We start from the raw sequence: 288,358 nt of genomic DNA, 5'->3' as shown, positions 1-288,358 counted from the left end.
AAAGGGTCAGAAAATCACAAAAAAATAATTACATAGAAGAACAATGAAAACACTTAAGTTTCAACCATGAAACCCCAACTTTCATACAAGCAAAAATCCCATTCAAAACCCAAACCTCTTTCATGTAATCTTATAGCCTCACCTCTAATTACACAGTCGTAAGTTCAAACTATTGAAAAAAAATCACAAGCTTGCACCTTTGCGTGACCATTTTCAGATTTTACAAAAATTTAAGAGCTTCCAATAGTGAAGCCCACACACCATTTTGATGAAGGGAAGCTCTAATTCACTCCCTCACAAGTTCAGATACAAGATAGCGAAGAGGTGGGACTGCATTACACATTCATAGAGCAACCATGAAGTGAATTACATTGAAGAGAAAAATTATAGGTTTTTTCAGCCATAAGAAGTAGCCCTCTTACTCTACTGACAGCTAAAAGTGCTGATGTGCCAAATATCGGGCCTTTAATGTCATTTTTTACCAAAACTAAGTCATTTTTAGCTCATTTTGACCAAAAAACGACCATTTTTTATATGAAAAATCCCAAATAGAATTGAAAAAAATCGCTATATTTGTGAGGTCGCTCGCATAATCATCAAAATCATAGATATGCATCGTTTTTCATTACTTTTCCATTTTGGATCATTTTCCATGAAATTTTATGTGAGGATGCTCGTCAGCTGCTATTTTTGGCAATATTTGTTCGCTCCAACCGTTGTAGGCTAGATCAGTGTGCCACCATGAAACACTTGGAATGTGCACATTATCAAACCAAATTAAGCATGTTATCAAATGATAAAACATGCAATGGCACCACATTCAAGGCGAGGACCCCCAAGATAGGTATGTACATGGCAACAATTGTAGTAGCCGCTTTCACATATATCAGAATATGTACATTATTGCTTTCAATTTCATGCATCATAAAGCATCAAAAGTGAGGTGAATTCTTTTATTTCACATTGTGTATGCACCACAACACAACAACATATGGCATGGACTCATAGTATACTACTTTTTGTATAGAGAGAAAAAAATAAATACACAGCCGTACTTTTATGGAGAGACAAAGAACTAAGTGGCATGCAATCATCCTTTCTAAATGTTATTTATCACAACTATCCTTAAATGGATACTACTATAACTTGTTGACATTAATTTTGTTTCAAACAACACAAAGATAGATATCAAATATATATAACTTGCTGGCATTACTTTTCTTTCAAATATCACACTTTCTAAAATAAAGACATGGCATTAAATTTTTGCAAAGGGCTCTCATGCAAGGAACATTCAAGCAAAGTACTAATCTAAAGATTTGCATGTTCATTATTATAACATGTTCAAAACTCAAAAATTCCACCTTTGAAGAGTTAATAAAATTCCACCATATGGAATTTTGGTGGAGAGTTGGCACTACATCTCTCTATAATTTATACGATTCTGAAAGTGAATCTGTGGTCAACCCCATAGTCAACTTCTTACTATGCTAACAGATCTAGTTTCTTTTGGCTATTCAATGATGCAGATGTCATTTGATTTGCTGTCTATTTGCGATTTTGTGTAGCTTGACTTTTGAACATCTTATTTGTATCAACTATTTTATTTTGAAGCAAAATTTAATGTTTAGTGGAAGGTGAGTATGTGCTCCCAATTTTGAAGCTGGTGTATTTAAGGGAATCTCAGCAGATGCTACAGTAGGGCTTCAGTTGAAAAAAGTGAATCGTGACACGTGGAGGAGAGAAGGGAGAGAGGAAATGAATCAATGATTGGACATGTGCCACGGTGACGGACGAAACGAGGTTTTTTGATGTGTTGCATACATGCTGCAGAGCACGACTGTGTGGGCGGGAGTGATCGCGAGGGACAACGGATGCAGGTTTTTTTTGTGAGCCTAAACACTTACTTGGTGTGCAATCCTTGATTTTTTTGCAGCAATGACAGAGTTATTTCAAAAGCTAGAAGTCACACTTTCAAATACTTGCTTTGCTTTCAACATCATAATATAAATATATGTGTTTTTTCTATGCAAAACTTGAAGCATACTCGTACTTTATGTCTTCTTTGGAAATTATTTATCTTTAAGAGTGCAACTATTGCTTCTACATACATTAATTATGCTTTGAATTATGGTGGGGTATCAGTATTGAGACACTTTGTTGCCTTAAATTTTCAAAGGCTCTCTCTTCTAGAGCTATAGCAATTTTGGTGGCACTACACTTATTAATTTGTACTCTTTCATACAATGTGTCATTTGTAGATTGCAAGAAGCCATTTCTCTACTTCACTAGCTTGTATGCATGCCGTCTCCTTCGTGACTTCCTTGCTTTTGCATAGCGAACTTTAAATGTCAATCTTAGTTTCTTGGAAGAGTGTAAACAATGGCTCCTATATATCCATGGATAATGTTCCTACTATATAGGCATAGAAAATTGTGATGAGGGAACAAAATTGAAAATTTAGCCATTTCAGCCTTGTGCACTTTGTTTGTTCTATACTTTGTTACCAAGATATGACAACCAAAGTAGCAAACAACTATTTCCAACTAGTTTGGCACTTTTTTCAACCATACTAGCCTCATTCTTTTGTTCCTTCTTATGTTCACACTTATTACAATGATCTAGGGGCAAGTTTCTAGATGCAAAAAGGGAGCATATCTCTAGCATGGTCTTTTACATTGTGCACATGGTGATATCTTTCGACAACCAGATATCTCATTCTTACGTGAAGATAACTAGCAATGGATTCTCTATCCAATTATCCAAGCTTCATCGTTTTGTAGCTATATAGTAAACCTTCATCTTAATAAGCTCTAGATTATTAAAACAAAAAATAACCTTTCCACCAAGTTAATACCCATCCATGATGACAATCATGTGGAAATATCTTAATTGTTACGGAGAAGGGTTGAAGACCATCACCGACATTGCATCTTGCAATCCTAACATGATCTATGAGCTTTAAAATAATCCACCAATAAACTAAAGAACAACCATGACCCTTAACACTAGTCTGGTAACCTAACAGGGCATAAAAGTGTCCTTTCAAGATTTTGGGAAAAAAAAATCCAAAACCATAGTAGATCACCCATTTTGAAAAATAATTTCATGAACTTATAGCTCAAAGACAACAACATATGGAAAAAATGAGAAATTTGTAAAATGTCTCATGTCTTGGTCACAATAAGCCTCCAAAGTTGATGGACCAGTGCATTTTGCCCAAAACCACCATTTCTTATGTTTGATTGCATATAAATGTGAGTGGAAATGAGAAAGCTACACTCGCTACACTCTAATGTTTCGTATTCTTCAGCAATTGAAAAACTCAACCATGATCATATACTATGCTATATAGCATATTAGGTCCCCCCAAAACTTAAGGAAGATTAGCTTTATGTTATACATGACACTTACTCGATCAAAATTGCATTTGAATATCAAGAAAGCCACAAAAAATCATAAAAGTGCTAGTTTTGGGGAAAAAAACAAGATTAGGCAATTCTTGTAATTTGGTCATAACTTTCAATTTTAACAGTTAGTCCTTCCTAAAAGTGTCAAAACATGTTGAGAACTACAAAAAATTATTCTCTAACAATATAAACCTCACAAACATGAAGTTTAAAGTGGTATAGTTGCAAAATTTTGAAAAAACGCCAAAAAACGACCCGTTTTTTCACACAATTTAGGTTCAAAAATGTTGTGCAAGAGTAAGGTTAATGGTGAGATCGATACTTCAAAAAAAATGTCAAGTTTTTTCAGCTTATAAGGAAACTTTGTGGATATATAGCACCTATAAATTCATTTTCATACTCTTTAAATAATTCAAGCAAATTGGTCACTTAACAGGACACAAAAGTATCCAAGGACGTAAAAGTTTCCTATTACCAATCTAGTGCTAAAGTGTTGTAGAGTTTAGTAGAAAGCACTCTAAATTTTGACTAGAGGATTGACCAATGATTGTAGTCGTGAGGATTGCTATGTCAAATTTTCTCTTCCAATTGTAAATATCCTAAGATTTGCATTGACCTAATTAAAAAAACGTCTCCTTTGTTGAAAATACATGGAAAATAGTGTAATTTTGCAAAAATATTGGTTAATATTGTAAAATTTCCGGTCCAGGTTTGTTTTGGAGGGATTTTTGTATGTTTGTGAAAATGACTTTTCCCGAACACCGCTCCTTTGCTGAAGCATGTCGAGAGCATGTCACAATCACCCTTTCTAGATCCACCCACTGAATATCCTATGCAGTTATTGAAGGAGAAATCCACGGACAACACATATCAACATAAAGCTTCAAGTCACCTCAAGTCAAGATGATGAAGGTTGAAGACTTACACACATTGTACGCACTACCTTTGAGCATCAACAATCTGTTGAAGAATCAACGATCATCCATCGCTCTTTAACATTTCAAACATACGAGGGAAGAAAAAAGTCGAGAACATTCTTGCTTGGCTTACTTAATTTAAGGATTGTTACTCTAGCAAAAGATCTTTGTATGAAAAATATTAAATATAAAACTTATCACACGATTGCAAAAGTCTTTATGATGTATTATAAAAAATCATTAAAGCTCCACACACTTGGAACAAATTTCAGGCTTGAGTCAAAGAGTCACTTTAACCTACATAATTTGATATCAAGGCTCGTCGTATTTGGAGTTGGATTCTAGGGACGTTGTGTCTTAGCATATAGGGTGATTTTACCAAATGTTGAATATACTGGGTACATACTATTTTTTTGGGTGTTCTTACATTTCATTAATTAATTAAGGCCTAAGATTCCTTCTGCATCCCATATGTAAAAGCAAACATCTTCCATTCAGTCGTTCCCACGTTGCATTTGGCCTCACCCTTGCCGTTGCTATGTCTTTGCTATCGATTGCCATCGTCTCTGTCCTCTCTTCTGCCACACGACACTCTTGTCCTTGCACCATGCGCCGTGCCTATCTCGCTACCCTCCTTGCATCACAGCAGAACCAAGCTCTGCTATCGGCATCGCGGAGAGCCTCATCCCCCTGCTAGACTCCATGCGCCTTCACCATCCACTCTTGCATTGGACGCTCCATGTGGCATGCACATTGTGCCTCCAGGCTTAGACCACCTGCAAGAGAGACCACATTGTCTGCAAGCCCGTCAAGCACTTCACATCTCCCCCATTCTTCCCTCTCTGCATTCGTCCTGCAGTCAATACGCCGCGGTGGTTCGTCTTCCCGCTCACACACCACACGATATAGCACGACTCCGTAAAATTCTGCCACATGTCATTAGAAAGACTAAGGGTGGGGTGCCATCTTCCTGTGCCCCTTCGACTGTCTCTCTCTTTCTCCTCGTCCGCTACACACATGCCTCCACACCAACCCACCCTTCCAGTCTGCAGAGGGACGATGGCAAGCGAGCTCCATCGGACGGGCATAGCGAGAGACAGGCAAAATCGCTAACGCGAGAGAGAGAGAGAGAGAGAGAGAGAGGAGAGAGAGAGAGAGAGAGAGAGAGAGAGAGATGGATGTTTTCCCTACGTCGACTGCGCCGCGTCCAACCCTGCCTTTACTCCACGACAGACACGAAAATGCAACTCGCTCTCCTACTGACACGCGTTTGCCCCCTCCCCCCCCCTCCCTTTCTCTCTCTCTCTCTCTCTCCACGTCAATGCAATTTCAAGGTATCTCACGAGATACCCTGTAATTTGACATGCTTACAAATTTTAGAGAGACATATTAGGGTGATTTTACCAAATGTTGAGTATGAAATATCTGAAAGAAGTTCTTGAATGACATGCTTCAACAAGAATATGAAAAAAACTTCACATGGTTGAATGCTTAAACCTTCATTGATTTATAAGGTAATTTGTTTGTTCATAATGTTGAAATGAAGATTTGTTCACTTGAAAGACAATTGCAACCTTCTATAACACCAACTTTTTTTTCCTCGACCCACCTATTTCAACAACAACCCTTGATGCTTCAATAGAGATATGCATCAGGGTAATTGTAAAAGAAGGCATGATTTGATTGATTTGATGTGAGAAGTATCACACATACATCATCCGGTTGGGTAGTATATGAGAATTCTAATTGAACCTCTTTGAGGTGCAATATTTAGTGGAGGGGGTAACTCAAAACAAGTTTAACCCCCCCCCCCCCCCCCCCCCCCCCCCCCAAATGTTGAGATACCCTAAGCGCGCTCATTTGTGGAAGGACTTGGAACATGTGTTGAACATCTAGCTATCCCATGGCGCATTGTGCAACTTTATTCATAATCATGGGAGATATTGAGTCATTGACAAACCCCTAGGAAATATACAGGAAAAGTAGAAGGGTTTTGGCTTGAATTGTACTCTTGCGGTAGCAAGAGAAGAGGGTAGAAGGGTCTCTCAAGTATGCAATAACAAATTAATAAATGGGGTAGAGCAAGGTGGCATCTTTGCATAATTAAGAACTTGACTAGTTAGGGTCTCTGTCACAAATATGACATCAATGTATGCATACAATATCACTCACACTTTTTTTACCCTAATTAATAAAACTTCTTCTAAGAAATGTAAAAAAATAATGCATATGCACTCGCATATTCCCACCGTTATTATAAGCTTGCAAAATCAAGGGAGCAAAAAGTTATTTTTGATGGATTAACAGAAAATCAGGAACAAAACATATCACAACATAATGCTAATAACATCAAGCCTTATACAATACCTTGTGATCATAGTCATAGGCACAAAGAAGGTTTTGTTTTTAGCAAAACTCAAAATCACTGAGTAGTAACTTAAAAACCCAAAAAATTTACAAGCTAGGGAATCTACAACCACATGTGAGACCATCCAACATCCTACTCCAATATCGAACATAAATCATTTGCGGGGTTTTACAGGGAACCCAAAACCCACACACAAACTGGAGATTACATAAGCAAAGTGGAGAAATCATCTATGTGACTATTTGATCTAAAATAGTCACATAGAAGTTTCTCCAATCCATATCAACACCACCCTATCATTATTTCTTTTGTATCTTCCACTTTAACAAGAAAAAAAATCAATCTCTCCCATAAGTAGTGCTTCTTTTCCACCTATGATTGATTATAAGAAAACCTACAAGCATCTTCTAAACACAATTCTCAATCAAGACAATCAGAATAAATAGAATGCAAATGCATGACAAGCTCCAAATCTACCGCTTCTCAAAGAAGCTAGCAATAACTATCAAGCTTTACACAATGATGTTATTCTCTCTCTGTCTCTCTCTCTCTCTCTCTCTCTCTCTCTCTCTAACATTGAATGCCTTGCAAGATAACTTTCCCCTAGAAAATTAGCACATCCACAAAGCTATTCTTCCTACACGTATTGAGATATACTTATGTAAGATCCTTCGTCTTATCGTACTTTATATACAAAAATAAAAGCTACTACTTAGAAATTGTCGATCATCTACGACGCGCATTGTGAAAATATATTTTTGAGATTTTCTTATTGATGCTTTCTTAGTAAAGAGGTTTGCTTTTAAAGTCGATGGGGATGTGCCGCCTATGTAGCATAATACACACAAGAGGAGGTGCTCAAACCCATATCCTAATTTGTGACTCAAGCTAGCAATGGCAAGTTCCCTTCCCCACATGAAAATGGAAGAAGAGAGTCAAAAAGTGCTCTTTCTCTCTCTCTCTCTCTCTCTCTCTCTCTCTCTCTATATATATATATATATATATATATATATATATATATACATGCCTTATTGCCACATTCTTTGCAACTCCATCAACCCACTCAAGTCCTAATGCAATTCATGTACAATAAATGGAAAGCTTCAACCGTTGCTTGAGAGGGGGGGGGGGGGGGGGAACTACAATAACATAATTTGTATTTTTGAATAAGGATTATTTTATTCTATATTTTTTCACATTTTGACATACAAAGAGGTGTTGAAAAAAATGATAGATTAAATAGGAAATTAGTCCCTTTTATTGGTAAAAAATTCACAGCTAAGGGGTTTTATAAGTAATTCTTGAACGCATGAAATATATAGGTTTTATTTATATTGACCTCCCCAAGATTAAGAGAGATGACCTAGCACATTTGCAAGCTAAAAGAAGCTTCTCCCAAATTGCCAGATTCAAGCACCCTTGTGTTTAAGGTGAGAGGGCACTGGGAAATAGCATGCTCCATCTTAGTCCCTTTATAGGCTAGTTGAGCCTCCATGCTTAGTTTTGACTAAGGCCCTGCTCGTATGGCTTACCCTTAGACTTACATTGCTCTCCCCTTGGAGAAGCATTTTTATCCTCAAAAAAAAAAGTGGGGTACTTCTTCATAAGAACTCTAATGTTTTCCCAAGTGGCACCTCTTTAAGTCAATCTTTCCACTTGACTAATGCTTAACAATGCACATCATGATGAGTTTTAAATCATGGTAATCAAGAATGCACTCGAGTTCATGCGGTTGGGTTGGAGGCTCAATGTAATCCAACAAAATCTAATGGCCAATTACATTGTCATCCCTATGCAAGCGTTTACGTAAATGATTTACATGTACAAGAGTTAGAAGGTTTGTAGGCCATATCACCAACTCACTTGAGTATTTCAAACAGTCCACAATATCAAGGAGATAATTTAGGTGTTGGCCCAATTTTTAAACTTTTTCTAATACACGTAGAAATACCTCCTCAACTTCGATGAAGGTTACTTGCCAATGATTCTCATCAGTGTACTTTTTATATCTATATTGTGCTTGCTGAACATTTTGATGAGCAATTTTTAGCATATCCATGAAGTCCTTTACTTGTTGAATTTTCTCCGTATCCAACTCCACCATGATTGGTGATCTAGGTTGGAAATCTTACATAACTTATCAGCATGAAAGGACTAAATTGTGTTGTGACATGCTTAGAACTATTATAAGCAAACTCCAAAAGAGGGAGATAATCTTCTCAATCAAATTGCTTCTTGCTAACATATGCTCATCGCATATCCTCTAGCACTTGGTTAACTCATTTAGTCTTCCCACCCATCACTAGATGATCTACATTATTGATATTGAGTTGTATTCTCAGACATTCAAATATAGACCTCTAGAAGTGATTGTTGAATTTGGGATCCTGATCTTTGACAATGTTGTTGGGAAATCCATATAACTTTTATAGATTTTCAACAAATAGTTTGGCTAATTTTGGAGCTAGTGGACTTGCTTGGAATAAACAAGTTTAGTTAACCTCTCTACAACTACCCATACTAAGTCATGGCCTCGGACAGTGATTGGTAGACCCATAATAAAATCCATAGAGATACTCTCACATTAACCAGGGAATCTCCAAAGGATGTAAGAGACCTCCTACCTTCAAGCGCTTTGCTTTATTAACTTGACATTTTTGGAAATGCAAGACATAGTCTTGAACATACCCATGTAAACATGGCCTGTAAAACTATCAACATACGAGTGCATAAGTGTCTTTATGCCTAGGTGTCTTGCACTAGGACTACCATGAAATTGAAAAAGAATTTGGTGCCGAATGTCTGCGTTCGTTGATACACAAGCTCTCTCCTTGTGGAGTAGGTATCCATCATCTATGGAAACTTTTTTTCATCTTTGCAACTCATCACTTGAAAGAGGGGAATTGGGTGTGGAGGAAGTAAACACATTGCCAGCATTGAACTGAGAAGGATCTCTCTTTTTGACATGGTTCCACACCGTGGAGTAAGCATCTTCATGCTCATATTTACCATTTAGAGATTCCAAAAACTCACTTTGAAGTTCCGTGAAGAGAAGAGAGTTGATCTCAAGCATGAGACTAAGAGCATCAACTACCACATTGTATCATCCCTTACCATTACTAGAGCTTGGCATCATACTCTTGAAGAAGTTCAGCCCACCCATGGGGCCTTTCGACCCTTCAAATCAGTGTGCTTTGTAAACCATTTGGTCAAACAAAATTTCAAATTGAGCACCATATAAATAATGTCACCGTGTCTTCAAAGCAAACACAATTGCATAGATCTCACATTCAAATGCAGAATGATTTTGCATGGTGAATCACGTTTCTTAATTTAAAAGGAAATTGGTTTGCCTTCTTAGAGAAGAAGTGCCATGATAGCTTGATTACTAGCATCAGTTTCAAGCACAAAAGATTTCATAGGATCAACAAAGACTAAAATGGGTGCATTAGCTAGAGAAACCTTAAGTGCATTGAAACTTTGCTATTGAGATTCTCCTTTTGAGTTCAAATATAGTTGACCCATTGGTTCTATTTTTAAAGCATATTTAAGTAAATAGTATGATAACCATGTGTTTGTAACTTTTTTATATTCATATGAGCTTTCCATAGTCTTAATATACCAGCATGGTATGCGACTATTGCTTCTATGTTCTAGATTAGGTGTAAAATAGGTCCATCTTTGTGTATTTTCATCTAATAAAGGATAAAAAGAGGTTTGGATAGGAAAGGGAATGCTGTATTTACATTTATGTTGATCATTGTTACGATTGATATAACAAGTATTTGTACATCTATATTTTGTTTTCGGATAACCATATTATATATAGCTCTCTGTCTTTTGAAAATTTTGGATATGTTTTTCAGTTTTGAGGATATGAATTGTAAGCATCAATTTGCAAACATATATCTTCTAAGTCTTCTTTGTGAATCCATAACATGATATGAGCATGAGCTGACCCTCGCTTTTGAATTCATAACATATGAGATAGTGTTCTACTCTTCCAAGTAGGCCATACTTATGTAGTCTAATTTTTTTAAAGAATGTTTTTAATCGTATATGAAAAAGTATATCACATTGTATCGAACAATCTTCTCAAGGGTAGGTTCTCAAAGTGGAAAATTTAAAACATCTTGATCATGGTTTCTAGAGAAAATCTCTTTGGCTATGTACCAATATTTGTAGAATTCAATGGTTCTTTTATTTGATCGCATGTACAAAATGCCTCCATTGGCTCTATTTCTCAGTGATTTAGGGATCCATAACAAAAAATTGCATGCATGATGACCACCTTCACAAAATCATGTGACGGTTGGTAGAAGCTTGATATATATTTGGTATCAAAGAAATCCAATCACAAACCAACCAAATTGCCTAGTAATCTTCTAACCCAATTTCCTAGGTTTTGATAGCCTCATCAAGATCTTTGTGTGTGTGTGTGTGTGTGTGTGTGTGTGTGTGTTAGAACATACCCAAGTTCCCAAGACTATAAGAGGTTCCTAGACTTCACAATACAACCTGCATATACATATATGTATATATGCACTCTTGCCCAGTTTAAAAGGTCTACAAGGTAGGTTGTCAAAGAGAAAACAATGGGATGCATTGATGTCGTAGAGTTGCAGGTGCTCCGAGAGAGAGAGAGAGAGAGAGAGAGAGAGAGAGAGAGAGAGAGAGAGAGAGAGAGAGAGAGAGAGAGAGAGAGCACACCCCCTCACAATCAAGAGGCATCACAATTATATTGTTGACATACAATGATCGTGAAAAATATAGACTGTTGTTTAACTTTGTGTCGGGGAGAGCATGAGGGCTAAAGTCAATCAACAAGGTGAAGAAAGCTTTCTGTGTGAAGAAGAGTAGCAATGAAACTTCCTTTGTATAGGGGTGAGTGTGAGGGTGAAAGTATAACAAAATGGACTTTTCCAAAAACTTACATATAGAGTGTCATCCTAAAAACTCATGAGAAGTAGCTCGTGAAAAAATGCAAAGAGAAATTGTGAATGAATGAAATGTTTAGTTGAATTTACCTTTTAAAGAAAAGAGGCCATTAAATTTGCACCATCAATTAGATCTCTGAATTATACATGCCCAATAAATTGAGTTCATAATAAATACAAATTACAAAGCATTCACATCATGGTCCAAGTGGAGACAATTCTATTTATATTTGTGTAGGTCTAGGTGGTGCCCCATGGGTAACAAGAGAAAGAGAGAATGTGGAGTAGTGGTCGACGAGCTTGCAAAAACACCATCGATGGTGATGGGCCCATAAAAGGGCATAAGGATGGTGGACAACCTAGCATTGTAGATGGAAGTGTGCGCGATGATAGATGAAACAACAACATAGGGAGATGGGGGTGTTGTGGCTATGATGTGGGTAGCCCTATCTCCATGTATCATAACACATTGTCAAAATCCAAAGTCGACCCAAGATCACAAATCCATTGCTATGGCAACACATGCTTGAAACACACCGTGATCTTGCTCGATTGTGATGCAATGCCCAAGTAAACTCTCAAACGTCATCATATCCAAGACACCACAACCACCAAGCCAATCAAGGACTGCATTGTCAAACCTCATGAATATCCCTAACAAACACCTAAAATAGGACACATACATCATTAAACACTTCATTGACAGATTTGTAGCGTAAATAGATTTACGATTTATTGAGCAAAGAAATTGTTGTTCTTCACATCGGGCTCTTGAAATGACTCCCAAATCATGTCACCGTTAGTATCAAAACCATCACCACCTTTGAGGTGACAATCATAGAAAGGAACCATTGGGAGCCCATTAGAATCAAGTACAAATATGGTAGGCACCAAAATCTCATTGTGCAATATGGTTTTACGTCATGACAAAAACAAAAATGTAACTATTGTTAGATATAAAGAGAAATGGTTTAACACCCACCTAGAACTGATCGGGCATTTGTTGTAAATGTCGGGGCCTAAATGCTCTCGTCAGTAGGCCTATTACTAGGCCCGGCCTTGTTGTCGTGCGACGCTCTAGCTCTTTTAGGAACACTACCCTCATCATCAGATGGAGGATTGGTTCGGGTCTTTTTTGGTGCCATGACTTCTTATCGTTATAAAAAGGATGTCTATTTATTAGGTAAATCATTCAAAAACTTTACTTAACCTTTGTATTCAATCTAATTCCCCTTTTTAATCCAACTAAGGTTAAATTTGTAGTCCTAGAGGGTAATTTCTTGACCTAATAATTTCTTAATTGCTTATTTAGATAAGATAACTTTATCATAGCTTCCTTAAGGGTTTTCTAAGCTCTCATAAGTCTCTTATAAATTTATACATCTTTTTCCTAATTCCCCATCTTTATTAAGCTTGAAATCTTCTTGTTTTGAGCTTAATATTTATTACATTCATTTTTTCTTAAAGATTGCATTTCCTCATCTTTAAACCAATGATTTACACTTACGCCAATTTTTCTAGAGACTTTTGACAAAAGATTCTATTTATCCTAATCAATCTTCAGATAAAAATAGGGTTTTTGATCAATTATAACTACTTAAACTAACTAACTAATTATGGTATATTTTTCACAGTTAGATAATGGTGTCTGCTAACTCTGGTAATTACGTTGTAAATATCAAAATTAGTATCTAGTTTTCTCCTTTTTCAATTAAAACTAGTTTGTTTAGGCTAAAATAAATATCTAGATTATCTTTCTGACGTTAAGCTAATAATCTCGGCTTACTTAACATGTATAGGAAGTAATTATCTAATTTGATTAACTAATTTTCTCTCTTTAATTCTGGCTAAAACTTATCTATTTTGACTTAAATAATTAGCTAAATTAACTTTTTGGCATTAAGATAATTATCACAGCTTAATCACAATGTAAACTAACTCTGATAAATAGAAAATAATTATGTAACTTGATTAACTAATTTCCCCCTTTTAATTTTAGCTAGAATTAGTTTGTTTTGGCCTAGAAAAATAGTTAAACTAATTTTTAACCTTAAGATAATTATCACTGCTTAATTATAATGTAAAATAACTCTAATAAATAGCACATGATTATCTAACTTGATTTACTAATTTTTGTCCTTTAATTTGAACTAGAACTAGGCTATTTTGGCTTAGAGAAATAGCTAAACTAATTTTTTGACCTTAAGATAATTATCACCACTCAATTACAATGTAAACTAACTTTTCTAAATAGCACATAATTATCTAACTTGTTTTACTAATTTCCTCCGTTAATTTGTGGCTCAAAAGAGCTAATTTCAGCTTAATTAAATACTTAGATTAATTTTCTATTAATGAGTAATTTACCCTTGTTTTTAATAGCGTTTTTTAATTGTGATAATTAACTTAAAAATTTTTGAGCTAATTAAGTAGGTTTCCCATTAGTTCTCGACTAAAAACGGCTAATTTTAGCCTAATTAATTACAAAAACCAGTTAAAAAATTATAATATAATTTTCTTACCTTCTTAATAATCTAATACAACTCTGATAATTATCTTATATTAATTTAAGTTTAATTAGTATAATTACCCTTAATTTAAGTCCAAAAAGATTAATTTTAGTCCTTAATAATAAATTAAATTAATATCCCTAATCTTAATCTAAGTAATTAGAAAAATATTAAGAGTTAAGAGAGTGATTTAGATTTTAAAGAAGTTTAATCTTCTTAATTAATTAGATTAATTAAAAAATAGAGATAAATTAGCATAATTTTGTTAATTAAAAAGAGATTAAGCTAATTATTGTTGATAATCAGCTAGAGGCTTGCTCTCTAGTGATTTTTGGGTAGAGTTTTCTCCCTATGTGAGAGAGAAATGGCTAGGACTCCGAGTCTGAGAGAAATTGTGAAGCAAGGGGTCCTTTTATAGGTTTCTAGGCACTCACAGACAGGAAATGGCAGTAGCTTGCATCCCAAGGCAGCCCTACAGCTCCCCTAGCATCCCCTGCTGCCATTCATGTCCCTGGTAGGTTAGTGATGAACCCTCCCATCACCTGCCAGTTTTAAAAATTAAATCTGCTAAATTTTGACCTATTTTTTGCTTAATTGGTAAATATCTGTAAAATGTCTAGGAGGCCTTAGTAAAAGTCTATGCTTAAATGATTACTGCAACCATCCAATTTTTCTTAGCAAATTAATTTACATTAAATCTTTCGAAGAGACTAGAGGGGTCAGTTTTTGTCCGAATTTAATTCTGAAAATTTCTAGCCCGGGGTTTGGTGTGCTTAAGATTCAAAAAATACCATTCTTTATTGCTTTTGAGATAGTGTTTTTACTTGATTGTATGACCACTGCTTTCTTCTAAATCTTTGAGTTCATTCCAGACAGCTAGAAAGGTGGAGACCTTACAAAAAACCACCCCTAGCAAATAACTCAAGGCAAATAAGCGCGCTTATTATGTGTCCCCCTCACTCCTCCCTACTCTCCCTCTTCCTTTTCTTATCTCTCCTCTTTGAAAAAAAAGTGCTTAGTATGTCTCCAAACTCCCAAACTCTCTTTGTTTCCCCACTTTCTCTCTCTCCTCCCTTTTCCAAACCTGCACTTATTATGTAGGACCCTTCCACTTGTGATCATTCTCTCAAAGACACAGACTTTTTGGCGTTGCAAAATAAAGCCACCATTCTCTCTCTCGTCTCTTTCGATGTGGGCCTGACACAACCCCACTTGTCTCTAGCAGGTAGACTACACAACCCCACTTATTTTGGCGTTGCAAAATAAATCCACCTTTCTCTCTCTCGTCTCTTTCGATGTGGGCCTGACACAACCCCACTTGTCTCTAGCAGGTAGACTACACATACACTTCATAGTGCACACTCCTACTTTCTCTACTGCTAGCTGCCCAATGCCACGCTCTGCTTCTCACTACGCGCTTGCATATTGAAGAACCACTACAAAGCACACAACACATGCATGTACCCACATTGGTGCAGCTAAAGTTGGTCGGAGCTGGGAAGTGTGCAATGCTAGGCTAAGGGTGTATACATGTGTAGGGTAAAGGGTGAAAGTAGGTATGGAAGACTAGGGCATCCATGTCATAGAGGAAATGCATGCTTAATGTGGGTTTTTGGCCAGAAGGGGACGATTGGGATGGCATGTCAAGGGGTCCAAGGTGCCCCGATTGTGCATTGAGATGTGGTGTCCAAGGTGCTCTACAAGCCCGTAGCTACTGTGTGGAAGCTATGCCAATTCAAAGATGGAAGGTTTTACAGATCCTCGACGGACACAGCAAGTGGAGACAGGTGTCAAGAGCTGGTGTGAGTGGATATATGTAAAGTAGTCAAGTTGTAAAGCATGCCAGTTTTTTTGGATCATCAATTGGAGCAAGGATGGGAAACTCTCGTTGGGGGGGGGTCAAGTACTTGGACCACATTGCTAAACGTGCCATTTGGTGATTTCTGGTCTCACCTAGGTTCTGAAGGTATACATCATGGGAAGCGAGTAGGATTCAACGGCTCATCAATTGGGGTCATAGGGGGCAAGATACGCAGAGTCGAAGTCAAAGGTTGGTGCTAAAAAGGTGGATGCGAGTGATTTTTCCAGATTTTGGGAGCCTTGTTCTAGGCCGTGATGAATTTGAAACGCGGCATGGTTTGTATGGATCAAAGCCAACCCGGTGGGCTTTCGACTGGTTTTTACGTCTTGAGAATTGGAGCACCGGCCAGGGAATGGACGAGTATGAAATTTGGGGTAGGAAAAGGGTTTTTTTTTATAATTACACTTGCATATTTTAGGGCTCTTTTAGGGGTGGGCACACCATGATGCGCCACGTGGCACAATAAATATCCCATTAGTGAGGGCAACAGCCACGAGCGAAAAGTATATATGCTATAGTCAATACCTCTCTTGGGTGTAAGTTGAGAGAGAGGGTGAGCTCTGTTGGAGCCATGGCTATGGCATGACCTGTTGGGGTGTTGTTCGCGTTGTGTTCGTCGGTGGCAGTGGGCGGCGGGCCGGTGGGCTGGCGGTGTTTGGTGGCATAGGGGTGGCCGACACCAAAAGAAGCCACCTTGAACCATATCCAAGGCCTTGATACCCTATCCAGGCATGTACGTGTGCCCGGCTATCGGAACACAAACCTCAGTATTCACAAGTTGTACACATCGCATCATGTTTCAAACCCAAAACAACTTTGCAAAGCTCCCAAATGCATGTATCTACATCTTTTTGTACATATGCCCATGCATATACATGCTACTATTTACATGCCAAAAGCAGTCTATCAGCGGTCCCCCCCTTCCCAAATTTCCAAAATGAAGTGCCGGATGGACCAATTAGAGCACAGATTCCAAAAATGAGTGGAGGTCCCCTCCCTATAAAAGACATTTTTAAATCAATTTTTAATGCTTTTAGCCAAGAGGCTTTTTGGCTTGCCATTTGTAGGAGATCCAAGGTGAGTGTGCGAGATTTTGGTGTCCAACTCTCTTGTTCTCCACTTCATTACCATCCTCTTGTTGGCTTTGTAGGCCATCTTGGTTATCCATAGATGTGGCCTTGTTCTTCTTTGCAAATCCGCAAACTAACTACACTGCTACAATGCCTCCACGCAACCCTCATCAACATGGCCATCAACATAGTGCTACATGTCATCTTTGATTGCATATCTACATCCACAAGACAAGATTCTCCAACCTGCTCTTCTTTAACATTGTTGATTACCATATTCTCAAACCCAAAACAAGGTAGCTTTACCCTTACTAGCACATGCTCATCGAAATATGTCTGCTTGCCATAGGATGTGGACTCATCTGTAATACCCTCTTCTCTCGTCTCCCAATTGTTTGATCTTGTATCCTCATCATCATCACCATATGCCAACTCTGTATCTACACTACCCACTTGGCTATGCACACACGCTCCATCCACTTCTAGGCTCTTGGCATCTGCAACTTGGCTACACTCCACTACCTTTTCATACATAACCTTAAAGAAAATAGATCTCTTCACTCTACTCTTGAGACTCAACATCAGCTAGCTCTTTAGCACACATGTTCTCTTCTATGGAACACTCATCCTCATTGACAAGCTCAAAAACAAATCAGCATGGGCACATTACAAACAAGAAACTTCCAAGGAGCATAATTGATCATTGGCCTTACCTCAACAGGCTCTACACTTTGAACAACTGATACCACCTTTGCTTGAACTGTAGGACACACTACCACCACCACAGACACATAATCTACAGGCTTTAGCAAGCCCAACTCTAACTTCCACTTCACCTTTCTGATCTTTACTTTGGCCAAATACACCATGTCTTCATAGCTACCTTCACAAAAATCCAAATTTTGTCTAATCTTTGGATGCAAGCAATCAAGGAACTTCGACAACTTGAAGTATTGGTTGTTGCTAAACCTCGTAGCAACCTCTAACTACCTCTAACAAGCTTCAAATTTCTCAGCAAAAATTGATAAGTCTTGACATACATCTTGATGCAACACCTTAAGCTTTGCACTTGATTCTGCTAGTGAAACCGTCTTTCAAAACTGCTCAAACAATTTAGTTCAATAGGCCTGTTTGTGGTTGAACATAAATTTTCAACAAGGGGGTTGGGCAATTATGGTGCATCCAAAGTCGGTCGAAGCTGGGAAGTGTGCAATGCTAGGCTATGGGTATATACACGTATAGGGAAAAGGGTTAAAGCAGGTATGGAAGACTAGGACATCAAGGTCATTAGCAAAAATGTATGCTTAATGTGGTTTTTGGAAAAAGGCTCCAAAAGGGGAAAATTGAGATGGTAGGGCAAGATGTCCAAGTTGCAACAATTATGCATTGGGATGTGGTGTTTGAGGCTCTACAAGCCGGTCCAAACAACTCCTCAAAGGGAGCTAAGATGTGGAAGCTATGCCAATTCAAAGATGGAAGGATGGGCAAGTTATGGTCATTTGAAAGTTTGTCAAGGGCCAGTTGTGTGATACTGTGACCACATTGGTAGGCATGTCATCTGGTGTGTTTGTGGTCCCGACCAAGTTCTGAAGGATGATATACATTATGGAAGTCAGTAGGACTCAACGGCTTGTCAATTGGGGTCATAGACGGCAAGATACGGTGAGTTGAAGTCGGAGCCCAGTGCTGAAAAGGTGGGTGCAAGTGATTTTTTCAAGATTTTGGGTGCCTTGTTCCAAGCCATGGTGAAGTTGAAAGGCAGTGGGGTTTGCATGGATTGGGCTTTTGACCGGTTTTTATGGCTCCGAAATTGGAGCATCGGGCATGGAATGGCAGAGGATGAAGTTTGGTGTAGGAAAAGGAGTATTCCTTTGTATTACACTTGGATATTTTAGGGGTGAGCACACCACAGTGCACCATGTGGCACAATAAAGATCCCATAATCAAGGACATCGGACAGGGAAAAAAAGTCTATAGGATAGCAAGTATCACTCTTGGGTGTAGGGTGAGAGAGAGGGTGAGCTCTCTTGGAGCCATGAATATGGCATGGGTCATTGGGTCGATGCTCACACGGTGTTCTTTTGTGCCAGTGGGCGGACCCGCAATGTTTTGGTGGCATAGGGGTGACGGGCAATTGTTTTGCCATTGGAGGACAGTTGTGGAGTCTGCTGATGTGGTACGGAAATTTGAGCTTGTTCTCATGGCCCCTTGGAGCAAGGCAAAGGAGACCCCCCACTAGCGAGGTAACTAGTGTCTAGGAGGGAGGGTATGTGAGATAAAGTGGTGGAGGGTTAAGCCCTGAGAAAGGTGAGAAAGGTGGTCAAAGGCAAATATCAAAGGGTGGAAACCATAAAGCAAGGGGGCAAAGAGAGGAGAGAGAGAGAGAGAGAGAGAGAGAGAGAGAAAAAACATGAAAATAAAAATTGTGAAATGTGTCAAGGGCCACTAGTGATGTCACTAGTGCAACCCCCCCTAAGTCAAGAGAAGAGAGCAAATGAGAATATGCAAAGGCGGTGGCCCCCTTTCCAAATTTCCAAAGTAAAGTGCTAGATGGACCAATAAGAGTGCAAATTCCAAAAATGAGTGGGGCCCCCCTATAAAAGTCATTTTTTGATCATTTTTTAATGGTTTTAGCAAGAGACTTTTTGGCTTGCCGTTTGGAGGAGAGCCAAGGTGAGCGTGTGAGTTTTTGGTGGGGATTCTTGTGTAGAGGTGTGTGTTTGCAAATCCCAAGTGGTGTGTTTTCTTACCAGTGACCAAGTGGGTGCACCGTTTGTTGTAAGTGAGTTGTATATGGTGCTTTTTGGGTGTGATCGGGCTTTCATAGCCGTTTCTTGAGTGTCATTTTCCCCTGCCCCCCTTAGCTACTTCTTCCACTTTTGTGTGTGGTTTCGGCGTGTGTGAGCAGGTTTGCCCCCCTGGGCCATTTTGTGTGCGGAATGGAAGTGAGAGAGAAGTGGAATCCTTAAGATAACTCCATGTAAATAGGACAGTAAAGCAAGGTATGGCTACAATTCAAGGAGAAATGTTTGCTACTCTTAGTGTCCAAAAGCATGAAGAATAGGTAACATTCCAAGTAAGTCTTTCAAAAGAAATGCATGCAGATGTCATCCTTGGTCATCAATGGCTAGGCCATCACAAAGCATACAAACAAGATACACTGCTATTACTCTCTTTTCCAAGAGGTAGCAAGAAACTAGTACAGGTACTACTAATGCTAGATTCATAGTCGAAAATATCATAAGAATCAAAGCCACATTGTAACAAAAAGGTAAAGCTAAAGTGAAACTCCCATCAACTAGCACAAAAGATGTGATAGCATATGCCTCTACATCAAGGACCCTCATGGATCAGCTACTACAAGCAAGTCAAGCTTTAGAAACTCCCAGTTATTTTTTGACCCAAACAAAACGTCAAGGAAGCCATAACAGTGAGTGATCCAGTGTGGATTGAAGACAAAAAATCAACATAGGAACAATGCACATTTCAACCTTAAGTATATAAGGCAGTGTGTAAATGGAATTAGGATTATTATCCTCATTTGTTGAGACCACTCTTAGTGAGAGATCATGAGGTGTGTGGCTATGGATTCCTTGAGCTTCTCCTTGCTCATGCTACTTGATTAACACTAATCAATGCTTAATTCTCTTTCACTGTGCCTCTTTCATTCTCTATTATGATTGTTAATGATGTTTGATTAGAAAAATCATAGCTAATTAATGGTTAATACCGCTCTAATCTTGTGTGATTGCCCTCTAATCTTTGTGAGTGCATGTAGGTTTGATTGGAGTGCAGATGCTTGGTAGATCTATGTTTGTACACTTGTGATTAGCGTGTTGCATGATGGAATTAGTGATGTGTGCATTGTTGCAATCATTAGTGTTTGTGATTGGGTTGATTTGAGGTGAAGAGAAGTGGATGTGTAGATTGCCAATCATTGTGGCTTAGCTCCTCCATAGGCTAAGGATCTCACCTAGTAGAGTCATCGTTCGTGTTTCCATGATTAGCTCAGTAATATGGTGTGTTTCCATGCCCTAATCGGGTATCTCATCACTCCGGATTGGCATTTATTGTTGGTCATTGGAGTTATTCTATGATGGTACCCCCAACAAAATATCTATCAAACACCTTAGAAAAATTGGGGATTAGAGGATTAACAAAGGAAAAGCCAGAGTCACACTTAGAAGAATATAAAAGAAAACCTATCAAATTCCTATAAACAAATTTGGGATTAGAGGATTAACAAAGGAAAAATAAGAGTTGCACTTAGAAGAATCTCAAAGTAAACTATTAAATCCATTCCTATGAACAAAGTGGGAGATTATTCTAAGGGAAACAAAAGAAATGCAAATTTTCCTCTGGAATATAATGATGTAGAAACCATGGTTGTATTGGACAGTGGGCCAGGATTTTCCATAGCCACAAAAGTATTCTAGGAAGCTTGGGGTAGACCAGATACAAAAGTGCTCCAAATCATGCCTATATATGCACTTAAAATATCTCATCAAGATTATATTTTATCAATTTTTTATGGAATTAATTGGAAATTAATGAAAAAATTAGTAAAAAAATATTTAAAAAATAAAATTATCCAAAAAATATGTATATTTTAAAAATTCTCCGCACATAAATGAATGGTGTAGTCAAATCAAATCATAATTAGTACATCAATACAGTTTCCAATTATTTTCTCTAATAAAAGTCAAAACTAGGTAATTAAATCGACAAAATTAGGTCAATAGTTAGCGCAATTACTGTGTGAAAATCCTTGTTTTGAGATTAAAAATGAAGCATTTAACCATTACAAACATCAAATTGGCAATCAAACCTCAAATTAATCATGCACATTAACCAAAATTTTTATGTGCGCGCACACACACTGACACACAAACACACTAATATTGGTAGGTTTTATCAACCTTTAGGTGCACATAGAAAAGCATTAAGCATGTCGATTTTGAATATTAAGTGCACAAATGTCTAATTGGACATGACTATATCACAGATCAATCATCTCATTTACCAAATCCTTAAGCACACATTGATTTTTTTGGGACACACACAAAAACAAATTAGTGCACACACACCTAAAATTAGGCATAGACACATTCAATTAGAGTGCACACAATTGCAATGGACCATTCAAGCATGCAATTGAAAAATAAACAATGCAATTTACCACATAAAACGATCAATTTATGCACATTCGATTTTAGGAAAAATTCGGCATTAAGATGCCATGCAAACATACAAATCAAAAGCTCAAAATCGATAATGGCTATGCATACCGCAAAAATGTTGAATCCAATGGTACCGCACATTTGCCGATTTCTTGATGCATAGGCGGATTTTATCAAAGCTCCAAGCCCTAATCTTGCATTCCAAAATCAACAAATTGTCAAGTGATTAGCACAAACTGGCATTGTTAGAATGCAATCCAAGCCTCTAATTAGGCAAATAACAAAGCATAAGCACAAAATGTTAGTGAAATTTGCAAGGGGTTAGTGAAAGATTAGAGTGTGTAGGCACACAACTAGCAAGATTTGGCATCAAATTAGGGAAAATTGAACACTTTTTCCCATGCACACATAACTAAAACCCACAAAACAACAAACATACAAAGGAAATTAGTGAGAAAACCTATTTGATTATGTCACAACTACACTAGCATAGGCCATCAATCCTTGGCAACGGTGCCAATGTTGGGGTTACTATCATAGCATAGCTCCAATGACCAACAATAAATGTCAATCTAGAGTGATGAGCTACCCGGCTAGGACATGGAAACCTTCACTTGATTAGTGAGCGAATCATAGCAACATGAACGGTGACTCTACGCGGTGAGCTTCTCGGCAAGAGCTAAGCCACAATGATTGGCAATCTTCACATCCACTTCTCTTCACCTCCAATCAACCCAATCACACACAAACGATTGTAACGATGCCCACATCACTAATCCCATCATGCAACGCAATATTCACAAGTGCACACACATAGATTTATTGAGCATCGACACTCCAATCAAACCTACATGCACACACAAGGAATAGAGGGCAACAAAAGATTAGAGTGGGATTAATCAATAATTAGTTATGATCTAGCTAATCAAGCATCATTAACAATCATAAGCGAGAATGAAAGAGGCACAATGAAAGCTAATCAAGCATCATTAACAATCATAAGAGAGAATGAAAGAGCCACAGTGAAAGATAATTAAGCATTGATTAGTGTTAATCAAGTCACATGAGTAAGGAGAAGCTTAAGGACTCCATAACCACACACCTCATGAGCTCTCAGTAAGAGTGGTCTCAACAAATGAGACTGAGAACCCTAATTCCATTTACACACTTCCTTTTATACCTAGAGTTAAAATGTGCATTATCTAAGTGTCCAAGGCCTTTAGGGCTCCACATCTTGTTGTATCTACCACCTACGCACACTAACTGACGTATTTTTACAGCTTGGAACTCTCATTGATTTTGTAACACATTGGTGCAACCAAAAAGTGTCAATGCCAGAAAGCATGGAAAGCACTATTAAAGGTGCTTACAGATGTGTGACCGGATGTCAAAGCATATGTAAAGTTCCACTGCCCGATGAAGGAGTTCATGATGTGTATGACTTATGTGGCTACGTGAATCAAGGTAGAGGTTCGATGCTTTAAAGAAGGCTATTCATGTGGAAAACCTCTTAGGACATGAAGAGCAAGTGGAGGAGCGAAGGCCATGTGGTTTGTGATAAGAAAAGAAAGTGGATGTGTGGATCAACTTTCTTGCATGAGGATAGCCGAAAAGGATTATTCTGTAAATTTTTTACAAAACGTGGTTTTTCTAAAAACAACCCGCAATGTCTTTAAAAAAAAGGTTGTTTCGGACATTTTTGCGTCTCACGCACGTAGGTTAATTAGACACATTTTGGAAGATATTTTAGTCTTTATAAAGTGCAACTTTTCCAGGTTGCATACAGGAAAGAGAAGGAGACAGAGCTCTGAGAGAGCCTTCTTGTGTATGATCCACCATAAAAATCATTGGTTGGAAAAGAAGCAAGCTTCAATTGCATCATCTCTAGTGTTGTCTCCCCCATCCCTTTGTATTTGTGTTTGCGCTCGATTTTGGATAGTTTCGTTGACTTCTTAGAGATACTTTTTGCTTGTGATTTTTGTCTATTTTCTTTTTCAAGTTTTTTCTGTTGAGTCGGGTTTCATGAACCTCCTCAATATCCCATCTTTAAGGAAATTAGTTGCTTCAACCAACCTCAAATACTGCATTTTGTCGTTTAAAAGAGGTATAAACTTTTCTTTTGTCTTATTTTGCTTGTTCAAGCGTCTATTCGGATATATATGCTATCTTCCAGGTTTTGTGTTTGGAATTGTTAATTTTTCCGTTTGATGTCCTGGTCTGAGCTACTGGAAAGCTCGTCGTCCGTGTTGTCTTCTAAAGGCTTGTCCATGGAGTCTTGGAATGCTTCGTCATTAGTTTGATCAAGGTCCCTTACAAAGATCTCATGCACTATGCGTCGGCAATATGGAACTCCCCCCATGTCAGGGACTTCCGATCCTGATTTTGGACTTAGGTTGATACTCATCATTTGGAATGGAATGATATTATCCTTTCTCATCACAGAATTTCGTCAGCGTCACCTCATATTCACACACATAAAGAGTATCCAGTATCTGCTGCCATCCAAAAGGTTCAAACATCTCTTTTGGAAAAGGCTCTGGTACATATGCCTCGTCTTGTACTGACCTATCGTGAATACAATCCTCTTTTTTTGAACTGCCACCCTCAGAAGCTTCACACATCCAATTGTGAGCTTTGTTTTGTAGCCAAGCGGGATTTCTCCTTCGTGGTCAGTTATGGAGTTTAATTCTTCTCCTCGGGTTCGTTCCACATCTCTATAACTATGATATGTGACAGTGATATTCATAGTGACATCCTTGTGTCTTAAGCAGATATAGTCATAGCCCCAATCTTGTACCATTTTGAGCTGATGTGTAAATGGTTTGTCCAATATGATATCAAAATTGCTGCTCTCATCGAAATTCATAATAGCAAAGGTGTGTTCATATGCGATTCCACAAGAGGTTACTATGATTTGCTCTAATATGCCAATAGGTCTCTCTAGGTACCCATCCGTTAATTATAGTTTCATTTTGGTTTTCCTTAGAGCAGGCTTTCCCCATTTTTCCCACAGTGCTTTGGTGGCTATGGCAATTCCAGCTCCACTAGCCAATATAGCAATCGTTTTTACTCTTTTGCACTCTGCAGGCTAGGTCATGTTCCCTTCTTTGTCTTCACAATAGTCTCCCACCTTATTCACTGGGACTGGCTCATGCTTAGTTTGTTTCAAGGTCTAGTTATTCAATATTTTTGGAGAAAGAATTGGTGGTGGAACTACCAATCCTATTTTCTCCAAAAAATTTCCTACCTCTTCCTAAAGATGAGGTCTTACATGCAGTAACTCAGATAGAGTTAGCATACAATGGATAGGGGGTGACATCAGCTCATGAAGAGTTTTGGTATCCATTATCTTAGGACTAGATTTTCATTGAGATGGTACTATCCTTACTTCTGATCTAGTTTCATGATTGCCAATGAATGAAGGTAACGTCTTCAATGACTGAGGTTTGATGTCTTCCGACATCTCTGTACCTACATCACCATACAATGATCGGTCATCACCCGGGTAGAACTCATGTTCTAGATGGATCTCAGTGATAGGAGCTGACTGAAGTGTTGCACTTTCATCTTCTCTGTTTCTAATATCCTCTCACAGGTCGTGTGGCCATGGTTCTTCCACTTGAGGAATTGGCATAGGTGCTTATGAATACATCCCATCTGTTGTATTGGCTACCATCCTCGTATTCAATGGTGTTTTATCTACTGATTCTTTTTGGTCTCTATCTTCAATCCCTCACTCCTTTAGCTCTTGGATTTTTTAATGGATTATCACCTCAGTCCTTGGAGCAATCAGAACAGGTGGTTCCATAAGAGCTTGAGCTGCATGGATGAGCTCCTTGCACATCTTCAATCTCTCTTTTTCATACCCTAGGTGAGGATACGTTAGCCATCTATTCTCTTGGGGTTGGTTGGGCTTTAACCTAGCTTCATAAGCTTTCAAGATCTCATCCAAAGGTTCAAAGACCTTTTCCACCAAGAAAGATTCTCCCGATTGTATTACTGATGGTTTTGCTACATCACCCTTTTCTTTAAGGTCCCTTTTCATTCTCAACTGTTCCTCTATTTGTTGCAATTTGGTTTCCAAAGCTGGTTTTTCTTTTACTCTCTTGGATTTCATCTTGTCCCTTTTTGCCTTCCAGGATTTCCTAGGGGTTCTAATAGACAAATTCTCTATCTAAGTTTGGCTGGCTAGGATGTTCCTTGCAGCCTCTTGTGCTTGTGCTCTTGTTACCGCATTTATCGAAATTGTTGGTTCTATTTTTGATCCACTTGAGCTTAATACAATTCCAATTTTGTTCATGGTAGCTTTCCCTTTGTTATCAGGGTTTTTTGGACGATGTGGAATGAGATGGTCATTTGTACACCCCTCACAGTACCCAACGAGTTTGATATGCTCTCCTTTGTGTGGACAACTTCTTGCCCAGAGGTAGTTCTCTAGCAAGACATCTTTCTATGTATTGCTTAAATCAAAGTGATGCTTCCTTCACCTTTTCCTTCTCCTTTTGTCTAAATGCATAGATCTGGGAGACTGTATAATGCTTAATCCGTCTCTTTGAGAATTCCTCTGTAAATTCTCAAATAAGTTGCTCGATACTTGGGAATTCTTGGTTGTTTAAAGGTTGGAACCAGGTCAAGGCCGTTCCTTCTAGGGTCAATCCAAATCCTTCATATTGAGTATGGAAATCGGTTACATGTTCAGTCCTCAACACTTGTTTGAAGATTGATACATGAGCATACGAATCTCCTGATCCATTATACTTTTTGGGTATGCACTTTTCCACTTGAGATGGTCGCATGCATCTAGACTCCGCAACCATCCTAACCATTCCTGGTGCTCCTGATGTGGTCTCTCTAGTTTCATATTCTCCCCTTGGCACTACAATCGGTGTCTTCTCCGCCGTACGTTCATCAGGTTGTTCTGTTTGATCTTGTGCAATAGTCAAAGGGATTCTAGTTGTGTTAATAGAATTAGGTGCTACACTGCCCCTGTGTGTGTTCATAGAAGCCCTAGACCCCGTTGATCGCATGGGCCTTGTGTTCGAGAATCGTTGGTGTCCAAATGAATCTTCCACTCTGGTAGACTTACTAGACTTACATACCAAGTTTTTGGTCTCATTTGAGTAGTCGTGGGTTTAACTTCCTCTGAATTTACATAGTATTGGTGGAGTGGTCCACCAAAATTTGTATATCACTTTAGCTCCTTATGGTCCATAAGAGAGTACTTTTTGCCATGCTTATCCATTATGACCACTTAGATACTTCTCCCCTCTGTGTATGTAAAAACGTATAGTCTTTTGAAGTTAGTCAACTCCTTTATGTGGGGTTCATCTCATCAATAATAGAGTGTTTGTTCTCCATTATGGAATTTATATAGCCCCACGTAAGTGTTGTCTGTATTAAGCCTCTCCACCTTGTTGTGCGCCTAAGCGCAATGTTTTGCTTGTCCATTTTGGGTGGTTCATCTACTAACTCTTCATCTACCTTTTCTTGGTGCCAGTCAATCCCCACTTGTCCACAATAGAGGGGTTGTGAACAACTAGGTACATCATCCTCTCTCGATCAAAGTATCTGTCTCCATCATAGTCCACATCTACAAGGTCCTTGAACTCGCTTGGCTTGTTTTCCAACTTAACACAGTAGAGGTCCGTTCCATCCTTATAGATTTTGGCTTTAAGCTCATTCTCGGATTGAAATTTTAGATACAACAATTTTATGTCAGATGCAGGTCGTGAAGGACCTGCCCCCATGGATGTTCCTTCCTTAGGGTTCACCTTGTTGTATTCCTCAGTCATTATGGTGTATGATATTTCTAATGAGGTATCAAAAAAACTTTCCTCTATAATAACTTCTAGAGGATGCAATGGTCTTTGATTCACGCTACCTTCGGTTGGGGGATTGCTTACTTAGTCTATGATGGTGGGATTCCTATTCTGGTACAATCTTCTTGATCGCAAATACATGAAGAGTTGATCTTACAAAATCCAAACCTTGGTACCTCATTGGCTAACTTGAATTCCCCAATTTGGTCTTACTTGTTGGGTCATACTCTCTAGCACTTGCAACCTGTCAAAAAAAAATTGATGGCTATGAGTTTATAGCCGCTCTTATTAGTTCAAGCTTTCAATCAACAAAATTTAATCAAATACTTCAATACTCCATAATTTTTCTCACAATATCAACTATTCAGATCCAATTTCAATTTTGAAAGAGCCACCAGGGTGTTGGGGACTATCTCTCTCTTTGGTCAAATTTTGCTCTTATTTTGACTCAGAAGGTAAGTTTCCCCAAGTTCATATGATATTAGCATATTCCAAACTTTGGAAACCGCTATGCCAAATGTCGAAAGGGAAGCCTTGCTTCACATCATAAGTACTCACACAGTTTTGGTGCTCATAGCTATCACATACTCTTGCCAATTTACGATGGCATAACAAAATAAAGTCGACCTTGTTGAGCATTCACTACATGCTTTACCATAGCCATGCCCCTAGAAGCCATGTTGTTGCAAAGAAAATATATGGCCAATATAAGGTATGGAGCCTTGCTCCTCTGTCTGAGGATCATAATCTTGGTTGATGATCGATGTCAGACAACATGCCTAGGAGCCCTCTCCTAGCATTGCTTGCCAACATCTTGAAATAATAATTAGCAATCAGCCTTGCCGAGTACCTTGACCTCACAAATCACAGGACATGCCCAACTTGCTTTTATGCAAAGAAAATCTATGACCAATGTATGGTACGGAGCCTTGCTCCTCTGTCTGAGGTTCATAGTCTTGGTTGACTGCATTGATGGCAGACAACCTGCCTAGGATCCCTCTCCTAGCATTGCTTGCCAACATCTTGAAATAATAATTAGCGATCAGCCTTGCAGAGTACCTTGATCAGCCTTGCAGAGTACCTTGATCTCACAAATCATAGGCCATGCCAGGCTTTCTTTTACATGCATAAGGGTTGAATAAACCCTGACTGTGTAGCCCAATTAGATGACTTTGGCTACACAAGCTTTCCGCATGAGCACCTTGTATGGAGCCTTGCTCCCTCACAGTACAAATGATCAGTCATCACTGGTCGGCCCTACCAAATTCCTTTTTCCTACAAACCACTGGCCTTGCCTGTACTTGCTTATATAACCAATGTACCTTGGTCATATGGAGCCTACTCCAATCTAATGACTGATGCATTGCCGATATACCATTATACTACCTTGTGTTCATGCTCAAGGTTGAGACTAAATTTTAAGAAACTTGACTACGTCGATTCAACACCTTGTCGATTAGGAAACCATATTGAAAGCATACAATTTCAACAATACATATCTAGTGTAATCATATAAACAAAGCGTACATGGATTGCAACCGGTAACAATGCCAACCTCGTACCTGACAATTTGTCCTCTCGTTGGCTTGGAGCCTTGCTCCTCTCTACATGATGCCCTTGCACCTTGTGCCTCCTCCAAAGTAAACAAAGAGTTGATCTACATCATCACTTGCTTGGCATGCATGAATAATTTCTCTTTGCAACACCACTCACTTGCCCAGGCCATACTATCGTTCTCGTCGCTTTGAAAACATGCATCTTACGAGGGTTTTCTGCCAAAAAATCTCCATCTGAGTCCATGTGTGAGGCACTTGCATGCTAGAATCCATACCGAGGTGATCATGCCTTGAAATCATGTGCATGCTGCAATTGGCTCAAGATCACCATAAATTCAGAGAACTTTTTGAATTCTAGATTTCCCTCGATGCTACCTCCTTTGCCTTGCTTATAGTATTGAAGATCCAAGGGGGAAACGCAGAGTGTGGGCATGCTCCCTTACATGAGCAACACCAAAATTTTCAACCCTTGGGCGGCCTAGTTTGAACAAAAAAGAGAAACGATGGTGGCAATCGTGCAGGGCGCAGAGCATGAGGGAAGTGGCGATGGCACCCGCTATATGCGGCTTCTACCCATGCTGCAGTGATGAAAAACGTTCACCAATCCATCGCGAGCTCAGCGAGCTCCTCAAGGCTCGATTTCAAATACATCAACCTTCTCCTCTCCCCCCTACTTAGCGGGCTTGCATGCGGGTCTTGTTGCTGAGGTTACCTTCATCCCCAACCCAAGCGACCTTGCCCACGCTGCAGCCTGTCGACGAGAGAGAGAGAGAGAGAGAGAGAGAGAGAGAGAGAGAGAGAGAGAGAGAGAGATAACATGCAAAAAGCCATCCAAGTTCATCTTTCCCCCTTCTCCTCCAGAGCTCTCCTCCCTGATCTCTGATACCAATGTGAGAGGCTGGGATTGGACCATGCTTATCACCTCCCAGACATGCCCTATATAGCCTTTGGCCTGCTAAACATAGGGACCCCCTTGACTGCATGTCCGTCTTGGCCCTGCCCGGTCTTACCCTTGGCATGACAAGTACTAATTAGCACTCTATGCTATGATTGTGGGGATAGTTAGCACGTTAAATTTTTTTGTTTATCATTGTTTAGCAATCATACTCTTTAATTTTTATTCAGGTTTTAAATTAGCACTCAAATATATTTCTAAGTGCTAATTATAAATGTTTGGATAGTATCAACTTGATTCTAATTATAATCCTTGACGTGTTACTTGCCAATCCATGTTTTCTATAACGTGCTAAATTGCAAGTTGTTAGATAATCATTTATAAATAACATATAGATGTTTATTGATACATGTGTCCAAATATACTATTTAGCACATCTAACGTGCCAATGTGTAGTGATTCACATTGTGCATGTGCTACTTAGAAAATTGAGGTTTCCACTCCTACTGCTAATTAGTAGAATGCAGCTGGGTAGAATGTATATGGTTGTAGGCGCTAGCTTGCTCTTTACATTTTTCTATAGCATGCCCACATATACTAGTTAGCATCCATAATCCTCCAATGTTTATTGGTTATCACTCTTTGTGTGTTGCTTCTTTTGAGTTTGCAAACATATTGCTTATTAGATGTTTGTGATTGTGGATGTGTTAGTAGTAGCGGGCTAAGAAAGCGGCCTCTTTCAAGCTTAATTTTGTAATCCCCTTCATTTTTGATATGAAAGTATCATTATGTCCAAAGTTGTGATTTTAGTTATTTTTACAAGAATGTAAAGTTGGTAGTTGGGGCCAAGAGCTTCTATTTTGTAACTACCCATATGTTTCTATCCAAATTTGAGTCTATTTTGACATTTTAAAACCTTTGGCCAAGGTATAAGAGCCAATTTTGTATTAAAAAAACTGATAAATTTTTGGATAATAAGTGTACGTATAGTCTTCGAGTTTTCTGTACCTCTTGAATTTTTCTGCCGCTCATAACTCCCTCACAAATTGTTTGTTTGGTGCATCATCTATTCCATTGTGCTTGCAAGTGAAACCTTTATGCAACATTATAAGTGTATCATGATGATCTATGATTTTTTAAAATAGCTAATCCTCTTCTTTATATGATTATAACTCAAGTTTTAAGCATCCAAATCGTACTTTATACACACGAGAGGTATTAGGATAGCATTCCAAAGAGCTATCCCGGGGTATTCACCATGGAAAATTAATCGCACCACGTAAGTGCAAGGAAAGGGTTTTTTTAATCAAGTTACATAAGTGTATAAGTTAGGGGCAGGCCCCCAATAATTTATCTCCCAAGCTTAAAAATAGGAGAGGGGGGGTATCATATTCATGGGGGAGGGGGGACCTAATGCGGGTTGATTACTTGTAACAATTGGTCACTGGTGTGCACTAGAAATCATATGAATTTAGGGGAAGTTTTTTTCAGGTCACACATCAAATTTTGCATCAAGTCAGTCATAGATAAGGGCTGATTTGGAGCAGGTCAAGGGTTGATTTACACCAGCTTTGGATGGGCCAAAATTAGATGAGTAGCCAGAGTACAGGCTGATCAGGCACATATATTGAAAGTCAAACTAAAACACAGTGAGGGTACATCTAGTTATCAACAAAAGTGGTTCCTTGGTATGTTGCCAGTCACTATGCTACACACTCTTTGGCTAGTTTTACTCAGTTAGATCATGTGAGGCCTAAATTTTATATGTACGATAGGGGTATGATAGTTTTCTTCATCCGATTGTTGTTTAAGCGTTAGATCATGTGAGGCCTAAATTTTATATGTAAGATAGGGGTATGATAGTTTTCTTCATCCGATTGTTGTTTAAGCGTAGAAATGAGGGTGATATTCCCTAATATAAGTAGTATATAGGGGTTTTATCAAAGTTGTTCGGTGGCGTCCCGTTTTGTATATAGAGTGAATCCCCCCGGAGAGCTATTGAGTGCATTATTACCCAAGACAAACTAGGTCAAAACATCCCTGTTGATAATAAGTGCTTTTTTGAAATTTGGTTGAAATGTGGGTTTGAGACCCTAAGCATGTGTGTTAGGACTTTGTCTACCTGGAATACAAGTTTGGCAACGTTTGGATTTTATTTGCTTGGTGAATCATCGAGGTTTTCTTGCAGATGTTTGGGTTAGTTTTTTTTGTTTGACATATATTTGAGTGTAGCATTGAGTAGATAAGATCAAGTGCGTTTTCCAAGAGCATGACAACCTCCTATAGCCTCATCTACTAGTCATGTTGAATCCATCCCACGGTAGGACATTTATGTACATGATTTTTGCTATCATTACAATAAGATAGAGTGAGGCTTGGGAACCCCAAAGATTACATTTTTCTTACACTAAGATAGAGTGAGGCTTGGCAAGCCCAAAGCTTACATTTGGAACCATCATTGGAGACGAGGTGACCTAAACTAGAGAAACATTAGTGCTCAGATATTATTGTCCAACACTTCATCTAGGTTCACCTAGAGTAAAACACTATCTGCACGATTGAGGTGTATTGACTTCAGCTATATAGAGGTGTCTTGGGAGTAGTTGTACTTTTTGAAAACCTTTTAGGTGTAGATTAGGTTGTTCTCGAGGGGTTGACAAGTTAGGCTATGTCAAAGTCTAAAAGTTGGCACTAATCTATAAGAAAAAAAAACCAAAAAACATTTTTTGTGGAGACTTTCCACTACCTTCTTCTTGATTTGACTAGGAGTAGGGTAAGTAGATACCAAAGGTAAACGTCCAACCTATCTCAACCTCTGATTTTCATCAACGAGTTGATTCACAAAATTTTAGATTTTTAAAGTTCTTGACTCATAATGTAATCTCAAAAGACCTAAATTAAGACTAGCTTTTGAAAAAAATTTCAAAGTTTGGCAAAAAAAGAGATTATTATCTTCTGTGTTATATGCATGCAAAAATTTGAATTTTTCTGGCCAAAAGTACCTGCAATCTAATGCATAAGACCTGAATGGCAATTTTTTTTCCCAAAAAGTGTAGTTCTAAGACTATAGATAATAATCACTTCTTTTTTAGGTTTGATTTTGGACTATTAGCTCAAGACCATCTGGTTTAGGTGAAGTATAATCATTTTTCTAATGACTCTAGGAGTTTCAATAAGCCTTACCATATAGGTATCCTGAAAAATTTGGAGACATTTGGACATTTTTTGCCACTAGATACTGAGTTTCTAGGATTTGAAGATTACAGATTCGTCCTTTGGCTACTTTTACAAATTTGATACTGAATTTTTTTTACGAGAAGTCATTGTATAGACTTGCAGTTAATAGAATTACTTGTATACTACTGATGTTACAATTGGTTGAGATCAAGCTTGAGTTAAGAGTTAGTTTAGAATTGCAACACTAAAACATATTGGTATCTTGAAGGCCAGGTAGTCAATTTCATTGAGAATAATTGGTCTTTATGTACCTTAGATTAAGACCTATACTAGCAAATCAGGGATTTAATAGAGAAATCAAGAGTAGAGCATCCACTAAGGAGAGTCTAAATCAAGGGGGACCGTTCTAGACCATAGTTGAAGAAGTGCTAGATATTTACTCCAAAAATGTCTTTGTTCTCTACTCATTCACGTACCAGAACCTCGCTCAAGTTCAAGAATATATTGACTAACAAATATGGTGAGGCAATCTTTTCCATGCATGGGAACCCCCCCATATATCTTTTCCCTTTTACCAAAATATTTCCTATTATATAAGTTACTTTTGATTTTTCTTCCCTTTTTCACAAAAGTTTTAGCCTTTATTAAATAAATAAGACTTATGCTAATCAATCACGATGTAGCTTAAATAAGTAAGCTTTATTTGTTGATATCTCTTTTGACCTTAAATATTAAATATATATATTCTAAATTACATTATATATTTTAGTATTTTCTAATATATTTTTCATGTATGTATATTATTCCACCCTACCAGATATTTTATTCACTAGTTTTCATTTTCAAACCTCAACCCCACTTTCAAATTTCAATAATACCTCCATCTAGATGATTGCCAATCTTTTCAAAACTCTAGGTCATGTTTTCATACACATGAAGGAGCTTACACTTGAAGGCAAGAGAGAAGTCCACTCAAAGGGGACCACCAAAAGACTTTTGCAGCCACAAATAATACATTATTTGGCTGAATTTTTTAAGTAGAGAAGAACCCCGAATCTGAAGGAGCGTTCAACATGAAAGATGTAGCTCGTGATCTCAACTTTTAGCTCAATTTTTTTCAGAATTTTTGGAGTTATGAACACGAAGATATGATTTTTGTAGTGGACCCCAGTTTTCTCGTGTAATGGTGACACAAGCCATCCCCAATTTTCTTCCCTCTAGAATGGCTATGGTTCTACAAGTCTTCAAGCATGATTACAAGAGACAAGGCTCTTTTAATGAGGTCTTGGCAAGTCTAGAGTGATTCTATCACCATTTTTGGAGGATCCATCCTCATCAACAACTATCCACCTTTTACAATCTCTCTTGTAAATTTCTTACCTCTCTCTTCTCTCCCTAATAAGCTTATGTCTAGCCAAAGCTAGACTATTGTAAATATCTCCTATCCTCTACATCCTACCCACATTCTCTCATCTTCTCTCTCTATTGACTCTGGTATTTTAAATAATGAGGAGACAAGATGGGAGCCACAATCACATGCACCCCATTTTCCTAGTCACCAAAGTGGGACACTCACCTCAAATAGAAATATTGCTAAATCCTCTCCTCCTTCCCTATATAAGGAGGCCATGAGAGCTCACTTGAGGGAGAACACGAACACACACACACACACAAAAACACACACACACAGACACACACACACCTATCCATACACACTCTTGTGCTACATGCTTGTAGCATGAACCCTAATCACATAATCACAACACCATCACCATGCACAAAAGATGAGCACCACACCTCCACACCACTTGTAATTAAGGGTTGAAGGCACAATTTGAAGAAGAAGAAGGGTGGACACACTCATGATATTCCTCGCCATCAACTCCCATCTCTCCATTATGCCTCCTACGATCTTGTCCCCTTCTCATTTTCCTGCCATACGCTACCTATTGTATCCATCTTTTGCAAGCAATCAACACACTCCATCTTGGTGCTATACTTTGTGTCGCTTTGGATACATCTCATTGTGAGTATGATATATGCTTGTTCCTTGCCTTTTTTTCCTGCTTATGTAAAGGTGTGCGGATTCGCCACCATACACACACACTCTCTCTCTCCCTCTCATATTCCTATCATCTTGCTACTTCCATCTTGAGGTGTGCGGATTCGCCACCTCTTGTATGATAAGTGAGCATACTCGCAAGTTTCCCCTACCTCATTATCTTCCTTACTAACATGCACGAGTAGCGAGCCCATTCTCACTCATTCACCACTCCTCTCACCTTATTCTCTGACCACCCCATTCCACATTTGGGCGTGGATCTTGAAATTGTTTTCCATGGCATGCTTCATTGTGTATATGTATGCGTCCTAGCCGCATACCTTGCTAGGTGGTGCCCCTATTGTGTATCCCCCATGATGAGGCCATTGTGCATAGTCTTGGTGTAGAGGCCATCGGGTCTATTTTTCACTTCCGCCTCTCAATGGGATCAGATAAGACTCACTTAGGAAAGAATGACATAGATTGATAGTGAACTTATGATTCTGATCAAGGTAGTGACAAGGACATAAGAAAAGAAAAACAAACAAAACAGTGCTAGTGAGTTAGATAGCAGTAAAAAGTCTTCTAAAGACTCAAAAAACAGGGAGATGACAATGTTATGGGCTTAGAAGATACAAACAATAGAGAAATTGATCAGAAAGCTCAAAGGTTGTTCAAAAAAACAATGAAGTGAATGTTGACTAAGTTCAAGGAACAAAAAACAAAATCAAGAGGCTTACCTGGTAGATAAGATTTATGAACCCATCAATGCAACCTTGGAAGCTTTTCAAGCAGACTTAAAAGTGCTCAGAGAATGGAAACAAAATGGAAGAACTACGCAACTCTTGAAATGGAAGCAACAAAAAGCTAGAAGGTTACTATAACTTAGTGCAAATCATGCAAATGATGCTTGAAGCACAAAAAATTAAATTAAAAACCATTGGGAATCCAGTAAAAGATAAAACAAGACTTGAACAAGTAGAAATAAATGACACTAAAGAATTGAGGATCCTCTAGTTGAAAATGATAAACTTGAAATGATAGTACTAGACAATGAACATGGACTAGAAGGAATCCTCTTAGTGGAAAAGATTTGTCAAATCACTTGTGAGAAAGAGGTAGAGATGTGAACAATTGAAGCTTGAATCTAAAATCCACTACAATGGAAGAAGTTTTGATATCCCAACCACCTATGGAATTGGATGGACAATATTTATATGAAGATTGGGGATCATAGCATGCAAGCTTTTCAGAAACCCAAACACTCAAGACCTTACCCTCATACTTGGAAGATAATAAAGAAATACTCATGGTTGGTAAGACCAAAAAACTTGATCAGGGAAAGTAGAAATTAGATGTGGAAAATGTTCAATCAATCATGTCAACACCCGAGGGCTTTCACTAAGTAAAATTTTTATATATCACGAGAGTTCACCAAAATGGATTTTAAATACCCCTCTTGTACACATGAATCTATAAATTTACAAGAAATTAAAATCCCTTTCTGTTGAACACACGTGTTATGTTACATATACTTTAGTAGACTCTCTGGGGTCAACACCTATTCAATGTTGAAGATCACACCACATAAATGAAAAGATCTTAACTGAGATGACGTTAGCTAATTGGACTTGCTAAAGGCCCAAGCCTAACAACTGCACATCAAGGATGAATACAAAGAAGCATTGGAGATTGGAGTTACACATTTTCACATATTCCCAAAATGGCCATATATTTTAAATTCACAATTTATTTCAAGTCATTGTAATAATTGTAACGTTGGAAGGGGGAAAAGGAAAACACACTCGACAACACACACAAGCCTCTCTATAGCTCAGATGGAATCACAACACCCCGATCCACTCGAAGAAACACACCAAATGACAAAATTTTACTACAAACACTCGGCTGCACACACCCAAGCCCACAATCACACACAAAAGTAAAGCTTGTTGCATCTCAACCATCACAATCGCTTTTTGACTCTCAACCACACACACAACACTTCTCTCTTCCTCCCTCTTTACACACACACCAATTGGTTCAAGGGGCTGACACACAGCCTACACACACCGACACCTTTGCACAAGAGAAGATAATAGAAGAAGGGATGAGGGAGACAACACCAGAGACGATGCAATCAAAGCTTGCTTCTTTTCCAACAAGTGATTGTCTATGGTAAAGAATACACAAGAAGGCTCTCTTAGAGCTCTATCTCCTTCTCTTTCCTGCCCACAGCCTGAAAAAGCAACAGTTTACAAAAACTAAAATAGCTTTCAAACTGTGTCAAATTAGCCTACATGCATGAGACTTGCACCGCACTTTGTTACCCCATGCATATTTTCCATTCGCATCCTAGTGCCACGATATACGGCTATGCATAGACACTTACTTCCTACCCATGCACTTTGACACATGTTCGTCAGGGATGACTCACTATGGGAAGGGGGGAAATAGCAGCAAGCTACTCATCATTTTGTATATATTATTTTATTTTTATTTTCTTCTATCAAATCAAATTTTTAGAGCTTTTTAGCTCTTAGCAGGCATAATCATGAGCCATATTGACACCATTCACAAAAAATAAGATGTCGGGCTAAGAATATGTATGTATGAGTGATTACAATAATTTTGGAAAAATTTTTGTCCATTAATAATAATTGTTAGTAATTTTCTTTTATTTTAAACACTAAAAACTAAAAATAACAAATAATCAACAAAAATTAATAAGTCAAGCCAGGAAAGTCGGAATTGACTTCTGAGAGCAAACGCCGAATCTTCAAAGCAAGGGCTTCGAACATGGCAAGTATGAAAAGGTTTGGCGCAGGACGGATTTTGAGCCAACTTTTGAAGGATCAAAACTGCAAATTAAAGGCCATTTGTCGACCAATTATCAGAATATGAAGATCGGGTCAAACCGCAGGTGATATGAACAGGAAGATATGATCAATGGAGGTAAGTATGAATGGGGCATTCCAAGTAGGTAGGGAACACATAGTCAAAATGGGGCAAGATAAGCTCATTTGCATTGAGAGAGAGAGAGAGAGAGAGAGAGAGAGAGAGAGAGAGAGAGAGAGAGAGAGAGAGAGAGAAGCTTAGAGATTCCTGTTGTGTTTCTTCCTGTTGCGACCACCATAATAGCTCTTACTCCACCATATTTGACAGGTATGATCATTAACCCTACAAGAAACACTTGTTTATGCTTTACACTACACCATCAATACCAAAACAGCAGATTAGATCCAATCCAATACAAAAATTGTGCAAGTTGTCAGAGCTAATGGGGGAGTTCAAACCTTTCCTAAAACCAAAATCCTTTCTTTAGTGAACACCTGATAGCTGGCAGAATCACCACATGCAAAAACATTGCAAAAGGGGTTGGAACATGGATCGTGATCCATGTTTCCCAAACCCTAAAACCAAGAAAAATTGGACAGTGAGTTCCCCATAAGCCCAAGAGCAAACCCTCCACTAATTGGAATTGCAAAACCCTACCCAATATGGATCGTGATCCACCATGTTGGGTACATGGATTGTGATCCATGTACCTTGATGACAAAAACATGGTAGAAGTATATCACTGGCTGGAGAAGGAAAAAGGATAACTGACCATGCAAATTAGTCACAAAAAGGATCTTAAAATCATTAAAACCTAATTATTTGGTACTACGGTCATTTTTAATTTAATCAAGGATAAAATGGTCATATTTCTTTAAAAAAACAGTATGGAATAGGGCTAGGAAGGGAACATGAAGCTAACCCACTATAGCAGCATTTGGAACTTCCAGTGGCTTTATTCAAAAGCAGTCCAAAACAAAAGGGAATTCAAAAGTGGGTAAAACCTAAGGATCAGAAGAAGCAACACTAAAGGTCTAATTAGGGGCAAAGCAAAGCAAAGCAAAGGGTTACCTACAAATTTGTGCAAATTGTCTGCATCAATTTTCCACTTCAGATGAATTCAAAAACCGATGAAATTTGGAGGGGAGTTGAGCAAAACAATGGTTTTCAAGAATAAATCATTCAAAGTCAATGAACTTTCAGAGGTGCCAATCAAGGGAAGTGCTCAAAAGTGGATCCAAAAAACAAATATTGTCAAGACGGAACAAACATGACCATAAACTGGAAAAATGAGTAAACACAGGAAAAACCTCAGAGCTAGATTTCATCTGTGAACTCATGCCTTTGTGACTATAGTAATCGTAGATGCATTGATGAAATTTGGTCAAATTTTGGGTAGTTTTGACAAAGTTATGCTCATATTTCATTTTATGGTCAAAGTTTGTGTTTTTTCAACTTTCTGACAATTTTTGGTCATTGCTTAACCCTATTTTCAACTTGAAACTGGCCTCAGGATGCCCCACAAAAAAGCACAAAGGGAGTGGGAGGTGGATCCATATGAGATCACGGATATCTCCTCAAATGGAAAGCTCACATCACAAAACATGTGTTAGAAACAATATCTGCAAACATATTCATCGGGAAGTTCCAAGCAGCAGATGGAGTAATAGTAAAGGCCAGCCTTTTTCCAAGGGCACATGGCAATGGTGATGGCAATGGGGTTGGCAGAAAGAAGAGTGGTCAACTGTGATTTTGGCAACTACCTCCTTGACAATATAGTGGAACCAATTTTGCACATGGCAGTGGTGATGGCAATGGGGTTGGCAGAAAGAAGAGTGGTCAACTTTGATTTTGGCAACTACCTCCTTGACAATATAGTGGAAGCAAACATCAAAGGAAGCCAAAAGAGCAAGTCATATATGAATGCTGGACCAATGCTGACCAGAATTTCTTACCAAGCAGTAGGCATGATTGATGAACTACCACCTGTTGAAGCACAACTGGATCTAATCCACAAATCTAAAAGAGCAGTGAAGCTAGTAGTAGGACCATCTACGAGGCCACAACCAAAGATCAAGCAAACAAGGCAAAGCTCAAGGAAACACGAAACTGATAGCGCAGAGACAAAATTAGATGTGCCGAATAGAGAAGAAGCTAAGTCAAAGGACATAGAAACTCCTTTCGAGTATTAGTCTTTGGATGAGGGACAAGAAACTGAATTTGCAATTAGACACACAAGAAGAGGCCAACCCGGGCGGCAGAGGCAATCCCCATCACACAAGCATGAAGGACGATGGAAGAAGCACAAGCACAAAGGGAAAGACTTTGCCAACAAAAGCATGACAAAAAGAGAAGTCTTGGAACGGAGGAAGATGATGAAAGAGAGGACGAGGAAGATATTCCTTTGCAACACAAAAGATTGAAGCTTTAGAGAGAATCAAACAACGTAAAAGAAAAGAGGCAGCGGAAAATCTGAACATTGCCAGCAAAATGCGGCAACGGATTCAGAATGAACTTAAACACCAAATGGAACAAAGAGAAAGAGAGGAAGCAAAACACCCATGCATTAATAATCTTGAATCATCAGACGAGTCTACCAAGGCAGATGAGAAGAACAACCATAACAAAGCATAATGCCAAGAAGAGGAAGGTGGTCTAGACAACCTCGACAATCAAATAGAAAACTTTCCATCACCAAAAGAGGAAAAAATACCTTCAGAGGTGGAGACAAAAAGAAGAGAAGGCACCACAGACCCTCTTGAATGAACAATAGACAAAGTACTATTACCAAAGCAGATAGTTCAAGAAGAAGAGACAGCACTACCAAAGATCACTACAATTACGGCTGCTCATGAAGTAGAGATAATAGAAGAGAAAACTACTAATGAGGCTGATACTTCTGACCAAGGACATAGAAGTCAAATACAACTAAGATCGCCTCATTCGTAGGCTGTAGGAGATGAAGGAGCACAAATAATCAGGTCCTTTGACATCAACACACATTTAGACTAGATCAAGCTCCAATTTCAATGCCAAAGAGCACTCTACAACCTGCGTGAATTAGAGCTCGAGGACACAAAGAAGGAGGTAGCAAAAGCAATTGAAAACAAACTGGAACTACAAACAAAAATCGAGGAGTTGCAAAAAGTACAACTACAACTCCAGTCATAATTACAGAGAGAATAAGAAAATGTTGCTTATTACTACAAAGAAGTCCAAGCATTTAATGAATCCAACACAAATCTGCAGATCGAGCAACAACGACTTGAAGAAGAGCTGACCAGGGAGAAGGAACAGAATGACAAGCTACAAGAGTCTTATGCAATGGTCAGCAAGACTCTTACACAGCTTTTAACCTTGCAAGTAATGCCAAGTTCAACAAGCATGTTAGCTAAACCAACCTTGCTGACAAAAGAGGTCCAGGATCTAAAGAATGCCCTTGCTCAAGAGCAATACAACAGGAAAATCATGACAATCGGGCATAGAGCTTTGCAAAAGGCTAAAGATGAAGAGATCAAAGAGCTGAGGAAGCAACTGGCCAAGGCAAAGGAAGAGTTGATTTCTCAGAGAGCAACGCAGATGAAGCAAGCCCAATCAATCCATGTAGAAGTCACACAAATAGAAGGACCGGGACAATTCACATTTGAAACTCACCATGTAGATATGCCAGGTACAAGTACAGAAACAACAATGCACAAATTTGAAGATCTAGCCACTACGTCAATCTCGGACACTGCAAAAGAAGAAATTCAGTGGTGGATCTCAAAAGTCAAAGATCCTTTAGACAAAGAGTATCTGCAATACAAACTCATGGTGTTGGAGTCAACCGCTCTTCTCATGATCACTCTTGACAAAGTGGTGCAGGATCTCATGCATGAAATTATTGCACTCTCACTAATGAAGTAGGAGCCTGTCTTATGGAAAAGAAAAATGCTACCTGCCCTCGAGCTCAACCAAAAAGAAGATTACAGATATGTTCCTGTCACTACCATACATGTACATACGATCATCGATCATCAACAAACCTGGCAAAGGAAATGGTTTGAGCAGCACCCAACCGATGAAACCTATTATAGAAATGCTCTTTAGCATCTCCGGATTGACCCAACATATTGTCCCATCAACAGAAGACGATCCTGGAAAAACTTCTATTTATGGCAAAGCAGGAGACCAACAGTTCTAAACTACCCAGTCATAACCAAGCTAGGCAATAACCTCCTCCCCTCATAAAAGTACATGCTTCACACGCTCAAACGAGTCATCAAGATGATGAAGGAAATACCACATCTTGCATGCCAGATACTTGTAAAAATTGCAAAGATGCTAATCACCTGCATGACGACATTCAATGATATAGAAGTAGCGGAGCATCCTTGGCAGGTGTATGTGGAAGGCACAAGAGGACTATGCTGGAATATGGAAACAGACATTCCTAGCAAGAACATCATCATGGGATTGTATGCGAGAGTCATGTTTTTCCCCTCACACTACATGCAAACCTTCGAGGAGGCATTCATGACAAGATTCTTTGAAGTCGACTCCTCCATCTTTAATCCCATTACCAAAGATTTACTAGCTCGGTGTATCACATATCAAAGCACTCCTATCAATAATCCTTTCAGAGAGCTGGCAACAAAGATGGAGATCAAGGCAAGGGCAAAGAAATTCCACAGGGACGATGGAAAAGAGACCGATCAACTACTAAAGGCAACAGTCAAATGCAGATTGCACAAGGACGTGCGATAAATAGGAAGCGGGGAATGTTTGGTGGATACATCGGAATGTCACTTAAAATCCGGATACACACCAAACCTTATTGTATTCAATCATTTTTTCAAAAAAAGCTGTGTAATTTTGTTGTTGATGATTCTCAAATTGTAATATAGTCTATCATTCCCTCTTATTCTCTCCGAGCCTACAAACCTTGTAAGTGGCCGAATGGTCGTGGGAAAGGGCCCCAAGTTTTTTAATTCAAAATCCTCAGTTTTGGAGGACACGTGATCATTATCTTTGAGATTCATTGGACGTCGACTGAGAGATTCATTGCTGCTGCAAGTTGTAATCAATCTCTCTCCTTGTCTTGTAATCAGAATTTGATTCCAAATAGCACATTGTGTTCCTTGTTTCTTGCTCTTTAATCTAAGTGTAATCATTCTCAATTCTATTCTAGTTTGCAACATCTTGTCTGTGAGCTAAATGCATTGATTTGAGGTCTTAGATGGTTATTTTTTTATGTTTTGTCCTTGGAAGAGTGTTTCTAAGCTTGAAGGGAACCTTTCCGTGTAGTTTTGTTCCAATTTTCTATACATTTTTTTGGGATGGATCGTGATTTATGTACCTTCTTAGATGACTGCAAAACTTGGTAGGAACATGCCCTCAAGTGTTGTAACACCTCTCCTTAAGTTCCGTTGCATTCTGAATTTGTTTGGATACCGAAAAGACGTGATGACCTAAAGCTGTAAGATTGAACATAGACTAATTTTTTGACTAGGAAGTGATTCATTTGCTATTGTAGATGTATGAATAGTCCTTTAGGTTCACTTCTTTGAGATTGACGATCTCATTGAGTCTCCGTGCCCCATCCCGAGTCACTTCCTTGAAAATTGACATTATGTTAGTACCAAAAAGCTATGCTGCAGACATCCGTCTCGCAGCGACCCACTAACACCACTAAATATTGAAAGTGTGATGATCAAGTTGAGTTTTTGAATGTCTTAAACTCATAAGGGCTTATCTCTACCAAAGTCTATAGATGAAGCCAACATTTTAGATAGCACGGCTATTCACAAAAACCCAAGATTAAAGATTTTTGGGTCTAGAAAAGATCCAATTGTGAATAAGATTCCAACTTTAGTGGATCTCCTATTTAATCTATAGCATTGAGAGTGTCTATACGGGTATATTTTTTTGGGTAAGGCCCTGCTCCTGATTACTAAACCACTTATTAAGTGTTGATGGGGTCAATTCCTGGAACCTTCACACTTGCACTTTCAAGGAAAGAAGTCCACAAGCTGCTAAGGGGTAGTGGACAAATTTCAACTTTTCAAGTTCATTTCAAACATTTTTGTGCATGATCGACTGTGTTGGTCATTGTTATTTTCTAGTTGAACAGTTTCTATGTAGCATCTCACCAAGGGGTTTGACGATGTAGAGTTTAACCAAGGGGCTGGATTGAAAAGGCAACATCTAGCGTTACATGTATAATACTACTTGAATTTCATTGATTTTCAATTAGTGTTCCTAGGCCTTTGTAGGTGGGAAATTTGGGCAGGTGCCTTTGGCTACAAGTAAGTAAACACTATGTCCAACCTTCAAGTACTCATATGATTTGGTTTATTTCCATTTTTTCATATGCTTTGCTTGACTTTTTCAAGTTGGAGGAATAAACTTCTCTACTTGCATCCATTTTTGCTCTTCAAAGAGATGGCAAGGTCATGTAAGAGCCAAGAATTTTGGATACTGTCCAAAATATATTTTTGCACTACATAGTTATGGACCCATTTTTAGGGTTTGATTTGGTACATGTTGTTGCATGGGGATACAATACGGTCTTGGAACTCAAGGAGTTTGGTTTAGCCAGTGTGGAGTAAAGATAATGAGGGTCTCTCTCACTCACGTTACAGAGTGTTTGCATTTACCTCCACACACAAGTACATCTCGTACTTGAAGGATGTTCTTTTTTCAGACATCCTTACATGAGACATATTCCACATGTGCAGAATATGAGTCTCTGGGACTGACACTGGCACCCACTATTTCAATTATTTGTTGCGAAAAAGTACCTAGGTGCTAGTCAAATCCAATTTCTAGACCATTTTGAGCACGACCTATCAGGAACAATTTCAATGGCTAGAAATTGTCGAATACTTAGAACAACTTGTTAAGGTACAAGTGCTGCTACACAACATTAATGGATGGTTGTTTATGCATATAGTAAGGCTATGAGTTGTTAATGAAAAGGTTTCATTGTTTGTACCTAGAAGTGACTTATGTTTCACATTCTATAATGGTTTAAAATTAAAGTGTAATGTTTTGCTAAAGGATATGCGAAGTGCGTACGTTAGCACCAAACAATCCAATTAGAAAGCATTTATATATTTAATTGGAGTTTGCTTACCATAGGGTAAAACAAGTCAAGGACTTATGCTTGATTGATGAGTTACGTCAGCAAGTCACTTTCATGGAAAGTGAAAAGAGGTACTCTTTCGGGTACATCATAGTTGTGATAACTAGTTAGCATACTCAAGTGAGTTATAAATGGAGTTTACACACTATCTTGGAATTGAACTGGTAACACAAGACGGTTGCAAATGGACAATAATGTGGAAAATCAAGATGTTACCCTTGGTCGCATTGAACCTCTTAATGAATCGTGTTTCGGTCAAGCGAACACCTAGATCATAAAGGATGCCAATGTGGAAAACATAAGTGTATCACCACTGTTGTTTTTGAGGACAAAAATGCTTCTTAAAGGGGGGAGTAAATTCATGCCAAGGGTAGGACCGCCGGACAGGACCAAGGGCCAAGACAGACATGCAATCAAGGGGGTCCATATGTTTAGCAGGCCAAGGGCCTATATAGGGTATGGCTGGGAGGTGACGAGCATGGTCCAGTCCCCAATCTCTCACAGTACTACAAGACAAAGCACAATGTGATTATAAAGATTCCAAAGTGCTAATGAGTATTTTATTTGTAAACCACAATATAAGAAGCAACACATAAAGATTACTTATCTATAAATGTTGGAAGGTCATGGTTGCTTACTAGCATATGTAGGGGATGCTATAGAAAACTTCAATGGGCTCACTACCATCTATAGTCATACCACATTTTTCTAATCAATGTTAAGAATGCAAACCTCAATTTGCAATTAGCACATACATAGTACTTTTTTGCACATTATACATGCTAACGGCATAAGTAGTTTATTTTCAACACTTACAAAGTGCTAATGATCACATATGCATTCTTACAAGAATTAAAGACACTTACTAGCATCCAATCACAACACATAGTGTAAATTAGAAGTATGTGAAAGTAAGACAGAACATGAGAAGAAACATATAAAGAGTGCTTATCAACAATTATTGGCAAATTTTTGGTGCTAACTAGCATATACATGAATTCTATTAAAGATTAATGAGCTAACTATCACTTAAAGTTGTGAAACATACTACTAAATAGCACACACATGGTGTGAATCAATAACTTTTGACACATAAATAGCATATGTGCTTATTAGTAGCAATGTAGTGAGAAGAGAGTGAAAGTTTGCAAATGAACCAAACAAAAGTCCTAATTAGCAAATACGAACATGTTACTTACATGTGAACTCCTACTTGTTAGAATCTACAAAAATGGTCAAATTTCTCTTACTAGAAGCTGAAGGAATATACATTAATAAACACTATAGTGACACACGTTGTATGCAAAAGTGAAAATTTTCAGTTTTTTTGATGCAATTTATTCTCTTGTTTTATTATCCAAGACTCGTCAAGTAGATTCTCTAGGTGCATCACATATGGTTTTCTTTCTAAAGTGGAAAGGGGTCAAGATCTTTCAAGGGATCTTTCAAGGGACCAAGGACCTGGGCATTTTATCAAAAAGATGAACAAGGAGACAAATTTCCATCTACCACAAGAAGATTTATCATCACTTAATGTCCCCAGCCTTGCAATAATGGCTCTATCAAGGGTGGTTGGCTTATATCCACTATGCCTAAGATATGACAGAATACTATTTCTTCAAAATCATGAGGCAGTCAAAGTGTTTGGCCTATGCCCATAATTTATGGAATCCAAAAGTGAAAAGTATGACATCCTATGTGCTTGCCTCTTTTGATAATGTAGGCCTGCAAGTGCAAGATTACATGATTTGAAGCAAGAGTGTTTGAAGTAGATGGGAAGGATTGGAGCATGTGAAGTTGCGATTGAAAGTCTAGATGTTGCCTAAAGAAACAAACATGAACCTTGTAATGCTTCCTACTTTCTTCCTTGCCTCTACCTAGTAGGAAGAAATTGTACAAACCTTTCAATTGCAAACGGAATTTTGTATACATCCTTCCTTTTTTGCTTTATCCTTTTTAATAGCTATTTATTTAATATTATAATAGGTTTTTGGCATCTTGTGATCTTGTCCTATGACACACTTGTTTGTGTAACCACTAGAATAGTTCTAGCAAGATATTAGTTTTATGTGCCCCTCTCCTCAATTTGTAGTGTAATGCCTATTGTGGATAGACCAATGAGACATTCATCATAGTGAGAGCTTCATAAAAAATTAGGAGAAAATAGATAAAAGAGAATATACTCAATGAAAATAGACTAGCTTTATTGATTAAGATGAGAGACAAACTTACAACTTAAGCATGGTGGCCTTATATAGGCTCAAAATGGAAGGTGGCAATAAATTCTAGAAAGTGATATGCATCACATGTGGAAAAGAGGTCAAGTAGCATGTGGCTATACCGAATAGAATGTGACTACAAAGAAGCATGTGTTAGGGAAATCTATGTAGGGGGATGCATGCATACACATAAGGATGCATTCTTAGTATTCTTGGATTTAGGGTTGGTCACGTTGGAGAGGGGGAATGGGGGAACACGCCCGGCACAAACACAAAGGCCTCTCTATAGCTCAGGGTATCCACAACACCCCTATCCTCTCGAAAAACACCTTCGAACACACAAATCACACTATCCGACCACTGCCTGCTCAATTTCCATTTCTCACACACTCCACAAATCAACCACACCACGCACACCTGTTGCCACTCCACCCTTACACACGCACACAGCCACTCAATCTCACTCTCTCACACAACACCGTCGGTCCGGGGGGGCACACACTTCCACACAGCCGGCACCAAAGGAAAACACCATAGCAGGATAAAGAGAAGGGGGGAAGGGGAAACAACAGCAAGAAGGGGCAACAGTGGCTAGATTACACTTCACAAAACACCTGTACAGACTCAGACTACCATCACGATGGCCATTTACACAAGAAAATACAAAGGGGTTGCCACAAAAAACTAGGCCAAAAAGCTAAGAAGAAGCCCCTAATTTGATTCATTTTTTACTTATAAGGGTGGGGGGTTCAATTTGGGAAATTGCAATTTAATAGGTCCACTTGGCATCTTGAATTGGTATCTTTTGAGAAAGGGGCACCACTTTGCTCTATCTGCTCTTTTCTTCTCTCTTTTTGCACTTGGGAGGGGGGGCAATAGCGATGTCGCTATTGCCTCTTGGCATTTCTCCATTTTTTAAATCTTTTATCCTTCATTTTTTACCCTTATGGCCTCAACCTTATACAACACAATTGGCTTGACTTTGACTTATCTGCCCGGATCCTCCTGCCACTTATTTATTTTATTTTTTTTCCTCTCTGCCTCTGCTTCTCTTTGCCTTGCCCATGGAGTGGGACCCGCTTCTTTTTCTCCTACCCCTACGGCCAACCCGGCCCTTGCTTTACCTTGCTTCATCTCTGTGAGACACTCCTCATATACAAGGGGGAGGGGGCAATAGCAATGTCGCTATTGCCTCTTCTCTCCCTCTCCAAAACTTGTCCCGTGGGAACGCGCCCCGTGTCGGGTGTGACACATCATCACTGTCGGCTCTCTACACCCTAACCTGCGGGCGTGTGCCACGCGCCGCTGCCCCGCTTGCCAAAACCGGCCCGCTTCCGCCCCGCAGGACCGCCTCCAGCCAATGCAGCGCCCACGGCCGCCAACACCATAGCCACGGAGCTCCAAGCTCGTTCGATTCACTTTGATGCCTTACATTGGCGCCCCTTTGTGGACATATACACCAAGTCCCTCCACATGGGCAGCGCATGTGGGTTTAACTGGGGCCACGTGGCAGCCCCTCCTTCCAAGGCCCTCAAGCTCCACAAAACCTCCAAAAAAATTTATATAAAAAACCCCTCTTCTAGCCTTCTTCTCCCAGTCTCTATAATCTGCTCCTTGGTTGGAACTATGTGCCGCTAAGCCATCCCAAAAATTTACCGTATCGGTCTCGGGGATGGGAAAATCTCCCCGCACTCCACGCCTTCTGAGCTCCCTTTCTGAGGCCGTCAAAAAAACAGAAATGCATGTGCATGCACTCAACCGCCAAATGCCCCCAATTTAATCTTGCTGTATCATATTGACCAAGTGTCTGTTTGGCATGCCGTCAATTTGTGCTAACTCGATACGGTGCACACTACCACCAAAAACCTTGGTGAGGCTAAAACGACGCCAGATGGTGCATCCTCCAATGCGGTCAAGTGGGCTCAGACCCGGCCCCTTAAAAATCTTCAACTGACCATATCTTGCTAACCAAAGCTCCAATTCGCATTCCGAGAAGACAAGCGTGCTCCACAACTCGAGCACTACACACATATGCACTAACACCATCCCGGGATACCTGTCCCCAGCTACCCTATCTGTTGGGGATCTGCTACACACTTTAACTTTAAACTTTAGTATCTTGAGCCCTGAGCCTCCCTTTGACGAGCCGTCTGGACCAGCTTCTAGAGCACACTGAAGACCACATTCTAGCACATAAAACCCACATCTTGGGCACAGAAGGCCACCAACCTGCTTGGCTCTTTGCAGCACACCTTTGGCCTAAAAAACCGCTTCAAGCATACATTCCTGCTACCCTTGGGCTGCCTGGGGCCTTGGCACCTACCCTAGCCTTCCGCACTGCAATCACATGCTGCCTCTGCCTGGCATTGACCATCTCCCGGCTCGGACCAACTTTGGTTGCACCATCATTGCCCACCTCCTCGTTGAACATTTATGTTCAACCACACACGGCCTTATTGCACTAAAAAAATGCACACCAAAAACACACTCTCTATACACTGCAAAACCACCTAACATATGTACAAAGTTGGCACCTGCTACCCGCCACCTTTGCTTATGTGGGTTGCCCAACCCCCTACTTTACCTGTAATCACCCACCAGGGTCAAACACCTTAGATTGGTCTTCTCCATCCACCTGCAACAGATTTGCATAATGCCACACCATGACACACACCCAACTACATAACCAAACTGCCATCAACATGCTTCTACCACTCCAAGCACTCCTTGGCAAACTGCCCACTTGCAACAAGGCACTTTGAAGAACACCAAATAGAGCACCCTCGTGCTCACCATCCAAAGACATAACTGACCCGCCCTCCCATCCATGTAAATCTAGATCCCCGTCTAACAGATCCTGCACCTGCTCAACAGAACACTGCACAGCTACCTTTACTAGCATTCCCTTCAACCACCTCTCACAGACCTCCTTAGAAAACTTGGATACCGCCTTGTAATCTACATCACCTGTCATAGAGGGCATTGACTGTGTAGGAAGCACCTCTAACTTTGACTGCATACTATCCCTCTCATTTGTCATGAACTCAATTCCAGCATTATCGAGCTCCTCCTCATCAATTGGCCCTTCAAGGTCAATAAGCACCACCTGCTTGTCCGTTTCAACCACCTGCTCTTCTACTGCTGCATCATCAATCTCTACCAAGGAAGAGAGAAACTCGTTCTCCACTGCATCCTCCTCATTCTCTCCCATAGGTACAACCGCTTCACACCTTTTAGCAAAGCTTTGCACTTGCTGCACCACTATGGCATATTCCACCGCTACCTTTACCAACATGGCCATTAGCATGGCACCACACCAGCTTTACCCGCACATCATCACTCGTAGGCCTAGACTTCTCCGCTCGGTCTTCACTAAGCACTTCGGCTTGCAATTCATGCTTCTCTTCGCACATATTCACTGGCTCTCCACTCACATGTAAGAGGTCGAACTCATCATACCTGGATTGGGATGACTCGGTCTCCCAACTCCTATCTACGTCCATAGAGCTATTGTCACTCGATTCACCCTCCTCTTTAGTTTCAAGCTCGGGAATCTTCTCTAGCTTCACCACTTCAACCTCATATGCAAACCGGACTATTTGCTCTTTACCGCACTCCAATGGAGCTTCAACAGTCGCACTCAAACTTGGCAGCACTTCCTTTGTCCACTCTGGAACCACTTGCACTTCCTCCACAATTGGAACCGCTCTAGCCGGAATCTTCGGCATAGGAACCATCTTGTCTCTTTGTAGCCAAAGAACTCTTGGTTCTTCCTGCACCTGCACTTCTCTTTGCACCACCTGTGGCTTGGCTACCACCGCATCACACTGCCTTGGCATCACAACACCTTTCAAACACCGCCTAGCCTTACGCTTCTTCAAAATCTTCTGGGTTCGCCCTCTCGCTAGAGCTACTGCCTCTTCATACGACATTGGGCCATCTAACTGTAATAGGCATGGCTGCCTATTACGAGACTGTGCTCACAGAAATGCAAGAGAGATGAACACAACACAACATTAGAGAGAGAGAGAGAGAGAGAATAAGAATACATCAGATTCCATAGCCTTTGATTATGAGAAAGCCCGATAGAGCGGACAAAGGAAACCCTTCCTTATGTAGAAATAATGAGCACCCTTTCATATCCCCGTAGGCCTTCCTGATTATGCCTCTTAAGATCCCCTCCTTCTAAGGGCTTATTCCCACATGAAGGTACACGACGACATGCCGGACACTCCCAATGTGATTAATGCAGTCATGTGCAGCCATGTGCGGTCCGGGCACATACACTTGGCACGCACGGTGGATTGTGCGAACCCACAAGTGACCCTTGATTAGAAGTCAAGTGCAATTTGTTTTTACAAATCTTTTTAGGCATAGCCGAGGCAGAGAACCTCAAGTGCAAGAAGTGCATTTTTAACAAACATGTCTTTTCCGCAGCATACTGGCAATCGCATATCGCATGGTCCTCTTTGCCGCATAACTGCAAAAACTTTTGACCGTCCCTTCATGAATTTGATGCCCGGTCATAGGCGCTCCATTCGCTCTTCATCGATATGTCCCTATGCCGCATCAACCTTCATCTCTTGGACATCACCGCCCTTGGTGCAATTAAAAGAGGAACATGGAAGTTTGAGACTTCGAGCACAATGAAGAACAAGTACAAGAATTTCCCCATCGCAGCATTGTTGCCCGCACCTCTCAAAATCCGCATCTCCACAATTTACTTCTTCCACAACACTTTGCTCTCGTGCCGTATATCATGCATCCCTGCTCGCATGAGCATCCCACTGCTTTCTTAATTCCGCACAAAGACACCTCTCTCTATAGGAAGACTGCTCCATTTGTTTGTTGAAAACCGAACTCCCAAAACTCTGGACCGAATTCTCCTCACTTCTATCACCTTTTGCGGTACTCCCTTTGGCTATTCCCTTTCAAAGAACTCTCTGGAGGACACCTCATTTTCTAACATTAGGAGGGCCAACCAGTAGAATGCGTGACCAGTCTCTCTTAGAATCGCCTGCTCCTCACCGTACATCGAGATCTCCATGCCCATTCTTTCTCCCTCTTGGCGGCCCCTGCAAAACCCAATCAACTCCTTTCTGGCGCAACCCACTCGCACAACACCCTTCTTGCTTCCTTTTCTCAGGGTGCACATCTCACTCCTCCTCTTGCCCACTCTGGCCATGGCTGCCTTCTTCTCACCTGTGTTCTTTGCCATTCCTACATATCGGCTTTTCAATCTTCATTCGCAACAGTAACAAAGACCGTTCTGATTCCCCACCCTTCTTTGGCACCTCCTCAATGCCGCAATCTGGAGAGAGAGTCATATCGTAACCATGCATAAAGTTCCACATAGTGGAAGAACCCCGCAATGCAGCATCAGCACCCGCATGTGAAACTAGATTCTTTCCATCTAACACTGCATGCAAAGGCATCCCCTGCAGTCCGTCGGACGAACATGATCCACACCAGTTAGCCATAAACATGCAGCCGCATTAACTTAATCCTCACCAATGCTGCACTCTTCACAAACTTCCACATCATTCTGGAAAGTCATGTTAAATACCCCGCAACACTTTGAAGTTCGGTGACTGCACTTGCAAATAGTTCAGTGACTGTGCATGGTCACCTTGACTGCACTTGCAAACATGCCATAATGCCCCGCTGACCACACAGATGCTCCATTGCTTTTACAGCTTTTGTGGATGCACTCTCAGCTTCATTCCATTTATCTGCACGCTCGGCACCTACATTCTCCGCAGACCGCCCTCTGCTCCTCCCGTCTACACAAGGTCAGAGTTGCTCTCTGATCAGACTTGCGTGCCACAGTCACGGCTCGGCTGCCTCCTGTTGAAGAGCACGCCTATCTGCAAATGTATATGCATGTACGATGCCGCATGTCCCTCTCTCTCTTGTCAGAGACACTGCGTTCCTTCTTTTCCTCTCTGGAAAGATGCTCCCAACATGCACAAAGGATCCTCTAATTCCTCGTTTTACTCTGCTTCAACCTTCACCAATTGACTGACAGGTCTCTGTCAATGTGGCACTACACCTTGCAAGGGCATCTTCACCTGCATCGATCCCCATTTTTTCTTCAATCTGGTCCATTTTCTTCTACTCATTTCATAGCACAGGGTCCTCTCCTATGAAACCGTTTCTTCATCAGTGGCACTCTTATCAGCATGTACTCTTCTCAACAGGGGCCACAACCGCCTTTGCCTCCACAGCAGATCTGGGTCGCCATTTTTCCCAGTCACAGCGCTCACCGACTTCATCGCCCTCATAGTAGGTCGTGAGAAAGAATCCCGTGGTCGCCAAGTGTAATAGGCATGTCTACCTATTACGAGAATGTGCTCACAGAAATGCAAGAGAGAGGAACACAGCACAACATTAGAGAGAGAGAGATAGAGAATAAGAATACATCAGATTCTATAGCCTTTGATTATGAGAAATCCCGATAGAGTGTACAAAGGAAACCCTTCCTTATGTAGAAATAATGAGCACCCTTTCATATCCCCATAGGCCTTCCTGATTATGCCTCTTGAGATCCCCTCCTTCTAAGGGCTTATTCCCACATGAAGGTACACGACGACATGCCGGACACTCCCAATGTGATTAATGCGGTCATGTGCAGCCATGTGCGGTTCGGGCACATACACTAACTCCACTTTATCTCATACTCCTTCATGCAGACAATCCATGAACTTACACAATTTCAAAAAATTGGCATTCTCTGCAGCAGTTACCTTGATTAACTTCCCCCAAAGGGCTTCGAACTCCCACTCGAACGCTTGAAAATCTCCCTCCAAGATTTGATTTAAACTGTCTAGTTTCCGCTTTACCTCATCTAGTTGTGCATCCGCAACAAATCTGCTTCGAAAAGCCGCCTCTAGGGCTTCACAATCTACCTTTTCTTCATCACCAAGGCTATCGTACCATATCTTTGCTTCACCACCACGAACCAGGAGCGGGAACACCTGTACTGCACCATCTTCTCTCGATAAACTGCTTTCTAGCACGAAAAATCTGTAGTCTTGAAGCCAAGTTTCTGCATCTTCAACCCCATTGAAAATGGGAAATCCCGTCCAAACCATCACTAGCAGCACCTGCTCTTCACCTTTGGCATCACAAAAATCACTCCTTTGACTTTAACTAGGAGCATCAGCATACTCCTCTGCGGGGGCACCAAAAGATGGAGAGAGGGAATGGGGGAACACGCCCGACACAAACACAAAGGCCTCTCTATAGCTCAGGGTATTCACAACACCCCTATCCTCTCGGAAAACACCTTCGAACACACAAATCACACTAGCAGACCACCGCCTGCTCAATTTCCACTGCCCACACACTCCACAAATCCACCACACCACGCACACTTGTTGCCACGGATTGTCTCCACCCTTACACACGCTCACAACCACTCAATCTCACTCTCTCACACAACACCTTCGGTCCGGCGGGGCACACACTTTCACACAGCCGCCGCCAAAGGAAAACACCAGAGCAGGAGAAAGAGAAGGGGGGAAGGGGAAACAACAGCAAGAAGGGGCAACAATGGCTAGATTACACTTCGCAAAACACCTGTATAGACTCAGACTACCATCACCATGGCCATTAACACAAGAAAATACAAAGGTGTTTGACAGGAACACTCCTCTGTCCGAAAGCTCCACTTTGCAGGCTTCAAAACGGCCGAAAAGCCAGAAAAAACTAGGCCAAAAAGCTAAGAAGAAGCCCCTAATTTGATTCATTTTTTACTTTTATAAGGTGGGGGGTTCAATTTGGAAAATTGAAATTTAATAGGTCCACTTGGAATCTTGAATTGGTATCTTTTGAGAAACGGGCACCGCTTTGCTCTATCTGCTCTTTTCTTCTCTCTTTTTGCACTTGGGAGGGGCGGCAATAGCGATGTCGCTATTGCCTCTTGGCATTTCTCCATTTTTATCTTTTATCCTTCACTTTTTACCCTTATGGCCTCAACCTTATACAACACAATTGGCTTGACTTTGACTTATCTGCCCGGATCCTCCTGCCACTTATTTATTTTATTTTTTTTCCTCTCTCCCTTTGCTTCTCTTTGCCTTGCCCGTGGCGTGGGACCCGCTTCTTTTGCTCCTAACCCTACGGCCAACCCGGCCCTTGCTTTACCTTGCTTCATCTCTGTGAGACACTCCTCATATACAAGCTCGGGGGGTGCACTATGTTATCATGTTAAGGTATAACGTGAGTTCGAAAGGAGGGGTTTTAAAATGCAAAAAATTTAGGCAATTTAACAGAGATACATTAAAATAAGGGGTTTGTAAATTCAATTTTGGAAAAAAATCCTAAAATAAGGGGTCATTTTATTCATTCAGACATGTTAAGAGAGGGGTTTTTTTAATACCCCACGAATGCACGTTATATAGGGGCGTACTGTATGGTGAACCCCCCGAGTATACAAGCGCGAGGGGGCAATAGCGATGTCGCTATTGCCTCTTCTCTCCTCCTCCAAAACTTGTCCCGTGGGAATGCACCCCGTGTCGAGTGCGACACGTCATCACTGCCGGCTCTCTACACCCTCACGTGCGGGCGCGCGCACCGCGCCGCCGCCCCGCTCACCAAAACCGGCCCGCTTCTGTCCTGCTGGACCGCCTCTGGCCAATGTAGTGCCCACGACCGCCAACACCATAGCCACGGAGCTCCAAGCTCCTTCGCTTCACTTTGATGACTTACATTGGCTCCCCTTTGCAGACATATACACCAAGTCCCTCCACGGGGGCATCGCATGTGGGTTTAATTGGGGCCACGTGGCAGCCCCTCCTTCCAAGGCCCTCAAGCTCCACAAAACCTCCAAAAAAATTTATATAAAAAACCCCTCTTCTGGCCTTCTTCTCCCGGTCTCTATAATCTGCTCCTTGGTCGGAACTCCGTGCCGCTAAGCCATGCCGAAACTTTACCGTATCGGTCCCAAGGATGGGAAAATCTCCCCGCACTCCACCCCTTCTGAGCTCGCTTTACGAGGCCATAAAAAAAACAGAAATGCATCTACATGCACTCAACCGCCAAATGCCCCCAATTTAATCTTGTCATATCCTGCTGACCAAGTGTCCGTTTGACATGTCGTCGATTTGTGCTAACACCACACGGTGCTACCACCGAAAACCTTGGCGACGCTAAAAGGATGCTAGATGGTGCATCCTCCAATGCGGTCAAGTGGGCTCAGACCCGGTCCCCGAAAAATCTTCAACTGACCATATCTTGCTAACCAGAGCTCCGATTCACATTCCAAGAAGACAGGCATGCTCCACAACTCAAGCACTACCCATGTATGCACTTACACCAGCCCGGGATACCTGTCCCCAGCTGCCCTGTCCGTTGGGGATCTGCTACACACTTTAACTATAAACTTTAGTATCTTGAGCCCTGAGGCTCCGTTTGACGAGCCATCTGGACCAGCTTCTAGAGCACACTGAAGACCACATTCTAGCACATAAAACCCACATCTTGGGCACAGAAGGCCACCAACCTTCTTGGCTGTTTGCAGCACACCTTTGGCCTAAAAAACCGCTTCAAGCATACATTCCTGCTACCCTTGGGCTGCCTAGGGCGTTGGCACCTGCCCTAGCCTTCCGCACTGCAGTCACATGCTGCCTCTGCCTGGCATTGACCATCTCCTAGCTCGGAGCAACTTTGGCTGCACCAACAAATTGAGTGTAAGCTAAAGGCTTACCCCAGCAGATGCCCCCATAAGTTGAGGCTTGCTTTAAGTGCATGCATTCTAATTGAGGACACTAACATGGGTTACATAGGGTAAGTAATTATGGTTCAATGATGAATCTAATGCAAAAGGTGGATCTTACCGCCAAACTTTGGGTTTGGCATAGTGTCTAAAGCCATTATAATACATCCTCATAATAGACAGTGTTGCCATCTCCTTTCCTGTGCTTTGCCTTTGCAAGATTATTTTGGTTCTGAGCATTATCTTTAATGAGTGCATGTCCCTTCTTTTTGCAATGATGGCACACGTTAATGCGGAAGCATTTTTGTGATTTGTGGTTTCTTTTGTCACAATGAAAGCAATCCTTATCATTAACAACAAATGCATTGTTTTGAGACCTTGCGTAAGTGCCAATTCATTTTTCTTCCTCTAGAAGTGAATTGATTACATCTTGAAATTCAAGAATGGGATCTTTCTCCTTGAACAAAGCTACTTGCTAGGGATTTGAGAAGGATGTCTATTTTATTCTTGTCTAGGACTTGTCCCTTGGCATGGACAAGCTGGGTTGAGATACTTTTGAGTTTTTTGACAAGGCTAGCAACATCATCTTGCTCTTGCATAATGAGACCATAAATTTGAATTTTGAGACTCATTTTGGAATGCTTACCTTGAGCACCAAAATGCTAAATGATTCTAGAATATGCATAATATGGGTTAAGAATATGGAAAGTGTGTTTGGATCATCGCAGTGTACACATATCACCTACAAGTTCTATGCGGGTAAAAACTACCAAAAATAGAGGGCTGACAAGCGATGTCATAAAATTGCATGGAAAATGATCCAAAATAAAATATTGATTAAAAAAGATGCATATCTATGCTTATGCAAGTAATCCCACAAATTTAGGTATTTTTTTGACTCCGTTTGGGATTTTTCACAAAAAAAATGATCTTTTTGGGTCAAAAATGAGTTGAAAATGACATAGTTTTGGTCCAAATTGGAAAAATTGCCCAGCCCAAAATTGACACATCAGGTGATGTTGCCGTGGGGAAGAGAGAGAAGGCTACTTTTGAGTGATAAAACCTGCAGTTATCCCCTTCTATTCAATTCCCTTCATGGTTGCTCAATCTATATGTAAGGCAATCCCACCTCTTCACAATCTTATATAGTTGAGCTTGTGAGGGAGTGATCTAGCGTTTCCCTTTATCAGAATGGTGTATGGGATTCAATATAGAAGCTCTTAAACCTCTTCAAAATTAGAAAATTATTGTCGTGAAGGTGGAAGATCACGTATTCCTTTCAACTGTTTGAAGTTACGACTATGTAATTGGGGGCAAGGCCACATGATTAAATGAAAGAGGTTTGGGTTTTGAATGGGGTTTGTGCTTGTATGAGAGTTGAGGTTTCATGGCTGAAATTTTAGTGTTTTTAGCTTTCTTTAAGTGAAATTGGATGTGAATTGGTGATCCTTTCATCACAAACTCACTTCCAAAAACAAGAAAATTCCAAGCACAGTAGGAGAGAGGGTTTGTGACTATTTTTTCACGAAGGCTCTTAGACTTTAAACCATCTCTAGGAAGAGAGTTGGTGATTTCCATAAACACTTTTTCACAAAGTGTTTTTGATTATCATCACAAACTCTCACAGCCATAAATTCCACTCCTTCCCAGGTAGATCGTTGAACCCTATGCGAAACTGATGGGGTGGGAGTTTGTGAATTGATCTACACACTTTCCTGGACATGGATGAAAATCTAGAGACACATGGAATTCACTTTGATCCTACAATCATGCACATGTTTCAAGCATTTTCCATGAATATTCAACAATAATAAGCGGCAGAAAGAAGCCAAATTTCAATCACCAAAGCACTGCAATCCATTGTGAAGAGAATTCAAAAGTTTGATGGCAAGGACATCACAGAGTATCTATGAGATTATACAAAGTAAATGGAGTTGATTCAAGTGTTTGAGGAAGACATGGTCCAAAGTTTTGAGCTAGTTTGTGTCCCAGAGATCAAAGACCGTATTAGGGCAATCCAAAATTCTCATGGTTCAAAAATTGCGAGGAATTAAAGCTTGCTCTAAAAAAAGACTACTTTATGGAGGACTCTAAGAGGGTGGCCAAAAGAACTTTCTTAGACTAGTTCGCAAAGCCTAAAGAAGGGATTTATGCTACAGAGCTTCTCAAAGAGTTTGAGCAATGCTATGCTCGATTATCACAAACTAAACAATCTTCCTTGGATAGAGAGAATGTGGAACCCTTCCTACAAGTAGCGAGCAAAGAAATTGAAGAAGAATTAGAGCTTCTCTTGGAAGACAAAGATCTTGGGGGGTACACCTCTTAGACATGTAAGTTACCACGTGAGTTCAAATGAATGGGGTTTTTGATTACCAAAATTTTAAAGTTTTATGAGGATTATATTAACAAAAGGGGTTTGAAGAATAATTAGAGCTTCTCTTGGAAGACGAAGATCTCAAGGGGTACGCCTTGTAGACATGTAAGTTACCACTTGAGTTAAAATGAATGGTTTTTTTAATTACTAAAATTTTAAAATTTTAACAAAAGTATATTAACAGAAGGGGTTTTATATTGATTTTAGAGAAACCCGTAAGTTTTTGAAGAAAAAGGGGTCATTATAGTACTTTAAGCATCTAAGTAAAGGGATTTTTTTCAAAAACCCTTTGAACGCAAGTTATATGGATAGTTTCTTAAAGGTGCAACCCTCGAGACAAGGATACAAAGCAAGGTTTGAAGACAGGGTGGAATGATGTACAAGATGGACTTTACTTATTGGCAAAAAGGTAGCGAAGAAGAGACAAAATGGTGGTAAAAAATGATGCTCCAATTTTTGCTATTTTTGTTATTGCAACTTCTAAGGATGATGGATCTATGCTTGAAGAGCTTGTGAAGGGCATACGTGAGTTGAAATTAAAGTATTTGAGGCTTGAAGGAAAAGGGAAAACATCTAGACAATTGTCAAGTCAACCTCAAAACAAAGAGGGGTTTGTAAATAGGTGCATATGGTGTGATAGCCCAGACCCATCCAGGAAGGGACTATGAAATATTCAACACCTTGGGCAAAGATTTTGTATTCTTCAAAGAGGGAAAGATACATCTTAGTGAAAAAGAAGAGCCCTTGGCAACCAACTTCAGTAAAGGAGAGATGAGAAAGATAGTCAAAGACATGGCAACCAATCATGCTATCTCAATGGTTGAAGGTTGGTCAAGTCATGCTCGAAGGGTCAAAATTTATTGAAGACGTGAGTTAAAATTAGTGAAGATGTCTGGCCATCTGCGATGGGGTTAGCTATACAAAGGGAAAGTTAACTAAAGGAACATTGCATGAAGCTGGAGATTGTATTTTTCTTGAGATTGGGTGGAATGAACCTATAGATGCCTTGTCAATGCATGCATATTTTGCAAAGTTTCTTCTTTCAAGCTACCAACCTACTAACACAATAATCATTGACCGAATCATCAAAGGCACAGCACCTCAAGAGGCGTACTTAGATAAAATTCTCTCTCTCTCTCTCTCTCTCTCTCTCTCTCTCTCATTTCATCTTCTTCTACCATCAATAATGGCCTTCACTTGAGCCCAAATCCATGACTCAAGTAGACAAGGGAGACCCCCACCATATTTTGATATTCAAAAAACCTTAATCTTGGTTTGTTAGCTTGTAGAATAAAAATATTAATAAAATTAATGAGGGGTCTCCAACCTATAAATAGGTCCCTCTCCTTCCTTGTGATTTCTCTAGAGATCACATAGCACCCCAATACTATGCATGAGGAGAGACTTAAATGTAGTCACCAATTTGGGAGCTTCATACTTTAGTGTGAGAGAAGCTTTAATGCTACACATCGTACATGATAGAGAGTTGGATTTTAGTTTTCAAGTTCCTTACTATACAGGCTTTCCATCAATCAAGAAGTTGGTGCATAAGGGTGTAATTTTTCTTGCAACATCTCCCTCTCTCTATGTGCTAGATGATTTAATGAATGCAAGGTAACTTGTACCTTTGGAGTTTTGTCATTTGAGATTTTTCTTTCTAACTGTTTGTGCTTTCTTCATTGCAAAATTGGTCCATTATAAGAGGGTGGTACAGTGAGAGGACTCTCCTAATCTTAAGACAATGTGTGTGTGATGGAAATGATTACCATTAATAATGTGTTTTCATAGTCTCTCTACAAGCTCAGTGATAGTAATAAAGTCCACAAACACCTTGCAAGCGTAAACCAAGTCTTACAAAAAGGCTTTTATCTATCTCTTATTATCTCTAGTTGTGTGTGTGTGTGTGTGTGTGTGTGTGTGTGTGCGCGTGCGCGCATAAGAGTATGTTGCTTGTTTTGTGTATGTTGTCTCCCTTTTTGTCAAAAATGAAAATCTCTTGAGTCCTAAGTGGCATCTACAACTAGTTGATGCCCCTTTTGAGTGGGGTTTGGATATGGGTTGGTTTGTTGAGTTGCCTTATGTTATGCCACAACCCCAAATTGATCAGTATAGTAGCCTAGAAGAGTTTCTAGTGGCTTCCCTCCTTATTTCATGCCCTAGACTACCTCACTAGTAGTAGTGGCATTGCCTTCAAAGATAGTATCAATAAATGAAGTAGTTGAGAATCCACATTCAATTGCTTTAGATGGTTCTATGATATCTTATTCAAGAATATCCAAGTGAGAAAGACACCAATATTGAGAGCTTAAGAGTTTAGTGTTGGGAAAATTGGAGCTCAATTGAATTCTTAATGGATTTAAATCATAAGCTTGGAGCTCTCCAAGATAGTCAAATTGTTTGTCTTTATGATGGAGTAGAGGTGATGGTACAAAAATATTCTTTTAGGGATAAATCTAAAGATGGATTTAATAAAATGAGAGACCGTGATATCAAGAAAACCAATTACCGAGGTATTTGATCATGTAATGGCGGCCTAACAAAGGGAAATAGACCTTACAATTTCACATGTCTCTTTTGGGAGCACTTACACGGAACAGGACTCTACTAGACACAACACAATGGTGAATGATGCAATGGTTTTAATTTATTATATTTGGATGAACAAGGGTGTACACACGTCTAATCATAACAAAACCAATGGCAATAAGGTGAATGAGCCAAAACTATCACAAAATGCCAACACTTTGTTCCATGATCTAGACATATTGACAACTAATTCAGCTTCGCAGACAAGCAAGAGCGGATGTAAGAAGGGTGAGAGCTTCAAATTTTCAAAAGTGTCTTGAAAAAAATATAGTATATGACGATCCAAGGAAAAAAAGGGAGGTGATAGTTAGAGAATGTGCATGCCACATGAGATAGTATATTGCTAGATGTTATGAGCAAGAAAATCCAGAACAGGGGAGATGGCTTCCTTATTCTTGGAAGGGATTGCTACCTTGTATAGAATGAAACGTATAATACTAGAGTCTTGCATCTTAGATGCAATTGACCTAAGAGAGAACTTTGAAGTGTTTGGCAAGAAAGAGGTAAGAAATGACTCAAAAAGTGATAAGAAGTTTCTACTTTATCTACTCAAGTGGGACCAGCAGTTACATCTCAACCTACTATATTTGATTATGAAGAGATGAATAATAATTTCAACCAAATGGTATCTGCAAAGACAACTACCATTACAAGCAGTAGGAGAAGGACCACCAACTAATTGGCCAGCCAAAGTAGAAATGGTATGTGTGGAACAAAAATGGACTAACCATCTCTCCACAAGGTTTAATATAGGCCAAAGTATGAGGGAAATATGCAATATGTGCCACTTAGACCACAAGGGAAACCTATGTTTATGGATTTGTCAAACATTGTTTAAATGAAGAAATTTCTAATGGGCATGGAGAGACCTCAACTTTTTTAGATCAACAATCTCCATTGCCATGCAATAATGCTATTTGTGTCAAACTCATTCAGCCTAAAGAGCTTATGGACAAGAGAATTATTACTAATAATGGCCTATGGAGAGGGTAGCTCATCATTATCAATGGAAGAGGGATAGTATTTGCAGAAACATGCACCATTGATGGAACTAAAACAGTTCCATCGAAAGTCATTAGTAAAGATCAAGCTAAGCTCCAAATACAAGAAAATGCTGAAAATATAGATGGACATAAATGATGAGTGAAATCTAAGAGGATCCAAAAAGGACAAGTGTTAGCTACTTAGCTAACTAGAATATCATTTTTGATCATTTTAGCCAAATTTTTTGTAATGTAAGTCAATTATTGAATTAAAATCCTATCAAAGTCCAATATTTGTTGTATCATATTATTCATGTGAATGGGTAAACTAAGTAATGGGACCAAGGGCTTCCAACCGTAAATACATTTGATCGGATGCAATTATTAGCCCCATCTCACCCAGGTTTTGAGTTAGAACCCTTACCTTTAAACATTGACTAAAGCATAAAAGTCAATTTTGTAAAAATGGACCTAAGTTGTGGATAAATAAGTGATCACTTGGTTGTTCTGTCTACAAAGTCTTCCCTCTCACTTCTCTTGCAGTATCTCCCTCACACTATGGCAATTTAGTTCTCAGACTTGCTACATGTTCTTAGGTGAAAGCTCTCTTAATAAGTTTCTCCCAATAACTATGTGGTTTTAAGTATGTTTATTGTCTAGGTTCATATTACACAAAACACATACATAAACTAGTTTTTCAGCATAGTAAGTGTGTAGAGCATGCCTCGAGGAAGCTATCAAGTGCTTCTAGCATCCAAATCAACCTACTAAAATTACACCACTACTATTAGGTATGAATTTTCTCAAGTGTAAAAACAAATATTTGAAGACTTAAGGGAATCTAATATGACATGGCATGCTTATATAGTAAATTTGAATGACTCCTATAGCTACCCCAAATTATCACTTGAAGCTTGTGGTAAAGTAGACTAGTTTCTAGTGCCTAAAACACACTTGAAATTGGAACCATAGATTGTCAAGGTAGACTAGTTTTTTCAAGAGAATAGAAACCTCTTGTAGCCTCCATGCAATAGTCGGGTCAGCTACATCCCACGGATTGATATATTTGTATATGTGGGTGTCGCTTTGCTACCATTGATATGGTGAAACTTGGTCGTTGACCAACATTTTGGCACTATTTTTTAGGACAAGGCAACCTAAACTGTTGGGGTATAAAGCCCAATGTGGTCGCCCAGGTAAGTGGGCGGGCCACCAGGTATGTACACATATTCTTTTGTAAAAACCTAATAAGAACTCACTATGCTCTACACATGACAGTAGAGCGAGTTCACCATATCGTCGAGCTCTTCTTCTCGCACTCTCTCTCGCGTCACACTTCCGCTCGTACTCCTTCAACTGGTATCAGAGCTCAGATCGAGGCTCGGGGCATTATTTGCAGGTAGCCAGAGTCACCTGCTCAGATTGGAGTGAGATTCGATAGGCAAAGACACGGCCCCAAATCCTATGGGTTAGCCCGAAGGGCTTGGTGTTCTCAGAATTTCATTCTGAGGTCATCTCGCCCACCGTTTGGCTTCGACAAAGTTCTGCGCAGGACATTTTTGACTACGTCGTCTCGGCGGGTGCAGATCAGACTCTGCAAATTTGGGGTCTCGGCCTACGACTGCAGGTGCTGAGGATATCGGCACTCCCAGAGTGTTGATTTGTGGCTGTCTACACATCGAAGGACGGCTCACAATTCTTGGAGGCGTGTCACATACGACACGGGCGCATCTACACACAGACTGTAGGCGACATCCACTAGTTCATCAGGTAGCTTGTGTTTGCTGCTTGATATTCCAGATTTCATCCTGACATTGCAGGTACTTCCACATGCGATGTATTGTCAGAGATGATGTATGTCTGTTGAGGGTTTGCTGGCTGTGAGTCATGCAGCAAACAACCGCCGCAGCGGTTACAGCATATAGTGGGAAATTTGTGGATGTATGACTTTGTGGGAAGTCTATGTATTGTCAGATTTACTGCAGCCTTTTTTGAGGGTCGAGTGAGGTTTTATTGAGCTGGGGGATTCTCGAATGTTGAGATCCTTTCGGTGATACAGGTCTTGGAGCGATCCCTCGAGCACCCTTAGATAGGCAGCTAGGATGTATTGACTGTGAGCTAGACACTTGGGATTGCATCTTTGCTTTACTGCCGTTGAGGCATTGTCGCAGTCTATGCTTACAGGACAATGACAAGACAGTGAGAGATAGTACAGGTGCAGGACAGGTTTACCCGCAGCTTACAGTGTTAGAGAGACAGTGTTTTTGAGCTGTTTTTGGTCTGTTTTTTAGTACACCAGAGCCATTTTACAAAGGAGACTCTGCCGAAATTTTTGTAGAATCTGAAGCTTTCTTGGTTCATTTGACAAGTTAATATTGGTTTAGAGGTCAGTTTACAGAGGAAACTCTGCCGAATTTTTCCCAAGAAAGTAAACTACTGTGAAGCGTAGCTATGGCTGGATCACAGGACACTGCTCTTTACAATATCAAGAAGCTGGATGGAACCAATTTCCCATTGTGGAAGAAGCAGATTTGGCACGTGTTGGTACAAAAGAAGCAGATAAAACCTATAATGCTCAAAGGGATAAAACCAGAAGATATGGACGAAGATGAATGGAGCGAAATGGATGAATTGGCACTTTCTACCATTATGCTGACTTTGGCAGAAAGCGTTTACTTCAATGTAGCAGACGAGATGTCGGCTTATGAAGCATGGACAAAGTTGAGTGATCTTTATGAGAAGCAGAGTGCAGCTTCACAGGTATACTGGCTTAAGAAGCTTGTTGACTTGAAGATGAAAGAAGGGACACCTATGTCCAATCATCTGAATGAATTCAACACCATCTACAATCAGTTGTCAGCTCAAGGTGTCAAGTTTGATGAACCTGTTAGAGCTATGTTCCTGTTGATCACATTGCCTAAAAGTTGGGACACTTCTCACATAGCTTTGAGTAATTCTGCACCTCCAGATGGTTTGACCATAGCAGGTGTAGAAGGCAGTCTGCTCACTGAAGAAACCAATAGAAAGACAATGGACAAAGGCAAAGGAACAGCCTTAGTTGTCAGGGGAAGGACCAAAGAAAAGTACAAACGTGGAAAGAGGAATCAGTCTCGTAGCAAGTCCTATAGTGCTAAAGGCAAGAGTGACATAGAATGCTACCATTGTGGCAAGAAGGGTCACATGAAAAGAGACTGCAGAGAATGGAAAGCAGAAAAAGGCAAAGAGAAAGCTGAAGACCATGGTGAGAAGAACAAGTCCTCAATGAAGATTCAAGAAATAAATGTGACAAACACTGTTGCAGAGGATGAGAGTCTAGTGTCAGGACACATCTACTTCTTGAAGAATACAATGGACTCAGCTCTTCTTACAGCATCTGATGGAAATGCACTAAGTGACTGGATTATAGACTCAGGGGCATCACTTCATGTGTCTCCAAACAAGGAGTGGTTTACCTCTTATGTGACCACTAAAGATCATGTTCGGTTAGGCAATGGGCAGACATGTGAGATCTTAGGTGTTGGAGATGTTCAATTGAAGTTTCAGAATGGCTCTTCTTTCACGCTGAAAAATGTGAGACATGTTCCCGCAATTACAAAGAGCTTGATTAGCACAGGTTTACTTGATGATGCTGGCTACGTCACCACTTTTGGACAAAACATGTGGAAGATATCCAAGGGTTCTATGACAGTAGCACATGGAGTAAAGTCTGGACGACTTTACATGATTTATGAATCAAATGTCTCTAAAAATGTAATCAATGTAACCGAGCAACTGAACGTTTCTTTGTGGCATAGCCGGTTAGGACATATGTCCAAGAAGGGAATGGAAATCTTGTCTCGTTCTGGTTATTTTCCTGGCTTTTCATTTAATGATTTTGAATTCTGTGAACATTGTCTGTATGGTAAGCAAACACAGCAGCCACATAAGCATAGAAGCAGTAGAAGAGATACACAGTTGGCACTTGTTCATAGTGATTTGTGTGGACCTATGCCTAACCTATCTCTAGGGGGAGCTTCTTACTTTATGAAATTTATAGATGATTACTCGAGGAAAGTATGGGTTTACTTTCTCAAGCACAAGGATGAAGCGTTTACTGTTTTCAAAACGTTTGTGACACTTGTGGAGAATCAGAGTGGCAAGAAGCTTAAATGCTTACTCACTGACAATGGTGGAGAGTATGTTTCAAAGGCCTTTCAGGACTTTTGTGAGTCAAAAGGTATAAAACGTGAACTTACTGCTCCTTACAATCCTCCTCAAAATGGTGTTGCTGAGAGGATGAATAGGACCGTACAAGAGAAGGTCAGAAGTATGTTGTCTAATGCACAGCTGCCAAATGGGTTTTGGGCTGAAGCTGTATCAACAGCTGTTCATCTTATAAATAGATCTCCTAGAAACATCTAGGAGAATAGGACCGTACAAGAGAAGGTCAGAAGTATGTTGTCTAATGCACAACTGCCAAATGGGTTTTGGGCTGAAGCTGTATCAACAGATGTTCATCTTATAAATAGATCTCCTAGCAAGGTTTTGCAGAAGGATTCAGTGCCAGAGATGGTATGGTCAGGAAAAATGCCCTCATACAAGCATCTCAGAGTCTTTGGCTATGAGGCATATACTCACGTTCCAAAGGAATTTAGGAACAAACTTGAGCCAAAGAGTAGAAAGTGCATCTTTCTAGGCTATGGTAATTCTGGTGAGATGGGGTACAGACTTTGGGATCCCGAATCCAGAAAGGTTATCCGTAGCAATGATGTTCACTAATATGAATCCAAATATCATTCTAAAATAAAGAGGGTTGAGGAGATTAGAAGAGTTGTGTTCCAAGAAGATGGACCTGCACGTGCAAGACAAAATGTCAAGGCTCCAGAGGAGCAAGGATAGGATAGATTGGAACCACAGGTTGTGGCTGAGCCTGAGCCACCTATTTTGTGTAGATCTGGACGTATCATGCAACCTCCTGATCGGTTTGTTCCATCTATGAACTATGTCATGTTGACTAATTGCAATGAGCCTTCATGTTACCAGGAAACAGTGCAAATGAAGGACTCCGGGAATTGGCAATTGGCCATGCAGTCAGAGATGACAGCTCCGCATAAAAACCAGACATGGAAGCTAGTTAAATTACCACAGGGCAAAAAGGCTCTACCTTGTAAATGGGTTTACAGGTATAAGATCACCGCTCATGATAGTCAGCCAAAGTACAAAGCAAGGCTTGTTGCCAAGGGCTTTAAGCAAGAACAAGGCATTGACTTTGATGAAGTCTTCTCTCCGGTGGTCAAGATGACTACATTGAGATGCTTTCTTGCATTGGTTGCCATATTAGATTTGGTGTTGCACCAAATGGATGTCAAGACAGCGTTCTTGCATGGTGATTTAGATGTTGAAATTTACATGCAACAGCCAGAAGGGTTTGTTGAGAAAGGCAAGGAAGATTTGGTATGCCAGTTGTTAAAGAGTCTTTATGGCTTAAAACAATCACCGAGGGCATGGTACCATAAATTCCACAAGTTTATGCTTTCTCAAGGCTACAAACGTAGTGAGTTCGATCACTATCTATATACAAAGAAGGCTAAGGATGGCAGTTGGCTGATCCTTATTTTGTATGTGGATGACATGTTGATTGCTGGCAAGCACTTGGAAGAAATTTCAGCTTTGAAGTCAAAGATGGCAAAATCGTTTGACATGAAAGACATGGGTGAGGCAAGTCATATACTTGGTATGCGCATTGAGAGAGACAAATCAAAGAAGTTGATTTTGTTATCTCAAACAGAGTATATTGACAAGGTTTTGCAACGTTTCAATATGGAGAAGGGAAAGGCATTCAGTGTTCCACTGCCACCATATGTGAAACTTAGCAAACAAGATTGTCCTGTGTCTGAGGAAGAACATGCTGAAATGGATAAGATTCCATATGCGTCTGCAGTGGGTAGTTTGATGTATGCAATGATTGCTACTCGTCCAGACATTGCATTTGCAGTGGGAGTATTAAGTCGATACATGTCAAACCCGGGCAAGAAACATTGGGAGGCAGTGAAAGAAATATTGAAATACCTGAAAGCTACAAAGAGTATGCGTATATGCTATGGGAGTCAGGAGCTAAGTGTAAAGGGTTTTACAGACTCAGATTATGCAGGTGACTTAGACAACCGAAGGTCTACGTCAGGGTATGTCTTTACATTGGCTGGTGGAGCAGTATCATGGCATTCTAGATTACAAGATTGTGTTACTCAGTCTACTACAGAGGCTGAATATGTTGCAACGTCAGAGGCATGCAAAGAATCATTTGGCTTAATCAATTAGTAACAGATTTCGGAATGAAAGAAGAGACGCCTGTGTTATATTGTGATAGTCAGAGTGCTATACAATTGGCTCGCAATCCAGTTTATCACTCAAAGACAAAGCATGTGGATGTGAAGTATCATTTCATCAGGGAAATGCTCGAGGATAAGAAAATTCAGCTTGTCAAAGTTCACACCACGGAAAATCCTTCTGATCTACTTACAAAAGGACTTCCCTCAGAGAGCTTTGCGCATTTTTGCAAGCAGTTAGGTGTAGGGTAGTACATCACTTCTCTACATCTCTTGTATATTAGCTTCTCTCACACTTAAAGTACCACATTGGACTTTAAGTGGGAGGTTGTTGCGGTATAAAGCCCAATGTGGTCGCCCAAGTAAGTGGGCGGGCCGCCAGGTGTGTACACATATTCTTTTGTAAAAACCTAATAAGAACTCACTATGCTCTACACATGACAGTAGAGCGAGTTCACCATATCGTCGTGCTCTTCTTTTCGCACTCTCTCTCGCGTCGCACTTCCGCTCGTACTCCTTCATAAACTAGGGAAAAATATAAAATAATCACTCACTAAAGTCCATTATTTCCTCTAAATTCATCTGAGTAGTGATATTTTTGATTTTGCATTGTTGGGAGGCATGTACCAATTGTGTAGGGTACTTGGAAGTGGGAAAAATTTTTGGGGACTTTGGTAGATTTAGGCTAGTTGGGAAGAGATTGGTGGGTGATCCTTGAGACTTGTGTCAAGTCAGCAAGATAATGCCAATTAGGAAGGTAAAATTCCGAGAAATTATGATTTCATCTTCATTATTATGAAGTTTTAGCTTCAATAGGAGTATGTTAAGTAAAAAATTGTTAGGGTTGCATCATTGCCAAAATTTTATGAAGTTGCATCAAGATAACGAAGGCCACTATTAGGATGACTTCTTATGAACATTTGACCACATAATAACTCTTCAATCATCACAAGGAACAAAACCATATGCAAAAATTGGTATTTGGCCACTTAGAAAGGTACCTCAGTATTAGGCACACCTAATATCTAAAGGGAAAATCTAATCATCAAACTTCAATTTTGACTTGATGAGTTGAATGTATACATTGTATAGACAAGCTCTACCAAATTTGGTATGAATTGGATTTCTACATAGATCCTAAAAAGAATAAAAACTGTTGAGGTAAGTAAAAGGGGTTATAAGTGTGTCCAAATATTGAACCAATGCACATGTGACACATAGAAATTGTGTATAACTTGGGGATAACCTCAAATTTGTAGATTTTTTATTTTTTTTGGGTAAGCACTATTAGGCATGGCACTATTAAGCATGCATAATATTTGATTTCAATCTAGAAGTACATTTTCTTTTTCCTATAGTTTTTATTTAACATTTGAAATCTACTGATTTTTAAACGAATTTGGAGCTACATATAGGAGGAAATTGCCAAAACAGAGACCTTATGAACTCTACAAATCTTGTGATAACACCCAAACTTGAAGTCCAAATCAAGTGAAACTCAAGGGTAGTATTCATTTTCATTGGGACAACCCAAGGGGACCCAAGGGAGGAAAATCCCCAAAATATAGATAACTTACTATAAGACACACCTAATAGTAAAAGGGCTTGAAAGGTCTCTTGAAAAGGTAGTTTTTTTTTAAATTTGCAAATTTTCTAGTCGTAAATGATTGTAGTATCAAGATACATACAATTGGCCCAGGTTGACATTTTTGGAGATGTGTGTTTTCCTACAACCTTAATTCCAGCACTTCTACTCCTTTAATGTATTGTATCTTCTCTATCTTATTAGTGGGTATCTTGACCAAACCTTCATGACGTACTTTTCTAGGTCAAAATGGCTTTTAGTGCTTGTTTTCATTTGGTGGGCATCAAATTTACTATAGCATGGTTAGGGTTGGTGTATCTAATTATCTTGGACTTTCATATACTCAAGCGTAGCTAATATATTTTGAGGAGAGCTTCTAGCTTTGGCCGATGTAAGTCTAAAAATTTTGCTGACGGTTTGGCCTTGGTGAAAATATCCATTGCGATAACTTCCCTTACCTTAATGGATTCTTGGGATTATTGTAAATTTAAGACTTCTTCAACTATTTATTTTTTGATCCTTACCTAATTTGTTAACATTCATCATCTATACGGGTAGATATTCCATATCCTTGTGACAAGTTTGGGTGCTCTCTTTAGGTCTACTTTGCATGATGGTAACTCAAAGTAGCTATAAAGACCAACTCTCTTGAAGAATGTCTATAGCTCCTTTGGATTCGGCAAGGTCTCTATCTCCTTTGGCATAACAAGAAATTCCATCAATGTGTCATCGTCATTTATGATTTTTCCTTATCCACTATGGTGATGTACTTTTGAAAGTAGTCCTTGTTGACCCAACGTACTATGGATGCAAGGTTGTCCTGTGTTGCACATAATCCAAGCTAATCTCTCCTATTGAGAGCCTCTCCCTAACGTAGTGGTAATGCACCTCAATGTGCTTTGTGAAATCATGAAAAATTGGGTTCCTTGTAATTGCCAATGCACTACTCTGACTGTCAGTGTAGACAGTATTGGCAGTGTCTTGTCCAACACCCAAATCAACCATAAGGCGTTTGAGCCATACACACTCAACTGTAGCTGTGAGGACTGCCTTATACTCAGTCTCACCACTAAAAGTGGCCACAGTAGGTTGCTTCTTGCTCAACCATGATATGCATGAACTGTCGAGCATGAAACAAAAACCACTCATGGACACTCATGTGTCAAAACAACAAGCCCAGTTTGAGTCCAAAAAAGCATGTAAATTTGGCAGTGTTGATCCCCCCTTGGGATAAAACAAGCCAAGATGTAAATTGCCACTCAAGGAGCAAAGGTTCCTCTTGATATCCTACCAATGCTTAGACCTTGCTAACTGAATATCTAGCCTCGTGTTGCATACATAAATAAGGCAGCCAACAACATCTTGGTAAAGAGTGACATCGGTAGGATTACCAGCATCATGAAGACTCAATTTCAAATATGTTTCAAAGGGAGTGGAAATAGGTTTGCAATCCTCAAGTCCAAACTTACATAGCAATGTCTTCATCATGTAACTTGTCTGACACAAGGAAATATTACCATCACACTGCTTAAATTGGATGCCCAAATAATGATGCAACAGCCCCAAATAGTTCATCTTGAAAGTAGCATTCAAATCAGCCTTAAATTCAAAAATATGTCTCTGATTTGTTCCAGTGATTAGCGAATCATCCACCTAGAGAACAACAATGAGAAGTACATCACCCTCATGCTTTACATACAGTGTGCTTTCTATAGGACTGTTATGAAAGCCTCATTTGACAAAATAAGTGTCAACTTTCTCATACCAAGCATGAGGACATTGCTTCAACCCATACAAATATTTCTTACATCTGCACACTTTATCCTCTTGTCCTTTATTGACAAAATCGCAAGGCTATGTTACATATAAACTTCCTCAAATATGTCACCAGTAAAAAAATCAGTAACAATGTGTGATTGATGTATATCCCAACCAAAATTAGTTGAAAATGCACATAGAAAATGCATAGTATTCATACAACAAATGGGAGCAAAAGCCTCTTCATAATCTATGCCTTTTTGCTATGCAGCATAACCCTTTGCAAGTCGATCCTTATAGCGATCAATCTCACCATCCAACTTGCATTTCAACTTGTAAACCCACTTCGTACCAATGGCCTTTTTGACAAGAGGAAAATCACATAAAGTCCATGTGGCATTTTCTAAAAGTGCATCATATTCTGATTGCATGGCAGCCATCCAATTTTTTGAATTTTGTGCTTCATCAAAAAACAGAGGTTCATCAACATCACATAAGCTAGACACAGTCAAAGCATAACAATCTGATGCATACAATGCATATCAAGAACCTGAATGAGTACAACTAGACAAAGGTGCATCCAATTTGCTATCACGCAAAGTATGCACTAGCCATTTTAGCATACCTCTAGCCTGTTCATTCTTAGCCCTTTCCACATCAAGTACATCATGTACATCTACATCAGTAAAAGGCTGATCAATAACATTTCAGAAACTTCCATAGGCTATACATTTTCCTCACTGGGATTTACTTTCAAACTTCCACCACTGAAAAGAGGCAACAAAGTGTCATAAATGTTATGTGAGCTTACATTATTGTCTCTAGTACATCACTACAAGGATTGAGCAAAATCTTCCACAAACACAACACCTGTGAAACCAAGATACGCTTTGTTTGTGGATGATACAACCTCTAACCTTTTCTTTTAGCACTATAACCAACAAAAATACATTTTATAGCCTTATCATCCAATTTTTTGGACTACGTTTGTGGAACCAAAGCATATGCTAAACAACCAAAAACATGCATGTGCTGAATAGAATGCTTTCTATCATGACATGCTTCATACGGAGTCATAGACTTCAAAGCTTTCAAAGGACACCTGTTAAGTACATAAGTGGCACACATAAGAGCCTCAAGCCAAAATGAATGTGGTAAAGCTTGACTTTTGACCATACATCGTGTCATTTCCGTACGAGACCTATTTTTCCTCTCAGCAACAACATTTTGCTAAGGTGTATACGACACTATACATTGGTGTTTTATCCCATGACTCACCTAAAATGCATTAAAATCATGAGACATATACTCCCCCCTCGATCGAAAAGAAGGGCCATAGTACATTTTGAGACATTTTTAGCCACTAGAGTAATCATCAATGAAAGTCACGAAGTAAAGGTAACTACCTAAGGACGGAGTTTGCATGGGTCCACAAACTTCACTATGCACTGATGGGGGCTTTTCACAAGCCAAGCTCCCATACCCCTCTTCTCTCATCCCCACCCCATGAAAACCCCCTCTTAGGGAGGGAGTGATAAAAGGCATTGGAAAAAGTAAGAAAACAATAAAGTATGATTATCTAAATATATGAGAAAGGTAAAATAGGCCACCTCATGCCTGCGGGGCAGTCCATCCCCACCTTGCCTCCTTTTTCTTCACTGTTGCCCCGCCGTGTGTCCCTTTTCCTCTCCTCCACTCAAAAGGTCAACCCCCTCTCTCTTCCCCTTGTCCTTTCTCCTTTCTCTCTCCCCTCAAGCTACCCCACCTCTCACCAATAATGCATTCTAACTCACCAATAATGCACCCTAACTCACATGCAACTTATCCTATCTTCCAAAATAGTATACCCCACACCCCCTTTCTCTCTCCTATCATATCCCATGACCCAAATACCCCCCTCTCTCTCTCTAAAGGGCTCCATGTCTCTTGTATTGTAGCTAAATAACCTCCCCCACACTCACACACACTCAGTTTCACTGAAAAAGGTGTCCACAGACCCATCCCCACCCGGTGGTTACCTGATTTTTCTTGTGTTCACACACATCTGCACACAGATTCACCTCTGAACACACTCCCCTCTCTCCCCTCTTGTAATTACTTTATTCTCCATGTCACCTCTCACTTTTTTTCATCAATCCATCTCTCTCTCTTAGTCTCTCTCTCATGAGACTGCTGTTCTGACACATATACACACAGCCAGACAAGTGGGGCCCACAGTAACATGGCCTATGTAGATAATGATTTCCTCATTTCTAAATTCTAGAATTTCTCCCCCCTCCTCCCCTATATAAAGAGGAGTCACCATCACACTAAACACACACACAACATCACCAAAGAGTACACTATGCACTGTGTGTGCCTAGTGCACACACACACACACACACCATAACCATCACCGCAATCACCATGCCTGTCTTGAGCATGACCTCTACACCCTTGGGCTATGGAAGATGAAGGGCATCCAAATGAAGGATGATGGCCATAACCCTCGTGCGAGTCTTCGCCATCAACTCCCACCTATCCGCCATATGCTCTACCACTCTCTCCCTTCTCATTCCCCTACCCTATGCTCCCCATTTCATCGCCTTATTCTCTAAATAAAGCTTGAGGTTTTGTGAGTATGTTTTCCTGCAATGTTTTGCCCATGTGAGGTGTACGGAATCGCCACCTAGTCTTGTGTTTGTAGTGAGATTGTGTATGTGTGAAGGGTGTGCAGATTCGCCATCCTTCTGTGGTGCCTAAGTACTAAGCCGCTATACCCCCTCCCTCACTCTCTCTCTCTCTCACTTGATCTCATTTCCCTTCCTGTTCATCATTACTCCCAAGCATCCATCTCTCTTGGATAAAAAATTTGTTATGGTGGTGTGTTGTTTGCGTCCTAGCCGCTCAAGCTAGGTGGTGCCCCCTGTTTGCTTTACTATGACAGGCTCGAGGCGCGCCATTCGGTCCCCGGTGTTTTAGAGGCCGTCGGGGGTTCGGGGTTCGCTTTGCTCCCGTCATTTGGTGCCCCCACTGAGGATCTTTTCATGAAACCCTTCAGTTTATAAGACTGAAACCCCTAAACTATTGTGAATGGATGAATGGCTAGCAGGATTTGCTAATTGGACGACAGAAGAAGAAGAGCTCCAAGCACAACTAGACGAACTCCGCATCTCCATCGAAGCTCGAGTGCCAGGTGTAACGGTAGTCGATTTGCAGTCGGAGAGTCAACCAACACGCCATACCTAGTGGATATACATAGGCCAAGTGCCAAGAAGAAGAAGGAGAAGGTTGAAACCATGTCCGCAACCTACAACCAACCAACAACAACAAAATGGAAGGAGCTCTGCACAATAGAGAATCAACACTATTCTACTTTGAGAATCGGGTAACTCAAGTCACCGAGATAATTATCACAGTCAGTTTTCAAGTCGCACCTGATGCTGCAACACAGATAACAGAAGCATTGGCTCACACTCTCACTAGAGAAACCAGGGATCTATTGAGTTTGTTTCAGGAAAGAACACCACCCTCTCCCACAAACTTGGACAGTGACTAAGCACCTCTAAGCTTCACATGAATCAGTACAATCTACCTCAAGACAGATCACACATACCAACACGTGTACGCTCAATCAAGGTAATACTGGACTTGAAGGCTCATTACCAGCACGTCATTGACACCATGCCGAGTGGGGAGCAGTTTTTTGAGGTTCTGGCATTAGATCAGACATTTGTCTTACCTTTGGTACAAGGCAATGTACCGTTTGAAGTTTTAATCTATGTCCTAGTATAAGAGGGTATACACGCCTCCTTGTAAAGAAGAAAAAAACTTTTGCAAGTTAAGAAGTGCGTCTTTCTAGCTCTCTCTCAGTAATCATGGCAAGTGTAGCATTTCCAACATTTAAAGAAAAGAAGGGGGAGGATTTGGTAACAGACTTCCTAGATGACTTTGAAGTAGCATGTGTAGTGAGCAACAAAGATACGAATGAATCCCGGGTTAGAATCTTTAAGCATATCATGAAGCTAGAAGCTAGATCATGGTACAATGCACTTCCACAAGAAACCAAGGATGACTGGGAACCCTTAAAAACCGCTTTTAAGAGGCGCTTTGGGGGAAGTACCACTTCAAAAAAGTTGTGGGACAAGTTGAGAGACTTGAAGCAGGAGGGTCTTTTAGAATATGCCACCTATGAGTCCAAATTTGTGGATTTGTGGGAACGGTGGATTGAGTCACTGGCAAGGGGGGAAGCTGCACCCGATTTCCTAAAAAAAGATCGGTTCACGCATGGCTTATGGCCGCTTCTCAAGGAGAAGGTGAAAGGTAGATTCCCGGCTACGTACGAGTTAGTCGTTGAGATTGCTCGCCTTAAGGACAAGAAGCTGCGAATGAAAACCAAAGAAACCGAGTCAACAGAAGCAGGAACATCGCATCGACCAGCAACTACGACAACCACCATTCCACCACCACCACCGGCTCTTGGGGTAAGAGATGACCAACAGGATATGTTGGCCCATATTACTGACCAACTACAGAATTTGTCTCTCCACTTAATACAGCAAGGGAGGAGTCAAGAAAGAGATCAAGACCCTGGAAGAGCACGACGACAAAACAGAGAGTATCACTGCTACAACTTCGGAGAAGATGGCCATGAAATGTACTACTGCCCACACCCGAGGAGGCAGAATTTCAATAGAGGGGGGAGACAGAATCAAATCTCTCCACCAAGAGCAAGACCACCGCCACTCAGGCAACCAATCCCACCTGTTCAAATCCCACCACCAGCGGTGTAACCACACCTGGCCACACCAATTCGACGCCAGTCACCAATGCAACCACCACCACAATCACCACTTACAATCATCCTACGCCCACCACCAATTGGTACCCGCACACCAAGTATCATTTGTCTTGCAGAAGAGGTCAAGATGAGTGTAACAGAAGAAGGATCAAGTAAGAAGACTATTCAAAGAACTGAAGCAGTGGAACAAGAGGTTAAAGAATCAAAAGATGCTACCCAGGTGGGGGAGGTAAGCCAAGAAAATTGTGTTACAAATGTAAGTACATCTTTAACCTTGGATGAAATAGGCACCAAAGCAATCAGTCGACAGCATTGGGCAGTAAGGGTAAGAAGGTGTAAAGTGTTGATTAAGCCTTGCTAGAGTAAGAGGAATGCAAAGGTCATGAAAGATACAAGAGAAGAGGAAAACCAACCTGTTAGCAAGGCTTTGCAGAAGGTGGACAACATATCAAGCAAAGGGGAGGGCTTTGAAAACGGAAGCCTGTGCACCAGCATGGACCCAGGACAGTGTAGCAAGCTAAAGGAATCTTGCATCAATGCAGTTTCACTAGAGGACCATAACGAAGAGGTAAGTATGACTGAAGGTTTGGAGTTGGATATTTCTCCAGAGGCTTGGCAGCCGAGCAAGACTTTATTGTGTAGTGTTATAGACTTAGAGATGGGTAATGCCTCTAGTCTACTAAAGGGTGTTATAAACTTGGAGATGGGTAATGCCTCCACTTTATGCGAGGATGTTCATAGTAAGTTTGATGATCAATATGTTGCCAACCTTTTAAGGATGTTCCAAACTCCTCCACAACACAGCATTGTGTTTGCATGGGATGCATCAGACCTATGGCTATGGCTAGCCGCTATAACATATATAGAGAAGATCAGCATTGAGATAAGAGCTAAGGAGCCATGGATAAACAAAAGCCCGATAGAATGCAAGAATGAAGACCTCATTCGCAATTTGGTACAATTTTTTACAAATAGTGCATCCTCTCTTTGGAGAAAGGTAAGTGGATTACGCTTATATTTAAGCCGCAAGGTAGGTGGCTTGCTATTAGCATCAGTAAAGGAAGCTAACATGTTTGAGCACACCCAAAAGAAGCATGATATGCTTGCAGTTTTTTCTAGTCATGGCAGTAAGCAGGATTCTAAAGACAACTTGAGCTCACCACACCAACAAGGCGGCCATATATGGTGGATTCTTGGTACACTATTGGGAATCATAATTTTCAGTTCTGTCTTTGCAGGAGCCAAGATGCTCATTTCCCCTCTCTCTACTGGTGGTTACAAATTTGGTCCAATTTGGCATGCAAATTTTATTGTTCGGACACTGCAGACAATGATCCTATTTTTCACTTGGGATCCAGGAGGACACTGGCACAAAGTTCTGGAAGCCATGGGCTTCCCCTTTAATCAACCGACACTATTCCAAGGAACAAGCTATCACCCGGACCTGTTACAGATTTATGAATATCCCAGAAATCTCACCAATGGCCAAATGGAATGGCTAGTTCAGAAGGCAACTCGATATCGGATCCTAGAGCTAAGCGGAAGAAGAAACAGATGAGCTAGAGCCATGAATGCCTCTAGCCAAAAGGGGATCGAAAAGAAGGACCATAGTACATTTTGAGACATTTTCAGCCACTAGAGTAATCATCAATGAAAGTCACGAAGTAAAGGTAACTACCTAAGGACGGAGTTTGCATGGGTCCACAAACTTCACTATGCACTGATGGGGGCTTTTCACAAGCCAAGCTCCCATACCCCTCTTCTCTCATCCCCACCCCATGAAAACCCCCTCTTAGGGAGGGAGTGATAAAAGGCATTGGAAAAAGTAAGAAAACAATAAAGTATGATTATCTAAATATATGAGAAAGGTAAAATAGGCCACCTCATGCCTGCGGGATAGTCCATCCCCACCTTGCCTCCTTTTTCTTCACTGTTGCCCCGCCGTGTGTCCCTTTTCCTCTCCTCCACTCAAAAGGTCAACCCCCTCTCTCTTCCCCTTGTCCTTTCTCCTTTCTCTCTCCCCTCAAGCTACCCCACCTCTCACCAATAATGCATTCTAACTCACCAATAATGCACCCTAACTCACATGCAACTTATCCTATCTTCCAAAATAGTATACCCCACACCCCCTTTCTCTCTCCTATCATATCCCATGACCCAAATACCCCCCTCTCTCTCTCTAAAGGGCTCCATGTCTCTTGTATTGTAGCTAAATAACCTCCCCCACACTCACACACACTCAGTTTCACTGAAAAAGGTGTCCACAGACCCATCCCCACCCGGTGGTTACCTGATTTTTCTTGTGTTCACACACATCTGCACACAGATTCACCTCTGAACACACTCCCCTCTCTCCCCTCTTGTAATTACTTTATTCTCCATGTCACCTCTCACTTTTTTTCATCAACCCATCTCTCTCTCTTAGTCTCTCTCTCATGAGACTGCTGTTCTGACACATATACACACAGCCAGACAAGTGGGGCCCACAGTAACATGGCCTATGTAGATAATGATTTCTTCATTTCTAAATTCTAGAATTTCTCCCCCCTCATCCCCTATATAAAGAGGAGTCACCATCACACTAAACACACACATAACATCACCAAAGAGTACACTATGCACTGTGTGTGCCTAGTGCACACACACACACCCACACCATAACCATCACCGCAATCACCATGCCTGTCTTGAGCATGACCTCTACACCCTTGGGCTATGGAAGATGAAGGGCATCCAAATGAAGGATGATGGCCATAACCCTCGTGCGAGTCTTCGCCATCAACTCCCACCTATCCGCCATGTGCTCTACCACTCTCTCCCTTCTCATTCCCCTACCCTATGCTCCCCATTTCATCGCCTTATTCTCTAAATAAAGCTTGAGGTTTTGTGAGTATGTTTTCCTGCAATGTTTTGCCCATGTGAGGTGTGCGGAATCGCCACCTAGTCTTGTGTTTGGAGTGAGCTTGTGTATGTGTGAAGGGTGTGCGGATTCGCCATCCTTCTGTGGTGCCTAAGTACTAAGCCGCTATACCCCCTCCCTCACTCTCTCTCTCTCACTTGATCTCATTTCCCTTCCTGTTCATCATTACTCCCAAGCATCCATCTCTCTTGGATGAAAAATTTGTTATGGTGGTGTGTTGTTTGCGTCCTAGCCGCTCAAGCTAGGTGGTGCCCCCTGTTTGCTTTACTATGACATGCTCGAGGCGCGCCATTCGGTCCCCGGTGTTTTAGAGGCTGTCGGGGGTTCGGGGTTCGCTTTGCTCCCATCAGCACAAGCTGCAACCTGCATGTGTCCCTAATTGAATCATCCAATGGAAACTTCAAACATTGCATCTTACCCAAAATCCACCCTTTACATACATGTTTGATAGGTGCTTCAAGAGGCAGAAAAGAAGCAACCATATCAGATTTTTGCAAACGCAGTAAACTGGCAAAATTCAGATGTCCAAAACGTGCATGCCAAAGTTTTGCATTTGAAAAACCTTTGAATCTACAACAACATTTGCAAATTTTTGCCCACACTTGTCATGCAAAGTGCGCTTATACAAACCATAAAATACCAAATGCAACAATTTCATCACCAAGATTGAGATCATGTATTGTACATCTGTCATCCACAAATTTGACTACAAGACCAAGTCTAGCAAGTGCAGATACAGACAAAAGATTCTTCTTGATCCTAAGTACATACAATGCATCAACAAGTGTGAAAGAACTTCCATTTGTAGCAATAAGCACAAACTTTCCAAGTCCTCGAACCGAATAAAAGGCATTGTTGACACAAGTGACTAAATTCCCATGAGGGAGAGACTCAAGAGAGGTAAACAACTCATGATGTGAGGTAATGTGCTTTGTCGCACCAGTGTCAAAATACCACACATGTGAATCTGCATCAATTGACATACATGCATCATGGACAACAGGATCATAAGTACACTTTGCACTAAAAGCCCACTATGCATCTACATCAACATCACAATATCCTTTAACAAAAGACTCTACAATAGCTACATGTGTGTTGGACCCTGTAGTTGATCCAACCTCTTTCTTCTTAGCATTATTTGCCTTCAATTTTGGACACTGATTGATCAAGTGATCATTAGCCTTACAATAATGGCAATGCAACTTCTTTTTTCCCTTATCAACAAATTTTTCAAACGAATTGCTGCTAGCAAAAGCATTAGGAACATGTGATTTACCACTCTCAAAAGAACCATGAGAAGTGGCTACATTGCTATTACCACCTTTTCTTTGAGCAACAATAAAGGCCGTTCACATGCACGATGTCTAGTCCCCTTTTTTTATAAAGTGACTCTTGCAGTAGCAATCTGCATAATGCATCAAACTTAACAACTTCTGGATTTCCTTGGGTCATAAGTATCCAAGTAAAAGTCTGGTAGGAATCTGGCAGAGCATCAAGAATAGTTTGCACAAGGGAACTGTCGAAAATGACTTCGCTTGTAGAAATACGTTTCTCATTGACATCCTTGACACCAGCAAGGAAAGTTTCCATCTTATCTTCCTCATGCATAATCCTCGACTCCAGCTCTTTCCGCAGCAATGCAATTTTAGCCTCATTGTGACTTTCATAAAGATCAACTAGAATATCCCAAGCCTATTTTGCCCCAACAAGCTTGCTCAAGCAAAAACAGCTCTAGCAATAGCAATCCTACCACAAAAACCTGCAACATCCTCAACATTGCCTATATCCTCAAAACCAAGACATACATCAATGTCCTACACAATATTCCAAATTTCCTTTGACACAAGGACATGTTGCATCATATAAGCCCACATAGGGTAATTTTCCCCATCCAATTTTTCCTCAACAACAAACATCTTGAACACATTTGTGTTGTTGTCAACTTGTCAGCCATGGCAAATACTGCACTTGATGTGAAAATTGCACAAAAAGAGGAGAAACAAAGTGGAAACAACACGTGTTCTATAGCACAAACTATAGAAAATGATAAGGGACATGTTATGCACAAAATGACACCGACAAAAATTTTGCACAAAATGACAAAATTGATTGCACAACATTGTCTGTAGTGGAAACGGAGGCCAAAATGAGCCCGCATCAAAAATCTTTGAAATCCTGAATGAAATTATTTGTCGACCTGCTAATGCTTGCCAAAGCTCACAGAAACCAAATAAAGTGAGTAGGCGTGTGCTGGAGCTGCTGGCGACGACTAAGCCCGAGAGGATGCAACGTGCTTTGATACCAATTGTTGGCATTAGGGTTGCAGAAAAACACACACCTTGGAGAAGAAAAAGTAAGATCAAGGCACACAACAAAGAGTGTATTACTTAGTGTGCAATGGAAAGATCACATAGCCCTAGAGTGATGGGCGTATATACATTGCACGGAGAAAAAACCTCCTAGTGAGGGAAAAATGCCCCAACGGTCCTAAGTCTGTTCACATACATTACTACCACATGTATATGGTAACAGAAGTGCTCACAAGACTTCCTAGTATGCTCTTTGCATGGCCAAAAACTTTCCACTTTCTCTAGAACAGAACCTATGGCTCAAAGAAAGTGATCAAGAGACCCAACACAACGCTTGGAAAAAATTTAGAGGTGGTACAAGCCTCATCCCCTGATGAAGAGTATCAGCATCGAAAGTGTGATTACTGTAATGATGATGAGGGTGATGTTGATGAAGAGGAGATCCAAATTAGCAAAAAGCAAAGTAGGAACCAAGAGGAAAGCTAAAGTTGCTGAGTCTATGGCTCAAAAGAAAGAAAAAGCTAGATCATGATTAAGCACAAGCTAAAAGGTCATCAAAACCATCGCAAAGGAAAGAGTGCCTAAAGTAGTAGAATAATTCAAGCCAAAGCTAAAGGTGATAGATCAAGCTTGGAAAACCAGAGAAATTTGTAAAAAGAAGAGGAGGAAAGGAAGAAATCCCTGCAGATTTACAACCTATATACTAACTCAAATGCAAGAAGATAGAGAAGAAGAGGGGGAGAAAGACACTACACATACTACCAAAGGAAGAAAAAGGCTAAAGTAACTTTTGAAGATCCACTTTAGAGGGTAGTAAAATTAGAGAGGGAGAAGGTGGCCTTTGAGGAAAGTTGCACAGTCCAAGGGACTTGGAACAACAATAGATTAGGTGGAAACCCCAAACAAAGACTATTCTAGACTAACCCGGCAAGATGCAAGAAGAGATATAGACCAGATGTATCAAGGATCTATCATGAAGAAGAGATGAAAGAAGGCAATCAAGGAGCCAATAGATCCAAAAGTATTCTCTATCTAAAGGTGAACCCAAGGACAAAGACAAGGTGTCTACGCAGCAAAGGGCTAAAGATACCACAGAGAGCACATGAAATCCCAGACATTGTACAAAGCTTGATAAAAATTCATGGATTCAACAAGAATTGAGGGAGCTCCTACAAAATTATCACAAGAGACAAGTAAGGGTGGTGTACTACATAGCTAAGTACCACATGAAATCTGAAAGAAATTTAGTAATATTCTCATCAAATGATCATGCTAGTGGAAAAATTCAAAGGACTAGCATGTGGCCAACACATGGCTGAGAAGAGATAATCCTGAAACCAACCACTCAAGTGCAATAGTTGGAGGAAAAATTAAAGCAATGTGAGGGCTATGAGAATAATTTTAAGAAAATGCTAGAGTATAAGAAGATGAAGATCTACTACCTCCAAGAGGAGCTCACACTCCAAACGGCCCAATGCAATAGCTTGCAAGATCTACTAGAAGATAAAGAGGTAGAGACAAAAGCTATAGCAAAGTGGCTCAAAGACATGCAAGATACCCGTTGGAGGGGGGAAATGAGAACACACCCAGAAACACACATAGATGCCTCTCTATAGCTCAGGGCACTCACAACACCCCACTCCTCTCAAATTCACTTTCAAAACAACACAATTTTCTCTACATACCTTGCCACACCGTGCAAGACGTTAAACTCGCATCATGCACTCACAACTTAGATTCCACACACCGGAATTGCATATGCAACCCTCTCTCTCTCTCTCTCTCTCTCTCTCTCTCTCTCTCTCTCTCTCTTTGCACAACACCACACCCGGTTTGGGGTAACACACGACCACACCGACATTGATGCCAAGAAGTAAATCCATAAGAAAAAAAAAGAAGGGGGTAGAGGGAATCAACAAAAACTAGGCAATGGTGAGCTTCTTCTTCCTTCAAAATATGAGTACAATCTTCTTTGTTTTCCTCTATGCAAGCCCTCTCTCCTTGGCTCTCTTTGTTGAGAGCTCTTTCCCAAAAATGTCAAAAAAAGGTGCTAGGCTATCTTTAGCTCTTTTTTCCATTCCTGTCGAGCACATCTTCTTTTTGCTCTTTGCATGTGAACTCCCACTTTAACTCCGCCTTGTCGTGCACTCCAATCCACGCATGAGTCTACCCTTGGGGGGAGATATCAAAGTGTCGTGACAACACTTTTGAGAACCCCCTCCTCCACCAAAAAGGGAGTCCATTTGGCCCCTGTGTGAACCATCCCGCTATGGGGCTGCCACATCATCAACAACTACACCACACCATTCGATGATACCATCTGGCACCAATGCCAAAATACCCGTGCATAGCAACAGAGCAGCACTCACATCACTTGCACCATAGCCGTGGGAGGGGGATCTCCCCTCTCTCTCCCTTTGTGCACAATGGGAGGCCCACGGCCCCATATAAATCTCGAGATATAAATATCCCGCATGTCTGCTCCATGCACCCGTATATGGGATTAAAGGCGGGCAATGTGGCAATGTTTCATCGATTTCCCCCTCCAAAGGCTCATTAGCCTCACCAAAAAAATCTTCTTTTTACCCTCAATTTCAGATCTTTGTCATTTGATGCCCAAGGGTCAAAAACTCAAGCCACAAAATCCAAGTAAAAGCGCTCCATATTGGCTCCAATCCGTGAACATCTCGTTGCATTTCGAGTTGGCCAAGATCGCAAACCATGCCTCCAAAACCGCCAAATATCATCTGGCATCTCTTTATAGCAACCGCTCCAGCCTATCAACAAATTGTCAACTCTTAAGGCCTCCATATACCACATAGTTTCCATACAAACCATGGCAAAGCTGAAAAAACTCCAGATGGCACATCTATAGAGGTGGTAAAATGACACATAACTTGGGTTGCATTTATATGCCAGTTTCTTTAAAATGATACGCATAATATTCCATAATCCCAAATAATTTCTAGATACCCAATTATTTTTCTTTTGATCAAAACATCTTTCAAACAAAATATATTTTGATCAAAACAACTTTTGATCGAAAAAAGTACTTATAAAAAAATTTATTGTTGATTTTGATCAAAATTGTGACTACCTCTTGCATTGTGAGATCTACCAGCAAGAGGGCTCACATAGCTGCAGCACGACCATCAGCATGCATGGCACTATTTAGGTATAATTTTTCACTTCAATTTTATGAGTACTAGCTTGTTTTTGTGTGTTGTGCCAGACTCATATGATGTAGCAGTCACCTCCCTCACCACAGAGCTGGCTTGCAAGCTATATGCAACTGTGGTGTGCAACCATACGACTTACTCCAAAAGTGAGTAGAATTTAGTCTCTCTTTGTGTAGCCATATGGCTTACTTCAAGGAAGGGTTTTAGGACAGACTTAGATTCTCAATGGTGTGGTGCAGTAGTTTATCTCTCACCATAGAGCTGAGTTAGAATTTAGTAGTCGACTCATGGAGTGCAATAGGCATGATGCTACACCTCTCACTTTAGAGTGACCTATCGGATTGTCAATTTTAGATCAGGACACATCATCATTTGTATTGCATAGAAACGCCAAGGGTGTTGCTCGTCAAACAAGTAGTGGAGAGATGCATACTTCATTACCTCTTCATCTTTGTGTGACGCATCAGTACCCTTGTGCTTTGGATTCCATAGACATGCCATTTTTCATCACTAGATGATTTGGTTCTGTCTTGAATATAGATACATATGATGTCTGGCCTACAAGTGAACTTGTTAAGTTGTCTGCTGATGGTTGTGTTGTGAGTTACACACACTTTATCAGGGACTAGATTAGGTCACATTATTTCTACGCTCGTCAACCTAAGAGTGGAGATATGCATACCTATGCCCTCTTCATCTTAGCATGACACTCATCACCCTTGTATCCATAGATATGCCATTGTTCATCACTAGATGACTTGGTGTTGTCTTGGATGTAGATACATGCAATGTTTGGCCTAAATATGAGATTGCTAAGCTGTTTGCTAATGGTTGTGCTATGAATTCCACACACTTCATCAAGGATTAGATTGATTAAACTATCAATCATCATTACAATAGCTTCTAAGACTTGTGTTGATGTACCTCACACAAGCTAGGTTGTTCACATGTACGCTCCTTTGACCATTTAGGTGTATTCTCTAATGCTCTATAATTCCCCATGCGCACATAACAAAGTCCAGTCTTTGTGATGAGCATACCTCACACTCTTGGCCTATTCACCTCTCTCTCTCTCTCTCTCTCTCTCTCTCTCTCTCTCTCTCTCTCTCTCTCTCTCTCTCTCTCTCTCTCTCTCTCTCTCTCTCTCTCTCTCGCTCTCGCATACATATAGCTTGTGCAATAGTTGTATATCGAGCTCAAGAGCAATGAGAAGCTAGAAAGATCAGCAAAGCGTAGAAGGGTGGAAGCCATCTCTTTGAGTGTTGTTGAAGATCGAGGAGCCGCCATTAAAGTACAGCCTACTGCCAATACCACTATCACTTTAGACTAGTCATAGCTCCCCCCTGTATTACATCTTTTGCAAGAAAACTTCCATCTTCAACATACAAGCTCCACAATTGGGAGAAGGAAGATGGGCACACATGAAGCATGTGGATGTCACCCATCCTTAAAGATCCATTTTATGCTACAAAGATCTTCAAAGTCCACTTGCGTGGACCCATAGTGGATCAACAGGTTAAAGACAAAGCCACAATTTTGTACATCGTTCATTGCGGCATTATTTATTCACTTGCCATGGTTTGCCACGTGGAACATCCAATGCTTATTTCACGTTTTTGGAATGGCGGCCATGTAGAGCAGTAGATAAAAGAGTGCAATGTAGATGGCAGTCAAAATACCATTTGCGATTATGTAACCACTAAAGAAACAATAGATCTATTCAAAGATAACATTTTGCAAATTATTAATGCTCTTCTCTAAACCGTGAAGATTCTGCATGTGCATGACTACCTCCATAATGACCTACACTCCTTCAACGTGATGCTCCATTTTGAGCAGAAGGGCATCTGCACAGGCATTGTGGATTGGGGATCATGCACAAAGACAAACACAATGATCCACTTTCTGTAAGACAAGGGAAGCTAGAGCCTGAGAGTCCACCACCCAACCACCCATTATATAGGCAAGCCCATGGCCCTTTGCCCTAGTTGGTGGACTCCCCGTTTCACACCGCCTAGCCCGGCCCTGCCCTTGTCTAGTCTGGCCTTGCCGGTGTCCTGACATTACTCCCCCCTTAAGAAGAGTTTTCATCCTCGAAAACAAAAGTGGAGAACTTCTTCTTAAGAACACTAATGTTTTCCCAAGTGGCACCTTCTTTAGGTCGGTCTTTCCACTTGATTAAGGCTTGTTGATGTACGTGATGACATGTACGCAACTCATGATAATCAAGGACACGTTCAGGTTCATGCGGTAGGGTAGGAGGTTCAATGAAATCAACCAAAACCTGTTGGTCAATGAAATTGTCGTCCCCATGTAACCGTTTACGTAAACGGCTTGCATGAAACACCAGATGAATGCGAGAATGTGAAGGTAGTAATAATTTGTAGGCACTATCACCTACTCGCTTGAGTATTTTGAAAGGCCCACAATAGCAGGGAGATAGTTTAGGCGTCGCCCCAGTTTTCAAACTTTCTAAATGTTCTGACACATGTAAAAATACTTCCTCCCCTTCTTCGAAGGTAACTTGCCGACGTTTCTCATCAGCGTACTTCTTATACCGATCTTGTGCTTGCCGAACATTCTGGCAAGCAAGTTTCAGCATATCTATGTGGTCTTGGAGAAAATCCTTAACCTGTTGGAGTTTTTTGGTTGCCAACCCCACCGTAATTGGTGACCTAGGTTGAAACCCGTACATGAGCATGAAAGGACTAAAACCTGTTGTGACATGCTTAGCACTGTTGTAGGCAAACTCGAGAATAGGTAAGTATTCTTTCCAGCCTGACTTTTTTTTGCTGACGTATGCTCTTAGCATATCCTCTAGCACCTGGTTAACCCGTTCCGTTTGACCATCCGTTTCTAGATGATCAGTTGTATTGAGGTTTAGTTGTGTACCCAATAGTTTAAATACAGCTCTCCAAAAGTGGCTGTTAAACTTGGGATCACGGTCACTAACAATGTTCCTTGGCAAACCATACAATTTGTATAGATTGTCCACAAATAACTTGGTTAGTTCAGGTGTCTTAATTGTTGATTTTGTCGGAATAAACTTACATAGTTTACTCAACCTGTCTACGACCACCCATACTGAGTCATGACCTCGTACAGTGGTTGGTAAACCTACAATAAAATCCATAGAGATGCTTTCCCATTTTCCATTGGGAATCTCCAAAGGATGTAAGAGTCCTCCTGATTTCAGGCACTCTGCCTTGTTAACTTGACATTTTTGGCAGTGCAAGACATAAGCTTGAACAAACCCATATAGACCTGGCCAGTAAAACTATCGTCGTACGAGAGCATAAGTTTTTCTAATCCCCAAGTGCCCTGCACTTGGACTATCATGACATTCATAAAGAATTTGGCACCGAATGTCTGTGTCCGTCGGTACACAAACTCTCCCCTTGTGGAGTAGGTACCCATTGTCGATGGTAAAATGCTTCCATCGCTGTAGTTCATCACTTGATAAAGGAGAACTAGGCGTGGAGGTTAATTGTACACTACCGTCATTGGAGTGAGAAGGATCCCTCTTTTGAACATGGCTCCACACTTTGGAATATGCTTCATCATGCTCATATTTGCCCTTGAGAGAATCTGAAAATTCACTACGAAGTTCTGTGAACAAGAGTGAATTGATCTTTGGCATTCGACTTAGAGCGTCTGCCACTACATTGTATCGGCCTTTGCGATACCTTAGCTTGGCGTCATATTCCTGAAGGATCTCGGCCCACCTGGCTTTTCGACCCTTTAAATCCATTTTTTGTGTAAACCATTTGATGCTTTCATGGTCAAACACAATCTTGAACTGAGCACCATACAGATAATGCTGCCTTGTTTTTAAGGCAGACACTATTGCAGAGAGTTCATGTTCCTAAGCAAAATATTTCTGCTGAGCTACATCAAGCTTCTTGCTTTCAAACGCAATCGGTCGTCCGTCTTGTAACAGGACTGCTGCAATAGCATGGTCACTGGCATCCGTTTCCAAAATGAATGGTTTCAAAGGATCTACAATAGCCAGTATAGGAGTTTTAGCTAATGCATCCTTGAGCGTATCGAAACTGTGTTGTTGAGCGGATCCCCACTGAAAAGCTTTACCTTTGCCTTTTAGTTGATCTGTCATAGAAACAACAATTTGAGCATAGTTTTTATAATGAACCTTCGGTAAAAACCTGCAAATCCTAAAAATATATGTAATTCTTCTAGATTTTTAGGAGGAGGCCATTTCCTGATGGTATCCACTTTGGATCGATCCATGTATAGGCCATTAGCTGAAATAGCATGCCCTAAATAATGAATTTCATCTTTTAGAAAATCACATTTAGATTCCTTGGCATATAACTTGTTTGTGCGTAACAACTCAAACACCTGCCTGAGATGTTGTAAGTGTTCTTCTTCAAAAGCACTATAGACTAGGATTTCATCGAGGAAAACAAAGAAAAATTTGCCCAAATATGGATTCAAGACACTATCCATAAGTGTCATGAATGTTGCGGGCGCATTGGTTAACCCAAACGACATTACCAAAAACTCATAGTGTCCAAACCGTGTTCAGAATGCAGTTTTAGGTATATCGGCAAGTCGAATACGGACTTGATGATATCCTGACGGCAAGTCTATTTTCATAAAAATGTGAGCATGAGTGAGCTTATCAAACAACTCATCTACTCTTTGCAATGAGTATTTGTTCTTAACTGTAACCGCATTTAAGCCCCGGTAGTCTACGTACATGTGCACACTGTCGTCCTTTTTCTTCACTAAGAGGATAGACGAAGCCCATGGTGAAGAACTGGGTTGTATAAACCCTCTGCTAAGGTAGTCAGCAAGCTGACGCTCCACCGCAGCAGCCTCTAAATAACTCATACGGTAAGGTGGTTTACTAATAGGTTTACATCCTGCATCCATGTTAATGCTATGTTGTACTGATCGTGTCGGCGGTAATCCTGATGGCAAATCATTAGGAAATACATCTTGAAATTCCTTTAATAATTTCTATAATTGACTAGCAACGTTTGCTTGTTTAGAATTAGCAATTAGTGGAATAGAGGAGAGAGAAGCATGCGGCGTGAATGTTCAACAGACTCAATGTTAGAAAGAAAATGAGTCAGTGAGTAACACAAGAAAACCTGATATATTTCATTATCAGAAACGAGCTGCACAAGCTCAACAGTACAAATCAATGGTGATGAAGGTATATCTTTTTCTCCAAACAACAACACATGTGCACCATGCAATTCAAATATCAAGTTGTTGTGCTCATAGCTACGCTTTAGTGATGGTCCTAGGCTATGCAACCACTCCCTACCAAGAACCACATCAGCCCTTTCCGTGTTCATAACCTGAAAATCCAAACAGGTAGAGTACCCTTGTACTTCCAATGGAACAGCTTGGCATTGAGTATCCCATATTTCAGTATCATGTCCATTCATCATTGCTACCTTGTAGTGGTGGGTACTCGGAGTTTGAGGCAGTTTGAGTCTTTTCACCAATCCGTAATTGATAAAATTGTGAGTAGCACCGTCATCTACCAAGATGCGCACCTTGTGCCCTTGCAGATATCCGTGCATACGTACTAACTCATGTGGTCCAAAGGTTGGTTGCCACATGGAAGCTGTGAGACAGCATTCATGCACCACCTCAGTGTGTGTTACTTCCACTGTAGAGAATCTTGAGGAAGACTCAAGAGGCAGCAGTTGCACCGTGTGCACTGCTTTCTCCTTTCCTTGAGCAGCAGATTTCCCCTTGGGACAATCCTTTTTGCCATGACCTCTTCCTAAACATTGAAAACATAATTTTTCTTTCTTGGCTTTATCAAAATGCTCAGGGGAGAGAGGACCCCTGGATCTGAAGTAGCAACTACTAGAAATTTTCTTATATTGTGCCCATACTGAGTGCGTGTATTACCATGTATACTAGCAGACACGTGACTATTATGTGTTTTCTTCTCATCAAGATCATCATGAATATGTGCTTTCACTATGGCTTCCTCAAGTGTTTTAGGGTCTTGGGTCTTGACATACTTCTTAAGCTCGGGTGTTAGACCTTGTATGAACCCCCGTACTTGTTGAAAGGTATCCAAGCCTTACAACTTGAGGATAACGTCCCGATAATGAGAGATATATTCAAGGAGTGATGGGTATTGGCGCATGGAACATGTGTCCCAAGCCGTCCAATTCCGATTGGCCTCGTTTGTAGGCAAAAATTCCTTGCTAAACATTGCCAAAAGCTGCCCAACTCTGTGGTATGATGTTCTTCTCCTTGAGAGACATCCACCATTTGTAGGCCTTGCCTTCCGGAGTTAAGCTCATTTGCAGAGCTCTGACTGCATCCGGAGTACGCCGTAAGGCGTGAATTTCATCCCACTTGCTGGGAAAGATATTCACTGCATCCTTATTGCGGTCTCGATCTTCTCCCTTAAAAATTGGTGGTTTAGTGTTCTTTAACAATTCATCCACCTCTTTGGCAGTGATAGTATGCAACGTATCAACATTTGGGCCTTGCCCTAGATTAGAAATGCCCTGCCCTTCTGTGGAAACGTGCTCATGCATATGGGTGTCAACAGGACTCTTAGACTGCTGGCATTAATTGAATTACTAATGTGGAGAGTTTAGTAACATTTTCATTTAAAGCTTTAAAATTTTCATCCATGTCTGTCATGCGTGTCTGAAGTGCACAAAATTCTTGAATATCGAGCAATTCGTAAGTATCTTCTCCTGCCGTAGCATCGCGGGTACTCTCCTTGAGAGGATCCGGCCGCGGGCCATCATTGGTAGGATCAGGAGTACTTTGCTCAAAATCGAATGTCATATTGATATCTGAATCCATGGCTACAAAGTGCGGTAAAAGCAATACTCAGAAAAAATACATGATATTGAGAGCACTCGCAAAGTATAGGGTAGTCTGGTGGAAAGTGATCCGAATTGTCCGCCGTATATGGAATTCCACTAGTTCTTGATAGGCGAATCAATTAGGCTTGAAAGCGATAATTGATTTCACAAAAAACATGTATTGCAACTCCGCCAATTTGGTTGTCTTGAAATCTCTGAGTTTCTGCGTAATACGCAAGAAATTGTTGTTGGAATGCGTGCCGGATTCGTTGATTCCGTCCGTTCTGGCCTTGTCGTACTCACACGTAGTGGAGTAGGGAGGGTGGGGTACCCACTGTGCGTACCACCCCTTAAGCTTAAAAATTTTTGTGTATGGCCACTACCCCTAAGGGGGTGGGCGCCCTTCAAGTGGGAAAAAGAGCTCACAGTTGGCCATGGCGCCAAACGGGCAGCACGCAGAGGCTTGGAGAGCTTGGGGCGGATGATGCGAGGCCCGAGGGGCTTTTGCCCTGTGTCATAAAACCCCCAGCAGGCCCTTTCACCGCTAACAAGCCAGTGCACCTACGTTTTGGTGCTCCTACACCTGGTGGTCCTCCCCCTTGCCAAGATCGCGTGCCCACGGGCTACGTATTCGTCGACGACCTTGCTAAGGGGTGATCCCCACTGTGTTAGACCCCGACATGCAAGCCTTGAGTGGCTAGAAAACACCACACCCTTCCCCCTTTCCCAAAAATAGACACAAGCTCTGATACCATTGTAAGAGAAGGGAAGCTAGAGCCTGAGAGTTCACCACCCAACCACCCATTATATAGGCAAGCCCCTGGCCCTTTGCTCTAGTTGGAGTCCCCATTCCACACCGCCTAGCCCGGCCCTGCCCTTGTCTAGTCCGGCCTTGCCGGTGTCCTGACACTTTCCTCCTCTCTGTGATTTGCAAATAGAAACTAGAAAGCAAAGCAAGAGAGATTTTTTCTGGGGTGCCCTTGATCTACTAGTCCCCCCCCCCCCCGGAATAAAACCATGGACGTCTTCTCCATGTGACATACTTGTAAATGGCTCTTAAAGTGCATGCCAGTGCCCCATAAGCAAAACAAAAGGGATATATTTAGCAATGTTACGCACCTTGAGAGTGGCAAGCAAAATAATCCCTCAACCCAACCTAACGCTTTTGATCTCTCTCTATGTCTAATCGATGCCCATAGAGTGGGTTATGACATTGTAATGACTTTTGCTATACGAGCAACTGATGACTAAAGTAATAATTTGATTTTTATCTCATTTTTAGTGAAAAATATAAACTATATAATTGATTAAGTTATCATGTCTCTTTCTTGCAACATGGTGGTAGATATAACGTATTGAATAAGTGGATTAAACTTGATGACTTATTGACTTCACTTTCAAACTTTCTAATAGAATTCAACCACGTTGAAGCTCTACAACTGATAAAATCCTTACTACAATGTGTTGCAGTTCCACCTTCTCCCTGCCATACTCCTTCCACCATAGAGATGCACTTGTTTTGGCAATGGCATCTGTATGCCATGGATCGTGAAACATACGAGTTCTGTTAGCATAATCAATTCGTTAATGTAAAGCTACTTTTCCATCCTCCTGTCCCAACTGTTGGGAGCACATTGTTTTGAAGTCGGTCGTGACTTCTTTGTTGGCTAATTGTTGATGCATTTGGAATTAAGGATCCAATAAAAATGTTTCACCATGCAACGGTGTATGCAATTGCACCCATCACTTGTTGGCAGTTTTGATTATGGTAGCTTTGTCTTTTGCACCAAAGCCAGCATGATCTCTTACTTTGCGTAAGGCCTCTGACATATACCAATAAATTTTGCCAAAGATAAAAGAGTCTTTGTCAAAAAAATTCAAAAGTTCTACAAATGGTTTTTCGAGAGTGAAATGCTCTCTACAATACGCCAAGAAACTGGCAAGTTCACAAGTTGTCCACATCTTATAGTTGCATCCTGATAGCTAGGATACGTGATGAGCCATGCATCCCATTGTCTATCAATGTAGGCTCACTTCTTGAAAGGTGGCAAGAATATAATATGCGGTAGCAAACCTTGTCGCACAAAATATCTGTGAAGTTTTATTGGGTGGCTTTCTTCGAAAAAGAGCACACAACAATTTATGCTCTCTGATAAATTTCACCATCCAATAGAGTTTGTTTTATGCAAGTCATTTTACAATGTCCTTTAAAAGAAAAATAAGAGTAGGTGTTACTAAGCACGTGTACAATAACACAGTACGATGGATCTTAAAATCCAAATAGAGTTTGTTTTATGCAAGCCGTTTTACCGATGTCCTTTAAAAGCAAAATAAGAGTATGTGCTACTAAGCACGTGTACAATCACATAGTACAATAGATCTTAAAATCCAAATATATAAATTAAATATCAATATATTTGGATATGATATTTCTAAATTTTAATTCCAGTGAGAGTATAGTGTGATGGATCTACACAGGACAAAAGAATCTCTACCTATGTTCACTTTGAAGTGTGATAATCTCTCCACGTCAAAATTGAACACTGAACTAAACAAAACTAACCTCCATTATATTATATTTTGCAGACTGATTACCTCATGTGAGAGTACACTCTTCACACAATGACAACACCTAAATTATATCACTAATTCCCTTTCAAGTGTAAGTTAATTGAGCACATAGCAAGTGACTCTTATAAAAAAACACCTTGCAAAGAGTGAGAGTCTGAACTCTACACGACATACAAAGCTTATACTATTTTACCCTAAAAATAAAATTTTCTTTCAAATTTTGATGAAAAATTTAGATTATTTTTTAAAAATCTATTTTCAAACTATTTTATTGATTTCAATGGATTTGGAAAGTCAAAGAAAAAAAAAATGTTTCTTTGCTCCGCACATGGATTACATTTTATGGTGTCAAATGAGCCCAAGAGGGCGCGCTGCCTCCTTATATACAATTTTTCTCGATCGAACATTTCTTTAATCAAAAAACTTTTTTATCAAAAAACTAAAAAGTTATACGAGAAGCTGAGGGTGCTGATGTGGCACCATATAAAAGGGATGTATAATTTGGACCAACGAATAATACGCCTAGTATTCGTGTATTATTCATTTCCCGAATAGCGAATAATGCTACTTAGCATATAACTTGCCCGTAGCAAAACTTCAACTCCTCATATCTTGGCCGTTTGAGCTCCGATTGCCGATCCAAAAAGATCAACATGCACCATAAGAAAATTATTTCAAACCCATGGACTCCCTTTATCTTTGATCATCCATCTGCATTTGTCCAATCTGGTACTGATCTGCAGACCACTGAAACATTCAAGCTGCCATACCTTTCACTCCGTAGATCTATTTGAGGATCCACCTAGACTAATTTGTACACCACAATAAGGGCCACCTTTGGTACTCCTATTTCTGCACTTTGCACACTTCAACCATCCACCTCTGAACAGGCACCATGGCAAGCATTCTGGCCCTGAAAACCACATGAAGCATACGTATTAGTTGCTCCTTGCCTGCTCTTGATCTTCACAATTGCTCAACCACTTTGGCATGACCTTGAAAGCTGACATATCCCTACATTGTACTCTTTATAGCATTGACTAGATTTAGTTGCACCATCATTGCCCAACCCCCTTTTTGAACATTCATGTTCAACCAAAAACATGATTACTAGAACCGAGACATTGCCAAACTAGTAAACATTGTGAGAAAAAACCAAAACCACTACCATATGGACAAAGCTGTACTCTTGGACTTTGCCACCAATCCTCAAGTGGGTTTCCCAACCCTCTGCACAGTCTGACCTCCTAGATCAAACACCTAGCTCCTCTTTCTTCCATCCATCTACAACAACTTCAAATAGTGATGTACCCAAGTACGTTTGTGCAGCTAAATTATGTCGATTGTAGAAGAGGGAACATGCAAGGATATGTGTGCTGACAGGTGCAAGCTAGAGAGCTACAACCGGTACAAACTTCCTTGACAGTCAGATGATAGCTGAGATGTATGCATGATAGGGTTTTTTAGGCCAAAAGGCCTCCAAAGGGGGCCAATTGGGTTAACAAATAAACATGTTCGGGGTGCTGAGTTGGTTATTTGCAATGATGTGCTTGAGATGTTGTGTGAATCGGTCCAGACGGCTCCTCAAACAGAGCTACGGTGTGTAGTATATGTCGGTTCAAAGCAGGAGTGGATTGTAGATCACGACGGATAGGGCAAGTGGTTACATGCAATCAAAGCTGATATGAATGGATAAACATAAAGAGCTCATATTGTGGATCATGCTGGTCTTTTTGGATTACCAATCAGGGCTTGTATGTAAAAGAGATGGCTGGTTAAAGTTTTCAAGGAGGCTAGTTATGTGCCCAGTTTGGTTTTCGTGGTTGGCGTGCCATCTGAGGTTTTCTCAGTCTTGCCAGAGTTTGTATGAGAAGTATGTAGTATATGAAGACCATGGGAGTTGAGGAACATGTCAATCACAATCTGGATCGACAAGGTATTATGAGTTGAAGTCGGTGATAGTTGTCAGTCGGGTGGTATCATGTGATTTTTCTCCATTTTTGTGGCCTCAATTGGCAGGCATCGTGGATTCCAAATGCGTCAAGGTGGGGGAGGACTGGAGTTGGAAATACAAGCTTTGACAATGACTACAGGGCAGGTATCAGAGCCTTGAGCCAAGGCTCCAACATGTGATTAGAGGAGGCCATGTAGAAGGAGATAGAAGAATTGAATCCTTGTTTCTGAAAACAAGAGAAGATCTACAAAGTAAGGTGTTGGTTATTGAAGAAGAAGTGCCAAAGAACCCTTGAAAGATGGCAAAAGCATATAGTTTTAGAGCTTGATTCTCCTAGCCCAGAAGATGCTCTAGATGAACCAAAGGTACCACTCGCACACAAAAAAAACAAGTACATACATAGTGTTTACAAACCTTAAAATTGAAGTAGGAAAGGAATTGCAAGAATCGGTTCTTAAAGAGGAAGGTGGAGGGTGGAAAAGATCCATAGAGTGGGAGGAGAGGATTCCCCATTCAATTATTGTTGGCATGCCCAAAACAGGTTGTAGATTCGTGGCACCATTCATCCCATTAATGAAGTTTGGGTATCTCATGCTCAAAGATAGAATGAATAGAGATTTTTAAGAAGAAAAGGGAAAAGCAAAACATCCAAGTAAACATGTGAAACCCAAGTGGAGAATAATTTACTTTAGTAAACATATATGATACTATGTAGTGCTTGCAAATGCTTCACAAGATATCAAAAATGATCCTCTTTATTGCTCGACACCCAGAGTACAAGTTGAATTGACCAAAATTATGTGGCCCAATAGCATGCCGCTTTTAATGAATAACCCTTTGAGGTTTCCAATAGTAATGAGAGAGTGAAGCCCTAGATTGGCAATTTTCAATCCACATATCCTCATTCCTCTTACCCAAGTCTACACAAAATAGCAACGGTGGTGCAAACATCTACCAAATATCTAATGTACACTCTCTAAACACAAGCACAAACACATGATTTTAGTGAGTCAAGCATAGCACCATCTTGGTTAAATCATCTCAATATTGGTCATATTGAAGTACTAGGCATTAAAAAATAATGAACAATTTGCTTTGAACTATGAAGCAGCAACATCAGACCATATGCCAAATAGAAATATCTCATTAGGAGGAATTTGGACTCAGTTTTGGACCTTATAAGAAACACCAACTCAACATAGAGAAAGGTAATCTTGGAAAATATAAAGTAATTTTTGGGAATTTCCTTTCTCATAGTATATACATAAAATTTTACTCAATTACTTAAATGCATGCTCGTACAAAATGCTTTTCGAGAGCCTAACTTAAATGTGCACAAAAATCCATATATGTGAATCATAATGAGTGATGTGATATGTAATGAGAGAAAAAAACATAAGATATGTTTTCATAATACAAAAAGTATACCAACATGCATCTGAAACATCCAAAGCCCTAGGAGAGCACTTTAAAATGCTCAAATCTGACGTCTCTAGCTCAAGATATGACCTTTTTAAGTCTAGGGCCTCAAGAGGTCAAAACCAAGCAAATGGAGGCCCAAGAGACCCCTCATGGGCCTTTATTTGCTTGGTTCCGACCCCTTCATAGTCTTAAATAGTACCTATTAGTCGTATCAAGTATGATCCATTTGAATTTGAATTGTGAGTAGCTCATAAAAAGGTGATTGATGCTTGTGTGAGATGCAAAATTACAAAGTACCTCACTCTATAAGATAGAAATAGCGGGTCATAAAAAGGTGCTCGATACTTGTGCAAGATGTCACTATGAAGCACCTTAATTTTTGGTGATAGTCACAATTTCACCAAAATGGTTCTGTTTATATTTTCAAAAAAGAGTAAAAAGGCTTTTTCTACGTAACGATAGCCTTCCTATTGGCTGAGGAGCATTCTCTCACTAGAGCTAACAGACCCAAGAATGAGCTTGTTTCTTTCCTAATAATTCTCTTTGTGGTTTCCCCTTCCTTGTCCGCCTCTTGGTTATCAACATCAGCAAAAAGCTTAACAGACACACCACAAAGATGCCATCACACTCTTCACTTGTACAGAGCATGAGCGTGTCAATGCCACATTGCTTGCATGTATCCCAAAAGACATTTCCTACCCTAAAAACAGGATTCCATGAGTTTGCTATACAATACAGACTCCAAAAATTCCATAAGCTTGGAAATGTGGCATTCAATGTAGTGCACAGAGAATTTCAATGATGAGAATTTCAAACAAGGCACCTGCAACTGCATGACCACTTTAATGCTTCATAAAGTCAAGCACCTTGAGGTTCTTTTATGCACCTTGAGACAACTAGAAGCACTTGAAAGATAGCACCTCAAAGAATTTTTCAGCTATTTGAATCATTGTCAAGAACTTTGAGGCACTTTCAAGCACCCTTAAGGCACTTTTAGGCACCTTGAGTCACTTGGAAGCATTTGAAAGGTAGTGCCTCACAGCACTTGTAAGATAATCGAAGCATTGTCAAGCACTTTGAGGTGGTAGCAAGCACCTTGAGGCACTTGGGAGCACATGAGAAATATTGCCTCAAAGCACTTGGAAGCTTGATTAAGCTAGCATCTTGAGGCACTTTTACGCACTTGAAAGACAATTATTGATTCATTCTTGTACTTCCAAGCACTTTCAAGCCTAGTTAAGCACTTTGATGCACTGTCAAGCGCTTTGAATGCCATTCAAGTAGTTTGATGCACTATCAGGCACATAGATGGAGTACATTGAGGCATTCTCAAGAGAACTTTCATGCACTTTGGGGCACTATTGAAGTGTTGTCAAGATAGCTGAAGCCTAGTTAATTAAGAATGTTGATGCATTGTCAAACAAGAACTTTTAAGCATTTCCAAGCACTTTGAAGCCCATTTAAGCTAATTGACTCATTGTGATGCATTGACAAGAACTTTGGAGCCCAGTTAAGCACTTCAGAGCATTAATGACCAAGCCCATTAGGAAGAGGATGGGATCTAGGAGGGCCTCTTTATTTGCCATGAGATTATGGAGGTGATTAACATTTTGAAAAATAGGTGCATGCTATGTGTGCAAGAATGGTGGGTGTGTAAGAGAGGTGTAAGAGTGGTCAAACGATGCACTTTTCCCACCCAAAAAGGCGGTGGATAACTTTATGATTTTTGGCACTCCATAACTCCTACATACGATCTCCGATTTGAGTGGAGATTATAAATCTGTAATCTACACATCAAGCTCTTTCCATAGATATGTTACATGATATGGTTTTGCCCGCTAAATTTTGAATTTCATTTTGGGGGAAAATTTGAATTCAATTAAACTAGCCATTTTGCCTGTTTGAAATCAAAAGCTGCCCTTTGATTGCTTTCTTAATACTACAGCTTTGACTCCCTTAAACTGCCAAATAAGAGGCCCTCCTAGACCCCATTCTCTTCCTGATGCTTTCAAAAATCACTCTCAATTTCATTGGCGTGCATACATGTACTCCCAAGCACTATTGAAGCACAATGAATATTTATGAAGCCTAGTCAAGTATTTTGACACAATTTGAAGCACAATGAAGCAGTGTCATGAACTTTGGATCCTAATTAAGCACTCAAAACAATAGTCTAAGTAATGGTTTAATTAGAACAATATAAGGAAAAGTCATGTTATATACTTGAGACAATATATGCACTAGATGCATCACATGGGAACTCCTACCTATTCAATTTCAACACACATCTTTATTGTTTGGGGGAGATCTGGGTCTTGGCCATCTAGAATTGAAACATGACTTCCTTGATTTTTCTCGTGATGCTACTTGTTTGATGCACTTAGCATTGACAAGATTCTAAGGGAAGTAAACCATTTTTGGCATTATGATGGAGATCGAAATTGGTGGCAATGACATTCCTTTGGTGTAGCCCCTAATCCTTGGAAAAACTTCTATAGCTTAATTGATTGTGGGCCCCACAAGATCCATTGAGGCATGCCATAATAGTAGCCCATTTCAAAATCAACTCATTATTTAAATGGATTGTCCACCTCAAGAAAAGTATGATAAATGTTTCAAAAAATGACTCTTTCCATATCTCCAATGTGTGTTGCAAGATTAAAAAGCTTTAAAATCTCGGTCTCCATATGTTTGGAGATCCTATTTTTTTGTTTATGACACCACGTAGCCATTGATTTATAGATTTTCTCATGGTCTGATAGCAAGTTAATAAAAAGGCTAGAAGATGCAAGTTAATGATAGCATGTCATTATTTTTACCAGTTCTTGTTGGCATCTATGCCTATGTGTACCCTTGTTTCTATGAGATTTGAACCCATATTACTTTGTAAATGATCTTGGCATGTTAGTGGGTCCGTGATTGTAAAGCCAAGGCATAAAACCTCTCTCTTGTGTTGAACAAATAAAGCCAATTCCATGTGACACTAAATGAAAGGCTATGCCTAAACTGTTAAAGCTATGTAACCTTTAACATTTTGAAATAAAGAAAAGAAAGGGGGAGTGGGTTGTGTGATTTGGGAGGTTGGGAAGTTGAGAGGTTGCAACCACCTCTCTTTGCCTTTATCTACCTCTTGCACGGTTCATTTTCTTCTCTCTCCAATTGGCACAACTCTCTTCCTGCTTCTTGTTCTTTCTTTCATGTGCTTTCTTGCAATATCCATGGAGAGTGAAGGAGAGGATGAGGATGAGGATGGCTTTCATGGCCATTTCCTGTGTGTCATAGCATAGCATATTCCTTTCCTTTGTGTGTGTGCATGTCTATGGGCGCTCTTGAGAGAAGGGAGATAAGGTGTGTGTGTGTGTGTGTGTGTGTGTGTGTGTGTGTGTGTTTCTTGAGAGAAATTCCTATAGTTTTTATGGCTAGGAGCCAAGCTCTTTGCATATACTTTGCAAGCTTGAGCCCGGTTCTGTGTGTTTTATGAGTGCTTGGACTCCACCATCCTCTTGCATTTGTGCCATCCCCTTCTCCATGCTTCTTTGCTCCCTCTTCTTTGCAACCTAGTATTTTTTAAGACTCAGCACAAGGTGTAGTGGGATGTGTTGTGACATGGTCAATTGAAGACAAAGTGAAGCACCTATTGTAACTATGTAGAAGCAAGTCATTCCATCACAAAAAATGTACCAAATGACATTGACCAAACATGAATATGTAGGAATCATATATTGCCTTCCTATTCATCATGAAATTCATATGTTGAAAAATTAAACATGCTAATGATTCTGCAAGCAAAGACTATGCGTAGTCATATTAGCTATCAAACGAGAGAGAGAGAGAGAGAGAGAGAGAGAGAGAGAGAGAGAGAGAGAGAGAGAGAGAGAGAGAGAGAGAGAGAGAGAGATACATTGAGATTTAAAAATTAGAAGGTTGTTGCAAATACATCACACATGAAGGATGAAGAAATTTCACTCATGTGCACACACACACACAAACTACACAAAAAGAAGATTGTTGCAGCAGACACATGCATGTGGGAAGCAACAACCATTGTGCACACACACACACACACACACACAACAATATCTTGTGTTGGAAACAACTACATAAAAATAGGTGGGTGGTACCTTCTATACAAGTTGTTTATGTTATGGAGCATAGTATTGGATAAGCTACTACAAGGAAAAGTACACGAGAAGCACCTAACAAGAGAGAGAGAGAGAGAGAGAGAGAGAGAGAGAGAGAGAGAGATAATGTTAAGATGAATGTTTAGAATCTAGTGTTGAAGTTGTTGGAAAGGGGGAATGGAAAACACACCTAGAACACACATAGCTACCTATATATATCCCATGATACGGACTACACCCCAACCCACTAGCAAACACACAATAAATTGCAAAAATTCTCCCACTAAATATAAGATCACTCATAATTAAACAACCTAACACCAGCAAACCATCAAAATCCCACTTTGCTCTTTCAAATTCTCACCAACTCTCTCCTTCGTGCGCACACATGAATAACACGGCGTTGAGAACTAATTAAAAGTATGGCATTAATTAAAAGTGTACAATGGGTGAGCAATCCACTTGATAGAAATTGGTGCTTCTTTCTCCCAAAAAAAAACCTCCACCATGTTCTTTGTTTGCAAGCTTCAAAATACACCCCCTCCTTGTCGTGGAGATAAAGGGAAAACTTAAGTGCATGGGAAGCTTCCCTTCCTCATTTCCTTATGCTCTTCTTCCTCCTCTCCATGCTTTCCACTTGGCCTACTCGGCCAAAAAAATTGTGCCCCCAAAAAGTGTATTCTTTCTTTTCTTTTTTGGGACTCACCTTGCCATCTGTGCAACAACCCACCTTTGACATTGCATGCATGCAAACACCACTTTAATTCCCTTATCGCATGCTTACACATGTGAGTGTTCCTACCCAAAAGGGCAATGTTTTGGCTAGGTAGAGCCCCACCCACCATGTCAATCTATCCCTAAGGGTGCCATCATAAAGCCAGTGATGACCATCACTAGAATTGGCATCGCTTTCCAAAGCTAAGTCACACTGCAGCAGTGTCTGCAGGCCCATGCGTATGACAAGGCGTCAGGCTCCTCCATGGCCACAAGAAAGGGAGCTCTCTCACTCTTGAGATGTTGATGGAGAGGGTTTAGTTTACTCTATATACTCTATTTCTCATGTTGCAAAAATCACATGGCCTCATTTGTGGTGGCATGTGGCGCTCAATGAGCCATCGCCCCCTTTGAACCCTTAAAATACATAGTCTCACAACCATGTTATTGCTTTGAACACATCTGTAGTAAATTGTAGGTTTCTATTCCCAAGCCCGATTGATAGGCTATAAAGAGCATCTTCAAACCTACATTCTAGGCTTTGGGTTCAAATTTCTATCCCATATTTTGAGGTTTCCAAGCATCCGCACCGAGCTCTCAAAAGCTGAAAACAATCAAAAGTTTTGTACTACCAACTTCAACCCTAAGGCATGCGTTCTAAAGCAGATCGAACCACTCGAACCCTTCCCCCAAAAAACATCAAGTGATCATATCTTCCCCATTGGAACTCCAAATTGGGATTTGTAAAGCTCGACTCAAAGCGCGCGTTTAGCACTTGAAATCCATAGCTTTAGTAACCACTTGGACTCTTGTCGCATTAGCATCGCCTTAAAAAAATCTATACATGCATTTAACTTTTTGCTACCTTAACTAGATGAATGCACCTGTGGTCGACAAGCTGTAAAGACAAGGTTGGAGAGAGAGTCCATCAAATGGCACACAAAAACACTTCAAAACCTACATTTTGACAAAATTCAAGAATTTGAACCAAAAAGCACCAAGACCAAGCTTTTAGGCTTGGAAAACCGCATATAACATACATTTCCCAGTCTCCTTGCTTGACCTTACAGCCAATAGCAATCCAAAAACATTATCTTGATCTTGCTTATAGACACAACCTCCTTTCCCACCTCTTGTAGCATTGGTAGTCACTGGTTGCACCATCATTGGCCAACCCCCTTGTTAAACATTTATGCTCACCATAGCCAATGTTATTGATACAACTACTAACAAAGTGAGAAAACACACCGAATGTATGTGAAAATCTTATTCTTTGATCATTTGAGCATGTAGTTAGGGGGGTGTCCCATCATCTTTCATATAAATATATTGAAAAACTAAATTTGACCCTCCCAACCCAACCATACTCTGGAACTACCTCCATGCAAGAGACCATCTCCAAAGGCTTTTACATCCAATGCATAATTGCTTCAACATCTATATCTCAATGTATAACTATAGTTGTTGGCGACCGCTTATTTGAAGAAACCTACATTGGATGAGAGGCAAGCCATCCCATAAACTATATTTTGGTTAGAATTTCTCCACAACCAATACCCATGATTCCTCATCCTTGTCAACCAATGGATCATCAAATCCCCAATCAACCTCATCATCAATGTATGCATGATCAAAGAGCCATCTTGTGGCTTTACCTCATTGGTATAAGCATTCACTACTTGTTGAAGCTTAGAAATATACCATCAGACACCACAAAAGTCCATGCATAGCATAATCCTTGGCATATGACTTGCCAGAGCATCTCCTTACGTAAAAAAGACCATTGCAAAGTAAGGCTCTCATCCACGACAAGAGCTTTACTTGTATCCATAGCCTCATGAAAACAATTGAGAGATACATGTGCTTGCTCAACTGCTAGCACATTGTGAAAACAAAAATGTTCCTTGACCCTTGGCTACCCACAATATCATTTGTTCCCCTTCCTCCTTTCCTTATGCTCTTCTTCCTCCTCTAAAAAAAACACCCTCCTCTCTCCATCCTTTCCTCTATGTCTGCTTGTCCAAAAAAACTGCCCCCAAAAGCATATTCTTTCTTTTCTTTTCTGGAACTCACATTTCCATCCATGCAACATCCCACCTTCCACTTTGCATGCATGAAAACACCACTTTAACCCCCTTATGGTATGCTTACACCCAAGGGGGATCCCTACCCAAAAGGGCCAATTAGGCAGAGCCTCACCATGTTTATCCACCCCTAACAGTGCCACCACAAAGCTAACAATGACCACGAACAATGGTGGCACTGCCTTCCCAAGATGAGGTGCACCACAAAAATGCACATAGGCTTGCATGTATGCTAGGGTGCCAAGGTCCACATGGCCACAAAAGAGGGAGCTCTCTTAGTTCCTCTTGAGATACTAATGGACAGGTCTTAGTTCACTGTATATACTTTGCTTCTCATGTTGAAAAAATTGAGTGTGGGTTCATTTCTGGTACCACGTGGCATTTAATGAGCCATCCCCCCATTTCAACCCCCCAAAATACATAAGAGTCTCCCAACTTTGTTCTTGTTATAGGCACATATTTAGTAAGTTATAGCTTTCCACTCTCGGCCTTGATCTTCATGTTGTGAAGACCATCTCCAAACCTGCATCCCGGGATTTGGGTTCAAACTTCCACCCTGCATTTTTAGGTTTTTAAGCACCTACATAGAGCTCTCAAAACTCAGACAAATCAAAAAAATTCACTACCCACATTCATTGCTAGCTTCAACTATGAATATCTTCTTGCATATAGATCTGAGTTGAGGAAAAAACTTGATTTGAAGGTTATAAAATGTGTGTTTCTTGGGTATATGGTTCAACAAAAAGGTTGTAAATGCTACAATCCTACCATGTTGAAGTGAGACAAAGTATAGATATAGTGTTTGATGAAATGGTGAGCTGGTATGCTAATGTAAGAGGCCATATAGGGGTTGATGTAAACAAAAATGTGATTGCTAGTAATTTTGATGCACATTCACAGATATTGAGTGGACTGCAAGGGTCACTAGGTAACATCATGTTGTAAATCCATGCAGTGGAAGAATACAAGAAAATACATTTTTTACCACCTCATCAAAACATGGTGGCTCAAGTTTGCCATACATGCACAATGTGTAACCACATAACTATTATATTTCAATCTTTGCACATGATTGAATTGTTCATTCGTGGTCGTTTTCATGTTCATTTGTTGCTTTGTCTTCTTCATAATCATTTTTCTCATTAGTTTTTCAAATATTTTGCTCATTGTTCACGTTAGAACTAGTATCATGCAAAGCAAATGGGGTGGTCTTACCACTAGCAGTGTATGATATCCTCGTACATTTATGAATGTTATTGACCAAAGGTTATCATGCTTTATATACATGCAAAAGTGGATGCAAGTTTGTACAAATGTAGAAAAACTTCATGGATGTGCATGGCTTGGATCTTCTAGGGCCTTAGCTAATCTTGAAATTAGATAGTGTATACATATCATTGTGCCTTGGAAAAATAACATCAACAATGCTTTCCCTACAAACTCCGCCTTGAAGTTGACTACTCAGTGCTATTCTGGAGACGAATGTCTTCAGTAGCATAAGGATTTCCTCTTGAAAAAGCAAGTTTGAGATACATTTCTACTCTTCAGCATGGGAAAAGACCCTTAGTAAAGGGCTAAAGGAAAAGACGTTTGTGGTCACACGACCTGTGGGAAAGGGGGCCCTTTTAGGGGCTAAATTTTGTTTTATTTTACAGAGGCGATGTCAGCAGGTGACGAGTCGGAGCAAATTAGCAACAAGAAAAACGGCTTGGCATGATGAGGGTGAGGGTTGAGGATGCACAGGTGAGTGGTGAGGATTGTAAAGATTTGGCACACGGAAGTAGCGTGAGTTTGATGGTGAACTTTGATAGTGAGGAGCATTATTTGAAGCTTGAAAATTTATGTCATAGCAAGCTAAGGGTTGGGGAGCATTCGTCAGCATTGATGGGGCTTATGGGCTGATGGCATTGATAGGGCTAATGTAGGAGATGTCGTGGTAAATCTGTTTTCATTCCCCCACAGTTAGACAGCATTGAAATTGATATTGCTAGTGGTGGACTCACGCATTGGTGGGAGAAGGTGGAGTCGTGAAGCGAATGTTAGAAAAATAAGCAATGCAATTTGGCGTGTGGCTTGGAAGTTGGAGTCCACCCAAAGCCGCATGCAGCAAGCCCCAAAAAATGTAAGAGATGGCCCTTGTGGCCCTTTTCAAAAAATCAAGACACCCTTAAAGTAGAGATTCCACATGCTCAAGCAAAAAAAACTTTGAGAAGTTAAAATTTTCTCCACCAAAAAGGTGCTTTGAGCATTGAATGCTCTCAAAAGGACGCACACACACACACACACACACACACACATACACTTGCTCTAATACTAGTATTGTAATCGGACACAAGTGTTTTGAGACATTGTAATGTCCTGTTTTCCTACCAACTTGTCATAATTATTTGGTGAAGCTAGAAAAAGGATTTATAGGTCATGTTCATACTATAGGTCAGTTATCAGGTGAAAAATATAGCCAAATTTTATTTTTTTCAAAATTAATTCCAAATTAAGATTATATTGATAAGTTTTAAGATGAAAAAATCATAAAATTTAGTACAATTTTGAATAAATTCATATCAAAATAAGATTTTGTATAGATTTCAAGGTGTATGGATAAGAAAAAACTTATTATAGCAAGAAATCAAGCTTCATAACTTAGTTATGAGATTAGATTTTTGTTATAATAAAATAATCAAAATCTTTAAAACACTGACAAAGAGAAAAAAATTGGTCTTCTAAGGCCTTCTTCATTAACATGATGAAGTTATGGGACAAAACTTAAGGTTCATAATGTATTTATAGACCAATACCCAACAACTAAGCATTTTTCAAGGTTTCAAACTCACAAGTATCTTGTAATTAAAGCCTCATTCAAAAACAAATTATAGTGCGTAATTTCTTGCAAAAAAAAAAACATTGCTATGAGAAACTAATGGAAGTGTATATAAATTTCTTAATTGTGTCCATATGAGATATTTGTATACAAATAAGTGAGATGAATGAAAAAAATCCAAAGTTGACTTTATTTTTTGATTAAGAAAATAAGAATTATAACATGCACAATTCTTGGGATATGACATAACCATCAAATAGTATCTTTGAATTAATAGAGTTCTAGATGTAGTATATATGTATCGTAAGACATTGCAAATCTATATGAACTAAATGTTTTATGTGGTTGTTAATTGAATTTCTGAAAGTTGCATATTTGACCCACATGACTTTTTATACTTAATTCTAGTCATAAGGAGTTTTTTTTCACATAATAAGTGCAAAAAGATCAAACATACATATAAGTAATTACCATGGATTATTCCATGCACCTTGCTCATTTTTTTCTTACACTAGAGTACGAGTTTTAGTTAAACATCGATTGCTATTCTGCATAAGTGCTTTTCATGAGTATAGTTACAATTGAGGATATGTACAAAAGTAATGGATTATAATTTTCATGAGTGCTTTTGATAACATTGTATAACTTTGCAAAAGCATTTCTTGAGATGTTTTCTAGATTTCATGCACCATTTTATTTAAATTCGTGAAAAAAAAGACACTAAAGTGTCCTTTTTGGTACCAAACTAGTGCAAAGTTACTACCAAACAAAAATTAAAAAACAAAAACCAAGCTCAAAAGCTTGATTTTAATTTAAGCATTACTTTACGAAGATTAACCTGAAATGTGTGTAGATTGGTTCGATTGAAATCTAATGGCAACAGCTACGTACACATATAAGTGTTTCTTCAATTTGTTGGCGTGGCTTTCAATTGAATAGCTCCAAACATATATTCGTGGCCTTTAACCCAATACACTAGAGATTGTAATGCAACCTACACACGCTAATTAACTGTAAATTAACACGAATAGTAGTGGCTCAAAGAGAAAATTCGAGAGCATGCCCAAGCATTGGATTATTGAAATCGATTAATCATGCCAATTAAAGAGAGAAGGATCATAGATGAGTGATTGAGAGGTATTAATCACCATGTGAAGCTCTAATATCATATATAGAGATTAAGGTGGATCAATAAGTGAACCATTTATGGGGTGTGTGTGTGTGTGTGTGTGTTATAGAGTAGCGACAACACATAGTAGACTTGAAACATGCTTGATGATTCAAACTTAGAATGAGTGTATACAAGGTTGAACTTACAAGCTCATAAGATAGTGATATGTCATTTTGTAGGTCACTTGTGCTAGGTGTAAAGTGTCACATGGAGTTGCATGGAAAATACATGGCTTTATGATGCATGAGCATCTAGTAGACTAAGGGCTTTTCTCATAGGTTTCTTTCATAAGAGAGGAATCCATATCCATGACTAGGGTTGCCTAACACACTCGAGAATCATAAGAGAGGAATCCGTATCCATGACTAGGGTTATCCAACACACTAAAGAATGCTACGATGTATCATGAGCATTGCACAATCGACTCAAGCGGGACAAGGGAGGTCAACAGATGACCAAATTCCAAAAGCTAAGGTGGCAAAATGAGAGGTGCTGAAAATTCAACACACTGGAAGTTGAGGGTTCTGAGTTGGCAGCAGGTGTGGGCTTACCCTAATAATCTCTACTTCATAGCTTGCTCTGAAATTGTAAAATTTCATGTGAGCTAGTTGTTGTAAGAAATGCGGAATACAATAAGGATCTAGTAGCAAGGAGATACGATGCAAAATAGATTAGTGGATCAAAAAACTTTAGATTAGCACACTATTACAAAGTCTCCCAAGTTGGCAAAAATTTCACCTGCTGAGTTGGCCCGACTGTGCTTGGAGGAGGATCACATTCCTTCCCGTCGCTGATGCGACCGATATTCGTTGGCTACAGGCATTTATACCACGGAAATGTGCTGCTAATGGACAGCCGTGGGGCATACCCCCGTGACTCTCAACTGTCGCAAGCATTGCTTATTATCACCACCTTGGAAAGTCTTACATGAGACTAATGAGATTAATGATGGTGAAAAGTGTGGGCACATTAAATGTACACTCTTTTATCAGAGAATGATATAAACCTTTCTTTAGCTACAAGCATGAAATTACAACAAAAAACAAGGTCAACTCTCACAATGACCTTACAACAGAAACAGAAACAATCTAATGAAATACAAATTACAAGGTCCATTTTCAAAATCATACTTAAATTAAGCTACGAACGATTGAGTAAATAAAATGACAATCCACTGCATTTTGTGTATCTGAGATCATAAGCTTTATCCACACAGAGCTTCAAGCTTCAATTCAAGACCCCTTCAACCATTAGACCTTAAGACAGAATTTTACATAGCATTCCTACTCATTTTGTATGAAGTGGTACATAGCCCAGTTACTTTGCTCCTTCATCCACATTCACGTCATTGAAAACAGATTGATTTGTCAAACTTTGTACCCTCGTTGACAACACCATTTAGAAGGGTTTGTACAACTCTCAAACTAAAGGATTGTGCAACTTGCTCTATGTGTGCACATCTATCAAGAGAAGCACGAGTTCTGGCGTAGGCGGCTATCTAAACTAACATAATATGGCAGAAGGGGTAGCCCTTTACACGAGGAATTCCAAAGAGCGAGCGAGATTTTTCGAGCAAATAAAAAATCGAGAAAACTAATCCAAATAAACTTATGTACCCCTGTCTCCTCTAATAGCATTTTATGGTTAGGAATGCAAGAATCACTAGAAGACACGTGAAGTTACCAGGAAAGAGAGGCAAAAAAGGCTATCTTGGTGGACCTTTGTTGGGATGACACCATTTTCTTTCAAAAGAATATCCCTTTCTTTTGTCTCCTTAGCATGGAAAATGAAAGAGCACATTCATGATTACACTTCTATTTACCCCCCCCCCCCCCCCCCCCCCCCCCCTCTCCAGTTAGGTTTAGGTTTGTGTCACTCGGGCACCGCCCTAGAATTTCTGTGTTTCGGGACAGACAATTTGTTTTTATATCAAGTCTTTAAATCCAAGCTTCTCATTTTAGTAGCAAAGCATGGTTGTGCATCGTTTACCTTTTACACATGTCAAAAGCACTACTATGAGAACATCATCGTCACAAATTTATCATAATTCACCTGTCCATCAACATCTACCTCTCAAATCATTTTATCAACCTTCTCTCCTAGATTTTTCATCACATGGCAAAGCGCCGTAGCAGAAACAAACCCATTTTGGTCCTTGTAAAAGCCTTGAATGGTTTTTTCAACTCCTCCTCAGAGTTGGTATCCATCATCTTACAAGACATCAGATTCAAAAACTTGAGAAAATTGATCTTTCCATTGCCATTTGCATCCATTTCATTGATCATCTCTTGTAGCTCTACTTCAATTGTGTTTTGTCCAAGTGAGTGCATCCTAGTACCAAGCTCTTTGGTGGTGATATTTCCATCGCTGTCTTTGTCAAAGAGAACGTAAGCTTCTTGAACTTTGAGACCTTCTCTCCAATCAAATGTTGAGCCATCGTGCCAAAGAAGGCATGCACAGAAGATGATGAAAAAAAGACGAAAGAAAGAATGGGTAGCCGTAAGAAGAAAGATGATGAAAAATGGCAAACCTTGAGGAGGAGGACTGCGTTTTGCCACTCAGATAGCCCACAGATTCAATTTTCTTCACCACATCCATGCCCTCAACAACACGTCCAAACACAACCTGCTTTCCGTTGAGCCACTGGGTATGGATAGTGTAGAGTAAAAACTCCGAGCCGTTATTGTTGGGCGCGACATTGGCCATGGAGAGCACACTAGGGTCAGTGTGTTTCTTGATGAAGTTCCCATCGACAAACTTAGCCCCATAGATGGACTCCCCACCAGCTCCATCCCCGCGGGTGAAGTCTCCTCCTTGGCACATAATGTTCGAAAAAAATGTGTCTCAACTTAATATCATGCCATTTCAATTTCAAAAATACCGGTATAGAGCAAGGGAAAAAGGAGAAATTCAGCCCCAAAATAGAGAAAAATAGTGCAAAGCGCCCAAAAAAAAACCTAATTTTTAAAAATTTCCTCGTCGCAAATTCAAGGAAAAGAATTTTGTACGTTTGGATAAATGATTTTTCCCGAACATTGTTGGCAAGTGAAGTTTAGAATCACCCTTTGAAATGAAGAGCCCTTGAATTGCAAGGGTTTGTCAGACTTGCCTGAACCCTTCTCTCCAATACACATTAAAGCCCTAAAGTTCTCGGCATTTTTGGGAGTAGTGTCAACATTAAGCTTCATTATGATGTGTCCCGCCTGCTTGTCACCAATATTAAGAACTCTCTTGGGTTGGCGGCCAATGGCTATGGTTCCTTAAACTTTGAAAGACTTGGCGATGGAGGAGCTCGAAATCAGATCGGTCGCAGAAAAGAAAACAAGATGACAGGAGATGCTCAACTCTCTCTCTCTCTACTGCTGACCCAACTTTAAGGCCTGCTCACGTCCGAAAGAGGTCCAAAAAACTCTTCAAATCAGTCCGCGCCGCCGCGGACTGTTTTGAGGAGTTTTAAAATGAGTAAGTCATTGGAAATCTCCTCCGCTTGCCCAGAAAAATATGGCTGTAGGTCACTGGCTATAGCATGCTGCCTTCGATGCGCAGGCATGGCTCTCTCTCTCTCTCTCTCTCAAATAAACTACACTCCATCAGGGAGGACAAAACCAGATGCTCCCAACATTGCCCACCTCGCATGGATGGGTTCATAGGCTTGGTGCTTGTCAAAGTCTGCAAGTTTCTTGCTAATACCAAATGGATCAAATCACTTCCACACTGATATAGGCAACCACGTCAAATCTGGATTGCAAACCCTCACGAAGGTAAATTCTGATTGAGGCTCCTCGTTAGCGGGGATCAGCTTTGGCAGCCTTGCGGGAAGGCTTGGGCTTCTTCTTGCCTAAGATAGCCACAATGGCGGGGGATGGGGACGAGCGGCAACGGCCTGTCCCAAGAGCTCGGGCCAAGAAGAACCTACGAGGGATGTCATTTCTACGGGAAGAGGAAGACAAGGTAGAGGCGGCAATAGCCTATCCCAAGAGCTCAGGCCTGGAAAGCATGCAAGAAGAACCTGCAAGGGGTGCCATTTTTGTTGCTCTCCTTTCTCGCTACTCTCTCTTTCCACTAACCAAGCTCGCTCGCTCTCTCTCTCTCTCTCTCGTGTCTGAAAGATGTGACGTCCAAAAGCTCCGAAAACAGTCCGCGGTGCCGTGGACTGTCTAGAGGAGTTTTGAAATGACTAAACTCTTTTTCGCATTGCAGGTCGTTGCCCCTCAGCACTATCTCACACGGGCATGGGTTGGATGGGATCAATGGCCCACGCCTATTTTGGGGAGCGTGGGCATCGTGGGCCATTGATCTCACGGCACGCTCGAATTTATCAGTTTGCCCGAATTTACACAACGACGACCCGAATCATAAAACTCCCCCTTCTCCCATTGCTTTCAACGAGCACGCACAGGTGAGGTGGTTAAGGTAATAGGCTTGCAAAGGTGGCGTACAGAGTTCAAGTCCGGGGGATGAGGAGGGAGAGAGGGGGCGGGGGCGCCCGAATTTACAAGTTTTGGTGCGCTCAAATTTACTTGTTTTTCCGAATTTACAAAAGTCGCATCGGACGGCTCATATCGCACTTGATCCCCTAAATGGGTATGGACCGTTGATCCCATCAACCCATGCCCGTGTGAGATAGTGAGGAGGGTCACTGCCTAAAAAAAGTTGTGGATGTAGGTCATTAGCTTCAGTCGACCGCTTTCGCACGGTGGTGCATGTCCCCTTGCATACGAAGTTCCAATTAAGGCTTGTGTGAGTCGCATGCATCGTGCATTCGATGGAGTTTCATTTCTCACTTAGGGCATGGTCATACGGGGCATAATTTCTAGTTATTGGGAACTAAGCCAAACTAAGCTCTTGCATCGACAGGCGCCACGGACGTGGTCACGCGACACAGCAACAAAAAGGCAAATGCAATTGGCACATGGATGGAGAATCGGTTAGAGAGAGAGAGAGAGAGAGAGAGAGAGAGAGAATAATTTTTGCAATAATAAGAGGATGAGAACCTCTGCGTTGCTTCCACGTCTATGCATCAAAGAAAAGGTTGTCAATGATCAGTCTGCAATTAAGAAAATCACCGGCATAGTTTTGCTAATATGCTTAAATTGGCATAGTTGCAAAAGCAGGGCTCCAATCTACTAAGCTTCAGCTCGCTTGTGTGTGACCACAATGCTGGCTTAGTTATCTGTCAAAATAACCGATAACTAATCCTCATGCCACACAACCTTACAGCTTCCATGGTGCGCCCTTGATCATGCATAATACTTTATTTTCCATAGCTTTAAGTTGACAATAGACTCTCTCATTGAGTCCCCTCTTTTTGCTTATCTTGCATTGCCATGATAGACAAGACATAGCCATCACTTAGAAGTAGAGGGGGGGATGGTTTACAGAGAGATAGATAGAGAGAGGTTGCCCTACCCGCATATTGGGCACTTATTATCATGTGATTACACATCGGGAGAAGCATTTGCACCCACCAACCGATGGTGTCGGTTCCTTTTGGCACATCGAGAGCAGATCACGTGACTAAAGCAAGAAGTGAGAATGCCTAATATATTGTTTGTCACCTCCCTCTCTCTCTCTCCAAGTACTCAAGCAACTGGAACAAACACACTTATGAAATACCGATCAACCACTTTGATTGAAGTGCAATCATGGACTGGGAGTCGCCTGCATTGGCCTATGAGAGAGAGAGAGAGAGAGAGAGAGAGAGAGAGAGAGAGAGAATCTCAGAAGGTTTCCTTTCATTACTCCTTTTCCAAAATTGGACCTCCCCTACTAGTCTTTTTCTATACAAAAAGTCTCTATTAATGATTAGATTCCTCTTTAAGAAAACAACCTAGGTAAAACATATATACACACAAGAGAGAAGATGAGGTGCTGAGAGAGAGAATTCCTCCCGGTTGCTTCCTTGCAATCCAACATTAAGGATGTCTAGCAGGCTTAAATAGAAGACGGTAAAAAATCTCCTAATTGTTAGCCTCCAAAATAGTAAAGGAGAAAGACTTTTAAAAGATTTTGTGGATGGTGGAATACATGTTTATTCCTCCTAATGGGGAACAAAATAAAATCGGAGAGACCTACTAGGGCAATTAGTGTGTACAAATTTTGGTACACAATGCGCATACAAGGCTTTATACATCTATGCATCAAAATTTTGAAGGATGCGTCAATTTTATTACTTTGATGTGTAAAAATTTAATGTCTTGACAAGCTTGAAATCTATCTCGGGTTTCAAGCTTGACAAGACAAGCTTGAAATCTCACATAGATTTCTAAAAAATACACGAAAGGTAAGTGTTTTTGTGATGCCTTGGGGAGAGAGAGAGAGAGAGAGAGAGAGAGAGAGAGAGAGAGGCCTCATTCGGTTTGTACATAACCGTGTAGTGTGACTACTTCTCAATTATCAAGAAAAAGAGAGTTTAGTCTTTGTGATGGGTCTTGGTCGATTTTACCATTTGCTCAGTAAAGCTTGCTCAGTGTATGGTAAGACTCCTTTACACGAGTCAAAATCTGCCACATGAAGGCTACACTCCAAAACAGAGAGAAGCCCTTGTGCACACGATAAAGAGAGAGAGAGAGAGAGAGAGGCTGCCGAAGGCGGCCGGCCGTACTAGTTAGAGGAAAGCTCAAGGGAAAAACTGAGACAGCATAGTAGTGCGCCATTGGAAGATGGTGTGAAGGCAGTTTCACAAGGTAAAATAACCATCAGCTCTGTAATGCAAAACTGTGTAGAGGCCCCACACGCATATGCACATGACAAATATATGCTATATAAACAACTACAGAAGTACATGGCAGCAAGAGTCCAGCTAAAAACCCTACACAAATTCAAGACAATTGCGAGCTCCACAAAATGGAGTGTGTCAAATCGATTTCCTTTGTAAAACCACAGCAAAAGTGTTTTGGACATGATGTATGGAGTTGTCTGAACTTTCCTTAGAAGAAACCCATGCTACATGATCATCAGGTCTTACAAGGATGGCACCAAGGGGTGAAACCTTACAAAGCTCCCACCAATCTTTATCCACCTCCTCAACATGCAAAATATTTTCTCTAACACCACCACCTTTCCATTTTTGTAGTGTGTTCTCCAAAGACCTTCCATTTGCAGAAAGCATTGCTGATGTCGCTCTTGAAGAATCAGATAATAAGTCACTGAAGCCAATTGGCCACACCACCACAATCTTTACCTTCACTTGAAAAGTTGTTGCTGCACATAGGATAGAATCTCCCCACAATCTGCCACTCTCATTAGGTCCAACAAAAGCTAAGAACTCTACAGCATCTCCTTTAATAAGGTCCAAGGTGGATATCACACTCTACAAAGAATCAAATTATGATCAGTTCAAAAAGACAGAAAAATGAAATGAAATGCATATTTAATGAGCAGAACCTCGCCGCATACCCCGTCTAATCTTCTGAAATCTGCTTCAAGAATTGTTATATTCATGTGCGGCAATCGAGCGCCTGCTACACATACTGGCTTATATTCGTTCCTCCTGCCCGGCACATAATGCTCTTCATCACTTGACTGTGATTCTTCATTGACAAGTGCACCTGAATGATACCTGTCAAAGTGGTAACAAACTCACACAACTAGATCAAAGCGGCACTCCTACCTTCGTTTCCTTTTTTAAAGCAAGCACTGATCAAATAGAGAATTTACATTATTCAGTGCTCAAAAGCATTTAAGTGAGTATTCTTTAAGCTTTATATCAGCAAGAGACCAGCATTGAATATGGCCAAAAACAAAACTATTAACACTCTGGTTACTCGAGATTTAATCAATACTCACTGAAAAATCGGAAGTCTGAAAAGATAAACCTCAGCATACATGGCTGAGCTATCATTAATACAAGATCAAAAATCACAAACTGCATTTCCTGGATGCTTGCTAATCAGACAGACAGGCGGCAAAAACAATCATACCTCAGAAACATGCAGCAAACCCTCTTGAAACATAATGGCCCCTGCCCTTTAAAGAACTACCCAAGAAACAACAGGCATGCAAAAGATAACCTTGCACATCTCGGTACAATGCTTTTTGCCGGAAAAAAAAAAGCACATTCTAAAAGAGTTCAAGAATCAAGTATACGGACATATAATGTACCAAGGTCTGACAAAGTTTGAAGACTATATGCTGTAAGTTAGCCGTAGTTTTAGCCTCTAAAATGTTGAACGAGGAAAAAGAAAAACCTGAATCCAAGATCTTCAGCAGGGAACTGTAGCTGTAAGCTTTGACCTTTATCAAGCATACCCTTCAGTTTCTCCAACCGTCTCGAACCAAGTGGATTGTATGAATTTAAAATAAAGGGTGCAACTTGCATTCGTCCAAGCGCAAAGATACTCTCAAGTACGTTCTGTTGAACTCGATAAGGAAGCAGAGAGCCGATGCCTTCATTCAACTGTTGATGTACAAACCTGTGGCACAGACCAGAATCCAAACTGAGGAAATGTAGAAAGAGAGTATGCAATTGAAACCGGCCTGTTCAATCCAAAAAGGGCGGTAGACTTTACTTTAAACCTTGATTTAGCTTTCACCCATTATTAGTCGTCTATTTTACCTGTACTTTCAAGACACAACAAAGGGGAGAGGGATACAGGCTGCTAGATTGCACCTGTATGAGTAGACGGACACCAGATTGGCCCCTAACTTAGGCGCCCCTTTCGGTATTTCTTTATTGTTCAAAAGAGGGAATAAACGCTGTGGTTCCTACAAGCTGCCCCGCACAAACTCGGCTGAATTTCCACTGTTCCAGCCCGATTTCGGCAGCATAACTGTACTAGAACCCTTCACGGTCAGTATTCCCACGCATTGACTGACTTTCCCGACGCATACGGGCACTTTGCAAAACCTGGCGAGAATCTGCAGCACGCTGAATTCTCTGTTTTCAGCCCTGAAAATGCGCCAGATCGCCTGTACAGCGGTCCCCTTGCGTCCCCGAACCTCCTGGGGGTATTAGGGTCCGTTTAGGGCCAAAACCCTAAACCTGCAAAAATACACAGCAGGCTGTAATTCACTGTTTCGGGCTCCGTTTCGCGTGCCGGTCGCATCCCTAGCAAGTCCTCGAGCTCCCGCACCTGTAGGGCTACTTGCCCTTTGAATCGGACGAGATTTCTGGCGTGAAACCTCTCCGAATTCACCTGTACCTGCGGGGGGATTAGCCGCTAGCTAATCCAGTACCTGTGCAAGAGGCTCTTGCCTCGGCAATCGCGCATGAACCCACACAACTGTACATTGGTCAAATGAAGAGCCCACTAGAGGGGCATAACATACTGCCAAAGGGGAGAGAGAGGGCAGTGCGTAGCGTGCAGGGCATCACTCCTGGCACCGCACTGTGCATAAGAGGGAAAGCAAGCACTCCATAGCTCTTAACCTGTGACAGACACTTGCAAAATGAGCCTCCCAGCTATAAATCACGTTTTTGCCTTCTCTATAAGTAGTAAACTGGCCTCAGAGTGCCAAGTGTCACTCATTTGTGCATTTTCCCGCTTTAGACCCTCGGGTCTAAAAATATCTCACCTGCAGCCTCTGTTGACTTGGCCACAGAGTAACAAAATGATCCCCATGTCAAACTGCACGTAATGACGCGAAGACATTTTCAGGTCCCAAAATAGCAGTTCCCTAAATTTTAGGAGATGCTGCCATTATATCTTTCTAGGTCATCCGACCCTCTTTGTACACTGTGGCCACATCCAAAACTGAAATGTAGCCTCTGTAGCAAAGGATTCCACTTTGGCTAGTCAATGACCCCACTTGGCTAACCATAGTCCTTGTCCAACCTTAGTGCTCTCTTGCCCTCAGGCCTGGACTCCCTCTGGACAGTTCCACACTAGCTATGCAATGCAGGGCAGTTAGATTTCCCAAGGGGTGTTTCCAAAAAGTGAAAGTAAATAGATAATAAGAAAGAAATCAACAAAAAGGATAGATAGTAGTCACACGCTGGTGACATACCCCCCTCTTGAAATCTCAAACGTCCTCGTTTGCATCTATGTCGTACATGCTTACTGTCAACACTGATGTATTCAATACCTGTCGACACATATACGACACATACATGCTCATTGTCAACCCTGGTGTATTCAACACCTCGTCGACTCATGTATTGCCTGCGTGTGAACCCTGTCCCAATGACATAGTGGTAGCTTCGCACTCTGCCATTGCTTTGAGTCACTAACTTTCCAATGACAAAATGGTAGCTGCACATTTTGCCACTGTCTTATAGTACACGTTGGATCCCGTAACACTTTCGAGCATACCCAAACCGACAGTTTAAGAATGCAGTTACACATGTACTCTTTAATAGAAGCAATCACTGTATCCTTGACAGACTGACAAGAAATACTCACTTCTATAGCACTAACCAAACTTTTGGACATTCCATAAGAGCAATTGCCAAACTGACAATCTGTACAGCTCTAACATTCATGTAACAGGTATTTGATTTGAGCTCACTTTAAATACCATGTACATCATTTGTTTCAGAAGCCATTGTCACACTGACAATCCATGTAGCTTTGAAACTCAAGGGGTCAAGGTAGGTTGCAAATCGAAGGCTTCCAGGTAAAGTGATAACACAGTTGGTGACTCTGCAAGTTCACCTTCTTCCATCCACTTAGCATCCATTGGTGGATAGTTTCTGAACTTTACCAAGTAACGCCTAGCAACCTTGCCTTTCACTTTCCTTTCTTTGTGTGCCAAAATCTGTTCAGGGACCAAGATCTCGTCAAGTTCCTCGACTTCCGGCTGATCTTCAGCTGGAATAGCTTCTGGCACATCACCCACATAGGGTCTGAGAAGACTCACATGAAACGCATTGTGAATCTTCCAACTGTCAGGCAATTTCAGCCTATATGCAACATCACTGATTATGTCGCACACTTGAAAAGGCCCATAGTAACGCATGCTGAGCTTTGGAAACACTCTTTCCTTGCCCTTCATCTTCTTTAACCTTGCCTTTTCAAAGCATAAAAGCACCCAATCACCAAGTGAATATACCACTTCACGACGGTGACGATCAGCTGCTTTCTTTTGCTTTGCCTGAGTCCTTTCTAAGGCCACTTTGACCTTCTTGTACATTTCATCCATGTCTTGAACATACTTATCTGCTTCAAATATCTTGTCCTTTGTATGCAGTATGGGAGGAACTTTCTTGCCACCTTCAACTATCTCAAAGGGTGCCTTGCCAGTTGATGAATGCACTGTATTATTGTATGCATACTCCACCAATGGCAAATACTGCTCCCACCTTCCTTTATGCTCTGACACATAGCACTTCAGCAGATCTAGGACAGTAGAATTTGCCTCTTCTGACTGCCCATCTGTTTGAGGATGAAATGACGAAGAGAATTTGAGCGTGGTACCCATATTCTCAAACAAGCCTTTCCAGAACAAACTAGTCATGCGTGGATCACGGTCGCTAATAATCGACTGTGGCATGCCATGATACTTGAAAATATTGCTCATAAACAAGCGTGCCATCTGATCTGGCTTTATCTTCTTCCTGACAGGAATAAAATGAGCCTGTTTGCTGAATCTGCAAATAATGGTCCAAATACCATCATTTCCTGTCTGCGTTCTTGGAAGATCAAAGATAAAATCCATAGCAATACTTTCCCATGGTTTATCTGGAATAGGTAGTGGTTGCAATAACCCTGGTGCCTTTTGCCTGTCAAACTTGACCTTTTGGCATATTAGGCATTCTCGCACAAAGGCATCCACATCCCTTCTCAATGTAGGCCAATAGAAGAATGTCTCAACCGCTTTCACTGTAGCATCGATACCACGATGCCCTGCATACGGTGGGACATGACTCTCTTCCATAACTTTGCGTCGCAATGGCTTTGTGACACACAATCTGCCATGCATCATCATGAACCCATCTTTAAGAAGATAGTGTTCATGATGTTGTCCATCCATTAGTTGCTCGAAGACCCTTGCAAAATCTTCATCATTTGCATACTGTTCTCTCATATCATCAAGTTCATGATGATAAGGAATCGACACAGCTGAAATTTGTGGCTTCCTTGACAAGGCATCGGCCACAACGTTCTTCTTGCCTTCCACATGCACAATCTGAAAATGGAACATGGACAAGATATTTGCCCATCGCATATGCTTCTCAGATAACTTTGTTTGTGTCAAGAAGTATCGCAAGGTCTGATGGTCCGTTTGGACAACGAAATCTGCACCTAGCAGGTAGTGTTTCCAACTTAAGAGCGCATGAATCACAGCCAGTAACTCTTTCTCATAGACCTGCATGGTCATCTCTGGCCCTTGCAAAATTCTGCTCTCATAGGCTACTACCCTGCCATCTTGCATTAGCACTGCACCAATGCTACTACCGCAGGCATCACACTGGACAACAAATGACTTCCTAAGATCTGGCAACACAATGACTGGATCTGAAGTCATCTTTTCCTTTAAGAGATTAAAAGCTGAAATCTCTTTCTGTGTCCATCTAAAGGTGACTGCCTTCTTTTGAAGAGCATGTAAAGGTGAAGCAATCTCAGCGAAATTTCGGATAAACCTTCTGTAATAGGAGCATAGTCCCAAAAAGCTTCGGACATCATGCACCGTCTTCAAATTTGGCCATGACTTGATCGCTTCAACTTTTGCAGGATCCATTCTGACACCATCCTTTGAGACAATGTGTCCCAGAAAGTGAATCTCTTCCAGAAAAAACTCACTTTTCTTTGCATTGATGAGCAACCTATGACTGCGTAGCTCTTTGAACACAATGGCCAAGTGATGCCTATGCTCCTCTTCATTCTTTGAGTAGACTATCATGTCATCAAAGAATGTACCAACAAACTGCTGGTGTGGACGGAAAATTCTGTCCATCATCCTATTGAACGTAGCAGGAGCATTTGTGAGACCAAAGGGCATCACTAAAAATTCGTAAAGGCCAAACGTTGTTCTAAAAGCAGTCTTGTGCACATCCTCTGATCTAATGCGGATCTGATGATACCCACTCTTTAGATCTATCCTGCTAAACATAGCTGCTCCTTCTAATTTGTCCATAATATCATCAATTCTAGGTATAGGGAACCTATTCTTGATGGTATTCTTGTTCAGTGCACGGTAGTCGATGCACATACGCCATGAGCCATCTTTTTTCTGCACCAACAATACTGGAGAACAGAATGGAGATGAACTGGGCTGAATCAGCCCTTTTTCTAACAGCTCCTGTACTTGGCCCATTATCTCTTTCTGCTGAGCCGCACTAACCCTGTACGGAGGCTTGTTTGGTGGGCTATTGCCTGGCACCAAATCTATCGCATGGTCCTCGGGTCTCTCTGGCGGTAATTGAGACGGTAATGAATCGGAAAAACAGTCACTATACTGTTGTAAAAACATTGACCTTTCTTTATCTAGCACAGATAAATTTGATTCATCACAATCTGACACTTCATGTGCAAAAACCAAGTACGCAGAAAGATGCTTTTTCATTACAGAAGTAATAGCAGAAGCTGATACAGTAGGAATAGACTCCCCTTTAAGCTTTACATCCAGAATATGAGTCTTTCCCCTGCTCTGTACAGTGATCTTTTTGTTGTAGGCATCCATGATTCCCTGTACACGAAACAACCAAGGAATACCTAACAACACATCACATCCGTCCAGTGGCATGATGTAAAATTCTTCAGCATCTACATAGGACTGGATATGTAGACGCAACTTTCCAATGATGGGTGTCACAGCCTCTGTATGGCCAGGACATGCCAAACCTGCCTCTGCTGTATACCCCATCTCTTCAGGTCTGATTCCCAACTTTGAAGCCAATTCTGGGGAAATAAAGTTGGCTTTGGCACCTGGATCAAAGAAGATAAGCACTGTTTGATCCCTAACCTTTCCCCATGCTCTGCAAAGCTCACTTGCATCCGAATTTGGCTTATCGCCCACCATATCTGGCACTAGACCAGCCATGGGCTTCTTTCCCTTCCTGTCCTCCTTGTCTTCAGAATCAGCTGGCCTTTTCTTTGTAGGACAGTTGTAAGCAATGTGGCCAGGCTGCTCACATATAAAGCATTTGTTCTCTGTCCTCAGGACCTTCTTTTGCTCTTCTGACTTGCGAGGAAAACGTCTTTTCCATTTCTTTGCGGGTCCTTTTTCTGATTCAGCCGTAGCTTTGTCTTTCCCTGCGTTGGCCGACTCCTGAGTCCCTTTAGGAGCCTCATTGGGAACGTGCTTCTTGGCTGAATTTTTCTTGCCTGATCCTGCCTTGACGCCAGTGTTAAATTCACAATCTTCTCCCTTGAGCAAACCATTGCCAGTGTTTGCTACCTCGATGAGCTGCGTCAAAGTAGTGACTTTGGTCTTTGTGCAGTATTTTCTCAATCCTTTGGGTAGGCCACAACAGTATTTTTCAATCTGTTCTGTCAATGGCACAAACCTATAGGAAGTTACTGGAAGTAGAGCTTTCCAAAACTTCCGATTGTAATCATCCAGATTTCTGCAAGTGGCAGCATTAAGCTGGTGCCATTCTGTCATGACATCTGCTTCGAAATCATCAGATAACCATGCTGCTGCAAAAATCTGCTTGTAGTAAATCCATGTGGACGGAGCTTGCCCTTGAAGCAATAAAGTTGTCCACCATTGTCCCGCATTCCCTGTCAAGAAAGTGGCTGCCTTGCGGACCTTTGAAGCCTCTGTAAAGTTTCCCCCTGCATAGGCCTTGTCAAACTGCTGGAGGAATGAAAGAGCCTTCTTCCTGTCATCAAACCCTGTAAAGGTCGTGAATGACACTCCTTTGCCACCTTCTTTGTACGGAGTTGGCCTCTCCAGCGGCGTTAAATTATCATATGGAAGTGACTGAAACATGGGAACACTATTAGGGTTCATCTGTGTTCCTTGGCCGCTATTAACTTGACCTGGAAATGCCATATTTGGCTGCTGATTTGTAATTCCAGCCATGCCAAAATTTGCTTGTGGCATCCCAAATTGTCCCTGAGTGCTTTGAAACCCTGGTTGCATACCCATGACACTGTACATGGGGTTAGGCATCATCGTTTGAGCACCCGCAAACACTGTTCCTGGCGTATAAAACTGATTTCCAGGTGCATGACCAGCCATGCTTTGGAATACGGATCCACCTCCAAAATAGCCAGGGTGTACTGAAGGTGGTGGGAAGACCTGTTGCATAGCCTGTAAGTTGCTTCCCTGCCCATTAGAACCAGCTATAGGCTGTTGAAAGGTGGCGGGCTGAACTGGTACAGCTTGAAAAACTGGCATCTCAGCCACCTGTTCTTGCACCTTAGGCACAGGTTGTGGAGACTGCATGTTCTCCGTCAAGTGTACAGGTGTTTCCATTGACTGTGCGGTATGAATCACCTGTGCTCGAGCCTTAACAGGCTTTTGAATATGATCCAGTGACCCAACTTGCTGAGACGGAACAGGAGGTTGCAGAAAGGCTAAAAACCTTGGGTTCTGCATTACTTGTGTGAACATAGCCACAGCAGTAGCCAACTGGGTCCTGAATATATCATCATCAGTCTGTGGTGGTCTTGAGGACTCACCCACTTCATGTGTCTGTTGACCCTGTGAAGAGGAAACCTCTTCAGTCACATCATCTGGTCTGTCAGCCATAATTACAATTCCCTGTGTCTGGTCTATGATCCCCTGTGTCTTCAAGCCCAAAACTGACCAAGGCTCACTTCTATGGAAAAAAGTGATTTAATCCCGTCGATGGAACCATGAAACCGGCCTGTTCAATCCAAAAAGGGCGGTAGACTTTACTTTAAACCTTGATTTAGCTTTCACCCATTATTAGTCGTCTATTTTACCTGTACTTTCAAGACACAACAAAGGGGAGAGGGATACAGGCTGCTAGATTGCACCTGTATGAGTAGACGGACACCAGATTGGCCCCTAACTTAGGCGCCCCTTTCGGTATTTCTTTATTGTTCAAAAGAGGGAATAAACGCTGTGGTTCCTACAAGCTGCCCCGCACAAACTCGGCTGAATTTCCACTGTTCCAGCCCGATTTCGGCAGCATAACTGTACTAGAACCCTTCACGGTCAGTATTCCCACGCATTGACTGACTTTCCCGACGCATACGGGCACTTTGCAAAACCTGGCGAGAATCTGCAGCACGCTGAATTCTCTGTTTTCAGCCCTGAAAATGCGCCAGATCGCCTGTACAGCGGTCCCCTTGCGTCCCCGAACCTCCTGGGGGTATTAGGGTCCGTTTAGGGCCAAAACCCTAAACCTGCAAAAATACACAGCAGGCTGTAATTCACTGTTTCGGGCTCCGTTTCGCGTGCCGGTCGCATTCCTAGCAAGTCCTCGAGCTCCCGCACCTGTAGGGCTACTTGCCCTTTGAATCGGACGAGATTTCTGGCGTGAAACCTCTCCGAATTCACCTGTACCTGCGGGGGGATTAGCCGCTAGCTAATCCAGTACCTGTGCAAGAGGCTCTTGCCTCGGCAATCGCGCATGAACCCACACAACTGTACATTGGTCAAATGAAGAGCCCACTAGAGGGGCATAACATACTGCCAAAGGGGAGAGAGAGGGCAGTGCGTAGCGTGCAGGGCATCACTCCTGGCACCGCACTGTGCATAAGAGGGAAAGCAAGCACTCCATAGCTCTTAACCTGTGACAGACACTTGCAAAATGAGCCTCCCAGCTATAAATCACGTTTTTGCCTTCTCTATAAGTAGTAAACTGGCCTCAGAGTGCCAAGTGTCACTCATTTGTGCATTTTCCCGCTTTAGACCCTCGGGTCTAAAAATATCTCACCTGCAGCCTCTGTTGACTTGGCCACAGAGTAACAAAATGATCCCCATGTCAAACTGCACGTAATGACGCGAAGACATTTTCAGGTCCCAAAATAGCAGTTCCCTAAATTTTAGGAGATGCTGCCATTATATCTTTCTAGGTCATCCGACCCTCTTTGTACACTGTGGCCACATCCAAAACTGAAATGTAGCCTCTGTAGCAAAGGATTCCACTTTGGCTAGTCAATGACCCCACTTGGCTAACCATAGTCCTTGTCCAACCTTAGTGCTCTCTTGCCCTCAGGCCTGGACTCCCTCTGGACAGTTCCACACTAGCTATGCAATGCAGGGCAGTTAGATTTCCCAAGGGGTGTTTCCAAAAAGTGAAAGTAAATAGATAATAAGAAAGAAATCAACAAAAAGGATAGATAGTAGTCACACGCTGGTGACACAATCCCTAGTGTGCGATCTGCTTGGCTAAAAAGCTCATGTGGTGATCGAGAGACACAAAGGCCAGGCAAAGTAACGACTGATTTAAAAGATCTGTTGTCCCTTACTCAATAAATTGCTACTGTTTGGCCTAAAAACATCAAATCTGGCACACCTTGCATTTAAAGGATCCAATCCAAGAACTGAAGGAATGGACATAGCTGCTTTGAAATTCTCTACACTGAGAGCGGTGTTTGCTTTGGCCACCTGCCATCATGAAAAGGAACTTACAAGACCACATCTACACCAAACTGCAATAAGCTTAGTAGCAAGATTCCTAAATTATTACAGGTTTGCGCTCCGACTCGTAAGTAAGTAAAAGTTCATGTGCAGCCACACCTTCCAGAACTGCTCCAAGTTTCCAAGCCAAATTGTGTGCATCTTGAATTCCAGTGTTCATACCTGGAAAATCCTTAATCAATGCATGTCCATATGTGTGCCTTTAGAAGCTCATTCCCAACAACATAACATGCACTTTTAAGGCTCACAACAATTGAAATCAAACACGTAAAGATGTGCCAGAACAATTTGATAGAGTGGAGACCAGTATAAAGCATTGAAAAGTAAGGGATCACGTAATAAACACAATGTTACTCAAAAAAACACTCAGTGGTTCAAAACTACTTTATGTACTTCAATCATGCCCATTAGAAAAAGGAGAAACTATGCACAAGATCTTCAGGCTAATCAACTTACCAAATCCCCCAGCTGGAGGGAATCTATGCGCAGCATCCCCAGCCAAAATAATTCTTTGATGTGTAGAAAAATAGCTTTCAGCCACTTGAGCATGCATAACCCATGGCTTCACTGCTTTGATATCGATATCCATTCCCGTCGTTCCTATTAGATCACATATTAAAGTTCTGCATGCCTGCAAATTGAGAAATTCTAATTTGAACCAACATAGGATTTACACAGGTAGGACAAAGTATGGTAGGACAAAGTATGCTTAGCGATTTTTTATTGCAGCTTACATCAAGTGTGAAGCCTTCAAAAATTTGTTGGGGTGGGTAGAAGGGAACCTGACAGGAAGAGAATAAATGATCGGGCAAAGGTTGAAGGGACCAGTACTACTGCTGCAAAAAAATATCTGGCTCATAGCAGTACCTGGACCACAAATTCACCCAAGCGAAGGTCGTGTGCAACCAGCACTCCAATGGCTTTCGTGTTAAAAACAAAATAGAGCATTCCAGGTCTTTTTTCCACAAGGTAAGCGGCTAAACCACGGGAATAAAAATGTATGCTAACCAGGTTTTGCATTGCCTCTTCTCCTTCCATCTTGATATCAAGAAGCTTACGTACTTTGCTAGCCGCACCATCTGCCCCCACAAGGAAGCTCGAGTTGATTTCCCAAAATTCCTCTGCACTGCTGCCTGTTCTTGAAACCAATGCCTCTACACCATTGTTGCTTTCTTTCACAGCAATGCATTCATATCCCAGCTTGATCTCGCCCCCATTACATGAGTTAAAGCTGGGGTCCTTGGAGATATGCATGCCAACACGTTCAGCTAGGAGCTGAAGAAGAGGCAATAGCCTGTGCTGAGAAAAATGTGCCACCCATGTAGGGCTTTGAGACCTGCCAAGATCTACAGAACCACATGCTTGCCTATGAGACTGACAAAAGCTAGCTTTTGAACACTTATTTTTAAACAACAATGTTGCACTGACTTCAAAACTGTGAGTGTATGTAGACAAGAAAAACACACCTCGTGGATGTAAATGATCAACCTCTCCAAGCAAAGACCCTGTAAGAGAAGTGCAGTACAAAAATTTTCTCCACTGGACTATTGGAGGCTGTGATGTCTCAATGTCAACTGATAATGAGCCAAGTCTTCTAAATATCTGCCAAAAAGCCAAGTTAACAACTCGATCAAATCATCTCTAGCATATCAGACCCGGAAGAGACCACGAAAAATTCTTTTAAACAGCTATGATAACTTTGAAGACACAAATATCTCATCCTGCATATACATTGCTGGTACAAAACAAAAGAACATGTGGTGTGCTGCAATAACAGCTTGACCATACTGATATATCAACCGACGAGAAACTACCTGCTGGGATAATCTGGCTAATTGGTCCCTCCACTCTTTGTTATCACGCGGCCACCACAAGATCATTTCTCTCCCTTGTGACATAGCAAATTTCTACAGCAACTGGGGCCTCTCTGACAGGTTTCATTCTCCATGAAAAATGAGATCTGTAAGCAGGTCATATATCTGTAGTCTATCATATAACTCACAGTAAAGACGTGATATAGCGGTAGCTCCGAGGAAGACGTCCAAGGATCATTGACCAAAGAAGTCCATGATCCTTAATAAATGGCCCAATCTCCTCCAGCAAAAGACGATAAAATTCCTTGAAAGCAAGGCTTCTACTATCATCCCCCAACACACACAAATAGTGAGAAACTCACTAAATAACATCCAAAGTTGAAAAAACAGGCATATCCTCAATGTTGCTGATACAGCCGGCTGCTAGGATAGTCCCAAATTTTTCAGTTTTGTGAGGTCAAATTGATGAAAGGAAAAATTTGTTCCGATGTGGTTCTTATCTCTCAACTTTTCCCTTTATTTGGGGTGATTATGGAATGAAAATTTCCAGTAGTAGTAAGTTTCTCTGTTGGAATTAGGGTTGCAACTGCCAATGCGATCTGATACCAATTGTTGGAATTAGGGTTGCAAAGAAACGCACACAGCTTGGAGAAGACGAAGGAAGCTCAAGGCACACAAATGAGAGTGTGTTACTTAGTGTGCAATGGAAAGATAGATAGCCCTAGAGTGATGGGCATATATATAATGCACGGGGGAAAAAACCTCCTAAAGAGGGAAAAAATGCCCCAGTGGTCCTAGTGTGTTCACACACATCATTACCACATGTATATGGTAACAAATCCCCCCTGGAGTGATGCGGTGAACGAGAGCTGGCACATAAGTAAAGGGAAGTGCCATGCCCCGAGGACATGATCAGTCCACAAAGGGGAGTAAGCCCAAAGCTTTGCGGAAAGCTTCGAGCTTCTCATGAGACAATGCCTTTGTGAAAAGATCTGCAAGGTTGTCTTGTGTTGGCACATAAGCCAAGCTGATCTCTCCTGCTGGAGCCTCTCCCTGACATAGTGGTAATGCACCTCAATGTGCCTTGTGCGAACATGAAAAACTAGGTTCCTCGCAACTTGTCCAACGCTCAAATCAGCCATAAGGCATCTGAGCCATACACACTCAACCGTAGCTGTGAAGACTGCCCTATACTCAACCTCACAACTAGAAGTGGCCACAGTAGGTTGCTTCTTGCTCAACCATGATATACATGAATTGGCAAGCATGAAACAAAAACCACTTGTGGACACTCGCGTGTCGAAACAACCAACCCAATCTGAGTCCGAAAAAGCATGTAAGTCTGCCGGCAATGATCCCCCCTTGGGATACCCCTTGGGATAAAACAAGCCAAGATGTAAAGTGTCACTAAGGTAGCGGAAAATCCTCTTGACAGCCTGCCAATGCTTAGACCCTGGGCTATGCATAAATCTGTTGACCTGTGAGACTGCAAACTGAATATCTGGCCTCGTGTTGCATACATAAATGAGGCAACCAACAGCAGTTTGGTAAAGAGTGACATCAGCAGGATCGCCAGCATCATGTAAACTCAACTTCAAACCTGTTTCCATGGGAGTGGCAATAGGTTTGCAATCCTCAAGTCCAAACTTACATAGCAATGTTTCTATGTAACTTTTCTGACACAAGGCAATACCACCATCACACTGCTTAAACTGTATGCCCAAATAATGATGCAACAGCCTCAAATCTTTCATCTTGAAAGTAGCATTCAAATGAGCCTTAAATTCAACAATATGTCTCTCATTTGGTCCAGTGATCAGCAAATCATCTACATAAAGAACCACAATGAGAAGTACATCACCCTCACGCTTTACATACAATGTGGTTTCTGTTGGACTATTACGAAAGCCTCGTTTAACCAAATGAGTGTCAGCTTTCTCATACCAAGCACAAGGAGATTGCTTCAACCCATACAAAGCCTTCTTACATTTGCACACTTTGTCCTCTTGTCCTTTCTTGACAAAACCGTGAGGCTGCGTTACATAAACTTCCTCAAATATGTCACCATTCAAGAAAGCAGTAACAATGTCTCATTGATGTACATCCCAATTAGCATGAGCTGCCAATGCACATAGAAAACGAACAGTAGTCACACGACAAGTGAGAGCAAAATTCTCTTCATAATCTATGCATTTTTGTTGTGCATAACCCTTTGCAACAAGTCAAGCCTTATGGCGATCGATCTCACCATCCGGCTTGTGTTTCAACTTGTAAACCCACTTCGTACCAATGGCCTTTTTGCTAGGAGGCAAATCACATAAAGTCCATGTCTCATTTTCTATAAGTGCATCATATTCTAATTGCATGGCAGCCATCCAATTTTCTGAATTCTGTACTTCATCAAAAGAGAGGTTCCTCGACATTATGTAAGCTAGACACAACCAAAGCATAACAATCTAATGCATAAGATGCATGGCGAGAGCCTGAAAAGTACGACTAGACAAAGGTGCATCCAATTTACTGTCACGCAATGTACGCACCAACCATTTTGGCATACCTCTAGCCTGCTCATTTTCAGCCCTTCCTCATCAAGTACATCATGTACATATGGATCAGTAATAGGTTGATCTGTAACATTTTCGGAAACCCCCATAGGCTGTACATTTGCCTCATTGGAATTTACATTCGAACTTCCACCACTAAAAAAGACAACAAAGTGTCATAAATGTCCTATGAGCTTACATTACTCTCTCTAGTACATGACAGCAAGGGCTTAATAGAATCTTTCGCAAGCACTACATCCCGTGAAACCAGAATACGCTTTGTTTGCGGATGATACAACCTGTAAACTTTGCTTTTAGCACTATAACCAACAAAAATACGTTTGACAGCTTTATCATCCAATTTTCTACATTGTGTTTGTGGCACCAAAGCATATGCCAAACAGCCAAAAACACGCATGTGCTCAATAGAAGGCTTTCTATCATGCCATGCTTCATATGGAGTAATAGACTGCAAAGCTTTCGTAGGACACCTGTTAAGTGCATAAGTGGCACACATAATGGCCTCCAGCCAAAAAGAATGCGGCAAAGCTTGACTTTTGACCATACATCGTGCCGTTTCCGTAAGTGACTTGTTTTTCCTCTCAGCTACACCATTTTGCTGAGGCGTATAAGGCACTCTCATTGGTGTTTTATTCCACGACTAGCAAGAAATGCATTAAATTCATGAGACATATACTCCCCTCCTCGATCGGAACGGAGGGTGCCCATAGTATATTTTGAGACATTTTCAGCCATAGCCAAAAATTGTTTAAAGCACATAAAAGCTTCGGACTTCTCTTTAAGCGGAAATACCCATGCATGCCCGGAGTAATCATCAATGAAAGTCACGAAGTACAGGTAATTGCCCAAGGACGGGGTTTGCATGGACCCACAAACATCACTATGCACAAGCTGCAACCTGTATGTGGCCCTAACTGAACCATCCTTTGGAAACTTAGAACGCTACATTTTACCCAAAATACAGCCTTCACAAACATGTTTGACAGGTGCTTCAAGAGACGGTAAAGAAGCAACCATATCAGATTGCTGCAAACGCAGCAAACTAGCAAAATTCAGATGCCCAAAACGTACATGCCACAGTTTTGCATTTGAAACAGCCCTTGAATCTGCAGCTGCATTTGCAAAATTTGTCCACACTTGTCATACAAAGTGAGCTTATACAACCCACACCACAAAAGGCGAGATACAACAATTTCATCACCAAAATTGAGATCATCAACTGTACATCTGTCATCCACAAATTTGACTACAAGTCCAAGTCTAGCAAGTCCAGATACAGACAAAAGATTCCTCTTGATCCCAGGTACATAAAGTGCATCAACAAGTGTGAAAGAACTGCCATTTGCGGCAGTAAGCACAATCTTTCCAACTCCCTGAACATGATAAGAGGCATTGTTGACACAAGTGACTGAATTCCCATGAGGGACAGACTTGAGAGAGGTGAACAATTCACGATGTGAGGTAATGTGCTTTGTACACCACTGTCATAATACCACACATGTGAATCTGCAACAGCTGACATGCATGCATCATGGACAGCTGGATTGTAAGTGCACTCTGCACTAAAAGCCCATTCTACATCAACATCAGCATCACAATCTCCTTTCACAGAAGACTCAACAACGACTGCATTTGTAGTGGAACCAGCATTTGCAGTGGAACCACCCTCTTTCTTCTTAGCCTCTTTGGCCTTCAACTTAGGACACTGCTTGATCAAGTGATCATTAGCTTTACAATAATGGCAACGCATCTTCTTTTTGCCCTTATCACCAGAATTTCCATACGAATTGCTACCAACAGAAGCATTAGGAACAGAAGTTTTGCCACTCGCAGCAGAACCATAAAAAGTGGTTGCATTGCTGTTACCACCCTTCTTTGAGAAGCAATAAAAGCCTGTTCAACTGCACGCTGCCTAGTCCTGTTTTTTCTGGAAAGTGACTCTTGCAACAGCAATGTGCATAATGCATCAAACTTGACAACTTCAGGATTTCCTTGGGTCATAAGTCTCCTAAGTACTAGCAAAAGTCTGGTAAGAATCTAGTAAGGCATCAAGAACAGTTTGCACAAGGGAACTGTCTGAAATGACTTCACTTGTAGAAATAAGTTGCTCATTGATATCCTTGACACCAGCAACAAAAGTGTCCATATCATCTTTCTCATGCATAATCTTCGATTCCAGCTCTTTACGCAACAAAGCAATTTTAGCCTCATTGCGCTTGCATAAAGACCTGCTAGAATATCCCAAGCCTGTTTTGCAGATTTCGTTGAACGAATGTGAGAGTAATTGTGCGCTTCACAGACAATGGAATCAACGCATGAGCCTGCGCATCCTTTACATCCCAACGAGCTTGTTCTACCGTAGGCAAAACAACTCTAATAGCAGCAATCCTTGCAAGAAGACTTGCAACATCCTTAACATCGTCTACATCCTCAGAACCAAGACGTACATCAATGCCTTGCACAATATTCCAGACGCCCTTTGACACAAGAACATGTTGCATCATATAAGCCAACATAGGGTAATTGTCCCCATCCAACCTGTCCTCAGCAACAAATATCTTGAACATATCTCTGTTGTTGTCAGCCATGATAAATGCTACACCTCATGTGAAAACTGTCTAAAAAGAGGAGAAACGAAGCGAGAACAACACGTGCTATATAGCACAAACCGTAGAAGACTGTAAGGCACCTGTCATGCAAAAAATGACACTGGCAGAAATTCTGCACAAAATGACGAAATTGCCTGTGCAGACATGCCTGTAGTGGAAACGGAGGCAGAAATGAGCCTGAATTAGAAATCTGAGCAGACTTAGCTCTACAGGCTGTCCCAAAATTTTTGTCGACCTGCGAACGCTCGCCAAAGCTCACAGAAATCGGAGAAAGTGAGCAGACGTGTGCTCGAGCTGCTGGCGACTAAGCTCGGGAGGATGGCACCTGCTCTAAAACCAATTGTTGGAATTAGGGTTGCAACTGCCAATGCGCTCTAATACCAATTGTTGGAATTAGGGTTGTAGAGAAACACACACAGCTTGGAGAAGACGAAGGAAGCTCAAGGCACACAAATGAGAGTGTGTTTCTCTGCAACCCTAATTCCAACCACTCCTTATGCCTGGCTGACTCCTATGGAGGATCAAAAGGACTACATAGGATGCCAAAGTGTAAAAGTTGACACTTACCATGGTAGAAGGGATGTGTTGAAAGCTTGTGCTTTCATTTACCAGTTTGGCGCACCTTTCTCTAAAGGAGCATCGAAAAAGAGAAAGGCCTCTTCTTTCTTGGAGGATGGTCATGGTCTACTTTGTTGATTCAAGGTCAGCATCCAAACGCTTGGCTAGAGTTTAAGCGCTTCATTATGCTTGACACAAGCCTTAAAGGTTGACATCTTGTCTGCATAGAATCACTTGAAGTTTGGGGAAGGGGATTCCTTGAAGACTTAAAAGTCAAAAGTAATGGGATGCTTATTTACCAGTTGCTTCTTTCAGATTGGTCGCTTTGGATGAGCCCATGGAGAATTGTTGTGGCCTTCCTCTTGAATTGAACGGTTTTGTCTCCAACAAAAGGCTTTTAGCATCCAAGGTATGATGACATATACACAGGATCAGTATGCATTGACTTTTGGAACCAAGAAGACCAGTACCAGGGAGTAACCAAAGACCAAAGAACAGAAGCAAGAAACAAGGTGGTTTTTACTAAAGAGGAAGTTTCGGCAGACGTCCATGTCTACTAAACAAGAGATGGAATGGGCTAAGCACTATAAGGACAAAAGCATGTAATGGTGATACCAAAAATTGGTGGCTTGGACAATCCTTTGACAGCACTTTACAAACCCCATTTTCATGTTTTATATGTAAAATAAACTGCCTATTATATATCAATGGATAGCTTTTGAAATTAGAATCTTGTCACATGCACATTTAACCTTATGTGCATGTGGACAAGCTAACTCCTACTGGTAGGGTTTCGGAAAGCCTAGGCACCCTTGTGAGCCTGTACGCAAGACGTGCATGTCCAGGCACTTTAGAGTAGTTCTGATTGCACATGAGCAAAGCCAGTGTCTGCTAGGTGTAGACACTGGGGAGTGTTCCCATACGGAACCATTAGTATCAAGCCTAGGTAGTTACTGCATACAAAGCACCTCTTATTAGTAGTTCATCAACCTATCAATAAGTGAAATATTAGCCTTTTTATTGCAAGTCATGCGGCTTTCTTCAGGACTGCTTGATCCAGCAATAAATCCCTATATAGGAGACCCTTCGGATTACCTTAAATCATCAGGTCGTAGTACCACCAGCACCCTATGGGCAGCCAGCCAATCAGCATCCCAATTTCACTGGCGTTTTTCACCATCATCCCCAATACCATGACGTTTTTGCCAGCATCAGCCCAAAGCACCATGTCAGCCCCGCAGTTTCCAGATCAGCCCTAGCATTAGCAGTTTCCAATATAAAACAGTAGTTCAGCCAACGTCTTCTACAATTTGCAGATTCAGCCCAGATCAGCCAGCATTCCCAGATTTCAGCCCATTTCCATCGTCATCATCAGCACCCTCGACATCGACATTAGCAGATCAGCCCATAGCCTCGTCGCAGCTGCCGATCCAAAACAAATTTCTGAGATCGTAATCAAAATCCATCTGCTTCAAAAATTCTAGATGGATGAAATTTTCGCTAGCTCCTGGATCGAAGAAATCAGGGCTTTCAACCCATTGATTTTGCCATACACTCTGCACAATTCATTTGAACTCTCCAGGTTTATGCCACAAATATCAGGCATGTTTCCAAGCCCTAGTCCAGTCTGGTGTCAAACCAATGTGGGAACACTGTCTTGAAGCATGCAAATATACGTCCCGTTCTAGTGGAATGAGCACGGCCAAAGTGTTCATATATATGTAAAAGGCTTTTGAATAAAAATAATATAGTGTGTTGTTTTGCTTGTGTCGTTCATCCTCTCCCTTTCTGGCTCGCGCACTCTCTTGTTCTACTTTTTGCACGTCCTCAAGCAACCATGGCAGCTCCTCGCCGTCACCCACCATAGCTGCAAGGTCCCTACAACTTTTATCAGAGCCTCGAGGGCCTGTGCTCAAAAAGCTTCGCGGGAGCGGCCGCTTGCCGGGGAGACAGAAGCTTAATGGACCTGCATGGTTTTGGGCATAGCCACCATCAGCAAATTCGTCATGGCCTAAGCTACAACTTTCGACACTACAGTGTCTCCCAATTCGGCCTTTGCTCGCTGCTCTGAAGCAAAACCATCGTCAGCGCTATCTGCAAAGCTTGCCATCGCACGTCTTGTTTATCCTTTTTACACGCCATTAAACTTTAACCCCTTTTCATTTTGGTCTTTGGCCATCTTCTTTGAACCATGGCTAGAGGGTCTTCACACCTCTTACTATCGGTCAAGCTTGTGAAGCCGGCAGATTTTAGCAACTGCAGTGTAAGCAGGCCAAGGCTAAACGACAAGGACGATCGCAGGGACAAGCAATATTTGCAGCATCCATTGATGACCTTGTTGGCAATTTTTGACAAGCATTTGGAAGTTGCTTTACGGTGGTAAAGCAACTGGTAAACACAATACGAGTCTGACATCAAGTCGTGATTGGGTCAAGTGACATGGCATCGAAAGTCCACAAGTTCAGCAGATCCGCATCTAGATTGATACACTTCAAGGGAAACAAGTTCGGATTGGTCTCTTTCAACTTGTTTTGGGTCTTCTGGCAATATTTTGACAAGCATTTAAAAGTTGCTTTACGCTGGTAAACCGGTAAACACAATACGAGTTCGACATCAAGTCGTGTTTGGGTCAAGTGACATGGCATCGAAAGTCGACAAGTTCGACGGATCCGCATCTAGATTGATACACTTCAAGGGAAGCAAGTTCGGATTGGTCTCTTTCAACTTGTTTTGGGTCTTCTTGCAGTATTCTTCAGCTGTTCTTCAGTCTAATTGTCCTAGCCAAAAGTCATGTTTTGTCATTTCTTTATGTTGTCATAGGTCTGTTATGGTTTTGTCTGTTGTCAGCTATTGTCAGGCCAAAATTTTGTACGGGTTATAGACACTGCCACATAAGTGGTAAGACCTTCCATTTTTGTTTGGTCAAGTTCTTGACGTCTCACTCTGATTGTTGTCTGAAAATGCACACACACACCTATGTTGTTGTCAAGGGAGGGGGAAGGGGGGGGGGGGGGGGGGGGGGGGGGGGGGGGGGGAGGGTGTGTGCTTCTACTCATAGTTTCAGGTGATTGAACTCTGCCATGGTATATACCAAGTCCATTGTCGGTGGTTTATGGAGGGGGGGGGGGGGGTTGGGGTTTCCAAGCCCTAGTCCATTCTGGTGTCAAACCCATGTGGGAACCCTCTCTTGAAGTATGCAAATATACCTCTAGTTCTAGTGGAGTGTGCATGGACAAAGTGGTCATATATATGTAAAAGGCTTTTGAATAAAAATAATATAGCGTGTTGTTTTGCTTGTGTCATTCATCTTATCCCTTCTCTGCTCGCACACTCTCGTTCTGCTTACGTCCCCAAGCCACCATGGCAGCTCCTCGCCGCCACTCACCATAGATGCGAGGTCCCTACAGTGTAGCTCTCTTAGCTGGAGGTGGCTGGAGCGGAAGGTTGCTTTGAAGACATCGAGGCTCTTTGAGGACATGTATTGAAGGTATGCCTGGTTTGAAAACATTCAAAACATCAGCCTTCTTGTAAATGAATTTCTCGTTGACGTTGCGTCAGAAGAGGCCTTTGCCGAGAATTATGATTGCTTGCCGGAGTTTCTTTTGTCGTAAACTCGAGCTTTCCTTTCGTTATTTTGTAGCTGACCGCGGCATAGTCCATAAGCTCTTGCATGGTTGATACTTGCTTGGACAAAACAATTCCTGCAACGATGATGGCAGATTAAGTGGTTTCATGAGCTTGATCCACTAGTTACTTGAAAAGATAGTACGCTCACTCTCTCTCAAGAGGGTGCCTCTCTTGTGGTCATTCGCGGTGAGCAAGGCATCGATTCTTTGCCTCTAATCTCTCATGTGCAAACTAAGCCTGTGAGCTACATCGAGAAGCTCAAATGGCGTTCATTTATGCCACTCCAATGGCTCAAGACCTCAAGTGTCACGTGACACATCCAACCCTGTGTGTCCGTGGACAAGCTACAACACGAAAAGGGTTCAATCGGTCCAGTCAGTCTAGATTAGAAGTGATCTGGCACTTTTTGTGAGTCTATTCGTAGACCGTGCATGCCCAGTCACTTAGAGTAGATGCATATCCTTTGGTTGCACACAGCATGATCATCAGTATTCCCATCAGATTTCATCAAGGGAATTTTCCAGTGCATTTAGCCTATTTTACCTATTTTTGGCATTTTTCACTTATTAATTTAAGTGACTTTCCAACAAAAGTAGGTAGGGCAATTTTGCTAAGTTTGTATATAAGGAAACTAGAGTTAGCACTATTTGGCAGAAGAGGCAACAGGAGCCAAGCTCAGCAGGCAACTTCTCATCAAGACCTTGGTGGTTTCCCCTCCAAGCTAGAAGAACCATCGCCATAGCCCCTTCCCTCACCAGCGACCTAGTGTTTTTGCAAGGATCAACCACTGCTAGCATTTTTGGTCATCAGCTCCATTGGTGCTTTTGGATTTCAGCAGCAGATTAAGACCGCCAATATTCACCTAAAGGTAGCCGATTCAGCCCATGAAGAAGTAGCAGATTCAGCCCCACAAAGACCTCCGTTTTCAGCCATTAAACTGCAGATTTTCAGCGACAAAGACCATCAGAAAACAGCCCCAAAATCAGCGTTTTTGGACTAGTCGCAGATTTCAGCCCATAGCGTTTTTGGAAGCAGTTAGAAGATTGCAAAATTCGGCCTTTAGGTCATCGTCGTCATCTCCGTCGTCGTCACCGACATAGTCCCAAGTTGCATCAGTTCCATGCATCATTATTGTACCACTTTGTGCAATCAATAGTAGACCACTCTCGCCGACGAGAGTGGGGCCTTCGGAGGAGGGTTTACAACGTCTCTGGTGTCGTATCTCTCTTCTCTCTTTCTCTCAGTCTCATACACTTGCACGCACAGTGTCCATTCACTTTGTTTGTGATCATAGCATTCTCTCATTAAGAACGAAAGGCTCTACCTTCCATAAGAACAAAAGAAACCTTGAGCACAGTTCGGAGCACTCATCTTGAGCAAAGCGCAAACATTCATTCCACTGCACCTAACATCAAGACTAGAGAACAATACTCGGGTTTGTTTAAGAAGTATAAGCATCTATTCTTGCACGATGATCTCCCACCACATCTCCCTCTCGAGCGTCCGGAGGATCGTCGCATTGAAGTCATGGAAGGAGCGCAACCCCCCGTCACCAAGGCTCCCTAGTGCTTCAACAAATCTCAAGAAAAAGAGTTAGAGTGGCAGCTAACTGAGCTAGTGACCAAGGGATTCATACGACCTAATTGTTGCTCCTATTTTGTTTGTCCGCAAGTAAGATGCGTCTTCTCGTTTGTGTGTAGATTACATGGCACTCAACAAGATGACTTATCAAGAACAAGTTTCCTATGCCTCACATTGAGTATATCCTCCATAGGCTCAATGGGACTAAGGTTATCAGTAAAGTCGATCTCAAGAGGGTGCCATCAAGTAAGGGTACTCAAGGGTGATATCTACAAGACTACCTTCGAGACTGAGCAAGGGCACTGAGAGTATGTTGATATGCCTTTTGGATTGACAGGTGCCATGGGTACTTTCAATCATCTCATGGTAGGTTGTTTGATGACATGATTGGTATATGTGTGTTCATTTTCCTTGATGACATTCTCATTTTCTCAACATGGTGGGAACAACATGAGCGGGATGTAGAGAAGATTTTAGCTCGTTTAGATGAGTGTGAGTTGTACATTGCAACTAAGGAGTCGGACTTTTCTCTAACTACGGTTACTTATCTGGGCTATACCATCTCTACAGACGACGTCTCGCTAGATCTCGCAAAGGTAGAGCAGCTTCATGATTGGGATTTGCCCAAAATAGCATATGATGAGCACTCAGTTTTAGGTTTTTGTTAGACATACAGTTCGCATATAAAGTATTTTCCACGCATTGTCATACTAATGATTCATGCTTTCAAAGGGGTAACGGCTCGCTGTCATTGTTGTCTTGATCGAGGCAGTCGTCGAGGCTTTCGAATTTCTCAAGATTGCAATGACTTTAGCTCCATGTCTCATCCTAGCCTCTTGGGGTGATCCCTTTGAGGTATGGAAGGACACGAGCAACATCGCCATAGGAGTTTTGCTCCAGCTGTAACAGACTTGGACATTCCAAGTCAAGAATCCACCACGACAGCACCAAATAACCACTTCAAGTTCACAGTTTACAATTTTTTCGACATTGGCCCGGCGGAGTTCCGTGCCTCGAGATATTGGCGCCAAAGACTGACGCCCCTTTCGGTATTTGTTTTTGTATTAATATGTGTTCAAAGTACAAGAGTGCGGGCAAGCGCTCATACTCAGACTCTACGTCCAGATGCTCTGAGTTGTGAGAAGCCAACCCAATTATTTAAAGGTTACATGGGATGCCAAAAGCAGAGCCCCCAAAAACTGAAAATCAAAAGCTTTCTAAAAAATAAAGCAGAAGATTTTCCTCTCTCTATCTCACTTAATAAGAACAAAGCAAAGAGGCTTTCTCTCTCTCTCCCCATTGCATGGAGCAAATAAAGCAAAGGCTGCCAAAAACTGCCGCACAAAAGCTGCCAAAAAGTTGTCGTACAGCGCTGCCACGTCAACAGTATGGAATTCCGCAATTTGCGCCACGTTCTGCGTTGACATCCGTAAAGCCTGCCCTGTGTCATTTCTGTAGCCAGCCAGCCACATCACCTTTTAGGGTTTCCTACAGGGGGTGTGTGGATGTGTACTGGCACGCCACGTCACCAGTTTGTGACATACCCCCCTCTTGAAAGCATTGCAATCGCCCTCGATTACGCCTGCAAAACAAACAGAGGCCATAAACCGTCTTAGCAGACACTAACTGTTAGTACCTACGTACTAGGAACACACATCTAGCACATGTACCAATCGACAGTCACATCACACGACATCACAGGACATCACATGACATTCAATATTCATTCGGATCTTAGACCATGATTTATTGGCAATGTAGCTAGCAATCGCATCTAGATCCATTGAGAAATCTCATAGATGCCCGATTGACTAACCCCTATTGCAACCATGTCTATTCGAGATCAATTGGACCAAAATGCTGCAGTCATTTCGTCTATCAGTTCTTGCACTTAAAAACAAGTCAAGAACAAATCAGTTTCATATTCAAGAATTCCATTTCATAAACTTATACAGCTAAATACTGTCAGTTCTCAGTATCCCTGAAGCTCAAAGAGACATCAGTGACTCTAGTATTCTAAAAATCAAGGCATCTGTTGACAAGGAGCGGAGTAACTCCCCTCTTATGCATCCCACTGCACCAGATCTGCGGCCAAGCTGAATTCTGTTCCATTTGGAATAGACCATGCTAAACCAAAAGCTTCAAGGTAAAGTTTCACAATCTGAGGAGTATCTGCTAGGTCCTCCTCCTCCATCCACTTCGCATCCAATGCAGGATAATTCTTGAATTTAACCAAGAACCGCCTTCTTACTTTACCCTTATTCTTTGTGTCCTTATGTGCCAAAATCTGTTCAGGAACAAGGATCTCCTCGTTTTCCTCCACTTCGGGTTGCTCATCGGGCTCCCCATCATCAGGCACATTACCTGTCACGTGACACATCCAACCGTATGTGTCCGTGGACAAGCTACAGCACGACCAAGGTTCAGTCAGTCTAGAATAGGAAGTGATCTCGCACTTTTGTGAGTCTGTTCGCAGACCGTGCATGACCACTCACTTAGATTAGATGCATATCCTCCGGTTGCACACAGCATGATCATAAGCATTCCCATCAGAATTCATCAGGGGAATTTTCCAATGCATTAAACCTATTTTCCCTATTTTTGGATATTTTTCACTTATTATTTTAAGTGACTTTTGTTGGAAAGTAGGTAGGGCAATTTTGCTAAGTTAATATATAAGCAAACCAGAGTTAGCACTTTCTGGCAGAAGAGGCAGCAGGAGCACCTTGCTCAACAGGCAACTTCTCAGCAAGACCAACACCCGTAGCAGCCTAGCGTTTAATCTCCATAGAAGACCAAGTGTTTTTGCATCAGATCAGCCCTGGCGTTTTGTGCACAGCAGATCAACCTCGACGTCATCACGACGCAGCAGATCAGCATAGCGTTTTGCATTTGCAGAACAACCGGCAACAGCAACAGATTTTCAGCCCTAGCGTTTTTGCATCTGCATCATACCACAACGTTTTGCAGATCTCCACGACGGAACCTCAAGAAACACCAGCGTTTCAGTTTTCAGCCCTTAGCACTCGCAGAAGAACCCCCGAACCTCGCAGATCTCACCTTCCCGCAGCAGTTCCTCGCCGCGCGGTCAGATCCCGCGAAGTTTGCAGATTCAGCCCGGAAAACGCAGATTTCAGCTTATGCGTTTTCAACGCGTCGTCGTTGCATCGTCGCCATCGACATCGTCACCGACATAGAGTCAGAATTCAGCAGATAAAGATTTGCAGATTTTAGCCCTTAGAGTTTTCAGATTTCAACCCGTCTCGTCGTCCTCATCATCGTGGACATCGTCGGCAAGTCCAAGCATTGTAGAGATTTGTGCAATCATAAGTAGACCGCTCTCGCCCTAGAGAGTGGGGCCTTCAAAGGAGGGTTTTACAACGTCTCTAGTTCATATTCTCTTCTCTCTCTATCTCTCAGTCTCATACACTTTCACGCACAGTGTCCATCCACTTTGTTTGTGTCAATTGCACTCTCTCATTAAGAACAGAAGGCTCTCCCTTCCATAAGAACAAAACGAACCTTGAGCACAGTTCGGAGCACTCATCTTGAGCAAAGTTCAAACACTCATTCCGCTGCACCTTACATTACCTTTGAAAGGTTTCAAGAGACTCACATGAAATGCATTGTGAATCCTCCAAGCGTCAGGCAGCATCAGTCGAAAGGAGATATCATTGATCTTTTCAGAGATCTGGAAAGGTCCGTAGTATCGCATACTAAGCTTTGGAAAAAGCCTCTCCTTTCCCTTCTTCTTTCTCAGGCGTGCCTTCTCAAAACGTAAGAGCACCCAATCATCCTCCTTCAATTTCAAATCGCGATATGGCGATCCGCTGCCGTTCTTGAGATTTCTGCAAAGCCTCGCGGACTTTGGCAAAAGCCGTATCTAGGTCGCGCGTGTACTCATCAGCTTCAAAAATCTTATCTTTTGTGCTTGGGGGGGGGTGGAACCTTTGCAGCACCTTCAACAATCTCAAATGGCGCCTTTCCCGTCGAAGAGTGAATCCTGTTATTGTATGCAAATTCCACCAAAGGTAGATACTTTTCCCATTGAGTCTTTTAATATGAGATATAAGACTTCAATAAATCTAAAACCATTGATTGGCAATCTCAGATTGCCCGTCAATCTGCGGATGAAAAGATGACAAGAACTGCAACCGCGTGCCAATGTTCTCCCAAATTGCCTTCCAAAACAAACTCGAAAATCTGGGGTCCCTGTCGAAGACAATCCTCTCAGGCATGCCATGTAATCTGAAAATCTGGGCCACAAACAGTCTTGCTAAGTGATCCGGCTTGAGTGTTTTCTTCACTGGAATGAAATGAGCCTACTTGCTGAATCTGTCAATAACAGTCCAGATTCCATCGTGACCACTCTGTGTTCTCGGGAGATCAAAAATGAAATCCATTGCAATACTTTCCCAGGGGCGGGTGGGTATAGGCAAAGGCTGTAACAATCAATGTGCTTTATAACTGTCAAACTTGACCTTTTGGCATACCAAGCAACTGCGCACAAACTCTTCCACATCCTTCTTGAGTCTTGGCCAAAAGAAGTATCTCTCTACCTCGTTCATGGTGGTAGCAATGCCGCGGTGACCCGTAAAAGGTGGACAGTGGCATTCCGTCATAACCTTTTTCCTCAACAGCTGTGTAACGCACAACATGGTTTTTCTCATCAAGTAGCCATCCTGAATGGAATATCCCGCTACTGTCTCCTCATGCCGTATTCGTGTGAAAATGTCTGCAAAATCTGGATCTATGGCATACTGGTCGACCATATCCTCGAAGCTCCTATGATGTATCGCGGAAATAGCCAGAACTAACGGCTTCCAAGACAAAGCATCTGCCATCAAATTCTTTTGTCCCTGAACATGGACAATCTAGAAGTGAAACTATGACAAGATGTTCGCCCACCACATCTGCTTTTCCGAGAGCTGCTTCTGTGATAAGAAGTAGCGCAAACTCTGATGGTATGTAAAGACAGTAAAATCTACTCCAAGTAGGTAGTGCCGCCACTGAGTAAGAGCATGGATAACCGCCAAAAGCTCTTTCTCGTATTCGTGTGAAAATGTCTGCAAAATCTGGATCTATGGCATACTGGTCGACCATATCCTCGAAGCTCCTATGATGTATCGTGGAAATAGCCAGAACTAACGGCTTCCAAGACAAAGCATCTGCCACCAAATTCTTTTGTCCCTGAACATGGACAATCTAGAAGTGAAACTATGACAAGATGTTCGCCCACCACATCTGCTTTTCCGAGAGCTGCTTCTGTGATAAGAAGTAGCGCAAACTCTGATGGTATGTAAAGACAGTAAAATCTACTCCAAGTAGGTAGTGCCGCCACTGAGTAAGAGCATGGATAACCGCCAAAAGCTCTTTCTCATAAATCTGTGCTGTCAATTCCGGCCTTGAGAACAATTGGCTCTCATAAGAAATGGCATGGCCTTCTTGCATTAAGACCGCACCCAGACTACGACCACAAGCATCACAATATACTTCAAATGACTTCTGCAAGTCCGGCAAAGTCAAAACTGGTCCTGCAATCAATTTCTCTTTCAAAGTCTGAAACGCAGTCACCTCTGTGGGTCCCCACGAGAAAGGGACTCCTTTCTGTGTCAAGATATGCAAGGAAGTAACCTCTGCAAACTTTCGAATGAACTGCATGTTGTACGAACACAATCCCAAAAGCTTCTAACTTCATGGGCATTCGTCAAATCGGGCCAATCACGGACAGTCACTATCTTGGCCGGATCCATTTGTACTCCTACTACTGACCCAATGTATCCCAAAAAGTGTTCTATGGTAGGAAAAATTCACTTTTCTTTGCATTAATCACTAACTTGTGATTTCGTAATGCCTGAAAGACCTGAAGCAGATGATCTCTATGTTCTGCCTCATTCTTGGAGAAAACAATGATATTGTCAAAAAAGGTGCCAACAAATAGCTTGTACTCTCGAAAAATCATGTCCATCATCCGATTAAATGTCGCAGGAGCATAGGTTAGGCCAAGAGGCATCACCAAAAACTGAAATAACCCAAAAGTAGTCGGAAAGGCCGTCTTGTAGACGTCTCCCGGCACGATTCGGATCTGATGATATTCACTCTTCAAATCAATCCTGCTAAAACACGAGGATCCCTGTTATCTGTCGAGTATATCATCGATCCTAGGAATCGGAAATCTGTCCTTGATGGTGATTTTGTTGAGAGCTCTATAATCGATGCACATTCTCCAAGATCCGTCTTTCTTCAAGACCAACAACATTGGAGAGCAATACGGTGAAGTACTAGGCTGGACAAGACCCTTTTCCAAGAGGTCTTTCACTTGGTTCATAATCTCTTCGTTCTGTGCTCAGCTCACACGATAAGGTGGCCGGTTCAATGGGGTGCTTCCAAGTATCAGATCAATGGTATGATCTTCAGGACGAGCAGGTGGTAACTCGCCTGGCAGGCCCTCTTGCATGAGAGGGGAGAAAATCTTGGCATTCTTTATCAAGTTCAGACATATTTGTCCTATCCTCATCACTCAACTCTTTCAAAAAGATCGAGTAAACAAACAGACTGGATTTCATTAATTTAGAAATGGCCGAAGCCGATACAATAGGGACAGACTCGCCCTTCAGTTTTATATCGAGTACAATGGTTCTGTCCTTCTCTCTAGTCAATGTCGCTTTCCTTGCCCGATAGTCGACCACGGCGTTGTTCTTGTGGTACCAGGGAATTCCCAAGAGAACGTCACAACCTTCCAAAGGCATTATGTAAAAGTCCTCATGCCCCAAAAACCCCTGACAATGCAACCGAAGTTTGCCAATGACAGGTGTAATGGCTACGTCCCTGCCAGGTGCCGCTAGAAATACCTCCGCAAGTGGTTCCATCCGATCGGGAGTGATCTCGAGCCGCGCCGCCAATTCCGGTGAAATGAAGTTGGCCTTGGCTCCTCCATCAAAGAAGATCAGGGCCTCTTGGTCTTTCACTTTGCCCCAAACTCAGCAAAGTTCTGTACTCTCATCCAACGTGATGGGATCGATACTCACGCAATTTGGAACCAGTCCTGTTTTCATCTTGCCTTTTCTTCCACGTTCCTCAGCTGCTCTCAAACTCTCAAGCCTTTCGTCGTACTTGTCATTCTGTTCTTTCTGTGCCTTTTTAGGGCACTTCGCGGAGATATGTCCAGTTTCCCCGCATCCAAAGCACTTCCCTTCCGTGATGAAGCGAGCTCTCTCCTGAGGAGTAAGCTTGGGTCGTGCATCTTTCTTTTCTGGGTTGCTCTTTCTCTTTCTACTTTCATTTGTCGAAGTCTGTTTGGCTCTTTGTGTCATGATCTCATCGGTGGGGTAGGTCAGACTGCTAGAGTGAATGGCAAAACCCCGTTTCGCATGACTCTCGCAATAAGCGTCCATTGTATCCTTCTTGGTCATCTGAAGATGGTTCCACGCAGTTCGTATATCACGTTCATACTCTCGAGTCAGCCATGAAGAAATAAAAAGCCTCTTGACTTTCAGTCATTTAACTCGCGCAATCTTGCTTAATAGAAGCGTGGACCACCAAGTTCGAGCATTCCTCTTAAAATAAGAGGCAGCTCTCCAAATCTTAGAGTGCTCTGAGTAGCGTCCTCCCGCGAAAGCAATGTCAAACTGTTGTACAAAAGACAAAGCCTTCAAACCATCTCTATAACCAGAAAATGTGTCAAATTTAATTGACTGTCCACCTTGCTTAACTCTTGGATTTTCTTGCTTTTGTCTTCCAGAAAGTCATACTGGTTGGCTCTGTAAAAATTCTTCTTGTTTGCATAAACGTTGTTGTCATCAGAGTCTGAACTGTCTATAGACGAGTCCTTTGTAGAACTGTCACTCACGGGGCGAGATTTAGACTTCTTTGTCTTTCTCTTGCCCTTTCGGAAGCGTGTCTTTTGCTTCGCTTTTTACCTTTTCGATCTTCTTCGCTCCAGTCATATGAGCTAGAAGAACTGTCACAAGAAGAAGAAGAAGAAGAAGAACTAGGTACTCCTTCAAATCGAATACGCTTCTTCTGTTTCTTTGCCTTTTCAAATGTCGACTGACGACCCAAATAACCCTGGAAGTCAGTGCCTTTCTTCTGCTTTTTGCCGTGCTTTTTAGCTTTGTTCTGCGCGTCAAAAAGCTAAGCAATTCGTGCATCAACCACCTCTTCTAATTCCTTCTCTACATATTTCTTGTGAGCAGAAGGTTTCTTGAGAGCGGGTTTTGGAGGTGGTGTTGTGGTTTTCTGCCATTGCGCGTGCACCTCCTGGAAAGAAGTCTTGCTCATATATTTTGCAAATTTCAGGTCCTTCGCAAAATTGAGCATCATCTTTGTTGCATCGCCGATCAATTGACGACGCTCCATCTCTCGACGCTCCGCCTGAGTAGGCCGAGGCGGGCCATACTCCTTGCCGGAATCTTCGTTGTGATCCCTTCTCGCATCTCCAAATGCAGGGGGAGTCGACTGATCCTTGCCTAAAGCCATAGGTGCCGCGAAAAAAAATTGGGATCGTATTTCCCATAGAAGAGAAATCGGTCGTACTCTGATACCACTGTAACAAACTTGGACACTCCAAGTCAAGAATCTACCAAGACAGCACAAAATAACTACTTCAAAACAGTTCACAGTTCACAATTTATTCGACATTGGCCCGTCGGAGTACCGTGCCTAGAGATATTGGCCCCAAAGACTGGCGCCCCTTTTAGTATTTCTTTTTGTATTAATCTGTGTTCAAAGTACAAGAGTGCGGGCAGGCGCTCACACTCAAACTCTGCGTCCAGATGCTCTGAGTTGTGAGAAGCCAGCCCGATTATTTAAAGGTTACATGGAATGCCAAAAGCAAAGCCCCCAAAAACTGAAAATCAAAAGCTTTCTAAAAATAAAGCAGAAGATTTTGCTCTCTCTCTCTCTCTTGCTTAATAAAAATAAAGCAAAGAGGCTTTCTCTCTCTCTCCCAATTGCGTGGAGCAAATAAAGCAAAGGCTGCCAAAAAATGCCGCACAAAAGTGTCGTTTAGCGCTGCCAGGTCAGCAGTACGGAATTCCGCAATTTGCGTCGCATTTTGCATTGACATCCATACAGCTTGCCACGCGTCATTTCTGCAGCCAGCCAGCCACGTCACCTTTTAGGGTTTCCTACACGGTGTGTGTGGATGTACCGGCACGCCACGTCACCAGTTTGTGACACCAGCAACATGGCTATCCAATTGCATTTCTCAATAGAAAGTTAAACAGTGCAAAAAAGAATTACTCGGTGTAAGATAAGAAACTTCTCTCTGTCATTCATTCCTTAAAGCATTGGAAGCATTTTTTGTATGGTAGAGATTTTATTGTTTATATTGATCCTCAAGCCCTCAAGTGGCTCCAGTCTATGCCTAGTGCACATTGGACTGACCACCAGGCAAGGTGTCCTAGTTTTTGAGCAATTTGGTGGTTTGATTGAATATGTTCCTCGTAAAGCTAACTTTTGGTGGTTTGATTGAATATGTTCCTCATAAAGCTGGCCCCGTTGTAGATGCATTAAAAAAAAGTTGGTCAAAGGAGAATGAGTGTGCTTTTTTAAAAAGCGGACTCAGTAGACACTGCTATGGCAGAAACAATCAGAATGTTGACGGCGTACATATTACTAGCCAAAGCGCAATCGATGCAAAAATACTAGAATCGCCTCCTCCACTCTTACTCCTTCCGCTCGTGCTCTTTTTCTCCTCTTTTGTTGGTTTCTCCTCTTGTCTCGCTAGAATGCCCACAACTCCTCGTATTATTGTGGATCCTCACCCTTGCACTCCATAGCAAGCCTCTCCTTTATAAACTCTTCCTTCGCACATCAGCACACCCAAGATCTGGGAGCCTCTTGCTTTGATACCGCTTCAAAATTCTTCATGCAACAAAAGAACATGTGACATCTTCAGAACCAACCAACTCCAACAATGAATTAGGTGATCTTTACGATGGGACAAGTGTTTCTCCCTAAATTAATTTGCCCAAGTTAATTTAACACGTCAAGAAGAAAAACAAAAAACTTCAAAACGCGAAGTTAACAAATGAGCTCAAATTTGGGCATTCACTTGAGATGAATAGCATTGACGAGGAATCGGGGGGGGGGGGGGGGGGGGGGGGGGAGTAGTTGTTTTACGGACGACTTTATGGAGGTTGTATAAATAGCAATGACATGGCGATACAAATGCGATGACATGGCAGGATTGTACAAACATATTGCTTGATGTGGCACGGCTAGATTGACATGCCTAACACGATAGCTTCAAAAGACCCTACATGGCTGCTTTGTGTAGCATGTAGCTTTAACGAGGTAAATTTATTTTAATAGCTACTTTTTGAGTTTCTCCTAGCAGCAAGAGCCCATAAAAGTGAAGCCAGCATGCACGTTCATTTAGACTCTCAGTAGTGGTCGCATTTAGCAGAAAGTAGTTGCGTCATTTGCTTGATCATCAATATACTAAAGAATTATCTACCCTAGAGACCAATGCATCTCAACAAGGTATTTACCCTCTCCTATCTTGTGGGTAATCTCGAGTATTGTGCTTGCAGCTGAGGTTGTGTTTCAAGTCTGTGCGGTCGTCTCCCACCCGTCTTTAACATGCCACAACTAATTTCACAGACCTCAACATTGGTACAAAATAATAGTCAATACAAACAAATAACTAAGCTCACTTTACAATGTTATAGCCTTTTATTGTCACGAGCACACTAATGCAAGCAACAGCCTTACAAGAAGAAAATATGAAGGACAACTATTATGAGCACCTCCATTGTCCGATTGTTAATAAAATGAGCTTGTGGATGTTGAAGAAAGCTTGACCTCTTCTCAAGAACTAACGACTTAATACCTGTCAACAATAGGAAACATTAAAATAACGTACAGGTAGACACTTCATGCAATTACATAAGCATGCTTGCTCAAGAAACAAAAATACAACAAGATAAAAACCATAGGATACTACCCTCATCATTGAGTTGACATCTCTAGAAATAAAATATCATCGGCACTACCTCCTCCGCGATACTAGTAATCAACGAAGAATAGAAGTTGCTTGGGGGGTGACTGTGGCCTTACAAGGAATCAACATGCAAAACTTGCTGAAACGGTCAACAATTGTCTAACATTGAGTGTTCCTTGAATGCAAACTAGGTGGAAGGTTAGTCACAAAATCCATAGAAATATCTTGAAAAGGTCCATCAAGAATAGGCAGCCGAAGCAAGAGGCCTTGCTGCTTAGCCCGAGGAGCTTTTACCTTTTGACAAATGGTGCACTGTGTGACATAACGAAACACAACCTTTCACATTTTAGGCCAATAAAAGAATCTTTCCATTTTTTCCAGAGTCGTGTTCGTTCTCTTGTGCCCACCCGTTGTCGTGCCGTGGCACGTGCATAATGTGAAAATAAAAATATCTACCTCACTCTTTATGTTTTTAATGTGTGGGACCAAATGCTACAATGTACATAGTGTGCTATATGCGAGAACGGATGCCATGGTTGCAGGCGTGTACATACCTTGCCGGGCAGGCGAGGCCGGGAACGTGATGCCATGGCATGTTTTAACACATTAAAGAATGCCTATTTTGCTTTAGGAATGTACAAATGTCAAGTGTTTCAAAGTGGCACCCTCGTTTTTCCTAGAAAGTTCAATGCGGGTGATCTTAGTCAAAAATAGCAGGTTTCGTGCGCGGGCGTAAAAGATGTGTCCAAAGTGCTTACTAAGTGGAAAAATGAGGTTCAACATGAAATTTGAGCCCAATGGAATTTTTCCCAACTCGTTTGGGCATTTTACGGACAAAAAGGGGCATTTTTGGCCAAAAAATGGTCAAAAATAGCTCAAAATGCCACATCGACGACAGTGCCGTCGTTGCCTTAGTAGAGAGGGAAGTTTTAGAGCCAAGAATAAGCTCATTTGGGCATATAAGCAAGGAGATACATCCATTCCATTACAGGGTGCTAGTGCAGTCCCGTGCTGCTTCCACTACAGGGTTGAGGCTGTGAGGCCTCCAATTAGGGTTTCCCCTCCTGAAATAACTACTTGGGATTCTCCAATGAAGTACTGAAGCTTCCATGAAATGGTCACGACGAGAAATCGAAACGTCATTTTAGGGTTTTTTAATAGGTCGAATGAGCACTGCATCTGTGCAATTGGAAGCGACGCTACACTTAATCTTCAAACACACAAGAGTTTCGAGTTAGTATAGGTTCTTTTTGAAAGTGGAGCTTGCATGGCTGGAGTTTTGTTCTATTTGAGTGTGTTTTTGGCTTCAAATCATCAACGCCTTGCTTGATTTTTCTACGAATCCTCACAGCGAGAGGCACTGAAACCGGCCTGTTTAATCCAAAAAGGGTGGTAGACCTTAGACTTAAACCTTATTTGCTTTCACCCATTTAATTTGTCGCCCACTTTACCTGTACTTTCAAGACACAACAAAGGGGAAAGGGATACAGGCTGCTAGATTGTACGTGTATGAGAAGACCGGCACCAGACTGGCCCCTAAATTAGGCGCCCCTTTCGGTATTTCTTTATTCTTTAACAGAGGGAATAAAAGTTGTGGTTCCCTACTAGCTGCCCCGTATAATCTTGGCTGAATTTCAACTAATCTGGCCAGATTTCGGTAACATAATTGTACTAGGACCCTTCACAGTCAGTATTCCCACGCATTGGATGACTTTCCCGACGCATATGGACACTTTGCAAAACCTGGCGAGAATCTGCAACACGCTGAATTCTCTGTTTTCTGCCCCAATAATGCGTCAGATCACCTGTACAACGGTCCCCTTGCGTCCCCGAACGTCCTGGGGGTATTAGGGTCCGTTTAGGGCCAAAACCCTAAACCTGCAAAAATACACAGCAGGCTGTAATTCACTGTTTCGGGCTCCGTTTTGAGTGCCGGTCGCATCCGTAGCAAGTCCTCGAGCTCCCGCACCTGTAGGGCTACTTGCCCTTTGAATCGGACGAGATTTCGCACGTGAAACCTCTCCGAATCACCTGTACCTGCGGGGGATTAGCCGCTAGCTAATCCAGTACCTGTGCAAGAGGCTCTTGCCTCGGCAATCACGCATGAACCCACACAACTGTGCATTGGTCAATTGAAAAGCCCACTAGAGGGGCATAACATACTGCCATAGGGGAGAGAGAGAGAGCAGTGCGTAGCGTGCAAGGCATCACTCCTGGCACTGCACTGTACATAAGAGGGAAAGGAAGCAATGAGCCTCCCGTCTCTAAAATCAACGCCACTTCTTCCTGCATGAGGAAAGTGCACAGAAATGTGCCACTTGGCACATTTACAGGCCATTTCCCGTTTCGGTGTTGCCGCCTAAAAATCTCCCGACCGGTTGCCCAGTTGCCTTCACGGTAGAGTAATAAAATGTTCCCCTTGTCATTCCGAAGGTAATGACGCGAACACATTTTCAAGTCCCAAAATAGCAGTTCCCTAAATTTTAGGAGATGCTGCCATTTTATCTTTCTAGGTCATCCGACCTCTTTGTACACTGCAGCCACACCAAGAACTGAAATGTAGCCTCTGTAGCAAAGGATTCCACTTTGGCTAGTCAATGACCCCACTTTGGCTAACCATAGTCCTTGTCCAACCTTAGTGCTCTCTTGCCCTCAGGCTTGGACTCCCTCTGAACAGTTCCACACTAGCTATGCAATGCAAGGCGGTTAGATTTCCCGAGAGGTGTTTCCAAAAAGTGAAAATGAATAAATAATAAGAAAGAAATCAACAAAAAGGATAGATAGTAGTCACACGCTGGTGACATACCCCCCCTTAAAATCTCAAACGTCCTCATTTGCATCTATGTCGTACATGCTCACAGTCAACACTGATGTATTCAACACCTGTCGACACATGTACGACACATACATGCTCATTGTCAACCCTGGTGTATTCAACACCTCGTCGACACATGTATTGCCTGCATGTGAACCCTGTCCCAATGACATAGTGGGAGCTTCGCACTGTGCCATTGCTTTGAGTCATTAACTTTCCAATGACAAAATGGTAGCTACGCATTTTGCCACTGTCTTTTAGTACACGTTGGATCCAGTAACACTTTCGAGCATACCCAAACCGACAGTTTAAGAATGCAATTACACATGTACCCTTTAATAGAAGCAATTACTATATCCTTGACAAACTGACAAGAAATACTCACTTCTATAGCACTAAGCACACTTTTGGACTTTCCATAAGAGCAATTGCCAAACTGACAATCTGCACAGCTCTAACATTCATGTAACATGTACTTGATTTGAGCTCACTTTAAATACCATGTACATCATTTCTTTCAAAAGCCATTGTCACACTGACGATCCATGTAGCTTTGAAACTCAAGGGGTCAAGGTAGGTTGCAAATCGAAGGCTTCAAGGTAAAGTGATAACACAGTCGGTGACTCTGCAAGTTCACCTTCTTCCATCCACTTAGCATCCATTGGTGGATAGTTTCTCAACTTCACCAAGTAACGCCTAGCAACCTTGCCTTTCACTTTTCTTTCTTTATGTGCCAAAATCTGTTCCGGGACCAAGATCTCGTCAAGTTCCTGGACTTCCGGGTGATCTTCAGCTGGCATATCCTCTGGCACATCACCCACATAGGGTCTGAGAAGACTCACATGAAACGCATTGTGAATCTTCCAACTCTCAAGCAATTTCAGCCTATATGCAACATCATTGATTATGTCGCATACTTGAAAAGGCCCATAGTAACGCATGTTGAGCTTTGGAAACAGTCTTTCCTTGCCCTTCATCTTCTTTAACCTTGCCTTTTCAAAGCGTAGAAGCACCCAATCACCAAGTGAAAACACCACTTCATGACGGTGACGATTAGCTGCTTTCTTTTGCTTTGCCTGAGTCTTTTCTAAGGCCACTTTGACCTTCTTGTACATTTCATCCATGTCCTGAACATACTTGTCTGCTTCAAATATCTTGTCCTTTGTATGCAGTATGGGAGGAACTTTCTTGCCACCTTCAACTATCTCAAAAGGTGCCTTGCCAGTTGATGAATGCATTGTATTATTGTATGCATACTCCACCAATGGCAAATACTGCTCCCACTTTCCTTTATGCTCTGACACGTAGCACTTCAGCAGATCTAGGATAGTAGAATTTGCCTCTTCTGACTGCCCATCTGTTTGAGGATGAAATGACGAAGAGAATTTGAGCGTTTTGTGCCCATATTCTCAAACAAGCCTCTCCAGAACAAACTTGTCATGCGTGGATCGCGGTCGCTAACAATCGATTGTGGCATGCCATGATATTTGAAAATATTGCTCATAAACAAGCGTGCCATCTGATCTCACTTTATCTTCTTCCTGACAGGAATAAAATGAGCCTCCTTGTGAATCTGCAAATGATGGTCCAAATACCATCGTTTCATGTCTGCGTTCTCGGAAGATCAAAGATAAAATCCATAGCAATACTTTCCCATGGTTTATCTGGAATAGGTAGTGGTTGCAATAACCCTGGTGCCTTTTGCCTGTCAAACTTGACCTTCTGGCATATTAGGCATTCTCGCACAAAGGCATCCACATCTCTTCTCAATGTAGGCCAGTAGAAGAATGTCTCAACGGCTTTAACTGTAGCATCGATACCATGATGCCGTGCATACGGTGGGACATGACTCTCTTCCATAACTTCCCGTTGCAATGGCTTTGTGACACACAATCTGCCATGCATCATCATGAATCCATCTTTGAGAAGATAGTGTTCATGACGTTGTCCATCCATTAGCTACTCGAAGACCCTTGCAAAATTGTCATCATTTGGATACTGTTCCCTCATATCATCAAGTTCATGATGATAAGGAATTGACACAGCTGAAATTTGTGGCTTCCTTGACAAGGCATCAGCCACAACATTCTTCTTGCCTTCCACATGCACAATCTGAAAATGGAACATGGACAAGATATTTGCCCATCGCATATGCTTCTCAGATAACTTTGCCTATGTCAAGAAGTATCGCAAGGTCTGATGATCCGTTTGGACAACGAAATCTGCACCTAGCAGGTAGTGTTTCCAACTTAAGAGCGCATGAATGACCGCCTGCAGTTCTTTTTCATAGACTTGCATAGTCTTTTCTGGCCCTTGTAAGATTCTACTCTCATAGGCTACTACCCTGTCATCTTGCATTAGCACTGCACCAATGCTACTACCACAGGCGTCACACTGGACCACAAATGACTTCCTAAGATCTGGCAACACAATGACTGGATCTAAAGTCATCTTTTCCTTTAAGAGATTAAAAGCTGAAATCTCTTTTTGTGTCTATCTAAAGGTGACTGCCTTCTTTTGAAGAGCATGTAAAGGTGAAGCAATCTCAACGAAATTTCGGATAAACCTTCTGTAATAGGAGCACCGTCCCAAGAAGCTTCGGACATCGTGCACCGTCTTCAAATCTGGCCATGACTTGACCGCTTCAACTTTTGCAGGATCCATTCTGACACCATCCTTTGAGACAGCACAGGTTGTGGGGACTGCATGTTCTGCGTCAAGTGTACAGGTGTTTCCATTGACTCTGCAGTATGAATCACCTGTGCTTGAGCCTTAACAGGCTTCTGAATATGATCCAGTGACCCAACTTGCTAAGACGGAAGAGGAGGTTGCAGAAAGTCTAAAAACCTCGGGTTCTGCATTACTTGTGTGAACATAGCCACAGCAGTAGCCAACTGGGTTTTGAATATATCATCATCCGTCTATGGTGGTCTTGAAGACTCACCCACTTCATGTGTCTGTTGACCCTGTGAGGAGGAAACCTCTTCAGTCACATCATCTGGTCTGTCACCCATAATTGCAATTCCCTATGTCTGGTCTATGATCCCCTGTGTCTTCAAGCCCAAACTGACCAAGGCTCACTTCTATAGGAAAAAGTGATTTAGTCCCAGCGATGGAACCATGAAACAGGCCTGTTTAATCCAAAAAGGGCGGTAGACCTTAGACTTAAACCTTATTTGCTTTCACCCATTTAATTTGTCGCCCACTTTACCTGTACTTTCAAGACACAACAAAGGGGAAAGGGATACAGGCTGCTAGATTGCACCTGTATGAGAAGACCGACACAAGACTGGCCCCTAAATTAGGCGCCCCTTTCGGTATTTCTTTATTCTTTAACAGAGGGAATAAAAGTTGTGGTTCCCTACAAGCTGCCCCGTACAATCTTGGCTGAATTTCAACTGTTCTGGCCTGATTTCGGTAGCATAACTGTACTAGGACCCTTCACAGTCAGTATTCCCACGCATTGGATGACTTTCTCGACGCATACGGACACATTGCAAAACCTGGCGAGAATCTGCAGCACGTTGAATTCTCTGTTTTTTGTCCCGAAAATGCGCCACATCACCTATACAGTGGTCCCCTCGCGTCCCTGAACCTCTTGGGGCTATTAGGGTTCGTTTAGGGCCAAAATCCTAAACCTACAAAAATACACAGCAAGCTGTAATTCACTGTTTCGGGCTCCGTTTTGCGTGCCGGTCGCATCCGTCGCAAGTCCTCGAGCTCCCGCACTTGTAGGGCTACTTGCCCTTTGAATCGGACGAGATTTCGCACGTGAAACCTCTCCGAATCACCTGTACCTGCAGGGGATTAGCCGCTAGCTAATCCAGTACCTGTGCAAGAGGCTCTTGCCTCGGCAATCGGGCATGAACCGACACAACTATACATTGGTCAATTGAAAAGCCCACTAGAGGGGCATAACATACTGCCATAGGGGAGAGAGAGAGCAGTGCGTAGCGTGCAGGGCATCACTCCTGGCACCGCACTGTACATAAGAGGGAAAGGAAGCACTCCATAGCTCTCAACCTGTGACAAAAGCTTGCAAATGAGCCTCTCTTCTCTAAAATCAGCGCCACTTCTTCCTGCATGAGGAAAGTGCACAGAAATGTGCCACTTGGCACATTTACAGGCCATTTCCCGTTTTGGGGTTGCCGAATAAAAATCTCCCGACCGGTTGCCCAATTGCCTTCACGTCAGAGTAATAAAATGTTCCCCTTGTCATTCCGAAGGTAATGACGCGAACACATTTTCAGGTTCCAAAATAGCAGGTCCCTAAATTTTAGGAGATGCTGCCATTTTATCTTTCTAGGTCATCCGACCCTCTTTGTACACTGCAGCCACACCAAGAACTGAAATGTAGCCTCTGTAGCAAAGGATTCCACTTTGGCTAGTCAATGACTCCACTTTGGCTAACCATAGTCCTTGTCCAACCTTAGTGCTCTCTTGCCCTCAGGCCTGGACTCCCTCTGAACAGTTCCACACTAGCTATGCAATGCAAGGCAGTTAGATTTCCCGAGGGGTGTTTCCAAAAAGTGAAAATGAATAAATAATAAGAAAGAAATCAACAAAAAGGATAGATAGTAGTCACACGCTGGTGACAAGCACGGTGCTTTCCTAGTCACATTGCGCACTTCTTGACACATTTTTGGTGAACCCGACGTAAAGTAGGCTAGGGTGAGGGTTCAAAAGCTTCATTAAAGGTATCAAAAGAAAGGTTTAAAGCTATGGAGCAACAAGAGCAACAGGAGGTTTGGTTTGATCCAGTCACAATGCACATGTTTCAAGCTTTTGCGGTGTTTATGCAACAACAGCAAGCTGCAGAAAGGAGGGAGCTTTCCTCAACCAAAGCGCTTCAATCTGTGCTGAAGAAAATGGCCCAATTTAAAGGTAAAGATGTAACAAAGTATCTTTGTGGATATCTAAAGGAGATGGAGCTACATCGAGTGCCCGAAGCAGAGATGATGCAAAGTTTTGAACTAGGTGTGGTTCCCGAGATCAGAGAGCATGTAAGGGGAATAAGAAATGAGCATGGGACAACTTGGGAAGCATTTAAATTAGCCTTGAAAGAAGAGTATTTCATGGAAGACTCCGAAAGAGTGACAAAGAGGACTTTTTTAGAGTGGGTGGTTAGGCCAAGAGAGAGACTTTCACCTACCGAACTGTTAAGGGAATTTGAACACCGCTATGATCAGCTTTCAAGGACTGAAAGGCTACCCTAAACTCAGAGAAGACAAAGCTATTTTTGCAGACTGCAGGTAAAGAGATTCAAGAGAAGTTAGAGCTACTACTTGAGGATAAGGATGCGGAACAGGGCTTAAAGACCGATTGGAATGAAGTTGAAGATGCAATTTCACTACTAGCCAAGCGACAATGACGGAGAGACAAGATAATAATTAACCCTACTCAACCCACAAGCACTCGTGAAAGTCCCATAAGCCTATTAATGTGGTTCCAAAGAGTGACAAGTCCATTCTAGATGATATTGTCAAGGGAATGCAAGAGCTAAAGTTAAAGCTTACAAGGCTAGAAGAGAAGAGGCAACCATCAAGTCAACCTACAGGGCAATGACCTCAAAGCAGAGAAGGCTTTGTAAATAGATGCATATGGTGTGATAGTACTGACCATGCGAGGAGGGATTGTGAAAGTTTCAAAGATGCTTTGATGAAAGAGCTTGTTTTCTTTTAAGATGGCAAGATTCACTTAAGTGAGACGGGTAAGCTCTTTGGAACAAATTTTGGCAAAGGTGGGATGAAGAAGCTAGTTGAGGACATGGCTACTAGCCAGCCCATCTCGATGGTTGAGGCAGTCGCCTATGGGTTAAAGGTGGATCCTATTTAAAAAAAAGGATCATTCACCGTTGGAGAAGAGGAATCTGATGGTATTGGAGAGCTATGGCCATGCGCTATAGAATCTGCTATGAAGGGTAAAATGACTACAAAGGTTTTACATGAAGCTAGAGACTGCATTCGGCTAGAAACAGGTTGGAATGACCCTATGGACTCTTTGTCAGTACATGCATACATTGCCAAATGTCAAGCCAATGAGGCCATTGTCGAAGAGAAACGTAGGCGTGAGAATGGGGATGAAGGGCCTTCAAAACGGGCGACGAGGAGTGGAGGCAGAAATGACAAAGTGCCTCCTAGATCACCTTCTCCGCAATAGATGCCTGTCTCCAAAGTGCCTATGCAAGAAGCCTCTAAAGAAAAGAAGAAGGATGCAACAAAAGCTAAAGCAAAGGATCCGGCCTACAAACTTCAATCTGATATAGAGACAGCAACTGATCTCAAAAAGGTTTTGGAAGAGAGGATTTTGAACAGTAAGGTGGAACTTACCTTGGGGAGGTCCTTGGAATAGCAAAGAGGGAGTTTCATGAAGAAATAATTGATATCATAAAGAGGAAGTGGCAGTCTCTTATTGAATCTATCCATGTACAAGGTGAAGAAGAGACTTTAAATGCACAAGGAGTACATGTCTATGGTGAGCAAGGTTATCAAACTATTGTTGGATGCTACAAGTCTAGGGGAGGAGTAAAACACATTCGCTTCTTGGATGATGAAAATGAAGTCGAGACCACTCACAAGAGTTACTACTTGAAGAGTCACTGGGCAAGAGCAACTACTGAGACCTTGGTAAAGGTGGGAGACTTAGAAGAGCCATACATTGCGTTGATAGATCATGGGTCAGAAATTAACCTCATGTCGTCACATAGCTGAGAGGCTCGCTGCTGCTGCCTGCACACCCCTCCCCCACCATTGCCCGCGCGTAGCCCCTTCGCCCATCCTCTTGCGCGCAGCCCCCCTGCGCGCTCTGCACTACGCGCTGCCACACCCGCTGCCCGTCGCCAGCGCCACTCGCTGCCCATCGCCTTGCCCGATGCCCGTCGCCAGCCCCACCCGCTGCCTGCCCGTCCCCCACCGCCCTGACCGCCAACCGGCCCACTGCCCCGCCCGCTTGCACATTGCCGTTAGCCCATTGCCCTACCCGCCTGCACTTTACCGTTAGCCACTCCTGCTTGTCGGGCCTCGCCAACACCCTTGATGTGCTCGGTCCAGCAAGAGTTTTCCCCTTCATCACCGCTTCTCCGCCCTTTCTTCATAGCAGCAGACACAGATGGAGGCTCAAGCTCCACCACAGAGGAACTCCAATGAAGTCCCCTCGCCTGACCTCGCTGAGCCCACCATTCGACTTGCTCTATCACCGACAAAGCAAGCGAGCCTGGCCACAGAGGTGGAACGCCTACAGGCGACCTCCGTCATCTACAAGATTCTCGACACCAGACCCAGCAGAGGAGAGTTGCGTGATCTTCTCCAGGCCCGCCTTCTCGCAGAGATGGGCAAGATCTTGGACGTTCAGTTCCTTGGACGTAGCTACTATCAGATAGAGTTTGAGACCTCCGAGATTGCGTCCAAGTTCATCACGATGAGCCCCTTGACCATCCGAGCAGTTCGAGCCCCCTTTTGACAGTGGAGACATGGATTTGACTCAGCTTCAAATATTCTGGTAGAGGAGGCAGACCTTCCCATCTTTCTTTCCTGGTTTGAGGAGGGAGTACTTACCACTTTTGTTCACGATAGGCTCAGAGATTGGGACTGTCCTGGAGACACCTCGCACGACAGCCTCAGTTGCTGCCTAGGCGGCCGGCATTCCCTCAGTACGTGTTCTGGTTAGGGACACCCACACTCTCCCGAAGGTTATTCTACTTCCTCGGGTGAGTGGGGGTTGGTTCGGACAGAGCGTGGAGCATTCGGACCTCCCGAATCAGTGTTTCATTTGTCGACAGATGGGCCATCTTGTGAAGGCCTATCCACGGAGGAGACCCTGACCTACACCACAAGCCCAGCCCCAGCCCTCAAGGGCTAGCCAGTAGCAGCAGGCAGAGTCACAGAGTACGCAAGCAGAGCCACCCTCCGAGCCTGGGGCTCAGGCAGAGGAGGGCTGGCAGCAGGTTTGTGGTCGACGTCGGTAGGGGCCTCCACGTCAGCCTAGCACTCTGAGTGGTCCTCAGGCTCCTGACCAGCAACAGTGGGTTCCCACAGGGAACCAATTCGACCCTCTTCAACAGGACGAGGTCCCTTCTCCCACCTCACCCTCGATAGCCCCTCCTCCCCCCGAGTTCCCCCCCTCTTCCGGCCCCCTCCTTCTCCCTCTGCCTATCCAGCTCACCCTCCTACCTTTGTCGATCCCCCTCGCCCCCCTCCCCCCCTTCTCCCCCTGCTCCTTCACCTCCTCCCGCTCCAGTCTCGCAACCGTCCCAAGGGGTCGGGCCCTCCTCGACTGCTAGGAGATCTCTTGGCAGCGCCTTTGCCACGAGTCACTTAGCGAGAGAGGGACAGCCTTTCTTGCGACCCCCTCTTCTGGTGCAGACGTCTCCCTTTGCAGCAGTTCCTCAAGGTCTGAGGAGCTTCGACATTCATCGCCGTTGGGATTTCTTTGCCTACGACTTTACATGGTTTCTCGATGACCTCTCACCAGACCTTGAGGCAACCTACTTCAGAGTTCATGTATTGTTTCTTGCAGCTAGGGGGATAGGAGGCCTTGGACTCAACGGGTTGGCTTCTCTTTTCCCCTATGCAACAGGGACCAGGCTGAGTGGACTATAGACTCAGTGTTGGAGTGGCTGCAGACACAGGCCCTAGAGTTCTCTCACCACATGGGAGACCTAGGGTTTACAGACTTGCTTCAGACTCTTTGGCCATTGGCAAGGTTTATTGTGACACCTCCAGACGCAGCCGGATGTAGACACATTGTGGTTCACTTTTTTGCTGACATGCAGAGCCCACCATGCTATGTACACATACATGAGGACTCCTGGACAAAGGAGGTTGATTTACGCACGGCTCGGTCTACTTGAGCTTGGGCTAGACACTCTTTGCCGTCACGCCTATCTCGAGGACGCTCAGCTGCTCGCGGCAGCATCAGTGCTCTCTCGCTCCCCATGAGGATTGTCTCATGGAACGTACAGGGACTAGGTGAGCCCCAGTTTCAGCGTCAGAGGGGCCGACTGCGTCAAGAGCTTCAACGATGCCTTGTGGGAGGAGAGATTGACCTTCTTATGCTACAGGAGCATTGAGGCAAGCTTTTCCATGCATGGGAACCCCCCATATTTTTTTCTCTTTTACCAAAAATATTTCCTATTATATAAGTTACTTTTGATTTTTTCTTCCTTTTTTACTAACGTTTTAGCCTTTATTAAATAAATAAGACTTATGCTAATCAATCACGATGTAACATAATAAGTAAGCTTTCTTTGTTGATCTCTCTTTTGACCTTAAAAATATTATATATATATATATATTCTAGTATTTTCTAATATATTTTTTTCATGTATGTATATTATTCCACTCTACCAAATATTTTATTCACTAGTTTTCATTTTCAAACCTCAACCCCACTTTCAAATTTCAATAATACCTCCATCTAGATGATTGCCAATCTTTTCAACACTCTAGGTCATGTTTTCATACACATGAAGGAGCTTACACTTGAAGGCAAGAGAGAAGTCCACTCAAAGGGGACCACCAAAAGACTTTTGCAGCCACAAATAATACATTATTTGGCTGAATTTTTTAAGTAAAGAAGAACCCCGAATCTGAAGGAGCGTTCAACATGAAAGCTGTAGCTCGTGATCTCAACTTTTAGCTCAAATTTTTTCAGAATTTTTGGAGTTATGAACACGGAGATATGATTTTTGTAGTGGACCCCAGTTTTCTCATGAAATGGTGACACAGGCCATCCCCACTTTTCTTCCTTCTAGAATGGCTATGGTTCTACAAGTCTTGAAGCATGATTACAAGAGACAAGGCTCTTTTAATGAGGTCTTGGCTAGTCTAGAGTAATTCTATCACCATTTTTGGAGGATCCATCCTCATCAACAAATATCCACCTTCGACAACCTCTCTTATAATTTTCTTACCTCTCTCTTCTCTCCCTAATAAGCTTATGTCTAGCCAAAGCTAAACTATTGTAAATATCTCCTATCCTCTACATCCTACCCACATTCTCTCTTCTTCTCTCTCTATTGACTCTGGTATTTTAAATAATGAGGAGACAAGATGGGAGCCACAGTCACATGCACCCCATTTTCCTAGTCACCAAAGTGGGACACTCACCTCAAATAGAAATATTGCTAAATCCTTCCCTCCTTCCCTATATAAGGAGGCCATGAGAGCTCACTTGTAATAGAGGGGAGAGAGGAAACACACACACACACACACACACACCTATCCATACACACTCTTGTGCTACATGCTTGTAGCATGAACCCTAATCACATAATCACAACACCATCATCATCACCATCACCATGCACAAAAGATGAGCACCACACCTCCACACCACTTGTAATTAAGGGTTGAAGGCACAATTTCAAGAAGAAGGGTGGACACACTCATGATATTCCTCGCCATCAACTCCCATCTCTCCATTATGCCTCCTACGATCTTGTCCCCTTCTCATTTTCCTTCCATACGCTACCTATTGTATTCATCTTTTGCAAGCAATCAACACACTCCATCTTGGTGCCATACTTTGTGTCGCTTTGGATACATCTCATTGTGAGTATGGTGTATGCTTGTTCCTTGCCTTTTTTTTCTGCTTATGTAAAGGTGTGCGGATTCGCCACCATACACACACACACTCTCTCTCTCCCTCTCATATTCCTATCATCTTGCTACTTCCATCTTGAGGTGTGCGGATTCGCCACCTCTTGTATAATAAGTGAGCATACTCGCAAGTTTCCCCTACCTCATTATTCTTTACTAACATGCACGAGTAGCGAGCCCATTCTCACTCACTCACCCCTCCTCTCACCTTATTCTCTGATCACCCCATTCCACATTTGGGCGTGGATCTTGAAATTGTTTTGCATGGCATGTTTCATTGTGTATATGTATGCGTCCTAGCCGCATATCTTGCTAGGTGGTGCCCCTATTGTGTATTCCCTATGATGAGGCCATTGTGCATAGTCTTGATGTAGAGGCCACCGGGTCTATTTTTCACTTCCGCCTCTCATTTGGTGCCCCCACGGAGGAGGGCTCTTGAAACCCTTCAGTTTGCAAGACTGAAAACCCTAAACTATTGTGAATGGATGAATGAGTATGAAGGATTTTCTAACTGGACGACAGAAGAAGAAGAGCTCCAAGCACAACTAGACGAACTCCGCATCTCCATCGAAGCTCGAGTGCCAGGCGTAACGGTAATCGATTTGAAGTGGGAGAGTCAACCAACGCGCCAAACCCAGTGGATATGCATAGTCCAAGTGCCAAGAAGAAGAAGGAGAACGTGGAAACCATGTCCGCAACCTACAACCAACCAACAACAACAAAATGAAAGGAGCTCTGCACAATAGAGAATCAACACTATTCTACTTTGAGAATCGGGTAACTCAAGTCACCGAGGTAATTATCATAGTCAGTTTTCAAGTCGCACCTGATGCTACAGCACAGATAACAGAAGCATTGGCTCACACTGTCACTAGAGAAACTAGGGATCTACTGACTTTGTTTCAGGAAAGAACACCACCCTCTCCTACAAGCTTGGACAGTGACTAAGCACCTCTAAGCTTCACATGAATCAAGACAACCTACCTCAAGACAGATCACACATACCAACACGTGTATGCTCAATCAAGGTAATATTGGACTTGAAGATTCACTACCAGCACGTCATTGACACCATGCCGGGTGGGGAGCGGTTTTTTGAGGTTCTAGCATCAGATCAGCCATTTGTTTTACCTTTGGTACAAGGCAATGTACCGTTTGAAGTTTTAATCTATGTCCTAGTATAATAGGGTATACACGCCTCCTTGTAAAGAAGAAAAAAATTTTGCAAGTTAAGAAGTGCGTCTTTCTAGCTCTCTCTCAGTAATCATGGTAAGTGTAGCATTTCCAACCTTTACTGGTAAGGTGGGCGAGGATGCTGCAGACTTTCTAGACAACTTGGAAATAGCATGTGTCATCTCTGCGAGAGATGATGATGCTTCGCGCTTGCGCATCTTCCCACTTCTAATGAAGGTGGAGGCAAGATCATGGTACAATGCCTTGGCACAAGAAACCAAGGAACGGTGGGACTTATTAAGGGCAGCCTTTGTCAAGCGTTTTGGAGAGGGCACAACATCAGAGAAACTATGGCAATTGTTGACAGAGTTGAAGCAGGGCAGTATGCTGGAATACGCATCATATGAGTCAAAGTTTGTAGATTTATGGGGGCGATGGGTTGCATCGCTAAGAGAGGATGAGGGGGCACCTGATTTCCTAAAGAAGGATCGGTTTGTGGCTGGGTTATGGCCAACTCTTAAAGAGAAGGTGAAGGGAAGGTTTCCTGCTACGTATGAGCTAGCAGTTGAAGTGGCCCGCCTTAAAGACAAGAAGTTGCGCCTACAAGCCAGGAATATCGATGGAGAGGAAGCCGTTAGGACCCCACCACCTCTAGCACCACCTACAACAATCGCCCAGAGGATTCAACCACAAGAACCAATTGAAGATCAGCAAGACCTGCTCAACCGAATCACCAATCAACTTGAGAATCTCTCAGTCCATTTGATACAACAAGGGCATGCACACAATCGCAACCAAGAGCAAGGGAGAGGACAACGAAGGCAAAACCAAGAATACCACTGCTACAATTGTGGGGAGGATGGTCATGGCATGTACTACTGTCCACAACCAAGGAGGCAGAATTTCAACAGAGGAGCCAGACAAAACCAGGTTTCACCACCAAGAGCAAGACCACCACCACCGAGGGCACCACGACAAGCACCATCCATGCAAATCTTACAACCACCGATTCAACCACAACCACCACCACCACCACCACAACCTCTCATTCCACCCTTACCCCCACCACTAGTTGGCAATCAAACAGTAAGCGTCATCAGTCTTGAAGGTAAGGGAAAGGAGAAAGTGGAGGAGGATAAAACCAAGGTTAAAGTAGTAGATGCCATTGGGGTAAAACACGCTAGGCATAGTGAATCTTCCCAAAAGGAAGAAAAGATGAAGACTAAAGGGGAATCTAGCAAAAAGCCGTCCAAGTCACGACGTAAAATTGACATTGTAAATTTCTCTTTGGGTGAATGTTCTAAACCATATGATTTGGTTCAAGATGTTTCTGTGCAGGGCCCAAAAATCACCTGGCCCCAGTTACTCCACCTAGCACCTAGGGTGAGGAGACAATGGACAAAGATGGTTAACACGAGGCGACCAAAGCCAAAGATAGCTGGGGCTATCTCCGGGAGGAATCTAGACGACATACTACCAGTGATGGATGCTTACATCAAAGGGCAACACATCTCCAATATCTACATCGATGGTGACGCACAAATATGCGTCATGAGTGAAAAAATGATGCACCGTTTGGGTTTAGAGGTGAGTCGGCCGGCACCATGCCGAGCCAAAATGGCAAATAATTTAAAAGTTCAATGTGTTGGTGTCATAAATGCAGTTAGGATAAAGGCATTCAACACCGAGGTAGATGTGGACATCTTTGTCATGCCACACAAAGGGGAGGGCTATCCTATCATTCTAGGGAGGCCTTGGCTTATGGCTATGAGAGCTAAGCAGGACTGGGACACCGGCATAATCCAGATGAAGGATGCAAAAGGAAGGCCAATACTTTACGACATGAAGATAGGTCAACAACGCAACATGGATCTAGAAACCTCCGAGGATGAGTTTTCTAGTGGTGACTCTTCAACCACTTCAGAGGAGGAGTCAACAGGGAGTGAAGGAAGTGATAGCTCCATTGAGGTAATGGGCCTCACATTCAACCACAACAAGGTGGACCCTTCAAATTTGCAACCACATGTGAAAGTGGTGAAGACACTTCAACTACCCCTATGGCACGAGATTGGTGAAAGGCTCATGCAGAGAAATGCAATTGAGGTCTACTGGCACTTTAGGTTTGCCTTTCTAACTGTGAACATTGAGTGTAACATTAATTTGGGAAGCTCTTTAAGTTGGGTTGCGACAAGAGTGGAAGGATTGACATCAACTACCAGTGGAATCAATCTAGGACACACCAATCAAGGAAGAATGGTTTTGCATACTAGTGGTAACATGGAGTCATTTTTCAAAATGTGGTTTGCAGTTTATCTTTTGTACATGGTGGGCTCTCTTGTGCAACAGGCATCAACCATGCACTCTATCGATGTGGGCAACAGGTCTCTATTAATTTGGCATGAAGAAGGACAAGAAAGATATGAGGATTATGGTTTCTTACTCCCTTTTGGCTATGTGTCTGGACGAGGAAGCCATGTATGGTCCCGCTTTGGAATACTTTCACGGACTGATCAAGTTCTTTCCATACCTTCTATCACTTATGCAAGAGTTAATTCTTGTGCAGCTTGTGGACTCGAGAATCATTTTAAGTGTGACCTTATGAAGAAGGCATTATTGCATACAATGGATTTACGCATAGTGTGGGACCCAGGTGGACACCAAAAAGAACTTTGGGGAGCCTCATGCTTCCAAGGGATCCATTATTCCCTACAAGGATCTACCAGCCACCAAGGAGAAATCATACTCTATTTCAACATACTCAAGTACAACGCTAGAGGCATGAATACCTCTAGCCTTAGGGGGAGGGCTAATGAGGCAAGCTTTTCCATGCATGGGAACCCCCCATATTTTTTTCTCTTTTACCAAAAATATTTCCTATTATATAAGTTACTTTTGATTTTTTCTTCCTTTTTTACTAACGTTTTAACCTTTATTAAATAAATAAGACTTATGCTAATCAATCACGATGTAGCATAATAAGTAAGCTTTCTTTGTTGATCTCTCTTTTGACCTTAAAAATATTATATCTATATATATTCTAGTATTTTCTAATATATTTTTTTTCATGTATGTATATTATTCCACTCTACCAAATATTTTATTCACTAGTTTTCATTTTCAAACCTCAACCCCACTTTCAAATTTCAATAATACCTCCATCTAAATGATTGCCAATCTTTTCAACACTCTAGGTCATGTTTTCATACACATGAAGGAGCTTACACTTGAAGGCAAGAGAGAAGTCCACTCAAAGGGGACCACCAAAAGACTTTTGCAGCCACAAATAATACATTATTTGGCTGAATTTTTTAAGTAAAGAAAAACCCCGAATCTGAAGGAGCGTTCAACATGAAAGCTGTAGCTCGTGATCTCAACTTTTAGCTCAAATTTTTTCAGAATTTTTGGAGTTATGAACACGGAGATATGATTTTTGTAGTGGACCCCAGTTTTCTCATGAAATGGTGACACAGGCCATCCCCACTTTTCTTCCTTCTAGAATGGCTATGGTTCTACAAGTCTTCAAGCATGATTACAAGAGACAAAGCTCTTTTAATGAGGTCTTGGCTAGTCTAGAGTAATTCTATCACCATTTTTGGAGGATCCATCCTCATCAACAAATATCCACCTTCGACAACCTCTTTTATAATTTTCTTACCTCTCTCTTCTCTCCCTAATAAGCTTATGTTTAGCCAAAGCTAAACTATTGTAAATATCTCCTATCCTCTACATCCTACCCACATTCTCTCTTCTTCTCTCTCTATTGACTCTGGTATTTTAAATAATGAGGAGACAAGATGGGAGCCACAGTCACATGCACCCCATTTTCCTAGTCACCAAAGTGGGACACTCACCTCAAATAGAAATATTGCTAAATCCTTCCCTCCTTCCCTATATAAGGAGGCCATGAGAGCTCACTTGTAATAGAGGGGAGAGAGGAAACACACACACACACACACACACACCTATCCATACACACTCTTGTGCTACATGCTTGTAGCATGAACCCTAATCACATAATCACAACACCATCATCATCACCATCACCATGCACAAAAGATGAGCACCACACCTCCACACCACTTGTAATTAAGGGTTGAAGGCACAATTTCAAGAAGAAGGGTGGACACACTCATGATATTCCTCGCCATCAACTCCCATCTCTCCATTATGCCTCCTACGATCTTGTCCCCTTCTCATTTTCCTTCCATACGCTACCTATTGTATTCATCTTTTGCAAGCAATCAACACACTCTATCTTGGTGCCATACTTTGTGTCGCTTTGGATACATTTCATTGTGAGTATGGTGTATGCTTGTTCCTTGCCTTTTTTTTCTGCTTATGTAAAGGTGTGCGGATTCGCCACCATACACACACACACTCTCTCTCTCCCTCTCATATTCCTATCATCTTGCTACTTCCATCTTGAGGTGTGCGGATTCGCCACCTCTTGTATGATAAGTGAGCATACTCGCAAGTTTCCCCTACCTCATTATCTTCTTTACTAACATGCACGAGTAGCGAGCCCATTCTCACTCACTCACCCCTCCTCTCACCTTATTCTCTGATCACCCCATTCCACATTTGGGCGTGGATCTTGAAATTGTTTTGCATGGCATGTTTCATTGTGTATATGTATGCGTCCTAGCCGCATATCTTGCTAGGTGGTGCCCCTATTGTGTATTCCCTATGATGAGGCCATTGTGCATAGTCTTGGTGTAGAGGGCACCGGGTCTATTTTTCACTTCCGCCTCTCAACATCATCTGTGTGAGAGCCGAATTAGACGTTTTAATCAGCTTTTATGTAGACGATATGAGACCTATTGGTCAACTGCATTTGGCCCTGGAGGCATCCAGGGCGGGGTATGTATGACTATTGCGGATTCTTTGCAGCAGGCCATTGTGGGTAGAGGGATTATTGTGCGGAGCAGGGCTCAGTGGATCACTGTCCAAGTTCAAGATTGTCTCGTGGGCCTCCTCAACATCTATGCGCCCAATGTGGCGAGTGCACGTACAAAGTTTTGGTCTCAGATTGTTGAGTCCAAGGTGGAACCATACGTGTTGTACGGTACGTGGAAGTACATACTGTACGTAGTCCCGTATGGGTAAATTTTTTATGTACGGAAAAATACGTGGCATTGGTAAAAAAGAATAGAAACCACAAAAATAACTGTCAGTTTCAAAGACAGAGCTATAGAATTTGTCATTTGATGTTTTACAACTTTCATTATGTCTAAATTCTATATATAACAGCTAGAGACTCAAGAATCGCATACCTGACGTGCGATATACGCCTGCGGCTACTGAAGTTTGAACTTGTACAGTATACCTGTTTACCTATTAGACTCATCACTTATAGACTGCTATCATGAGTCATGACATCAAAAGAGCAAGACAATTATGAGTTAAGACAACTGGACAGTCACAAGACAATGAACATTTAAATGTGTAAGCCTGTGCAGAGATTTTTTCTCACTCTCTGTAACAGTTTCTCTGTACTCTGGTTCTTAAAATTTAGGCGTTTTGGGATTCAAGCCTAAGGTAGGCAAATTTAGGGTACGCATGAACGTCTGGGCCTTGAGCGAATACAAAAGCGTGGACAAATCCCCAAAAAAATTTAAAAAAAACATGACGTGCGTACAGAACGTTCCGTACGTACAGTGTACGTTATGTACGATATGTACGTACGGTACGGATCCGTACGTACGTATTGGTCCTACCTTGGTTGAGTCTCTACCGCAGGCAGAGCAATGGTGCATAGGGGGTGACTTCAACATGTTGGAGGAACCCTCTGACAGGACTGGTGGTAGCCATACTACTGCGCATGGAGTTGAGCTAGCAGCTTGGGAGAGGTTTTGTTTGACTCTGCGGGTTTCAGATGTGTGGCAGCATTCCAGTTTTGTGAGGCCCCCAGATAGCCTGGCCTTCTCTCGTTCGGACCGCCCTCGCACGGCTCCGTGGTGAGGATCTGGTGATTCTTCTTCTCGATTTTGAGTAGGCCTATGACAGAGCTGATTGGGACTTTTTGGAGGGAACTCTATGCAAGATGGGCTTCTCAGATGCTTGGATCAGAGGGTGTCAGCTTTGTACAGACGGGCACACAATCAGATACTTTTGTCAAGAGGTAGAGGTGATCGTTTCATGCTCACACGTTCGGTCAGACAGGGCTGCCCTCTTGCCCCCTTCCTCTTTCTGTTCTATGCGGAGGCGATGAGCAGGTTTTTGGTTTCACAGCAAATTGGTTTACGTGGCTTAGCGCTCCCTATTCGAGAGATGAGCTACTGGACGCTAAATTTGCAGACGACTCAACTTTGTACTTGGATGGCCATGAGACCAACCTTCACATGTGTGAGCAAGCTCTTGAGACTTTCTGTTGTGCATCTAGCGCATTGATCAACTGGAGAAAGACAATGGCTTTCTCGGTTGGTAGTGCTCCTACGCCCGATTGGACGCCAGGTGAGGGTTTCAGGTGGATTCCCCCAGAGACTGCAGTTCGGTACTTGGGTTGTCAAGTTGGTTTGGACTTGTCTCCCGAGCAACAGATTGCTCCCCTCCTCCTGTCTATCAGGAGGAAGTTGTTACATTGGAGCTCCGCACGACTTTCTCTGGCAGGTAGTGGCCAACCAGATGTTGTTGGCTACTATGTGATACATCACTTCTTGTTGGATCTTCTCGAGTTCTTGTATCAGCCAGGTAGAGAGGCTGATCAGGAACTTCCTTTGGTCAAGGCGTGACACTCAGATAGCCCGGGCCAAAGTGGCATGGCAAGTCATTACTCTTCCTTGTTCTCAGGGAGGGTTGGGAATCATAGACCCAGCACAGTAGAGCAGAGCCCTTCTTGGGAAGTATATCGTCGGAGGACTCTTCCAAGTGAGGAGCCTTGGAAGGAGTTCTTGCTTCAGCGGCTTAGTGCTAGGGTGCCTCAGGCTGGAGGCCCCTGGCAGCCCTCGACTAAATGGGTTTTCACAGAGATGCGCAGAGTTGGCTTGCACAGGAGACTGGAGGACAGCTTCGATGTGAGTCTGCTCTGATCTTGGGAGCAACTGCGGAGAGGCCTGAAGCAGCATCAGCCTATTTGCACGGAGGAGCGCCTGAGTCAGCCCCTTGTTTGAAACCCCATGGTTACCACTCAGAGAGGCCACTTGGTTGGTAGTCGGCCTCATGTTTCTTGGAGTCCCATGGCAGAGGGTCAAGCACGCTCTTTAGGTGACTGGTTACAGTTTTCAGGCTTGTCAGAGGAGCTTCAGGGCATTCAGCTACAGGGCATGAGAGGGGTGCAGAGCATGTGTCAGGACATCTCAGAGGCAGTACAAACCGAGTGGCTCACACCTCTCGAGTCAGCAGCACCCAGATGGATGGGAGCCTTCACACGACTGGAGGTTCTCATCTCAGTTCGGGCTTGCTTTGAGACTAAACCCTCCCTGTTTTTTGAGCCACAAGGTGAGGGACGTCTACACAGAGTTGCAAATAGAGGCTCCACAGGTGGTAAGAGTATTGTTTTCAGAGGATCCGAGTGGTGGGCAACTGTGGGAGGACTTGTGTCATAGATCCCGACCCAGCAGGCTGCAGCTCTTGAGACTGGCCATTAGAGACTGTGGGCTTGGGAGAGTTGTCTACTGGCACGAGTACAGTGGGATCCTGGAGAGTGGCTTTGGAGGGACCCTTTCTCCTCAGCAGACTATCCAGGTGTCCCTTTCTTTCAGTACACTATTCAACTGGGAGGTCACATACTGGCAGCAGAGAGAGAGGCTCGTCCCGCTGCAGCACCTCATTGGCAGGAGGAGGGTCTCACAGTTAAGTTCTTGGCAACTTTTTGGGAGAGGTTGTGGGACTCCAGACAACCGAGGCGAGTCACTTTGTTCCACTGGTTGGTTGCACACCGAGCTACAGCAATTGGGGGTTGGCTTGTACATAGTGGTCTCTCGGCCGCATGTGCAGCTTGTGACCATCTTGTGGAGAGTCAGCGTCACTATCCTTGGGACTGTCCTTTGGCATAATAGGTGTGGCTTCGTGTTCTTCGACTGATGCCAGCTCTTTCCATACATTGAGATCTTGGGTACTTAAGTTCACGAGGAACTTGGGTTCTTGAGGTTCTTGGGTTCTTGAGGTTCCTGAGTTCTTGAGGTTCTTGAGGTCTTTAGCTTGCAATCGGTGTTTGAGAAGGATTTTCTCTTACCCGAGCTCGACTCTTCCCTTCGGACGCACCCCTTGGCGACCTTGCGCTCACACCAAGGTTGCTTTTTCCCACCTCGCGTCAATTGGCCGGCCGCTAATTGCACGGTCCGCTCTCAATGAGTGAAAAGAGGAACAAGGGGAGGCTGGACAAGTCCTTCTTTCTTGGGTTACCTGTCACTCTTCAAAAACACGATTAGGAATCGACACACCGAAGTGGACTTGGGTTACGTGCGACCGCAACAAGCAAAAAATTTCTTGTGGTTCTTTCCTTGAGTGATACAAAACACTGCCAAAGCTCTGATACCAATGTAAGGTGCAACGGAAGTGAATGTTGAACTTTGCTCAAGATGAGTGCTCCGAACTGTGCTCGAGGGTTCCTTTTACTTACGGAAGGGACAGCCTTCCGTTCCTTTAGTGAAAGAGTGCAATGATCACAAACAAATTGAATGACACTGTGAATGAAGGTGTTGAGAGAGAGAGAGAGAGAGAGAGAGAGAGAGAGAGACAGAGAGAAAAGAATACGACACCAAACGGTTCTCAAACCCTCCTCCAAGGGCCCCTCTCTCGATGGCGAGAGAGGTCTATGCTATTGACTACACAAATCTGGTGCAATGGTGTTGATGCAAGGTACTTTGATGCTATGATGCAATGATGGTCTAAGCCGATGATGAAGGCAACGACGGGCGATGACAACTAATGGCTGAAACCGAACCTGTCCGGCTGAAAACGCTGTCTTCAGAGGCTAAAAATAACTTTGTCGCTGTAGGCTGGAAACGTTGCTAAATCTGGGCTCAAATCGCTACTGTTGTAAGGCTGGAAACGTTGCTAAATCTGGGCTCAAATCGCTACTGTTGTAAGGCTGGAAACGCCACTGCTGTGTCTAAGTGCTGAAAACTGAAAATGCAAATGTGCTTGGGCTAACCTGATGCCGGAATCTGCAAACGCTAGGCTGTCTGCAAACTGAAAAACACCAATTGATCTGTAGCAAAACGCCAAGGCTGATCTGCTAACTGCTGAAAACGCTATGCTGATCTGTGGCCAAAAACGCTATCTGCTCTGGCTGGAAACGCTAGGCCTCCTGCCGGTCTTGCTGAGAAGGTGCACTGCAAGTTGCTAGAATTTCTTCTACCTCTTCTGCCAGAAAGTGCTAGCGCTAGGTTTCTTTTGTAGTAACTTAGCAAAATTGCCCTACCCAGTTTTCCAACAAAAGTCACTTATTAAATAATAAGTGAAAAATGAATAATTGAGGAAAATGGGTTCTATGCACTGTAAAATGCTCATGATGGGTACTGACTGTCATGCTGATGCTCATGTTGTGTGTAACCAGAGGATATGCAACTACTCTAAGTGCCTGGACATGTACGGCCTGCGCACAGGCTCACAAAGGTGCCAGAACACTTCCTAAGTTGACCTGAACCCTGGACCTGAAGTAGCTTGTCCACATGCACATAGGGTTAGATGTGCATGTGACACTAAACCTGTCGTGGGTTTGGGCTTCTTTTCTTTCTTGTCCTCTTTATCATCTTAGTCAGCTGGTCTTTTCCTTTGTGGACAATCTGTAGCAAAGTGACCAGGTTGCTCGCATATAAAGCATTTATTCTCGGCCAGCAAGACCTTCTTTTCCTCGAGCGACTTACGCACAAAAGGCTTCCTTTTCTGTTTCTTTGCTTGCACTCCAGAAGTCCCGGCTGAGTCCTTATCCTTAATGACCTTTTCTGACCCCTGTGACACTTCAGGAACCGTTTTCACAAAGGGCTTCTTTGCTGCATTTTTCTTTTTGCAGCCCCCCTTTCACGTTGCCCCAAAAACCCATTGTCCTCTCCCTTCAACAAGGCAAGACCAGTGTTGGCAACTTCCATAAGCTGAGTGAGGGTAGCCACTTTGTTCTTTGTACAATAATCTCAAAGCCCTTTAGGCAGCCCACAACAATACTTCTCAATCTGCTCTGCTAGTGGCACAAACCTGTAGGAGGTTACTAAGAGCAACGCTTTGCAAAACCTCCAATTGTACTCATGTAGGCTCTTGCAAGTAGCCACAGTGAGTTGGTGTCAATCCGTCATGAAATCGGCTTCAAATTCATTTGGCAGCCATGCAGATGCAAACGTTTGCTTGAAGTATACCCATGTGGCGGGTGCTTGTCCTTGCATCAACAATGTCGTCCACCATGTAAGCGCATTGTCTTTTAAGAAAGTGGCAGCTTTCCTGGCCTTAGAGGCCTCTGTAAAATTCCCTCCTGCATAAGCTGTATCAAACTACTCGAGCAAAGTAAGAGCCTTTGCCTTATCCTCAAAGCCGTTGAAAGTGCTAAACTTTACAGCTGCACCACCTTCTTTGTAAGCTTTTGGCTTTTCCAGTGCCCCCAAATTGTCATAGGGAATTGTCTGCAACATGGGCACTGTAGTAGGGATCATCGACATGCCTTGGCTATTGACATTTTGCGTCATAAGTGCCATATCTGGCTGCTGTCCAAAAAAACCAGCCATGCCAAAATTGCTCTGTGGCACCCCAAACTGGCCCTGATTGCTCTAAAAGCCTTGCTGCATGCCGATATTACCATACATGGGGTTTGGCATCATGCCTTGCATATATTGCTGGTTTCCAGGCGCATAACCAACCATACTTTGAAACAAAGATCCACCCCCGGAATACACAGGATGTACCGTGGGTGGTGGAAAAACGTGATGCATTGCCTGGAAATTGGTTCCATGTTCGTTTAATGCAACATGTGGACTCTCAAAGGTGGCGGGCTGAACTGACAAAACCTGTGGAATTGGCATCCTTACCAACTGTTCATGGACGGAAGGAACCTGTCTTGGAGCCCCTGACTCGCAACGTGCGAGTGCTCCCTATCCTGTTGGGATGCATGAAGTACCTGGGCTTGAGCCTCATCGGGCTCTATTGGCTGTGTGAATTGCCTTGTCTGTTGTGGCATTGGTGACACTTGCAAAAACTCCATAAACCTTGGATTCTGCATCAGTCAAGAAAACACATTCACAACGGCAACCAATTGAGTCTTGAACGCATCATCTTCAAGTTGACCAGTCATAAAGCCCTGCATTGGTGGAGCATTCACATCAACAAGAGGTACAGACAGACGTGGTCGTGAACTCTCGTCAACCTCTAACACCGTAGGAATTGCCTGCCTATCTTGTGAAGAGGAACCCTCTTCCATGATGCCTTTCCCTTTGTCGGCCGTAGTGTAATCCCGCGTTCCTGTACTCTGTGTCTTCGCCGCAAACCAGTCGAGGCTCACTTCTTGAGGAAAAAGTATTTCTATCCCGGCGACGGAACCATGAACAGGCCCGCAGGGCGGTAGACTTTGGCTTTCACCCGAAACTTTACTTTAGACTTAAGGACACAGATAAACTTTGCAAATAAAACCCTGTAACTGGAATTGACACTTCACACACGGCTTGGAAGCTAGAGCGCTACCAAGCAGACGCCGACACCTGTTGGCCCCAAAGACTGGCGCCCCTTTCGGTATTTCTTTATTCTTAATGCAAAGAAACGATCTGATCACTTTCACCTAACTCCCACCAAGCTGTCCGAGCCTATCCATGGCTGTAATTGCAGGTTTTTGACCCAATTTCGCTAGCATAACAACGCAAAATCCCTATAGGTCAAAAGTACACGCCTAGGACGCTTTTCCCCACATCTTGGAAGCTTTACGGCGAGCTGCAGGTCAATTTCAGTGTGCTGTAAATTTCTGTTTTGCCACTGTTAGGTGCCTACAACCCTGTACACGTATCCCAAGGCCTTTCCCGAGGCTCTCTTGGAGATTCCCTGCACTTTAGGTGCGAATCCTAAACCTGCAGAAAAACACAGCAGTCTGTAATTCTCTGCTTTGGACCGTTTCAAGTGGAGCGAGCACGCCTACGCGTGTCTCCGGTGCTCCTGCACGCAATGGAACAGTTCACCTTCGAATCGGACCAGTTTTCATGCAAGAAAACTCTCCGATTTCGCAATCCTTCGCGATGGAATTGTGCGTACTTGTGGGGGATTAGCAATTACCTAATCCGGTTCTTGTTCAGAAGGCTCTTAAGAGCCTTGGCAAACGCGCATAAACCCTCAGAACTGTACATGGTCAATTGAATAGCCCATCTAGTGGGGCATTACCATATGTGCCAAAGGGGAGAGAGAAATACGCGAGAGCAAGTCATCACGTTGCATGAGACAAGGGAGAAGGCAAGCTTTCCATTAAAGCTGTGATCTCTCATTTTGGACGCCCCCTCTTCATGATCGACTTGGCAAACTGCTCTGTAGCCGCCAAGTGTCCACTTTGCCTCTGTTGAGTTAATTTCCTAGTACCCATTGACTTATAAGTGTGAGTAGTGGGTGCCAGATGATCACAGTTTTAATGGAAAGCTTGCCTTCTCCCTTGTCTTATGTAGCGCGATGATTCCGTTCTCGTGCATCTCTCTCCCTCTTTGAATACAAAAACGTGATGCCCCGCTCGAGAGCTTTTCATCTGGATGTGCAGTTGTGTGGGTTCATGCGCGATTGCTGAGGCAAGAGCCTCTTGCACAGGTACTAGCTAATCCCCCGCAAGTACACATGAATTCGGAGAGATTTCACACAAGAAATCTCGTCCGATTCAAAGGGCAAGTAGCCCTACAGGTACGGGAGCTCGAGGGCTTGCTACGATGCGACCGGCACGTGAAACGGAGCCCAAAACAGTAAAATACAACTTGCTGTGTATTTTTGCAGGTTTAGGGTTTTGACCCTAATTGATCCCTAATACCCCCAGGAGCTTCGGGGAAGCGAGGGAATCGCTATTTAGGTGTTCTAGTGCATTTTCGGGGCAGAGAATTCAACGTACTGCAGATTCTCAGCAGGTTTGGGAAAGTGTCCGTATGCACCGGAAAAGTCACCTTTGGCATGGGGATTTTTGTATGTGAAGCCTCCTACTGCGGTTATGCTACCAAAATCGGGCTAGAGTAGGCCGTTTTCAGCCTGGTAAAAGCGGGACAACTCGTAGGAACTTGCAGGGTTTCTCCCAAGTTTTATAATAATAAAGAAATATTGAAAGGGACGCAAGTCTTTGGGGCCTACAAGGTGTCATTGTCTGCTTGGTAGCGCTCTAGCTACCATGCGTTGGTTGTTTAAAGTGTTGATTCCAGTCACAGGTTTATTCGTGATTCGTGAAGTTCGTCTGTGTCGTAAAGTTCAAGTAAAGAATCGGGTAAAAGCTAAAGTCTACCGCCCTACGGGCCGGTTTCATGGTTCCATCGCCGGGACAGAATCACTTTTTCCTTAGAGAGTGAGCTTTGCGGCGAAGACACAGAGCACAAGAACTTGGAATTGCACTAAGGCTGACAAGACAAACGACACCAGGAAAGAGGGTTCTTCCTCACAGGACTTGACAGGATGTTCCTTCTCCAGTGTTTGAGCGTGGCGAGAGTTCACGGCCACCCCTGTCTGTACCTTTTGCTGATTTGAATGCTCCACGAGGTCAAGGGTTCATGACTGGGCAACTAGACGAGGATGCATTCAGGACACGGTTGGTTGCCGCGGTGAATGTGTTTTCTCGGTTGGTGTAGAATCCTAGGTTTATGGAATTTCAGCAAGCACTGCCAGTGTCACAGCAGACAAGGCAACCGTCTCATGCAGTAGAGCCTATTGAGGCTCAAGCCCAGGTCCCTTGTGTGTCCCAGCAGGGCGGGGAGCGCTCTCATGTTGCGGAGTCACGTGGGGCTCCAAGACAATTTCCTTCTGTCCACGAACAGGTGGTTAGGACGCCTATTCTACAGGCTTTACCAATTCAGCCAGCCACCTTTCAGAGTCCGCATGTTGCATTAAATGGATAGGGAAACAGTTTCCAGGCTATGCAACAGGTTTTTCCACCACCCACGATACATCCTGGGTATTTCGGGGATGGATCAATGTTTCAAAAACCAGCAACATATGCCAGGAACAGTGTTTGGGGGTATGCAAGGCATGATGCCAAACCCCATGTATGGTAACATAGGCATGCAGCAAGGGTTTCAGTGCAATCAAGGCCAGTTTGGGGTGTCACAGGGAAATTTTGGCATGGCTGGTTTTTCCGACCAGCAGCCACATATGGCACCAATGATGCAGAATGTCAATGGCCAAGGGGCGCCGATGATCCCTATTACAGTGTCCATGTTGCAAACGCTTCCCTATGACAATTTGGGAGCATTGGAAAGCCAAAAGCCTACAAAGAAGGTGGTGCAACTGTAAAGTTTGATACCTTCAGCGGCTTCGAGGATAAGGCAAAGGCTCTTACTTTCCTCCAGCAATTTGATACAGCTTATGCAGGGGGAAATTTTACAGAGGCCACCAAGGTTAAGAAAGCTTCGACTTTCTTGAAAGGCAATGCGCTTACATGGTGGACGACACTGTTGATGCAAGGACAGGCACCCGCCACATGGGTATACTTCAAGAAACGTTTGCATCTGCGTGGCTGTCATCTAAATTTGAAGTCGATGTCATAACGGATTGGCACCAACTCACTCTACGGCTACTTGCAAGAGCCTACAGGAGTACAATTGGAGGTTTTGGAAATCGTTGCTCTCAGTAACCTCCTACAGGTTTGTGCCCATGACAGAGCAAATTGAGAAGTATTTTTGTGGGCTGCCTAAAGGGCTTCGAGATTACTGTACAAAGAACAAAGTGGCTACCCTCACTCAGCTTACACAAGTTGCCAACACTGGTCTTGCCTTGTTGAAGGGAGAGGACAGTGGGTTTCAGGTGGGCATCAAAGCTGAAGAGATGGGATACACAACAGAGACAGGATTGGCATGTCATGGCCATGTGTTACGCCCATTATTGGAAAGCCACGTCTGCATATTCAATCATATGTAGACACAAAAGAATTTTACATCATGCCATTGGAATTTTCTTACACAAAAGATGGGATTTCCAACAGCACCTATGATGCGCTGTTGGAAATCCGTGGATGTTCCGTATACATGGAGTATTGACTTCAACAAAAAGATCACCCTTCAGCATAGGGGCAAAACACACATCCTTATATACCTTCATGAGTTCAGAATAGTCTGAACTCACGAATTATAAGAGGGAATAAAGCACTCATAAAACTATAAAAGCAAGGGACACATGAAAAGAAAAGAAAAACAAAAACAAACAAACAAACTAACTAAATCACTTTGTTTGCTACGAAACAAAACTAGATAAAACAAAACATTATTGACTTAAAAATGTTTTTAGAAAAGGCATGTGTAAAAATAAATTGACGCAACTTACTTGGCTTAAAACAAGTACTCAACTTTAAGGGGAAAAAAAAAGGATAAGACATCTTAAAAACTTAATCCTAGAAATCAAACTTCACACAACTTATAATGGAACACATTCTTAAGTCCTCAGGTAAGCTAAATATGAAATCGAAAAATGAATACTACTACAAACCTACGAAGAGCAAAGAACCAAACTTGACAATATGTGATCTCAACTTCACTGCTTGTCCAAACAGGAAGAATAAGATTATCACCTTTATCATGCATAGCTTGGACAACAGCTATGACATCCCTACTCACGTCGTCAGTGCCCAAGAGTAGGTGCAGGCTTATATAGAGGCCATTCATGCTTTGAACGTACTCTACAAAACCAACGAGCTGAGTTTCTATCACCCTCCGGAGGTGATGGGCATACTCAGCCATGATAAAGGCTAGCAATTGTCAAGCTATAGTGAAAATACTAGAAGCGCTAAAGATCAAAACAACAACATAAGGTGTTATTAAGTCGAACAATAAGTGGGCTTTTTAGCTCCCCACTTCTATTGAATTTACTACTGATTATCTTGAACATTCCAAAGGAAGAAACACTAAAAATAAACTTACTACGATGCAAAAATGAACGAACTTTTTTCATGATTCTTTTGAATGAGTATCCTTTTTCAACTAGTAAAGAAATAAGATGGCAAGATTGAACAACAAAAGTAGATTTACTAGAACAAAGACGAGAAAATCTAAATAGTTGAGAGCAAATGACACCATACTTAGCTAAAAGAGAAATGTTCGAAGAAATGTGAGACATGCGGATGATTTTTAGATTGGCATATTCTGGTTCAAGGCGCTTATCATAGATATCTACTTCTAATCCCAAGGGAGTCTGAAAAATCTTAAGGTATAAAAAGGCACAACAATCACTATTTGTGGTACAGTTAAGTTCACAAAACTCCTTGGGATAAATTCCTCCGCCTACAGAACTCGAATTCAAGTACATAAAATCTTGAAAAGAAGGAACGTCAGGGACAAAAAGATCATCTACAAAGCGTTTTACATTGCATAACTTGTGCAAAAATATTGGGCAAGTGTTAGCAAGGACAAGACGCTCCATAAAATCAAACTCATAAGTAAAAAGATAGAAATTAGCAAGAAAAACAGCACAATTGGTGCCCATAGGGATACCAATTGTTTGCTTGAAAAGAGACTCGCCGATGGTTATATATAAATTGTCCAAAAGAAAATCTAACCAAGATATGATGTCAATGTCATCTACAATCCTGGTGAATCTCTTTCTTCCTTTGTCTACATCTACATTCTTATTTTTCAGCCATAACAAGTCAAAGTTCAAGGCTGACTTTTCTACTAGCAATGCCTTGTACCTATCCTTCTCAAGCTTGTACGCAAAAACTTTTGAAATAAGAGACTTGACTCTAAATTTAAGGTCCTCCAAATTTAGCTTCGTGTATAGCGTTGTAAAGTCAAAAGTTTGGAGACATAAAGGAGAAGATTTCTCCTTAAGGCTTCTTGAAGAGTTCAAAAACTTTAAAACAGGAATCACGCCTGCTGAATCATTTAAAATCCAACTTGAATCGGTAGGTACGTCTGCTTCCTTTAGCATATTATTCCACAATTCATTTACGCTAGGTAAAATGGCTTTGAAACAATAACTAAGCCATTTGGAAACCTCGATCAAAGAGGTGTTACAAGAAGCAGCTATAAATCTAGGCTTTATAGGGTTCTTGTGGAACTTCCAAACAGTATATAAAAAAGGTAATTTAGGCTAGCACTTGAAACCAAAAGACTTACAAAAGTCTTGATGTTTCAAGATAACCTCTTGCATTGAAAGATCACAATCACTGTAAGTCTGAGAGTTTACTTCACCTAACAAGCATTCTAAATAGAACTTTTTGCATGTAACAACAAAGTTATTAGAGCACTTATCTACATAAGAGATTACAAAATCACGATGAAATTTCCTAAGAGCATCACGATCAGAAGAAGATAAGCTATTCCTTCCTGAAGAAACGTTCCGAGAGCAAGATGCTAATTTCAAAGAAGCTTTCTTGAGGATTACAGACTTCCAATGGGTAAAAATACCTTGAAATCCTAAAGACTCCTCAAACTTTACTACGAAACTAGAAATTCCTTTTTCTATGGCTTTGAGAAGGCAAGAGTCGTTTGAAGAAGGGAGCCTATATTTAGTACCTCTTGAGAAAAGGTCTTTCAAGGAATCCGAAGGAAGGATAGAACAATCGGCAGTAACTACATGACCCAAAGCTCCATTTACGTAAGAAGAAAAGGCAGATTTACTACAAGGGCAATCAATACTTGAGATTGCAAGCCTCTCTTGCTTTTTAAGATTACGTCCTATGTTGAAAGGACGCCCTTTCAACAACGTTTCCACAAAGATTCCATTAAGATTCCTCAAAGATTCTAAAGATTCCACATGAAGATGGTGACGAAGTAATGAAGATGAAGATGGATGCTGCAACATGAAGATACGAGGTCATGGACGTCATCGAATATCCCGTCATTATTATTTTGAGCCATTACGGCCACTTTTGTAATGTTTACGGGAACCTCATATTTTAAATCGGCACTTGTATTTTGGCTACAGATGCTTGTATAATGAGTAAAGCCAACTCAGTTTCTTGTAATTAAGCTCTGTAGAAGCCTAGGGACAATTCAGGTCATTTGGCCGGACATTAGGTTTGAAGGCTTGGTATATAAGCAAAAACCTAAGGCTTTGTAAGAAAACACATTACGTTATCTCAATTAATATACAGTCGTGGGTTCTGCAGCACAGAGTAGTGAGCTTCACGCACACACACCGTCGCGCACACTAATCACATTGCAGATATGAGAGGAGGAGCGTGTTAGCATCGAGGAGCTCTCCGCGTCGACGCAAGCAATGCAAGCCGAGGACCACATCGCGAGCCCGCCTGCTACGAGCTATATTTGGTCGTAAGTACCTCAAACGACATCCGTTCTGAATGATCGAGTAGTCGTTAGAATCAAGGCGAGAAGCTCTTCGTGTTGATGTCTTTGTAGATCAGTTCCGGACACTCTGCAAATTGCTGTTTTGAGTCTATCGCGACAACGATTAGAGGTCTTACAGTTATGGTTTTCAAGGTTTAGGTGTTTGGCCACATAGGACATGTCCTTGTGAGTCTTACCCTCCGATTTCGAGTCATTCCGATATGATTTGAGACTGTTTCGAGCTTGTAGTGTTTCGCAGGATGCGTTGTTTGTTTCTTTGCTTTATGGTAGTGTTGTGGTAGGATTAGTGACTGTAGAGTGTTGTTCATGTCTAGCTCAGGGTTGACAACCCAGAGATTGCCTCCATGCCCTAGTCGGGTCAGCTACGTCCTCGGATTGACAGTTTGTTGATCTGTGTTCTCGCTGTACTCCATTGTCCGCCGCGGCGTACCCGCTAACATTGGCGCCGTTGCCGGGGATGAAGCGCCTAAACTAGCGTAGACCGCATCACTCGTGTTTGATAGTATAGCGTTTCTCTAGAGTTTTCTAGAGTGTTGTCACCATTTGCCTTCTTAGTGGGAAGTCAGAGAGCGGATCTTTTGACTGAGGGATAGCCAGGGAGCCTGCGTCTCGCCGAGGTGGTCCACCATGAGGTTGAGGTATGGTTATATTATTTTGTTGTGTGTTTAGATTAGATTTTATGGTTTGTGTGTTTGGTTGTGACTTATAGTTGTGAAGAACTTGAAAAAGAAAAAAAACGCAAAGAAAAACGCAAAAGGTAAGCAGGAGGCTTTGTGCTTGCCAGAAAGAAAAAAAAACCATTCAACCATCCAAAGTAGGACTTTAGGTAATGTAGGACATCTGATGTTGATCTAGAGCAATTTTGACATGAAAATGTGCTTGAAAACACAAAAGGCGAAATTGTGCTGATTATGGTAAAAGTGCTCTAAAATGGTCGTTTGAAAGCCGATTTGAGTGCTTGTTTTTGCATTGGAGACCTTAAGGTAGGGGAAAAACACAGATTTGGTCCAATCAATCAAAAAAAAACCCTAAAAAACCCAAAAAGCAAAAATCTGAAACCAAATCTGCAATTTTTAAAAAACAAAAAGTTTGACCTCAAGACCTTGTTTTGCATATGCTCTAGAGCTTGTATGTGAAATTTCAAAGCATTTGCATCAGTGCTTGTGCATCTAAGTGGGAATTTTCTTTTTCTGAGTGTAAGGAAGTGAACTATGAAATGCTTGAATCCAAAGGAAAAGAAGTCCAAATTGAATGAAACTTTGGGGATAAGCTTCTAAGGACATGGAGAACCAAACTGTCCAAAAACAGGAAAAAAAATACTTTCCAGTGGCTCTCTGCCTAGTCTATCGCGATAGACTGATTAATTGGAGATAGACTCACAATCAGGCAAAACCCCTCATGCCACAGGTAAAACACATCAATACAAGGCTGCTTCCAAAAAATGAGTGTACTTGGACACCTACTTGACCACTAAACCTCAAGTCTGGTGTTTTGAGTCAAACTTCAGAGACACATTGGGTAAAGAGACTTTACCAAATTTCCAAACCTTGTGAAACTTGGTATACATGATCTACAGAGGGTAGGGAACACATCTGTGAAGAGAAAATTTGAAAAAAATGTCATTTTGGCATACTTAGTGAGTCTATCGCGATAGACTAAGAACCTAGTGATAGAAACTGGATTTTTCAAAAACCTTTGTGGCATAGCTTGGAAAGGTGCTATCAAGGACACATAAAAATTTTGAAGTCATTTGGACATCAAAAAGTGGATCTAAGACCATTTGAGAGGATTCAGCTTGTAGAAAACACCAGATTTGGTCTAACTGACAAAGTAAAAGTCCAAACCACTTGAAAATTGGTAGGAGGACTAAGGAGAGGTGTTGGAACAATGGTATAGTCAAAGTCCAAGTTTGACCTATAAAAGGGGTACTTGCTGAGTCTATCGCGATAGACTCAAAGCAGAGCCAAAGAAATTGAAATTTTCAAAATCCTCTGGAGCATAGCTTGTTTAGCCTCTCAGGAGGTTACACCCAAAATTTGGTGGATTTTGGACATTGGAAAGTCATCCTAGGTCTATTTTCTAGTGATCAGATAGACTAAGAATTCTAGAGTTGGAGTTAGAGCCTAAGAAAAAGTCCAAAACAAGTGAAAATTGGTGAGCAAGGTGTACAGAGCATAGGGAACACAATGGTGAAGAGAAATCTAGAAAATTTTCAAAACTGAAGAATCTGTTGAGTCTATCGCGATAGACTAGGGTTTTTTCACAAAAATTGAAATTTTTGAAAATTGACCATAGGGCCTTGTTCTACATGTTGTTGTGAGCCTATGGTTAAAATTTGAGTAAATTTGGAGCATTGGAAGTGCATCTAAGTGGATTACTTCATAAGATCAGAAAAGAGACTATTGTTTGATGCAAGTTACAAAGGAAAAGTATTCCACATTGGTTGAAACTTGGTGAGTAGTATCTCAAGAGAAGGGGGAACTCAAATCTGTGAAAACAGTTGAAAAACTGTATCCGAGTAACACTCTGGTGAGTCTATCGCGATAGATTCAGGAATTCACTGTAGAAAAATCAAAATTCAAATCTGACTTCATATTTGGGTTCAGAAGGCCCATTATATCCTGTACACAAAGTTTGAGTGCATTTGGACATCTGCAAGGGGTACTTGGTGAGTCTATCGTGATAGACAAGTCAGGAAAAAATTTTGAGAATTTTTTTTGAAACCAAGTATACCACTGGGTTTATCATTGCCTAAGGAGTGCACACACCAATTTTGGGCTCAAACTGACCACTTGCAAAAACATCAGATAGAGCAACTTTCCAAATTACATCTCACTGTTTTGGTCATAACTTTCACATACGGACTCCGATCCCAAAAGTTTTTTTATCAAAACGTAGCTTGAGAGCAGCACTATAGATCTTAGAGTAAATTGACCAAAATGGTTGCCAACGACATACATTTTGGTCAGTTTTGAAAAAAACGCTGTTTAAGGCCTCAAAATGCATCCGGAAGTCAGGGGTGTCTAAAATCGACAATTTGAGAGAATTGTGAGAAAACACTCACGGTTTTGGACATAGTTTTGGATTTTCCCTGACCAAAACAGTTGCACACACTGAAAGAGGTATTACTACAGCAAGCTAGATCTATTAAGCCTAGAAGTCATGTCTACATCAGACTCAGACTCAGACTCAGACTCAACTTATACAAGCACATGGATTGCAGGGATAGATGAGCACCCGCCCAGAATAGATCTTTCAAACCTACAGTACATAAAGACCAATTTTGTGGAGAGAGTTTGGACGTATAACCATGAAAGTGAAGGACTATATAGGTATATTAATGGAAATCAATTCAACTTTTACAGTTGCTTAGAGCCTTATCTAGATGAGCTGACAGAGTACAAGCTCTTATATGTCTATACATACGAGGTCGACCGACAATGGACATCTTTATTTGTTGAGAAGTATGGACGAGAATATAGAGCTGTAGAAAGCACAAATCCACGAACCAAATTAGAGATGAGTGGATATTTGGTCAATGAAGGACCTCAAATACATCCACCAAACAAAGGAACCTCTAAGAGAATTCCAAAGAGGGGACCACCACCTGGATTTCCTCCTAGAGCGATAACGAGAGATGAAACAATACCAGAGAGGAGTATGGTTCCATACTTTGCACCCCAAAGTATAAGACCATCTCAGCTAAGAAAATGGTAAATAGAAAGTACAATGGCATAGGAGACCCATACGCCCATGTCTCGGCTTTCAAGCAAGTCCTACGAGCAGAACGAGTAGAGGACTTCCACACGCAGTATGAGGGTTTAGGACTTACATTGGAGGACAATGCACAAGCATGGTTTGAACTATTGAACCGGAGAGAGTTCACAACCATTGAGAAAATGTTGGATGAATTTGTTCAAGAATTCACCAAGAGGGGCATAAAACATAACACCCTTCCTAAGATTCAGGAATTTAAACAAGGCGAAACAGAAACATTGCGACATGCAATATCGCGTTTCAAGCAATATGTTGCTAGATGTCCTACCCAAGAGTTACCCACGCCAGAACGTCAGATCCTATGCTTCATCAGAGGGCTTAGGAATGAGAATCTCCAAAAGGACCTATACGTGAAAAGATACCAAACCTTGGAAGAGGTAACCAAAGCGGCAGTTGACCTAGTTGACAATTGCAAATTCTATGACAATGGTCAGAAGAAGATGAATGATGCGAGTGAGAAAAGAAAACCACTGATCTTGAGGGTCAAAGAGGGAATCTAGGACAAAACCAAGTAAATGTTGAGGAGCAAATCATAGAGAATGTGATGCAACGCATCAACCACTCTAACAGAGTACCAGCCTATAGAATTCCTCAACGACGAAGGTGCATGACATGTGGAGGGGACCATCCGACGTAACATTGTCCTGACTATAGACCTAAGACTCCACCAAGGTTTGAGCATGTTATGTCTCAACCGCCTAGATATCATCCTGTAGCGAAACAAGTGTTCTTAAGTGAAAGACCCATAGCTGCTAGAAATGCATATGTGAGTCATGAGCTTCAAATAGAAAGAAATGTGGTAGATCAGAGGCCACTTCAACGTCAAAATCAAGTATTGCCACAACAACCAATACGTCCATGTGACAGATGTGGTAGTAGTGATCACTTGATTAAGGATTGTCCACACCATGATATCATGATAAATGTATATTGTAATGAGTGTGCAATCACACATATGATTTTAGATTGTCCTAAAAATCCAAGAAAAAAAGGTAAAATGCAACCACATGTTACCTTTCCTTCTACCAGCAAATCAGAAAGAACGAGCCGCAACAAAAGGAGAGACGACAACAACAACAGAGCAAGAAACAATTGCAAAAGAACAGGTGCTTAAACAACAAGAAGATGAAAGTAAGCAAGTTGCTCCAGTAAACGTTGTCACAAGAGCACAAGCAAAAGTGCAAGAGCAGAAGCCTACAGATGGAGAGACTAGTAAGAGTTCCAAAAGCCGTAGAAACTCTAGACGAACAAGAAGGACTAGAATGAAAGCGAATCTACAAAGGGAAAAAGGAGAAGAAAAGGCTGTTACAGCTGAGTTGGAAACAACTCAAGAGCAACAGACACAGCAAAGGGAAGTTGAAACCCTTAAACCAGCTGAAGCACCCAAGAGTGCTAGTTCAGGAGGATCTGTCCTAGTGGACAAAGTGAATGAGCCTTTAGATGCGATTTTACAAGCTTATGAGGCTAGATTGGCAAATAGACAGACCTTAGAACAAAGATGGATGACCCATCCTTATCCTGAACTAGAGAAGCAGAGGCTATCAATGTGTAAGCAGCTCATTGAAACTGCTCAAGCATTGCTAGAACCACCTCCACCAGAATTGAAGGATAGGATAGTCACCCCAGTGCACAAAGATGAGAGCATTAAACTAGACGAATTGCCTAGAGAAGAGGTAGATCATAGGGATGAACCACTGCCAAGGTCACAAGACTCGAGGGTAGTCCAAAATACAACAGATGAAGCAATGAGGGATTTCCCACCTTATGTTCCTATAGTTGAGGAGCAGTGGCCAGAGGAGTTATGGAAGGTTGTCCGAGATGCCCAAAAAAGAGAAGAGGATGCTAGACCAGTACCATTCCCTGAAATCACATTAGATAGACCACAAATGAGTGTTGATGCGAGATCATATCATGGTGACGTAGGATCGATAGCCTCCGAAGACAGTAGACCTGCATCGTTAAGAACTTTGCCACAGTACATGGGAGATTTTGAGGCAAAGTCTGAAATTGTGAGAGTTCCATCACAAAGGCTAGGAGGGACAAAAGAATTGGACACAAAAATTTTGACTGACTTGCTATCCACGCCAGTGAAGTGCACAATTACGTTGGCAGAACTTTTGAAAATCAGGCCAAGTATGTGGACGGATATAGGAAAATGCTTGGAAAAAATTGGGATCAAAAGCCCGTTAAGGTTCTTGGAAAAAGAGCTAGATGAGATCGAGAAGCCTAAATCAAATGTAAGACCGGTACCTCTGAACAAAGTAGGAGAGTATTGTGAAGGAGAAGATGGTAATGCCACTTTGCCTGTCGACTACAATGGGATTGAAACGAAAGCTATACTTGACAGTGGAGCAAGAATTGTCATAGCAACAAAACGAATAGGGGAGAAATGGGGTAGGCCCGCCTTTAGAACAACCAGAATAAAATTACAGTTAGCGGATGGGCATGTGGAAAGACCCATGGGATTGCTAGAAGCGATAGTGGTGTCTTCTTGTGGTATAGAGTATGCGCATACTTTTGCCATAGTTGACTTTGGCAAGAAAAATAACTATGAAATCATCCTTGGAAGACCATTCATGAGGCAACTCAAGATGGTACAAGATTGGGGTTATGATTATCTATACTTGAAACATGCTGAAACCACAACACGTGTAAATATGAGAAATCATAGTTACCAGGATGTAACTAGAACGCCCGTGGAAGATTTTGATTCTGCAACACAAAGTGGATCAGCAGACCATCCGTGGATGGGCAAAAAGAAAGAAATCTGGATGAGCGGAGCATCGAAGTGTAGTGACTTTAAAAGAAATGAGAATGCCTTAGAGAGGGTCTTAGAAGATGATGCTTACATAAGAGAACCTTTTCCGGAAGAGGCGTTAGAACCGCTAGAGTGGACTCAAATATTGGCTACTTTGGATGTCTGTGTTAATGAGACCACACCAACAAAATTTTGCCATGAGAATGGGTATGACATAGTCCCCTACTACATGCTAAGGGTTATGTGTGAGACAGATGACGAATCTGAGTATGAGTTCGAAACAGAGTTATCAGCTATGGGGATAGCACAAAACCAGATACCTAGCCCGAATACTGGTCATATAGAAATAGGTGCAGTTTGCGATCAGTGTGCGATAACACACTTGATTACAAACTGTCCAACTCGAATGCATAGTACAAAGGAGGAGCCGCAAGTCAACGAAGCAAAGTTGCAGGAAGAAGGGCTAAGATCCAAAGAAGATGCTTCAGGTCCAGCGCCTACAAACGAGCAATATGAAGACTTGGAATCAATCAAAGAAGAGGTGCAGCAAGTGACAGGAAGTTCATACACTACTGGTGGCATTTCAACAGCTGAAGCCGAGAAAGAAGAGCCTATGACTACAAGAACCAAATGTTGATTTTGTCTCTCCAAAAGACATATCAGAGGAAATGGTGGTCAAGCAGGAGCTAGAACACACAGATGAACTCAGAAGTGTGAACAATGAAGAAGAAGACGACAAGGAGTCCAAGCCAAAGATTGCTCAAGTCACTCAAGAGAACACAGGCAATCTAGTACCAAAGAAGATCAACTTTTTGCTAAGGGCACAAGACGGAGTCAAGATGAATTTTATGGCAGAAATTGATACAAATTCCACGACTAATGTCATGTCATATGGCATGTGGTTACTTCTAGGTAAGCCAAAGCTTTATGATATTCAGATAAAGGTAAATCTCTCACCTGAAGTGGATGTTATAAGTATGGGGATTGCAGAAGCTACTGTCCAACTACACTCACAGAATGTCAAAGAAAAATTCTTGGTGGTAGATTCTCGACAAATGGGAACACACTTGATTTTGTCTAAGCCATGGGCACAAGTCTTTGAAAACGAGCCTGAATCTTCAACAATGGTCATCACAACAAGCTATCAAGTGGCAACAGAGGTCAAGCCTACAACAGTTCAAAGATTCTTGGCTATTAAAAAAGGCAAAGCTAAAATAAGCCCACAGTCTCTAGCCCAGCCAATGCAAGTGCAAGACAAAGCCTCTACATCAAAAGCCAAACCATCAACAAAACAATGGAAACCCAAGCAAAAAGTCTATCAACCAAAGTTTCCATCGCCCGAAAGTCTCCAAAGGAAGTCAAAACAGGTCAACCAAGTGCTAGTATCCAAGGCACAGATTAAAGTTAATGATCCAATTTGAATACAATCACAGAAACAACCTCAACAAGCAAAGGTAACAGGATGGATCACATCAAGCGAGTCAATTATTGCACAAGGCTACAAGAAAGGAAATTCAGATGTTTGGGTCAACAAGCCCAAGATAACAGCCTGGCGATATCCATCCCATGACAACCACTCAGTCAGGAATCAACAAAGCCGTCAACGTCAATCACATAACTCAACCAAGAGAAAGGACAGGTACAAAAAGAAAAAGAGAAGGTCTTCCACTGGACAAACCATACGACAAGTCTGGGTAATGAAATCAGAATTCTACCAGACTATCCAACAAAGTCAAGTGAAGATCACCTCCAAGCAAGTCCAAAGATTCATTCCAGTCGAGTTACTCGAAGCACAAGGATTCTATGAGGGTAACTTTCAAATCTGGTTACCTAAGGTAGTAGCTTATCAAGGAATCACCAAGGAAAAGCAAGAAACATCAAGAAATCAAGAGCAGCCACCCGCTACACCCAAGAGTACTACAACATATAGATGGATCCCTCGTCAATTACTACAAGAGCACGGCTTTTACAAAAGTAACAGCCATATTTGGAAATTAAAGACAAGGTACCATCAAGTCAAAGAAGAAACAAGGCAAGTGGCAAAGGACATCACACCAGGCCCAAGAACAATGTGGGTTCCAAAATCCGCGATTGAAGCTCAACAACAAGAAAGATACACAACTCCTTTACAGCCTCTTAACAACAAAAAGAAAGCAACAGTAAATGCGGAGGTCACAGTTTTAAAGAACACTATCTGGAAGAAGAAGACTTCATCAACCATTGCTTCAACATCAATACCTGTCTCATCAAGCAACCACAATTTGCTACCAAGGAATGAAGAGCAGATATATGCCAATGTATTGGACAACATGGCATCTCAAACAGAAACTAACGAGAAAGGCCTAAACATCAAAAGCATATGGAATTGGATTTCAGGCCGTGATCAGGTAAGTCCAAGTCGCCATTAAACTTACATGGCATAAGAGTCTAGAGTCAGGCAGCTAAGCCACTAAATGAGCAAAGTGTCAGACCCAAGCTTCAAGTTAATATTTTTCTGTGGTCTATGAGTCTAGCTAATAGGTATAAGCTCAAGCTGGAGAGTTGAGCATACATAAAGTCATATCGCTCATGCTGGAAGAGGTGAGCATAAGAGTCAAAGTCCATATAATATTTAAGGTGGAGAAGGTGGAGTAGTCCAAAACAAAAACACTCACGCACTTGACACAGTGAGGAAGAGTGGAGAAACCTCGACAGCAAAAACCCTTCTTGTGAGTAGTGAAAGCTTTTGAAGCACTCATACTATATGTTTTGCTCGCTACACTAACTCCATGAAGAACCCATCAATAATCTTCTCTCGCACCGCATCTTGTTTAACATGCATAACTCTGTGCAAGCATATAGATGTCCCATCATTGAACATATGCATTAGGCACTCTTTTTTATTCCACCCATGCACTTACACAAACAAATGACGATGACCAAGCGGAAACAGGTTTTATGAGCCTTTGCTCAACACCAATGACTCTGACTTCAAGCTACTAACACTTATCCATGTATATCAAGCCCATACTAGTAGCCATATGGCCATATGTACTTTAACTCAGCATAACTCTATAACATCAGACCTAAGTACATATAGCCTCGCATTTAATTATGACTAAACACATTTTTTCCCACTGGGTTTTTCCCTTTAGTCTTATCCAGGTATCCAAGACCTTCATTTTGTATATACGCTACATTTTACTTTTACTCTTTTATTTTTTATAACAACAAAAGCAAGAAGAACCACGATATCCCCACACTACTAATTGCAAATCTGCTGACAAGTCAAAAGGGAGAGGCCAAAAAACAGCTTGAAAAAGCTTCAAGTCAACTTACAGGTACAACTGCGAGATAACAACCACAGGAAAAGCAAATACTAGAGCTACAATGACAACGACCTGCTGCACCAACAAGTCGATACAACCTCATGCAATTCAAGATACAACAACCAATCGGAGGGGGAGAGTTCCAGGCTTCAAATACACTACAGGTACAACTTCAAGGCAGCTTTAACATGACGCAAAGCAACCAACTACAGAAGATGCTGCCACAACAACTTCAACCAACACCAAGACATCAAGAACTCGTAAAGGCCAGCAACGACATAGGGTCTTGTCGGGGACGACAAGAATTCGGAGGGGGAGAGTGTTGAAAGGACGTCCTTTCAACAACGTTTCCACAAAGATTCCATTAAGATTCCTCAAAGATTCTAAAGATTCCAGATGAAGATGGTGATGAAGTAATGAAGATGAAGATGGATGCTGCAACATGAAGATACGAGTTCATGGACGTCATCGAATATCCCGTTATTATTATTTTGAGCCATTACGGCCACTTTTGTAATGTTTACGGGAACCTCATATTTTAAATCGGCACTTGTATTTTGGCTGCAGATGCTTATATAATGAGTAAAGCCAACTCAGTTTCTTGTAATTAAGCTCTGTAGAAGCCTAGGGACAATTCAGGTCATTTGGCCGGACATTAGGTTTGAAGGCTTGGTATATAAGCAAAAACCTAAGGCTTTGTAAAAAACACATTACGTTATCTCAATTAATATACAGTCGTGGGTTCTGCAGCACAGAGTAGTGAGCTTCACGCACACACACCGTCGCGCACACTAATCACATTGCAGATATGAGAGTAGGAGCGTATTAGCATCGAGAAGCTCTGCGCGTCGACGCAAGCAATGCAAACCGAGGACCACATCGCGAGCCCGCCTGCTACTAGCTATATTTGGTCGTAAGTATCTCAAACGACATCTGTTCTGAATGATCGAGTAGTCGTTAGAATCAGGGCGAGAAGCTCTTCGTGTTGATGTCTTTGTAGATCAGTTCCGGACACTTTGGAAATTGTTGTTTTGAGTCTATCGCGACAGCGATTAGAGGTCTTACAGGTGTTTGGCCACATAGGATATGTCCTTGTGAGTCTTACCCTTCGAAATGTCTTACCCTCCGATTTCGAGTCATTCCGATATGATTTGAGACTGTTTCGAGCTTGTAGTGTTTCGTAGGATGCGTTGTCTGTTTCTTTACTTTATGGTAGTGTTGTGGTAGGATTAGTGACTGTAGAGTGTTGTTCGTGTCTAGCTCAGGGTTGACAACCCAGAGATTGCCTCCATGCCCTAGTCGGGTCAGCTACGTCCTCGGATTGACAGTTTGTTGGTCTATGTTCTCGCTGTGCTCCATCGTCCGTCGCGGCGTACCCGCTAACATCCTATGTCACTATAGTTGAAAGCTTTTTGTCCTAAAGTTTTCACATATTTGAAAGCTACGACAGGATGGTTCCATACCTTTCTCACACAAGGAGGGAGAGCATCCAAAGCTTCTTGAGATCTCAAAATAGAGCTTAATCCAATCTTATCTAAGTCAGGGGAGGTAAAGATAGTTATCAAAAAATCTTTCTTTCCAACCAAGGGATTTTTCAGACTAGGACGTTTGGACTTCAAAAATTTTGCCCAACAGTACTCGAAGTTGAGTACTATGAGACTCTCTTAGCTCCAAATCTTCATAAGAGTAGTTCTCAAGGGTATACAAGAGCTTAAATAGGATCCTTATATTATACCTTTCAAATATTTTATAAGAAAAAGAACCCAATTCCATGGCTCTAGATAGGTAAATCAATCTCCGTTTGAAATCTCTATAAGCAAAAATTCTATGGTTAGAAGGGTCATCACTCTCAATTCTAGAGATTGAAGCCCTAGGGAGACCTTGTACTCTACTAGAAATAGTGTTGTGCAAAACAACTGGATTGATTTCAGGGATAGAAGGCGGATTTGAACGAGAACCTTTAGAAATCCAAGTTCTTTTAAACCGACTTGAAGGGAGAATTAACTCGGGTTTGGGATGCCTTCGCCAAAGCATAGGTTTCTTATGGTAAATTGTCTTATTTTTACGTAAAGAAGACTTTCCTTCCAAGTTGAAACCTTTAGGGAAAAAAGTATGCAAGGTTCTCATCCAAAACAACTCTCAAGGCCACGCTGATTTATAGAACTCTTTAGAGTTTCTAAAATTACCTTCTATGTGCTCAATGGGAAAACAACGGAAAGACTCAAACCCATGTTTTGCTATTGACGCATACAAGGGTTTCACACTTTCACGTACGGTGCTCTTACTTTGAACTTTTCTCGCTTCTCTTACATGTTCCTGAAAACGAACAAAAGTTGTTCAAAAGGTTTGGCCAACATACATCATAGAACTATCGTGAATATTATAAATAACATAAATAACTTGAGAGGTATGAACCGGACTTATAGGACGATCTACCGCAAGATGTTTTTTCCTTAAACGCCTCAAACGATTGAGGGCTTTTATGGAAGAACTTGTGTAATGAGTACTAACTAAGACATTCTTAAAAGAAGCCCAACGAATAGGACCATCACCAAAAACATGCAAAGTCTTCAAATTAGACTTAGCTAAAAACTTAAATCTTTCTTGATACAGATTATGACTACTTCTAGCTACTGAAAAGAAAGAAGGGTCGAAAAGACGTACCTAAGAGTCATCAACATTGCTGGTTGAAGCTGAAGAAGAAGTAAAAGTGTTTTTCATTTTTGTAGTAAGGTCAGTGTTTCAGATCAACGCCCGCCTCAAGGCTAAAGATCCTAAGGCTAGATTGGTGCTAGCCACACCCCTCATTTGTATAGCAGGGTTGCTACCAAGCAGTGAGGTCCTTAAATAAGGCTGCTTGCTACACTCAAAAGATCATCGACAATAGCGTGCAATCAAGTGACCGTGATCCCTTGCTAGAATCACTACTCAACCTCTCCTCTCACAAGAGATATTTCATGAAACCGTAGAAGAAACCCTTGATCCAAAGGACCCAAATTAAGATGTTATTTTTATTTTTTAAGAGATTTAAGAGAAAAACATTATTTATTAAAAACATGCAATCTACAAAGTTAGATTTCTAACTTTCTCACTACAACAACCAAACACACACACACACACACACACACACACACAATCAAAAGCAAAAAACAACAAATAGATAAATCAAGACAAATTAAAAAATAAAAGACATAACACTCAAACAAACCAAAATCAAGACAAAAAGAAGCTCTACACAATAAATCAGGATACAACCAAAATTACAAAAAGACCCATTACTTATAAAAAAAGTTTATTTAAACCAAGGAATAAAAGTAATACACACATAAAATCACATCGACACACACATGAGTATAAGATCGGTAGCTGTTGGGGTATGCACACCCTCCCAATATATCTTCATGAAGCTCAACAGCTAGTCACCACTCGGACGAAAATCAAAAAGATTTGCATGTCCGCTAGATGACTGAAAAATATACCTTCATAAGTTCAGAATAGTATGAACTCACGAATTATAAGAGGGAATAAAGCACTCATAAAACTATAAAAGCAAAAGGCACACGAAAAGAAAAGAAAAACAAAAACAAACAAACAAACAAACTAAATCACTTTGTTTGCTACGAAACAAAACTAGATAAAACAAAACATTATTAACTTAAAAATGTTTTTAGAAAAGGCATGTGTAAAAATAAGTTGACGCAACTTACTTGGCTTAAAACAAGTACTCAACTTTAAGGAAAAAAAAAGGATAAGACATCTTAAAAACACACATCCTTGATGCAAAGCTTAAAGGGGAGTCTGTCCCTATTGTATCTACTTCGGCTATCACTTCTGTAATTAAGAATCATCTTTCTGCGTACCTGATTTTTGCACCGTGATGCTTCAGATAATTGTCAGTCAGATTTATCTGTGTTAGATAAAGAAAGGTCAACATTTTTGCGAGAGTTTAATGATTGTTTTTCTGACTCGTTACCAAATAGATTTTCGTGAACCCGGAGAGGGCCCAGGATCATGCGATAGATTTGGTGCCAAGTTCTAGCCCACCAAATAGGCCTCCGTAAAGGGTTAGTGCGGCTCAACAGAAAGAGGTTATGGGCCTAGTAGAGGAGTTGCTAGAGAAAGGGATCATTCAACCTAGTTCTTCACGCTTTTTCTCCCTAGTGCTTCTAGTGCAGAAGAAGGATGGCTCCTGGCGCATGTGTATTAATTATCGTGCGTTGAATAAGAATACCATCAAGAACAGGTTTCCTATTTCAAGGATTCATGATATTCTTGACAAGCTAGAGGGTGCTGAATTTTCAGCAGGATAGACCTTAAGAGTGGGTACCATCAGATTCGTATCAGGCCAGAGGATGTGCATAAGACTGCGTTTAGGACGACATTTGGTCTGTATGAGTTCTTAGTGATGCCGTTAGGTCTTACAAATGCTCCTTGTAACAAACTTGAACACTCCAAGTCAAGAATCAATCACGACAGCACCAAATAACCACTTCAAAACAATTCACAGATCACAATAGATTTGCACTGGCCCGGCGGAGTTCCGTGCCTAGAGATATTGGCCCCAAAAGACTGGCGCCCCTTTCGGTATTTCTTTATGTATTAATCAATGTTCAAAGTACAAGAGAGCGGTTAGGGTTTCGCTCTCAAACTCTGCGTCCAGATGCTCTGCAGAGTGAGCCCAAACCACTTATTTATTGTTTACAAGGGATGCCAAAAGCAGAGCCCCAAAAGCTTCCAATCAAAAGCAAACTCTGTTTCTCTCACAAGCCCTCTCTAGGGCTTTAATAAAAATAAAGCAATGCAATTCTCTCTCTCTCTCATGCTCAAATTGCGTCGCCCACAATCTGAAAATCAGCACCCGTAAATCCCGCCGCAAATCTCGGTAGTCAGTACTGCTGCCACGTGGCATTTCTGCCGCCAGAATTAGGGTTTCAGCCACAGTTAGGGTTTCAGCAGCAATTAGGGTTAGGCTTTCCAAAATTAGGGTTTTTATAGATTAGGGTTTTTGGCACAAATTAGGGTTTGTAGGTTTTAGGGTTTCTGCTAAGTAGCCACGTCATCACTTTGTGACATACCCCCCTCTTGAAAGCATTGTAATCGCCCTCAATTACGCCTGCAAAACAGAGAGGCCATAAATCGTCTTAGCAGACACAGACTGTTAGTACCTACGTACGAGGAACACATCTAGCACATGTACCAATCGACAGTCACATCACATGACATTCAACATTCATTCGGATCTTAGACCATGATTTATCGGCAATGTAGCTAGCAATCGCATCTAGATCCAATCGGGACCTCATCGATGTTCGATTGACTAACCCCAATTGCAACCATGTCTATTCGAGATTAATCAAACCAAAATGCTACAGTCATTTCGTCTATCAGTTCCTACACTTAATAGAAGTCAAGAACAAATCAGTATCATAATCAGGAATTCCATTTCATAAAGTCATACAGCAGAATACTGTCAGCTTTCAATATCTCTGAAGCTCAAAGAGAGATCAGTGACTCTAGTATCTAAATCAAGGCATCTGTTGACAAAGGAGCGGAGTGACTCCCCTCTTGTGCATCCCATTGCGCCAAATCTCCGGCCAAGCTGAATTCTAGGTTCCATTTGGAGTAGACTATGCTAAACCAAAAGCATCAAGGTAAAGTTTCACAATCTGAGGAGTATCTACTAGGTCCTCCTCCTCCATCCACTTCGCATCCAATGCAGGATAGTTCTTGAACTTACCAAGAACCGCCTTCGGACTTTACCTTCATTCTTCGTATCCTTATGTGCCAACATCTGTTCAGGAATAAGGATCTCCTCGTTTTCTTCCACTTCGGGTTGCTCATCAGGCACATCACCTTTAAAAGGTTTCAAGAGACTCACATGAAATGCATTGTGAATCCTCCAAGTATCTGGCAGTTTCAGTCGGAAGGAGACATCATTTATCTTTCAGTGATCTGTAAAGGTCCGTAGTATCGCATACTAAGCTTTGGAAAAAGCCTCTCCTTTCCTTTTTCTTTCTCGGGCGTGCCTTCTCAAAACGTAAGAGCACCCAATTATCCTCCTTCAATTTCAAGTCGCGACGATGGCAATCTACTGCCTTTTTCTGTCGTTTTTAAGACTTCTGCAAAGTCTCGCGAACCTTGGCAAAAGCCGTATCTAAGTCTCACGTAAATTCATCCGCTTCGCAAATCTTATCTTTCGTGCTTAGGAAGGATGGAACCTTCGCAGCACCTTCAACAATCTCAAATGGCGCCTTCCCCGTCGAAGAGTGTATCGTGTTGTTGTAGGCAAATTCCACCAAAGGTAGGTACTTTTCCCATTGAGTCTTCTGATACGAGACATAAGACTTCAATAAATCTAAAACCACTGAATTTGAGATCTCAGATTGCCCATCAGTCTGCGGGTGGAATGATGACGAGAATTGCAACCGCGTGCCAATGTTCTCCCAAATTGCCTTCCAAAACAAACTCGTAAATCTGGGGTCTCTGTCGGAGACAATCGTCTCAGGCATGCCATGTAATCTGAAGATTTGGGCCACAAACAGTCTCGCTAAGTGATCCAGCTTGATTGTTTTCTTCACTGGAATGAAATGAGCATGTTTGCTAAATCTGTCAATAACAATCCAGATACCATCGTGACCACTCTGTGTTCTCGGGAGATCAAAAATGAAATCCATTGCAATACTTTCCCAGGGGCGTGTGGGTATGGGTAAAGGCTGTAACAATCCTTGTGCTTTATGCCTATCAAACTTGACCTTCTGGCATACTAAGCAACTGCGCACAAACTCTTCCACATCCTTTTTGAGTCTCGGCCAAAAGAAGTATCTCTCTACCCCTTTCATGGTGGTAGCAATGCGGCGGTGACCCGTAAAAGGTGGATAGTGGCATTCAGTCATAACCTTTTCCCTCAACGGCTGTGTAACGCACAACATGGTTTTTCTCATCACGTAGCCATCCCGAATGGAATATCCCGCTACTGTCTCCCCATCCATATGCGTGTGAAAACGTCTGCAAAATCTGTATCTGTGGCATACTGGTCGCCATATCCTCAAAGCTCCTATGATGTATCGCGGAAATAGCCAGAACCAACAGCTTCCGAGACAAAGCAACTACCACCACATTCTTCTATCCGTGCACATGGACAATCTGGAAGTGAAACTATGACAAGATGTTCGCCCACCGCATCTGCTTTTCCGAAAGCTGCTTCTGTGACAAGAAGTAGCGCAAACTTTGATTTCTGTAAAGACAATAAAATCTGCTCCGAGTAGGTAATGCCGCCACTGAGTAAGAGCATGCATAACCGCCAAAAGCTCTTTCTCATAAATCTGTGATGTCATCTCCGGCCTTGAGAACAATCGGCTCTCGTAAGCAATGACATGGCCTTCTTGCATTAAGACCGCACCCAGACTACGACCACAAGCATCACAATATACTTCAAATGACTTTTGCAAGTCCGGCAAAGTCAAAACTGGTCTCATAGTCAATTTCTCTTTCAAAGTCTAAAAGGCAGTCACCTCTGTGGATCCCACGACAAAGGGACTCCTTTCTGTGTCAAGATATCAAAGGGGAAGTAACCTTTGCAAACTTTCGAATGAACCGCCTGTAGTACGAACACAGTCCCAAGAAGATTCTAACTTCATGGACATTCTTCAAATCGGGTCAATCACGGATAGTCTCTATCTTGGGCGGATCCATTTGCACTCCTGCTGCTGAGACAATGTGTCCCAAAAAGTGTATCTCTGGTAGGAAAAATTCACTTTTCTTTGCAGTAATCACTAACTTGTGATCTCGTAATGCCTGAAAGACCTGAAGCAGATGATCTCTGTGTTCTGCCTCATTCTTGGAGAAAACAATGATGTCGTCAAAGAAAGTGCCAACAAATATCCTGTACTCTCGAAAAATCCAGTCCATCATCCAGTTAAATGTCACAGGAGCATTGGTTAAACCAAAAGGCATCACCAAAAACTCAAATAACCCAAAAGTCATCCGAAAAGTTGTCTTGTAGACGTCTCCGGGCACGATCTTGATAAGATGATATCCACTCTTCAGATCAATCCTGCTAATGCACGAGGATCCCTGTAATCTGTCCAGTATATCATCAATCCTAGGAATCGAAAATGTGTTCTTGATGGTGATTTTGTTGAGAGCTCTAAAATCGATGCACATTCTCCAAGATCCATCTTTCTTCAAAGCCAACAACACTGGAGAGCAATACGGTGAAGTACTAAGCTGGACAAGACCCTTTTCCAAGAGGTCTTTCGCTTGGTTCATAATCTCTTCATTCTATGCTCGGCTCACACGGTAAGGTGGCCGGTTCGGTGATGTGCTTCCAGGTATCAGATCAATGGTATGTCTTCAAGACGAGTAGGTGATACCTCACCTGGTAGGCCTTCTGAGAAGCAATCGGCGTGAGAGTGAAGAAAATCTTGGCGTTCTTTATCAATTTTAGACATATTTGTCCTATCCTTATCGCTCAATTCTTTCAAAAAGATCGAGTAAACAAACAGACTGGATTTCATTAATTTAGAAATGGCCGAAGCCGATACAATAGGGACAGACTCGCCCTTCAGTTTTATATCGAGTACAATGGTTCTTCCCTTCTCTGTAGTCAATGTTGCTTTCCTTGCCCGATCGTCGACCACGGCGTTGTTCTTGTGGTACCAGGGAATTCCCAAGAGAACGTCACAACCTTCCAAAGGCATTATGTAAAAGTCCTCATGCCCCAAATACCCCTAACAATGCAACCGAAGTTTGCCAATGACAGGTGTAATGGCTACGTCCCTGCCGGGTGCCGCTAAAACTGCCTCCACAAGTGGTCCCATCCGATCGGGAGTGATCTCGAGCCGCGCCGCCAATTCCAGTGAAATGAAGTTGGCCTTGGCTCCTCCATCAAAGAAGATCAAGGCCTCTTGGTCTTTCACTTTGCCCCAAACTCGGCAAAGTTCTGTACTCTCACCCAACGTGCTCGGATCGGTACCCACGCAATCTGGAACCACTCCTTTTTTCATCTTGCCTTTTCTTCCACGTCCTCAGCTGCTCTCAAACTCTCAGGCTTTTCGTCGTCCTTGTCATTCTGTTCTTTCTGTGCCTTTTTAGGGCACTTCGCGGAGATATGTCCAGTTTCCCCGCATCCAAAGCACTTCCCTTCCGTGATGAAGCGAGCTCCCTGAGGAGTAAGTTTGGGTCGTGCATCTTTCTTTTTTGGGTTGCTCTTTCTCTTTCGACTTTCATTTGTCGAAGTCTGTTCGGCTCTTTGTGTCATGACCTCATAGATGGGGTAGGTCAGACTGCTAGAGTGAATGGCAAAACCCCGTTTCACATGACTCATCAACACCTGAATGGAAGCTGACTTTTGTTCCAAGCAGTGATCTCGGATCTCTGTAGGTAGACCCAAGGTAAACCGCTCAATCTCTTCTCTGAATGAGATCTTCTTGAATGAAGAGGCGGGTAGAAAAGAGCTCCAGAATCTCTCACAACAAGCGTCCATTGTATCTCTCTTGGTCATCCGAAGATGGTTCCAAGCAGCTCGTATATCGCGTTCATACTCTTGCGTCAACCAAGAAGAAATAAAAAGCTTCTTAAATTTCAGCCATTTAACTGGCGCAGTCTTGTTTAAAAGAAGCGTGGCCCACCAAGTTCGAGCATTCCCCTTAGAGTAAGAGGCAGCTCTACGAATCTTGGAGTGCTCTGAGTAGCGTCCTCCCGCGAAAGTGATGTCAAACTGCTGTATAGAAGACAAAGCCTTCGAAGCATCTTTATATCTTGAAAAAGTGTCAAATTTGATTGATTGTCCACCTTCCTTAAACTCTCGGACTTTCTTGCTTTTATCTTCCAGAAAGTCATACTGGTTGGCTTTATAAAAATCCTTCTTGTTCGCATAAAATTTTCCGTCATCGGAGTCTGAACTATTGGTAGACGAGTCCTCTATAGAACTGTCACTCACTGGGCGAGATTTAGATTTTTTCTTGCCCTTTCTGAAGCGTTGTTTCTTGCTTCGCTTTTTACCTTTTCTGTCTTCTTCGCTCGATTTGAAGAGCTAGAAGAACTGTCAAAAGAAGAAGAAGAAGAATTGGGTACTTCTTCAAATCAAACACGCTTCTTCTCTTTCTTTGCTTTATCAAATGTCGATTGACGACCCAAATATCCCGGGAAGTCAGTGCCTTTCTTCTGCTTTTTGCCGTGCTTTTTGGCTTTCTTTTGCGCGTCAAAAAGCTGAGCAATCCGTGCATCAACCACCTCTTCTAATTCCTTCTCTGAATATTTCTTGTGATCAGAAGGTTTCTTGAGAGCGGGTTTCGGGGGTGGTGTTGTGGTTTTTTGCCACTGCGCATGCACTTCCTGAAACGAAGTCTCGCTCATATATTTTGCCAATTTCGGGTCCTTCGCAAAACTGAGTATCATCTTTGTTGCATCGCCGATCAATTGACGACGCTTCACCTCTCGTTACTCCGCCTGAGTAGGCCGAGGCGGGCCATACTCTCTGCCGGAATCTTCGTTGTGATCCCTGCCCGCATCTCCGGATGCAGAGGGAGTCGACTAATCCTTGCGTGAAGCCATAGGTGCCGCGGAAAAAAAAATTGAAGATCGGATTTCCCGTAGAAGAGAAATCGGTCGTGCTCTGATACCACTGTAACAAACTTGGACACTCCAAGTCAAGAATCAATCACAACAACACCAAATAACCACTTTAAAACAATTCACAGATCACAATAGATTTGCACTCGCCCAGCGGAGTTTTGTGCCTAGAGATATTGGCCCCAAAGACTGGCACCCCTTTCGGTATTTCTTTATGTATTAATCAATGTTCAAAGTACAAGAGAGCGGTTAGGGTTTCACTCTCAGACTCTGCGTCCAGAATCCAGATGCTCTGCAAAGTGAGCCGAACCCGCTTATTTATTGTTTACAAGGGAAGCAGAGCCCCGAAAGCTTCCAATCAAAAAGCAAACTCTGTTTCTCTCACAAGCCCTCTCTAGGGCTTTAATAAAACTAAAGCAATGCAATTCTCTCTCTCTCTCCTGCTCAAATTGCGTCGCCCAAAATCTGAAAATCAGCACGTGTAAATCCCGCCGCAAATCCCGATAGTCCATATTGCTACCACCAGAATTAGGGTTTCAGCCATAGTTAGGGTTTCAGCAGCAGTTAGGGTTAGGATTTCCAGAATTAGGGTTTCTACAGATTAGGGTTTTTGGCAAAAATTAGGGTTTGCAGGTTTTAGGGTTTCTACATAGTAGCCACGTCATCACTTTGTGACACTCCTGCTACGTTCAATAGGATGATGGATCGGATTTTCCGCCCACATCAAAAGCTTGTCGGTTTGACGACATGATAGTCTACTCAAAGAATGAAGAGGAGCATAGGCGACCATTGTCTTCGAAAAGCTACGCAGTCACAGGTTGCTTGTTGATTGTAAGAAAAGTGAGTTCTTTTTGGAAAAGATTCACTTTCTTGGCCACATAGTGTCAAAGGATGGTGTCCGAATGGATCTTACCAAGGTTGAAGCAATTAGGACATGGCCAGATTTGAAGGCTGTGCATGATGTCCGTGGCTTCTTGGGCTTATGCTCTGACTTCAGAAGGTTTATCAGGAACTTTGACGAGATTGCTTCACCCTTACATGTGTCGCAAAAGAAAGAGGTCACGTTCAAGTGGACACAAGAAGAGATTTCAGGTTTTAATCTCTTAAAGGAAAAGATGACTTCGGATATCTTAGGAAGTCATTTGTGGTCCATTGTGATGAGTGTGGCAACAGTACTGGGGCAGTGTTAATGCAAGACGGTCACGTAGTAGCCTATGAGAGCAAAATCTTGCAAGGGCCAAACAAGACTATGCAAATCTATGAGAGAGACCCACTAGCTGTGATTCATGCGCTCTCTAGCTGGAAGCACACTACCTGTTAGGTGTTGATTTTGTTGTCCAAACAGACCATCAGACCTTGCGATACTTCTTGACACACTCAAAGGTATCCAAAAAGCATATGCAATGGGCAAACATTCTCTCTATGTTTCACTTTCAGATTTTACATGTGGAAGGCAAGAAGAATGTTGCGGTTGATGTGTTATCAAGAAAGCCACAAATTTCAGTTGTGTCAATCCCTTATCATCATGAGCTTGATGACATGAAGGACAAGTATGCTATTTTTTCTTGAGAAAAAGATCCTTCAATTAGTTAATGAAACTGCCCATCGGGCTACAACCACCTCTACTAGAGAGGGCTACAGCAATCATAAGGGGAGACTCTCCCAATGAAAAAACAATATATCTACAATGAGGCTAAATCAGGAGATGGGAGGAGGCAAAAGCCACGCAGGTGGACGGTAGTGCCATTTGAGCCCACCCTCGACCATGGTAAAGAAAGGCCTAGGGCGCCAGAGTCGAAAGAAAGCCTCTCTACTCTCCCGCATGCGGTCAGAGCTGCACTGGAGTCTCTCGAACTGTCCCCTGAGAGTATGGATCAGCTCTAGCCAAAGATCTCGAACTGTCTTTGTTGGTGGTACAGGGCGAGCCTCGAAGATGCGGAAGCAACGGGCCCGCCAGATGAACCAAAGTGTTAGGCCGCAGATGAGCTCCCAACACTCCTCTCTTTCATTGCACCACTCTTGTGGAGAAAGCTTTGTATAGCAGGCTGGAGTGTAGGTCGACCCCCCTGGATCACTTTCATCCTGCTGGTGGAGGATAGCTCAAACTGTAGTGCCGGGCCTGTGAGAGTGGACCAAGCAGCTGCCCCCCAAGTGTTGTCGTGTTGTGGAAAGAGCTGGCATCAGCCGAAGGACATGAAGCCGAATCTGTTGTGCCATAGGACAGTCCCAAAGACAATGACGGTGACTCTCCACAGGATGGCCACAAGCTACGCATGCTGTCGAGAGACCACTATGTACAAGCCAACTCCCCACTGCTGTAGCTCTATGTGCAACCAGCTGCTCGACAAAGTGACTCATTGCGGCTGTCTGGCGTCCCACAACCTCGCCCAAAAAGCTGACAAGAACTCAGCTGTGAGACCCTCCTCCTGCCAATGAGGTGTTGAAGCAAGACGAGCCTCTCTCCGTGCTGCCAATATGTGACATCCCAGTCAAACAGTGTACTGAAAGAAAGGGACACCTGGATGGTCAGCTTAGGCGAACGGGTCCCGTCAAAACCACTCTCCATGAGCCCACTACACTCGTGCCACATTGCCAGTGGACAACTCTCCCAAGCCCACAGCCTCCAGTGGCTAGTCTCAAGAGCTGCTGGGTCAAGATCTATGACACAAGTCCCCCCACAGATGCCCACAACTCGGATCCTCTGAAAACAGCACTCTGCAACCTGTGGGGCCTTAACTGAAACTCGTTGTAAAGGACCCTCACCCTGTAACTCGAAAAACAGGGAGGGTATAGTCTCTGAGCAAGCTCAAACTCCGATGAGGACCTCCAGCCACGTGAAGGCCCCCATCCATCTGGGCACTGCTAACTCGAGAGGTCTGAGCCACTCAGCTGGTACTGCCTCTGTGATGTCGTGACACATGCTCTGCACCCCTCTCATGCCTTGTAGCTGGATAATCCAAAGCTCCTCTGACAAGCCTGAAAACTATAGTCAGTCAACTAAAGTGCGTGCTGACCCTCTGCCATGGGACCCCAAGAAACATGAGGCCTACTACCAACCAAGTGGCCTCTCTGAGTAATAACCAAGGGGTTCCAACCAAGGGGCTGTCTGTGCAAGTAGGATGCTGCTCCAAGCCTCTCCTCAACTGCTCCCAGGAGCGAAGCAGACTCAAAGCAAAACGGGAAGGACCAGTATGCTATTGATAAAGATTTTGCAAGGATCTTTAAACAGCTGCAAGATGGGCAACACCATGAGCACTACCTTCTCAAGGATGGTTTTATGATGATGCAATGTGCATGGCAGATTATGTGTCACTAGGCCATTGTGACATAAGGTTATGGTAGAAAGCCATGTCCCACAGTATGCAGGGCATCGTGGTATAGATGCAACAGTAAAACAGGTCGAGACATTCTTTTATTGGCCTACTTTGAGGAGAGATGTGGATGCCTTTGTGCGAGCATACGTGATTTGCCAAAAGGTCAAGTTTGACAGAGGCAAAAGGCACCAGGGTTATTACAACCACTGCCTATTCCTAATAAGTTATGGGACAGCATTGCTATGGATTTTATCTTTGATCTTCCAAGAACGCCGACAGGGAATGATGGTATATGGATCATTATTTGCAGGTTCAACAAGCAATTCAACAAGCAGGCCCATTTTATTCCTGTCAGGAAGAAGATAAAATTGTTAGATTCACACCACTATGCTGCTTCACAGGTCTAGGGCATACTTGTACGGCTAGTATGTCTCCCGGCTGGCCACCCATAGTCTAGGTTGTACCTGGTCCGAACCGCCCGAGTTTGGGGCCAACAGCCGCCCACCTTTGTCCGAGCACCCTCATATATTTCCATATATCATTTTCTTGTTGGGTCATGGGGGATTTCTCTAGGCATTGCCCTACCTCCCCTTGGGCACCTATTTATGGGGTTAGGGGGTTACCCACTTCCATCATTTGGTTGTTGTATTGGGTCTTTTGCTCATGGTAGTCATGGGAGGCTGATCGCCCCCTTTCCCCATCTCTAGCGTTTGTGTCTACTGTCTCTCCCTCTCTCTCCTTTCTCACGCTTCCGCACACGCGCACTCTCACATGGTATCAGCAGCTTCAGGCTCTTCATCTCCGCATCAGATTTCCTCCCAAGGGATTAGCACAATCAGCATTTTCTGAAAATCTGCCAGCGTTTTGCAAAAAGCCAGGCAAGCAACAAAATCTGCATTTTCATCGCAAAGGACTCCTCTCCACCTGCGTTTTTGCAGATCAGGCCAGCGTTTTTGCTTTTAGCTGCCAGCACTACACTTTTGGGGTATTTTCGTCTCCAGAACATCCCTCCCTCTTCTTGCGTTTTTGGCCAGATCTTGCATTTTTGGACAGCTGCAGAGTTTTTGCAGCAGGAGGGCAACGCTCAGCTTTTCAACCCTGGATCTTGCCTACTCGACCCGGCGCAGCATTCGGAGCCTTGCCGGCCCGTATCCTCTCCATTTCCAACAGTTTTCAGCCATTCTACACCTGTTGTTTTCTCTGTTTTCAGCCCACTTGGGGTTGTGCCAGGGATTCACCATCCTCCCCAGACCCTTTGCACTGCTCCGGACCCTGCCGGGAGCATACGAGCACGCTGAAAATCGCTGTACAGCAGCATTTTCATCACCTCACAGTTGAGTTTTTGGGTGGACAGCAGCCTCTTGGCTTGTGTTTTTCACAGAGGATGAAGTTGCCTCCTGCCAGGACACGATCCGGTGGTGGTCCGTGCGGTCTCTCATTGACTGCTGCAATACATGGTAGTTTTGACATCGGCTTGATCATCTATGGGCGTACGATCCTTGGGAGATCCATTCATTCGAGCCATCATTCGGCGGTTGCGCACTCGAGAGGGGATGGTGACTTGTGGTTTGCTATGAACACACCACCTATGCACTCATCAGGTGTTCCACACGAGATATGGCCGTGCTCATGGCATATGGGATTCCGACATTCCCAAAGAAAACACCACCATCTTGGGTGGACAGGCACTTACCACTTGACCTCGACACGTCAAATCACTTGCTTACACAGGAGCATCTACATGGACTTAGGGAGAGGATCTTGGATCTCTTCTTGGACAGGTTCATTGCCTGGATCTACAAATTGGAGTGGGACTTTGTAACAAACTTGGACACTCCAAGTCAAGAATCAACCGCGACAGCACCAAATAACCACTTCAAAACAATTCACAGATCACAATAGATTTGCACTGGCCCGGCGGAGTTCCGTGCCTAGAGATATTGGCCCCAAAGACTGGCGCCCCTTTCGGTATTTCTTTTTGTATTAATCAATCATCAAAGTACAAGAGAGCGGTTAGGGTTTCACTCTCAGACTCTGCGTCCAGATGCTCTGAGAAGTGAGGCCCTCACCACTAATTTAAAGGTTACAAGGGATGCCCAAAAGCAGAGCCCCAAAAGCTTTTAAAATCAAAAGCATCAGTTCTCTCTCTCTCTTAGAGAGTCTTTTCTCTTTTTTTTTTATAAAAAAAAAAAGCAAAAGCAAAATTCGCGTCGCTCATCATTTTCCAAAAAAAAAAAAAAAAAAAATTAATAATCCGCCTCCGCGATTTCCGGAATTTAGGGTTTTTGGCAAAAATTAGGGTTTGCAGGAATTTTAGGGTTTCTGGCAGAAATTAGGGTTTCTGCTGTCTGCCACGTCATCACTTTGTGACATACCCCCCTCTTGAAAGCATTGTAATCGACCGCGATTACGCCTGCAAAACCGACAAAAGCCATAAACCGTCTTAGCAGACACTGACTGTTAGTACCTACGTACTAGGAACACACATCTAGCACATGTACAAAATCGACAGTCACATCACACGACATCACAGGACATCACCAGACATCACAGGACATCACATGACATTCAACATTCATTCGGATCTTAGACCATGATTTATCGGCAATGTAGCTAGCAATCACATCTAGGTCCAATCGGGACCTCATCGATGTCCGATTGACTAACCCCTATTGCAACCATGTCTATTCGAGATCAATCAGACCAAAATGCTGCAATCATTTCGGCTATCAGTTCCTGCACTCACAAGAAGTCAAGAACAAATCAGTATCATAATCAGGAATTCCATTTCATAAAGTCATCCAGCAGAATACTGTCAGCTCTCAGTATCCCTGAAGCTCAAAGAGACATCAGTGACTTTAGTATCAAAATCGAGGCATCTGTTGACAAAGGAGTGGAGCGACTCCCCTCTTGTGCATCCCACTGCACCAGATCTTCGGCCAAGCTGAGTTTCTGGGTTCCGTTTGGAGTAGACTATGCTAAACCAAAACATCGAGGTAAAGTTTCACAATCCGAGGAGTATCTGCTAGGTCCTCCTCCTCCATCCACTTCGCATCAAATGCAGGAAAGTTCTTGAACTTAACCAAGAACCGCCTTCGGACTTTACCTTTCTTCGTATCATTATGTGCCAAAATCGGTTCAGGAACAAGGATCACCTCGTTTTCTTCCACTTCGGGTTGCTCATCAGGCTCCCCATCATCAGGCACATCACCCTTAACAGGGTTCAAGAGACTCACATGCAATGCATTATGAATCCTCCAAGTATCTGGCAGGTCCAATCGGAAGGAGACATCATTTATCTTGTCAGTAATCTGGAAAGGTCCGTAGTATCACATACTAAGCTTTGGAAAAAGCCTCTCCTTTCCCTTTTTTTTTTCTTAGGCGTGCCTTCTCAAAAGTAAGAGCACCCAATCATCCTCCTTCAGTTTCCAGTCGCGACGATGGCGATCCGCTGCCTTTTTCTGTCGTTCTTGAGACTTCTGTAAAGTCTCGTGAACCTTGGCAAAAGCCGTATCCAAATCTCGCGAATATTCATCCGCTTCAAATTTCTAATCTTTCGTGCTCAGGAAGGATGGAACCTTCGCAGCAGTTTCAACAATCTCTCATGGCGTCTTCCCTGTCGAAGAGTATCGTGTTATTGTAGGCAAATTCCACCAAAGGTAAGTTCTTTTCCCATTGAGTCTTCTGATGCGAGATACAAGACTTCAATAAATCTAAAATCACTGAATTGGCAATCTCAAATTGCCCGTCAGTCTGCAAGTGGAACGATGACGAGAACTGCAACCGCGTCCCAATGTTCTCCCAAATTGCCTTCCAAAACAAACTCATAAATCTGGGGTCTCTGTCGGAGACAATCGTCTCAGGCGTGCCATGTAATCGGAAAATCATCGTGATCATTCTGTATTCTCGGGAGATAAAAAAAAATGAAATCCATTTCAATATTTTCCCAGGGGCGGGTGGGTGGGTATGGGTAAAGGCTGTAACAATCCCTGTGCCTTATGCCTGTCAAACTTGACCTTCTAGCATACCAAGCAACTGCGCACAAACTCTTCCACATCCTTCTTCAGTCTCCGCCAAAAGAAATCTCTCTCTACCCCTTTCATGGTGGTAGCAATGCTGCGGTGACCCGTAAAAGGTGGACAGTGGCAATCAGTCATAACCTTTTCCCTCAACGGTTGTGTAACGCACAACATAGTCTTTTTCATCAAGTAGCCTTCTCGAAGGGAGTATCCAGCTACTGTCTCCCCATCCCGTATCCGTGTGAAAATATCTGCAAAATCTGTATCTGTGGCACACTGATCGACCATATCCTCGAAGCTCCTATGATGTATCGCGGAAATAGCCAGAACCAACGGTTTCCGAGACAAAGCATCTGCCACCACATTCTTCTGTCCCTGCACATGGACAATCTGGAAGTGAAACTGTGACAAGATGTTCGCCCACCGCATCTGCTTTTCCGAAAGCTGCTTCTGTGACAAGAAGTAGCGCAAACTCTGATGGTCTGTAAAGACAATAAAATCCGCTCCGAGTAGGTAATGCCGCCACTGAGTAAGAGCATGGATAACCGCCAAAAGCTCTTTCTCATAAATCTGTGCTGTCATCTCCGGCCTAGAGAACAAACGGCTCTCGTAAGCTATGACATGGCCTTCTTGCATCAAGACCGCACCCAGACTACGACCACAAGCATCACAATATACTTCGAATGACTTGTGCAAGTCCGGCAAAGTCAAAATAGGTCCCGTAGTCAATTTCTCTTTCAATGTCTGAAAGGCAGTCACCTCTGTGGGTCCCCACGAAAAAGGTACTCCTTTCTGTGTCAAGATATGCAAAGGGGAAGCAACCTCTGCAAACTTTCGTATGAACCGCCTGTAGTATGAACATAGTCCCAAGAAGCTTCTAACTTCATGGACATTCCTCAAATCGGGCCAATCACGGATAGTCTCTATCTTGGCCGGGTCCATTTGCACTCCTGTTGTGTTGCTGACACAATGTGTCCCAAAAAGTGTATCCATGGTAGGAAAAAATTCACTTTTCTTTGCATTAATCACTAGCGTGTGATCTCGTAATGCCTAAAAGACTTGAAGCAGATGATCTCTGTGTTCTGCCTCATTCTTCGAGAAAACAATGATGTCGTCAAAGAAAGTGCCAACAAATAGCCTGTACTCTCGAAAAATCTTGTCCATCATCCGGTTAAATGTCGCAGGAGCATTGGTTAAGCCAAAAGGCATCACCAAAAACTCAAATAACCCAAAAGTCGTCCGAAAAGCTGTCTTGTAGACATCTCCTGGCGCTATCCTGATCTGATGATATCCACTCTTCAAGTCAATCCTGCTAAAGCACGAGGATCCCTGTAACCTGTCGAGTATATCATCGATCCTAGGAATCGGAAATCTGTTCTTGATGGTGATTTCGTTGAGAGTGCTATAATCGATGCACATTCTCCAAGATCTGTCTTTCTTCAAAATCAACAACACTGGAGAGCAATACGGTGAAGTACTAAGCTGGACAAGACCCTTTTCCAAGAGGTCTTTCACTGAGTTCATAATCTTTTCATTCTGTACTCGGCTCACACAATAAGGTGGCCGATTCGGTGGTGTGCTTCCAGATATCAGATCAATGGTATGATCTTCAGGCCCTCTCAAAAGCAATCGGCATGAGCGTGGAGAAAAAAATCTTGGCGTTCTTTTCTTCAGGTCAAAACATATTCAACTTTTATCCATGGTTCAGTTCTCCCAAAAGAATGAGTAAGAAAACTGAAGTTCATCAAGTACAATCTCTAAGCCCTTCATTTATCAAAGTCGCTTTCTCGGCCCGGTAGTCAACCACGGCGTAGTTCTTGTGGTACCAAGGGATCCCGAGTAGAACGTCACTCACGTGCCCTGAACACCCCTGTCATTGCAAACGAAGTTTGCCAATGCTCGGTGTAATGGCAACATCCCATCCGGGTGCCAGTCGAACTACCTCCGCCAGTGGCGTTAGTCTGTCGGACGCAGTTCCAAATCGAGCCGCCAATTCCAAGTGAAAAGAAGTTGGCCTTGGCTCCTTCAAAAGAGCTTCTTGATCCTTCACTTTGCCCCAAAAAAAAAACGGCAAAGTTTGTACTTTCATTCATTTGATTCGGTGCAAGTCCCACGCCATGTGGTACCAGTTCTGCTTTTCTATCTGCCTTTTCTTCCACATTCCTCAGCTGCTCTCGAACTCTCAGACCTGTCGTCGTCTTTATCATTCTGTTCTTTCTGTGCCTTATCAGGGCACTTTGCGGAAATATGTCCATGTTTCCCGCATCCAAAGCACTTCCCCTCTCTGATGAAGCGAGCTCTCTCCTCAGGAGTAAGCTTGGGTCGTGCATCCTTTTTTTTTCTCTGGGTTGCTCTTTTTCATTCTACTTTCATTCCCAGAAGTCTGTTTGGCTCGTTGTGTCATGGCCTCATCTGTGGGGTAGGTCAGACTGCCAGAGTGAATGGCAAAGCCCCGCTTCGCATGACTCATCAACTCCTGAATAGAAGCTGACTTCTGTTCCAAGCAGTGATCTCGGATCTCTGTAGGTAGACCCAAGGTAAACCGCTCAATTTGTTCTCTGAACGAGATCTTCTTGAATGAAGAGGCGGGTAGAAAAGAGCTCCAGAATCTTTCACAATAAGAATTCACTGTATCGCTCTTGGTCATCCGGAGATGGTTCCAAGCAGCTCGTATATCTCGCTCAAACTCTTGAGTCAACCAAGAAGAAATAAAAAGCCTCTTGAATTTCAGCCATGTAACTGGCACAGTCTTGCTTAATAGAAGCGTGGACCACAAAGTACGAGCATTCCCCTCAGAGTAAGAGGCAGCTCTCCGAATCTTGGAGTGCTCTGAATAGCGTCCTCCCACGAAAGCGATGTCAAACTGCTGTATAAGAGACAAAGCCTTCGAAGCATCTGAGTATCCTGAAAAGTATCAAACTTGATCGAGTGGCCACCTTCCTTAAACTCTCGGACTTTCTTGCTGTTATCTTCGAGAAAGTCATACTGGTTGGCTTTGTAAAAATTCTTCTTGTTCGCATAAAACTTTCCGTCATCGGAATCTGAGCTGTCTGTAGACGAGTCCTCAGTAGAACTGTCAGTCTCTGGGCGAGATGTAGCCTTCTTTGCCTTTTTCTTGCCCGTTCCGAAGCTTTGTGTCTTGCTTCGCTTTTTGCTTTTTTTCTGTCTTCTTCGCTCTAATCCGAGGAGCTAGAAGAACTGTCAGAAGAAGAAGAAGAAGAACTGGGTACTCCTTCAAATCGAACACGCTTCTTCCGTTTCTTTGCTTTGTCGAATGTCGACTGACGACCCAAATATCCCGGGAAGTCAGTACCTTTGTTCTGCTTTTTGCCGTGCTTTTTGCCTTTCTTTTGCACGTCGAAAAGCTGAGCAATCCGTGCATCAACCACGTTCTCCAGTTCCTTCTCCGTATATTTCTTGGAGGTAGAAGGTTTCTTGAGAGCGGGTTTCGGGAGTGGTGTTGTGGTTCTCTGCCACTCCATCTGTACCTCTTTCAAAGAGGTCTGGTTCATATATTTTACCATCTTCGGGTCCTTGGCAAAATTGAGCATCATCTTTGTTGCATCGCCAATCAATTGACGACGCTCCATCTCTGTTTGCTCCGCCTGAGTAGGCCGAGGCGGGCCATACTCTCTGTCTGAATCTTCGTTGTGATCCCAGCCCGCATCTCCAGATGCAGAGGGAGTCGACTGATCATTGCCTGAAGCCATAGGTGCCGCGGAAAAAAAAATTCGGGGATCGGATTTCCCGTAGAAGAGAAATCGGCCGTGCTCTGATACCACTGTAACAAACTTGGACACTCCAAGTCAAGAATCAACCGCGACAGCACCAAATAACCACTTCAAAACAATTCACAGATCACAATAGATTTGCACTGGCCCGGCGGAGTTCCGTGCCTAGAGATATTGGCCCCAAAGACTGGCGCCCCTTTCGGTATTTCTTTTTGTATTAATCAATCATCAAAGTACAAGAGAGCGGTTAGGGTTTCACTCTCAGACTCTGCGTCCAGATGCTCTGAGAAGTGAGGCCCTCACCACTAATTTAAAGGTTACAAGGGATGCCCAAAAGCAGAGCCCCAAAAGCTTTTAAAATCAAAAGCATCAGTTCTCTCTCTCTCTTAGAGAGTCTTTTCTCTTTTTTTTTTATAAAAAAAAAAAGCAAAAGCAAAATTCGCGTCGCTCATCATTTTCCAAAAAAAAAAAAAAAATAATAATAATAATAATAATCCACCTCCGCGATTTCTGGAATTTAGGGTTTTTGGCAAAAATTAGGGTTTGCAGGAATTTTAGGGTTTCTGGCAGAAATTAGGGTTTCTGCTGTCCGCCACGTCATCACTTTGTGACATACTTCGGTGCTTTGGACTCTCTTGGAAAGTTTACCCGCGAGATGCGGGAGATTAGGCATCATTACGCGACTACATCCGGAGTCACCCGGAGCTTGGCTTGGATGGTAGTGCAGTTGCTCTTCTACAATCCTGCTCATTTGGATTGCTACCTTCAGAGTTGCTTACACTCACCCTCGGTAACCTCAGACTTATCCCCCGACCTCGGCAGTAGGCCACTCCCAACTCATTCACATTGAGAGCCACACCAAGATGCGTTTTGGTGGAGTTGTTGGCGTGGATTTTGTTTTGGTTGACACCAGAGGATTGGAGGTAGGAGATACACCCAAGACGGCACAGACAGATTGGTCTGGCCTTTCCTCTTCTCAGAGGTTCTTCACAGCGCAGACTACTCAGTCTGGCTTCCCTTCTTCATACACGATGATCACGGTGAAGACAGCTTGTCTGACCACACCTCTTCTCAAAGGCCCTACACAACGCAAACTGTTGAGTATGGCTTTCCCCTCATCTTGAATTACCCTACCTACTGACAGGACACTATCCGGTGGTGCTCCGTGTGGTCTCTCGGTGACTGCTGCAGCTTATGGTAGCTTTTACAGTGCAGACTGTTTAGTCTGGCTTTCCTTGTTTCGGAGGACGTTGTCGTGCAGCTCCGCTTCCATGATGGGAAGAAGAGCAGAGAAATGCAAGCTAAGCTTCTTTAAAGCCTACACATTTATTGAGCAGTGATCAAGGCTTGTTAACATGCCAAGTTTAATGCTAAATGTATGTCAAATGCGGCTTTAAGGGGCCAGAACTTATGTTTTTTATGCTAAAAGTGGGTACATCTAAAGTGATAAGCAATGGGAGTTTATGATCTAGAACTGCAGTGCTTGAAGTGCTCTACCGGCCTGTCTTTACGGCTCTTCAATTGCAGCTACAGTTAAGAAGTTATGGCAGTTTGAAGCTAGGATTGATTGCAGATCTGAGCCGGATTGGGCAATTGCAAATGAAGGGTTAGGGATGGTATGAATGCATGGGGCTGAAGTACTCACTTTGTGGAGCACGCCAGTCTTTTCAGATTGGCAATCGGAGCTCTGCTTGCCAAGATATAGCAGTTTAAGTTTCACCGGGGGTCGGTTCTGTACCAGTTTGGTCGCCTGAGTGAGTGTGCCAACTGGGAGTTCTGGGCTTCAACCACATTCTGGAGTATCATGTAGTTCGTAGAGCAGTAAGTGCTTGATGAGATTTCAGCTAAAAGGGGAATGCCGTGCTTGGCAGTATTTTAGCAAATATGAATGCCAAATGTGTTGTGACAGGCAACGCTTTGGTTGATATGTTGTGCCTGACAAGAATATTGTTTATTGGAGACTGCTGATAGTGGGATATGCCTAGCAATACCTTAATTGATATGTATGCCGAATGTGATGCGCTTCAGAAAGAATGTCATCTCTTGCGGTGCATTCATCATAACTACAGCATGGAAGCCTTGAGATGCTTTTATAGCATATGAGGGGAAGGCCTTTCGTCAAAAGGTTCTTGCATCTTAATGGCCTGTGGCAATGTCCACGACACTGAAATGGGCAACAAAACTCACGATGATAATGTCAGTCGAGGGCTGCAGTAAAAGAAAAATGTCATGCGGTGCAATGTCTTAGTCGATATATATGCCCAATGTGATGCCCATTGAGAGCAATGACCCCAAAAAGCAAAAATAAAGGCCACCCAAGGTGGGAAGTGGCCGCCCATGACCTCAAGAGGAGGGGCCGCCCATTGGGGCCTTAGTGGGTGTGAATGGAAGAAAAAAGGGAGAAGGCATGGCATGAGGTGGGCGAGCAACGAGCGACAGGGCCAACAGGGAAAGATTGGCTCGCGCAGGCCGGGGTGGTACTCGGACGATGTCGGGCAAGAAGGCAAAAATGCTCAGTTCGCTAGGGCGCCCCCATTCGGAATTGTTTCCCTCAGAATCCGCACACCTCACCTGGTTGGGCTTGCCACGTCATCAAGACGTGTCCCGCGCCACATCATTGTGGGGGGGCATGAAAAAGGGTATATAAGGGAAATAGGGGAGAAAGAAAAGGGGGTTACGAGTGAAGAAAAGAGGATTCGAGGAGGGGGAAAGCCATCGAGGAAGGCAGAGAAGAAGAAGCTCTCTCTCTCTCTCTCTCTCTCTCTCTCTCTCTCTCTCTCTCTCTCTCTCTCTCTCTCAACTAAGAAGCAACTCTCTCTCTCGCTCTCGGAACTAAGCAAGAAGGAGATCTCTCTCTCAGAGCAAGCAAGACGTTCTCTCCCTCTCTCGGCCATAATCAAGAGGAGGCATATGGGTTTTTGAGTTGCAATAAGCAAGCAGAGCTCTCGAAGCAAGGCTCTCGGCAAGGAAGATTGGCATGAGGGCAATAGGGAAACAAGGGAGGAAGGCTTCAAGCCGGTGAAGCATAAAGCAAGGGAGAGCAAACTCTCTCGAGATAAATACACTCTCTTGAGCATAAGCGAGGAGAGTTTGGCACGACAAAGGAAGGAAAGAGATGATTCGAGGAAGGAAGGGGATTATGGCATGAACGAGGAGGGTGTGTAGCTTGAGAGGAAGGAAGCAAGGTGCTCTCTCTCTTGCTCTCGGATCTCATCAAGCAAGGAGGTTCTCTCTCTCGTTCTCGAGCTAAGAAGCAACTCTCTCAAGGGAGGAAGGCTTGAAGCCGGTGAAGCATAAAGCAAGGGAGAGCAAACTCTCTCGAGATAAACACACTCTCTCTCGAGCATAAGCGAGGAGAGTTTGGCACGACAAAGGAAGGAATTCGAGGAAGGAAGGGGCTCAACAGAAGGCAATCAGGATCAAGAAGAAAGCTCTCTCTTGACCTTGATTTGCAAGCTCTCTCTCTCTTCCAGCTCTCTCTCGACTTTGATTTGGAAACATTAAAGAAGGGAAGTACGATACGAAGATTATTTAGAGAAATTGAAGAAAGCAGCAGAAGGTATAGAGAGCTCCTGAAAGCGGTTAAAGCAAGAAAAGTGACGAGAGGAAATTTCCATCACCGTCATCACTCCGAAGATTGATTAATCATCTTATTAAGCCTAGATGTCGTTAACGGCCCAGTTAATCCTATAAAACGGGAGCTTAAACTCCTAGTTATCAGATGATCCAAGTGACGGTGCTGTTAACAGTCCGCCTTGGCTAAGGATTAAGTTGTACTCAAAGTTTGACTTGATTAATTGAAGTTTACGGTGATTGCCATAGCCATTTGCACCTGTTGTTCTGATTCTCTCTCACACCTCTCACAACCAAAGGCCCAACGCCTTCCCGGATCACGTTTCGAACACATATCCCCTGACAACGTTTATGACGCAGATTGCTACATCTAGCCTTCTGGAGTTTTACACAGCTTAGCCACCTGGCTACACTCGGTTGTTGCAGGTTCATGCATTGGCAGGCTTCCGGTCATTCTCATGACGGTTCTTGGGTTTCCCCATTTTCTCCAAACGGTTTGACTACAGACACCTGAGACCCTATTGGGAACGACACTTGCAAGTCTTTTGGCACTTCTCTCACGACAAGGAGTTGTTTTCACACTCAATTCGGGACCTTCAGACAATACCTTCACATTGCATTAGCGGAGTACAGCAGTTTGCTACACTGCTCGTGACGGCATCTTACAATGGAGATCTCTCGGCGGTTGTGACACCCTAGACTGTTGCTACACTCGCGGAGTATTGTTCTTCAGTGGACATCATAGCATACATCTTCATCATTTGCCTCACATCTTTGGCTTCATGCGATTTGTTCAGCATCTGGTGCTGAGAGGGGGTGTTAGATTTACACCACTCTGCTGCTTCACATAGGTCTAGGGCATACTTGTACGGCTAGTATGTCTCCGGGTTGGCCACCCACAGTCTAGGTTGTACCTCGTCCGGCCGCTCGAGTTTGGGACCGACTGCCCACCTTTGTCCGGGCACCCTCACATATTTGCATATATCATTTTCTTGTTGGGTCATGGGGGATTTCTCCAGGCATTGCCCTACCTCCCCTTGGGCACCTATTTATGGGGCCACGGGGGTACCCGCTTCCATCATCTAGTTGTTGTATTGGGTCTTCTGCTCATGGTAGTCATGGGGGGTTGATCTCCCCCTTTCCCCATCTCTAACATTTATGCCTACTGTCTCTCTCTCTCTCCTCTCTCACGCTTCCGCACACGTGCACTCTCACAAAAATTTGACTAGATGGCACGGTTGTTTATGTACAATGTTTTCAAGTACCATGGTATGCCGCAGGCTATTGTCAATGATCGTGATCCTCGTATGACGAGCTAGTTTTAGAGAGGCCTGTTTGAAAACATGGGCACCACGCTCAAGTTTTCATCCTTATTTCATCCACAAACTCATGGACAGTCAAAAGAGGCTAATTCTACTGCCTTGGATTTGCTGAAGTATTATGTGTAAGATAACAAGGGTATCTACCCATGCTTGAGTATGCATACAACAATACGATGCATTCGTCAACAGCCAAGGCACCTTTTGAGACTGTTGAGGGTGGCAAAAAGGTTCCTCTCATTTTGCACACAAAGGACAAAATTTTTGAGGCAAATCAATATGTTGAGAACATGGAGGAAATGTATAAGAAGATCAAGCTTGCCTTGGAGAAGACTCAGGCCAAGCAGAAGAGGGTTGTTGATCGTCACCGTTGTGAAATGTTGTTTTCACCGTGATTGGGTACTCTTGCGGTTTGAAAAGGCAAGGTTAAAGAAAATGAAGGGCAAGGAAAGGTTGTTTGGGAAGCTCAACATGCGTTATTATGGGCCTTTTCAAGTACTTGATAAGATCAAGGATGTTGCTTATAGGCTAAAATTGCCTGATACTTGGAAGATTCATAATGCATTTCACATGAGTCTTCTAAGACCCTTTATGGGTGATGTGCCAGAAGATATGTCAGATGAAGATCAACCAGAAGTTGAGGAACTTGATGAGATCTTGGTACCTGAGCAGGTTTTGGCACATAAGGAAAGAAAAGTTAAGGGAAAAGTTGCACGACGGTATTTGGTGAAGTTCAAGAACTATCCACCTATGGATGCAAAGTGGATGGAAGAGCGTGAACTGCTAGAGTCACTGAATGTATTGCAGCTTTACCTTGAGGCCTTTGGGTTACAGCCTACGTATGCCCCAACTCAACATGCTCAAAGGAGGGGTAATGATGGAGCTAACACATCAAATGTACATATGGATTCAGTGCAATAGAAGTAGACATTGTTCTACAAACGCTAAAGGTATTATGCTCACTTCTATCCTAGATGATATGACAAAAGTATAAAGGTCTCATTAATTCGTTTGTATCTATTTTTCATGACCTTTCCTGCAAATACATGTGATGATAAAAGGGTGCTAATCACACTAAATCATCTATGGCATGTATATTTGGCATGCAATCGAGGACGTTTGCGATTTCAAGAGGGGGGTATGTCACGAGGCTGTGGCAACCACTAACCTTAGTCGTTGGTTTCTTTTCCTTGATTTTTATTTAATTTTTGCGACCCTCTTTTTGAAGTCACAAATGGCCGGACATTGTGTGGCCAGTGTGAAATGGCTGACGGCCGAGAGTTTCACCCGCAATCGGGAAGGGCATGTCGCCACAAGATGGTCGGGCCAGTCGGCACTAGAATTCGAGCTGTAAAAGGGTGTCTAGGCTCAATTCAAAGTCATTTTAGACCCCTCGCTACACTTATAAGTCGGTGGGTACTAGGAAATTAACTCAACAGAGGCAAAGTGGACACTTGGCGGCTATAGAGTAGTTTGCCAAGTCCAACATGAGAGGGGGCACCCAAAATGAGAGGAAGCTGATTTGACTCATAAGTGAACTACTATGTGTGTGAGTACTGAGTAGTGGGTGCAGATGATCACCACTCTAATGGAAAGCTTGCCTTCTCCCTGTCTTATGTAGCGCGATGATTCCGCTCTTGTGTATCTCTCTCCCCCTTTGAATACAGAAACGTGATGCCCCGCTCGAGGGCGTTTCATCTATATGTATAGTTGTGTGGGTTCATGCGCGATTGCCGAGGCAAGAGCCTCTTGCACAAGTACTGGATTAGCTAGTTGCTAATCCCCCGCAAGAACACGTGAATTCGGAGAGATTTCACGCGAGAAATCTCGTCCGATTCAAAGGGCAAGTAGCCCTTTAGGTGTGGGAGCTCGAGGGCTTGCTACAGATGCGACCGGCACGCGAAACAAAGCCCAAAACAGTAAAATAAGCCTGCTATGTATTTTTGCAGGTTTAGGGTTTTGACCCTAATTGATCCCTAACACCGGCCCGCAGGGCGGTAGACTTTAGCTTTCACCCGATTCTTTACTTCAACTTTACGACAGAGAGAAACTTCACGAATCATGAATAAACCGAATTAACACTTCAAACAACCCACGGCCTGGCAGCTAGAGCGCTACCAAGCAGACAGTGACACCCTGTAGGCCCCAAAGACTGGCGCCCCTTTCGTTATTTCTTTATTACTATAAAACTTGGGAGGAAACCTGCAAGTTCCTACAAGCTGTCCCGCTTTTACCGGGCTGAAAATGGCCTACTCTAGCCCGATTCGGCAGTATAACCGTAGTAGGAGGCTTCACAGACAAAATCCCCATGCCAAAGGTGAATTTCCTAGTGCATACGGACACTTTCTCAAATGTGGCGAAAATCTGCAGCACGCCGAATTCTCTGTTTTCTGCCCCGAAAATGCACCAGGTTACCTGTATAGCGATCCCTACGCTTCCCCGAAGCTCTTGGGGGTTTCATTAGGAATGGGTGCATTCTCCTCCAGAGCCTGACGGATAGGAAATGGAGAAGAGGGTTAATGAACCTCAAGAGGAACATCATCAAGATCTCCAAGTATTGACAAATTTGGGGCTGTCGTGGAAGACTTGGGAGCAAAATCCCCCTCTGAACACATCTAACCCTATGTGTACGTGGACAAGCTACTTCATGACTAGGGTTCAGTTCAGTTCAATTCAGCTAGCTTAGGAAGTGTTCTGGCACCTTTGTGAGTCTGTTCGCAAATCGTGCATGTCCAGACACTTAGAGCAGATGCATATCCTTTGGTTGCACACAACATGATCATCAGCATTACCATCAGATTCCATCAGAAGCATTTTGCAATGCAGACACCCTATTTTCCCTATTTTATCCAATTTTCACTTATTATTTTTAAGTGACTTTTGTTGGGAAACTAGGTAGGGCAAATTGGCCAAGGATCTATATAAGAAAAGCTAGCGCTAGCACTTTCTGGCAGAAGAGGCAGCAGGGACCAGACATCCAACAGTGCACCTTCTCGACAAGACCCCCCCAGCATGATCACCTAGCGTTTTCAATCAAGAACAAGCCAATGTTTTTTCTCAAGTGCAAATTCAGCCCTAGCGTTTTTGAAGTTGCGACAGCCTGGCGACAACAGACACAGCAGATCCCCCAGCGTTTTGCATCAAACACAGATTCAGCCCTAGCGTTTTAAGGAGCAGCTGAACCCTTAGCGTTTTTGCAGATTCCTGATGGTAGAACACCCCTTGCATCAGCGTTTTGCATTTGCAGCAGTCACACTCCGCACCACAAGTCCCAAACCTCACAGATCTCACCTTCCCCCAGGAGATCCTCGCCGCACGGTCAGATCAGTCACCGTTTGCAAATTTAGCCCGGAAAACGCAGATTTCAGCATCTACGTTTTCAGTGCGTCGTCGTCGCATCATCGTTATCGTTGTCATCACCGACATAGAGTCAGAATTCAGCAGATAAAGATTTGTAGATTTCAGCCATTAGCGTTTTCAGTTTTCAGTCCGTCTCGTCGTCCTCATCGTCAACGACATCGTCGGCAAGTCCATTGCATTGTAGAGATTTGTGCAATCAATAGGAGACCACTCTCGCCATAGAGAGTGGGGCCTTCGGAGGAGGGTTTCTGTCACAAACGGAAGTGCATAACAATATAAAATATACTCGGATAAATAGAATTTATCAATTAATACTGAAGCCAAAGGATATAGAGAGAAATAGATAGTGTGAGAGAGAGAGTGAGAAGATCGACACAGTACTGGGGATTAGAAGATGGGTTGGTCCCCCACCTTAAAGAGAATTCTTTATTAGGGAGAATCTTTTTACAAGCACAAGAACCGGAGAAAACCCCTCCGTTCTAAATCTCTGACTCGATGGTCGTTCCTTCCCGTAAGGTAAAATCCAAGAGACAAGCTCTCAATCCTTTTTCCGTATGTACTCGGAGTTGAGACTCCGCAGACAATTTCCGAATTCCGTTTCTGGAATTCCCAAGCGTAGGCCGAAGCCTTCTCGCTTCTCCTTTGCGATGAAGTACCTGCAAACACACACGCAAACACGCGACAACAATTCATATGGCGAATCCACAATAGATACCTATCGCTCTTGCGCGGGAAAAGCGACTTCCATGCTTCGTAGTCTCGCGCGATCTCTCGCGTCTTCTGGCGGCAAAGTCTTCTCTTGCTGGCGTTGGTAACCCCCTTCAGTGAGGGCATGTGGTGCTTTTATAGATCCTTCACCACGGCACGAATACCAGCTCGCGGAGAGATCGTGGCCGGTTTTTTTTTTTTTTTTTCAAAATTTGTTTTTTTGTTTTTTTTTTTTTTCTGTTCAACCCGAAATAGGGAGAGAGAATTCGCTGGTTGGTTTTGTTGCTTTATTTTCTAAGTGGCTACCCACTATTAAGTGGACGGCCGGCATATTTTTAAAATTGATCTGAACCTGCCAAAAACTCAATAAAACCTTATAAGTTAAAAACAATGCTTTCACAGCACTTCCCAGGCGTCCCTGGATGCAACCACATGCACGAATGCAATGCAAACATAGATTCCTCGCAGGAAAGCGTCTGCTCTTCCCGAAAAACTCGTTAAAATATTCCGCTTTTTAAGAAAAGCTTCTCAGAACCCATCTTTATTCTTGTGCTTGCGTCTTTACGCGTATTCCTCTTTTCCAGTTTGGATTTCCTCTCGACTATGGATATCCCCTTTCCGATGCACCCCGTCACCCACCTTGTGACGCATCAGGAATACCCATCACCTAGTCCTTTCCTACCGAACTTACGGTACAATCTCCTTCACGATGCTCTATGTCACCCATCCTATGACGCATCAGAGATGTCCGGGAAGAGATGTCCGTTCCCGGATGGTCGGATACTTCTTCCCAATGCTCCCTGTCACCCATCCGATGTGACGCATCAGAAGTACCCGTTCTTGGTGGCCTTACAGATATTCCCGTTCACAGTGCTCCCGTCATTACTTTGAATGACGCACTAGGAATACTCTCTACTCGGATGTCTCCAGTGAGAAAAACCCTCTCACTTAAAATTCCAATAATTCATTTAGAATTAGTTTCTTGGTGTTCCAAGCGAGAAAACCGTCTCACTTATAAATCCAATAATTCATTTAGAATTATTTTTCTGTCAGATAAAGCCAATTTAGCAACATCCCTCTCACTTATAAACAGTTGTCCTCAACTGTAGAGGTCCAACTGAACTGCCGGGGAGAAACCGGAAAATTTCAAATCTTGCTCAATGGTGAGTTGAGCTGGTCCTTTCTCAAAAGAGAACTTAAAAATTAAACTAAACAGAAATTCAATAATTCAATACTTATCTTACCGGTTCATGTCCTTCCTCTAGTACCTCGAGGATATCCTTCACCATTCATTAAACTTACAAGCCATGTAAGAACTCGTCATTTGCGTCTTTCCGAGAATCTGTTAACTCAATTTCACCTTCTCAATCCCGAGAAGAATCATCTTCCTAAAAATAAATTTAGGTCTATGTCCTTGCGCTATTAGTCCTGAGGATATTAAACCTCTTCTGTCCTCCCGCATAGGGCATGTCGAGAGCATTAAGCTCATGTGAATCTTCCTGTGGCAGACAAAGTGTGCCATTTTACCAAAGTAAGTTCTTATAGCGGAGCCTTTGCTTTGGGTAGGCCAATTGTTCTGATCCAAAGTTTCCTTATCCGAGATTCTGTTAACTTGATTCCGTCTTCTCAAATTCGAGAAGAATAATCTTCCTAGAAATCAATCTAGGTATCTGTCCTTGCGCATAATCCTGCGTTGTTAGTCCAGAGGATATTAAACCTCTTGTGTCCTCCCACATAGAGAATGCCCAAGTCATAGAGCATTAAGCCCGATGTCTTTCTTTCACAAACAAAGTTTGCGATCACATTAAAGAAGGTTCTTGTTCCGGGCCGTCGCTCAACGTCGGCGGACGGTTCCAATCCGAAGATTCTTTGTGCACGGCGGCACTTCCTTCCAATCTTTTCCTCCTGCGAGTTATTATCACCGGCAGTGTCTTCCCGACGCCCATTAGCGTCTCTTCCTTACAGAATCGTAAAAAAATGATTCACCTTGCGAGCATCAATGACGCCTTGCAAAACTCAGGCAGATAGGATTATAGCCATAGCATTTTCTGAACGTACGTTCAAACCCGGTTCACAATAGAGCGATCCCTCTTTGATTCTCAGGGATGTTCTCCCATATGTAATTCTTACCATTTTGAAACGGTTGGCGGATTATATTCTTACGAAGAGAATAGTTCGAATTTATTCCAGCAACGTGTAAATGCTACTTTACCTACTCATGGAGAAACATATACCGCAACCAAAAGTTGCTACTGTAATGGTAAAAGCACATAGCGTACTTAATGATCAACGACCATCAAAAAACCTCTTCTCCGTAGAGAAACTCAAATTCCTTCTACCGAACACATCTCAAATAGAGATTCTCGTGTTAGAATATCCTTGCGCGCAAAAAGGCGCTCAAGAGAGTATAACAAACTCCTGTCCAGTTCCTAAAAAGGAAGTTGGTTCATTTCATTCCGTTCAGCAGAAAAAAATTCGATTGGTAGATGACCCACCTTAGCATAGGTCTGCATCTTCGTGTGTTATCCATGTACCCAAAGGTGTACATAAGTTTCAATGAGCCTGGGAAATTACCTTCCCTTCGTAAGATCCTTAGAGCGAAGACGCTCAACTTGACGATCCCTTGGCTCGATCTTAGAGCAAAACTCGCTCATCAAATAATCTAGGATTTCAACCCTTGGATTCCTCGAGCACAGGTCGTAGTCGTCGCTTCTTCCTCCCCTCGTAAAGAGAGTGTTCATTCACTTGTGCGAAAAGCACTACTATATCTTCCCTTACCAGGTAGAGGGTGTGGGCTTAAAGAGTATTCAAGCGTAATAGCTTACTCCACAGGAGTGGTGCAGTGAGAGAGAGGAGCGTTGGGAGCTCATCAGTGGCCTGACACTTTGTTCCATCTGGCGGACCCGCTGTTTCCGCATCTTTGAGGCTCGCCCTGTGCCACCAACAGAGACTGTGCGTGGCTTTTGGCTAGAGCTGATCCATACTCTCAGAGGACAGCTTGAGGGACTACAGGGTAGCTCCGACCGCATGCGGGAGCGCCGCGAGGCTTTCCTTCGACTCTGGCGGCCTGGGCCTTTCTACACCATAGTCCAGGGGGTGCTCAGATGGCACTATTGTCCACCTGTGTGGCTCTTCCCTCCTCCCATCTCTTGATTTAGCCTCATTGTATATATGATGTTTTTTCATTGGGAGAGTCTCCCCATCATGATTGTAGCCCTCTCTTGCAGAGGTGGATGTAGCCCTATGCGCAGTTTTCATTAACTAATAGAAGGATCTTTTTCTCAGAAAAAAAAAATATATATATACCCACTTAAAGCAGCTAAAATCATCCACCAGCAACATGAAGTAATCAACTTTTCCCAGACACAAAGGTCAATGTGAACCAACTCCAAAACCACAATAGTGTAAGGTGCAGCGGAATGAATGTTGTATTTTCTCAAGATTAGTGATCTTTATTGCTCAAGGTTCCTTTTAGTTCTTAGGGAAAGAGAGAGCTTTCCGTCTTGTAGAGTGTTGTGGTCACGAACAAAGTGAGTGGATATTGTGCGTGCCAGTGAATGAGACTGAGAGAAGGAGAGAGAAGAGATACGACACCGAGGGGTTTGTAAAACCCTCCTCCGAAGGCCCCACTCTCGTCGGTGAGGGTGGTCTTTTCTTTGATTGCACAAGGTGTACAATGCGTATGCAATGGACTGATGCAATGGGACTATGCCGATGACGACGACGGTGATGACGACGACGACTCGATGGCTGAAATCTGTAGGCTTCTAATCGCTGAATTTGGGGACTGTTCGGTGGCTGAAAATGAATGCTTTGGCTGCGTTTTTATGGCTGAAAATGGGGGACCATCTGCAACCTTCTTGGGGGGAATCTGCTACGGAGTCTAAGGCTGAAACTCTGCGTTTCTTCAAGGCCTGAACTGCAGATCAAAAACGCTGATTGGCTGCTGTAAAAACGCTAGCAATGGCTGCCTTTTGCCTTGCTGAAACTGATGTAAAACGCTGAGATTCTGCAAGTGACCAATGCTGAAAAACGCTACTAGGTTGTGGAGCCAAGCTGTGGAAAAACGCTGAATCTGCTGAGTTTTCTGTGATCCCAAAACGCCAGGGTTTGGGGTTGATGCTGAGGTTCAAAAACGCTAGTGCTTGGTACTATTGGAAGGGGAAACAACCGCCAGAAAGGGAGGTCTTGGGCGATGGCTGCAAGAGGGAAAAACGCCAGATGAGGGGAGATGGTGGCGATGGATCTGCTGCTGAGGGGGGGTACTGCTGAGAAGTTGCCTGTTGAGCGGGAAGCTCCTGCTGCCTCTTCTGCCAGAAAGTGTGAACTTTGGTTTGCTTATATGTTAACTTAGCAAAATTGCCCTACCTACTTTTGTAGGAAAGTCGCTTAAAAATAATAAGTGAAAATCCCAATAAATAGGAAAATAGGCTAAATGCACCAGAAAATTCCCCTAACTGATGCTAATGGATTCTGATGGGAATTCCGATGATCATGTTGTGTGCAACCGGAGGATATGCATCTATGCTAAGTGAAATCTGGTTATGTTACTAACGGCTTTGCCTTAACAGAAGCTATTGCCTTATTTGCTTTGACGATGGCTTTTTCAATCTTATTTGTATCTTAAAAAAAGAAAATAAGATAAACATGAATAACCTCACCAGAAATCTCTCCTTTATTTTGAATAACCTCAACAGAAATCTCTCCTTTCTTTTGAATAACCTCACCATATATCTCTCCTTCATTTCTAAGAACCTCAACATATATCTCTCCTTTCTTTTTAATAACCTCACCATATATCTCTCCTTTCTTTCATTGAGAAAGGTATTCTTGTTTGTTGCTCTTTTTTTAATTTTCTTAAATCTAATTGGGCTTGCGTTTGCTGAAACAGCATACTGTATGAATATGGGCGCTAGTAGTTTTTCAATAGTAACTCAAGCGTCTTCACATTCACAGTTTATGCAACTAAAGGAGGAGGATTGCCGTTCAATCTTATTTGAAACTTGGCAAGGTTGTGATAAAATACTAAAAACCTGCCAACAAGGCAGATTGCCCAGCGCTGAGAACAGTTATGAATTCGTTTCACAACTGCAGCCTGCGCAAATAAACAATCTAGTAAACTCTATCTCTGCCAAGTTAAACCCCTCCATAGTCAGCGAAGCCACAATGCAGGAATGGGCTCAGATTTCGGTACAGTTTAAGGAGGCAAACTCCCGTCTGTTCACGTCATTCCATAAGGACCTTATTCCTGGCTTGATGCTCATCTCTGGGGTATCTCTCCCTTTAAGCATGTCCCCGGAAGAGGGCATAGAACTCCTTTTGAAGGTCCCCTTCTCCCAGGAAGTGATAGCGCATTATGCCGCGCAAATAGTCTTCCAGGCGCAACCTTTGATTGACATGTATAAAGCCCTGTTTGAGCTCTTGCCTTCGACTCCAGAAGTAGTTTTTGTTGAGCAAGACATGCCGCTGAATCCAGAAACAGAAATAACTGTTTCGCAGGAGGAGGCGGATAAAATCCAAGCCGTTCATAATAAAGCCAGAGACGCTGTCCAGATTTTCGTTAAGTTCCATAGGCTTAGAAGCCGGATTCGTAAAGGGACTGCCTTTAAACTTAAACGTAGACGTCGTGGTTAAAAAACCGTCTCACGGGCAGAGCGGACACCCTGGGGAGGGTAAAAACCACAGCTGACGACTGAATCCGAATATTACGGATTACATATATCAAGTAGTTACTTTCTTTTAGGGAAGGGATGGTTAAATTATTCGGTAACTAACCGAGAGATCCTCAACGACAAAGATTGACTTTTTTGTCTTTTAATTGAGTTAATTTTCTTTAATTACGTAAACTCATTTTGAAATAACGCAAAAAACATTTCCAAGGTTGGGCTTTCCTTGACCCAACCCCCCCCGCACCGATAGCTCAATTGGATAGAGTCCCTGGCTTCGAACCAAGTAGTTAGGGGTTCGAGTCCTCTTCGAACCAAGTAGTTAGGGGTTCGAGTCCTCTTCAGTGCAACATCGTTTCATTTCGGGCTGGGCATGCTCTACGAATAGACTCACAAAAGTGCCAGATCACTGCTAATCTAGACTTGAACTGACTGAACCCTGCTGTGGTGTAGCTTGTCCACGGACACATAGGGTTGGGATGTGTCACGTGACATCCCCTCCTTTTCAAAGTGAGGTACTGGTACCGAACTGTATGGCGTCGAGGGAGATCGCCGACAACATCCGGAATCCTGGAAGGGACTCTTCGCAGGCCCACTCTGATGTGTGGGTCGTGCGGTACTTGAACTTCATAAAGGTCTGCAACGCTTGCTTCTTTGGGCCGCGCCGAAAGCGACACAAAGTCTTCAGAATCTCCTTTCTTGCTTCAACTTCGTCTAGAGTCCTGCTTCTTTCGTCTTCAAGAATCTCCATGGCTGAAAATTCCTGAAACCATCTCTAACACAAAACCATGAACATACCCATTCCATGTAAAGTGAAGGAAAAAAATCTTATCTTCTCTAAAGACTGTGTATGCAATGTAGATGAACATAGAGACGAAGTGACAACCCGTTCATCAAACACATGCAAACAATGCGGTCGAATCTTTTCAGTTTGATCGAAATCAATCAACTGTGGCAAATCATAATGAAAATGCCCATGCTTGGTACTCATATAATCATGTGCCGTTCAGAAACTATGTCATGTCAAGGAAGAGACATGGAATGTGACTTCCTGACATACAAACTTTTCAACTTTTCACGAAAAATCCGCATACATTCGTGCGCATCCATGAGAAAAACGTGCTCAACATACAATATGTCATGCCTAGCAAAAGGGATCACATAACGATGCTAACTAAAATACAGGAAACCTTCACGAATGAAACACTCGAACAATGCGTGCGTATCGATCATGCGAACACATAATACTTCCTGTGATGGTTCTTTGGACCAAGGCTCGAGAGCCAAGATCGCTTCTTCGGGATCTATCGAATTTTCTTCTGGGGGATCTGTGGACCTCGACTCGAAAGCCAAGATCGGATCTTCGTGATTGATCGCATCTACAACAAGGTTAGCTTCGCTAGGAAAAGCATCCACTAACACATCATCCTTGTGAACAATCACATCATCTTCATGCAATTCATCATGCGTGTCTTTTTCATCCAAATCATCATGCAAATCATTATCATTCAAATCATCATGCTTCTCATAATCATGCAAATCCTGTGTGTCATACTGTGGAGAAAAAGAGATTGAGAGAATCTCCTTATCCCGAAACCTTCCAACCTTGTCCTGGATATTAGCAATGAGAGATGGAGAAGGAGCAGTGTCCACTCCATGAAAGACAGTAGGAGAATCACTTTTGGCATTGAGAGTTAAAGTGTTAGCCTCCCAATCAACGAGAGGGTTTATTTCACGAAACCATTTCATGCCTAAAATCATATCACATCCTGAGAGAGGAGAAACAACAAATCTTCTAGTGAAGGCAGTCTGTTGAATTACAAACAACACATCAAGACACTCCTTCGTGAAGAGAGCGTCCATACCAGATTGAAAGCCAGAGACCTCGATAAGAGATCTCGGACTTACTTCGAGACGAGCTCTCTCAATAAGAGAGGGACTGATCACATCATGCATACTACCTGGGTCAAACAATATGACAAAACGGTGCCCCGACGTACGACCATAACATTTAATGAGAGAATCATCAATGGGAGGGTCCTGAGAAACTTTGGACACAATCGTATTATCATTCATTGCATTGACAGTTGTGGTGGGTGTTGTGGGTTCTTTAGATTCATTCGATTCAAGCTTATGACATGTTCGTTTTATGTGACCCTTAATGTGACAATGAAAACAACGACCTTCCTTAGAATAAGTGCTTTGTTCTTTCGACGTGATGTATCCTCCTACAATTCCTTGTGCTACCTTTTCATATGGAGTAAGCTTAGGTTTAGCAGTTGTGTTAGCCTTACCCTTAGATTCATTGGAAGAATTCTTTGATGAGATACTGTTGGTAGATTGGTTAGAAGAGTTATCATTCTTACCATTCTTACCGCTCTTACCGTTCTCTGAGGAGTCTGCGAGGTACTTGTGGAAGTCTTGTTCTCCTTAGGCTTTCCCTTGTTGTGCTTCATCTCCTGTGCGAGAGCAATCGCTACCGCCTTGTTGAGATCGATTGGATCGAATACCTCGACATCATACTTGATATACTCGTCCAATCCAAAGAGAAAAGCCTCTTTGCGCTCATCATCCGACATGCGTAATTGGGTACCTAGCTGCAAAACACGATTAGAAAAAGACATAGCCGGCATACCATTTTGCTTGAGAGCGCGCCAATCGTCTTTCAACCGTGCGAGGTACTGAGGTGGTATAAACCGTGCCTTGAGCTTGTCTTGGAAATCAGCCCAACTAAAAGAGAGGGGCGTGAAATCGTCGGCTGCCTCTAGGTGCGCGGCTAGCTGTGCCTCTTGCCATGCGTGGTACCAATTAATGGCATCACCGACAAGGTACATAGCTGCCATCAAAACTTTGCTATTACTTGTCTTCTTAGTTGTCGCAAAATAAGCATTAAATTGATGCAACCAAGAATAAATAACAGTAGCTCCATCTTACCCTCATACTTACTAAAAATCAACTTTTCTGTAACTGGATGGTTGGAATCCGCATCGTGGCCCATGAGAGGAACTCCCATGATCTTTGGGTGGTTCGGTCTTCGAGGCGAGAACTTGGACAAGCAATTCTTGAGTGCGTAGCTCTCGTCGAGCTTCATGCTCGGCCTCCAATGCTGCGTTTCTTGCTGCCGCTTCTTCCTTCCTTAGTTCTTTTCTTTCTTTTCTTGCATCGCGCTCGCGTTCTAAAGCAAGGCGCTTGTCTTCCTATCTATCCATCATAGCCATCATTTGCTTCATCATTGCCTCCGTAGGGTCTGGCGTAGATGGCGAAGGGGGAGGGTTGGAAAAACCTCCTGGTGGGGAGAATCCTTCGTCGCCTCTCTCATGCTCATCACCTGAATGCAAAGTATCCACGCCGCTTCGGGTGATGACCATGCACTATGATCTTGGGGTCTTAAGCTCGCGAGGAACTTGGGTTCTTGAGGGTCTTGAGGTTCTTGAGGTCCTTGATTCGTGAGAATCTAGGGTTCTTGAGGTTCTTGAGTCTTGAGGGTCTTGGGTTCTTGGGGTTCTTGAGGTTTTCTTTTGCTTGCAAATCGCGTTGGAGAAGGATCTTCTCTTCACCCGAGTTCTACCCTTTTCTGCGGGCGCACCCCTTGGCGGCCTTGCGCTCACACCAAGGTTTCTTTTTCCCACCTCACGTCGATTGGCCGGCCGCTAAGTGCACGGTCCGCTCTCAATGAGCGAAAAGAGACACAAGGGGAGGCTGGACAAGCCCTTCTTTCTTGGGATTCCTGTCACTCTTCAACAAAACACGATTAGGAATCGCCACGCCCAAGTAAACTTGCGTTCGTGCGATCACAAGAAGCAAAAAAAATTCTTGTGGTTCTTCCCTTGAGTAATGCAGAACACTTCCGAAGCTCTGATACCAATGTAAGGTGCAGCGGAATGAATGTTGTATTTTCTCAAGATTAGTGATCTTTATTGCTCAAGGTTCCTTTTAGCTCTTAGGGAAAGGGAGCTTTCCGTCTTGTAGAGTGTTGTGGTCACGAACAAAGTGAGTGGATATTGTGCGTGCCAATGAATGAGACTGAGAAGGAGAGAGAAGAGATACGACACCGAGGGGTTTGTAAAACCCTCCTCCGAAGGCCCCACTCTCGTCGGTGAGAGTGGTCTATTCTTTGATTGCACAAGGTGTACAATGCGTATGCAATGGACTGATGCAATGGGAATATGCCGATGACAATGACGGTGATGACGACGACGACTCGATGGCTGAAATCTGTAGGCTTCTAATCGCTGAATTTGGGGATTGTTCGGTGGCTGAAAATGACTGTTTTGGCTGCGTTTTTATGGCTGAAAATGGGGGACCATCTGCAACCTTCTTGGGGGGAATCTGCTACGGAGTCTGAGGTTGAAACTCTGCGTTTCTTCAAGGCCTGAACTGCAGATCAAAAACGCTGATTGGCTGCTGTAAAAACGCTAGCAATGGCTGCGTTTTTCCTTGCTGAAACGGATGTAAAACGTTGAGATTCTGCAAGTGACCAATGCTGAAAAACGTACTAGGTTGTGGAGCCAAGCTGTGGAAAAACGCTGAATCTGTTGAGTTTTATGTGATCCCAAAACGCTAGGGTTTGGGGCTGATATTGAGGTTCAAAAACGCTAAAGCTTGGTGCTGCTGGAAGGGGAAACAACTGCCGGAAAGGGAGGTCTTGGGCGATGGCGGCAAGAGGGAAAAACGCCAGATGAGGGGAGATGGTGGCGATGGATCTGCTGCTGAGGGGGGGTACTGCTGAGAAGTTGCCTGTTGAGCGGGAAGCTCCTGCTGCCTCTTCTGCCAGAAAGTGTGAACTTTGGTTTGCTTATATATTAACTTAGCAAAATTGCCCTACCTACTTTTGTAGAAAAGTCACTTAAAAATAATAAGTGAAAATCCCAATAAATAGGAAAATAGGCTAAATGGACCGGAAAATTCCCCTAACTGATGCTAATGGATTCTGATGGGAATTCCGATGATCATGCTGTGTGCAACCGGAGGATATGCATCTATGCTAAGTGAATGGGCATGCACGGTCTACGAACAGACTCACAAAAGTGCCACATCACTGCTAATCTAAACTAACTGGACTGACTGAACCCTGCTGTGGTGTAGCTTGTCCACGGACACATAGGGTTGGGATGTGTCACGTGACAAATAGCTTCGCATGTAGTGTGCTTTTGAACAACCTCCCTATGTTGCTTCCCACAAATGCAAGCAATGCATTTCCCATGCTTACATCCAATATCTAATAAGCCTTCCATCATCTATTCATGAAAAGCAGAGCATCAATGTTCGAATGGCCAAACCTATAATGCCATAAATGACATGTGGGAGTGTTAGTCACTGAAAAAAGTGCATGGAGCCTATAGAGACCATTCTCCACTATGCCCCCTCTGACCTCCTCGCTGGAGTCGCAATCTCGAACGAACATTGCATCCTATGTGAAGATCACCTCCATGCCTATCTTGCGCACCTCGTGCTACATAGATATAAGATAAAAACCCAGCTACACAGATATCAAATGAAAACCCAGCTTCGGAGCATTAAGAACCTTAGAGGTATGCACATATCCCCTCTGCAATCTAGAATCAACTCCATGGAACCCTCGTTGTGAACAGGGATGTCAAATTTGTCGCCATATTTGCATGAAAAATTGTTTCGAACCCATGTGAAGCGGTGAAACGTTTCTCAACGTTTTAGGTTTTCAAAAATGCGTTTCTGAGCAACTGATTTTTGGGGGTCTTTTATAAGGCGAAATTGTGTGGCTTTTTTTCGATCCCGATTTTTTGTTGCGCAGCGACTCACTTTGCATACCCCCACCCTCCCACACACACACACACATAGGATTTCCGATTAAAGCTGAATTTCAGAAATTCAAAGACAAGGCTGAGAGAAAATTTCAAATTTTCAGAGGGCCAAGGCTATATTCTGCTTTCATGATTCATGCCACATGCGACTATATAGACAATAGTACTATTCTTTTGTTCAAATGGAAGTCTTAAGTAGGATGCTTTGGTCTTTAACTCTTGATGTGAATCACGATACACTTATAGTGAATAATTGATTGCATCATTGTTGTGAACTTTGAATTCCGAATGGTCAAGTCAATGGTCACAAGTGTATATAAGCATATTGATTTACAATCGGAGTCATCTCGTACATATATGCACTATTCTCGGAGTAATGAGAACTGAGAAGCTTTATGATAAAGCCTCCACGTGCGAATTCTTCAAAAAAGAGCTTCTTTACCTGGGTCATATTATAACTCGCGATGAAATTCGCGTCGACCCTGACAAGCTGGATAAAGTGCAAAATTGAACTATTTTCAAGAATGTACACCAAGTAAAGTCCTTTCTAGGCTTTACTAGATTCTTTCGCAAATTTACCAAGGATTACTCCAAAGTTGCTCCTCCACTTGCGCAATTTTTGAAAGGAGGGGTGAAAGAATAAGTGTTTGATGACTACTACCCCGATATTTCATAGTGTGGATCCTAGCAAGCCATTCGGAGTGGAACAGATACTAGTGATTATAGGCTTGGTGCGGCGCTATGTTGAGATGATCGTCTTGTTGCATTTGAAAGCAAGAAACTTTCTGACGTTGAAATGCGTTAACCAACGTATGAATAAGAGCTTTATGCCATGGTCCACGATTTATGGAAGTGGCCGGAAGGATAGATGGTTGAACTTATGCAAGAGTTTGACTTCAAGATTCGCTACCAGAAAGGTTCCAGCGATCAAATTGCTGACGTCTTGAGTGGACTTCTAGGGGTCCATGACCTCCTACATGTGTGGGGGAGCGGGGTGACACCTCTCGTACTCTCTCTCTCTCTCTCTCTCTCTCTCTCCAGATAATAAATGAATAGGCACCTCTCCTACAGGCTACTAAAAGAAAAACGTGACAACACAACCATGAATCCCTGCTTTACGCATCAAGAAATACAATGCTCTCTCTCCTTAAATAAGAGTGCCTCTGGATAAGTACCCAAAAAATTCTTTGGCAACTCAAAAGCTACAAGGGACAGCATTGGGAGGCGCCAGCAGCTCTTTGCACTGGAACCCAATGCTGAAGAAAGTGCTTGCTGTGGTGCTAATAATATGCTGTCAATTTCTACCATATAAGCAGGTGCATGTATGTATGTATGTATGTGCATACCTACTCGTATGAAATGCTTACCAAGTTTAGAGAGCAGGATAGACAGAACAAGACCAACGGGCCCAGCGCCGACAATAAGCACAGGCACTGACAGTCTTGCGATAGGAGAGTGCCTTCGGAAGCTGTTCATCATGCTAGCTTCATACAAGCTGATGAAGGCAGGGTTCAGACTTGAACTGGCGTGTTAAAATGCGGCGCCAAAGGGTGTTTATTCGGAAAACATGCAGAATCTTTGAAGATGCTGCAGCGTGGCAGCAGCTTGCGAATTCACACTGCAAGGACGCTCGTCGTGGGGGAGTGCAAATAATGATAACGCTCTCCAGCTGCCTTTTTGGCTTGCCCAAAGGGCAAAGGCTATAGCGATGCAATGTCTTTTCTTTGGGCAAAGGCTATAACGATGCAATGTCTTTTTGCTGACCCAAAATAGAAAAAATAATTGAGTTGTATTTTAAAACATTTTTTGCTAAGCCAAAAATGTTGATTGGTTGAATTAAAGTAGTGGGTACTCATTTAAATGAAGAGTGTGTAACTCTAATGATGACATGTCTTGAGTTTAGAAATATTAAAGATTTTGGGCTGCGTCTAATGAAAAGAACATGGGTTTAGTTTTGAGTTTTTTGGCTTGCCCAAGGCAAAGGCTATAGAGATGGGTTTCCTTTTTGCTGTTGGAAAATACCAAAAAAATTAAAGTCAATTTCAGTTTTTAATTTTTGTAAAGAAAAAGTTTAATTGGTTGAATATGATAGTGGGCATTCATGAAATGAAGAGTTAGTGGGCACTCATTCTGAAGCAAGAACACTGGAAATGATGAAACACGGAGGGTGATCTCAAGAAACAAGGAAGGCGATAGAGTGAAATTTGAATCCTGTGTGTGTGTGTGTATATAGGCCACTGCACTGAGAATTGAGAGCGCTATGAGCAGGGGAGAGATTGGGTGACCCTTGGGCCAAGGCATAGGGCCTCCACCCACATCTCTAGAATCTAGGCTCTCACCTTTCTCTTGTTACTCTATTATCGAGGGTCTGTTTCATGTGACATGGAATGAGGTGGCGAGCTAGGAGCTGTGAGCCAAATGAGGAAAGGCGTACGATGCAGCCACAGGGAGGCAAAGAGGTAGATGGTGCCACAGGTGCCCGAGGGGGTGATAAACCGTCATACTTGGGGGGAGGAGAAAGAGCGAGAGCGAGCGAGCGAGCTGTTGCTCCCACCATCTCTCGCTCCCACCATCAAAATTGAGCAACAATTGAGGTTGCGGCATAGCTACCAGAGGAAGAAGGTCACAACCGGGAGGTGATTGGTTTTTGTTGCTTTCATTCAAAAAATTGTTAAAAATTGGGAATCAGAAAGTGATGTGGTCTGAGCGAAGGGCAGAGGATGAAGGAGGTTGGGGTCCCGGCAAGTGCAAAGTTTAAGCAGAACCATCTTCCCCCTTTCTCTCTTATGGTGCGCACATGCGCCGTTCACGAAGGACGTCCGGTGAAAAAGGGCATTCCAGCACATCAAGGCCCACCACGCCCCTGCGCGTATAGAAACGGCTAGCCAACGTTGTGGCCGCAATGGAGCCCCCCCCCCCCCCCCCCCCCCTCTCAACCCGTTCAGCATCAGTTTGCTACGTTCGCATGGCGGGAGCTCACCAGAAGAACTTCCAGGCCTGCAACAGCTTTACGTGGAGCTCTTTGGTTGCTCTGCGCTCTGCACCATATACGTCAGCTCTACGTCAATTGGCAACACTTGCTGGCCGGAGCAGTTCATGTGCGCAATGTGACGACCTGCCTGATGCGTTCACTCTGCCATCGAACGCAGGGCTGAACGTTCCATGTGCGCTCTACATCTCTCTTATGTGCTGGATGCAGGGGCAAGTCTCCGATGGTTGCAAGCAAGGAGTACTCCAGCTACATCTGTGCCCCCACTGCCTCGTATCGTGGAAGAACCAGACCTCGGTCTCGCGCGCGCGCTCTCTCTCTCTTTTGCGTGCACACGCGTGCACACACACACAGAGAGAGCTCGCCAGATCTGTTCTGGTTCGCCTCAGCAAAAATCCCTTATGCAGGAATGTGCGTAAACTGCATGCCTCTTTTGGGGAGAGAGAGAGAGAGAGAGAGAGAGAGAGTCCTGATTCAAGACCTTTGAGGAGCTAACGTGCTTGCTCGTGTGTATGTGTTCCTGTCCTGCAGGGTTTCTTCAGGCAAGAAATGGAAGCTTTGTGTGGAAAAGCAGACCCATGTCGCTTATGGATGACATGTGGGAGATAGCAAGCAAGTTCTGTGTATTAGAGCTATGGATGCCAACACTTCTAGTGTGCAGTGTGTGGATGGGAACCAATGCAAGCACCAAAGCAAGCAACAATGGTAGAAATTTAGTGTGGGTGAAGGAGCAGATCTTGGAATGGGACCCTCATTTAAGAGAGTTCTCGAGGAGGGGCGGAGGGAGGCAGTGCCTGGCTAAATTTAGCTGATTTGTGCAGTTGTGCACAAGCGGCCTCACAATGCTCGCAGCTTAGTTAAGAGCTCTCTCTCTCTCTCTCTCTCTCTCTCTCTCTCACACACACACACACACACACCCGCCAAACTTCTCTGCTCGTTGCTGTCATGGAGGCTACTGTAGGAGGCGGCCTGAGGCTCAGCACGCTGGTGATGGGTGATAAAATCCTTAGCTCGGCATGGTAAGAACTGAGGTGAGAAGGAAAAGCAAGAGAGAGAGAGAGAGAGGGAGGGAGGGAGGGAGGGAATCACGCATTGAAATTGCAATGGCATTACATGTTGATGCTCGCAAGCAGGGCTTAGCAGCAGATCCCTTCGTTGTGACCACACTTGTGAATTTGTACGGCAGGTGTGGTGCCCTTTCCAAGGAAGAACACACTTTCAAGCACCAAAAAAATCATGCTATCCCTACGTCGAATTCATTGACATCTGCTTGTCTTAAAAATGGCCAGATTTAATAACATGGAATGCATTGTTGTCTATATATATAGAACAAGGGGAAGCAGGTAAAGATCTCCTTTTGTACCTGGCTAGATGCATATCATGCTTGTATTTTGCAAGCTTGCTGTGAAGTAGGGAGTAAAGACATTTGCACTCAGATGCATTTATATATCATTTGCATGGGGTCCCATGCCAACATCCATCGAATATACTCTATTCTTCATGCATATGGCAACTCCACAAGTACAAAAGATATAGGGATTGTTTTTGGCGCACTTGCTCACCTCGATGTTGTCATCCTAAATGCATGTCACAAATTATGCAACAGAAAGAGATTTAGTAGCTACAGAATAGGTGTTCAAGCAAATATGGATACTTGCAGGCTTGAACCCAGATGAAGTGCTACTCGTCCTGTCGTGCAGCTTTCTCACCTTGCAAGCCCTAATCCTATCTCGCAGAGCTCTCTCCTCATTGCATCATCATCAGCTTCCTCACCTTCGAAGCCGCAACCCTACAAAGTTTTCTCCTCACTGCGTCATCATGAGCTTCTACAGATCTATCATCCCTCTTTGCACTTTGTATAATGGAGCCACATTATGGGTCCACATTCACCGAAACCCATCTCCAAATTCTCTCGAAATCTAAGAGTGACATTCTTTGCAAAGCGATGGGCTCTCACCATTGCTAGGTCCTTGCCTCTGTGCCCCCATCTCCTCGCCATTGCGCAGTCCTGCATGCACCCTTACTTCATCAAGGCACCTTCTGATGGGATTGCAACAGAGAAACGGGAAGTCTGCGCAACGAAACTTATCAATCGACTTGACAATAATAAGGTGTGCAATTTGGGAATATGCCTGATGAAGCGTGCCTGACTTTAGGAAATCCACGAGGAAGCTCTTCCAGATTTCAGCTCCAATGGCGGCGTTAGCAGGATTCTAGGGCCCCCTGAATTCCTTTTGGTGATTGTGGAGCAGGGAGAGACATGGCAATGCAGTGTAAACCGCCTCCCCTTCAGGCAATGGCAACGTTGCTCTTGGAATGTAGAGCCCACACAAATGATCGAGAGAAGCTCTCTTAGTTATGTCATTTCCCTCTTGTAATAGGTTGTAACAGGTCTTGAGTTCCAACTCTCTCTCTCTGTCTCTCTCTCTCTCTCTCTCTCTCTCTCTCTCTCTCTCTCTCTCTCGGGAATAGTTTCCTACAACGTTAAAATCCTCTTCTTCTTTTCTCTCTCTCTCTCTCTCTCTCTCTCTCTCTCTCTCTCTCACACACACAGCTTGCCAACATGCTATCTCTCAACGGCTTCTCCTGGCAAAAAGCTATTGATGTCCCAATAGAGGCTTGCCACGCCCTTGCACCTAGCATTGATACACTCACCGGCAATTGATCGGCAGCATCACAACGTCATAGGGCATGACTAACCAGTCACCTTGATGAAATGGCAGTCACCTTGATGAAACGGATTCCAATTGATTCTTATATCTTTCCTAATTTACCAAATTTAGTACCCCCTACTGGAGGAAAGCGAGTTAAATGGGTAGCAAGAAATTCTCATCGAGGAGAAAAAGCAAGGGTCTTGGAAGAAAAAAACATGTAAAACCTTGAGCTCACAATGAGATTGACAGTAAAGGGTTGTTGGAAAGTGTTGTAATGACAAATCTTTGTTTGGCAACATTGAGACACCAGCGCTCAATGTAGCTCCCAATCTATACTCTTATATTATGCTATTATAAAAGGGGGAGGCATTCTTGCTCCCTCTCTCGGACACGTGTCACTCCCTCCTCAATCCAACTAGTGTGCTTTGAACCCATTATGCTCAGCGAGAGAGAAAAAGCTTGCGCGAAAAGGGAGAAAGAGAGGCGGTTGAAGGCCGTCGGCGGTACTAGTGAAGATAAGGCACAAGTGAGTGCATTGAAAGCTGGAAAAGCATTTGAGCGAGCATCATCTAAATGAAGGTATGCTTAAGAAGTTGCTTGCTAATGCTTGGTGAACTTCTTGCTAATGCTTGGTGGAAGCTAATATATGAACCAAATTCAAGACACTCGCGAAAGATAAATTGAGCATGAAAATATGGTTTTTATGTTTTTTTTGAAGCATTTCGTTTAATTTTTGTGGTTTACTTTGCTAATTTGTGCTTGAGTGACTGTTGGGATTTGATGGCCATCCGCATGTCTAAAGGGGTTGAAAATTTCACATAAATGGCAACAAAAAAATTTAGGAATCTCATTCACATGGCAATTAAAATAGTTGCTTGTCCACTCGGACAAACAAAAATTTGTAAAGTTGGTCCATTGAAATGCAATAGCCTTACTTGCTCAACCAAATCAAAATGTTTTTATATATCATAACGTCAATCTTTAAAAAATAATTTGAGAGCATTTGAAAGGTACGTCGACATCCAAGCCAAGGCCCTCATCCAATGTAAGGCATGAAAAATGGAATAGCAATGGGAGATTTTGCCATGCTATGTGGAATGGCTATCCTCAAATTTGAGTGTCCATTGAAATTCTAGGGTCCATGTCCAATCCTAACCTTGGGCTCCCAATGACCTGCTTGTCAATTGTCACTTCTCTAGGATGCATGTTGTCTCCTTTATGGCTTGTCTAAATCTAAGCACTAGTATACCATAGAATATGTTACTTGGAAGCATGCTATAATCTCAATAGTACTGTAGCATACATCTATTGCTTGGAGTTCGATACGGAACAACTTCCACCTATGCACTCTTTTGTTGACCTTGGCAGGCCTTGTGATTTTATCACTTGTTTAAAAAATATTGCAAGTAGGGGGTACCCAATGCTGAAAAATGCAACGAAAAAAAAACCGAATCTGAGTTGATCCTCTTCGCTTGCTCGCAGCGAAGAGCGAGGCAGTGACCCAGAAGTTGATGCGAGCCGTAAGGCGAACCCAAGTGTCGGGCGAGGGACGCGCACAGGGAGGTAAGTGGCAGGAGCTGTTGTGCAAAAGGAAGGTCAAGAGACGAGCACGAGGCAGCGTGCAGTGCATCTGCTTGCTTGCTGTGGAATATTTTTTAGTTGATAGGGTGTCCATGAGCAGCAAGGTGTCGTGGATGGTTGGTTGGTTATGGAGGAAGCTTCAAAATGTTAGCGTCCTTGGTGGGGCGAGTTCGAAACTTCCATTATCTTTTAGAGGGTAGGAGAGCTGAACCTCAAGGTTGAACGCAAGCCTGAGATTCAGGCCCTAGGGGAATCTCATGAAGGTGAATAAATGTACCAACCCTCCAGTATGTGATTGAAAGTGGGGTAGGAGTTCAAAACCACGCGGTGCCTTTTACTATGAGCTGTCGGACAGCTTCACATGGATAATGGAACATCAAACTGGTAGGTGGAAAGAAATATCTGTTGGGGAATCTACATGCGAAATGAATAAACATGCAAGCCTACCAATAGAATGCAGTAGTAGAGTAGGTGATGGCAGGCATGTATTTCAGCGCACAATTACACACTACCAAGAGGGTGCTTTGCATAGCTGGAAATCGAAGCATGAATCTAAGAGGAGCTCACTAGTGTTGCACGAGTTGATTGGTTGTTGTAGCTTCGGACATATTTGGGCAACATAGAGGTGTCGTCCAATGCCCTTGCAACTTTAGGCATGCGTTGTCTTCCAGAAGGATATGGCATCGACCTCTAGATGGTAGTATGTAAGGTGAGGCAACGCCAAATCGATGTGCAGACTTGCAATTGGCTTGGCATTTCACTTATAGCAGGTGACAAGGGTAGTGAGTAATCAGCCTAATTGACACCTACGTACCTTTGATCAATGGCTCACGATCATTGGTTGGTTGTGTCCATTAGAAATGTAAAAGATTCCCAAGATTCTGGCTTGAACCCATGCACTCTTTCCCCCTTAAGTTCGACTCTAACTACTAAGCTATCACATACTTGTTGGAAGATGTGTGTGTTGAGTTTCTAGATTAGGTTGTCATGGATGAGTTCACACCTTGTTCATGCTTGGTTCACATCGAGTTCACACCAAATTCGGTGTGGTCCACGTACTTTCTCAAGTTCACACCAATTTTGATGTGGTGCACACTCAGTTCACACCCTATTGTCATCAAGTTCACACTGAGTTCACAAACACTATTTTCACATCTAGTTCAAAAAGGTGATCCAATGGCCTAGATTGCTCCCGTCTCGCGATGCCTAATGTGGACCATTAATCTCAGTTCCCTAGGAGATGTCAATTAGTGACGAGGGTAGGCACGTTTGGCCCTCAAATTTCCAAAAAAAAAATAAAATGGATAATTTACTGAATTTTTTTGCAGGGCATCTCACATTTTGACCCATTATAAACATGCAAATCACCCCAAAACTGGTAAAATGCTTGTCAAAAATTAGCACAATTTGCCCCCTCTCTAAGTGGGATGGGCATGGTGGGCGTTAATTGGGGTGTCGCAAGCAAAATTGTAGCCGTGGAATTGCACCCGAATTTACAAAACGTTGGGTCGAGAACCCCAATTTACATCAACTTTGTATATACAATATCAAGACGATTTTCAAATAATTCAAAGCAACCACATGGGGATGAAGTGGTTAGGGCACCGAGCTCCTAAGGGTGATGTCCCAGGTTCAGGTTGTGGAGGGTCGAGGGATGGCTGCTACCTTGAATTTATAGAATTTGCTTGAATTTATACAACTGCCTCGGACCGCCCTCTTGCCCCTAACCATTGATCCCCCGACATGTTCCTGTGACTTAGAGAGGATGATTTGCCATTAGGGACTAACAATATGACACCCAACCAATGGGGCTATGTCTCTTACAATTCTCTTACACACTCTTACAATCTTGTCTATGTAAATTCCATGTTGTGTGTGTGTGTGTGTGTGTGCGCGCGCGTGCACGCGTGCTTGGAAATTGGGAAAAGAAGTTGACAGGTTGATGGTGATGTTTGTGAGCAAGGTTGAATTGTTTAAGCAACCGGTCTCCCCCCTTTGCCCCAACAGTGGTAACAGAGCATTAGGTTCGAGAAAATCGGCAATCAAGTTTCAAATCTGAAGAGGAATTATCCAACAACAATATCAAACCTGCAAATTGAAGCTAATCGGTGATCCATCGACAAGTTGACAAATTAATTTGCTTAACAATGGTCGAGACTCGATATGGCCATTTTCAATTTCAATTGACGATTAATTCCTGTGGATTTGTGAAGACATGCGGGTGAGGAATAAAGAAGAAGGCGATAATTGAAGGGCTTTTGAGGAATTTTATGATCCGGAAGGGACATCAGTTTCCAAGGAAATATTGTTGAAGATACGTTTGGTGGATAATTAAGGAAAAGCGTATAATTAAGGAAAAGCAGAAGAAGCAATCAAGCCGACATCGGATACTAAGCAAAGAGTGTTGAAGAGGAAAATCGACTCAAGGGCTTATCAAAACTACGACTTCCGGCTCCACACCTGCCCATAGGATTTCAAGTGGCCTCCCCTAACCAAGGAAGCGCGTACTTAGTGTCAACGGGAGGGGCCATGGGAAGGGCCGCCTACACACCTCCAAGCCACGGCAACGACCTGCATGAGACTGCTCGAAAGCGTTGTCAAAAGGATCACCCAGGACCGCTGTTCAAAACCTTGGCCATTCACGCGGGCTGAAACGCCATCTGCATGGTGCCCTAACCCTTCTTCCCTGCTCGCGCGATGTCAGCCAGTTTCCTACACGCTGTCGAGCTCACAAGCCAAGGTGTTCACACACTTTAAAAAAAAAGGCAAGGCTTTACTTTACTACGCAGTCGGCCGCCCATTGCATGCTATTTTAACCTTATGAACTAAGGGTGCAATCACACCACAGCCTCTGTTGCCTGCTGTGGTCGGAGACAACCTCATAAGATGTTGTTCATACCTTCCATGTGAAGATATGCGGCTTAACTTAGCCCTTCAAGTGATCGACCGCTCAATGAACCTTGAGCCTCTTATTTAAGCCATTATTCATCCTTCATCCCTTTAAAGCTTCTTCGTTGGCAGGTCTAGCCTCGACCATTTGGCTGCCCTTTAACACCTAAACCGCTTTGAAGGCAAGCATTAATTACTTCGACCATCATCAACAGCATTTTCATCGATTGCTATACCACCTCAAAGCTTGCTTAAGCTACGCCAGTTGCAATTACCGCCGTCCCGGCCAATTCAATTTTACGGTTAACAATAACATAAATGGTCGATTGTATTGCCATTATTTTTGGAAAATGGGAGAACAGACACTGCAAACTTGACCAACTCGTAGACGAACCGTCTGACAGCTCACTTTTTTGGCAATTTCCTAGCGCATTGCCATTCTGGACTTGACGCAAACGTGATTTTTCGGCTAAGTACATTTCATTTATGTTATTTATTTTACTCTCTCTCACTTATCCACATACTGCAACTGTAAATATCTCCATAGCCCTTTAAGCATTTTATTTAGAAACACACAAAAAAAGAAAAAGAAAAGCAAGCAATCATGGCACACCTTCCACAAGCAGCCTTTGCTGAACAGCTTGCCAATCTGCAACAATCCCTCACATATGAATGTATGCAAAGGCAAGAGCTTGAAGATAAATTATTGCATTCTGCACGCATAGAATCTTCATGCATGACTATTTTCATGATGAAGACTTCCCGAACGTGAAATGGTAAAATGTGCATCAAATCATCTCACTAGCAGCACTGCATTGTGGTGGCACTGCATTGTGGTGGCACTGCATTGTGGTGGAACACCACCAAACAGCACGGAAGAAGACCACGCACTTGGCATGCATTCAAAAAAGTGTTTTACCTCAATTTTTGGCCACACAGTATTAAGCTAAAGCACGATGCCAGTGGGATTTAATTCGACAGGGTCGAAATGAAGATGTCCAAGGCTATACTGATCGTTTTTGGAACTGTTTAATTCAATTGCAAGTTATTGAACATGTTAGTCATAGAAATTGAATCGTAAGTACATATCAGGCTTGACACTACAAATTGGTGTTGAGGTAGATATTTTCGAACCAAATTCTCTGTCAAAGGCTATTAATTTGGCTCTCAATGCAAAGAAGAAGAAAGGTGGACAACCCTCTCACACTGATCAAGCTGCTAACACTAATCGTAACAAGAGACCTCCTTCCTCTACTAACTTTGACAGAAACAAACATCAAAGTCGTACCTTTTTCAAAGACATAGATTTGACAATTTTGCTACAACTGCTCAACCTCGTAGCAACAACAACAAAAACACGCAGCAACGAGGCAACCAAAATTCTTCCAACCGACGTCCTGCTCAAAACTCTAATGGTAACAAAAAGGTGAAGTGTTTTAAATGATTTCAATATAGTCACTTTGCAGATAAGTGTCCAAATGGTCCTGATAAGGGCAATGGCCACTCCATGGAGTTAACCAAAGTCCAAGCCAAAAACCCTTCAACAACAACCACCCCAATGGTGCTACTGTTAACCTCATTGAAGATGCTCTTTCCGACGACAATGAAGTGGAAGCTAATTACGGTGAGGAATATGATCCTAAGTATGATTACGATGACAACCCATCTTCAGGTACTCCTATATCTCCTCACACTTTGTTTAAAGTGCAAGGCACTATCAAGGGTGAAAGTGTCACAATTCTGTAACGATTATAAATCATGCTAGTACGTGTAGTGGTGGTTTTATGATCAACTATTTTTTAAGGGATGAGTTGCTTTTCTTGATCTACAAGTGTGGGTGGTTCTTCATAAATATGATGTGTACGTAGCGGTCCTCAAAAGTGTTATAATAAACTAATGTGAAATACATTGTGAATATGTCAATGTGAAGGTAAATCCAAACAAAATGAAACATCATTGATGACATCAGAAATTTTGAATGGACCATAAAAACAAAGAGCAAGCTTAACAAAAACATTTGTATCAGCACTTTTAATTCTTCTCTTTTCAATTCAAAGCATAACATAATCTCCTTCTTTAAATTCATGTGCTTTGTGGTGCTTCTTAGCATGTTCACTGTACAATTCTTGTGAATGTTTGATAGCAGAGTGTACACTTTCATAAATTTCATAAAAATTAGCACTAAAAGTATCAGCAACAAGCACAATGTTAGAAACTCTTGAAGGTGGAATAGGAAGAGAGTGGCCATATACAATCTCAAAGAGAGACTTACCTATAGCAGAGTGGGTGGTGTTGTTATAAGCAAACTGTAAAATATACACATAATCATCCCATTTCTTGGGTTGAGAAGACACATAAGCTTTTAATAAATCAATAATAGTACGATTAGTGACTTCTATTTGACCATTAAATTTAGGGTGGAATGTAGAAATGAAGTCAAGTGTAGTGCCAAGATTTTCAAATATTGTAGTCCAAAAAGCACTACAAAATTTTGAATCTCTATTAGATATGATCACTTTTGGCAAAGTGATCATTTTGAATCTCTATTAGATATGATCACTTTTGGCAAAGTTTGATGAGGAAAAACATCTTTTAAAAAGAGAAGTGCAGCTTGATGTACAATGAGAGTTTTCTTGCATGGAATGAAATATGCTTGTTTAGAAAAACAATCAATAATAGTTCAAATCATGTCATGTTTGTGAGCAGTGAGTGGGAAACCAATAACAAAGTCCATAGAAATACGTTCTCAAGGTCTTGCAGGAATAGGTCTTCTTCGACCACTTTTATAATGCTCCACGTTCTGCAGTTGGCTTCGGCACTCTAGAATATCTCCTGGCTCCTTTGAAGGACAATCCAAAGTGGCCAGTCCCTTCATCTGAAACCTCTGAGTGTTTCAGACTAAAGCTCCATCAGGAAATACAAAAGTGCTTAAGACCAAATATTGCTAGTCTTTTTCCATGATGAAGACATTAGGAAGACTGAAACCATGCAACTCTGCAAGATAGATAAATGCCTCGATTTTCTGAATGAATCTTGGGATGTCCATGATTCTGATGGCATATTATGCAAGGTAAATAAGAAGTCTATTGTGTGTAAGGGCGTGATAGCTTCTCAAAATTTCATAGCTTCCTTCCACTACATAAGGTGGCATTGAGTGAATGGTCATCAAGTAGCTTTGGACCAAGATTTAATTGATGACCTGAACAATCCTTTGAGAATGCTTGAGGTATGGTGTGGACTTGATCTGCTAACTGTTCTTAGTATTCAAGGCAATGTGACACTACAACAAGTGCACGAGGATTTGGAGAGCGAGGTTGACCTCAAACTGCCTCCAAAATTTCTTTTCCAGTACAACATGCAAAAAGCTGTAATGAGGAGTTGTATTTGAAGCATACAACATTGTCCATGATGTTGAATTCAAAGGAGAACATGCATATATCAAAAGTCTCAAGACTCCTTAAAGTTTCACATTGATCATTGTACAAGGCTAAATTGCGGGTGACATCGAATGCTGACAGTGGAACGTTTTCATTGGCTACATGTCAAAAACATGCTCATCGTAGCACAATCGCCGATGAAATGAAAGATTTGGTTTACACATTTTGGAGGGAAGAGACCCGTGGATCCCCCAACAAAAAAGATGTTTGTTGAAAGAGGATGGGGAGAAAAAATTATATAAAGAACCCTGTACACCTCCTAGATGAACCTCAAGTAATTGATCTAACCAAAGCACCATTATTCGAGTACACTAAAAAGCATGTGAAACTTTACAGTTAGCATACTGGTTGTTATTTACGCTATGGTTGTTTATGGTTTATTCTAGCTAGAACTATATTGTATATGCTAGTTCAAATCTTCAATATGTTGATCACCTTACTGAGTGCGTTATTTATCATATTAGTAATGCTATTTAGTATACAAGCCATACCTAGAAGCACACTATAAATGCTAGTTAGCATACGGTGAGTTCTAGTTAGCATATGGTAAGTGCTGATTAGCATACTGTAAGTGCTAGTTAGCATATTCTAAGTTTAAGTCCCCTTTGTGCTCAAGGTGCTAGGTAGCATAATGTAAGTGCATCTTAGCATAATGTAATGCTAGTTAGCAATTTGTATGTGCTTACTAGCATACTGTAAGTGCATCTTAGCATACTGTAAGTGCTAGTTAGCATTTTCTAAGTTTAAGTCCCCTTTGTACTCAAGGTGCTAGTTAGCATAATGTAAGTGCATCTTAGCATATTGTAAGTGCTAGTTAGCATATTCTAAGTTTAAGTCCCCTTTGTACTCAAGGTGCTACTTAGCATAATGTAAGTGCATCTTAGCATATTGTAATGCTAGTTAGCACTCTGTATGTGCTTACTAGCATACTATGAGTGCTAATTATCATACTTTAAGTGCTGGTGAGCATACTGTAAGTGCTACTTAGTATACTGAATGTGCTAGTTAGCATAATGAATGTGCTTGTTAGCATAATTTGTGCTAGCTAGCACTGTTTGTGCTAATTAGCATACTGAATGTGCCAATTAGCACACTAAATGTACCAATTATCTAACTGAATGTACCAATTACCCTATTGAATGTGTTAGTTAGCATACTGTTAGTGTTAGTTAGCATATTCTAAGTGCTAGTTAGCATACTCAAGATGCTAGTTAACATAATGTAAGTGCATCTTAGCATACTGTAAGTGCTAATTAGCATATGATTAGTTCTAGTTAGCACTTCATATGTGCTTATTAGCATATTGTGAATTCTAATTAGCATACTTTAAGTGCTAGTTAGCATAATAAATGTGCTTGTTAGCATATCGTTTGTGCTAGTTAGCACTGTTTGTGCTAGTTAGCATACTAAATGTGCTAATTAGCACACTGAATGTATCAATTAGCTTACTGAATGTGCTACTTAGCATACTGAATGTACCAATTAGCTACTGAATGTGTTAGTTAGCATACTGCACATGCATGGAAGCATACTATAAGTACTAGTTAGCATATTGTAAGTATTGGTTACATGCAATATGCTTCCGTGCATGGCCTATATACTAATTAACATAACTAACATAATAACCGCCTTCTAACTCTCATAATTGCAGGTTGAGCTCTTCTACAGATTCAAAGAAAAGCATCCAGATTGCAAAATAAGTATGAGAATGTTTGAGATGATGCAGCCAATTTTTGTACGACGGTTGAAAGATAGATACACATGCTGCTGCGAATATCATGTACAGATGTCCTTTTTAAAGGACACATTTAACCATATGTGATCTTAATCATTCCAGGTGCATGGAGCCCAATGCAGATGTACATGAAGCGTTTGCATCAGAGGTGATGAAACTAGCATGGGTTGCATGGCTTTATGTAAAACTTTCAAAGGTGTCACACATCTGTGGGAGTCAGTTCTATGCTCGAAGCAGATAGATGTTGGTTAACACAATAGTGAGTGTTTGATGGATGAATGTAAGAAATGTGGTGTGAAAAAGCTAGAAACATGCTGCTTAGAGACACAAAGACCAGTTAATAATATCTAGGTAAAATTGTTTGCATATGTGGAGGCAACAGGTAAGCACGGAGACAAAAAAAAAAGAGAAAAGATCTTGTGACTAAAGAAATGCAATGCTGGGAGTTTCTTCAACTCTTATAAACCAAGCTGAAGGTTTTTATCAAACATAATTATATCGCTCGATGGCAATCACATCAGTTCAAGGCTTGTATTCTTAGATTTCCTGACGATGTGGTTGTGTCGGTTGTAGAGTTTGGAAAAAACTATGCATTCAAGGAGCAAAATGAGATTCAATTCATGCATTGGCACTCAAGTCAGGTAACCATTTTTGTGCACATAACAAAATACCGCAGGGAAGGGGAAGTAGTCAAGACAATCCACCTCTTCATATCAGATGACAAAGTGCATGACACATTGTTTGTCCAACATTCTTTTATGTTGCATTGTGGCTGGTTACAAAGAGAAGGTGTCACTCCAAATTGTCATTGGGTCTGGTCAGATGGTGTTGCCTCACAGTTTAAGGCTACTAGGCCTTTCTATTTTGTTGCAAGGTATGCTGGACTGACAGGAATGGAGATGAGTTGGTTCTTCTTTGGATCAGGACATGGCAAGGGAGAGCATGATAGTGCAGGCATAGTTGTTAAAAGAACGTTGACACATGAACAGCTAAAGCCTAATGGGGCCACTTTAAAGTGTGATGCAGATGTGGTTGCCTATTGCCAAGCCAACCTAACACTCATGTTTTGTCTAATGTTTTCATATGTCAAATATCTGATTGAATGTTATTTTCCTCTCCCTGATGTAGCTATCACAATGTGAAAACTATTCCTGGTAGTCAAAATTTTATTTTATATGTTTAATTGTTTCAAAGTGAGTTGTGAGTCTTTGATAGTAGAAAACTCCTTTAATTGGTCCATGGTTGAGTCATTGTCTGTCAAAGATATTATTGTTTCATTTGCTCTTCGTGTTGCAATCTTGTGAAGTATCATATGGACAAGATGATGGGTTTTTTCACTAACTAGCATATTTTATTGTGTATACTCTGTAATGTACATCTCCAAGTCATCATTGCTTTGTATTAGATTCCTTGTCTGGCACTTTACGAATTAAGAGCCCGTTGTATTACAAGGGATAGTAGCTCGGTCTCTCTTCGGAAGCATACATCATGCAGCAAGATGTTATAGAAGAAGGCCTTTGTATGGTGTCTTGGATGGTATTCAATGAACCTAACCAATCTTTTATGATGTTCGATGGCATTGTCATAGTTGTCTAGCAAAGGTGTGGATTGTGCACTCTGTGATGACCGTTTTTTGATAATGTGGTTTTCATGGTAGTTGAAGAATGTTAAGATTTCATGGGTGGTTGGACTAGTGCAATAGAAATCAACAGGGCGCATCACAACATTGTGTGATTTGAATATGATATGTCGTCTAAGTTATGGAGGCAATGAATTTATGTAGAACACATCGTACTTTCGCAATTCAAAGCAGGCTTTGTGGCAAAAATTGGCTTTCTCGACAAAAGTGCAACATCTATGAGTTGTAGTTTGATTATCCAACATGCTTAATAGCATATCAAGTATGCTAACTAGCATATTCAGTATGCTAGCTAGCATATCCATATGCTAATTAGCATTCAATATGCTAACTCCGGTATGCTAATAAGCATACCCAATATGCTTAATAGTATACTGGATATGCTAATTAGCATCCACTCATCTAACTAGCATATCCAGTGTGCTAGTTAGCATACTGGATACGCTAATCAAGTAGGCCTACTAGCATATCCAATATGCTAACTAGTATACTGGATATACTAATTAGCATATCCTATATGCTAACTGTCATACTGTATATGCTAACTAGCATATATAGTATGATAACTAGCATACCTTGCATGCTAATTAGCATATTCATTATGCTAAGTAGCACACCTTTTATTCCCAATATGATCAAGCTTGCAGACTATATGTCCTGTATGCTAGCTAGCAAGCATACACAAGTATGATTTCTTACCAATCTTTGGTGTGCTTGGATGTCGTTGTGTGGCAAGGTTGCACAACCATGCGGTAGGTATGCTTATTTTGCAGGAGGGAGTAGCACAGGTGGTCCGAAGGGAGCATGTAGCAGCAAAGCAGAGAAGGTGATAGTTATGCTCACAAGGGAGCTTGACCATTGCAAGGAATGGTTGGACCTCAAGGGGCAGACCACAGCCAGTACACATGTTTGTTCCGATGCTGTCTTTCACCTCTTTATTCTTCATAAAACTAGCAAGGGCTAGATTAGTTAGGGTAGTCTAGAGAAATGAGCCCTGCAGCTTGGATTGCATGTGCATTAGAAGTTCCAGTTGGCTTTCAGAGTTCTGCACCTTGGATTTTGCAATGTCTACCTCAACCTATAAAACCAAGACAAAAAGAGCATGGTAAGTACATGAGTTAGATGAGCACATGTACCAAACATAAAGTGCAGAGATGAAACTTACGGACACTTATCGGTTTACAGGTTATGGACACTTATCGGTTTACAGGTTATGTCTATGTCACTATCTATGGGGTCATCTTCACCAATAGGAAACCCCATAGCCTCTATGGGGTCTTTGGTTGTCTCTATTCTGATTTCAAGCTCCATCTTTCACCGAGCATCCACATCATTGCTTTGCAATAGAGCCTGCAACTCCATCTCAGCTGCTTGCAACCTATGTCTCATGGCCATGACAATAGGATTGACCTTCGCATTTTTTGCATTCACAGCCCTAGCAAGTTCCAGGGCCTCTTGCACATTGTTTAGATTCTATTTATCATAATGTAGCTATGTTTTCATATGAAGGATAACTGCCTTCATGCACTGCCATTCCTCCAACCCACAAAATGAAGAAGCTTCCATCTCCTGTTGACTATCTTGATGAGGCAGAAGTGTGGCCTTGGTAGATTTGGCAGTACTCTTTCCAACCAATGACATGTTCTCCTCGTAGATGTCAGTAGACTCATCCTCAGTTTTTGAAGCTGGAAGCTGAAGATTGCGTATTCTCCACTTGTTAACATGGCCCTCATAATAGCCCTTCTCTCAAATATCCTGCAAGTACTGCACCGCAAACTCGGCCCAATTGAACCTAATGGTTGTCCCGCTTGCAATCGCGGCAGGACTGAATTCTTTCATGAAACCCTTTGCAAATGCAGAGGAAATTTCCATGTTGGTTGGGGCCTTCTGGTATACACCATAGTGCAGTTTCATCATCAACTCATACATTTTGGTGCGGATGGTACTGCATTTGATGTGGTACTAGCTGGGATCCTTTGTTTGTTTGAACACACTGAACCATTTGGGATCAGTGACCTGCTCCCACCTAACCATTTTGGGATCTAAACCCTCCATGGAAAGGCCATAAGCAGCATTGAACTCTTCCAAAGTTGTACAGAATTTGTCCTACACGAGGATCATGACCTTCGGAGCTTTCCATTGGCTTGCACACATCAAAGGGAAATGTGCTCAATTCTATTGTATCTAGCAAAGGGAAATGTGCTCAACTGTATTGCGTGGAAATGTGCTCAACCGTATTGCTCAAATGTGTATGGAAATGTTCTCAACTGTATTACTCAAGTGTATTGCATGGAATGTGCTCCATTGTATTGCATGGAAATGTGATCAACTGTATTGCATGAAGCTTCTTGTAGTAGAAGTGAAAACACACAGAACCCGCACGAGAGAGAGAGAGAGAGAGAGAGAGAGAGAGAGAGAGAGAGAGAGAGAGAGAGAGAGAGAGAGAGAGAGAGAGAGAGAGAGTACCCGAGTCATACTTCTCCACCTTGACTGCCTACCTGAAATGGGACATTGGGGAACCTTGAGATGAAGATAGCTTTGTGGTTTTGCAGGGAGATGGAGAAGCGGAAGGGTTTCTACGTTTTCTGCATATAGGATGTGTAGTCGTCTCTTTGGAGCTCTTTTCTTCGAACTCTGAACTCCCTTCCTGCTTAGCAGCTACTGCTAAGCAGGAAGCCAACTACTTGGCTACTGAGGAGAATGCAAATGCCTTCCATGTGCCACCTTGCTTGCAGGCTCCATGCTGCTCCGGCCCTTTCGCTTCATCACTTCCCCACTCTGTCCTCTGTAACGCCCAGGGGTGCCAACAAACAGCTTCAAAGACTAAATTCAATAGGCCACCACTTTTGATTATTCTATTGTACTTTTTACTTGAGGAGGTTTTAAATATGATTACTAATATAGTGACTTACATGCCTAAACTTATGCTAACTAGGTATGCTTGTTCACACATGTGAACTAGCATAAAAAGCGTAGCCATTAACATGCTTCTACCCTGCAAGGTCCCAAAACAAGACGACCGACATTCTTGTGGATGGAGAGTTCTTGCAAATGTGGAGCTTCTTCTGGAACGCATTTATGCTGAGGAGCGTAGAAGTGTAAGTGCAATGTTTCACTTTTATGATCCTTGCACACATGATTTCTTTGAATTACATATAAAAGCTAAGGAATTCATTTGTAGGCAAGGAATGTGGCAGATTATTTGAACGTCCATGTGGAATCATTGAAGACAATGATGATCCAAAATATGATCAATCTTGTGGAGACATGTCCTCTAGGAGCTGCCGATGCATTTGTCATGCCACTACCATGAACACAACCTCGGCCTCCACCTCGGAGGTACGAAGTAGCACCTCAACCAACGACATACCAAGCGTCTGGACCTGCCTCCCCTCGTGTTTCTGGCCACTCAAACTCTAGTCTTTTTGTGATACCTGATTTTATCGAGGAAGACGAGGCCACTGCACAATATTTTCCTCAACCCCAAACCACTCACCCAACCCCCAGACCCTCTCCCGAGCCTTTACAATCCAGTCATGATAGTCAAGCCCGGTGTCGTGTTGTGACACGTACATAGTGGGAACGCATGCTACAAGAGTTATCTTGTAATTTTTTAGATACATAATTATCTTTCCTATAATGTACATATGCATATTTAAGTATAATAATAAGCCTTCTATCTCATCCTATTATTTTTCTCAAGGGTAACATATCCTTACTTTACCATCAGAAAATACTATGGGAAAAGCATCAATAGCTCCGCCTCTTTAACTTGGGGCAAAAAGCATTGATTCTTTATTTCTACTATTTCATTATCATCTCACACCCTAGTTAGATCCTATATCTAGGGTAAACTCCAATATATATATATTCTATGTATTTTTTATACTTTTCTTATATTTCTTTTTAAATAGCTACTATGAGAGAATCAAATCCTAGTGGGACACTAGGTGGCATGATTTCAAAGATACACTTATTTTAATGCATTATTGCAAGCATGATTACAAAACTTTGTCAAGGAGCAATGTCATGCTTTCATATGGCATGAGGTGTCCTTTGGAATTAAATGAAAGTCAAGGCTAAGGAGACCACATGAAGACTTTTGCTGCCATAAATGGACCCTATTTTGATGAATTTTTTACACAAGGTTCCAATCCGAATTGGAGAATGATTTTAAAATGAAAATCGTAGATAATGAGCTGAAGTTTTTGCCCATATTTTTACTTTTTTATTTGGAGCTACGGTTGAGGAGATATGATCAAAATACTGGACCCCAGTCTGCCCACATCATGCAGGGACAACTCATTTCCAACTTTTCCAATTCCTGTTCACACTGGCTCCTCTCTTCTTGTGTAAACCCTTGTGGGTACCCTTCACCTATAAAAGGGGACCTCTTCTTCCTTGGAAGGAACTCAAGCATTCAAGCAATTGAGGAGAGGAATTCTCGAGGGAGTGAGTAGTAATGCCTAATTGTACTTAGCCATTAACATAAGCCCAAGCATACACTTTCTCTTAGAGGGAGACTAGCCATTCTTGCAACAAGCTAACCTTGGAAGATCAACTCGAATCAAAGAAGGTTTTACACTTGGTGTATCAATCAAAGTGGAATTCTCCACTCTTCTTCTCTCTCCCATCAATAATGGTGCCGAAGGGTTTCAAGTAAGATGTGTTCTACATTGATGTTTTCTTGATTTCTTGTTGTTTTCATTTTTATCTCTAATCCAACATATACATATATATATGTATCTAATCTCATCTCCTTAACCAAACCTATCTCTCTCATTCTTAGTAATTCATCCTCTCTAGGTTCTCTTTGCTACAGGTACATCTCTCCCTGCAGTATCCTTATTGCCTACGGGCAAGAATAGGGCTTGGGAGGGAAACTTCTCATCTCTTCACTTCTCTCATATCTACATTTCTCACATACTATCCTAGATGAATAACCCACATGATGATCATTTCTATCGCTTTCACTCTGTACGATCTATTAGAATTAACGTATGGATTAGACGAAAAATACACTTTCAACAACGTATAGTGTTTCTCTTTGGCCCAGAAAGGCTTAATGAAATACTTCTATCACCGGATCCCATCATACTACCTCTCATAGACTATAATTTTTCTTTTGATGTAAGCGTAGTTATCTTGCTATGAACCAAGAGGATTTGTACACACAATTAATCCCAATCACTAGACAAAATATATATATTATGGTAAGCACAAAACTACAATTCCAAAGAACAATTCGTAGCCTATTTGGTCAGCCAAGATTGAATGCCATTAACTCATCCATTAACCCTTTCATATTACCCATGATACGATATGACCATAGCCTTGATGTTTTCATCTTCGTATTGTTTTGACATTCTCTTTTGCGTTCTTTCTTTGTGTGTGTGAATGCAAGAGAGAAAGAGTGAGTCTTCTTTGATTGCACTTCTTTCCAAACCCTAGTCTTCATGGCATCTATGGTTTAACTCCTTCATATAGTTTTTGTTGAGTTCTCTCACAAACTCTCACAGCCATAAGCCCGGTGCTTTCCTGGCAAGACCGCAAATTTCTCGATGACACGTACATAGTGGGAACGCATGCTACAAGAGTTATCTTGTAATTTTTTAGATACATAATTATCTTTCCTATAATGTACATATGCATATTTAAGTATAATAATAAGCCTTCTATCTCATCCTATTATTTTTCTCAAGGATAACATATCCTTACTTTACCATCAGAAAATACTATGGGAAAAGCATCAATAGCTCCGCCTCTTTAACTTGGGGCAAAAAGCATTGATTCTTTATTTCTACTATTTCATTATCATCTCACACCCTAGTTAGATCCTATATTTAGGGTAAACTCCAATATATATATATTCTATGTATTTTTTATACTTTTCTTATATTTCTTTTTAAATAGCTACTAGGAGAGAATCAAATCCTAGTGGGACACTAGGTGGCATGATTTCAAAGATACACTTATTTTAATGCATTATTGCAAGCATGATTACAAAACTTTGTCAAGGAGCAATGTCATGCTTTCATATGGCATGAGGTGTCCTTTGGAATTAAATGAAAGTCAAGGCTAAGGAGACCACATGAAGACTTTTGCTGCCATAAATGGACCCTATTTTGATGAATTTTTTACACAAGGTTCCAATCCGAATTGGAGAATGATTTGAAAATGAAAATCGTAGCTAATGAGCTGAAGTTTTTGCCCATATTTTTACTTTTTTATTTGGAGCTACGGTTGAGGAGATATGATCAAAATACTGGACCCCAGTCTGCCCACATCATGCAGGGACAGCTCATTTCCAACTTTTCCAATTCCTGTTCACACTGGCTCCTCTCTTCTTGTGTAAACCCTTGTGGGTACCCTTCACCTATAAAAGGGAACCTCTTCTTCCTTGGAAGGAACTCAAGCATTCAAGCAATTGAGGAGAGGAATTCTCGAGGGAGTGAGTAGTAATGCCTAATTGTACTTAGCCATTAACATAAGCCCAAGCATACACTTTCTCCTAGAGGGAGACTAGCCATTCTTGCAACAAGCTAACCTTGGAAGATCAACTCTAATCAAAGAAGGTCTTACACTTGGTGTATCAATCAAAGTGGAATTCTCCACTCTTCTTCTCTCTCCCATCAATAATGGTGCCGAAGGGTTTCAAGTAAGATGTGTTCTACATTGATGTTTTCTTGATTTCTTGTTGTTTTCATTTTTATCTCTAATCCAACATATACATATATATATGTATCTAATCTCATCTCCTTAACCAAACCTATCTCTCTCATTCTTAGTAATTCATCCTCTCTAGGTTCTCTTTGCTACAGGTACATCTCTCCTTGCAGTATCCTTATTGCCTACGGGCAAGAATAGGGCTTGGGAGGGAAACTTCTCATCTCTTCACTTCTCTCATATCTACATTTCTCACATACTATCCTAGATGAATAACCCACATGATGATCATTTCTATCGCTTTCACTCTGTACGATCTATTAGAATTAACGTATGGATTAGCCGAAAAATACACTTTCAACAACGTATAGTGTTTCTCTTTGGCCCAGAAAGGCTTAATGAAATACTTCTATCACCGGATCCCATCATACTACCTCTCATAGACTATAATTTTTCTTTTGATGTAAGCGTAGTTATCTTGCTATGAACCAAGAGGATTTGTACACACAATTAATCCCAATCACTAGACAAAATATATATATTATGGTAAGCACAAAACTACAATTCCAAAGAACAATTCGTAGCCTATTTGGTCAGCCAAGATTGAATGCCATTAACTCATCCATTAACCCTTTCATATTACCCATGATACGATATGACCATAGCCTTGATGTTTTCATCTTTGTATTGTTTTGACATTCTCTTTTGCGTTCTTTCTTTGTGTGTGTGAATGCAAGAGAGAAAGAGCGAGTCTTCTTTGATTGCACTTCTTTCCAAACCCTAGTCTTCATGGCATCTATGGTTTAACTCCTTCATATAGTTTTTGTTGAGTTCTCTCACAAACTCTCACAGCCATAAGCCCGGTGCTTTCCTGGCAAGACCGCAAATTTCTCGACACCGGGAGAGCTCCCCTCAATTGTAAATGAGAGCTACTTATCAATGGATTTAATTGGACATTACAGTGTACATTATTAAACCCAATATAAATAAAACTTGAGTCAATTTTGAAAAGATAATTGTTCTCAGACTTTATTCGTAAGAAATTCTTTAACAATTTATTTTCGCATGAATATAGATTGCAAGCTTGTTGTCAACAGCTTTCTTTGATATTCGCAGTTCAAAGCAATGTGATATAATGTGTGAGCCACCTTCTTCAATCAAGAGTTGCATTGCACTAGAAACAGTCGGTCATCCTTTATCTTTGCGCACAATGTCTTCTTCTCCTTTCTTTGAGGCACCTGTACAACATTTAATTGAATAGTTAGATTAGACCAATATTTGGTGATGATAGCCAGCAGGGAAATAACTAACGCAACATCAATGTTTACATACAAAACATACGCTGCTTCAAAAGCGCCAAGGTGTTACGAACATTACACATGATCGCACTTTGAATAGTAGACTCCTCTGGACACACTTCTTGCACGACAGGATGATGAGATACTAGATTCCATATTTCTTGCTTGTATTCTTTAATAATCCCTTCAGTCCTTCTCTTGAATAGTGCCACAATTTCAGACGAATTTTTTTTCTTCTTTTCCTCCTCAAAGGCAAGCTCTCAAACCTAAACCTGCTTAAGTTTTATCTTCTCTCGTTGTTTCCTCTTTCTTTGTCTCTCATAATTTATAATGATAGTAGAAGTTGGGTCCTCCAAGTTCGGATTCATTGTTTGTAAAAGATCCCTTCTGCTACCTTCATCTGCTTTCGTTAAATGTGCAAGTAAACCTACCAAACCAGATTGCAAGGTATAGTTTGCCATAACTGTATGTGATGGGGAGGAAGTGGGCTACACGGAGAGAATGCGAGGCAAAGGGAGAGGGTGAGAATGTTTGAGAGATAGAAAGAGAGAGAGCTTGGCTTACATAGAGCATGGAGAACGTAGAGAGAGAGAGAGAGAGAGAGAGAGAGAGAGAGAGAGCGGTCATCCACTAACACCATGACTTTGGTAACTGAAAAAGATGCCACATTTGAACTTGGCATCGAGTAAATTTAACATTAATTATGGAACGTTTATTCCAAAATGGACATATTCGTGGCTCTCAAATGTATGCTAGCAAGCACTACTAACTAGCATTGTACGGGACATCATTGTTTGTGCACATTAACATGCTTCTACCCTAGAATTCAAAATTAGCATATCTTTCGAAACACTGTCTTGGGTCAATGCTTCCCATGCAACAACAAGTTTCTGAACAGACTTGGAAGACATAGCATATGGTGACCACAAATTGCATCAAAACCGTAGAATCAAGAAACAAGTAACTACGTACCTTCGGATATTCCCATGAAAATCATGCGCATAATTTGCAAGGTAGCAATGCTTGCACTCAATGTTTAGTCCAACAAGGCTCCGATGTGAATTGATTGCACAAAACCAGTCTTGAAGAATAGCGAGATAAAAAACACTTACTTTTCATTGTAAGCTAAAGTAAAACTTTTGCCATGTCCATGTTGACTCGTTGAAACCAATCAATGACTTCTATCAGGGAAGTGGACTCTAAGGTAAGCATGACTGGCAGTTGTTGTGAGTCCAAAATGGCTACCTCGGATTGTTGATTCCATGGAAGGTTGGAAACCAGCATGCTGCAAATTGAGAAAATTGATTGATGAGGATCTCCAATAAGCCAGAATCAAATAAATACCTCTGCAAAAATAATATAACATACTAGAGACCAAAATTTATAATTTGGTCCGTAAGCTCCCTCGCACTATTTTGAAAAATAGCTATCTCGTGAGGATCGAAACAAAAATATAAATTTTGGCTCCAGACCAAAAGTGCTATGTTAAAAATTGGGCCAAGAAAACCTAGGGTATCGGTGTTAACTTGGTCAATTGCTGCTAACATCTCTTGTTCATTTGACTCGGCTGAAGGATCTTCCACAAGTAGCTCTTGGGTCCGCTCCACATTCAAATGTGTGGCATATGTGTGCTGTGTGATGCTCACATCGTACACTTCGCTTTGATGACTGGAGAAATTGTCAAAATGTTGTCCTTTCTGTTATCAGATGGATGGAATGGCACAAGTGTCTTGTCGTACCTGAAGCGTAACAGCCTAAGAGAATTGATATCCCGGGGCATCATTGTGACTTTGTGAGCATGAGCTGTGAGAATGTAGCTGTCTTGGAACAGCTCAATCAGAAAGTCCTCGGCTGCCTCGTGGAGGCAACCCATCGCACTTTTGGCCCATCCAAAATCCAAATTCGTGCTCTCACAAATCTGGCGAACTACTCTTTGGAAGGGTAACTTAGGAATAGCCAGAGAGATATGCCTCTAGAGTTTACGCAACTCAAGCAGAATGCTTCGGTTTTGCTCGTACCTCTGGCTACGCATTGTTGCCCAAAAATTAGGCAGGGTTTTGCCTGCAACTCTTGAGGATGAAGGTTGGTTGTCTTGCGGGTAAACCTTCCTTGAGGTCTGCTTTGTGCGAACCGTGGAAACAAGTGTTTGTCTTCGAAAGCATTGTGGGAAAGAATAAGAAGAAGATTGAGCAATGAGAAGGTTAGGTCGCAAAAGCGGACTCTTAAGAGGTGAGGAAAGAGGTCAAACAACAGTGGGGTATACAAAAATATAAAAGTTATATAAGCGTCAAGGATATCATCATCATTACTAAACGTGGGATATGCATGTGGCGGCGGCCACAATTAATTGAGTCGCTCATCATCATTGAGATTCGGGAAGAGTGCATCATCGCATGAAGGACACGTGCATGTTGACTATGTGGTTGTCGCGCCACAACACGATACGGGATGGGCTTTAATCAACCAAACCCTTCTTTGCATTGTGTTGCGTCCGTGTCACGACAAGGAAAAATATCATGACACAATGCGAGAGTGGGGAGTGTACTGTAGCTAGACCTCCTTATCGCATTGTGGCGCGACACTCTTGATGCGTGCCACAACGCCATAAAGAGTGTCGCGTCACAATGTGATAGGGACTAATCATGTCGTGGAGATGCCTTCCTATCGCGTTGTGGCGCGACATTTGGATGTCACGTAACAACGCGATAGGGACCACCCATATGGAGATACTCCCTATCGTGTTGTGGCACGATATTTGGATGTCGCTTCACAATGCAATAGGGACCACCCATATCATGGACACGCCTCCCTATCGTGTTGTGGCGTGATTTTTTTCTTTCGTTGTAGAGCGCGAGCATATCAACGACTATGTGACATAAACCTCCCAGTCGGATTGTGGTGCGACACATTTTGATAAAAGCTCTTCCTTCATAATCAGTAACCAGAAAAAGAAACAAAGACGCAGAGACAAAGGAACAAGATATGAAGACATTTGCATTATCTTCAAGGACTCCATTACATAAGACTAAGAGGTGATTGATGCACTATCTTGTTTGTCCATTACAATTATTCTTCTTCCTCCTTTATCGTTGGTGGTTTCTTGTCCTCAATCTTTGTAGTGCTGGTTTTTCAAGCCTTTGCCTTCTGATTTTCTTTGTTTTTCTTTATCAGCTCCTTTCAAAGAGCTTTTTCCTCAGCTAGCGTTTTCTTGACTTTGGAAACGTTGTACATGCATTTCAAGGTTTTTAGGTCTCCAGCCATGTGCCACTCTACATTGTAGGATCCCATTCCCTCCACATCCAATTTCTTTCCATTTCTCTGTTTGCTTATTGTTTCTGGTATGTTTGTTTGATTTAGCCAAAGGTCTCCATCGAGACATTGGAGGGACTTGAACCATCCCTGGCACTCCAGGCTGTGGTGAGTATCTTTTTGGAGCTCTTTGTTGAGACTTTTGTCTACCTTCCTCTTTTCAGATTCATCATCTCTTTCCTTGTTTCTGGGAAGCTCTCGTCTCTCTTTCTTCTTTTGCAGCCCATGGGTCCATGGTGGGTTAGGAGTTCCGTAAACCAATGTTGAAGCCTCTGCCCTTGTATATCCCGCTTGAATGAGATCTTCATAAGTATTCCTTTCATCTTTTTCCTGATCTTTGTGTGCAGATGTGGCCCCTTTTGTTGCTTTTGGTGATGATTGGGGTTCAGGTGTAGATGGTTTTGGACTCAGAGGAGGTGTGGGAGAACTTGTTTCCTCTTTCATTTGCTCTTCCTCTTGATCCATCTTCACCGTTGTAAAACTGATATTGATGCTTTGAGGTGTTTGGTGATTGTGCCTTAAGCCCTGCTAGCTGTTTTTCACTTTAAAAAGTCAAGTGATCAGTTTTGAAACTCCCTGCTTGGCATTTCAGTCTCCGGAGGGGATTTCTCCATTGTAGCCGTGTTTTCTTAGGATTCTTCTTGATCTTGAATTCCCCCGCATGCGGATGTCTCTAGGCATTCTCTCCTGGCTATGATGAATCCTTTGGACTCACAGATGCCCCTTTTGGTGATTTGTCGCTCAAATAGCGTCTTTTGTTGAGGAGACTGTTGGTGACAATTTTTCTTGACGTTTGACCGTACATGTTGGTTGTTGATGATATGTCGATGAAGCCTGTGAAGTTTGGTGGCAAACGGATACTTATCTCAGCCGTAGGCCCAAATGACGCTTTGTGGCCTGAAGCCTTGCCCAATGTTTTGACCCACTTTTTGATGGTCGATTTGGACGGAGACTACTTGGTTTATAGACATGCTTGAGATGTATCTTCTCTTGAAGTTTTGCATCGTTTCGGTGATTCTTTCTCGATCAATCTTTGTCGCGCTCAAAGAGGTTAGGGTTTTTCTTGTTGACCTAAACCTGCATTAGAGGCCGTAAAGGTGTTCTTTTAGTTTAGGTTTAACCCCCCATCAAGTCTTGTAACAACCAGTTGGGTGGTTGATGCGTTACGGGTCCTTTTCCTTTCTTTCCCGCGAAGCCACATTGTTGATTTTCAAAGTTTTTCACGACAAAGAGAGTGTAGAACAAGGAAAGCTCATGGTAACGAGTCTAACTCTCATATCTAGCGCCGGTTGGTGTGTCATGTGCATTGTACGGAGTCACAGAAGATCCGATCGCTCTAGGTGTCTCAAGCTCTCTCTCACTTGTGAGTAGTGAAAATGAGCTATTAAGTGGGCCCAAAAGAACTTATATCGGGGTTCCTGGATCAGTTTTTACCAAATTTGACATGTGCTCCTATCTTGTTGTGAAATGTACTTTAGGCTTAAAAATTTCTTCATTTGGACTCCGATTGCTTTGTTTTTGAAAGATTTGTCAATTGGGCCAAAGCCAATTTGGCTTTCCGCAACTTTTCACATATTTGCACCCCGTCTTCACCATAAGTTTTCAATTGCTTATTGATCACTCCAATATTTTTCTTTTGTCGTCAAGTTGTCATTTCACCTGCTTTTTTTAATTTTTCTTTGTTTTTGGCTTAAAAAATAATAAAAAATAAAGGAAAATATCTAACTTGACCCGAAAACTATCAAAAAATCGAGATAATTAGTTAATATCATAACAACCCACTATATACATCTATCCGTAGTATTTTTGGCAGGATTGCTCCGTTTTCTCACTTTTTTTGCACAAAAATTGCTATTTTTAGGTATATACACACACCTAGAGGCTCATCTTGGTGTTTGTCCTTTGTCATCTTGTTATTACGCAATATTTCTGTTCCAGTTTTATCAAAATAATCGCAATCAAACATAAAAATAAACATAAGCGCAAATTTGGGTCAGAAAGAAGCGTAATCAAGGAAAACGATGCCCTTTTTTACACTTGTAGCGTGTCGATTCCTCCCCCCTTCTAGTCGAAGTCCTCCTAGACAACCGTGTCGATGTTGAAGCTTGTCTGAAACTAGGCTCATGGGGAAGTCGTGTGAATAACAAGTTCTTGAGTATTCTGGCTCTTTCTTTGATGGTCAATAGAGTTTGTGAAGCCACGCTGTTCAGTCTTTTGGTCTTTGTGATTGTTCTTTGTGTTGGTCTCCACCACTGAACCTTCGATACTAGTTGATTGAAACTTGCCATTTGTTGTGTGTAGAAATTGTGGACTGGTAGTTCTTGAGGTTGTTGCTTTTAAATCCAGATTTTGGTATGGCGGTTGTGAGTTCTAAGTATCTTCTTTGGTACCCCATATCTGTTTTTGGCAAGAGTTTGTTTTTGGCTTCCTGTTTGTATTACATGTCGTTGGAGGGTGAACTACAATTTCGGGTGGCTCCTCCTTAATCAATTGCTTCTTTCTGACCCAAATTTGCTTGATAGCTTTGTTGTATAGACCATGTTGTTTTTGTTTGGGTGCGATGTGGTGACTTCTGCGCTTTGTATTGTGATATATCATGCTCCCGTTGTATACTGGAGTCTTTGCTTTAGGGACTTGATCCTGCTACCCTGAAGTGCTTTTTGGAATCTCTTGTGGGTCAATGGGTGCTCGTAAGGGCTGCTCTTCTTTATCCGCCAGTTGCAGAATTGATTGTTTGTTTTTCGCTCTGTAGCAAAAGGAACTTGCTGCTTTGCTGAATCAGATTGTATACTCACAATGTTTTGACTCCAGTCAAGTTGTACCATATATTTTATCTACCAAGGTTGCCCTAGCAATACTGCATGTTGTGTGCTTGTATCTTCTACCACATAAAATTTATGCAGATAGACATGTTGGTTTGCCTGTACTCTGAGCACTGTCCATCCCAGGACGTGAATCAAACGTTATGAATAACTTTGGAGCTCATTCTTTGTCTCTTGTAGTTGGTTGTCTAGTTGAAGTTGCTTGTAAAGGTTGTAGGAGATTAAGTTGAGCTCCCGAATCAAGTATCGGTGTTGCCTTTACTCGATTGTTTCCAAATTTGATATAAATTTCAGGCTCCTGTATGGTCTCATTGTCAAATTTTGTGACGTGAATTGCATTCATCTTTAGAGGTGGTCAATGTTGTTGTCATCAAAGAAGCTTCTTTTTTGCTATTCTTTCTTTAGCCTCAGCTTAAGCTTTTGCCACTATGTTCTGTTTTGCTTGCGTTCATTTCTTTGCTTGATGGATTTGTTGGAGCATATTTGGGGTTAGTGGTAGATGAATCCAGTTAGGGATTTCCTCCCCATCCAATGTAGCAAGCTTGATGGCCCCACTTAGTGATAAGTCTTTAATCACAAAGGGTCCCGTCCCTCACTTTTAAAGTTTCTTTGCATGCTATTTTAACGTGTAAACCAAGACATAATGTCCTGTTTTGAATTTTTTGGAGCATACGTGCTTATCAAAAAATTCTTTTGCCCTGTAGATAAAAGCTACTGCTTTCAAGCGAAGCTCATCTAGCTTTTCAAGGTCATCTATACGTGAGGACATCTCATGACCTGTCCACTCTAGACATTTTGTTGTTCTTAGGGTTGGGATTAAGAATTCTATAGGCAATATAGCATTAAGTCCAAACACCATGTTGTACGGTGTTGTGCCTATTGAGGTTTTGTAAGCAATCCTATACGCCCATAAAGTTGAATGTAGTTTCTGATCCCAATCCTTTCTAGACTCTGATACTATCTTAGTTAAGATTGTGCATAGAGTCTTATTTGTAGCTTCGGCTTGGCCATTAGCCTGTGGGTGGTTGGGAGCTGATTTCTTATGAACTATCATGAAGTCTTCAAGAAGATTTTCAATTATCTCATTTATGAAATGTGTGTCTTGATCGCTAAAATTTTTTGTAGGTAGACCATATCTAACAAAGACATTTTCGTATAGAAATTGTGCAGTAGTCCTAGCATCAGCCTTTTGTGTAGCTTTAGCTTCTACCCATTTCGTGAAATAATCTGTGGCTACAATGATGTACTGGGCATGTGTTTTGTAAGCAAGGGGTGATGTTGGTCCCACAAAGTCTATTCCCCACTTGGCAAAGGCTCTAGCTCCCATAATTGGCCGTAAGGGCATCTCATCCCATTTTATTGGTGCGTTGGTTCGTTGACAAGACTCACATTGTTTTGTATACTTGTTTGCGTCCATATGTAATGTTGTGGCCACCATATTCCCGATGTTAATACAATTTTTGTTGTCTTTTCCTCAGAGAGATGGCCCCCACTAATCCCTCCATGTGCTTGTTCCAAGATTGGAACGTACATGTTCTCCGTTGCACACAGCCTAAGCTGGTTATCCTTTCCCCTTTTATAAAACTGATTTTCAATAAGAGTGAAATCGCGAGCTTCTATTTCTATCGTTCTTTGTTGTGCTTTGGTGATATTTTAAGGAAACGTATGTCTTTCCAAATAGTCAACAATGTATTGACTCCATTTTGGCATAAATGTAATCTGAAACAATGTGGCATGTTCAATGGGTGGACTTGATCTGCATTTGACACAACTATTGACATACTCATGAACATCAATGCGCATAGTTGGCCAATACACTCCCAATTGTTGCACTCGTTGGAAAGTTTTTGTGGCTGAAGAATGAAACGTTAATGCTTGAATATGCACTTCCAAAAAATATGTTTCATATTTTACAGGGTTTATGCACACTCTTAGAATGCCGTCGGAGCCTAAATTATATAAACGTCCTCTAACCAACTGAAAGTTCTTAGCCTGGTGAATTGTTCTTCGTTTAAGGTCTAGGTCCATCTTATCAAATTCCCCACCCTGTGATAGTAGCTTGACGATCTCTTGGGACCACTTAGGTACCATTTCTATATTGAAGAGATATGCATATGGTAGATCATCATCCACTCCCTCTGGATCGTCTTCATTAGGTAATTGAGAGAGGTGGTATGCTCGAAGGTGTGTCTTCCCCTTCTTCACCACTACGGTAAAGTCAAACTCCAACAATATGATGAACCATCATACGATTTCTCCAGTATTGCATGGTTTGTTGACAAGGTATAAAAGGGCTTGATGGTCTGTGAAAAACACAAACTTATTTGCAAGGAGGTAATGCCAAAATTTCTTTACGGCATAAATCATTCCAAGCCCCTCTCTCTTAGTGTTTGTGTAATTCCTTTCGGCATTATTTAGTTGTCGACCAGAATAGCTGACTGGGATATCCATGGTTCCCTCTCCTAGTTGAGCCAGAATACATCCGATAGAAAATGTAGATGCATCTATATGAACGTGAAATATTTTTTCCCAATCAAGTGCTCGTAGCACCTGGAGCAGATACAACGGCATCTTTTAATTTCTTAAAGGATTCCTCGCACTTATCTGTCCATTCAAAGATCACGATAAGTCTATACAGTGGTTGTGCAATACTTACATACATGTGGATGAACCTCTTGTAATAACCACAATGTCCCATGAAGCACTGTACTTGCTTTGGATTGACCAGCTTAGGCATTTCAATAATCACTTTAATCTTATCCAAATTTGTGGAAATGCCATGTTCCGAGACAATATGTCCTAAGATTCATCCTTGTCTTACCATGAAAACGCATTTTTTTGGATTAAGGCAAATCCTATATGTCCTGCATTTCTCGAATACCTTTTTAAGGTGTCCTACATGTTCCTCTCTGTGCAGAGAGTGTACACATAGGTCATCCATATAGATTTCTGAGAAATTCCTCAAATACTCCTTGAAGGCAGGTGCCATCAATCTTTGAAAGGTGGCATGTGCATTTGTTAACCCAGATGGCATGACCCGATATGCGAATATGCCCGACTCTGTGGCAAATGTTGTTTTATATTGGTCCTCGGGTGCAATTGCAAGTTGATTTGTAACCAGAGAACCCATCCAAGAAGGAATATGTATGCTTTTCTACCACTCGTTCAAGGACGTGGTGCGTAATTGGCAAGGGATAGTTATCCCTTATTGTGGCTGCATTGACTTTTTTGAGGTTGACGCACACTTGGAGTTTGCCATTCTTTTTGGATACGGCAACAATGGGGGATACCCAATCGGTGTGCTCTATCTCATATATAAACTCCACCGAGTCTTTCAGTTTATCAATCTCTTCCTTGATACGCTTAGCAAAGGTATCATTGTACGTGTAAGGCCGTTGTCTGCTTGGTTTTGCATCAGGTTTTAATGGGATAATATGCTGACATATTATCGGATGCACTCCCTTTAATTCCTTGTAAGACCACGCAAGCACATCCTTATATTCCTGAAGAAGGCTGAGAAGTTCCTCTTCCTTGTCTCGGCTCAGGTTTGTTGCTATGTATACATGTTGTGGTGTCTCTCCAAGTTGTGCTAGGTCAAATTTTTAACATCTTCTGGCCCATCATAAGACTCTTTCCCTCGTCGCTCTCTTATGGGTTGTGTAAGCACTATCTTTCCATCTTGAATTGTGAACTTTCCATAATGGGATGATACACTCCTATTGTTTTCGCTGTTGTCTTTTTGATCCTCTCTGTTGTCCGCTTTGGGTTGTCCATACTTCCCTCAGAGTCTTCTTGAGCTCTTGGTACCTTCTCTTACGTTCAAGTTTCTTCAATTTCGGTTCTTCTAATTTAGATTCTGTTTCTATTCTTTTGGATTTAGTTTCCGCCTTCAGCCTCTGAGTTCGTGTTTTTACATCCCTAGGACTGTCTTTTATCCTAGGATCTTGATCTTGGGAGAACTAAGCTGATATTTCGTTTTTAATGCAGTCTTTGCCTTTACCAGAGATAAGAATTCCATTCTATTTTTAATGTTTGGCATTGGGTTATCTCTGGCTGTGAGCTTCCCTCCGTTTTTTGTAATGTGCTTGACGTCCAGGTTTTTGATTTGGAAAATCGTTACATTAGGTATCATTTCCTTTATCTCACGAGGGTTGTTAGAACATTCATTATTAGCATCATCACCTCGTTCAAGATGATCTATAGAGTCGTGGAACAGCTCTCCATTCATTTATTGCTTATGTTCGATTTTTCTTGATTGATCTAAGATTTGGTAATCATCTTCTTCTATTAACACAACCATGTAATATGAAACTACATCATACCCATCCTGGTCACAAAACTTAGTTGTTGGTCCCTCCGCTATCGCACACCCATCTAAGGTCGCACACCCATCTAAGGTTGCTAGGATATGTGTCCATTCTAAAGGTTCTAAGGACTCTTCTGGAAAAGGTTCTAGAATGTATTTCGTATCCTTGATTGCTTTGTTTATAATACATTCTCGTTTTAGGCTTCCACAACTGGATGCCCCACACATCCATAACTCCTTTGGTTTACCTAACATGTCGGGAAGTTCTGACCTACTATCATGGTAGAATCGAATTCTTCTACTGAGGTTCTATCGACATCTTTGTAGCTATGGTCTTTAAGGTTTATTCTTGTAGTAGTCTCCATGTGTCTAAGGTATATGTGATTGTAGTCCCAATCTTGGACCATCTTAAATTGTCTCATGAAGGGTCGTCCAAGTATTATGTCATAGTTATTTTTCTTGCCAAAATCCATTGTAGCAAATGTATAACTCGTACTCAATTTCGCAAGACTTAACAACTATTTTCTCCAAAAGTCCTATGGGTCTCTCCATATAGCCGTCAACCAGGCAACTTCATTTTGGTGGTTTTCAAAGCCGGTTTTCCCCATTTCTTCCATACATCCTTTGTCACGATGGCCACACCCTCTCCACTGTCAAGAATAATCCATGGTGGTAACACCTTCTAATTCAATACCGGGAGTGTGGTATTGCCATCTTCCCCTTTGTAGTATTCTCCTACCTTGTTTAAAGGCACTCGTTGCATGTTTACCTGGGGTTTTTCTAATTTCTTGATTCCTTCCTCCATTCGTGAATTTGGATCCCTTACTCCAAATGTTCTACCAGTTGAACTGTGGAATCTCCTCGTCCCTCTCCCCTCACACGGTCTGGTCCAGGTCTCAATCTTTTGTCAACTGCGCCTCCTGTCCCAATTCCTCTGTATAATCTTTCAACAGGTGGTTCCATTACAAACCCTCTTTCTGTCTTGATTATCTCCATATAGGGGAATCCTGCTGTGGTTGGCATCGTGGGTGGCCCCTTGCTTTCCTTGGGATAAGAATATGAGTAAGTGGGCATGGGTGAGACTATAGGAGTCACATATGAACTGTTTGTAATAGGAACTTTGCCTCTATAGAACTCTTGTTCCCTCATCAATGTGGGTCGCAACCATGATTGCAACGTTTCTAGATTTGCATTGAGATATGAAGAAAAAACTGGTAGTTCTATCGTTCCAGCTTGCCTGGCTAGGATTTCGGTCTCTTCCTCCATTTCCTCAAAGGGATTAGTAGACTTACTGAGGGTAGGGTTTAGTCCTTGAGTGGCAGCGAGTTCTATTGGAATTACCCTAGTGGCTATCAACCTTGCTACCTCTGCGTTTTCTATTGGCCTATACTCCCATCCATATTTGTTAACATATAGTATGAGACTCCCCTCACGTGATTCATATGAGAATAAGTACAAAGTCTTTTTTGTGCCTAGATTAAAGGCAAATGGTGCTAGACACCAAAAATATGTCTTGAATCTCCCATTCAGGTATTCATAGATTCCTACCGCTCCTTGGCTAGTCGCAACCTTAGTCTATTAGAGGAGGTATTTTGGCGATTTGAAAAACCATATTCCCCTTTACCACATTATCCCCATACCATAGTTCTTTGGATCCTTAACTATAAGGTAATGCGTTCCCTCCTCATCACAGAATCTATCCCCATCATCATACGCTAGAAGGGCATCCACTCCTTTTGTTGGTTTTTCCTCAATACATATGCTTTTTCTACCCCTTTCATCAGCATAGACAAAATCCCCATGGGTATTTGGTCCTTCTACATAAAGGGTTGTAAAACTTAATGTCCGAGGAGGATTTCTAGAGGTGCTCCCTCCTTCTGCCTGGATTGGTTGGTTAACCGCGGTGTCTCGGTCCCGCCATAAGATAAAAGGATTGTTCAGAGGAGGTGTCGGCTCCACTACCGTCTTCTATGATTGGTGCTAGTGGATCTATTCTAGCTTGGATCACACTCTCTTCCGTGGACACTATGCTGACCTGATCTCCTTGTGATTTTTGGTCTCTTTGAAGATTTCTTCCTGATCTCAAATACATCAATCCCTTAACACACCACTGAAAATCCAAACCTTTTACCTTTAGAGTTAGCTCTGTCGTGTCTTAGTATGGCTATTTAGCTCTCCAATTGGTTGATTGATTGCCCTTCCGATTAGTCTGGACTTGTTGGACTTTGTTGTTCCCTATCTGTACAAAAATTTAGACTCTGCAAATCTTTGTCAATGGTGGTTCTCTTTTAGTAACATTCAGTATTGATTAGGGAGAACATGCAAGTATTTCCCGTCCAAAATTTCCTTTGGAAGGGTTGAAACCCCGTATATGTTACTATCACTGAATGGACTAGCAAAATGTGTTGTCAAAGCTAAGTGGATTACCTAGCAGGGTCAAGCTACTCAGTCTGCTCTAAAATCTGGCTGCCAAACTTTATACGCGGATAAAGACTATTAATAAAAAATGGCAATATTTCTTCACCAGATATTCTCTACCATTCATGTAACTCACAAAAACTTTCAAAATGACAATTGGACCACTTTAGTGTGAGTTACAATGTGATGCAGATTGATTTTGGATCTTTTTTTTGTTTTTTGACACTTACAGACTCAATTGTTTCCAACTTGAGTGTAATATTGGCTATTGACTTCTAAGGTCCCTTAGAATGCAATGATATGCCCCAGTTCAACTTTGGAATTCAGCAGGGTCAAAAAGACTTCATATGCGTATGAAGTCTTTTTGACCAGCTTGACTAGATTTTTGCAGGTTTGTGCTTATAGTTGTGTGCTGACACTCTCTGTATGATCTTAAGTTCAAATCGCGGTCAATAGCACCAAAAACACTTTATACGCGTATAAAGTCTTTAATGGCCAATTGACATGAAACTTGCTCCAGAGGTCGCCCAACACTCAGGGAGTTCGCAGATATTCTCTGACTTGAGTTTGGAATCAAGTTTGTTCAAGTTGTGGACAAAAAGTGGTATGTAGAATGTTTGTATTGTTTCTTGGTCTTTTTAAGCTCAGTTTTGGTCCAAATGGAATAAAATATGAATTATGGACTTCCCCAAGGCTTTAGGAAACTTTGGGCATAGGATTAGTCTAAGATCAGCTACCTAGGGCTTCAGTCCCTGACAGTGGTGCCAATGTTGGCGGGTACGCCACGAGCGGCCGCTAGCATAGCGAGAACAAAACCAACAACTCTATGTCGACCGAGGGCGAAGCTTAACCTGTAGGCGCATGGAAACAAGAAGATGGTTGTGAAACTACTTCTTGACCTTCTAAGACAATCTCTAATCGAGGAAATCGAATCCAAGAACGCACTAGTGAAAGCAATCCAACCTACTATGCTAATGCTATCCGAATCTAGGTCAAATGCATTGAAATGTCACAAAACTCACAAGATATATTCTCCTTACCATGAGATCAATATCCTATGGACTATGACTTGATAACCCACCTCAAACTACCTCTTGCGACAATCGCGTATAAAGACATGCAGCAAAATAAAAGTTACCGTTATTCATGGCATATGATCCTAATGTGTATTCCTACTCACTGCTGTGAACCCATAAGTGCAAAGAACTCAACAAACAAACACCTGGTTTGCAAGAAAACTCACCCGTAAGCTCGCAGGAGCTCACTTCACGTCGTAGTCAGAATCACACACTCTTGGTGTTGAATGGAAGCCCTTGCTTTTGCTGACACAATGGTGGTGTTGCTTTAGCAATGGACCTTTCGTAGCGCGTGTAGGGAAGAGAAGAAATCACACTCTCACTCACTCTCTCTCTCTCTCTCAGACACCACACACATTGATAACCGGATTTGATTAAATCAAAAGTTGGGTTTAGGGTAATTGACTTATATACATTCCTCCATAGAGGCTCATTCCCACAAAGTCTAATGGCTGCTCAAATATTACAAAGGTATCATTTCTCTTCAAAAAGTAATGGTACAGTGTATTTGGGAACTTCTTCTGTATTCCGCCATCAACAAAGGATTTGGAAGTAATGTGTGCTTGATGCGGAACTTTTTGACTTGTCTTTGCATAGACTTGAGTAAGAGGAGGTGGGAGTCAAAACCCTTTTCTAGTGGAACAACATTGCAAATGATGCAAACCCTTTTCTAGTGGAACATCACTGCAAATAATTCTACGTACTTGAAAATGGCAGCATATGCCTTATTGGATATACCAACTTCATCCAAAATTGATTGAATGTCCCGTGCAGAGAGTTGGTTCTCTTGTAAAATGATGTCAAGCTGTTTAGCAATGATCTTACCATAGCGCTTATCATCCAAGAGGCCAGATATGTTTTTGCGATTCAATATGAGCTCGTAATGGGCCGCGGAGATGGTTGTGCTGCACTCCACTTCCTTGTCAGGGTGAAGCAAAGATCTGTGCAAGCATGTTAGCAGTAAGAGATGTAGGAGTTTATGAATACAAACTTAAGAAGGGTAGATGCACTCACTTGATGGCTTGCACTCTTTTTTGGATTCCTCCCGAGCCTACTTTCAAGTCCTCAATGTCTCTTAGTTTTCTTTCTCTTTGGCGAAGACCTAGTGCTGTTTTTTCTCTCTAAGTTGTTGTGTAAGCTCCTTGATGGTCTCCTTGCTGCCTTCAACCTGTTTAGCACATTGCACAACTTTCTGGTGTAAGCAGGCATTCTCAATGTATACAATATCTCTCTCTCTCTCTCTCTCTCTCTCTCTCTCTCTCTCTCTCTTGTTGCAGAACATAATTTCTTGCAGTCAATTGCTTGGTGTAGCCGTATAAGCCATGGTGGCCATCTCCGACATAGTTCACTAAGGATGTAATATCCTTAGAAGGTGGAGTGGAGTTTGTGACGGATGTTTTGGATACATTCTACCGTCCAGCCAAAGGTCCACATTTTTCATGCCCTGTGATCTTAAGTTCTCCTTCGAAGCTTCAAAAAGCGTCCGCTGTTTGTTTTTCTTGCAGAGGGGTTCATACTCTTGTGAGAGCTCTATGTGCATGTGATACAAATCTCTCCTATTCCTTGTAGAAGTTTTTTGTGGAGAAGCTACAAGTGTCGACTGAGACATGACTGATTGAAACTTTGTACAGAAGGAGGCAGGGGTGATAGAAGAATGGCAATTTGAATATCACGCACGTGATAGAAGAACGACAATTTGAATATCGGGTGCACATGAGAGAACACGGGAGGGAATGGGGGGGGGGGGGGGAGAAGGAGGCGAGCAAATGGAGCTTAGTTTTCAAAAAGGCAAAAGATTGAGATATTCGACATTGAATTCAATAGCCGCCACGCACAATGAAGTGTTATCATGACTAGAATATTTTTTGGGGTTTTTAATAAACGTACCTTGCATGAATAAGATATCAAGATTTTAGAAAACATGTATGTAAAAGGGTTAAAATTAATTTTTTATTATCTCTCTCAATGCTAGCATGGCATTCTTACAAGGCCCAAATTTGAGTCCAAACTTTTCCTAATGTGTCCCGCATAAGGTGGTTTATGTAAGTCTTCAATGAGCAAGACTCAAAATAGTTTTGTGACACACAATTTCTGTTTAAAGTAAAGGAAATTTTCTTGTATAGTGTATTCAAGAAGGTGTGCACTAAATTTTTAAGCATATGCAACCAAGGGTTATAAAGTCATCATCTTGTCCATAAGTATCAGGTATAGTATCAAACAAAGCTCCCATAATAATATATAGATTATTAAGAGAGGGTTTTTGACTCAAAGCATGAGCTACAATGTTTTCTTTACCAGGTTGGTATTGAATGTTGGGCTCAAAACTTTGAATGAAGGCAACCCACTTAATATGTCTATCGTCTATTAGGGGTTGAGACAACAAGTACTTGATACTTTGCTAACCAATTTTAATGATTAAGTCAACACCCATTAATTAGTGCTTCCAAATATTCAAAGCATTTACTACAACAGTCAACTCTTTGTCATACGTACTAAAATTTATCTTCAGACGGTTTAAATTTACGACTTTCAAATGCAAGTGGATGGTTATGTTGCATAAGAACTGCATCGATACCTTTTCCACTAGCATGAGTGACCACCACAAAGAATGGTCGATCAAAATCATGCAATTGTAAGACAGGTGCATTAGTCAAAGCATTCTTAAGTGTAGTGAATGAGCTTTTTTGTATATGAGTCCATACATATGGGGTATTTTTATTTAACAGGAGAGTCAAATAGTGTGACTTATAGGCAAAATTACGAACACACTTCTTGTAATAACTGCATAGACCAATGAAAGAACGTAGCTCATGCAGGTTTTTGGATCTAGGCCATGATTGTATAGCTTCAATTTTCTTAGGGTATACATGTATTCCCTCACTTGATACAATGTGTCTAGAATATTCTATTTCAGACTGGAAAAATAAAATTTTTTAAAGATTCAAGCATAGATGGTTTTGTGAGAGAAGGTCAACGATACATTGGATAGGGGGAATGGGGAACAAGCCCAGCACACACACAAAAATGCCTCCTATAGCTTAGGGTGTACACAACACCCCTGCCCACTTGAAAACCATCTCCCAACAACACAATCACCAAAAACACATGCGCACCAAGCGCTCACACAGACTCGCTTGAGCCCACACAGATCATAACCAACATCCATGGAAAATACATCCACGATCGCCGCCCTTCGCACACAACACCACACAAAATATCTCCGTCTTCGTGCACACATTGTTGGGGGGCAACACTGCCGACCCACACACCCGAACGCACTTTCAACAGAGTAGAGAAGAAGGAGGAAGGGGAATCCGACACGACCCGAGTGCACGTTTCAAAAATGGGGGGCCTTTCTTCATTGAGCAATTGAAAAACATTAGAATCATGGCCGTAGACTGAATCAGATAGAGCACAAGCACAGGGGTGAGCTCTCTCGCTTTCTTCGCTCGACTTCCCACACCCCCAAAAACCCATTTTCTTGCTTCACCCTTCACGAAGCAAACGAAACCCACCTAGAAGCTCCTTTTTTTCCCCCTTTTTCTCAAAAGAAATATCACACTCTTTTTTCCCCCTAAGGAGGCAACGACAGCGCCGTGGTTGCCCTCCTCTTTCTTCCTATTTATTTCCTCTTTTTTCTCAAGCTTTTAAAAAAAAGGACACCTCCCTGTGATCAGCGACTTTTGGCCTCCTCTTTCTTTAAGCTTTTGAGGTTAACCCTTTTTTTTTTCCAAGTCCAGCCACCATTTCCCTTTATACTTTCATAAAACAAGAACTTGGCAATAATCGTTCCCAAGTAGTCGGTGCTCCCCCCTGCCAAGACTGCCAAATATCCACCACGTCAATGCACTCGAACTCCGTCTTGCTAGCTTGAAGCCATAAGAAATTTTCCGCACTCCAAATTTCTCGAGCTCGTTAATCGAAACCGCTAAAGGACAAAAAAGTTGCTTGTGACCGCCTTACACACCTTGGTACACACCCGACCCCCGACAAATATTCCACAGGCCATAACTTGTCCATTCAAAGATTGATAATCCAAAAAGAGTAGCATGCTCCACAGCTTGAGCTTTACATGTGTATCCACTGATTCTAGTTTTGGCCACCTGTCTGTACCTGCCCTGCTCGTCAAGGATATGCAAAGCATTCCATCTTCGTACAATCATAACTTTCACACTGGGACTCCGTTTGAGGAGTCATCTGAACCAATTTGCAGAGCATCTTGAAGACCATATTCTAGAGCACCAAATCAACATCTTGAGCACCTTTACCTGTCACCCCCACTGGACCATTTTGGGGCCTTTTTGACCAAAAAAACTGCATTCGACATACACTTCCACTGTCATTTGGCTACCTAGGTCCTCCACATTGGCCTTGGCCCTTTGTCTTGCGCTTGCTAGCACCCATAGCTTGGCATAGAGCATGTTCTTGCATAGACTGACTTTGGCTGCACCATCATTGCCCACCCCCCTGTTGAACATGCATGTTCAACCAAAAGTAGCCTTATTGAACTTGAAACTCCTAACACTTTGCAAACACCCAAGCACATTGGAAAGCGCACAATCATAGGCACAATACGTATAATATGTACAAAGATGTATATCTGCTACTCCTGAGTCCCTTCAAGTGGGTTGCCCAACCCCTCGGGTCACAATCTGATTCACATTGGGCACCATTCCTCTATCAAAGTACAGCCTGAGCCATACACCATTTACCCTATGCCTGAGAAGCTTACCATTAACTCTCACCAATTGATAGGTCCCATTCGAAAATGACTTTTGCCATTGTACGGACCCGTCCATTTCTTCTTGAACTTCTTCTGGAAGGTGAAGTCCAAGTAGCTCTCGTATTTCATTACCAGGTCTCCTTCCTCTATCTTATTGTCTGGCAGAATCCTATTGACTTTGGCCACTTGTCTTTCCCGCTGCTTCACGTAGTAGTCTGTTGTTACTTCTCTATCCATCTGTAATGCCTCAAGGCTGACAATCCTATCCTGGAAGACAGCTTGTGGAGTGGCATTGATGCGCCACATACCTTTCAAAGCACCCAATTGTGCATGCACTGGAAGCACTGCCTCCTTACCATAAACCAGCTCAAATGGAGTAAAGTTGGTCGCCACTTTGTAGGACATCCTATAGGCCCATAGATACTTCTCTAGATTGATCTCCCATTCACTCTCTTGATTATACACATACTTTGTCAGCATCGTAATGATTTGTCCATTGGCACTCTCCACAAGACCATTGCATTAGGGATGATCAGGCGAGGAAAATCGATGCTGAATCTTTAGTTTTTCCACCAATGCCTGCATAAGCTTGCTTCTGAATCCTTGGCCTCTATCAGAAATAGGTACCCACGGCACCCCAAAACAACAATAGATGTTATAAAAAACAAAGTGGGCTACAATCTGTGCATTTACCTCCTTCACAGCTTTGGCCTCGACCCACCTCGTGAGGTAGTCGATGGCTACCACAACTTACTTCTTGCCACTTGCCGACTTAGAGAGTGGACCTATGGCATCCAAACCCCACTTCTTGGAAGCATTCTGAGCAACAATGGCTCCCTGTGACTCGGATACCAAACACCTTTCTCCTATAATCTGGCAGTCATGGCAGGTCTTGCACCAATAATGCACGTCCTTCACTACTGAAGGCCACCAAAAGCCCGCTCTCAACACTCGAAACAATATTTGACCTTTCCACTGTTGTCCACTCTCCTCATGACATTGCTCCAATACTAAGTTAATCTCTTCATTATAGAGCACTCTCCTCAGCACCCCGTCTCTGCTGTAGGTCATTAGGTCTTCACCTATTAATGTAAATTTGTGAGCTTTCTGAACTATCCTCGTTCTTTGTAGTTTAGACAAACCTTGAGGACACTGCCTTGTACTTAGAAAATCTTCCACCTCCTTCAATGACTCCCTACTTGTGTATGTGGTCGGGGCCACATACATACCCGCGACCTGTACCTGCACCTTACTGCTTGCTAGCTGGTCTGCCTCTTGGTTTTTCTCTCTCTTCACATGCTTGAACTGGATTTCCCTAAAGAACTTCAACAGATTTTTGATGGCAAAGAACCAATGCTTTAAGGAATCTCGCTTTACCTGCCATTGGCCTAACAATTGCTTGATGACCAATAATGCATCACCTTTGACCACCAACCTGGAAATGCCAAACTCGACGCATTGTTTCAAACCTAGATGGAGGGCAAGATATTCTACTTCTCTGTTGGTATGGACATCTTCCAAATCATAGGCTTTTGAGAAGATTACCTTGCCATGTGGAACGTGTATCACCACACCTCCACTAGATTTCTTTATTACCCTTCTATATGCACCATCAAACCACATGGTAAAAGCTCCCACCAGGTCTGGCCCCTCTTTGGCTTCGTCTTGTACCACTCTTGGATAAATTGGAAAATCTATGGCCTTGCTGACCAAAATGTCCGCCAAATGGGATCGACTTCTATGGTCGATCTTGAACTCAAACTTGAATTCCTGTAACTCTATTACCCACTTCATGATCCGCTTCCCTGGCTTTAAGTGTAACACCACTTTAGGCAATAGATTGTTAGCCGTCAACACATAAAACTTACGTACAATGAGGTGCACTTCGAACTTCCTACAAGCAAAAACCAATGCCATGACCCACTACTCGGCTTCAGTGTAAGTCACCTCTCCAGGACTTATCACCCTACTTTCAAAGTAGATAGGCTTATAGCTCCTTCCTACCTTTTGTAGTAGCACCGTCCCAATAGCCACTGTACCTACTGTCATTGCCACATAGAAATCATCCTCTTGGCTTGGAGGGCACACAATTGGCAGCTGACACAAAATTTCTTTCACCCTGTCAAAAGTTTCTTGAGCATCTTCATCCCATTCAAAGCCATGCACCTGCTAAACCCTCTTTTAAAGAGGATACACATAGTGTGACAACATCCAAAAAAAAAGTGATAAGTACTTTAGCTTATGCACAAAGGATGCCAAGCCTTGCACACTAGAGGGAGGCTCCATCAAAACTAGCACCTTGACTTTCTCTGGATCTGCCTCAATTCCATTTTGTGACACCACATGGCCTAGAAATTGTGCTCAAGGTTCTGCTAGCTTGCACTTCTTAGGATTCAATTGACCTCCTTCTTCGTCCAGTCTTTGAAAACATAGCCAGAGCTTTGGCAAATGATCTGCCCTAGAGCTATAACATTCAATTTCATCCATGAAAACTCTAATGAACCTGCCCAAATAGGGACCAAACACCCTATTCATCCAGTCTTCGAAGGTGGCATAGGCATTCACCAAACCAAACAGCATCGTGCGAATATGCCAAACATCCCCATGGAGAGATAAACGTCGTCTTTAGCTGGTCTTCAAGGGCAATCCCTATTCGAAAGTACCCTAAAAATCCATCCATAATAGAGTACCTCTCATGACCTGCCACCTAATTTAAGATTTCATCTTGAAATGGCAGCACGTAGTGGTTTCTCTTGGTTGCTGCATTTAATGGCTTGTAGTCAATGCACACCCGCCATTTCCCATTCTTCTTAGGGGTGATAACCACTGGAGAAACCCACTCCGACTCCTTCATGGGATATATGATACTTGCATCTAGCAATTGGTTAATCTCCTGCCAAAGAGCCTCCTTTTGAATCTCCCCTAACCTCCTCAGCTTTTGCGCCTTTGGTTTGCACCCTTCTTTAAGAACTATCTTGTGCGCTGCACCCTTTGCCCCTCGTAGATCCTCATACTTTGTCGCAAATAAATTCAAAAAAGAGGCACACAGCTCGACATGGTCTTCTCTCTCTTGCTTGGCCAAATCTTCACTTAGCGTAGTAGTTACCTCCTCCGCATAGTATGCCATGAACCTGTGGTTGCAAAATCAAATTTGAAATAGCAAAAATCAATCCTTCAAATTTGAAATCAGTTGTGTTAAATTTCTCAAACCTGACGCTCTGATGTCACTCTTGGGAAAGAGATGGGGAGAACGGCTACTTCCAATTTTCCAATCTTGCTTGCACACTTTTCTGTCAACCTTTCATCATCTCTCCCAATTTCCAAATACACACACACCTAGACTATGCGAGTACACACACACATAAGCTTGATAATAAAATAGTGTAAGAGAGTAAGAGAGTATACAACAGAGCATAACATAGTATAAGAGAGAGGAATGGGAAAATTGAGAGCATCTACACAAGAAAGGCTTAAAGATTGTAGCCTCAAACTCCACGGTGCCTCTTGTGGAGTTTGATATTACTTGTTGGTGCCAAAAATTGGAGGCCCCTCTTTTACACTTAGCTCCATTTTAGTTATGAGTGAAGCATATCACTTGCATGACCCTCTTAGGGTGATTTCTCACTATCCTAAGATCTAAAACACTGTGCAAATATAAAATGATTGATGAATTTATTAATTTCCGACGCCTTCTCCTCAACTCTCAGGATTCCAATCTAGAAGTCATCAACTCACCGTTAGTAACAAAATAAAGACAACACATTAATTACCCATTACACTTCAGCTATCCCGATTGTAGTTAACCACATACAATAGGAGGTGCCCAGTCTCATAATAGATTCTTTGCAAGCTCCACTCTCCTTCTCCTTCTAAAAATAGTACTTTTGCTCTCTCATCAAGTGTTCTCTAACCTCACCCAGCTCACGCCTCCCAACATTGATCATCTACTTCGACACATTTCTCTCAAACCAAATACTCTAAGGCACCATTTTTTTTTGACTTGCCCATCCCCGCACAATAGAGCTCTACGATGATAAGCTAAATTTTTATTGATGCTCAGCATGGTCACACTCACACTAGCATAACTCACGAATGACCATTAAACCTCAAAGGCCATCATGTTGCCTAAACCGTCATGATTCCCAACAATTACTTCTACAACACTCAAAATTAATCTTTTAAACTTCATCATTCAAAGAGCTCATCCAAGGAAACAATTGCAACATCAAATTGCTTCTTGGCTAGTTCGGGGATAAAACTATAATAAAAAATCCAACATCGTTGAAAGACATCCAAACACAAATACACAAAGAGTTCTCAATTGGAGATGAAATTTGCTAGGGAGTTGAAGTCACATGCAGCCTTTCAAGAGGACGCACAACTATTGATTGCCAAGTACCCAATACATTACAAGCTTGGCATGAATAGCCCTCCAACAAATATGAAAATGTAGCCAGATATAAACTTCATGTTGTCTACATTCCGTAAATAATATCCGTCCACATAGCGAAACATGGATGCATCATTGTTTCTGAAGAATAAGCACTTGCTCACACTACCTTTCAAGTACTTGAGGATATGTTTCATTGTATCCCAGTGTTTCTTGCTAGGGTTAGCCATGTAATGGCTCACCACTCCCACTGCAAATGCAATGTTGGGCCTCGTAGCCACCACACCATACATGAGGTTGCCCAATGCTAAGGAATACAAAATCTTAGCCATGTCAATCTTTTCAGCATTAGACTTAGAAGATTCATTCTTGCTAAGTTTCAAATATGCTCGATGGGGATAGTTGATGCCTTCCCTCCTTACATATTGAAATGTTGCAAGACCTTTTGAATGTATAAGAAAGCTCAAGAATACCCTTTGATCTATCATGCTTGATACTCGTGCCAAGAAAGTGACTAGCTTCGCCCAAATCCTTCATGGAAAAATTCTAATTCAACATTTGCTTCAGATTTGCAATTTCATGAGTGTTCTTCCTCACGATTTTCATGTCAAATGACATATAACACAAGAAGAATAAGTGATCCATCGTTGATGTTCTTTGTGAATAAACATTCTTGTTACTCCATTTATATCCATGAGAGTGCATGAAAGTGCCAAATTTTAGATACCATTGCATGTAACCTTTCCTTAAGCCATACAATGCTTTCTTGAGTCTACACACAAGCTCTTATTTGCTTGGATTAACAAACCCTTTAAGTTGCTTTATGTTCTCTCTCTCTCTCTCTCTCTCTCTCTCTCTCTCTCTCTCTCTCTCTCTGGGGGGAGGGGCCATAATTTCTCCCCGCTTCATGCACTATATTGGATGACACCCAAGCAAAGCATGTGATATGTCCTTTTGAAATGGACATAGATACCCGTCCTTGCAATGTGGGCCTAGTCTTTTCTAGTTCCAATTATATCTAGTAAAAGTATCCATAATGCAGAAAATACCCATCCATGGAATTGGATGCACAAAGTTGCACTGTGGCAAAATTTTTATTGTACGTCTTTTATTCTTATCCTTTTTTTGAAAAAATAAATAAATTAGGCTGACCTTAGCTTCAGTACTATATAAAAGGTTCAAATGATGTCAAGTTGCTCTCGAGATGCAACACATTCCAAATATTTATAGATTGAAACAAAACAGTTAAAAATGATAGTTTTGTCCAACACACACAAAGCCCCAATACAAAAACATGGAGGGGGTGGGGGGGGGGGGGTGCATGAGAAATGAAATGTTATATTAACGTCTTCAAAAGGCCAAAATGACCTATGAGACTAAAAAGTTACAATTGGTGAATCTAATACCATGTCTGAGTATGGAAATTACCAGGTTACAAAGTTACCAAGTTACAAAGAACTAACACTAAAACACTAAGGCACTAAAGAGAAAGGGAATAAAAAGGGGGGGGGGGGAGGGGGGGTTTGTGGGTTCAGATGAAATCTCTCATTGGTCGCTGTCGGATCTCATCAACTTCCTCCATGGTCAGAACTCTGGTTGGGCGTCTTGCATGTCGAGCTAGAGTGATTTGTATCTTCTATTGCAACCTTCGTCGGTAGTGGGAGACCCCCCGAGGTCGTGGACGTCTGGATCTGCCAAGTTCAGTGGCTCTGTCAAGCAGTGTACCTCTAGTATGAGTAGGCTGTAATGACTGCTCCGTTTGCTCTCCTTTATCTGGTGTAAAGAACTCTGTGATTCGTCTCTGAGACTGTCTTTCCCCTGATGTCCTCAACAAGCTCTCCCTAAGTCTGCGCAGACACTTCTGATCCTTGTATCTCATGACTCTAGAAAAAGGTCCGAACCCTTCTCTAAACAAGCAGTGGAAGCGTCCGCGTATCTCATAGTATGCCGGGCAGTGGCATGTGTAGTGCGGTTCTATCTCTGGCTCTAAGTTACATAGGTGACATATCCTGGCTCCTGCCAGCACCCCTCGAAATCGGCCAGTCTCGATCTGGAGCTGATGTGAGGATGTGCGTATCTATCCAATAGCGCATCTTATTCCATGAGATAAGTGTGTATCCATGTATGGTGGCCTAGTCACAAATCCGTCCTCCGTGAGTTGGAGAAGATGCTCTCTGTAGAAGGCCATCTTCGTGCCCAGCTCTTGTGTCGGTTGTATCCATGTGCTCCTGGTATTTAGTTGAATCAGATCCTGACGTATGAGCCTGGTGATCTCTGTCCGTGTGAGAGACAAGGAGGGTGCATCCAAGGAGTATTGAAGCGGAGGTAATCTATCCATATTGAGACCATGCGACTAGAACCATGATGCCATCTGTCCATACCAACATGCTGTATCGCCTTGTAGAGCTAGTTGTCGAGATGACTCCAGGGCAAGCCGAGCGTATCTGTCTCTGGGGAGATCCCATAAACCGTGCATAAAGGACACCAATCTCGTCAGTGCCTCCACCACGAGGGGGGGGGGGGGGGGGGGGGGGGGGGGGGGGGGCTAGCTCGGCTCGGATAATCTCATGTGGTACTGAGGCCTTAGCCCGAATCATCCGAGCGATCATAGAGACCAGAGGCCTCTCCATACATCGCCATCCATCTGTATTACCATATCTCCCATGGTGGTCTACTGAGGGTCCCCATACCTGAACTGCATAGAGCATAGCTGGAGTCACTAGAGTGTCAAAGAGCCATAGCTTTGTTCGTGGTTCCTGAAACTGAACCTGCGAACACATCCTCTCCAGTCCTCCCAAAGCTGCATATGCTCTCGTCAGTCTAGTCTCTGATGCTCTCCTTAGTGAAAACACCGGTCAACTGAATACTACCCCAAGATAGGTATATGCATCTGTGTACTCCACAGTCTCTTGGCCATACATAAATGTGGGTGCCGACCTCCTGACCCACTGTGGTGTGGTGTTGAACACCATAACCTTGGTTTTCCCCAGATTGACCGACAATCCACTGTCACGAGCAAATGTATGCAGAGCATCCAAATGACGCTGCATCCCCTCTGGGGAGTCTGAAATCAACACAATATCATTAGCATATAGTAACAGTGGAATCCATGTCCCTGCTAGCTGAGCCCCCCTGTCTCCCTGCCGCTCTACATAGTCTGAAAACTCATCCACATACATCCCAAAAAGAGTCGGGGATAGTGGGCATCCCTGCTTTACTCCGATAGTTAGTGGACCATGTCAGACATTCCCTCAGTGGTGCGTACCCGTCCCATCACTGTCCTGTATAGAGCCAGAATACCCCATATCAGCTCTGTAGGCACACCCATGTCCTGTAGTCTGTGTATAAGTCTGGCTCTCGGCACTGTGTCGAAAGCTTTGCGGAAATCCACAAAGCTACAATAGATTCTCTCGCCGTGGTATCTACCCTCCTCAATAATAGCTCTGAGTGTCAGAATCTGGTCCAGAGTGGAGAAACCTCTCCTGAAACCTGCTTGCCCTGGTGCTCTTATTCCCTCTTGCTCTGCTGATCTACTCAACTCCTGCTAGAGGACGGATGCATACAACCTAGCTAATGTGTGGCCAACCATGATGGTGCGATAATTCGCGGGAATCATGGGATCTCCTGACTTGAAAATAGGTACAATCGTAGACATACTCCAGGTCTCTGGGAAGCCTTTATACATGGCTCGATTAAACATCATAGCCAGGAGCTCTGCAAGCATATCCCTGGCATGGATGAAATTCTCTGCTACTAGACCATCATGATCATGCGCTCTCCTTGTCTTCATCCTGTCAATGGCTTTCCTTACCCTCTCCGCAGTAAAGAAAGAAACTGTTTCTAGACACGTATCTAGTGGGTCCGATAGAGGTGGTTGCCCTGATGCTGTGTAGAGAGATGTGGCATATTCCCCCCATGTCTCAGTGGAGGTGACCGCGGGTGGTGGTGAATGCTCGTGGAATAGCCTCCATGCTTCGCCTGAGTCCTGACTTATAAATAGCTGATATAGATCCCGCTCTAGCTGAGATAGATAGGCCTTTTTCTTTTGTCGCACTAGGCGGAGAAAGATAATCCGTGACTGTCGATGTGTGGTAATACCCGTGAGCACTTCCCTCTGTAGTTTGATCCTCGTCTCTTTGCAGTCCTCATCATACCAACTGTTCTGGGGCATGTTCCCAGATCGTCTCCGTGTGGGCTGGCTGTGGGGGTATGCCTCTGATGCTGCATCATGGAGCGTCTCTGTCAAAATCTGAGTGAGTTCATCTAGTGGCCGTCTCGGCTCCTGGGTGCATAGCTGCCTGTATATCTCATCCATATACACAGAATCCGTCT

General features: G+C 42.3%; 1 protein-coding gene and 2 pseudogenes across 2 annotated transcripts; 1 reads left to right on the top strand and 2 right to left on the bottom strand.

Annotated features, from left to right (window-relative positions):
* Window positions 1-116,840: 116,840 nt before the first annotated feature.
* EMB2421 (FAD/NAD(P)-binding oxidoreductase family protein) lies at window positions 116,841-237,757 on the bottom strand. 2 transcript variants are annotated; one of them, XM_086492336.1, is made up of 11 exons: window positions 237,462-237,757; window positions 151,050-151,132; window positions 129,009-129,144; window positions 128,410-128,888; window positions 128,277-128,324; window positions 127,999-128,173; window positions 127,592-127,704; window positions 127,418-127,509; window positions 118,287-118,511; window positions 117,496-117,658; window positions 116,841-117,409 (listed from the first exon to the last, which is right to left on the bottom strand). In XM_086492336.1, exons 1-11 carry the CDS (start codon window positions 237,571-237,573, stop codon window positions 116,954-116,956), a joined length of 2,082 nt encoding a protein of 693 aa, XP_086348462.1. In that variant the 5' UTR covers window positions 237,574-237,757; the 3' UTR covers window positions 116,841-116,953. The 2 variants fall into 2 exon arrangements, with proteins under 2 accessions (XP_086348462.1, XP_086348463.1); XM_086492337.1 differs by lacking the exons at window positions 151,050-151,132; window positions 237,462-237,757 and adding an exon at window positions 129,357-129,477.
* A 13,784-nt stretch (window positions 237,758-251,541) lies between these two features.
* LOC147432362 (uncharacterized) lies at window positions 251,542-252,562 on the top strand (annotated as a pseudogene).
* A 1,435-nt stretch (window positions 252,563-253,997) lies between these two features.
* On the bottom strand, window positions 253,998-262,855 carry LOC147432361 (uncharacterized; annotated as a pseudogene).
* Between the last annotated feature and the right edge of the window lie 25,503 nt (window positions 262,856-288,358).

This window comes from Adiantum capillus-veneris, chromosome 20 (assembly GCF_014529385.1).
Source record: "Adiantum capillus-veneris isolate H3 chromosome 20, ASM1452938v2, whole genome shotgun sequence".
Classification (NCBI taxonomy): Eukaryota; Viridiplantae; Streptophyta; class Polypodiopsida; order Polypodiales; family Pteridaceae; genus Adiantum; species Adiantum capillus-veneris.
The sequence above is the reverse complement of the archived record's forward strand: the minus strand, read 5'-3'. Positions and strand labels throughout refer to the sequence as shown.

Bases quoted from the DNA above. Each gene is read 5' to 3' on its own strand.
- EMB2421 (XM_086492336.1), bottom strand. From the start codon at position 237,573: ATGATGAACAGCTTCCGAAGGCACTCTCCTATCGCAAGACTGTCAGTG. The intron at 151,133-237,461 runs GTAAGCATTTCA...TATTGTTGACAG, and splicing joins TATCCTGCTCTCTAAACTTG to GTATTAAGTCGTTAGTTCTT. The intron at 129,145-151,049 runs GTGCTCATAATA...GCTTTTTGGCAG, and splicing joins TTAACAATCGGACAATGGAG to ATATTTAGAAGACTTGGCTC.